Genomic DNA, 288358 nt, shown 5'->3' with positions numbered 1-288358 from the left:
TGTGTAGCGCCCCACGGGGCAGGTTTTTTTAACCTACTCGTTGCCGGGTCGGGGGTGCAGATCCTCTGCGTCGTCACGGGCTGGCCTGGACCGGTTCCATTGCCCTGAGGCATACAGAACAGAGGGTGGAGGGTTGTAGGAAGCATGGAGGTGGTAGTTGGAGGTCAGGAAAGTCTTTTTAAGATCGTGAAGTCACCTTTGGTACGTGGCCAGGGATGGGCCGCCGCTGCGGGTGCTGCTCTCCGGGGCTGTTGGTGAGGGTCGCAGCCAGGATGGTGTCGCTCCCCACAGTGAGAGTGGGATTACCCCGGGGAGGATGATGGAGGGCAGGGTAGCGGTAGTCCCCGTTGGCGCCGCAGCGCTGGGCGCCGGCGCCGGTAAAGCAGAGGCAAAGACAGGGGTTGCGGTTCTAGGTCTTTTACTCACAAGTAATTCAGGTGCTGCTCCAGAGTACTTGTCTCCGCCACAATGGGTTCCAGCCGATCTCGGATCCGTGAAAGGTCAAGTCTGGTGTGTGTGTCAGCCTGTGAGCCCTTTCCTCCGTTGATGCACTAAGTATCAGACCCCCGTGGCATGAAGCACTTGAAGATCCCAGTGTCAGTAAAGTGTTCCGTTCTGTATGCTGATAGCACGGTTCCGTTGTGGGGCCAGTCCTCAAACCTGGATCCTATTTGCTATTTGCTACAGACTTGGTGGGACGGGTCCGGTGACTATTCTAGCCATTCCCCGCGTCCCTTGCAGAGTTGGTAGACAATGTGAAGTGTATCTGCCCTAGGGTTCTGTACCCCAACAGCGCCATTCCTGTGGAAGCAGCCGTCTGCTTCTCCCCAGCGACTGTATTGAACGCCTTGGTCCACAGAGCTGCTCGCAGCACGTCCGCTCTGCTTTGTGTCTGAAGCTGTTCTCTCCTTTTGTTATAGTTGTGTTGTGTGTGCTGAGCTGTTGCTCCCAGCCGCTGCCACCAGCTGGTTGACTACTCTCACTAGGTCAACCTGCTCTTCCCACTGTGTGCTCCTCACTCCCCCTGGTGGTTGCTTCTCCCTGACCCTGAGTCCCCGGTTCCAGTGGATCGGAGAGCCAGTGGTGCGGTGGCGTCCTGTAAATCCACCGCTGTAATGACCCCCTACTGTGATCTGACCCTGGCCTGGTCCCCATTGGGGAGGGCAACCCAGTGTTATTTTATGTTCAGGTGAGTGCAAACCGGTACCGACCTTCCTTGGACCCAGGATGAGTACTACACCCTAATGGAGGTGCAGTACCCTGTGGCGCCACAAATGTGTTTCAGAGTGCAGAATGCTACCATTTCTGTGCGAAAAACACAAAAAAAGTTATAACAAATCTATGCAAAAAAAGCATAAAAAAGGGAAAATGCAGCAAAAGAAAAAAACAGGAAAAATGTAATAATCAGAGTATTGCTCTTACACATTTTTGTGCAGACACCTGCAGAAAAAATACAGTGTTTTCACATGTGGGAACATGGTCTGAAGAGTGTTGAATATCTGATTGTAGGAGTCATTATTTTATACTTCATTCATCCTGTAATTCTAAACCCCATACATTACCTCTCACCCTATGTTGTTCCCTCCAGCACTGACCTCCTGCTGCGCAGGGAGCCCTTCTCCCAATTATTTCTTTTGTAAAGATTTAAAGGTCTACAGAGTTTAAAAAATAACACTAATCCCTGCAAACAGATGGATCAAAGTTCACATGCTTAACAACCGAGCCAGCACCTGAAAGGAAACACAATGGGCTACGCTCCTATTGTCACTAGTTGATCTACTTTTGGTACCTTCCACTTCAAATGAATATTCACACATCATAGACTATTGGGATTAATTTCCTTCATAAAGTGATTCTGTAATAGAGCACAAAAAATAATTTTTCCTATTGCTGAGTATGTCAACAGAATACATGCTCTCATTTTACTGTTCAAAACCATTCCTAAACAGTGAATTGTTGCCGCTTTTTCCATATGATCACTTTTTATTTAACTCCTTTACATTGACAATTTCTGCATGTATTCATCCAAACTGTTTATGCACTGTGATATATTGTATATACAGTGCTCAGCATAAATGAGTACACCCCCTTTGAAAGGACTGATTTTTAAAAAGAGCCCCAAGTCTTCAGGGTATGAAATTAACACATTCATGACTTTGATTTCAGCATCCAAGCTCTAAAAAAAATGCTGTTCTTGAAGAATGGAAAGAGATAATCTCACACAGAGTTTTGCACAAACTTCGCCGACTGTCATGGCGCTGTTGTGCTCTGATCAGATTGCAGATTCTGACACTCGACCTAATGGTTTCTCTGGTGTCTGGGATCAACATAGGCAGACAGGTGTGTCAACCTGTTGTGTGCTGATTCACAGGCATGCTATCAAGAGTTAATCGCTGCTGGTCTGCTTGCTCCTTTGATCACATGTTGTAGGGAGGCCTATCACATCTGCTCCTCTCCTGTTTATGCTGATTGAATCCTTCCACCCATGCAAGCTATAGTTTGTCTCTGTTGGTCTGTGAGGTATGGTTTCCCAGACTTACTGGTGAAAGTTGTTCTTATTACTTGGTGTGGTTGTGGAGTTGTTTTGTACTTCGTTCCTGCTCTTGTTTTCCATCCTGAATCTCCTATTGTCTTTATCTTTGTGTGTGCGTGCTGTGGGAAAGAGTTTTGGTTTTCCCTTGTCTGTCTTTATCGGTGGGTTTCATCATACTTCTGTCTCGTCCCTCACTGGGGAGAGGGGGAAGGGGAATTAGATCAGGACTGGCCAGGAGCAGGGCCAGGAAGGAGACTCAGACCTCTCCACAATCAGGAGTATCCCTGAGATTAGGTATAGCATAGGGCCCCAAAGCTTGAGGGACAACTTAGGAGCACCGGTTCCCCTCTACCCCATAATCATTGTGACAGATAGATGTTACAATATATCGCCAACTTGTGAATTCCATGCCTAGAAGACTTGGTGCTGTCCTTAAAAATCATGGAGGTCATACAAATTACTAGATATAGTTGTTTTTGCTGTAGGTGTATTCATTTTTGCATCAACTAATTTGATTAAAACTGAAGATTTTATAATGAAAGTTATATTATTAACCTTACATTCATGATATGGTTTAAAAAAGTTATATGAAACTCAGTCTTGTCAATTTTTGGGAAATTGTTCTTGTATTCAGGATACAATTGGGATATTGATTAAAATTTTAGTTTTCAAAAGGGGTTGTACTCATTTACGCTGAACAGTGTATATACACTATATGTATACCATTTTAAAAAAGATCTGCAAGTTTATCTGATATGTCTGTTTTAGAAGATACTTATTAAAATATTAAATATTCAGCAAAAATGTACAATTTTGGAATATATTTTCAAAGAACAAAAGAGTGTTATATGGCGGATGTGTCTGTAATGAGGACGTCACTTTGAGCACCATGACGTATATATAGTGAATAAACAAAAAATGCAGAGTTTTTGTTATGTAAAAAATCATACCAAGAATACTCATTTTAGAACTTTTTTCATCTTTAATCTCATCCATAATTTGTGCAAATCCATTGGGAAAAAACCTGAAATCTTTTCAGGTGGAAAAAGATAAACTAACATAGTGTGGTTGTATAAGTATACATACCCTTAAAGTAATACTTTATTCAATAACCCTTTTGAATTTATGACAGCATTTAGTCGTTTGTGGTAGGAGTCTATCAGCATGACACATGCAGAATTGGCAGTCTTTGCTCACTTTTCTCCCTAATCTATCAAATTGTAAGGTCATATTATGTGTACAGCCTTCTTCAAGTCAATCCACAGATTTTCAATTGTATTCAAGTCTGGTTATGGCTGTCCCATTCCAAAACTTTGATCTTCTTTTGGTGAAGCCATTGTTTTGTATGCTTAGAATCGCTGTTCTGTTAAAACGTGAAATTCCTCTTCATCTTCAACATATTAGCAAAGGCCTGAATGTTTGGATGCAAAATTAACTAATCTTTGTAACTTCATAATTCCCTTCACCTTTAGTAAAGCACAAGCTCCAGCTTGTATGGTTTTTGTTGTAAGAAAAGGTTGCCATCTTGCCATCCTACCGCACAGGTCAGACATACTACATGAGATTATTGTCACATGAAGTACACAACCAGTACTTGCCAGATATTCCAACTGTCAGCACTTACCAGCTGACGTCAGCGAGCCGTGCATAGCAGTGACACTTAATGACCTTCACTGCTGACTGCATGACACTGTGCAGTAGAGGCGGCAACGACATAGTGGAAGACTGGCGCCAGGGACTCTGTGAGTGCACCTTATGGGACATTGAGAGAGCAGCGTGGGTTGGGTGTACCATATGGAAAATGAGTGGCACAGTATTTACAAAATGAAAAAACGGTATGAAGAAGTGGGGAGACATTATGGATCAGTAAGAACTTGTGGGGACAGTATGGATAAGTGGGAACATAGGGGAGCAGTATGGATAAGTAGGAGTATTGGGGGCAGTATGGATAAATGGGAGCATTGGAGGGCAGTATGGTTAAGTGGGAGCATGGGGGGCAGTATAGATAAGTGGGAGCATAAGGGGCAGTACAGAGAAGTAGGAGCATAGGGAGCAGTATTGATAAGTGGAAGCATAGGGTGGGCAGTATAGATAAGTGGGAGCATAGAGGGAAGTATGGATAAGTGGGAGTGTAGGAGTGACAATATGGATAAGTGGGAACATATCGGGACAGTATGGATAAGTGGAAGCATAGGAAGGGAGGAACTGTATAGATAAGTGGGAGCATAGGGAATGGAGGAACAGTATAGATAAGTGGGAGCATATGGGGACAGTATGGATAATTGGGAGCCTAATGGGGAACAGTATGGATAGGTGGGAGCATAGAGTGGACAGTATGGATAAGTGGGAATGTAGAGGGGATAGTATGGAGAAGTAGCATAGGGGGGACAGAATAGAGAAGGGGGAGCATGGGAGGACAGTATGGAGAAGTAAAAGCATAGGGAGACAGTATGGAGAGGTGAATTTTGTTTTCTGGTAACAACCTTACCATTGTTAATGAGTGTGAGAGTATACTCACCTACCTCTGCTTAATACGGTATCCAGCGCCATTCTCTTCTCAGTGACATCACCATTCCCCATACTCTCCAGGACACTCTGCTCTGGGTGTCCCAGATGTGTCTTATAGGCCGCAGTGCCACTTGCATATCGTATTCGATGCAAAAGAATCTGATGCGATATGCTAATGACCCTCGGCTCAGGCTCTGCTGCGAGGGTGAGCCAAATGTTATTCACTGTAATCCGATCTTGCGATCAGATCATAGGTGCAGAGAAGAGGGAGAGAGTGATCTCTTCATCTTCTCTGCTGCCTGTCTGTGCGTATATCAGACTTTACTGATAACATCTGAGTGCAGTCTAATGTTTCACAAGCACCCCTAGACTTGTATGGGTGTGTGTGATGAGAGACTCGCTGCCAAACATAGTATGCTACGATTCATTTCTCATGCTGATATGGTATGAGAAAAATATAGCCGATGGACACCGCCTCATAGCTTTACACTGGTACCAGTGCAATCCGATATTTTATGGGATTGCTCTCATCCGTGTCAGACGCAAGTGGAAGCAAGGCCTTACAGTGTAAGTCTATGACGTGACAAAACAAGAGTCCATAGACTTTCACTGTAGAAGAGACTTCAAGTTCATGAAGAGAGCATACAGTGAAAAGGCTAATCACTATTGTAATGATGTCACTGTGAAACAGAGAAGAATGGCGCTGGACACCAGCGAGAGCAGCAGAAGGTGACTAAATTAATAAACTCACACTACATTACATGCACATACTCACACATTTAATAAATCAAAATCATAGTGAGAGGCTTCTTTAAGGACATAATAGGAGTTGCAGGTTTATGTGATGCAAGTGCATGGGTGGCTGAACTGACATTGTAATTGATCCCTGTACTAAACTTGGTGCAGCTTTCATGTATTCATGGTGTTTCTGATTGTGTACACATGTAGCAATCCATAACTCATCCTGCTAAGTCCACCAGTTGCTGAAACAATCACTCTGCTGCCGCTTTCATCCTGCTGCCGAACAGGGAAAGGTAAGCACCTTATGGAACCAAACATTATAGGGACTTTTATTGTATACAAGGGATGTTACTGTGAAGGCACAGTATAATGGAGGCAGTATGCAGAGGAGGGAAAGTGTGATTCCTGTGGTTCTGGGGCTGTATTCATCTACTGATGGTGGTTCTGGTGCTGTATTCATCTACTGATGGTGGTTCTGGTGCTGTATTCATCTACTGACAGTGGTTCTGGGGCTGTATTCATCTAATGTCAGTGGTTCTGATCCTGTACACATGTAGCAATAAAAATGTACTTTGTGGCTATGTTATAACTTAAAAATCCTCAAAACTTAACAGTTTTGAGATTACAAGGAGGAATTGTTGAAGTTCTGCTTGAAAAACTCTATGTATGTTATCGTATGTTCACACTTATTTTTTTGGTGCAAAAACTGAGCATAATATCTCCAAATCCTCCTCAAATATTCACAACTTAGTTTTTGTGATGTATTAATGTACTGATGGTGGTTCTTCTGATGTACAAGTGCATCTCAATAAATTAGAAAATCATCAAAAAGTTAAATTATTTCAGTAATTCAATACAAAAAGGGAAACACATATACAGTGCCTACAAGTAGTATTCAACCCCCTGCAGATTTAGCAGGTTTACACATTCGGAATTAACTTGGCATTGTGACATTTGGACTGTAGATCAGCCTGGAAGTGTGAAATGCACTGCAGCAAAAAAGAATGATATTTCTTTTTTTATTTTTTTTTAAAATTGTGAACAGTTTATTCAGAGGGTCATTTATTATTCAACCCCTCAAACCACCAGAATTCTGTTTGGTTCCCCGAAAGTATTAAGAAGTATTTCAGGCACAAAGAACAATGAGCTTCACATGTTTGGATTAATTATCTCTTTTTCCAGCCTTTTCTGACTAATTAAGACCCTCCCCAAACTTGTGAACAGCACTCATACTTGGTCAACATGGGAAAGACAAAGGAGCATTCCAAGGCCATCAGAGACAAGATCGTGGAGGGTCACAAGGCTGGCAAGGGGTACAAAACCCTTTCCAAGGAGTTGGGCCTACCTGTCTCCACTGTTGGGAGCATCATCCGGAAGTGGAAGGCTTATGGAACTACTGTTAGCCTTCCACGGCCTGGACAGCCTTTGAAAGTTTCCACCCGTGCCGAGGCCAGGCTTGTCCGAAGAGTCAAGGCTAACCCAAGGACAACAAGGAAGGAGCTCCGGGAAGATCTCATGGCAGTGGGGACATTGGTTTCAGTCAATACCATAAGTAACATACTCCACCGCAATGGTCTCCGTTCCAGACGAGCCCGTAAGGTACCTTTACTTTCAAAGCGTCATGTCAAGGCTCGTCTACAGTTTGCTCATGATCACTTGGAGGACTCTGAGATAGACTGGTTCAAGGTTCTCTGGTCTGATGAGACCAAGATCGAGATCTTTGGTGCCAACCACACACGTGACGTTTGGAGACTGGATGGCACTGCATACGACCCCAAGAATACCATTCCTACAATCAAGCATGGTGGTGGCAGCATCATGCTGTGGGGCTGTTTCTCAGCCAAGGGGCCTGTTAAAAACACTAAAGATAATACATCTAGTTATCAAATATTTTATAGTAGGACATGTATGTTCACAGTTCTGTTTATGTTGGAGGGCATAGTTTATTAATAAAGTTCTTATAAGGAATAAATATTAAAATATCCATATTGAATTTACATAAGTGCTGATATGGAAGGATGTATATATATTCTTTTGGAAGCTTCTAGAGATTACACCATGTGACATGCGTCCAGCAGTAATTTCCCTATATGGACTGGACAGTTGTCATATAACACACGATGGAGGGGACTACGGAGGCTCCTGCACGTCGTCAGAATGCTTACAGGCGGCAAGATGAACACATGCTGACTTGCCATTCAGAATCCAAGGAGAGATGGATGAAGATTTTCTATTGATCAGTATGGACTAAATGAACTCTTTTCCGTAAGCTAATGAAGTATATTATTTTTCCTTTCTGTAACTGAACCCTGGCAACCATTTTTAAATAGATAAAATACATTTATTTTTTACATTTTTGAAGTCCTTTCTTTCATGCGCTTTTACGTATTTGAAGAAAAATATATTTAAGAGTATATTTTTAACATTTGGCGAGCTCAGTCATTCGTGTTTTTTTCATTTTTGTGCTTCTTCCTTCACTTTGCATAAGGGGGGTCTGGAGTAATAAGTATCTCAAGTATTTCCTGCAAAGGATCAGGAATCGACAATTTATAAAAATCACACAGAACCTAGGAAATACGTATAAGTCAAGTTGCATGAATGTTTTTTTAAATGAACTTTAAAGACTTTATAAAGCCACAGAAGTTAACTTTTGACGTATTTTTGAGCAAGAAAGATAAAGTCAGTCCATAAGAAGTATTGTACTTGCTGAACAAGGTGAATCAAGTCTTAGAGGATCATCCATCAGATCATCTGATCAGTTCAGGTAAGAAAATGGATTTTATCTCTTCATATGTTAAGCAAAGTAAAATTCAGTTCACTTATTCAGATATTTCTAATGTGGAAGAGATTTGGTTATGCTTTTATGGGGAGTGTGAACTTGAGAATTCACGTATAGAATGTGCAAGGTCTTTTAATAGAGAGAAACAGAAAATCAGAAATGTCTGTCATTTAGTCTATGATTTTCACAAGTTGATCGTAGAAAAATGTAAAAATGGTGGAAATAGACAACCTGAATTGTCAGGAGAGTCAGTGATATAGAAATCCAAAGACTGCTTAGAACTTGGAATGTCAGTCAGTGATATTGTGAATTCTGACTGTAATAATGCAAATGAAAAGTCAGATTTAGACTGTAATTCAAATCAGAATCTTGATAATGGCGGCAGACATATGCTACGTAATCAAGGTGACTTTCAGCATACTGAGAAAGAAGCAGGAAATGACGTAGAGAAGCCAGAAGGGGGAGGAGCCAGAGTGGGACACGTCCAGAGAGAAAATGGCGACGATCAGTTTCTAAAAATAGAACAGACTAAGTTAAAAATTAAACTTAGAAAGAATCTATTGGACATATGCAAATTAATTCCCGCATATAATCCTAAAATACCTGTTTGCAGAAATTCAGAGATATTCGAAAGTTCCATTGAGAAGTTAAATTTAACCAATAGTGAGAAGACCCAGGTATTTGATATGTGGATACCTCAGCATTTCTTTAGACAATTGGCATTAAAAAAGTCTTCTGACAATGAGACATTTATTTGTTCAAATGATAATGATATCATAAGGCTGAAAAATCTCATTTTCTGTGCAAGGAATGAAGCGAATCCAGATTATGAGTTGTTAAAGGAATTACAAATTGAACAGAATGAGAGTACGTTCTCATTTATGTCCGTTTTTAAACGTTTGTATAGGGCGGTCATTCCAAATGTCAGATTGGATGGAATGATACATTTATTCATCAAGAAATTTAATTTCCTTGATAATGCAGCTTGTGCGGTGGCATTAAATAAAAAGTCCCTATTCGAATGTACGACATTTATCGATTTTGTTAGAAATCACCAAAGTCAATCAAAACAGAAATTAATTAATTCTGAAAAACCAACACGAAAAAGGGAGAGATTCTGTGAAAAACCAACAGTGTCTCCCAGATCCAGATATTTCTGTGACAGGATGTATGAAATTCGCAGGAAAATGCATACGTGTTACAAACCATACAATCCATCCCAATTATTATCATCTAAAAATCTTTTTCCACAGGAAAAACCTTTGTTTCCCTTGTCTCCAGTGAAGGGATTGGTCACTGGGATTGATGATCCCAGACAAATGATGAGTAAAAGCTTTGAAAGACAGAAACAGGTGTCTTGTGCAGATTCTTTCCCCGGGTTAGAATTTGACAGCCAGCAACAGCTGGGTGGTCTTTCAGAGAGAGAAATTCTTTCTCATTTAAGGGACAAACTTGAGTTACAAAATTTCAGAGATTCCTACAAGTTGAAAATGAATCTAATAGACCGAATTTTTGAAGAAAAATTTAGGTTTGATCTTCAGCTAAATAAAGTGGATTTCTGGGTAAATTAATTTTATTATTTGATAAATATGATTATTCATATACAGTGAATCTCTGCATATGCATATATATATATATCTATATATATATATTAAAAGTAGTGATAGTAAATCAAGGTCATATTTTCATTTAGTGAAATGATAGTTTAATGTTATAAATTAATAATTTGATCTCTGTATATGAATAATAATATTTAAAATGTAATAATAAGAGAAAGTAACTGATTCTAAGTGTTTCATTTTTATCATAAATATGATAATAATTTTATTCTTTTTATTTCCCTCAGAATTTATCAGTAAAGCAGATTGATGAAGTATTAACTTTTTATTTATACATTTGTTCTTGTCCTCAATCAGGTAACATATATCTTATTGTGTAAGGTTAATCGCGAAAGCATGATTAATAATAATTATTATTTTCTCAGGTAGCAATTGCCAGAGAACTATTACTTTAACCTTTCTTTTATGAATATATATATCTTCTTTAGAGTTATTAGAAATGTAATCTGAGCTTTGGAGTGTAGTAAAACTGCTTGCTGTTTTGGAATGGTGTTCTTTGCACGTAACCAGAGCATGTGACTTTTGAATTACTAAAGCTAATAATAAATGTTTGTTCTATGGTCAAATGTACAGTATGTGACTATCAAAGGTACCTATTTTTTTAGGAGTATATGTAATAAATTTATTCGTATACTTCAAGAAGTTTTGAGATGTGCATAGAGAAATTAAAAAAAAAAATCAAAAACAGGGATTTGTGTCTGTCAGTTTCTATGTGGATATATGTTAAAGAACCATGACAGTCTTGTGTGCATAGATGTGTCTATGAATGATTGATTGTCTGAGCAGCTGCCGATGTCAAGTACTTGGATAAGAGGTTTTTGAAGCTTCCAAAAAAAAAAAAGGGTGAATTTTTGTTTTAACTTTGAGGTTATAATATGTATGCACCGTATTTTTCGGACCATAAGACGCACTTTTTTTCCTCCAAATTTGGGAGGAAAGTGTGGGGTGCGTCTTATGGTCTGAAGCTGCGGGGTAGGGAGCTGTGGGGAGTCAGCACTATGCAGTGGGATCACAGGAGGCAGGGAGGGTCGCTGCTGCAGGATGCCGGCTGCTGGAGAAACCACGTGTACCCGCTGCTTAAAGTCAGTGAGTATTCATTAGCTGCTCCCCGCCCACCTCTCTCTGCAGTCAGCGGGGGTGAGGAGCAGCTAATGAACACTTGTTTAATGTAAACAGCGGACACACATGGGAGCTCCAGATGCCAGCTTCCTGCAGCGGCTGGGGAGACTGTTGGGGAGACTGTGTCCGCTGTTTAGGAGGCAGGAGCAGGGTGCTGCTGCAGTTATGTCTGGCCCGGAGGATGTGCAGATCACTGCAGTGTCCGGGCCAGAGCACGGCATACCTTCACAGCACAGCCGCAGGCTGTGTGCTGAGGGCTCAAATTACTTTCACTTTGCTCCTGCTGCCTCTGCTCAGTCTCCCGTAGCTGACAAGGACCTACAGTGATGTAATGCAGAGGGGTGGGCAGAGCAGCACAGAACAGCACAGTGCCCGCCTCTTCATTACATCACTGCAGGTCCTCTTCAGATATGGCAGACTTTGTTTGCAATGCCAGGACCAAACTGAAGCATGGTGAGCAGCACAACAGTAAAAGTAAGGCAATAAATAATATAGTATAGGCATTACTGTACACCTGGATGGGGTTGGATTTTATATATATATATATATATATATATATATATCTCACACACACACACACACACACACACACACACACACTATATAACTATATACACACACAACCACACACGTACAGTATATAACTCTAGATATATATATATACACACACACACACACACACTATAACTATAAACACACACACACACACACACACTATAACTATACACACACACACACACTATAACTATACACACATACACACACACACATCAGATTGGAGGATCAGACATATAATGATGGGGAACATACATATTCCACAATAGGGGCCATATATACCTGGAAGGTACCCAGAATGGGGGATATGAGGACATAATTTGGGGATATTATTACCTCAGTAACACTGTCAGCAGTAAAATAACAGTGTGTCATGACCACATTCTTTTACTTTAATTTTATTTTTTTTCTATTTTTTCCTCCTCTAAAACAAGGGTGCGTCTTATAGTCCGGTGCGTCTTATAGTCCAAAAAATACGGTATATTATTAGAATAAATAAGTTATAGTACATAAGTATAAATAATGAAGGAATTTATACCGAATATATCTTATTCTTAGACATATTTCTTTAGTATAGAGATGTTAGGATTTTTTATTAAGGGTTTATTCTGAAGAGTTACATTCTAGAATAAGGTTTTAGCGTTTTGATTTTTTATATAGGTTTGTGTTAGTTACTTTTACTGATACACAGATTGGTAATCATTTTTTCTTTTCAAATATGGAAGTGATATTTATAATATGGTCTTGAAGATATACAACATAAATTTTAATTTAATTTAATTTAATCTTGACATATATTAATTTTTATAATATCATATTTCATGATATTGAAAGGTAAGGATTTGGTCTCAATCACACATTTATATTTGATAAATATATCTGTTTACAGGATACTTTAATAATTAATATTTCAAGTACAAAGGAAGAATTGGGAATAAAAAATTGATTTGAAGTATATCATAATGCATTTATATACTAAGAGAAGAGTATTATTTGCAAGGTTACATGACTTAATTATTTTTATAGGTTACTGATATGATAGGTATGGAAATCCTATAAGATACTGGTAACATTAAGGTTATGTATTATTAAAGACATAGGTGTTATATACATAGAAGGCTTTATTTTTATTTCAATTTTTATTTTTATTCCGATTTTCATTTTTCCTTTTATTCCTATTTTTTATATTAATTATTATTTATTATTCACATTTTTCATCAAAATTTTAATTCTACAATTTTTATTTTTTCTTCAAATTTTAAATATCTCAATTGAGAAAACACTTCAATATTTAGTTCAGTAATATCTAATCTAAGAATATTACTTTATTAAATATGAATCATATTAAAAGGGAAAAGTTCCACTTTTTGGAAGAAAAGAATACTTCCTTCATCAATATATACAATTGTTTATTTCCTAGTAATACATTATTTTTATATTAGTATGTTAACACAATAAGGATGAAATATTACTTATAGTTACACATTTTCTTATAGTAGGTTATTTAATAAATAATAGACAAATCAAATAAATTAAATTAGAGTAATAAAGATGGAAGATTGAGGTACATCTAGGTTTACCTTCCTATATTTACAAATAATATTTATATTATATTTTTTATCAATAATAATTTATAATGGGTATTATTGTGTTTTGATGGAATCATCCAGTCTTTCCTAAAAGGTTATTTGCTTTGGTTTATAATTTTACAAATGATCTAACTAAATAAGTTACATTGTTGCCTTTCATATTTATAATATGATACATGTTATAGGTACACATTATATTATTTCATATTTTATATTACATTTTGGTTACATTCAACACATTGCCACCTATGGGTTTGGAAGGGTAATGCACCAATAACAAAAAAGGGTTATTACATGAGAATACTATTGTCTATACCATTATGCAGTATTATTACATCATTCTAAGTATCAATTATACTAATACTTCTACGATAATAATAATGACATGGTATTATAGTATTAGAGTTATGATACGCTGTGACATTTATTAGTGATAGTTATTGCCATATTTGGTATCTAGATTAGGGAATGAAGTCTTCAATCAAGATTACAGAAGAAAAAAAAGACTTTATAATTTTCCTAAAGTTAAAAGGGATTCTGCAAAAAGGTCCAAAAGGTAACGTCTCAAATAAGACTGTGTTACATACAAAATACACTTACCGCGTTTGCACCTCAGAAACACAGTGATCCTATGGTTCCAGGATGGACAATGACACATGGTCTGTGCTTTAAGACCTCACTACAGTTACTAAGAAGAGCAATGACGTGTTAAAGTTAACCCCTGTCGTGCTGACCAAGAACGTCTTAACATCTGTTCCAGGATTTGACAACAGGCAGCGCGGAGGATAAAGGTGACTAATGTAAATTACACTGCACAGACATCAAAGACTTCTGCTATTCTTCTACACTCATGAACTGTGGTTTATCAACATTGGCTATGGACTTTGTAATAAAGAATAAAGTTTATGGACTTGATCTAACGATGATAAACGCAATACGGGACTGTATTAAATTGGTAACCATTCATTTTTTATCAAAGGATTTATTTCTAAGAGACTGTGTTTATGCCGGATTACATCGGAGATAAGAAGACATCAACTCAGAGGACATCATATGGTGACCGGATTTGTTTTTTGCATTTCTTTTTAGGTCTAGCGAAGTATAGTTATATATTTTTATATGATTAATCAGTCACGGCCTATCATAACATGAATCCACATTATTATATTATTGAACTTACAACATGAATAATGCAAATTAATTATTATTCATCATTATTATTGATATTAATCCATTATCGCTAAATAAGGAAAGAAGATGTGTTATTTTAATGATGTATTAATTAATTTTCGGGGTTAAATTCACCCGCTTCAAGGGGGAATTGTTAAAAACACTAAAGATAATACATCTAGTTATCAAATATTTTATAGTAGGACATATATGTTCACAGTTCTGTTTATGTTGGAGGGCATAGTTTATTAATAAAGTTCTTATAAGGAATAAGTATTAAAATATCCATATTGAATTTACATAAGTGCTGATATGGAAGGATGTATATATAGTCTTTTGGAAGCTTCTAGAGATTACACCATGTGACATGCGTGCAGCAGTAATTTCCCTATATGGACTGGACAGTTGTCATATAACACACAATGGAGGGGGCTACGGAGGCTCCTGCACGTCGTCAGAATGCTTACAGGCGGCAAGATGAACACATGCTGACTTGCCATTCAGAATCCAAGGAGAGATGGATGAAGATTTTCTATTGATCAGTATGGACTAAATGAACTCTTTTCCGTAAACTAATGAAGTATATTATTTTTCCTTTCTGTAACTGAACCCTGGCAACCATTTTTAAATAGATAAAATACATTTATTTTTTACATTTTTGAAGTCCTTTCTTTCATGCGCTTTTACGTATTTGAAGAAAAATATATTTAAGAGTATATTTTTAACAGGGCCTGGCCATCTGGTCCGCATCCATGGGAAGATGGATAGCACGGCCTACCTGGAGATTTTGGCCAAGAACCTCCGCTCCTCCATCAAGGATCTTAAGATGGGTCGTCATTTCATCTTCCTACAAGACAACGACCCAAAGCACACAGCCAAGAAAACCAAGGCCTGGTTCAAGAGGGAAAAAATCAAGGTGTTGCAGTGGCCTAGTCAGTCTCCTGACCTTAACCCAATTAAAAACTTGTGAAAGGAGCTCAAGATTAAAGTCCACATGAGACAACCAAAGAACCTAGATAACTTGGAGAAGATCTGCATGGAGGAGTGGGCCATGATAACTCCAGAGACCTGTGCCGGCCTGATCATGTCTTATAAAAGACGATTATTAGCTGTAATTGCAAAATACTAAACCTAGGGGTTGAAAAATAATTGACCCACACTTTTATGTTGAAAATTTATTAAAATTTAACTGAGCAACATAACTTGTTGGTTTGTAAGATTTATGCATCTGTTAATAAATCCTGCTCTTGTTTGAAGTTTGCAGGCTCTAACTTATTTGCATCTTATCAAACCTGCTAAATCTGCAGGGGGTTGAATACTACTTGTAGGCACTGTATTATATAGAGTCATTACACACAGAGTGATCTATTTCAAGTGTTTATTTCTGTTAATGTTGATGATTATGGCTTACAGCCAATGAAAACCCATAAGTCATTATCTCAGAAAATTAGAATAGTTACCGCAAAACACCTGCAAAGGCTTTCTAAGTGGTTAAAATGGTCCCTTAGTCTGGTTCAGTATGCTACACAATCATGGAGAAAACTGCTGACTTGAAAGATATCCAGAAGACAGACATTGACACATTCCATAAGGAGGGTAAGCCACAAAAGGTCATTGCTAAAGAAGCTGGCTGCTTACATAGTGCTGTCTACAAGCATATTAATGGAAAGTTGAGTGGAAGGGAAAAGTGTGGTAGAAAAAGGTGCACAAGCAGCTGGGATAACCGCAGCTTTGAAAGGATTTTTAAGAAAAGACCATTCAAAAATTTGGGGGAGATTCACAAGGACTGGACTACTGCTGGAGTCAGTGCTTCAAGAGCCACCACACACAGACATATCCAGGACATGGGCTACAAGTGTAGCACTCCTTATGTTAAGCCACTCATGACCAATAGAGAACGCGAGAAGCGTCTTTTCTTGGCCAAGGAAAAAAAGAATTGGACTGTTGCTCAGTGGTCCAAGGCTTTGATTGGGTTCTTGACTAACTTTCTCTGGAGCTCCCTCTCCTAGCCATATGCCTTGTCATCTGTCACTCCTCACTTTTACTTCTTTTCCCTAGCTTACTTAATATCTCTTCTAAAGCTCGCTCTACCGCCGGCTAACTAGTCCGCTAGATGGCAGTATTTGGCAACCTGGCAAACAGTCCCAACTCTGCTACATCCAGAGCCTATTGCTCTCTAATACACTTAAATATCAACACATACCTTTATAATATTCAACAGTAAATGGTTTACACATAACACATAGCACAGTTACCTCATGGGGGCACCGCCATAGTGCAGCCATAGTAGTAGTATCTAGCATATTAAATGACATTCTAGTAGCATATCATTCTATCCTACTAATATACGTTTTCACTACTATTAGCATTGCAGACTCAAGTGATTTTACATTATACTCTGAATGTACAGCCTGCAAAGTAACAAACACTGGGACCCGCTTGTCATACGTGACCATGCATAGTTCTATGATACAGTCATAAAGGGAATTTGTCAGCAGGTTTTTGCAACCTCATCTGACAGCACAATAATGTGGGCAATGAGATTCTGAATCTAATGATGCATCACATAAATTACTGGGTGCAGCTGTTCTCACATAATCAAAGAATTGAGTTTTAGTCATGTGGCTGAGCCCAGGGAGCTGCTCCACACACACCCGGCTCTCAATAGAGATTGTGCATTGACAGTGAGCTGGCAGGGTGCATGTTGGACTGCAGTACACATGCTAGCTACACCTAGCAATGATAATCATAGAGTGATAAAGCCTTTAGTTTAAGTAAACAATAGCTCTCACACAGATAAGAGATAATAAGTATGATTCCTTTGGTTTGTCCTGATGAAGGAGATGGATATATCTCTGAAACGTGTTGACCTGTGAAAATAAAAAGGGAATTAATCAAATTTTCTGGATTTCGTGGTTTTAGCGCGGCTTATACCCGTATTTCTCGCCTATGTGTTATACACAGATGAGAGAAGCACAGTTGCTTATTGTTTTTTAACTGTGACAGCATGCTGTCCTCATCTTACATAGGAAAAACCTGCTGACAGATTCCCTTTAACTGGTATAATTTAATATAACTCTGCCCTGTATAGAAGAACAGATAGTAGATCTTACAAACAGTCACAAGAGAGTAATGCTGGCGTTTGTTCAAACCTGATGCTGCATTTTTTCCGTGGACGTAGTGCCTATGAATATCTAAACAATGCAAATATAGTGCTGCATAACATCGCGTTAACCAGCAAATCATTCTTTTCATGGGGAAAAGGTGACAGAAGGGTGAAACCTGTCTGCTCCTGTGACAATGGAGAATGATGGATTTTGCAGAGGGAACCCACCAGCAGCGCACGGCATTGTCTGCTTTGTGCTGAGGTCATTCAGCTGCTCCTGGCCAATGTGATTGTGTCAGACATAATTCTCTGTTGTATGACCACATCAGCAATAACATTGCTCCATATTGTAGTGTCCTGCACAGTTTTTCTAGAAGCCCAGTTAAGGGAACTCAGAGTAGTATGGAAAGTACAACACATTTATATTCTCCAGATGCAGTAATGTGAAATGAAGACATGTCTGGTCTGGGTCAATGCTTTTGATGCATTACATTTAAAAAGGTTTTGTTTCAAAGGCTTTCCTATGTGTCTAATATCCCCTCATTTCATAAAATAATATTTATTGCTCCAATTTTTATAGTGTAATCTTATTTAACAACAGAGTCCAGATACAGAGTCCAGAGTCCAGATACAAATAATGTGTTCAAAAAGGAACAAAAGCACTGGCTAAAAAAAAATAAAAACATGACTAGGTATTTCTCAAGTCATAACAGACCTGTACACATACAGTACCTAGCGAAAGTATTCGGCCCCCTTGAATTTCTCACCCTTTTTCCACATTTCAGGCTTCAAACATAAAGATAAAAATGTAATGTTATGGTGAAGAATCAACAACAAGTGGGACACAATTGTGAAGTTGATCGAAATGTATTGCTTAAAATAACTGAAAAGTGGGTCGTGCAATACTATTAGTCCCCTTTAAGTTAATACTTTGTAGTGCCACCTTTTGCTGCGATTACAGCTGCAAGTCGGGTAATTGTAGTTGGGATATGTCTCTATCAGTTTTGCACATTGAGAGACTGAAATTCTTGCCCATTCTTCCTTTGCAAACAGCTCGACCTGAGTGAGGTTGGATGGAGAGTGTTTGTGAACAGCAGTTTTCAGCTCTTTCCACAGATTCTCGATTGGATTTAGGTCTGGACTGTGACTTGGCCATTCTAACACCTGCATACGTTTATTTATGAACCATTCCATTGTAGATTTTGCTTTATGTTTGGGATCATTGTCTTGTTGGAAATCTCCATCGCAGTCTCAGGTCTTTTGCAGACTCCAACAGGTTTTCTTCAAGAATGGTCCTGTATTTGGCTCCATCCATCTTCCCATCAATTTTAGCCATCTTCCCTGTCCCTGCTGAAGAAAAGCAGGCCCAAACCATGATGATGCCACCACCATGTTTGACAGTGGGGATGGTGTGTTCAGGGTGATGAGCTGTGTTGCTTTTACGTCAAACATATCATTTGGCATTGTGCCCAAATAGTTTGAATTTGGTTTCATCTGACCAGAGCACCTTCTTCCACATGTTTGGTGTGTCTCCAAGGTGGCTTGTGGCAAACTTTAAATGGCACTTTTTATGGATATCTTTGAGAAATGCTTTTCTCCTTTCCACTCTTCCATAAAGGCCAGATTTGTGCAGTGTACGAATGATTGTTGTCCTGTGGACAGACTCTCCCACCTCAGCTGTAGATCTCTGAAGTTCATCCAGAGTGATCATGGGCCTCTTGGCTGCATCTCTGATCAGTCTTCTCCTTGTTTGAGATGAAAGTTTGATGGACGACCGGGTCTTGGTAGATTTGCAGTGTTATGATACTGTAACGCCTGCCTGGATCCACAGACTCAGATGGGCTGTAAAGGGGAGGCTAGAGGGAAGCCACTCACCAAGTAGGACCCCCCAGAACCCTCAAACCCTTTAACCCCTATACAGGGATTTGGAATTACACAGGACCCTGGAGATCACTACCTGTGGAAGGCTGCAGTCCGATGAGAGTAGTAGTCAGGCAGGGTCAAACCAGGAATTGCGGAACAGGGACAGAATCGTCAGGCAGTGACGTAGTCAGCAAACGTAGCAGAGGTCAGATCCGGGTCAGGCAGCAAGGTACAAAAACAGTAGGCAGAAGGGTAGTCAAAAAGACGCAGAAGTCAACACAGGAATCACCAACAGAATAGGACGTAACAGGAGCCAGGAAAATCAGAACTATATCTGGCAGTAATCATGTGACAGGAGGGGAAATAAGAAGGGTGTGGTGTCTTCCCATTGGCTGTAGCTGAACGCTGGCAACTTCAGCTGGAAGACACATGCCACCCACAGTCAGCCAGCGGTACTGCAGATCCCAAGCTAACCCAGCCCAGTGGATGATCGGAGCCTGCGCCCACTGGTGCCGCTGGCATCGACTTCTCTCCCATTACCAGCACCATCCACGGCAGGAACACGGCGTCACCTGGCGATCGTAGCAGAAGTCGCTGGAGCAGACTCCGGCGGTGACGTAACAGATACGTCTTCCATTTCAATATGATCGCTTGCACAGTGCTCCTTGGGATGTTTAAAGTTTTGGAAATCTTTTTGTAACCAAATCCAGCTTTAAACTTTTCCACAACAGTATCACGGACCTGCCTGTTGTGTTCCTTGGTTTATCTGTGCTTTAAACAAAACACTGAGACTATCACAGAGCAGGTGCATTTATACGGAGACTTGATTACACACAGGTGGCTTATATTTATCATCATCAGTCACTTAGGAGAACATTGGATCATTCAGAGATCCTCAATGAACTTCTGGAGTGAGTTTGCTGCACTGAAAGTAGAGGGGACGAATAATATTGCATGCCCCAATTTTCAGTTATTTATTTTTTTAAAAAGTTTAAAATAAGCAATAAATTTCGTTCAACTTCACAATTGTGTCCCACTTGTTGTTGATTCTTCACCATAACATTAAAAGTTTTATCTTTATGTTTGAAGCCTGAAATGTGGGAAAAGGTTGAAAAATTCAAGGGAGCCGAAAACTTTTGCAAGGCACTGTATCTAAATCAGGGAAGAGGGGCTTCTGAGCGATAATATATACAGTAATAGAAACTTGACACTCCTATATGAATAAATTATTTTATTACATAAATTTAAATTGTCCCTCCAGTGAGGAAGGAGACAAACTCTAGCGCCACCTATTGAAAGTAGCATAAATCATCCACTTTAGAAAACTTGACGTTTCTGCCAATAGACCTTCATCAGAGCTACAAAACAAAATGTATGATACAATGTATCACTTCTTCACAACATAACATACTAGGTACGTCATGGATCGTGTCAGATTAATCCCGCCATATATAAAGAGAAGGGATACACATCAGTGACTATGCAAGGGTAATACATGTAAAGCAGAAACTGCTGTGTGAATACTGGCATGAAAAATACAAAAGCGATATGTGAAAATGAAAATATGACAATGGAATCTGCATAACTACCATGAACGTAATAATAAAGAGAAATTCAGCTATTGAATTGATCAATACAACAGAGCCCCAACACCTCGTCACGGTATTCTCTTACGTTGGGGTCCCTAGCTAATGTGTGTCCTCTCATGCAGTTAAAAAACTTACCGTGTATGGAAAGCTGAGACCCAGGCTATATATGTATAATGTGGACTGGCAATAGGTATGGGTGGGGATGGGTTCTGTTGTATTGATCAATTCCATAGCTAAATTTCTCTTTATTCTTTAGTTCGTGGCAATTATGCAGATTCCATTGTCATATTTTCATTTTCATATATACAGTAGCTATTGTATTTGTCATGCCAGTATTCACACAGCAGTTTGTGCTTTACATGTATTCCCCTTGCATAGTCACTGATGTGCATCCCTTCTCTTTATATAGTGAAGTTTTTTTAGGGTCTTTGCACCAAGTTCAGACTTGGAATGGTGTTCCAGACATTATTTCTTAATAGGTTAATCCCGCCGGCTGCTATGCAGCTGTGATCTACAGAAAGGAACAAGCGATCAGACTGCTGATCCTTAGGGGGACTAGTAAAATAAAACAAAAAGTAAAAAAAGTTTTAAAAAAAGTACAAAAAACCTAAATGTTCAAATCACCCCAGATTCGCCCCATTGAAAATTAAAGGGTTAAAAAAATATAGATACACACATTATTTATTGCCGCATTCAAAAATGCCTTATCTATCAAAATATAAAACCAATTAATCTGATCTTAAACGGCGTAGTGGCAAAAAAATCCAAACGCCAAAATTACCTTTCTTAGTTGCAGCATATTTTGCGCAAGATGTGATAACAGGCGATCAAAACATAGCATCTGCGCAAAAATGGCACCATTAAAAATGTCAGCTCAAGATGCAAAAAATAAGTCACCAAAGAACCGTTTATCCTGAAAAGTTAGAACGCTATGGATCGCGGAAAATTGTGGAAAAAGTGCCTCTTTTTTTTTACATACTTGTGAATTTTTTTAACCCCTTAGATAAAAGTGAACCTATACATGTTTGGGCTGTACAATCTCGTACTGACCTGAGTCATCACACCGATACATCAGTTTTACCATATAGTGAACACAGTGAATAAAATATCCCAAAAACAATCGGGCAGTCGTACTTTTTTAAATTTTTCACACTTGGAATTTTTTTCCCGTTCTTCATACACTATATGATAAAATTAATGGTTTATTCAAAAGTACAACTCGTCCCGCAAAAAATAAGCCCATATATCGCAATATTTCCAGAAAAATAAAAAAGTTACAGCTCTCGGAAGAAGGGGATGAAAAAAAATAACCAAAAACGGAAAATCGCCCGGGTGTGAAGGGGTTAAATTCAAGTAAGTATATAATTTATATATCATGTGTACTTAGTTGAATCTAAGAAATATTGCCTCATACATTTTGTTTAGTAGTTTTGATGAAGGCCTATTGGCCGAAACGTCAATTTTTCTAAAGTGGATGCATTTATGCAATCAATTCATTTATTCCTATTGGAGTGACAAATTTTTGGGACTAGATCCCTAGCCCACTTACAGGAGTGCCACGTATCGCCTGTCGGATAATATATACAGTCATGAGAAAAAGTAGGAAAACCTTCTTTGAAATCTTCGCACAGCCATTGAAGAGAAGTCATCCAACAAGCCACAGGCCACAATCAACAACCTGATAAACTCAATGCGAAGGAGATGTGGTGTACTGCATGAGGCAAATGTTGGTCACACCAGAAACAAACTGGTTTTCTGACCCCCCAATACTGTAAAACTGCTCATTATTGAGTGGCTTTTTATTGAGGCCAGCCTAAGGCACACCTGTGCAATAATCATGCTGTCTAATCAGCATCTCGATATGAAGTACATGTGAGATGGATGGATTCACTTGGCTCACTAACACAGATTTAGACAAATTTGTGAACAATATTTGAGAGACAAAGGCCTTTTGTGTACATAGAAAAAGTCTTACATCTTAGAGTTCAGCTCATGAAAGCTGGGAGCAAAAAAAAGTGTTGTGTTTATATTTGTGTGCAATGTATATCTACACATATTTATATATTAGATTTTTATTTTAGATTTATTATTATATATTCATTACATTTATAAGTCTCTGGTTTAACAGGACATAATTAAAAAACATCTGGTCATAGAGAGTTTTAATATTAGGTAAATACAACATCATATTAGCAAAATCACGGTGATGCTAGTTACTACACTGACAAGCCATGAGGCAGCATAGACAAACGTTCCAGGGTCAGGTACCAAGAGAGGACGTCAAGATAAAGGGGATAGACAGAGGTGTAGTCAGGTCACAGTCCAGAGTCAGAATACATGGAGGGTAGAGAACTAGGCCAGCACTAGATCAATCTATAGAGCACAGAAAACTGAGGCCAACAAGCACCACTGAACAGAATGATACAACTGGCAGTGTTCTGGGATAAATTGCTCAGCTAAGTAGCTGGGCAATCACTGGAAACAGAGAACACGCGCAGAAACCCAGCACCTACCAGCATAGGATTAGACGACTGAGCTATCACTCCAAACTCCGACAGCTCAGCACAACACACGTGCAAGTTTGACGAATGAGCTGTCACTCACAAAAATGACAGCTCACTGAGCAGAGGAATCATGACAAAGACATTACAAATTACACCATATCATTTTTTTTTTTTGTTTTAACAAACACTAAATTAAAATGCAGAAACAGTGTGTAAAAACTGAAATACACTCCATGGAAGAAAATCTTGTAGAACCACATTTAGAGTAAGACATTTTCTGTATGACTTTATCTGTCTCTCACTTTCTTCTTTAGGAATTTTGGTAGATATTGGTCCGAACTGTTCTGCATGTTGCTACCAGCTTTAGCGTGCTTTACACGCTACGATATCATTAATGATTTATCGTCGGGGTCACGTTGTTTGTGACGCAATCCGGCGTCATTAATGATATCGTAGTGTGTGACACTTATGTGCGACATAAGACGATCGCAAAAGCGGCCAAAATCGTTTGCCGCGGAGAGGTCGTCCTGAAACAAAAAATCGTTCTCTCCTAATTAGCGATGTTGTTCCTCGTTCCTGCGGCAGCACACATTGCTATGTGTGACACCGCAGGAGCGACGAATATCTCCTTACCTGCCTCCACCGCCAATGCGGAAGGAAGGAGGTGGGCGGGATGTTTACATCCCGCTCATCTCCGCCCCTCTGCTTCTATTGGACGGCTGCCGTGTGACGTCTCTGTGACGCCACACGACCTGCCCCCTAGGAAAGGAGGCGGATCGCCGTGTTGCGGGGGTCATCAGGATGTCATCAGAGTTCATTGGGAACTCCGATGGCCTCCTGGATGTCACTCTGCTTTGTAAATACTCACCTATCTCTGCGGTGCTGTCCTCGGCAGTGCTGTACCCAGCGCTGTACCCGCAATGCTCCGGCTTCCTGAGTGCAGTGAATAATCAATGAAAATAATGAGCGGCAGTCAGGAGCGGGAGGCAGCAGAGATGAAGAAAGCAGGAAAAAAATATGAAAAATCTTTTTATTTCACAGACCCGTGTTTTCTCCAGTACCTGTCACACACATGCAAACACGTATGACACACATATGACATGCGTGTGACCATAACCATGCGTGTGACTGGTACCTGATTAAAAACGGACGTCTGAAACTGGCCTAAGATAAGGTCACTGAGATCAATGAGGTTACGTGAGGCCAGTTTACCTGTGGTCAAAGGTGGGGTACCGTGTGATCTGTCAGCTGTGACCGCACATAAACTGAGTCACATCACTGCTCACAGCTGCCATTCGGTCAGTCTTTGCCTGAAGCCACAATGGTCGATCAAGTTTTCTAATGTGCTTGTGTGACGCCCTAGCAGCAGTCGGACTGCTCGGCAGACACTTCGATGAAAAAAAAGGGTTATTTACAGGGGAGAATATTTGTGACGCCACCTGCGGTGTGCGGTAATAAGGAATACCGCCGCTGCCTTATGGGAGTGCCGGGGCTGATGGTATTGGGGCAGCCTGGTGGTGATTCCCTCCGCAGGTAGGGGCCCCGGAACTCAGGGTAGGGAATAGGTAGGAACAGTCTATATTGATATAGGGCCGGCAGGGCGCTGGGGAGCCAGAGTACTCACTCAGGTGTGATGACGCATTCAGTGGACACAGACTCTGAGGTAAACAAAGTCTCTTGGTACTGCTGCATTCGGTGACAGCACGTCCGGTGGTCCCTTTCAGTGATTCGGTGGTGGACTGGAGCCTTCCTCCATACACTGTGTACTGTGTGTGTCCCTGGCCCTGTTGGCTTGAAACCTTCGGATCCAATCCCTCTTTTTTACTGGGGACCTGCTCTTAGCAGCTGGCACGTGGGATTTTGTGACTGCTCTGTGTGGGAAGTCCTATCCCTCCGTTGTGCTGACACCGCTAATCTCTGAGCCGTTGCAGATAGCACGTGAAGCTACTTCCCGCTGCATGTTAATTGCCGGGTTGTGTGAAGCTACCTCCCAACTTAGGGGCCTGTCCCCCGCTGTGTGCTCGGCCCCCAGACCGGTTAATGTGGAGCCAATGGCTGACGGTCCTCTTGCCCCGTCCAGCCCTGTCCTCCAGTTTCCCGCGACTGGGTTTCCATTTCCTCAGGCACAGGCCACGGTCTGCGACCCAGCCAGACTCTCCTCAGGGAGCTCTTGATCCCCAGGTCCTCTCTCTTTTTCAGTTACTACCAACTGTCTAACTGACTCCTCCCACCAGCCTGTCTGACTCATAGGTGGGTGGTTCCTTTCCCAGCTGGAACCACTCCCCCGGTGTGCCTGACAAGGGTAGTGTTTGGGTGACTAGGATTTGTGCTGTTGGTACAGAATCACTGTTGCGGACCCCGGAACCAAGGAGGGTGGGCCCTGCACCAAGGATAGAGAATAGTGCAGTTCCCTGTGACACCCTGGACTAGTCCAGGGGCGTCACACTTGCGCACTGCGACTTATGTATGTGGTAGAACTGCGATCATCATGGGACCTTGTGTGGATTTCATTGGACCTGGGTGTTTGGGGTTAATAAATTGGAGAAAAAGGGTGGGTTTTTTGTATTTTATTTCAAATAAGGCATTTTTTGGTGCTTGTGTTTATTTCTTTTCACTTACAGTATTAGTAATGGGGAGTCTCATAGACACCTTCCATTACTAATCTAGGACTTAGTGGTAGCTGTGAGCTCTCATTAACCCTTTATATTACCCCAACTGCCATTGCACAATGGGAATCGGGTTCAGCTGGGTAAAGTGCTGGAATTGCCAGATCTAATGGATGTGGTAATTCTGGAATTCTGCAGTGTGCTATTTTTGGCCTTAGGGTGCCAATAACCATGGGCCTCCCCAGCCTGAGAATACCAGCCCCAAGCTGTCCGCTTTATCATGGCTGGGTATAAAAATTGGGGAGGACTGCCCGCCGTTTTTTAAAATTATTTATTTAAATAATTTTTTCAAAAGCCACATAGGGTTCCTCTTATTTTGATACACAGCCAAGATAAGCGCACTGCTGAGAACTCCAGCCTGTTGCCGTATGCTTTATCTTTGCTCTATGGGGGGACCTTACACCAATTTATCTTTACACCACTATAGGGACACAGTACAGAAAGTGTGTGTAATTCCAAACAAAAAAATCACAGACGCTGTCCCACAGGGTGGTGCGCTGTCCGACTGCAACCAATCACAGATGCTGGGACTGACGGTGGATGGCAGAAGCAGTGAATATGTAAGGGGATTAATGAGTGGCCAAGAAGTACAGTAGTGCTATAGCAATGCAGGAGACTTGGTAAGTATAACAATCCTGATCTAATCTCCCTGCCCGATTCTACCACAATTTTACAGCACCATGTTCGGGTCCCCATAGACTTATATGCGGTTTGATATTCGGGCAGATGTTTGGGTTCAAGTCCAGTCCCAAACCGGATTTTTTTTTAAACAAATCCAGCTGGACCCGCCAAACTTGGACATCTGCAGTCTCTAGTTGAGGGCGCCAAAAATGTTGCCTGGCTCATTGTCATGCATTTGTGTGAAATTATGTCCAAATTGCCTTTTTTTCTTTTTTTTTCTGTTGTCCAATACACATAAAAGAACTATATGTGTATAACGAAACATGTGATTGCAATAATTTTCTGAGAGAAATACTTCATTTTTTGTAACAATTTCAAGGGTGCCAACACTATCGGCCATGACTGTACAATACTCATGAATTTTGATAAACTAAATACAAGAACAATCTATACTATGGTTTCATCTTTAGATATTCTCCCAAACACAACAAAACAAACCAATGTTATTGTAAAACACCATTGGGATCTTCACCCAAGCCCCATAACAGGGTTGTTGACACAGTCATTAACTTACAGATCTGGCTGAGAATTTTTAAGCAGAGCTACTTGATTCTGAAGGTAAATTCAATATTGACTGTGCTGACTTGCAATATATAAAGCTTGTGTTTAAGGTCAGCGCTTTTTGCTCCGGTTCTCATGTCAAGCAATGACCTTTCTTCTAATATGATATTCTGAAGACATACACATTTTATATCCTAGAAACCGCTGTACCTGTTCTAGGCTTGCTCATGTATGGTGTTCTACATTTCTTTTTTTACACGATGTCCTCTTCCTTTATGCCTTTCACAATTTAATAGGGAAAATGTCACAAAACTATAACCACCACCAAATGTGCTCAGTGAGTTGGTATACTGAAAATGAGGTTCTGACATATAATATGCACTCACTGTACTTTTAGAAAGAAAAGAGTTGGAAAATTCTGTAAGGTGAGGTGTTATGCGGGCTTTACACATTACGATCTATCGTGCGATTGCAACAGAGATCGTACCCGCCCCCGTCGTTTGTGCGTCACGGGCAAATCGCTGCCCGTGTCGCATAAAGTCGTTAAACCCCCGTCACACGTACTTACCTGCTGTGCGACCTCACTGTGGGCGGCAAACATCCTCTTCCTTAAGGGGGAGGGATGTTTGGTGTCACAGTGACGTCACACAGCCGCCAGCCAATGGAAGCGGAGGGGCGGAGATGAGCGGGACGTAAACATCCCGCCCACCTCCTTCCTTCCGCATTGCCGGCGGGTGCCGCGGGACGCAGGTAAGCTGTGTTCATCGTCCCCGGGGTGTCATACGGAGCAATGTGTGCTACCCCGGGTACGATGAACAACCGGCGCCATGTTAAATAAACAATATTTTGAAACTCAGCGACGAGTACACGGCTCACGATTTGTGAGCGATACTGCGTCACTCGGAGGTGTCACACAAGACGACGTCATGAACAATGCCGGATGTGCGTCACAAAAACCGTGACCCCGACGATGCATCGCACGATAGCTCGTCTCGTGTAAAGCCCGCATTAGTAGTGAGCCTACATGATGGTCTGGGCCAGATGGAGAAAAAAAAGGAAGACTAAAATAAAAAATGTCAACTATATCATTTTGTGTTTACCGGTAATTGCTTACTTGTATAAGAATATGAATTTGAGTCCATATATCACTTGAATAGGTTATTATTTCACTGTATGATGAAACCTCTCCTAACATGGTGGTATAATTTGGCCATCTTTCCTACTTCTTTCATATCTTTGATTCTAGTAGAAGGGGTTAACAGAACCTACTCAAGCTTGGGGAAAAAAATCATGACTGCCATGATATATTAATTTGACACATTTTTCAGCTGTCGTGCTCCACCATAAAGAAGGAACTACAATCAGAGGCTTTAGAACATTTTTTTGTTGTAATTTATTCCATTTTTGTGGAGTAAGTCATTATAAATTTCAAAACATTTCAAAACAGTTTTACAACAGAATTCTAACAAATAACCAAGGAGATTCAATATTGCAGTTTGCATACAAAATTTGATTAAAGAGAACCTGTCAGCACGATTCATAATGCAAAGTAAAGCCATGGATGTAATAGTGCTCTCATACTGAGTACACTAATACTTTTGGTGAAGAAATCCACTTTGTTGTTCTTCTTTAATCATCACTGGAAATTTTAAACACATGAGCCATTACACTTAAAAAGCAGTGACCTTTCATTCAAAGACCAGAGGCAGGTGAAGGGGCTGGGGATTCACAGACAGGGAGAAGACCAAGTGCACAGTCAAGCTCGTATGCACCAAAATGTAGTTAGAAGACTTCAAATGGTGATTAAGAAAGAACCACAGTGATTAAACTCCGCCCACAGCCCAGTCACTCACAGAGACTGGGGCCTGCCTCGGTGATATCAGGTCAACTGGAAGGTGACATGACATCACCAGATCTCAGAGGTCACGGAGCCAAGGGGTCATGTGATGAGGATGAGCAGACAGTGATAACGCTTTGTGGATGACAAAGGACACATCATCCACACTAAGCAAAAAGGAAGATGGGGATCGGAAGGATAGAGGAGGCACTGGACCCGAGAGCAGCGCCGCCCATCGGAACAGAACGTATCTAACCGCCTTGCAGGTGAGTAGATGACTGTTTCTCTTTAAGTCCCTGTTTTCTTGCCTTTTAGGCTTTGTAAGACACACATTTCCTCCAACTTAAAGGTGTTGAACCTTCTAGAATGACACTCAATGTGACCGCAGACTTGTGTATCTTCCCAGTGTTTATCTGCACCAGCAACGGCGGTCAGGTATGCATTATGTATACTCTCAGTCAGAACCCAACTACTGGACACAGCCTCACTCAATACAACTGCATTAGGACTGCGCCCACTAGTCGAGTTCTGGCAAGAAGTATTCATATCACCATTACTTTTTTTGTGGCGGTTTGGGCCGGTACGGCGTACCGGAAAATCCGAAGAGCGCTGAGGGAAAGCACCTCTGGCTCTGTCCACATGGCTAATTTGTAAACTATGAAAATTAGCCATGTGTGGAGTGGAGGCACAAGCAGAGCAGCTATTGGAGCTGCAGGACCTGTAATGATGTCACGTACATATGACCCGGGTGGGCGGAGCCATGGAGTTTTGCCCAGCGGGAAAGAAGATGGAGAAGATGGAGTAGTGCAGAGTATGTGAGAGTGGGGTGCAGAGGGCGGCAGGCTGTGCAGGGGGAATAGAGTGAGATCAGGGGTATGGAGAATTGAGAGACGAGGGGGATGGAGGATGGAGAGATCAGGGGGATCGAGGATGGAAGGAGCAGGGGCAGCGTAGCTAATGGGGGGCAGAGGATGCGGCCTCCCCGGGCCCCGTGCTCAGAGGGGTCCCACCTAGAGCTGCGATACCATTAACTATATCAGCGTGCACAGCGCGCTGATATAGTTAAAGGAAAGAGAACCTCTCACCTCTAATATGCGATCTGATATATTAGCAGATGCATATTTGCCCTAATAGCTGCTCCCTACCCATCCCTGAGCTGTAAAACTGTGTAATATGAAAGTAATAAAAAACGTTTAATTACTTTCATATTTCCTATGTAGATTACAGAGCCGCTGGCCCCATGGGTGGCGCCTTGCCCTATGGGCGTCTGCATACTTTCCGTGGTATCACGCCCCTGTGGGCGTGATACCATGGAGTCACGCCCCTGTGGGCGTGATACCATGGAATCACATGAGCAACGTCCCCGTCGCTCATTCTATCCTGCGCACGTTTATACTTACCATTGCGGCAGGCTTCTCTTACGGGTTCTCCTTGTCAGTTTCAGACACGCACTGCGCATGCGCAGTGCGCGTCTGAAGCCGGTGAGTGAACACCCAGAAAAGAAGCCTGCCACAATGGTAAGTATAAACGTGCGCAGGATAGAATGAGCGACGGGGACGTCGTTCATGTGACTCCATGGTATCACGCCCACAGGGGCGTGATACCACGGAAAGTATGCAGACACCCATAGGGTAAGGCGCCACCCATGGGGCCAGCAGCTCTGTAATCTACATAGGAAATATGAAAGTAATAAAACGTTTTTTATTACTTTCATATTACACAATTTTACAGCACAGGGATGGGTAGGAAGCTGCTATTAGGGCAAATATGCGTCTGCTAATATGTCAGATCGCATATTGGAGGTGACAGGTTCCCTGGCAGTGTGGAGGTGACATGATCTCCCTGCACTGCTGCTGAAGACAGCGCACATGCAGCGCACACGCAGCGTCCCAGCGTGGTGACATCATCGCTCAGCGCCGGGACTCTACTGACTTGTGCGCGCGATGTCCTACCTGCACTGCACCGCTCAAGACCTGAAGGAGCAGGTGAGTATATGATTTTTTTTTTTGTAAAACACAGAACAGGGGTCATACAGTTAGGTCCAGAAATATTTGGACAGTGACACAATTTTCGTGAGTTGGGCTCTGCATGCCACCACATTGGATTTGAAATGAAACCTTTACAACAGAATTCAAGTGCAGATTGTAACGTTTAATTTGAAGGTTTGAACAAAAATATCTGATAGAAATTGTAGGAATTGTACACATTTCTTTACAAACACTCCACATTTTAGGAGGTCAAAAGTAATTGGACAAATAAACCAAACCCAAACAAAATATTTTTAAATTCAATATTTTGTTGCGAATCCTTTGGAGGCAATCACTGCCTTAAGTCTGGAACCCATGGACATCACCAAACGCTGGGTTTCCTCCTTCTTAATGCTTTGCCAGGCCTTTACAGCTGCAGCCTTCAGGTCTTGCTTGTTTGTGGGTCTTTCCGTCTTAAGTATGGATTTGAGCAAGTGAAATGCATGCTCAATTGGGTTAAGATCTGGTGATTGACTTGGCCATTGCAGAATGTTCCACTTTTTTGCACTCATGAACTCCTGGGTAGCTTTGGCTGTATGTTTGGGGTCATTGTCCATCTGTACTATGAAGCGCCGTCCGATCAACTTTGCGGCATTCGGCTGAATCTGGGCTGAAAGTATATCCCGGTACACTTCAGAATTCATCCGGCTACTCTTGTCTGCTGTTATGTCATCAATAAACACAAGTGACCCAGTGCCATTGAAAGCCATGCATGCCCATGCCATCACGTTGCCTCCACCATGTTTTACAGAGGATGTGGTGTGCCTTGGATCATGTGCCATTCCCTTTCTTCTCCAAACTTTTTTCTTCCCATCATTCTGGTACAGGTTGATCTTTGTCTCATCTGTCCATAGAATACTTTTCCAGAACTGAGCTGGCTTCATAAGGTGTTTTTCAGCAAATTTAACTCTGGCCTGTCTATTTTTGGAATTGATGAATGGTTTGCATCTAGATGTGAACTCTTTGTATTTACTTTCATGGAGTCTTCTCTTTACTGTTGACTTAGAGACAGATACACCTACTTCACTGATAGTGTTCTGGACTTCAGTTGATGTTGTGAACGGGTTCTTCTTCACCAAAGAAAGTATGCGGCGATCATCCACCACTGTTGTCATCCGTGGACGCCCAGGCCTTTTTGAGTTCCCAAGTTCACCAGTCAATTCCTTTTTTCTCAGAATGTACCCGTCTGTTGATTTTGCTACTCCAAGCATGTCTGCTATCTCTCTGATGGATTTTTTCTTTTTTTTCAGCCTCAGGATGTTCTGCTTCACCTCAATTGAGAGTTCCTTAGACCGCATGTTGTCTGGTCACAGCAACAGCTTCCAAATGCAAAACCACACACCTGTAATCAACCCCAGACCTTTTAACTACTTCATTGATTACAGGTTAACGAGGGAGACGCCTTCAGAGTTAATTGCAGCCCTTAGAGTCCCTTGTCCAATTACTTTTGGTCTCTTGAAAAAGAGGAGGCTATGCATTACAGAGCTATGATTCCTAAATCCTTTCTACGATTTGGATGTGAAAACTCTCATATTGCAGCTGGGAGTGTGCACTTTCAGCCCATATTATATATATAATTGTATTTCTGAACATGTTTTTGTAAACAGCTAAAATAACAAAACTTGTGTCACTGTCCAAATATTTCTGGACCTAACTGTATATACCATGGCTGGGGGCTCATATACCAGCATGGGGTACAGGCTGGGAGCCCAGTGCCTCAACAGGTAAACCGTGCACAGGATCTCCCAGCCACCCGACAGCACGACATCACCCGCTCCCCGCTCCTCAATCGCTGCCGCCGGCTGACAGTCCACCCCCCCCCGCTCCTCAATCTCGGCCGCCGGCGTCTGACAGCACCCCCCCCCCATGCTCCTTGCCTCAGAGATGCGTACCAACAAATATTTTTTTACAAAAAAAGCACTGCCTATCACATACCTGTTCATTGTTCCTGGTGAAGATACAGAAAAATAAACTAGTGCACAGTGCGTGCGCTGGGAGGGTTCAAAAGTCTGCAGTCACAAACAGTGACTACAGACTTTCATTTAGCCCCTTTAACAATTTGTAGAACTGTTTCTTGACCAATATTCCACGAAAAGGAATTGATGGATGGTAAAAATACAATGTACCATGCATGCAATGTATTACATGCAGAACACAAGATATTGAAAATCCATTGTCGTAAGGCATTAAGGTAAGATTGGAAAATACATTATTAAGTAGTGCTGTGGTGGCAATCGGGGTGATACGTTTGGGGTTGATGTCAGCTGTGAATTGAAAGCTGGCATCAACATGAGGGGTTAGTAATGAAGAAGGGTCTAACAGACACCCCCATTGTGTACAATTATAAAAAAAAATACACAAAGGAAAAAAAAGGTTAATTGAATAAACACTCCCCCACACTCACTCGTTCACCAATTTATTAATTAAAAAATCCTCAATATTCCGAAGTAATCAACTTGTTAATAAAGACTCCCCCACACTCCCTCACTCACCAATTTATTACCTTAAAATAAATCCTGTAAGTTCTGACGTAATCCAAAGTGTAATGTCCTACAACATCCATCGATTCCTAGGGGGTGTTGTTCTGAAAACTTTCTCAGAACAACGCACCATAGTTTACTGCCAGTCAGCGTTAACCCGGAATCACTCAAGAGCGGTGAGTTATTGAGTTACTGACATCACAGCTTATGAGAAATTCTATGTTGCTGCTAACAGTCAGTGCCCTGTGAAGCATCGTCCTGAGAAAGTGCACCAAACAAAGCTCTATAGGAATCAAAGGACATCGTGGAACATTACTCTTTGGATTATGTCAGAACTTCGAGGATTTATTTTCAAGTAATAAATCGGTGAACGAGGGTGTGTGGGAGAGTCTTTAGTCAAATAAACTTTTTTTTCCTGTCTGAGTTTTTTAACTCTGTTTATTGACTTAGTAATGGTGGTGCCTGATAGATGCCTATTCATTACTAATCCCTGGGCTTGATGCCACTGTCAATTCACTGCCGACATCAACCCCACAAAAATTACACTGATTGCCACCGCACCAGGACAATCGAGAAGAGCTGGGTAAAGTGCTTGAATTGGTGCATCTAATGGATGCACCATTTTTGTGGTGGTTGCAGGCTGCTATTTTTAGGCTGGGAAGGGCCAAATAACCATGGGCATTCCAACTCTGATAATACCAGCCCCCAGCTGTCTACTTTATCTTGGCTAGTTATCAAAAATAGGGGGGACCCCATGCCGTTTTTTTAAATAATTTATTTACATAATTTAAAAAAAATGGAGCGGAATCCCCTCTATGTTTGATAATCAGCCAAGGTAAAGCAGACAGCTGAAGATTGCAGCCCGCAATTGTCTGTTTTACCTTTGCTCGTTATCAAAAATAGGTGGGAGCTGACAAAATAATTTAAAAAAAAATTTCAAATCAATACTTAATTCTAGGTGATGTTACATTTGCACATGGACCCCTTGTTTGAAAGAAGCTTCTGAACTCTCTCGTCCATTGAATTTGTCAGTTTTTGGATGGTTTGTGCTTCAATTGTTTTGCATGTGGACAGAATACCCTCCCAGAGCTGTTGCTTAGATGTGAACTGCCTCCCGCCATCATAGACACTCCTTTTGATGATGCTCTAGAGGTTCTCAATGGGGTTGAGGTCAGGGGAAGATGGTGGCCACACCATAAGTTTGTCCTCTTTTATGACCATAACAGCCAGAGATGCAGATGTGTTATTTGCAGCATGAGACGGTGCATTATCATGCATGAAAATGATCTTGCTGCAGAATGCACGGTTCTTCCTCCTGAACCATGGCAGGAAGTGCTGTTTGAGAAACTCCACATAGATTATGGAGTTCATCTTTACCCCTTCAGGGATCCTAAAGGGGCCGACAATCTCTCTCCCCATGATTCCAGCCCAAAACATTACTCCACCTCCTCCTTGTTGGCACCTTAGCCGTGTTTTCATGGGGTGTCCATCAACCAGCCATCCTCCACTTCATCCATCTGGACCATCGAGCGTTGCACGGCACTCATCGGTGAACAAAAGTTTGGAAGTCAGTCTTCATGTGTCGTTTGGCCCACTGGACCGTTTCTGCTTATGTGCAGTGGATAGAGGTGGTCGACAGGATGGCTTACGCACAGCTGCAAACCTCTGAAGGACCCTGCATCTTGTTATTCGGGGGACGTTGGAGGCACCAGCAGCTTCAAAAACTTGTCTGCTACTATGACAAGGCATTTTAGCAGCTGTTCTTTTAACCTGACGCAATTGCCTGTTGGAAGCAGTCCTCAATTTTTCCTTCTCAGCACGCACACGTGTGTGCTGTGAATCAGCTACATACTTCTTGATTGTGCGATGATCACGATGAAGTGTCTTGGCAATGTTGTTGGTAGTCATGCCTTGACCTAAATACTCCGCAATTTGTTGCTTCTCAGCAGCCGACACAGCCTTTTTCTTTCCCATTTTGGTAAAAAATGTAGGCTGCTTAATAATGTGGAACAGCCTTCTTAAGTAGTCTTGCCTTTATTTAGACACACCTTCCAAACTAATTTACACAGGTATCTGCAATTGCTTTCAGTGATATAAAGAGCCCTGACACACATCACCAGCAATGAGTTTAAATGACAAACAAAAAATTTCTGACCTTATCACTCCTAAACTCTTTTTGCATAATAATTTGGAACACAGTGTAATTCTGTATTTAGAAATATGTTCATGGAAAAATATGTAAGAGTGTATAGTTTACTATAGGTCACTGATCGCTTCCCACAAATAAACTAACTGAATTACCCCAGGCACCACACTGCAGAAGATATACTGTATATACAGTATATACACTTACCATGCAAATGCAAAGGAACATTTTACTGCTCAATCCTTTAAAGAAACACAAGGGTGCTTTACACGCTGCGACATCGCTAGCGATTGCTAGCAATGTCGAGCATGATAGCTCCCGCCCCCGTCGTACGTGCGACATTTGGTGATCGCTGCCGTAGTGAACATTATTGCTAAGGCAGCGTCACACGCACATACCTTGTCAGCGACGTCGCTGTGACCGCCGAACAATCCCTCCTTCAAGGGGGAGGTGCGTTCGGCGTCATAGCGACGTCACTAAGCGGCCAGCCAATAGAAGCGGACGGGCGGAGATGAGCGGGACGTAACATCCCGCCCACCTCCTTCCTTCCTCATTGCCGGTGGAGGCAGGTAAGGAGATGTTCGTCGCTCCTGCGGTGTCACACACAGCGATGTGTGATGCCGCAGGACCGAGGAACAACATCGCTACGTACGAGATGATTTTTGGTGTTTGGACGACCTCTCCAAAACCAACGATTTTTGTCTCTTTTGCGATCGTTTAAGGTCGCTCGTACGTGTTACATGCTGCGATGACGCTAACGATGCAGGATGTGCATCACAAACACCATGACCCTGACGATAAATCGTTAGCGATCTCACAGCGTGTAAAGCCCCCTTAAGTATTGTCCCCCATACATATCAGACTAATGTCAGCTTAACGCCCCGATAATGGGTTCGCCGACAGTCTAATGTGTGTGCGAGCCCTGGACATATGAGTTAAAGATCCTGACATATCCGATTTTGATTTGCTGATCCTTTTGTTCATTCTGAGATAAGCTACTGCCAAAGATGTCTGGCTGTATCTCTATCATATAGAACACAGGAGCACTCAGTCAAACAAGCGTTCCTGTATATAGTTGAGTTGAGCAACATAGCTGCTATTAGAGTGTTCGGACAAATCATCATTCAGCAAACAGCCATCTGTGTATGGAACCTTAAAGTGAACCTGTCACGTCCAATATGCACCCAGTTGCACGAGCAGTTCTGGGTGCATATTGCTGATCCCTGCCTAACTGTCCCTACATCTAGTAGCATAGATAAAGAGATCTTTAGAAAAAGTATTTCGAAAGATTCATCCTAATATGCTAATGAGTGCAGGGACTAGTCATACGAGCGTTATATCCCCCAACTAGTCCGCCCTCTTAGCATGCTAGCACACCCACAGGGATGTGCTAACATGCTATTCAATGCAGTGTCACCAGCAGTGATGCGCATACCTGTGTCTGCGGTGAACGCTGAAGCTGAATGTCTTGTACTCACGGTCATGCGCACTAGACCTGTCTGAAATCGGACCGCACCCGGCTTCTTACTGCGCATGACTGGAAGTGCCCAGCATTCAGCTTGAGTGTTCACCATAGACACAGGCACGCGCATCACAGCTGATAATACTGCATTGAATAGCATGTTGGTGTGACGCCATGGCTGGGCCAGGTAGTCACAGATAGGGAACGGTGTAATGCGGGGCCCTAACAGGTGACAGCAGCCAAACACATAAAACCCTAGTCACCCCCCTCAGTGCTTGATGGACACACCAGGGGGCTGAACCAGGCGGTTGGAAGACGCCCAATAAGGAGTCTCAGACAGCCTGGGGCAGGAAAGTTTAGTTGTTCGGTCCTAGAGTCCAAGTCTAGAGGTCAAGTGGAGAGGTGTGTGGGCTGGAGCTCTGTGCAGCTCCAGCAGAGGAAAGACCCAAACTGAACTGGTGCCAGGGTAAGAGCCCTGGTACTGCTGGCTAGGAGGCAGACGGCGGTCCCCGTCTGCAGGAGCCGGGAAGATGGCTCGGTGGAACCGTGGTAGACCGGGACAGGGTAGTGGCCTGCCGGTACCGACCCAGGGAACAGACTCGGAAACCGGAGCACAAAGGGGGGTACTCAGACCCTGAAGGTATGTCCAGAAGCTACTGGGGGCTAGCTAATTAACTGATTGCAGCCAGGACTAGAGGTCCTGTGCCACCCAAAGTCCCGACTGAAGACAACAGCCCAACGAGGGGGATAGAATGCCACCGCCACGGCTCAGAGATCCCACGGGCCAGCGTCTGTGGGCAAAGGGCTCCTCAGGCAACCACAAGCCGGGAGCGGACTCCTGACATTGCAGGCGCAGGTAGTCCACCATCACAAACAGGTGCAGGAGAAAGACAGAGACCACCAACCGGGTGGGGGAGCAGACTGCAGCCAGCTGCGGGCACCGACCACCATCACCTTGGTTTACCAGAGACTCGTGTGTTTACTAATAGTGAGTACATCAGTGCCCTCCGGCCGTCCATCTCCCTGCACCGCCAAACATCCCCAACGGGTCCCGGGGCCACCATCCCTGCCCACGGAGGGGTTAACAACTTGCTGCGCAACATCTCCCCAAGGTGCCCCGTAACTGCAGCGGTGGTGTCCACCTTCACTACATCCCGTGGGTGGCATCACGAACTTAACACTGCTCCGACCGTACACCTACGTCCTCAAACCACCAACCACTTTTTGATTGACGTGACCGCAGGACCCCCGGGTCCGGAGACCCTCGAGCCACCCAGTGAAGGTCCGGATCCGAGCGGCTCGGCTGCCGAGCATGGGGCGGTACATTAGCACATCCCTGTGGGAGTACTAACATGCTAAGAAGGCAGACTAGTTGGGGAAGTAACGCCCCTATGACTAGTCACTGGCCTGATTAGCATATGATAAAAGAGCTTTAGAAATACTTTTTGTAAAGATCTCTTTATCGATGTTACTAGATACAGGGACGGTTAGGCAGGGATTAGAAATATTGCTCTAATACTGCTCATGGTTCTGGGTGCATATTGCACCTGACAGATTCCCTTTAAGACCCTATGCAGATGACTGACATGTATGCATGGCAGCACACTTGCCACCTAAATCCTAAATTCCTGTTAAATTATAGTCCAGAAATATTTGGACAGTGACTGACTCTTCATGATTTGGACTCTGCTTGCCAATATTAATAATTTAAAACGGAAGAATAGAGCCCTAAGCAGAGCCATGGGCGGAGTGACCCATGACTCAGCTTTGGAGGGCAAGCAAAAGGTTAAAAGCAGAGCAAGCTAGGCTGTGCTGGGGTTTGATACTTTAAGGGGAGGTAGTTTAGGGAGGTGTGGTCATGGTAGCACAAGACCCACTCCCATTTAAATAAATTAAATACCCCAATAAATACACAAGACACTCTAAATTTTGGAAGAAATAGGGCGTGATGTTTAATAAGGGATTACTAAAAATTTCCAATAAATATAAATACAATAAATAAATTCCAAATAAAATAATTTTCACCATAGAAACCATAAATTAAGACCAAATCCACCCAACACTAGCTGGGCGATTATCCCACTAAAAAACATCACGACAACGCCTAACATTCCGATCCAAAGGGCGGGTGGGCGGGTGCTTCTTTCTTCGTGATCTTGCGGCGACTAACAGCTGACGCCGCAATCCAGGTATTTAAATACACTCTTGTTTCCCGCACTTTTCCACAGCGACCAATCAATAACTCTTAAAAGCCCACAAAATTCAAATATGCAAAAACGGGTTTAAACTAGCTCAAGGCAGATTGCCTAAGCTAACTTCTATTAACTCTTTACTAACCACCACCTGAATAGTACATTTTTTACCACAGTAAATACTTGAAAATAAACATTCATATTCAAATGAGGGGGTCTGTGTGACCATGTGTCCACCAAGCTATACAGCTAGTGGGGGCTCTGACAGGAGATTTGTAGGAATGTATATAGGGTGAGGTAAAAGGGGTGGCCTGCAATAGTCACATAGGTACCACTGCTGAAGGTACCTGTGCCCATCCTCACCTTCTCTCATCGCCTGGATCTGAGGATATCTGCGCTGGAGGATCTTCAGGGACGGCGAGGGGAGCTGCCAGCAGGTCTGATGGAGCAGAGATCCAGGCACGGCTGCAAGAGATCATGGGAGGACTGCTGGCAGGAGCGGATGCTGCTTCTACCCCTGCCCGACCATCACGCAGGGCCAGGCTGCCAGAGTGCCTTTCCACTGATGTCGCTCCGGGCCCCAGTGGCACCGCAGGAGCCCCTACGGGGACTCTCCTCATCGTGGCCTGTTCCCTCTGCACCTGTTTGGATTCCTCCCACACAGAGGCCTGCGTAGAGGCGGCTGGGACCTGCGAAGTGGGCGGGGCCAGCAGTCGGTCATATGACAGGGCCTCTTCCAGCTTCCAGCACCAGAGAAAAAGGCAACAACAAGATGGCGGCGGTTCCACCCGGCGATGCTCCAGTCGGTAGGGCCGCTTGGCTACGAGAGACCCATCACCTGCGGGACCTTGCGATGCTGGGGAGACAAGGCGGATACACGCTGGCCGTGGTTTCCTGGGATTCGGATTCGGGGACGCTGCCCACCGAGCTGTCAGCTCCCTGGTCAAGCTGGGTCTGAGCGTGTCAGCAGGTCAAGGCTCCCCGGTGGGCGACACAGAGAATGAGATGCTGTGTCGGTTGGAGACAGGTCGCCTGGATTCTGGAATGGCGGCTGGTCGGTGCTTCGTGCCGGCGCAGCCTGGTAAGTAGGGCTTTATGTGTGTCTTGTCCCTTTCTAGTACAATATAGTTTTTTATTGGGGGTGGATGTCAGTCGAGTTGTTGATGTATCGTGTGGGCGGAGTATGGGGGAGGTGGGGGGAGTATGAGATTTATGAGAAAAGTTGAAGCAGACCAATAGGGATTTATAATAATATGTAATATTTATTCGTTTTTAAAGCGCTGTTGGTTCCATGGCACTTTGCATGTAGTGGAAGCGCCGTCCCCATTGGGGCTTGCAGGCTGGGGTCCCTATCTGTATTTTTTGCAGTTTACACGGCTCGCCCATTCCAGTTTGGGAACCCGAGGATGACGGAGAAAAGGGGTTGGTCAGTCTGAATGTGGAGGATCACATGGTAGTGCGATCTTGGTGTGGTTGCAGACAGCGGAGGATAATGAGGGGGATCATATCATTCTGGATGACAGGGCGAAAATGGCGTGGCGTATGTGTGTTTTGAAGGACTGCTGGGGGTACCCTGGCATGGGATTTAAGGGATAGTTTTGGAAGGAATATGTTGAGATTTTCTCCCTCCTTCCATGGGAGAGGTTTGTGTTGGGAATATACTGTATATAAAACTTAATATAAAGGAGTCTTGCAGCCAGCAGGGGGCGCACTGGGGCTGGCTTCAAGGCAGAAGAGTGCTGGCAGTTCTATGCAAGTTCAGGGTAGTTGTTAGTTTCAGCATCAGTGTTCTGGGTAAGTCGATTCGTCGCACAGGGCATCCTGGTGTTTGTTAAGAGGGGGGAGTCAAAGTCAGGTGGGGATGCTTTACAGGGGGTGAGCATGACCAGGGCTCAAGAGATGGTCTCCGACCTGAGAAATGCTCGGACTAGGAACAGGCAGTGTTGTTAGAGAACAGTTTTTTGCTGGGGTTGTTTAGGATTCCTTCTCCGCCAGTTATAGTTCTGTTCTATTTAGAATCTGCAGTCTGGCTATCAACGCCCCCTGGCAGTGGGGCATAGGGTTAGTCAAAAAACGGTTTTCGGGGGTCGCATGGCAGGTCCTTTCTTCCCCCCCCCCCCCCTCCCTCACTTTGTTTCAGCGATTTGGTCATTTGCTGCCGGGGGGGGGGGGGCAAAAAGTGAAAATAAAAAAAAAATAAAAAAACTCAAATAGGAACTTGAATAATTTGGATCAGTATGATTCGTCATTTTCTAAGGGGTTTTGGTCAAGTCAGCATTAACCCTGCTCTTTGCACTGTGGTGCATACATTGGTTGACATGGGTTTATGGTACAGGGTCAATTTGGTAGCCAGGATGGACCGGCCCACCCTGACAGTCTGTGGTCGTTCGGTTGTTTTTGTGTCGGTGTTTATTTTGGATAGGTTTTTTTTGCCCATGGGATATTCAGTCTGGTGCGCTCAGTCTGAAGCATCTAGTCTTTTTTGGAATGGAGTATGTAACCAGCCAGTGGATTTTGTGGGTGATCCACTACCCTGACGACTTGTGTTCATTGGACCTCCTGGGTCACATGTTTCGTTAATTATTTCTGGCATCCATGGAATGGGTAGCTGGGTGATGGGGGAGTTGTTTTGGCACACAAGAAAAATAGAAGGTTGCTCAACTGGCATTAGTTTCTTAGGGATCACGATTGATTGCGCTTGGAGCGCAGGTTTCCAAAAAAAAAAAAAAAATGAGTATGCAGGTGTTGGAAAGTTTTCTGGAGATGTGCAATGGGTGGTCTTTGTTATTGAGGGAGGTGATTGAAAAGTTTTGGCTGCGAGCTTTTACGGATGTGGTGAGCCGTACTGGCTTTGACTCGTATGTTAGGGGCAATTGGTGAGCAGTCGTTTGGCTGGATTGGTGTGGGGAATTGAGAAAGTTAGGTTGCCCAAGTTTTTCCTATAATTGGGGCATGGACAATTCGGGGTGATAGTTTAGTAATCGGGATACATTTCCATGACAACAATATGTGGGCAGTCATCGTCATCAATTAAACTGATGGTGGCGTCATCACTAGAGTTGAGCGGATCGGCTATAATCCGGGTCCGACGGATCCGGATCGGGTTGCCGCCGAAGTCCGGATCCGATATCTGCGGCTATGTTACTGAATGGTGAGTCGGATCCGGGACACGAGAGAGTGACAGAGAGACAGAGAAAAAAAAAAAAAAAGGAGAACGGAGCAGAATGGGATATTCTGCTTCTAGAAACCGATGCGATTGGTGGTAAGAAATACGGATGTGGAACCTGGGGAAGAACATTTTTTGGAAGTGTGTCGAGATCCACCAGAGTGCATTGGGTATTGATGTGTGGATGATGGGCATCAAGGAAGGTGTGGAGCAGGCACTTTTTGGTTGGTTGGGAGACTCGCATTATGAGGAGTCAGGTATTGCTCGCTGTGGCGGGGGTTCTTGGAGTTGGTGGCAAAAATTGTGGTTGGGGGGTGGAACATCTGGTGGATGTAACCTCCCATTTTGGATCTGGTGGATAAATGGTGGTGGGGGGTGGTACATCTGGTGGATGTAACCTCCCATTTTGGATCAGATCTTCATTTATTGCCTGGCGGATTGAGGGTCTCTTCAGGGTGGTGTCCCTGGGAGTCAGTGATGTTGGTAATTTTCCAGCAATAGTGGTGCCCCCGAGCTTGTGGTTTCGGCTGGGGGTAATGCTGGATGAATGCTTCTTTGTTATAATAAAGGCTGATTTGGCAATAATTAATCCAAAATGGTTGTCTGTCATTTGTGGAAGGGCATCCAGGTATGGGGTGGTTGTGAACCCTAAGGGGAGGTAAATTGAGGTACTAGGTGAAGCCTCTACAATACTGCAGTCAAGGAAGAACGGAGCCCTAAGCAGAGCCATGGGCGGAGTGACCCATGACTCAGCTTTGGAGGGCAATCAAAAGGTTAAAAGCAGAGCAATCTGGGCTGTGCTGGGGTTTGATACTTTAAGGGGAGGTAGTTTAGGGAGGAGTGGTCAGGAGATTTGAAGGAATGTATATAGGGTGAGGTAAAAGGGGTGGCCTGCAATAGTCACGTAGGCACCACTGCTGAATGTCCCGCCCTCCCTCCCTGATGAATGGGGTGGACAAAGATAGTTATACATTTTATATATATATATATATATATATATATATATATATATATATATATATATATATACACACACACACACACACACATACATATACATACATATACATACATACATACACATTATATATATATATTATACACACAGTATATAGGTGTGTATGTATATACAGTATGTGTATATATAATGTTTTTTATAAAAAAAAAAATTTAAGGTCATGTTTAACGGGTCATTTCGGCGTTGTGGAGGAGGCAGGGGTTCTTGGAGTTGGTGGCAAAAATCGTGGTTGGGGGGCGATACATCTGGTGGATGTAACCTCCCATTTTGGATATGGTGGATAAATGCTGGGGGGGTGGTACATCTGGTGGATGTAACCTCCCATTTTGAATCAGATCTTGGTTTATTGCCTGGCGGATTGGGGGTCTCTTCAGGGTGGTGTCCCTGGGAGTCGGTGATGTTGGTAATTTTCCAGCAATAGTGGTGCCCCCGAGATTGTGGTCGCGGCTGGGGGTAATGCTGGATGGTTTCAAGTATTTATGGCTTCCGCCAGGCTTTGGAGCTCCAAGAACCTCCACACTTTTCATGTTGATTTATTGTATGTTTGTTATAATAAAGGCCGTTTTGGCCATAATTAATCCAAAATGGTTGTCTGTCGTTTGTGGAAGGGCATCCAGCTACGGGGTGGTTGTGAACCCGAAGGGGAGGTAAATTGAGGTACTAGGTGAAGCCTCTACAATACTGCAGTCATGAAACACCTGAGATACAATTGAAGCAGACTTTCAGGTTTAATTAAAGGAGTTGAACATAAATATCCTGTGAAACGCTTAGGAATTGCAACTATTTTTTTACAAAGCCTCCTTATTTCAGGGGCTCAAAAGTAATTGGACAAATGTACTTCAACATAAAAAAAGTTCATTTTTAATACTTTGTAGAGAATCCTTTACAGACAACGACTGTGCCTGAAGTCTGGAAGCCATGGACGTCACCAAATGCTTGATTTCCTTCTTTGTGATGCTTTGCCAGGCCTTTACTTCAGTTGTATCTTCTTTGTTGGTCTTTCTGCCTTAGGTTTTGTCTTAAGTTTGTGCAATGCAGCTCGATGTGGTTGAGATCCGGTGATTGACTCAGCCATTGCAGAATATTCCACTTCTTTGCCTTAACAACTCCTGGGTTGTTTTCGCAGTATGTTTCGTGGTCATTATCCATCTGTACTGGGAAGCGCCATCCAATCAACCTTGTTACATTTGGTTGAGTATGAGATCAAAGTACAGCCATGTACACTTCAGAATTCATCCACCTGCTTCTGTCTTCAGTCACATCATCATTAAACACTAGTGACCAAGGGCCATTTCATGCCATCCATGCTCAGCCATCACACTGCCTCCACCATGTTCTACAGAGGATGTGGTGTGCCTTGGACCATGAGCCGTTTGAAGCCTTTTCTTCCATACTTTCTTCTTTCCAGAATCTGGAACAGATTGATCTTAGTCTCATTTGTTCTTACAATGCTTTTCAGCATTTGACTTGCTTCTGTAGAAGTTTTTGGCAAAGTCTAATCTTCCCTTTCTATTTTTAAGGTTGATTATTGGTTTCCACCTTGGGGTGAACCCTCTGTATTTGCTCTCATGAAGTCTTTTGTTTATGGTACATTGAGATACTGAAACACCCACTTGCATTCTTTATATGGGTGGATGTTGTGAAGATGTTTTTCTTTACCATAGAAAGGATTCTGCCATCATCCACCACTGTTGTATTCTTTGGACGTCCAGGCCTTTTTGAATTCCCAAGCTCACCAGTGTGCTCTTTTTTTTGTAGAATGTACCAAACTGTGTATATGCCAATCCTAACATTTCTGCTATCTCTGTGATGGATTTCTTTTTTCTGATGGTCAGTTTCTCTTCCTTTGAGAGCTACTTTTACCAGATGTTGTGGGTTCACAGCAACAGCTTCCAAATGCAAATGCCACACCTGGATTTGACTTCAGATCTTTTACCTGCTTAATTGATGATGGATTAATGCGGGAATAGCCCATGAAGCCCATTAAGGAATTTTTTAGATAATTATTAGGGATGATCGAATACCTCAAATATTTGGCATCGCGAATATCCGACGAATAGGTCGCCGCTATGCGAATATTCGATGAGCAATATAAGTCTATTGGAAGCCCGAATAGCTGTTATTTGGGTTTCCCATACACTTACATTGTGCTTCGAATATTCGCATAGCGGAGACCTATTCGGCAAATATTCGCGAAGCCGAATATTTGAGGTATTCGATCATCCCTAATAATTATCCAATTATTTTAGTCTCTTGAAAAAAAGTCAGCTACATAATAAAGAGCTGTAATTTCTAAACTCTTATTCCAACTAGGTTGTGAATACCCTCAAAGTAAAGCTGAGAGTCTGCACTTTAAGCCTATATTTGTATGTAATTGTATCTTGAATATGTTTTGGTAAACAGTGTGAGGTATCAACCGGCTGTATTACAAAGGGCCGGTATGTTTTGCAGAAGCGTGGGTGCTCTGCAATGTGAAGTTGACTGGGACCTGTGGTTCCACAGGATTGCATTACATGTAGAGCCATGGAAGGGTGTGATGCTGATTACACACTCCTTACCACCTGTGGGTGTGGCTCCAGGGGTTAAAGCAATCCTGTCTCTGAACCTGGGTGGAGTGTGTCTAGGGCAGTCTAGATAGAGACTGGCTCTAGACTTCCAGTGTGTGTGCTGGAAACAAGTGAGAGCAGAGCAGGGAGCTCTGGGTGTATCAGCCTGTGTGGAGGCTGAACCCAAGGCTCTGAAATTGAGTCTGAGTTGAGACTGAGGTGAGTGCAGCCAGGCCAGGGCTGTAGTGCCGAATCTCTCCGGGAGGAGAGACAGACTGGGGTCTGCAGAGGGCCCTGGGTGCTGGAAGGAACCTTGGCTAGAGCTGTACGCTGGCAGGAGCCAGAGAGTGGGGAAGTTGCTAAAACTTCCACTGTGGACTTTATGTTATGTGTTGGACTTTGAGGATAAAGCCAAGTACTGATATCTTTCTGTTGTGTGACCTAGTATGGTTTATTTAAGCTATTAATAAACCATATGGTCTGTTAAAGAGACTAATTGTTCCGGTGTGCGTTAATCCCGATACCTGGCGTGTGGCACCCATACACTCGGGGCCCACATCATTACATATGGTGGAGAATGCAGGCATGCGGTCTGGTTGCTAGGGGCAATGCAGCCTGGTTGCTAAGGGCAATGGCCTAGGAAGTATTGCTGTGGATTGGCGGGTCCACGAAAATTTTGTCTGCGCACTCAAGCAGCTGGCGGTGGATCGGCGGGTCCACGAACAGGGACAGCGTGCTCCAGCTGCTGGCGGTGAATCAGCGGGTCTGCGGGGTTCTGTGCTGCAGTGGCGAGAGACCAGTGACTGGAGTTTCCAGGCCAGGCAGAATTGCGAGGCCCTGCTTGGTGAGCAGAGATACACCACAGGCTGGAGATCCTAGTTGTACGAGCGGTACAACCCGGAAAGCATGGAGGGGCTCCTGAACCAGCTGCTGCAGAGCCAGCAGCACCAACAGCATGTGCCAGGAGGTCCAGTGACAGCAGTGGGGACTGAAAGCCAAAAAGAGGGAATGGTCCCTGCCGATGTTGTGGAGGAGCTGTACCAGTTCCTGGTCCGGGGACAGCAGGAGCTGTCAGTGTGTAGCGATGTCGCAGCCATGGACCAGTTTGAGCGTTCCCTTCGGGGGCCAGTATGGACACTGGGTGCCCAGGGAGATAAGGGTGAACGGTGTGAACTGGGGGCTAAGGACATTGCATGGAAACCGAAAAAGGGGGTGGAGTCCCAGAAGGGAATAATTACCCAAAAGGGGGCGGAGTCCCAGAAGGGAATGGTTATCCAAAAGGGGGCGGAGTCCCAGAAGGGGGTGGTTACCCAAAAGGGGGCAGAGTCCCGAAAGGGAATGGTTACCCAAAAGGGGGCGGAGTCCCAGAAGGCGGTGGTTACCCAACAAGGGGCGGCGCCTCAGAAAGCGCTGATAACCCACAAGGGGGTGGAGCATTCACAAGCCGAACAGGTGGACTATAGCCAGGGGCAATGGGGTTCGCCTTACCTATGTCCTACCTGCGGTATAGGCTATCCATCCGATGTGAGGCCACAGAAGTGCTCCGTGGACTTGAATGGGTTAAGTGTGTCTGGTCTGTTAGACCCGGGGAGCTGGCTAACCTTAGTGAGACCCATGCCTAATCTCCATTTTATGGATGGTAGGAGAATAGAAGGAAGCTGTGTGCATGGGACCACTAAAGAATATCCTCTGGCCAGAGTGATGATTCAGACGCCCGACCGTATGGGGCGCCCAGACGTGGGTGTGATTCAGGATTTGATCTATCCCGTTATCATAGGACAGGACTTTGAGTTGTTTAAGGACTTATGGAAGACAGAGGCCGGGACCGATTACACAGGAATGAGTCAGCCCCCGCCTAAGACAGCCTGTTTACCGTATGAGGTTAAAAGGGGTCCTTGTTGTGGTAAGGAGGAGATAGCACCTCCTAAAATTGACTGTCCTAAGTTAGGGGTGACCAAAGAAAATGATGGACGGACCCAAGTTAGTGACGTGACGTCTCCAAAGGGAAGTGACAGTCTGACCACTAAAACCCAAGTAGTTTCAGGGGAGGAGACTGACACCTGGTTAAGCGGGGACATGTTAGTCCATGACACCATGGGGAGTGATGATGACTCCAGTAAAGACACTGACTCTAGAAAGGGGACAAACGAGTACAGTGAGGTACAGATGAGCGAGAAGGGTAAAACATCCTCTCGACGCCGAAGACGTAATAAGCGCCGAGAGGGAGCACAGTGTATGCCGTCTGAGGGTGCAGAGAAAGTGACATGCCTGGGTAATGAAGACATGGTGCCAGTAACAACTGCTACGGTAGAGTCAGACGGTGATATCCTACAAAAGAAAAAGGAATCAGAGACGGAACTGACACATTGTAACGACAGAAATCAGCAAGGTGAAAACGCAGAAATGGAGCCAACCAAGGACGTAATGGGGGTGGTCCCTATGATTTCCCTGGGTGCAGCTGATAGTCTGTCAAGCGAGAGCGGTATAGGAAATGGAATCCTGGAGAGTGAGGGGGTAGGACTAATCCCCAACAGTCAGGGTGAGCAGACTGGTGAACTACCTGGTGCTGGGGTGGATGACAGTGAATTCAGCCCCAAATCTCTAAAAAGGAACAGAGTGCCATGTTGAAGTGTGTGACACACAGGCTGAGGGTGACACGGCAGACACCCCAGAGGAAGCTGAAGGTAATGCAGTGAAAACCCAAGAAACAGCTGGCGCTGAAGTGAAGAGAGCCTCTGAGGAGGTGAAGTCTGGACCAGAGGTCTCATCCAGGACTGAGAGCCTGCATGACCTGCTTGGTAACACCAAGATGGAGGATATAGAGAAGGTCGTGGGTAAGAAGAGTAAGAAACCCAAAGGTTCTGAAGCTGAGGCGGGTACACTGGCAAGCGGTGACGTGCTGCCAGAGAAACTGATAAATCGGGACAACAGTGGTCCGTGCGATGAAGCCATGGAGAAGGAGCCGACCCCAAAGTTGAAAGCTGAATTCTCGTCCGCTTCTGAGCAAGCTGACGAGCCACCTATATGTGAGGCGGCTGAAGGTGAAGCAGCTGAGACCCAAGAGAGGGGTGACTATGACAAAGTTGAACCCCATGAAAAAGCCAGAGGTGTAGAGGTGGAAGAAGTCTCGGAAAGAGGGTGTCGTAGACCAGAGAGGTCTGCAAGTGAAGACTCATTCAAGAGGATGAGCAAAGACCATCTGCAACAAGAGATACTTCTTAGGCAGCCTACTGAGGGTCGAGTAAGGGAGCTGGAGAAAGAAGTGGCAGAGCTCCGAAGTCGCTTGGCAGAGTACCAGTCCAGGTCCCAGGTTGCCTTGGAGCAGATGGAATAGTAAGAGTAGGTTATTCCCATTAACAAATTTTTATTAAAGATATAAAAACACACCATCAGTGTAAAAATAGACCAACAGGTCACAGTGAATTGAATACAGTAAACACATAAAAGATTTTTAGTCTCTGTGGAACCAGAGGGCTCAAGACTTAACTTGAAGACAGAGATACATTCAGGCAGCGCCACAAATAGAAAATTTTGAATGCTTGCTGTCCATGAGTGTCCGCATAGATATAAGTCAGTCCTCTCCAAGCGTCCACTTGTTTCTGCCTTGGAGCAGATGGAGCAGCGAGTGTCGATCCTGACCAAACTTGTTAAAGCAGGGGAGGCACAAAGAGAGCTGACTCTGGAAGCTAAACTGGACAAGCATGTGGAAGTGGCAGGGATGAATGAGACTTCTGTAGTCAAGTGCATGGTGGATATACCTGAGGACTTAAGAGAAGCGTGTGCCACCGAGGGAATGCATGACGAATTTAAGAGAGCTGTGGAAGCGTGTGAGGTCTACTGTACTCCAGAGGCTGAACAGTTAGTAATATTGTCCACCACTGCAATTACTGGGCAGCGGGTGGCTATTCTAAAGGACATGCACTTCAGATGTGTTCGTATGAAGTGGCAGGTCAAACTGCAAAATGAAGAAGCCACTAGACAGCTAGAGTATAAAAGGAAAGCGCAGAGTCTGGCGGAAGATATCGTCCTAGTACCCTGGGCTCTGGTGGGGAGAGTCATTGGAAGAACAGGACGAGTCATGCAAGACATGGTGAATAAGTCGGGATTGGTGAGATTAAGAATCCCTGCTGCTAATTAGAGCAAGATACCCAGGGAAGCTGGTATGGTTCCGTTCGTCTGTGTCGGGACTGTAGAGAGTCTTGGAAATATTCGAAGCCTTTTTGAATATCGGGTACACCATGTACGTGACATGGAGCGGTTGAGGCAAGAAAACCTGAAAATTGAGGAGCAGCTTCGCCAACTGTGAAAAAACGCGTTGACTTGTCCTAAATAAAGAAAATAAAGTAAAGAATCCATCACATCGTCTGGCTTCATGGTTTTAGCGCAGTATTGAACCCGACTTTCTTATCCATTTATAATTCTCCATTGCTTCATCGGGGCTGCTGCTTGACCAATTTTTGCCTTCATAGGAGTTGTGCCTGTCACAACTTCCACAGGTGAGCACCTGTTTTATTTTCTAAGCCTGCAGCCTGCATTGTTTATCAGATAAGACCCTATGTGCGCTTTTCTCTCCACAGCTCTTTGAACTGTGGAAAAAAAAAACCCATTTATTATAGTATCATGGTTTTTTTGTGTAAAGCTAGAAAAATTATAAATAGATAAATGATAGATACTGTAGATAAACAGTTGAATGCTAGATACATAGCTTGTACAGCTATTTAGAATTAATAATTTAAGAAAAAAAATGATATGGAGTTTTCCCTAATTTTGAAAACCAGCACAGGTAAAACATCAGCTGTGAGCTGCAAACCTTATCTGTCAGCTGTACCTTGGCTGATTATCAAAAATCAAGGGGATCCTAGGCTGTTTGTTTTTTATAATTAAATAAATAATTTAAAAAAGTGTGGGGTCCCCCCTCATTTTTCATATCCAGCTAAGGTGCAGCAGACAACTGGTATTATCAGGCTGGGAAGGTGCATGTTTAGTCGGCCCTTCCCAGCCTAAATATAGCAGTCCACAGCTTCCCCAGAAGTGGTGCATCCATTAGATGTACCAATTCTGGCACTGTACCTGGCTCTTCCCAATTGCCCTGCTGTGGTGTCAATCGGGATAATGGTTCTTGTGGTTTATGCCAGCTGTGAACTGACAGGTGCATCAAGCCCTGGTGTTAGTAATGGGTGGGTATCTATCAGACACCTCCATTACTATCCCAGTAGATGTAAATAGAAAAATGAGCAACAAAAAAATATTTTATTTTAAAGAACACCCCAAAAAAAACTTAAAAAAGGTTTGAAGTGCCACCATAATCCACATGGAGGTCCCACGATGTTCCACAAAAGCGAACCTGAAAGGCATAAAAAGAGAAAATAAAGACAGGACAAAGTCCCTCATTTACCAATTCATTAAAAAAAATATATATAAATAAATAAAAAGAAGAGAAATTCATAATCCATATGGAGGTCCCACAACGTTCCCCCGACTCTGTGGCCCAGCCTATGAAGAACAAGCCCCATAGGCTGGATCAGCAGCCACTGCTGGCTCTCACGCTGTGCTTTCTGTGAACCGTCGCTGGCAGTGAACTGTGGTGATCTCATGAGGTTGCTGCAGTTCAGAGCAGCAGTGGCACTGTAGCGCGAGAACCGCCGGAGGCAGTGACAAGCGGTAACGTCATGAGGTCCCGCATGACAGCTGGCCTCAGTGACATGAGCAAATGTCATGAAGTTATGTGACGCCCTGGCCAGCCAGGTAGTCACAGAAAGAGTTAAACCTCCTTGGTACCACCTGATCCCACACTGGTATAGTAAGGCAGTCGCCCCCTCCCCCCAGTGTAACAAAAAGAGCAAGAGGGGAGGAGTTGAGTCAGTCAGTGGAAGGAGAGAGGAAGGAGAGCAGACAAGGGCTGCAGCTCTTGTGCTGCTGGGGAAGTGGAGCAAGGAAATGGCAGAGTCTTGGAGCTGAAGTGGAAAGTAGGCTCAGGGGTACCTGTAGTGGACTGGGGCAGGGTAGTGGCCCACCAGTAGTGTGCCAGGGACCCCGGACTTGTGCAGAGGGAGGACTTCCCCCATCTGAAACGGAGAAGGTGACTCATAGCTGGAGTGCAGGAGAGAGAGAGAGGGCCCTGCTTCTTGTACCGGGTGTGGAATCCAAACACCCCCGTACCAAAGGCCATGAACTGTTTGAAAAATATTGATCTGCGCCATCTTGCCCGCCATTTTTGGCGCCAAAACAACGGCACCATCTTCTTCTTCCCCGAAAATGGCGCAATGTTGAAGCCCCGCCCCCTGGGAACACGGCCGGAAGGAGTGCTCGCAAAAGACCAAGGGGGGGCGGGCAGAGAAGCGGTGGCATGTAACTGGAACTGTAAAGTGCAGGGATGCCAGAACTCTGCAAGATTCCGTTCATGTACACAAGAGCGGCAAGATGTCACAGCAGGCTGCAACCCCGATGACATCCCGTCCGGCCCCGAGCCAGGCTGCAACCCCGATGACATCTCACCCGGCCCCGAGCATGGCCGCAACGGTGATGACGTCGGCTCCGGCAGTCCGCCCGGCTGCAATGGAGATAGCTTCAGCAGTCCGCCCGGCCGCAGCAGAGATGACGTCGGCCCTGGCAGTCCGCCCGGCCGCAACGACGGTAGCACCCGTCCTGAAATCTCCCCCAGCTATAGCACCAGCCGCTCCCAAATACCCCGTCCCGGCTGTGGAGCAGAGGGAGTGCACCTGCCGAGTGGAGGAGCAGGCCACTGAGCGTTGGGGCTCTCGGCAGTTAGCGAGGCCGGTTGTAGCCGGCGCCAAGGGCACCAGAGTGGGCCTGGCTCCTGAGCAGTAGTCGGAGCACGGAACCCGTGCCCTGTACTAGGAGCGGCAGCAGTTGTAAAAATGTTGTTTTATGGACTGGCGGGAAGGACAGTTTAGCAACGCTTAAAGTGATGTGCCTCCCCTTAGGGGGATGAGATGTTTTATGTTTTATATGCATTACATGTTTATTCTTTTTGCAGTGTTCCTGGAAAATAAAAACCCGTCTGTGTCCGGACAGCCCGTGCAGGGTCTGTGTTTTACCAAGGTGGAATGTGACGCCCTGGCCAGCCAGGTAGTCACAGAAATAGTTAAACCTCCTTGGTACCACCTGATCCCACACTGGTACAGTGAAGCAGTCGCCCCCTCCCCCCAGTGTAACAAAAAGCGCAGGAGGGGAGGAGTTGAGTCAGTCAGTGGAAGGAGAGAGGAAGGAGAGCAGACAAGGGCTGCAGCTCTTGTGCTGCTGGGGAAGTGGAGCAAGGAAAAGGCAGAGTCTTGGAGCTGAAGTGGAGAGTAGGCTCAGGGGTACCCATAGTGGACTGGGGCCGGTAGTGTGCCAGGGACCCCGGACTTGTGCAGAAGGAGGACTTCCCCCCGTCCGAAACGGAGAAGGTGACTCATAGCTGGAGTGCAGGAGAGAGAGAGGGCCCTGCTTCTTGTACCAGGTGTGGGATCCGAACACCCCCGTACCAAAGGCCTACGGACACTGGCAATTTCTGGTTAAGTACTGGACTCTGTGTTTCCTGACCCTACACATGAAAGCAGCCTCATCCAACACCAGGACAACCGAACTGTGAGTTTCCTGCTCCCTGCAATCCCTGCCACCACCACAACTCCCAATTGGGCCCCGGGACTAAAACTCCCCTACCCGTGGAGGGGATCCCACCCACCTTGCTGCCCCCACACCATCAGTCCCGGGCACGGTCCCAAAAGGCAGCGGCGGTGCCACCATCTCATCACCGCAACCCACGGGTGGTGTCACAGACAATCTCCCTTTACATATTCCCCTTTTGTTGTGGAGCCTGGGATCACAGACCGGGTCACGCCACTGTGATACCTCTAGAAGCGACCCCATTGGCCCGGTTCTGAGTATCCCCTATCCCTGGGCGACACAGTTACCACAATTCACTGCCGCGGTCTCGCGCTGCTTTCTGTGAGAACCATAGGGGGCTGTGACACATGAGAGCAGGCAGTGGCTGCTGGTCCAGCCTATGGAGCTCGTTTGCTGAACGTTCTTCATAGCCTGGGCCACTGAATTGGGGAACATTGTGGATTATTGCAGACCTTTTTAAATAAATAAATTGGTGACCAAGGGACTGTATCTGGTCTTTCTGTAAAAAAATTCTGGCACTGACACTCAAGCAAAGTTGGTAGTTTATTGTGGACAGTCAAAAAATATATGCACTATGTGACGTTTTGGTCTATTCAGACTTTTTCAGACATGCACTACAAAAATAATTCACTTATATACAAAATAAAAAATATATACAACGACAAACATGTAAACAATGAATCATATCCTGTTTACCAGAGAAAATATGACATTGAGCGAAGTCACTCAACAAAATATAGACAAATAATTCAATTTCTGCAGTCATGTTCATAAAGAAAGATTGAGTCATCTGTGTGGAGCAACAGGTCAGAAAAAGTCAGTTCCAGACAAATCTATAAGAATATCACAGATGCAGCATGTATCCGTGCATATTTAGCGCCCCTGAACCACTCAGGGCACTAATAGGAATTGCATCCTCTACCCCCTGGACCTGGAACACCAGTGCCAGCAACACCCAGACACACCAAAATCCCAATTTCCACTCCACACCTGGGGTAATTGGCTAGTAGGACACAAGGGGATGGCCACCTAGAGGGCGGAGCCAGACTAAAGGTACTAGACAGCCTGTTGGGAGGGAAAACAGACAGAAGTCAGTGTAGTAAAGAAGTAGAGAAGAGAGGTGCCTGAGAGCTGGGTCGTGTACGGTGGGCACAGGATAGTGGTCGCCCGGGCAGGTACACCCAAGTACCGCTGGGACCAGAGAACCGACGGGGCAAAGGGCCCTAGGTCAGACGTCAGTTTCATACGGTCTGGCAAATACCTGCACAGTGAGGGGACCTCCATGGACCTCACTGACTCACAGATTCGGGGACACCAACAGTAAAGCAAGGATCAGGGTTCGGGACACAGACCAGCCCTACAGTGTCCATACTGCCCGCTGTACGGACAAGGAGACTGCCACAAAAAAGGGACAGTCGGGCCCCAAACGCTCCAACTACAAGGACCTGAACCAGCCGTCCGAGGGTCAAGTAGAGACTGTTAACTGCAACCCATGGTGTGGCCTCCCTTATTAACGGCAAAAGACTCTGTCACACATCTCCTCGGTCTCATCCCTGCCTGCGGAGGGCCTACCACTATAGCTGCCATTACCACCAGCCCTAGGATTAACCAATCCAGTAGCGGTGGTTCTTCCATATTAACCGAAACCTGCAGGTGGCAGTTAATCTCCCCTGTAAATACTCCCCATTAAAAAGCACCCAGGGCACGGGACCGGGCAATGGCCACCAAAGTGATATTCCCCAGTTGTACACCGCCAGGGACAGAGTACCTCATTCTCTGGGTGACACAGCTTTTTCCTGGCGTCACGAACAGGATATTAACACTGTTAACACTGATGACGTGCGCCTTATGGACTGTTTTGTGCAAAAACTGCCGCCATCTTTATTTTTGTGAAAAACGGGCTGCGCCATCACTGTGGCAAAAGCGCGCAAACCGAAATCCCACCCACTAGTCCTGCAAGTGCGGGCGGAAGCCGGCAGTAACCTGACCCGGAAGCTCACAGGGTGCCCAGTCCCTGCGAGAGTGTTGAAAATAACCAAGGGGGAATGAAAAGATGCAGGCACCGGATGATGGGAGTGTAGCAGCGCCTCCCCCGGTAATGCAAGGAGACGGGAACGCAGTGGAACCTGCTCTGGTGGCGCGAGCGGCAGCACCCATAGCTGAAGCAGCCGTTCCAATCATGCCGATCACCTTACCGTATGTCCCAGGTGCAGCCTGGCTGCCCCAGTATGATGGCAAACCGAACACCTTGCTTGGATTTAAAAAGAAAATTTGCACTGTGCTGGACATGTACGTGATGACCGGCAGACAAAAAGCGTCTGTGGTACTGGGACAGTTAAGGGGTGCAGCAGAGATGGAAGTGGAGACTTGGTCAGATGACGATCGAGCCTCAGTGACCACTAGAGTTGAGCGCGGTTCGTGGTTCGAGGTTCTCCAGTTCTAAGCTCGAGTGATTTTTGGGGCTGTTCGAGATCGAACTAGAACTCGAGCTTTTTGCAAAAGCTCGATAGTTCTAGATACGTTCGAGAACGGTTCTAGCAGCAAAAAGCAGGGCTTTTTACAGCTACAGTGAGCAGGAGCCATCGCTGGCAGCCTGCCACAAGCTGGTAACCAAGATAAACATCGGGTATCCAAGCAAAGCGCTTTGGTTAGTAACCCGATGTTTATCTTAGTTACGTGCAGGAAGCCCACACTTCCCGCTCAGCTCACTCCGCCCCCTCCTGCCCGCGGCATGTATACATACATATACACACACACACACACACACACACACACACACACTCTCACTCACGCACATCCCCCCCCCTCCCAGCTACAGTGTGCAGGAGCCATCGCTGGCAGCCTGCCACAAGCTGGTAACCAAGATAAACATCGGGTATCCAAGCAAAGCGCTTTGGTTAGTAACCCGATGTTTATCTTAGTTACATGCAGGAAGCCCACACTTCCCACTCAGCTCGCTCCGCCCCCTCCTGCCCGCGGCATGTATACATACACATACACACACACACTCTCACACCCCCCCCCCCCCCCCCGCTCGGCTTACCTGCGGTGATGAAGTCCCGCCATCCCTTCCGACCCGAGACTGACACTGGCGGTGACGTCACGGACCTCTCGCGATACTTGATGTGAAGGCGCCGGTCATTGACCTCAGTGACAGGGGCTGTCAGTGTGCTGGAGATCAGCGCAGGTAATGTACCTCGCTGACAGCAGCACTTGTCATCCCCTGCAGTGACCTGGGCTGACCCATTGATGTTAGCTCAGGTCACTGCACTGCTCTCCCAGCCAATGGGGAACATCCTGCTCTTCATTGACTGGGACAGTGTGGATCGTCATGGCAACCCCTTGGATTACACCAGACCTGGATTTGTTTTTCTTTCTAATAAATTGGTTAAAGAGGGAATGTTTTGGGGAGTGTTTTTTCAAATAAAAATGTGTTTGTCGTCTATTTTTTTTTATTACTGACTGGGTTGGTGATGTCGGGTATCTGATAGACGCCTGACCTCACCAACCCCAGGGCTTGATGCCAGGTGACATTACACATCTGGTATTAACCCCATATATTACCCCGTTTGCCACCGCACCAGGGCGCGGGATGAGCTGGGGCGAAGCACCAGGATTGGCGCATCTAATGGATGCGCCACTTCTGGGGCAGCTGCGGCCTGCTATTTTTAGGCTTGGGAGAGTCCAATAACCATGGACCTCCCTAGTCTGAGAATATCAGGCCCCAGCTGTCTGCTTTACCTTGGCTGGTGATCAAATTTTGGGGGACCCCTACGTGTTTTTTTTTTTTTTAAATTATTTATTTAATTTAAAATAACAGCGTGGGGTGCCCTCAGTTTTGGATTACCAGCCAAGGTGAGGTTGCCAGCTGTGGTCTGCAGGCTGCAGCCGTCTGCTTTACCCTAGCTGGCTAGAAAACTAGGGGGAACCCTACGTCTTTTTTTTTTTTCATTGTTTTGGCTAAATACAAAGCTAAGCACCCCTTAGTGCCACATGAAAGGCACCAAAGGGTGCTCCACTTATTCTCCACTTATTCTCCACTTTTTCTCCGTTCTTTTTCTATGGTCGGTCTACCCATTAGCTCTGCCATGCATACTGTAGCTCTACACCTACTGCACATGTTACTTTATGATTGACATCTCTTTCGTACCAGAGCTGTCTAAGTCTACTCTGACCCCATATTTGTCATTACTATATTGTCCTTGTACTGTATTATGACATTTGTATCATGTGTTTCATTTCTTGCTGTGTTGCAATTTTTTTGCTGCATGCCAATTGTACCTCTACATTGTTCGAGTTTATGTTATTGTTCTCTCACTCTTATGTGATACTGATTATTGTCATTTTTCATGATTACATGCAGATAAGTCCAATCTGACGAAGGCTCAGGCCGAAACGTCAATTGTAACTTGTTTTGGACAAAAACATATATGCTTATGAAAAAAAAAATGTTCTTAATACGGACCAATAAAGAGTGATTTTGCATTACTATCCATTGAGACTTACTGACTTAGTCTGGGAGATTTAGAGTGCCGAGGTTACTCACTAATTTTATCTATTATTACCTCTGAGCACCTATATACCAGTGAGCAGAGCTTCCTCTACAGTAGTTCTGATTAGGCATGCCCTTACCTCATGAGCAGGGCATTGCAGCTTTGGTAGCAACCATTACGACATGGACTCTGCTGCTGTGGACCCGGGGAGAGTGAGTGCAGATTCATTGCACCCACACTCCTCACATGAAGGGTCCGCACTCCTGAAAATGGGGGATACGTTCCCTGAGTGTCTCCCCCCCATATTCTAGACGGTCCAGAGTCGTCGTGGGAACCCTTTATTTTTTTTCTTACAATAAATTGGTGAAAGAGGAAATGTTTTGGGGACTGTTTTTTCAAATAAATTTCTTTTGTCGATTTTTTGTTTTTGTTAGTACTGACAGTTTATGATGTTGGGTATCTAATAGACGCCATGACATCACAAACTGCTGGGCTTGATCTCAGGTGACTTTACAGCTAGTATCAACCCGATTTATTACCCCGTTTGCCACTGCACCAGGGCACGGGATGAGCTGGGGTGAAGCGCCAGGATTGGCGCATCTAGTGGATGCGCCACGTCTGGGGTGCCTGCGGCCTGCTATTTTTAGGCTGTGAAGGCCCAATAACTATGGACCTTCCCACCCTGAGAATACCAGACCACAGCTGTCCGCTTTACCTTGGCTGGTGATCCAATTTGGAGGGGACCCTACTTTTTTTGTGTAATTATTAATATTTATAAAATAATTATAAAAAAGAGCCTGAGGGGACCTCCACATTGGATCCCCAACCACGGTAAAGCTGCCAGCTGTGGTTTTCAGGCTACAGCCGTCTGCTTTACCCTAGCTGGCTATCAAAAATGGGGGGACCCAACGTCATTTTTTTTTTTAACTATTTTTTAAATAGAAAAAATTAATGGGCTTCCCTGTATTTTGATTGCCAACCAAGGTAACGGCAGGCAGATGGGGGTGGCAACCCATAGCTGTCTGCTTTATCTGCGCTGAGAATCAAAAATACCGCGGAGCGCTACGTCATTTTTTTAAAGATTTATTTTTACAGCACTGTGATGTCCAGCAATCAAAATACAGGGAAGCCCATTTTATTTTTAGTTATTTATATAAATAATTAAAAAAAATAAATATGGGCTCCCGCTGCATTTTTTGTATTGCTAGCTAAGGGTAATCCAAGCAGCTACTGACTGCTAACCCCCACTGCTTGGTGTTACCTTCACTGGCAATGGAAAATCCAGGGAAGCATTTTTTATTTTTTTTGCCAAAAAACTACAAAAAAAGGACGTGAGCTTCGCCATATTTTTGTATGCTAGCCAGGTATAGCAGGCAGGTGCTGGAAGAGTTGGATACAGCGCCAGAATATGGCGCTTCTATGAAAATGCCATTTTCTGAGGCGGCTGCAGACTGCAATTCGCAGCAGTGGGGCCCAGAAAGCTCAGGCCAACCTGTGCTGCGGATTCCAATCCCCAGCTGCCTAGTTGTACCTGGCTGGACACAAAAATGGGGCGAAGCCTACGTCATTTGTTTTCTAATTATTTCATTAAATTCATGAAATATTAAAAAAAGGGCTTCCCTTTATTTTTGGTTCCCAGCCGGGTACAAATAGGCAACTGGGGGTTGGGGGCAGCCGTACCTGCCTGCTGTACCTGGCTAGCATACAAAAATATGGCGAAGCCCACATAATTTTTTCAGGGGGCAAAAAACTTCTGCATACAGTCCTGGATGGAGTATGCTGAGCCTTGTAGTTCTGCAGCTGCTGTCTGTCTGTATGGAGAAGAGCAGACAGCAGCTGCAGAACTACAAGGCTCAGCATACTCCATCCAGGACTGTATGCAGAATTTTTTTGCCCACCAAAAAAATGACGTGGGCTTCGCCATATTTTTGTATGCTAGCCAGGTACAGCTGGCAGCCACGGGCTGCCTCCAACCCCCAGTTGCCTATTTGTACCCGGCTGGGAACCAAAAATATAGGGAAGCCCGTTTTTTTTAATTATTTCACTTATTTCATGAAATAATTAAAAAACAAATGACGTGGGCTTCGCCCTATTTTTGTGTCCAGCCGGGTACAACTAGACAGCTGGGGATTGGAATCCGCAGCACAGGTTAGCCCGAGGTTTGTGGGCGCCTCTGCTGCGGATTTCAGTCCGCAGCCGTCCCAGAAAATGGTGCTCTCATAGAAGCGCCATCATCTGGCGCTGTATCCAACTCTTCCAACAGCCCTGGAGCCGGGTGGCTTGTTGGGTAATCATGAGTTAATACTGGCTTTGTTTTACCAGCCAGTATTAAGCCAGAGATTCTTAATGTCAGGCACGTTTGACCCGGCCATTAAGAATCTCCAATAAAGGGTTAAAAAAAAGACACCACACAGAGAAAAAATACTTTAATAAAAATAAATACACAGACACATTAGAGACTCCATCTTTATTACCCCCTGTCAGCCCTCCACGATCCTGCTCTTCTGTCTTCTTTCTTTCTAGTGTAGTAGTAGTGACGATTGTAGTGAGGATGTGATTCACCAGCTCATCACTTGGGGCTGGGGAACCTCCATCCTCACTACAATCATCACTAGTGTAGTAGTAGTGACGATTGTAGTGAGGATGAGGTTCACCAGCTCATCACTTGGGGCTGGGGAACCTCCATCCTCACTATAATCATCACTACAATCGGGAAGCAGCGTGCAGCCTTCACTCCGTGAGTGATTAGTGCTGGCTGCTAGCGGTAACGCTGACAGACGCGTTACCATAGCAACGGTGCTCTCGGAGCCGCGGTTAGCGGTGACGTCACCGCTAACTGCGTTGCTATGGCAACGGTGATCTCCGTTAATGACCGGCTGACAGCCGGTCCCTAACGGAACGGGGAGTCGACCGTGTGCTAGAGCATGTCGCCGGTACACGGCGATACACATATGTGCACCGTGTACCGGAGAGATGCACTCGCAGGTCCTACATGACGTGTCATAGTCATGTGACCAGTCTGTAGCCAATGAGATAATAGCCACGTGACTGGTCACATGGCTATTTTGACGTCACGATAGGTCCTGCATCTCTGCTGGCAGTGCAGGTCACCGGGAGGATTCAACGATCATCGGATGGAATAGCGGCAGGAGACAGTGCAGAAGGGATCGCGAGGACCGGTAAGTGTTATGGCAATGTTTATTAACTCTTTGTGTACATTTATAATGCATTTTTATGTGTTTGTGATTGCTTCCCATTATAGCCTATACGTTCGAGTTCGGTTCGTCGAACGTTCGACGAACCGAACTCGAACGGGACCCCCGTTCGGCGAACCGGCCTCGAGCCGAACCGGGACCAGTTCGCTCATCTCTAGTGACCACTATATTTGAGAATCTCAAGGTTGCCTTTGAAACCTGCACCGAGGCAGAGCTCCGAATGGGATTCTATAACAGTAAGCAGTGGTCCCAGGACAGTATCAGAGATTATGCCTTGAGGATGCAGGCAGCGCTACAGACCTTAAAGCTTGTAGACCCCATTAATGACCAGGAAGGAAACAAAATGATGGTTGACCAGTTTCTGCAGGGTTTACAGTCAGTGGAGGACCTCAAGCAGCTGAGGCTGTGGGCCCTGGAGCACCCGAATGTGAACTTTGTTATCCTTAAAGATCGTGCTATCAAAGCCTTGCAACCCCCTGAGATCACTGACTCTACTCTCCAGTCCTGGCAAGCCAGCACCTCCCCTCTGCGAGTGGAACCTCTTTCCTTAACTGTGGCAGAGAATAGAACTTAGGTAGTGCCCCCTGGCGCTCCCAGTGATCTGTGCTCCCAGGTGCAGCAGCTGAGCAAAGATGTGGCCAGGATCCTAGAAGTGATGCAGCTCCAGCCAGAAATCAAGCCAGCGGAGAAGATCCAGCGAGCTGATTGCCCTGAGGATGTTCCCTGGATGTGAGGAGGAAGGATCACATCACTTAGAGGGAAGAACAGCGACCGCTACAACTCGTCTGGACAACCCATCTGCCGTAGGTGCCAGAAAGCCGGATATCTTGCCAGAAGGTGTCCTTTAAACTGGCAAACCCTAGGGCCAATCCCCAGAAATAAGACAAGGCCCAGCTGATTGGCGTTACCAGTATGTAGGAGAACGACCCAGAATATCCATCACCCTGGATGGTATCCCTACTTCTGCATTGTTGGACACCTGTTCGCAGGTAACAACCATCCCGTATGTACTGTATAAAGGGTTCTCGTCAGATGCTGAACTTACCCAGCCCCATGCAGGTTTTACCATCTATGCCGTCAACGGTTCACCAGTGACTCAGATTGGGTTCAAAGAAGTAACCATAAAGGTGGGGTGGGTAGAGCTAGAGAACCAAGGACTGACTGTGGTAGAGAATGATGCTAGTGATAAGAACCCTAAAATGGTAGTGGTAGAACCCTACAGTCTGAGCACTGGCCCACAGTTTTGACAGCCAGAGGCGTAATTGATGTCCGCAAGGGAAGAGTGCCCATGCAAGTGTTAAACTACGGGGAGGAGGAGACCAGATTGCCCAAGTATGCAACCATTGCCAAACTATTCACTGTCACTGAAGAGTCTATGCAGACAGTGGAATCTCTAACCCTATCAGGGCAGACAGAACACAACAGTCCCCAAGGTCAATTAGAGGAATTGCATGTAGGTATTGAATCCACACCTTCACACCAGAAACATGGGGTTTATCAGGTAGTACTACAAGAATATGAGCAGGTCTTCAGCAAACATCCACTAGACTTTGGGAGGGTGATAGGGGTACAACATCACATACCCACCGGTAATCATCCACCCATTAAGGAGAGATATAGGCCTATACCACCCACACACTATCAATGTGCCAAAGAGAACATGAAAGAGGTAGGGGTCATTCGAAATAGTTGTAGCCCCTGGGCAGTTCCACTGGTTCTGGTTAAGAAGAAAGACGGCACCATGAGGATGTGTGTGGACTATAGGCAGATCAACAAGATCACTCATAAGGACGCCTATCCATTACCCCGTATTGAAGAGTCCCTGGCTGCATTGAAGGCTGCTAACTACTTCTCTACCCTAGATCTTACCAGTGGCTACTGGCAGATCTCAGTTGCCGAAGAGAATTGGGAGAAGACTGCCTTTGCCACCCCCATGGGTCTGTGTGAATTCAACATCATGCCGTTTGGATTGTGCAACGCACCAGGAATGTTCCAGAGGCTAATGGAATGCTGAAATATAAAACTGGTTTCTTCAGCTCACCTGCTGCCCGGGCTGTTCAGCCTTGCGGGTGCCTGGAATCCTTCGGTCTATCCCGACCGGTAACAAGGAACGTGAAAGGAACAGAGAGGGCGATCCGGCACAAATCCTCCATATGTTAAAACATTCAAGTCTTTATTAGAACATCATTAAAAACATCGTGAAGACCGAAAAATCGCTTAGATGGTATAGGTACAAGTCATGAAGGCTTTACGCGTTTCGGACTATTAATAAAAACAAACAAGTCCTTAATCATGCTGCCTGGGCCACTGCAACTTCGAGACCGTACTGCTATACCTGGATGATGTGACCGTATACTCAAAGACCTATGAAGAACATTTAGAACACCTGGCAGAAGTATTCGAAGCCTTGTTGAAGTATGGAATGAAGTTGAAGCTGTCCAAGTGTCATCTGCTGAAACCCAAGGTCCAGTACCTAGGGCATGTGGTCAGTGCTGAGGGAGTGGCCCCTGACCAGGAAAAGATAATAGCTATCAAGAATTGGCCTAGGCCAACTACCATCAAGAAGGTACGTCAGTTCCTGGGCTTGGTGGAATACTACCGGAAGTTCGTGAAGGTCTACACGACGATGGCTGCGCCCTTCCAAGAGCTCCTGGTGGGTCAGGCCAAGAACAGCAAGACTTCTGGTCCTCCATTCACGTGGGGTGAAGGAGAAGAAAATTCCTTCAAACAGATGAAGTTGGCCTTGACAGGAGATGAGATTCTGGCATATCCCGACTATCACCTTCCCTTTGTGCTGTACACAGATGCCACTAATGTGGGATTGAGAGCTGTACTGTCCCAAGTACAGAACGGCAACGAAAGAGTGATTGCCTTCGCAAGCAGGAAGCTCTGCCCCACTGAGAGGAATCCCGAAAACTACAGCTCCTTCAACCTAGAGTTCCTGGCATTGGTCTGGGCAGTGACTGAAAGGTTCAAACATTACCTGGCAGCTGCAAAATTCACTGTGTACACCAATAACAATCCTCTGATTCATCTAGACACGGCAAAGCTTGGTGCGCTGGAGCAACGTTGGATGGCACGACTGGCAAACTATGACTTCATCATCAAATACTGAGCTGGTCGCAAGAACGCCAATGCAGACACATTATCCAGAATGCCTCACCTGTCTGATGAAGGAAAAGATGAAGATGAGCTAGAAGAAATCGAGTTGACAGCTTTCCATCGCCCCGGTGATTTGAGAGACCATCAACCTTACAGTATACGGCAAGAAACCACATTAGATCCCTTACCTCACCACGGGTGGAGAGAAGCACAAGATAATTATCCTGCAGTCAAGCTGATCAAGGAGTTGATCGTCCAACCAGATTCACATCTGGATCCTGAAGCTCCACTGGAGGCTCAGAAGTTGTGGAAGGAAAGAAGCCGATTATAGCTCCATCGTGGGAAGCTGTGCCGAAGCCTCACTAACCCCAAGACACATGAGAGGGTATGTCAAATAGTGATACCAAAAGCCCATGTTCCATTAGTCCTAGAAGCGTTACATGATCGAGCAGGACATTTTGGCTGTAAGAAACTGGAAGCGTTACTGCATGATCGATTCCATTGGATTGAAATGAGGGCTACCATAGAAGAATGGTGCAGAAACTGTGGTCCTTGTGCATTGAGAATAAAGGATGGCAACAGTCAAAAAGCACTGCTGCAACTCATTGTCACCAAGCAGCCTTTGGAGATTGTCGCCCTGGATCATGTCAAGCTAACACCTAGCCGAACTGGTTACACCTATGCTCTTACCATAGTGAATAACTACTCTAGATTTCTGGTGGTTGTACCTGTAAAGGACTTCACAGCAAGTACTGCTGCCAAAGCTTTTCAGGCTCACTTCTGCAGACCTCATGGATACCCAGAGCAGGTATTGACAGACAGAGGCTCCACCTTTAAAGCTGAAATCTTCCGAGAATTCTGCAACTTCTATGGATGTAAAAAGATACGTACTACACCATACCATGCGCAAACAAATGGAATGTGCGAGAAGATGAACCACCTCGTCATCAAATTGCTAAAAACTTTACCACTTGAAGAGAGAAACCTGTGGCCAGAGAAGTTGCCTGATTTGATGAATATGTATAACATTCCAGTTGGTTCCACAAAATGCACCGCCGCCTATCTCATGCAAGCAAGACCTGGAAGACTACCAGTAGATCTTGAAATGGAAGTAGAGATGCCAGAAAACAGCTCACCAGATGAAGACTGGGACTCCAACCATCAAGCCCAATATAGAAGAGTACAAGACTATGTTGAGCAAAACTTGAATCGCAGTCGAGAAAAACAAGAAAAAGACTACAACAGAAAAGCGCCTGCTAATCCTCTTACACCTGTAGAAACAGTTCTTAAAAGATAAAGGAAACTTCACAAACTCAATGACCAATGGGAAAAGGAACCCTATGTGGTACTACCATCTAACTTTGATAATCAGAAAACCTGTCTAATTAGTAGAGACCAAGGAAAAACCATGTCCACTGTTTCACAAGATCACTGAAAAAGATGCCCAGAACCATTGAATCCAACAGCAGAAGTGCCAAACCAACCTCAGGTCATGGAAAAGAGGGAAGAGGTAATCCATACCATCTTGGGAGACTTTCCAGAGAATTGGCCAAGGTACAATGGAGCAGTCATCACATTCCCACAACCTGTGGAAGAACCAGTTCCAGAAGAGCCACCAAACAATAAGAGTACACAGACAATTGCCAAGTCCACCTACCAACAGTAGCGAGACACTTGCAATAAACACCAGAACCCAGAACACAACAGGGGTTAAGTGAAAGACCAGAGTTACATAGATCAACCTGTAGCAAGTTGGGTCATCCCCCACTTAGATATAGAGAATAGAGCTTTAAGAGAAATGTACAGTCATTAATGCTGTAATGTAAATAATGTTGAAAAGTGCTGAAAAGTTACACGATTGCATAAATGTTTGAAAGTTAACATAAAAATGGACCACTGGTCATTAGACTGGTAATGACCCGAACTCTCGTAGTGTACATATGTTGCAGAGCAAACCTTGCCATCAGGACATTGATACTGCGACCAAGGAGAGGAAGATTTTAGGAAAGGCTCGAATAGAGCTGGCCCAGGCCTGGTCACCAAAGGGACCGGTGACCTGCCTCCTTAGAGGGTACGGTGTTCAGGACCTTTGGGTGGTGGGTTGATGGGTGGAATGCTCATGCAACATTAAAGGTAAAGCCTCTCCTGTGTGGGAAGAAAGTTATATGTTTTTCTATGTTTAATAAATCACTTTCTCTTTACAGCCCGAGGACGTGCTGTTTCACCAAGGGGGAATGTAGCGCCCCTTAGCTACTCAGGGCACTATTAGGAACTGCATCCTCACCAGGATGCAGGGCCTACCCCCTGGGACCTGGAACACTAGTGTCAGCAACACCCACACACACACCAAAATCCCAGTTTCCACTCCACACCTGGGGTAATTGGCTAGTGGGACACAAGGGGATTGCCACCTAGAGGGCGGAGCCAGACCAGAGGTACTAGACAGCCTGGTGGGAGGGAAGAGCAGACAGACGTCAGTGCAGTGAAGAAGTAGAGAGGAAAGGTGCCTGAGAGCTGGGTCGTGTAACGGTGACCCAGGGGCACAGGACAGTGGTCGCTAGGGCAGGTACACCCGAGTACCGCTGGAACCAGAACACCGATGGGGCACGGGGCCCCAGGTCAGACGTCAGTTTCATACGGTCTGGCAAATAACTGCACAGTGAGGGGACCTCCACAGACCTTACTGACCCACAAATCCGGGGTCACCAACAGTAAAGCAAGGATCAGGGTTCAAGACACAGACCAGCCCTACAGGGTCCACACTGCCCGCCGTACGGACAAGGAGACTGCCACAAAAAGGGACAGTTGGGCCCCAAACGCTCCACGCAACGGGGACCCAACCACACTGAGGGTGCCAGGTACAGAGCAACCGAGTCATCAACTGGCACTGGATCTACAGGGATCTGAACCAGCCATCCAAGGGTCAAGAGTGAGTAGAGACTGTTAACTGCAACCCATGGTGTGGCCTCCCTTATTAACGGCGAAAGACTCTGTCACACATCTCCTCGGGCTCAGCCCTGCCTGCGGAGGGCCTACCACCTTAGCTGCCATTAGCACCAGCCCTAGGAGTAACCAATCCAGCAGCTGTGATTCCCCCATATTAACTGTAACCCGCAGGTGGCATCACACAAATTACTTTAATCTCCCCTGTAAATACTCCCCATTAAAAAGCACCCAGGGCACGAGACTGGGCAATGGCCACCAAAGTGACATTCCCCAGTTGTACACCGCCCGGGACCGAGTACCCCATTCCCTGGGTGACACATATCAGTCAATCCTTACACAAAGAGGGAAGTATAACAGAAAAACAAAAAATAATGATGATCCTGTGGATGTGAGGAAAAAAAACGCAGGGAAACACTGAGAGCCCAGACATTGTCTCAAGTTTCATATACTGTGCTGTAATAATAATTATGGTAATGAAGTGCTATAATACAGAAAAAGAAGAGGGAGTGAGACTTACCAGTGTCTTGTCTTTAGTTCTTTCATTTTCTGTTTTTACGTCTTTCAGATTAGCTTTTCTGGAACGTTGTGGAACCTCCATGTGGATTGTGGCAGAACTTCAAGGCTTTTTTATTTATTTATTTTTTTAATAAATTGGTGAATGAGAGCTCAACTTGTTTTTTTTAAATACATTTTTTTGGTGTGTTCTGTTTTCTATTTTCATCTACTGGGTTAGTAATGGGGATGTCAAACCAGATCTGGCATCAACCTCATGAAGTAGCAACCCCGATTGCCACCGCACCAGGGCAACGGAAGAGGCGGATATTCCGTCAGGATTGGCGCATCTAATAGATGCGCCACTTCTGGGGCGGCTGCGGGCTGCTATTTCGGAAGGTTGGGAAGGGCCAAATAACCATGGCCCTTTTCCACCATAATAATATCAGACCCAGTTGTCTGCTCTACCTTGGCTGGTTTTGAAAAATTGGGGGGACCCCCACACCTTTTTTTTTAAATTATTTAAATAATTTAAAAAAACACTGTGGGATCCTGTCTATTTTTGACAACCAGCCAAGGTACAGCTGACATTTGAGAGTTGTAGCCCACAGCTGCTGCTTTACCTGTGCTGGTTGTGAAAAATAGGGGGGACCCCCGGTCATTTTTTTCTTAAATTATTTATTAATTCTTCTAAATAGCTGTATATGCTATTTATCTATTATCTCTCTCTCTTTCTATCTAGCATTTATCTATCATTTTTGTTGCTTTGCATATCTTTTACACATTAAAAACCATTCATTTCATTACCATCCATTTTTATCCTGTATGTGTCACATGGATGCCATCCGTGTGATGTCCGTACTTGATCCCTGCTGCTGTGTGAATCCCATGGGCATGCAGGAGTTTAACAGTAAAGATCCATGGCTACTCTGTGCACTGCAATCTGTATTTGGACCACAAAACAGGGAAGTGTGAATCTAGCTTAACCACTTCACGATCTAGGACGTACAGGTACGTCCTAAATCATGTCAGTCTACCCAACAGGGCTGCCACTAGGAATTTCAGGGCCCCTGACAGGCATAATTTTGGGGCTCCCTTGAGACTCCACCCCAGCTTCGCCTCCATCCCTGCTCCGCCTCCACACCTCACACACAAGCCAATAAATTTAGCGTGAAGGGGCCCCCCCTTCTGTTGGGTCCCCGGACTAGGGTCCTGTTTGTTGCCCCCTGGTGGCGGCCCTGCACTCATGCCTGTTAACCACTTAAATGGCCGTGGCGGGGAAATCGCCTTTCCATGCCGCTATCGGAGGCCCCATGATGTGATCACAGGGAGCCGATGGGTCAAAGTGATGACTCCTGTCTCTATCATGACGTAGTTCCTGTTAGAGCCGCCAGAGCAGCAGCTCTAACAGGAACCCTGCATTTCTGCTGATCAGAGCTGTGCAGCTCTGATTAACAGAAATTAATAAGTGATCAGACTGCTGATCCTTATAGTCCCCTAGGGGGATAGTTAAAAACAAAAACAAAAAAAAAAGTTTAAAAAAATTAAAAAAAAACTAAAAAAAGTTTAAATCACCCCCCCCCATTTGCCCCATTGAAAATGGAACAATAAAAAAAAAAATATTCTCACATTTGGTATCGCCGCATTCAAAAATACCTGATGTATGAAAATTTAAATCAATTAGGCTGATTGGTAAACAGCTTAGTGCAAAAAAAAATTCCAAACGCCAAAATTACGTTTTTTGTTGTTGCAAATTTTGCGAAAAATGCAATAACAGGCGATCAAAACATGGCATATGAGCAAAACTGGTACCATTAAAAATGTGAGCTTGAGATGCAAGAAATAAGCCATAACATAGCCCCATAGCCTGGAAAATGAGAACACTATAGGTTGCGAAAAATGACGTGAAAAGTATGTCACCTTTTTTGGACATACGTCAGATTTTGTTTAAGCCCCTTAGATTAAAGTAAACCTATACTACATGTTTGGAATCTACAAATTGGTACCGACCTGAGGCATCATACTGACACATCAGTTTTACCATGGTTTAAACACGGTGAATATAATAACCCCCAAAACAATTGTGCAATCGTACTTTTTTGCAATTTTTCCGCACTTGGAATTTTTTTTGCCAATTTCCAGTAAACTATGTGGTAAAACATGGTTTTATTTCAAGTACAACTCGTCCCGCAAAAAACAAGCCTTCATATGGCAAGATTGGCAGAAAACTAAAAAAAGATACGGCTCTCGGAAGAAGGGGAGCAAAAAACAAAAACGGAAAATCGCTCGGTCATGAAAGGGTTAAGGCTTCCTTCACATTGATTTCATTTTTAATTCAGTTCCATTAGTTGGTGTGGGCTGTGATGTGAGGGAAAACTACGCTCACAGCCCAGTCACTCAATGAAACTGGGGCCGGGCTCTGTGATGGCGGGTCAACTGGAAATTGACATGACATCACCGAATCTCAGAGGTCACAGAGCCTGGGAGTCACGCAATGGGGATGAATGAACCGCAATAGCGCCAACGCAAGGTACTGCTGACTCATTTCCTGGCTGTGTTGTGTAAGCATGAACACCAGCGGTTAACCCCTTCTTACCCGGGATGGGTACTGCACCTTAAAGGAGATGCAATACCCTGTGGCAACTGAAGCCTCAGGGGTGCCACACAATCACAATAGGTGAAGTCACAACTAACTCTACTCTGCCTCCCTTTACAATGACCTTTTCAGACTCTCATTAGATGCTCAAAACAATGTGTATTGGGTGTCAAAACATTATGGCTTATGTACGTGTGTAAGAAAAAAAATGATTGAACATAAAATCCTGATTTAAACAATAGGTAATTTTTTTATGACACATTCCCTTTGATACACAGCAGAGTCTCTATATGGAGATCTGCCACGGTAGCATTTATTGTGCATTCATTCCATGGGGTCATGCCCTATATGTGATTGTATAATTCTAATTATATCAGAAAATAATAGATGCGATACTTAAGAAATATAATACATTTGTTTTTGTGATTTACTAATTCTGATAAGCCCAGGCATTATATAAATGTACATATATTTGACCAGTCCTCCTCCGCATAAAACATAAATTATTTTATTGCCGCAGTTACTGGAATAAAAATAAAATAACATTTTTCAGGCTCCCATGTGTAGTGTTTAAATAGCTAACAGAGAATATTGCACATGCATTAGTAAGACCATTAAATTACCTAATGGAGGCAATAAAAATACAGTGCCTACAAGTAGTATTCAACCCCCTACAGATTTAGCAGGTTTGATAAGATGCAAATAAGTTAGAGCCTGCAAACCTCAAACAAGAGCAGGATTTATTAACAGATTTTTTAAAGCTTACAAACCAACAAGTTATGTTGCTCAGTTAAATTTTAATACATTTTCAGCACAAAAGTGTGGGTCAATTATTATTCAACCCCTAGGTTTAATATTTTGTGGAATAACCCTTGTTTGCAATTACAGCTAATAATCGTCTTTTATAAGACCTGATCAGGCCAGCACAGGTCTCTGGAGTTATCTTGGCCCACTCCTCCATGCAGATCTTCTCCAAGTTATCTAGGTTCTTTGGGTGTCTCATGTGGACGTCAATCTTGAGCTCCTTCCACAAGTTTTCAATTGGGTTAAGGTCAGGAGACTGACTAGGCCACTGCAACACCTTGATTTTTTCCCTCTTGAACCACACCTTGGTTTTCTTGGCTGTGTGCTTGGGGTCGTTGTCTTGTTGGAAGATGAAATGACGACCCATCTTAAGATCCTTGATGGAGGAGCGGAGGTTCTTGGCCAAAATCTCCAGGTAGGCCGTGCTATCCATCTTCCCATGGATGCGGACCAGATGGCCAGGCCCCTTGGCTGAGAAACAGCCCCACAGCATGATGCTGCCACCACCATGCTTGACTGTAGGGATGGTATTCTTGGGGTCGTATGCAGTGCCATCCAGTCTCCAAACGTCACGTGTGTGGTTGGCACCAAAGATCTCGATCTTTGTCCCATCAGACCAGAGAACCTTGAACCAGTCTGTCTCAGAGTCCTCCAAGTGATCATGAGCAAACTGTAGACGAGCCTTGACATGACGCTTTGAAAGTAAAGGTACCTTACGGGCTCATCTGGAACGGAGACCATTGCTCCCAACAGTGGAGACAGGTAGGCCCAATTCCTTGGAAAGGGTTTTGTACCCCTTGCCAGCCTTGTGACCCTCCACGATCTTGTCTCTGATGGCCTTGGAATGCTCCTTTGTCTTTCCCATGTTGACCAAGTATGAGTGCTGTTCACAAGTTTGGGGAGGGTCTTAATTAGTCAGAAAAGGCTGGAAAAAGAGATAATTAATCCAAACATGTGAAGCTCATTGTTCTTTGTGCCTGAAATACTTCTTAATACTTTAGGGGAACCAAACAGAATTCTGGTGGTTTGAGGGGTTGAATAATAAATGACCCTCTGAATAAACTTTTCACAATTTAAAAAAAAAAAAAAAAGAAAGAAATAACATTCTTTTTTGCTGCAGTGCATTTCACACTTCCAGGCTGATCTACAGTCCAAATGTCACAATGCCAAGTTAATTCCGAATGTGTAAACCTGCTAAATCTGCAGGGGGTTAAATACTACTTGTAGGCACTGTAGTTCTTCAGGAAATCCCTTATTGGAAAGCTACTAGACTGCTAGCTTCTTCTAGACATGCAGATTTTATACTGAAAAGTCATTTCACTAATTTCAACCAGAACACCATGAAAATTGTCAAATCTGTCTGTCTAATCATAGGTATACATACGAAGAGTAAGGAGATGTAAGACTGTTCCCATGTGGCTAAACATTAATTACGTTTACTACACTCCATTGTCAGGCTTCTCTGCACATTCCTGTGCTAGATCTTGGCCATATTCCCCCTCTTTACCCAGATTTAGGCCTCATTCACACGTCCATGTTTAAACACATACATGAAAAAATTGTATCAGTGTGTAGGGGTGTTAGGGTTAGGCCCACCCCTGCATTAGTAGCTGGCACACTGGTGATCCATGTCTAATTGATAAAATGTAAATGTATTGGGTAAAACTGCCACCAGGTGGCAGAGGTGTAGCATGGCTGTCCTGGCACGTGGGTGGGCAAAGAGAGAGTAGTAGGAGGAGAGTAGGGGGATATAAAAGGGAGAGATAGAGGAAAGGAGGGCAGGAGAGTCCCTGTGGAGAAACAGTGAGAATACCCCATTTGAAGATTCTGACCCTAAGGGTCACCCCTGCAGCTGTGACATACGGGATCTGTTCCAGATTGGTTAACTGCGTCCCCAAGAAAAAGGATTTAGCCTGACGGTCGGAAGTCTGGCGTGCATATTGACTGGCTTGGAATATTCTAAGATTTCCTCACCTAACTGAAGCTCAGTGCGCCTTCAAGGAGTAGGGTATGGCTGAATCCTAGCCTGGGCACGGATGGGAGTGTACTGTCGGTTGCAGTCCTTTGTATGCATTAGCGTCCCCTGTGGGTGGGGTGAAGTGGACCAACAGACTTAATGACCTGGTCAGTGCCAGTGTGAAGTCGGGTGGAGGATTGAGAGGTCTAGAGGTGTCAGACAGAACCCAGGTGCCTGGAATACGGACAGCTGCTAAATTGTACATGACACATAGAAATAGATGGAACCCTATGGGATGTGTACCGGTACCAGCGGAAGACGGGCCGGTACAAATTCCATAGGGATGTGCTGTGGCCTGTTGACCCCTGCTACTACAACTACTACCACTGGGTGCCCCGTGCCCTCGACCCCTGCTACTACAACTACTACCACTGCCTGCCCCGTGCCCTCCAAAACAAGTGTTTTGGATCCATGTGTAATCAGTGTCCGGTCCTTGTGTCCGTTTTTACCATCAGTGTTTTGGATCCATTTGTCATCAGTGTACGGTCCATATGTCCATTTTTACAATCAGTGTTTTTGATCAGGGTGTCATCAGTGTCCGGTCCGTGTGTCTATTTTTACCTTCATTGGTTTGGATAAGGGTGTCATCAGTGTACAGTCCGTGTATCCGTTTTTACCATCAGTGTTTTAGATCAGGGTGTCATCAGTATCCAGTCTGTGTGTCCATTTTTACCATCAGTGTTTTGGATAAGGGTGTCATCAGTGTCTCGTTCATGTGTCTATTTTTACAATCAGTGGTTTGGATCAGGGTATCATCAGTGTACAGTCCATATGTGAGGACAGAGCAGCGGTGGAAGGAGGAGAGAGGTGAGTACTTGTGTTTTTTTTTTTTTATAAATTAGTGTGAGTACACGGAGGCCTGGGGGAAAGGCTGCATGATACATGGAGGCCTGTGGGGGAAGGCTGCATGATATATGGAGGCCGGCGGGGAAGGCTGCATGATACATGGAGGCCTGGGGGGCTGGCTGCATGCTACATGGAGGCTTGGGGAGGCTGGCTGCATGATACATGGAGGCCTGGGGGGGGGGGCTGGCTGCATGATACATGAAGGCCTGGGGGGGCTGGCTGCATGATACATGGAGGCCTGGGGGGGCTGGTTGCATGATAGATGGAGGCCTGGGGGAGCTGGCTGCATGATAGATGGAGGCCTGGGGGAGCTGGCTGCATGATAGATGGAGGCCTCAGGGAGCTGGCTGCATGATAGATGGAGGCCTCAGGGAGCTGGCTGCATGATAGATGGAGGCCAGGGGGAGCTGGCTGCATGATAGATGGAGGCCTGGGGGAGCTGGCTGCATGATAGATGGAGGCCTGGGGGAGCTGGCTGCATGATAGATGGAGGCCTGGGGGGGCTGGCTGCATGATAGATGGAGGCCTGGGGGGGCTGGCTGCATGATAGATGGAGGCCTGGTAGGGCCTGGTTGCATGATAGATAGAGGCCTGGGGGGCTGCCTCATGAAGGACACCAGGCAATTTGCCCGTGACGCACAACAGACGGGGGCGGGTGCTTTCACCAGCGACATCGCTAGTGATGTCGCTGTGTGTAAAGTGCCCTTTAGGACCCAATAGCTTTCTTCACCTTTCAGCTGCTAATCATCTGCACTAACCTTGTTGTTCTTAAATACTTTCATTCCCTCTTCGTCTTTGCTGATCATAGAGTTCAATACCTATACAGGTCTTTGATGCAAGCAGTCATCTTGTTTTCATCTGAAGAAACATTGTTACTGTACCTCTCCCTGAGTCATCCTGGAGATAAGTTGTTCATGTGCTTTCACGTGTGTGCTCACTGTATCTTCTTTAGAGCTTAGCAGGGTTGACTAAGCGCTCAACTCATTCGCTCTCTACTTAAAGCCCAGTTCTAGGAACAGAGTCAGATATCCTGCTCGGCGCATAGGTACAAAACCTATCTAGGGTGGCCAAGGGCCAGTGGAAGGTTTGGTCAGAGGTCACCATCTGCCCGTTCCTTAGACAAAGGGTTTCCCTTCTCTGTCGTCATACACATGGTACTTCCCCATACCTAGCGTGACAGGCGACGATCACAGGGGCACAGCTCTTGTGCCCGCGCGATTGCCATGACATACCCCATACATCATTGCTTGTGAACCCCTTGGAAATAATGACATTCGGGGAAAGTCATATGTCCAGAAGAGGTTAAAATCACAGTGACATTTACAGGGAATTTGTCGGCATGTAATCTGAGGACAGCATGAGTTATTTAGGCTGCTTTCACACATCATTTTTTTGGAATCAGGCACAATCCGGTTTGTGCCTGATGCAACGGATCCGTCTCAGTGTGTAAAAACTGATGGGACTGATCCGGAAAAAAACGGATCCGGTTTTTTTTTGTTTGTTTTTTTTTTTTTTAAAAGCTGAGAGAGAGGGAGAGACCCCATCATCACCACACATACACCGGCACTCCCACACGCATCATCACCGCACATGCAGGCACTCCTGCACACATCATCACCGCACACACCCCGGCACTCCCGCATGTATCATCACCGCACACACCCCGGCACTCCCACACGCATCATCACCGCACACACCCCGGCACTCATCATCATCACCGCACACACCCCGGCACTCCCACATTCATCATCATCACCGCACACACCCCGGCACTCCCGCATTCATCATCATCACCGCACACACCCCGGCACTTCCGCATTCATCATCATCACCGCACACACCCCGGCATTACCTCAGTGACGTCACCGCTGACAGCGAGACTCCCTTTAGTTGCTGCGTGGAGCTCCGAGGAGCGGCGGGGGTTTTACTGCCACTCCTGTCAGCTTCATGTAGCAGAGCTTAAATCGTCGTGGGACCTCTGTGGATTAGGTTGGACCTGGAGGGGTATTTGGGGATTAAAATAAAATGGTGACAGAGGGTGTTTTTTTGTCTTTTATTCCAAATAAAGTATTTTTTCGGGTGCATGTGTTGATTTACTTTCACTTACAGGTTAATCATTGGGGGTGTCTCATAGACGCCTGCCATGATTAACCCCTTATTACACCGATTTGCCAACGCACCAGGGCAAATCGGGAAGAGCCGGGTACAGTTCCAGAACTGTCGCATATAATGTACGCGGCAATTCTGGGCGGCTACTGACTGATATTGTTAGGCTGGGGGGCTCCCCATAACGTGGGGCTCCCCATCCTGAGAATACCAGCCTTCAGCCGTGTGGCTTTATCTTGGCTGGTATAAAAATTGGGGGGGACCGCACGCCGATTTTTTTATTATTTATTTATTTTACTGGAAGATATACAGTGCCTACAAGTAGTATTCAACCCCCTGCAGATTTAGCAGGTTTACACATTCGGAATTAACTTGGCATTGTGACATTTGGACTGTAGATCAGCCTGGAAGTGTGAAATGCACTGCAGCAAAAAAGAATGTTATTTCTTTCTTTTTTTTTTTTTTTTTTTTTTTTTTTAAATTGTGAAAAGTTTATTCCGAGGGTCATTTATTATTCAACCCCTCAAACCACCAGAATTCTGTTTGGTTCCCCTAAAGTATTAAGAAGTATTTCAGGCACAAAGAACAATGAGCTTCACATGTTTGGATTAATTCTCTTTTTCCAGCCTTTTCTGACTAATTAAGACCCTCCCCAAACTTGTGAACAGCACTCATACTTGGTCTACATGGGAAAGACAAAGGAGCATTCCAAGGCCATCAGAGACAAGATCGTGGAGGGTCACAAGGCTGGCAAGGGGTACAAAACCCTTTCCAAGGAGTTAGACCTACCTGTCTCCACTGTTGGGAGCATCATCCCGAAGTGGAAGGCTTATGGAACTACTGTTAGCCTTCCACGGCCTGGACAGCCTTTGAAAGTTTCCACCCGTGCCGAGGCCAGGCTTGTCCGAAGAGTCAAGGCTAACCCAAGGACAACAAGGAAGGAGCTCCGGGAAGATCTCATGGCAGTGGGGACATTGGTTTCAGTCAATACCATAAGTAACGTACTCCACCGCAATGGTCTCCATTCCAGACGAGCCCGTAAGGTACCTTACTTTCAAAGCGTCATGTCAAGGCTCATCTACAGTTTGCTCATGATCACTTGGAGGACTCTGAGACAGATTGGTTCAAGGTTCTCTGGTCTGATGAGACCAAGATCGAGATCTTTGGTGCCAACCACACACGTGACGTTTGGAGACTGGATGGCACTGCATACGACCCCAAGAATACCATCCCTACAGTCAAGCATGGTGGTGGTAGCATCATGCTGTGGGGCTGTTTCTCAGCCAAGGGGCCTGGCCATCTGGTCCGCATCCATGGGAAGATGGATAGCACGGCCTACCTGGAGATTTTGGCCAAGAACCTCCGCTCCTCCATCAAGGATCTTAAGATGGGTCGTCATTTCATCTTCCAACAAGACAACGACCCAAAGCACACAGCCAAGAAAACCAAGGCCTGGTTCAAGAGGGAAAAAATCAAGGTGTTGCAGTGGCCTAGTCAGTCTCCTGACCTTAACCCAATTGAAAACTTGTGGAAGGAGCTCAAGATTAAAGTCCACATGAGACAACCAAAGAACCTAGATAACTTGGAGAAGATCTGCTTGGAGGAGTTGGCCAAGATAACTCCAGAGACCTGTGCCGGCCTGATCAGGTCTTATAAAAGACGATTATTAGCTGTAATTCCGAACAAGGGTTATTCCACAAAATATTAAACCTAGGGGTTGAATAATAATTGACCCACACTTTTATGTTGAAAATTTATTAAAATTTAACTGAGCAACATAACTTGTTGGTTTGTAAGATTTATGCATCTGTTAATAAATCCTGCTCTTGTTTGAAGTTTGCAGGCTCCAACTTATTTGCATCTTATCAAACCTGCTAAATCTGCAGGGGGTTGAATACTACTTGTAGGCACTGTAGACCCGCCCACCGGCAACTGTGATTGGTTGCAGTGAGACAGCTGTCACTCATCGTGGGGGCGTGTCTGCCTGCAACCAATCATATGCGCTGGTGGGCGGGGAAAGCAGTGAATACGAAATTGAAAAATGGGCGGCCGGCATTTTCAAATCAGGAGAAGCCGCCAGAGGAGTGTGAGCCATCCAGCGCCGCGCCGGTGATCGGTAAGTGGGTGAGAGTGAGTGAGTGTGTGAGAGAGAGAGGCTTGGGCTACACGGAGCACTACTGCGATGCTCGCATGACACTCGGCTTGCGCTGGCAGCACAGCAGGAGCCGAGTGTTATGCTAGTGTCCCTGCATCTGCGGTCCGACCGTGCAAGCGGACCACAGCTGCGGGGGGCGGCCAGGCCGGCACGGAGGAGGGGAAGGTGGGATTTATCTCCCTCTCTTCTCCGTGTACCGCGAGTGCTCCGTACGAGTACTCCGTGTACACCTGTGTACCGCGAGTGCAGTGCGATTTTTCTTTCGCCCCATTCACTTGAATGGGTGCGAGAGAAGAGTCTCGCATTACAGTTGCAGCATGCTGTGATTGTTTTCTCGGTCCGATTAGGACTGAGAAAATAATCGCTCATGTGCGCTGACACACAGGCTAGAATTGGTCTGAGTGGAATGCGATGTTTTATCGCACTCCACACGCACCGATTTTCTTAGGCCAGATAGAGAGTGAGATGTTTTTCTCACTTCTGGGCATGCTCAGAAGTAAAAACCGAATCCGGTACATGCTTCCGGCGTTTGATGCATGCCACTGGATTCGGCGTGCATAGACTTTCATTATGCACCATGCCGCACGGCGCCACACCCGGCGCTATGCGGTTTTTTGCCGCTGGCAAAAAACGTTCCTCTCTGCGTCCTGTGCGACCGCCGGAGTGATGATTTTTGCCGCAACTGGCAAAAACCGGATCAAACGCAAGTACATGCGGCACAATCCGGCGCTAATTAAAATCTATGAGGAAAAAAATCGCACCCGGCGGCAAAGAAAAAGATGCATTTTTTTCTGCAAAGCGCCGGATTGTGCCACACTGCAAAAACGGATGTGTGAAAGCAGCCTTAGGGGATAAGACACCAATTTCAGCAGTGTCACTACTAATACAATGAATGTTTTATAAGTAGGAGATTATCACTGCCAGACCAACCTTATCCCTAGTAGGCTGCTTTCACACATCCGGTTTTTGCTGAGCGGCACAATACGGCGCTTTGCAGAAAAAACGCAACAGTTTTTTTTGCCGCCGGTTGCGTTTTTTTCTGCATAGACTTGCATTAGCGCCGTATTGTGCCGCATGGCCTTGCGTTGCGTCCGTTTTTTGCCGGATGCGGCATATTTAGCCCATGCGGCGGCCGGATGGAACATTGCCTGGCACTTTTTTTGTGTGGCGAAAAAAAAACGCATGGGCGCAATTTACAATGCAAGCATATGGACGCCGGATGCGGCGTCCTGTGGCAAAAAGGTCTTATGAACTGCGCATGGTCAGTATCAAGCCGCATCCGTCAAAAAACGGACGGGCCGCATGGAAAAACTTATGCAACGGATCCGTTTTTTTTCACCGCATCCGTTGCATAGGTTTTTGAGCCGGATTGAGCCGCACTGCAAAAACCGGATGTGTGAAAGCAGCCGTACTGAGCAGTTTACTGACAATATAAAATGTACACAGAGAGTTGCTAATCATGGGTGTGGGCGGAGTTAGCTTTCTGAGCTCTGCTACTGTACATGCTACATCTAAAAACTCTTATTGTGTCAAAACTGCTGTACCCAGTAAAGTAATTGATACATTGTGTGAATCACGATCTCCGTCTTTACATTATGTAGCTGTCAGATGAAATAGCAAAACCCCGATGACAGATTCCTATTAACTAAACAGATGTACAGTATACTATTGCAATAGATCTGCATGCACAAGTTATAAAAGCTTACAAATTTTAACTTAATCACCAACCTGAAATTTCATTGCACAGATTTTCTATTTGTTTTTATTGCTTTAATTGGTACACCTGCTTTTTAAAGAAAAATGTAAGTTGCAATAATGGTGACCAAGCTTTCTTTGACTCCGATCATACAAAATATATTTTATCTGCAGCCATATAATCTTGAGAATTATGGGTTTACAGACACTGATGTTATTTTATCATGATCTTCAGAGTCTAAATCCATCAGATAAAGCCACCGAATCCACCCTTCTGAACAAATTCTTTAAATTGACTGAATTACCCACATTCAGTACAACATAAGTCATTATGTTCTCAATTACATTCCAATAAATACACGCAGCTCCTCAAGCTTCCCTTTATAGAACGATCTTGTACACCCAACGCTTAATTTCAGAAAGATGGCCATTTTTTAATATGATGTCTTCTTACCTCAGAGAGCATCTTGCTATCATCCACCACCAATCACTTCAGGCCTAAATCTGCAAGATTAGATAGAATAATAATGTTGAATTCCTATTCTACATCTTAAAGGGAATCTTCCAGCAGGATCCCCCCCCCAACAAACTAGTTATATGTGCATGTAGCGCAAGTCTAGCAATTCTTTACATGGCCAGTTTGCTCCTCCATTACTGAGAAATATAATTGATCTGCAAATGAGTCTGTAGATCTAAAGCCTCCGTTACCCAGCCCTATTTCCTGCCCTGCGCTGCCTTCTCCTGCTTGACTGACAGGTCCTTTGCCAGAAGTCTCACAGCATATAGACTTTTTTTTTATAATCCAATGAAGGGTAACTCACAAATTTCAGGAACAAGACACAGCAAGACTTCAGGCACAGAACACAGCAAGACTTCAGCTGTGGGACACACAGACAAGACTAAAGTCTGTAAACAAGTCGGTAACTGGATACGTCAGTCCGTGGATATGCAGGTACCTGAATACGCCAAAGCTAAGCCAGACTCAGACAGGATACCAGACTCAGGCAGAATACTGGGCTTCAGCAGCACAATGGACTCCAGGGCACAGACAGGATGGGTCCAGGGAAGCAGACAGGAACACAGCAGAACAGAACTTGTTTCAAGCAGGACTAGTTGGAGGCTTGCAGACCAGAGCAGACAGCCAGGACCAAGACACAGGTACTAGGAAGAAAACTTAATGAGATTTTCTGGCCCCCTCCCATCAAGAGAAGGAGCCCTAAGTAGCTGGTGCCTCCCAGAGATAGGCTGGGGACACTGTAGTAGGGTGTGCACGCCTCCCCTAAGGGTACTGGAAGCACGAGTAGACTAGGCTGTAGACTAGGAAACACACACATGGGAATATGTTGGGGGGGCGAGCTGTGGACTGCACTACACAAGGACTGCAAGAAAGGGAAGCAGAGGACTACGGAACACATAGACGGACCAAAGGGGGGGCAAGCCAGAGACTGCACTATGAGGATGGTCATCCAGGGAGGGAGGAGTGAACAGGGACACGACACTAGGACACAGAGGAGCACCAGTGTACTAGGGGAGCCAGCGCTACACAGTATCACTGGCAAGGATGCATAGTCACCAAATTAGCTGGATGCCATTTGATTCAGGTGGCCTATTTGGACAGACAAGATCACCCATACTTCTGACTGAGCCTAATCTCCACTGGTTTTGTTCATATCTTGTTACAAGTATCTCTTGGTTCAGTCTGAAGTCTGTTTCTAGTACCTTCTGATTCTAGCTGAGGCCTGTTCTCATTTGCTGTCCCTGGTGCCTAGTTGTTTTCCCTCAGACTTGTTCCTGTTCATGGTTCTTGGTATCTCCTAGTACTATCCAGCTCCTGGTCTCTCCTGGATTTGTCCCAAACCTGCCCCTGGACATTGTTCTTAATATCACCTACTAACAACCTTTGTTTGTGTCTGGACATTTAAATTCCAGTTCTTGGCCCGGCCATTGTGACCACGGTCCTATTTCACCTGCCATGTTTGGTCTTTGTTTCTGTCCTATGATAGCTGCTTTGCTTGGCTGCCAATTAGCTTATGAGGCTTCATGCGGCAAAATCATCAAATGTGAAAACCAAGTTGTCCTATAATCTTGCAACCTCAGTTTTTTCTTGTCACGACACTTTTAATAAATATTTTCATAGAAATCTACATTGTGCCATTTCTCTATTATTCCATCTAGAAATGTAGGAATAAATTGGCAACTGGATAGAGATAAGAAAATTGATTCACAGGACCCTGGTCCAGTAGGCAAGTCAGTATTCAGTGGCTCCTGGATGGGAGCCCTGCAAGGCGCCACCTACCTGACAGCATCCACGGCCTCTCTTTTCATGACGTCATAGCTGTGTGATGCCAGAAGATAAGAGGAAATTTACATAACACCTCCCATCTGAAAGTAATGCAATACCAGCCTAGCCATTGGACCAGGTACCTGTGAATTTAATTGCTCATCTCCACAATTGGGTGTTACTACTTGCAGTTGTAGCCACACAGTCTAGTACTGTACTTACTTCTGACAGTGCCACACTGTTCATTGACACCCACTTTGCCCAAGGGCAATGGGACCAACCAGTTGTAAATGAATACATTTCAAGGATGAAAAACAGCGATGGCACAAGGTGGAGTATTAAGTAAAGATGCACTATTGCGATTCTTGCTCTGCACGCGCGGTACACCGGTGTACCGCGAGTGCAATGCGATTTTTCTCTCGCCCCATTCACTTGAATGGGTGCGAGAGAAAAAGAGTCTTGCATTACAATCGCAGCATGCTGCGATTGTTTTCTCGGTCCGATTAGGGCTGAGAAAATAATCGCTCGTGTGCTGACACACAGGCTAATATTGGTCCGAGTGGAATACGATGTTTTATCGCACTCCACTCACACAGATTTTCTCGCCGTGTGGCTTAGGCCTAATTTAAAATTTTGAGCTGGAGAATAGACATGGGGTTGGTGTAAAAAGTGGAATAAACAGCCCTAGACAAAAGTGTTAGGTCTAAAAATGTGCCAAATGTATCAAATATTGTGTAATACTTGGATAAATTTGGCACAAGTAATGACAATGTAGCTACAAGTGAAGATGACTTTAATAACGTCTCATGATTAATTGTGCTCTCTGAAAGCATTTAAGGGAGTTGTTCCATCTTGCATATGTATGCCATATACCTAGGTACACATTTATCTTCAGAACGGAGCCTGATCATGTGCCACTGTCGGTGGCTGTGGTTGCACGTCAGCAACTCTCTTCATTCAATTATATGGGAACTCCAAAAATGGAAATCGCATACACATAAATAAGAAAAATAACATATGTACAGGCCCCTTTAAATGCGGTCAGCTCAGCACATAGAACCCACAGGGTTCGCAATATGTTAGATGGCATAACAAATAAAAGTCAGCAGATGCATCTGCACTCACTAGATCTGTGCTAGAAATCTGCCGTAACACTATCAATGTTGCAAATTTTTTGTGCAACTCCTAATTCCGTAGAAATTTTGGGACTTTAGTGCTTGTACCCCAAGTCCGCCAAATTTTTGAAAAGTGGACAGAACTAACAGGAAAGGCATGGTCGAGCACAGCCTGAGAAATTCATCATGAATTAAGACAGAAACTTACTACACGATAAGGCTGGAAGATGCTCCAAATTTATCAAAGGGAATATGGCAGTGCTATATAATGAGAGCAGTATGATGCAGTGACAGAAACCCTGATTTCAGTGATTTGTCACTTACTTGGCTAAGCAAATGAAGGTTTTCAGATGTTTGGATATAAAATTTTAAAAGTAAAAGATTGTTAAAAAATGCATTGCGTAGACATGTCCGTGTGCTGCACGTTTTTCTCGCACCCCTTGACTTATATTGGCGAGCTACGCAGGCACTTGCAGTATGCTGTGATTTGCCCCACACAGCGAATTTTTGCACAGGAAAAACTCGCAGATATGATCTGCTCTAATGTTTAACATTGATGCGAGTGCAATGCGATTTTTGTCTCGCATTGGACTTGCAGATTTTGTAGGCATGTGTGAGTGAACCCTTATACTCACCCTCCGGCATTTTCATGCTTTTTCAGCACTGCTCCCGTCTTGTGTGCCATCTTGTGACTAAGTCCTGGCTGTCCGGAAGTTAGAAGTTTTGTCACAAGCTCTCAATACAAGTCTATGAAAGCCAGAACGAGGGTCTCATAAAAATGTATTGATTTGTGACCTCTGGGGTGCTTCAAGAAACACTGGAGACAAATCACAGGAGACCATCCGGAATGACAGTGATGGAAGATGTAGCCACCGGAGGGTGAGTATAATACAGGGGGCACAAACACTAACCACCGATTGTTAAACCCGGTCAGCGTAGGGGTAATTATACAAACACTATTTGCCCGAAGGGCAACAAGAGGTACCCTAATTAAAGACCTAATCAAACTTTATTAAATAAATGGACAAAAGTTAAAATTGGCAGGTGGGAAGCCAATTCCGTATAAGATAAGTTCGGCCGCGGACCGACACTACTCTGAATAATTCCTAATGTAATATGGTTGGCTATCACCTACACTGCCTGTTAAAAACTAACAGCTAATAGCCTCCCTGACATGTTTCGCCATGACTGGCTTCATCAGGGGGCTGAGGCTATAGAACGCTGAAAACCAGTTACATCTCCTTTTAAAACCTCTGATGGTGACCTCACCATAGGGCTACCAATAGTGGTGGACTCCAGTGGCCAAATCAAATTCAGGATAACTTCCATGCACACTTTAATTGGATGTGATCGAGCACTGTTATGTGTTCTATGCTATGATTTGCCAATATATCAGTCACTCATAAGTAAGCACCTATCAAGGTGACCGATATAACTCCAGGCATTTCCACAGTGTAATATGGCTTTATGTCTCCCTCTATAATAGGGTTGTTAATCAGTCAATCAATAAAGTCCACCAATGAATAGCTTCCCAGCAGCTAAACCTGCCGCCTATCAGAACAAGCATCTGGGAGCTAAGTTCGATCATGTGACATTCATCTCCTTCACGGTGAACTATGGGTAATCCCACAATGAACTATGGGTAATCTCACGAATGTAAACTGAGCATGCTCATGGACTTAGAAAATATCAGATACAAAAGCCAAACAGCGCACGCTTATGGACTTTAAAAATATCAAATACAGAGAGTGCACAGTACATACTCGTGAAAATATCAAATAAGAAGAGTGAATAGTGCATGCTCACACACTTAGGGCGGCTTTGCACGTTGCAACATCGCACGTGCAATGTCGGTGGGATCAAATCGAAAGTGACGCACATCCGGCGTCACTTTCGACATCGTTGTGTGTACATTCTAGATGATACAATTAACGAGCGCAAAAGCGTCGTTATCGTATCATCGGTGCAGGCTCCGACTTTTCCATAATTATGCTGCCGCGACAGGTACGATGCTGTTCCTCGTTCCTGCGGCAGCACACATCACTGTGTGTTACGCCGCAGGAGCGAGGAACTTCACCTTACCTGCCGCCGGCGGCTCTACGGAAGAAAGGAGGTGGGCGGGATGTTTACATCCTGCTCATCTCCGCCCCTCCGCTGCTATTGGCTGCCTGCCGTGTGATGTCGCTATGACGCCGCACGACCCACCCCCTTAGGAAGGAGGCGGGTCGCTGGCCAGAGCGATGGTCGCAGGGCAGGTGAGTGCATGTGAAGCTGGCATAGCGATAAATTTTCGCTACGCCAGCTATCACAAGATATCGTACCTGCGACGGGGGCGGGGACTATCGCGTGCGACATCGCAGCATCGGCTTGCGATGTCGCAATGTGCCAAGCCCACCTTAGTCTCCAATAAAAAGGGAGGGGGAAGGGGAAATTCCCTCATGCAGCGCGTGCTCATGGTCTTAGACAATTTTCCATTGTGCACGCTCATGGACTTAGGAATGAGCCGACATGCCCATTATATGCTCAGACACTAAATATAAATATAGAATTATTATATATGCTCACAGATTTAAAGTGATCTATCATCAATTTACTTTGGCCACTATAAACACACCAATGATTCATATAATTTAGGCGATCAGTATCACCTTCAGTTCTATACTGGCTCCAAAAGGATAATCAGGGAAGTTGGTTACATAATTATTAGTCCAATACGTTAGACACTATATAAACGGTTCAATGTCACAAAAAGGCTGAAGAAGTAAAGCCCTCATTTAAGCCCACAGGAGATCGCAAATTCAATCTGTAGATCCATTTGGATTCTTCTTGTAACAGCAACCTATCCAGGTTCCTTTCCTTGGGCCCAGGAAAATTTTTCTAATGCCCCAGAAATGTAAATCCAAAGGGGTATCTGCATGTTTAGTTCTCATATGTTCTCATATGTATAGATGTATAGGGGCGTATCAGGCTTGGTAGTAATACAACTGATATGTTTGGAAATTCTTCTACGGAACTCCTGTATTGTCTTCCCCACGTAACGTTTGGGTCAGGGGCAAGATGCAATATATACTACCCCTTTAGTCTTACAATTAATATTGTCCCTTATTGTATATCTCCTATTATCCGCTTTATCAGACCCAAACAGGTCTTATTGTGATTTTACCCCGAGCATGGCAGGTTTTGTCACATAGGACTAATTTGGATAGTCTTCTGTTGGAAGCTTCTCAAGTTTTTTCCAGTGGTAATTTAAGTTTCGCACAAACGACTTGGTTGCCCTCTTTGATAAAAACGTGGTGGGAGGTAGCCAGCTTTGAAACCTACCTACAAAGGAAGATAGTGTATAGAGGGCTGAGAATTAAGATAGTATCCTCTTTATGTGAATTCGGGGTTAACTTTATTAAAGGTTGGGAGTACCTTCTAACAGATAACTCATTACGTATGATTGAATACTTATTGACATATGAGAAAATCTGTTTAGGAAGGATTAACGAACAACTCGATAAAGAGATTGCCGAATTACAGAAACAGTCCTCTCAACCTGACTTTAATAAACGAACTTGCCCTACAAAACAATCTTGGAAATTTCAAAAAAGATCTAAAAGATCGTAAACACCAGAAGTTTATTAGGGATCTAAAAGACTTCGAAACAGGGCAAGTATATCAAATATATAAGGGGAATAGCAGCCCCCACCCCCCAATACACTAGGACTAGCAATACCGACTTGTCAGAAACAGAATTATCGGAATCAGATAGCTCAATTGGTGCTTCAAATAATAGACGGACAGGAACGAAACGCAAAAGTGGGAAAAATAGGAATTGGAAACAGAGAAAGAATCCCGTTTCCAGATCATGGGAAGCAACAGCAATGGGAGAGAACCGAAGAGTCGGCAATTCTGGCAATTTAGTACATGGTGCCTCTGGTTTCTCCTCGTTGGGATTGTCCGATTCACAGGTGGGCCTTACCCAACTGACCGCCTAAATTATATGAATCATTGGTATGTTTATAGTGGCCAAAGTAAATTGATGATAGATCACTTTAAATCTGTGAGCATATATAATAATTCTATATTTATATTTAGTGTCTGAGCATATAATGGCCATGTCAGCTTATTCCATGAGTGTGCACAATGGAAAATTGTCTAAGCTCATGAGCACACGCTGCATGAGGGAATTTCCCCTTCCCCCTCCCTTTTTATTGGAGACTGTGTCAGCATGCACTATTCGCTCTTCTTATTTGATATTTTCACGAGTATGTACTGTGCACTCTCTGTATTTGATATTTTTAAAGTCCATAAGCATGCGCTTTTTGGCTTTTGTATCTGATATTTTCTAAGTCCATGAGCATGCGTTGTTTTTGTCCTTTGTATTGGTTTTCCTAAGTCCATGAGCATGCTCAGTTTACATCTGTGAGATATTCTCTAAGTCCATGAGCATACTCCGTTTCGTTCTCTGCATCTGATCTTTTTAAGTGTATGCATTGTTCGCTCTCTGCATCTAATATTTTCTAAGTCCATGAGCATGCTCAGTTTATAAATGTGAGATTACCGATAGTTCATTGTGAAGGAGATGAATGTCACATGATCGAACTTAAGGCCCAGTCACACTAAACAACTTACCAGCGATCCCAACAACGATCCAACCTGATAGGGATCGCTGGTAAGTTGCTGGTGAGATGTCACACTGCGACGCTCCAGCGATCCCACCAGCAACCTGACCTGGCAGGGATCGCTGGAGCCTGGCTACACGAGTTGCTGGTGAGCTCACCAGCAACCCGTGACCAGCCCCCAGCCAGCAGCGCCGCGTGGAAGCGATGCTGCGCTTGGTAACTAAGGTAAATATCGGGTAACCAACCCGATATTTACCTTGGTTACCAGCGCACACCGCTTAGCGCTGGCTCCCTGCTCTCCTAGCTACAGTACACATGGGGTTAATTACCCGATGTGTACTGCAGCTACATGTGCACAGAGCAGGAGCCGGCACTGACAGCTGAGAGCGGCGGAGGCTGGTAACGAAGGTAAATATCGGGTAACCAAGGTAAGGGCTTCTTGGTTACCCGATGTTTACTGTGGTTACCAGAGTCCGCAGAAGCCGGCTCCTCCTGCCTGCACATTTAGTTGTTGCTCTGTCGCTGTCACACACAGCGATGTGTGCTTCACAGCGGGACAGCAACAACTAAAAAATGGCCCAGGACATTCAGCAACAACCAACGACCTCACAGCAGGGGCCAGGTTGTTGCTGGATGTCACACACAGCAACATCACTAGCAACATCGCTGTTACGTCACAAAAGTTGTTAGTTAGCAGCGATGTTGCTAGCGATGTTGTTGTTTAGTGTGACTGGGCCTTTAGCTCCCAGATGCTTGTTCTGATAGGCGGCAGGTTTACCTGCTGGGAAGCTATTCATTGGTGGACTTTATTGATTGACTGATTAACAACCCTATTATAGAGGGAGACATAAAGCCATATCACACTGTGGAAATGCCTGGAGTTATATCGGTCACCTTGATAGGTGCTTACTTATGAGTGACTGATATATTGGCAAATCATAGCGTAGAACACATAACAGTACTCGATCACATCCAATTGAAGTGTGAATGGAAGTTACCCTGAATTTGATTTGGCCACTGGAGTCCACCACTATTGGTAGCCCTATGGTGAGGTCACCATCAGAGGTTTTAAAAAGAGATGTAACTGGTTTTCAGCGTTCTATAGCCTCAGCCCCCTGATGAAGCCAGTCATGGCGAAACATGTCAGGGAGGCTATTAGCTGTTAGTTTTTAACAGGCAGTGTAGGTGATAGCCAACCATATTACGTTAGGAATTATCCAGAGTAGTGTCGGTCCGCGGCCGCACTTATCTTATACAGAATTGGCTTCCCACCTGCCAATTTTAACTTTTGTCCATTTATTTAATAACGTTTGATTAGGTCTTTAGTTAGGGAACCTCTTGTTGCCCTTCGGGCAAATAGTGTTAATACGGAGGCCAGAAGCTTTGATTTAAAGCACCACTCTAGGGGTGAAATAAAAAAAACAAAGTGTGCTTGAGTGATGCTCTATGAAATAGCTATTGCCATATTAAAAAGGACCTGGAGAACTTTGTTAGGTCTCTTTAATAACTCAATGAACTTTTTAAAAACAAAAACTGGATCCACTTTTTTTTTTCTTCAATGTTTTTCAGTACATTATTTGGTAAAGTGAATAGTGTCCCACAAAAATCAAGCCCTTGTATGGCTGCGTTGATGCAAAAAAATTAACAATAAGTATAGCTCTTGGAAAAGGGGTTAGAAAAACAAAGGCACGAAAATCAAGAAAAGAAACATCTGGTCATGAAGGAGTTAATAGCTCCACTTCTCATCATAAATTAAAAACATTACATACTTACCTCTGTTGATCCGATCGGGCCCGGCGGTCACATTGCATTATTACGTTATGTGACCACTGAAGCCAAAAAGTGGCGACTAAATGGATGCAGTCCTCAGTACTCCGTCAAGAGCTGTCACTACACTATGTGCAGAATTATTAGGCAAGTTGTATTTTAGAGGATTTTTTTTATTATTGATCAACAACTATGTTCTCAATCAACCAAAAGACTCAGAAATATCAAAGCTTAATATTTTTGGAAGTTGGAGTGGTTTTTTTTTAGATTTGGCTATCTTAAGGGAATATCTGTTTGTGCAGGTATCTATTACTGTGCAGAATTATTAGGCAACTTAATAAAAACCAAATATATTCCCATCTCACTTGTTTATTTTCACCAGGTAAACCAATATAACTGCACAAAATTCAGAAATAAACATTTCTGACATGCAAAAACAAAACCCAGAAAAATTAGTGACCAATATAGCCACCTTTCTTTCTGACACTCAACATCCTACCATCCATAGATTCTGTCAGTTGCTTAATCTGTTTATGATCAACATTGCGTGCAGCAGCCACCACAGCCTCCCAGACACTGTTCTGAGAGGTGTACGGTTTTCCCTTCCTGTAGATTTAACATTTTATGAGGGACCACAGGTTCTCTATGGGGTTCAGATCAGGTGAACCCGGGGGCCATGTCATTATTTTTTCATCTTTTAGATCTTTACTGGCCAGCCACGCTTAGAGTAGTTGGATGCATGTGATGGAGCATAGTCCTGCATGAAAATCATGTTTTTCTAGAATGATACTGACTTCTTCTTGTACTACTGATTGAACATGATGTCTTTTAGAAACTGGCAGTAGGTCTGGGAGTTGAGCTTCACTTCATCCTCAATCCAAAAAGGACCCACAAGTTCATCTTTGATGATACCAGCCCATACCAGTACCCCACCTCCACCTTGCTGGCATCTGAGTCGGAGTGGAGCTCTCTGCCCTTTACTGATCCAACCTCTGGCCCATCAAGAGTCACTCTGATTTCATCAGTCCATAAAACCTTTGAAAAATCAGTCTTAAGATATTTCTTGGCCTAGCATTGACGTTTTATCTTATGTTTCTTATTCAAAGGTGGTTGCTTTTCAGCCTTCCTTACCTTGGCCATGTCCCTGAGTATGGCAAACCTTGTGCTTTTTGATACTTCAATAACGTTGCAGCTCTGAAATATGGCCAAACTGGTGGCAAATGGCATCTTGGCAGCTTCACGCTTGATTTTTCTCAATTCATGGGCAGTTATTTTGCGCCTTTTTTGCCCAACACGCTTCTTGCCATGAAACGCTTGATTGTTCGGTGGTCACGCTTCAAAGTTTGGCAATTTCAAGACTGCTGCATCCCTCTGCAAGACATCTCACAATTTTAAAGTTTTCAGAGCCTGTCAAATCTCTCTTGTGACCCATTTTGCCAAAGGAAAGGAAGTTGCCTAATAATTAAGCACACCTTATATAGGGTGTTGATGTCATTACCCCACACCCCTCCTCATTACAGAGATGCACATCACCTGATTTACTTAATTGGTAGTTAGCTCTCAAGCCTATACAGCTTGGAGTAGGACAACGTGTATAAAAAGTATCATGTGATCAAAATACTCATTTGCCTAATATTTCTGCACACAGTGTATACTCCATCACAGAATACAGCATATTTACCAGAAAAAAAAAAAATAGAGCGGCATGTTACACTATTAGGCCATGGTCACACGACTGTAGCTGCTCTCATACCAGAGAATGGGGTCATTATGCTAATCACACTCTGAAAGCCTTTTATCCACAAGTAATATGAAAAAGGTGCAGAAATCCCCAAAAGTAAATGTTAAAAATCAATATTTTATTAAAATCACAATAACATTAAATTAACCCCTTAAGGACGAAGCCAGTTTTGTACTTAATGACCAGGCCATTTTTTGCAATTCTGACCAGTGTCACTTTATGAGGTCATAACTCTGGAACGCTTCAACGGATCCCGGTGATTCTGACATTGTTTTTTCGTGACATATTGTACTTCATGATAGTTATAAATTTAGAACGATATTTTTTGCTTTTATTTGTGAAAAAAATCGGAAATTTGATGAAAATTTTGAAAATTTTGCAATTTTCAAACTTTTAATTTTTATGCCCTTAACCCAGAGAGTTATGTCACACAAAACAGTTAATAAATAACATTTCCCACATGTCTACTTTACATTAGCGCAATTTCTGAAACAAAATGTTTTGGGGTTAGGAAGTTAGAAGGGGTCAAAGTTCATCAGCAATTTCTCATTTTTTCAACAAAATTCACAAAACCATTTTTTTAGGGACCACATCACATTTGAAGTGACTTTGAGAGGCCTAAGTGACAGAAAATACCTAAAAGTGACACCATTCTCAAAACAGCACGCCTCAAAGTACTCAAAACCACATCCAAGAAGTTTATTAACCCTTCAGGTGCTTCACAGGAACTAAAGCAAAGTGGAATGAAAAAAAGCAAAAAATAAAATTTTACCTAAAATGTTGCTCTACCCCAAATTTATTCACTTTTAGAAGAAATAACACAACAAAATGAACCCCAACACTTGTTACCCACTTTCTTATGAACGCGCCAATACCCCACATGTGGTCAGAAACCTTTGTTTGGACAAATGGGAGGGCTCGGAACAGAAGGAGCAATATTTGAATTTTGGAAAGCAAATTTGGCTGAAATAGATTGCGGGCACCATGTTGCATTTACATGTCCGCCAAGGTACCTAAACAGCAGAAACCCCTTACAAGTGACACCATTTTGGAAACTAGACCCCTTAAGGCTTCTATCTAGGGGTATAGTGAGCATTTTGGATCCACAGGTACTTCACAGATTTTGATAACGTTACGTTGTCACATTGAAAATTTTCATTTTTTTCTCAAAAATGTTGCTTTAGCATCAATTTTTTCACTTTTTCAAGAGGTAATTCCAAAAATGTGACCCCAATGTTTGTTACCCACTTTTTTATGAGCGCGGTGATACCTCACTTGTGGTCTGAAACCTTTGTTTGGAGAAATGGGAGGGCTTGGAACGGAAGGAGCAATATTTGAATTTTGGAAAGGAAATTTGGCTGAAAAAGATTGCGGGCACCATGTCGCATTTGGAGGACCCCTAAGGTACGTAAACAGCAAAAAAACACCACAAGTGACCCCATATTGGAAACTAGGCCCCTCAAGGAATTTATCTTGATGTTTGGTGAGTACCCTGAACCCCCAGGTGCTTTACAGAAGTTTATAACGTTGAGCCATGAAAATAAAAAAATAAAATTTTACCACAAAATTGTTACTTTAACCAGGTAGCTTTTTTTTTCACAAGGGTAACAGGAAAAAAATCACCATGAAATTTATTGCGCAATTTCTCCTGAGTTTGTTGATATCTTGTATGTGGTGGAAATCAACTGTTTGGGCACACTACAGGGCTCAGAAGAGAAGGAGTGCAATTTGACTGCAAAATTGGCTGGAATCAATAGCGGACGCCATGTTGCATTAGGAGAACCCCTGAGGTGCCTAAGCAGTGGAGGTCCCCCACAAGTGACCCCATTCTGGAAATAAGACCCCTCAAGGCTTTAATATAGGTGTATATTGAGCATTTTGAATCCACGAATACTTCACAGAATTTGATAAGCTTAGGTTGCCATATTGAAATTTTCATTTTTTTCACAAAAATGTTGATTTAGCGACACATTTTTCACTTTTTCAAGACGCAACAACAAAACGTGTACCCCACAGGTTGTTATCTAATTTCTTGTGAGCGCAGGGATACCACACATGTGGCCAAAAACCTTTGTTTGGATAAATGGGAGGGCTTGGAATGGAAGGAGCACCATTTGAATTTTGGAAAAGTTGAAGTAAATTGCGCGCACCATGTCACATTAGCAGGGCCCCTTGGGCACCTATACATCAGAAACCCCCCACAAGTGACCTCATTTTGGAAACTGGACCCCTCAAGGATTTTATTCAGGAGTATAGTAAACATTTTGAATTCACAGGTACTTCACAAAACTGTTGCTGTAGCAAAAAATTTCTCACTGTTAAGGGGGCTTTACACGCTGCGACATCGCTAATGCGGAGTCGTTAGGGTCACGGAATTGGTGACGCACATCCGGCCGCATTAGCAATGTTGCTGCGTGTGACACCGATGAGCGATTTTGCATCGTTGCAAAAACGTGCAAAATCGCTCATCGGTGACATGGGGGTCCATTCTCGATTATCGTTACTGCAGCAGTAACGATGTAGTTCGTCGCTCCTGCGGCAGCACACATCGCTATGTGTGACGCCGCAGGAACGAGGAACCTCTCCTTACCTGCCTCCCGGCCGCTATGAGGAAGGAAGGAGGTGGGCGGGATGTTCCGGCCACTCATCTCCGCCCCTCCGCTTCTATTGGGCGGCCGCTCAGTGACGTCACTGTGACGCCACACGGACCGCCCCCTTAGAAAGGAGGCGGTTTGCCGGTCACAGCGACGTCGCCGGGCAGGTAAGTATGTGTGACGCATCTGCGCGATGTTGTGCGGCACGGGCAGCGATTGCCCGTGTCGCACAACAGATGGGGGCGGGTACCCACGCTAGCGATATCGGGACCGATATCGCAGCGTGTAAAGTAGCCTTTAGGCTATGTGGCCATGATCCAGCGACACGGCGTCTAGTACCCAGTGTCAGCCTCCTGCAGAAATGTGAGTGTTGTCCACGGGAGAACGCAGCTGCCCATGCCCACGATTTGGGTTCAGGCTGCTGTGGACTTTAGTTCTATTCTACCTGCAAAGAACACTCATCTCCGCAGCATAAATTGACATCCTGAGGCTCGGGAAGCTGCGCCACAGGTCGATTTATGCTGCGGAGAAAAGAAACACAGTGGGCACGGGATTTCTAAAAATCCTGCCACTGTGCTTCTACTGCACAACGCAGCGTTATGGACGCAGGGAAAACACTCTGCGCCCAAAACGTTGCAAACCCTGATTGTGGGCACACAGCGTAAAATGCTACAATGGATGAATGGATAGATGTCAAACATATATAACGTCCCACCCCCCTGCATATTCTAAGCTGGCGCCCTTTAGTGCCTTTCATGTGACACTAAAGGATGCCTAGCCTTGTATTTAGCCCAAAAAAAAAAAAGAATTAAAATAAATGATGTGGGGTCCCCCCTATTTTTGATAGCCAGCTAGGGTAAAGCAGACAGCTGTAGCCTGCAAACCACAGCTGACAGCTTCATCTTGTCTGGTGATCAATTTGGAGGGCTCCCCAAGCTGTTTTTTTTTTTTAATTATTTATAAATAAATAATTAAAAAAAAACAAACAAACGTGGGGTCCCCCCAAATTAGATCACCAGCCAAGGTGAAGCTGACAGCTGGGGTCTGGTATTCTCAGGATGGGAAGAGCCACGGTTATTGGACTCTTCCCAGCCTAAAAATAGCAGGCCGCAGCCGCCCCAGAAGAGGAGCATCCATTAGATGCGCCAATTCTGGCGCTTCGCCCCAGCTCATCCCGCGCCCTGGTGCGTTGGCTAACGGGGTAATGAATGGGGTTGATACCAGGTGTGTAATGTCACCTGGCATCAAGCCCAGCAATTAGTTATGTCACGGCGTCTATCAGATACCCGACATAACTAATTGACAGTAATAAAAAAAAAATTGACAACAAAAAAAAATTTATTTGAAAAAACACTCCCCAAAACATTCCCTGATTGACCAATTTATTGAAAAGAAAAAAAAAAATCCACAATAATCCATTTGGACGTCCCACGTCGACTCTGGACCTTCTAGAATATGGGGGACACGTTCAGGGAACGTATCCCCCATTTTCTAGGAGGGCAGACCCTCCATTTGAGGAGAGTGGGTGCAAAGAATCTGCACCCACCCTCCCTGGGTCACAGCTGCAGAGTGCGAGCAGCCAGCGTCCTGAACACAGGAAGCTGACAGCTGCGCTCTGCTCATGTGACCGGAGTCTGCTGAGAAGGAGCCGGAGGAGGGGGCCGCGGGGGATCAGAGCTGCGACAGGTATGTATGACACCGGGGGACACCGGGAACACCAGGGGGTGGGGTAGGGGGGGACCCGACAGGGCCTAGGGAGCAGGTTTCTGTCGTATGTGTTATGGCACATTCGACAGAAACCATAGGAACAGTGGAAATGCGGCCGGCGCGCTGCTGTGCTCTCCGATGCGCGCGGCCATCTTGGATTTTCGGGAGGGGGTTGGGGGTCGGGGGGGGGCACTTTGGGGACACCGGGGGACCGGAGGGAACCGGGAAAAAGATTTATCTCCCATCTGGCATGTTTGATCATGCCAGATGGGAGATAAATCATTTTTTACCGGCGCGGTCATTTACTATAACTTGATGATCGGTATACGGTGTATACCGGTCATCAGGTGAGCGGGGACCGGAAAAACCGGCCCGAATCATGATCTCCAGGGTCTCAGCTACCCCCGGCAGCTGAGACCCCGGAAATTTTCTGACTCTGGGGGGCGCTAGACCCTTTTTTCCGACCGCCGTTAAAAAGCGGCGGATCGGAAAAAGTACCCTTATTTACCGCCGTTAAAAGGCGTATCGGCGGTCGTAAAGGGGTTAAGGCAAGGTGTCTAAAGCTGGGGGACCCCAATACAATCAGGTGTGGATAATAAAGTGACAAGTTTCCCATAAAAAAAAAATGTATATTAATGATTGGGAATTCCTTTTAACAAAATTACCCATTATAATAGTATATGGTAGATATCAAAATTTATATAAATTGGGTCATAAAGAATCCAATAGATTAAGATACTATGATGAACATGTGACGCCCCTGGACTATCGGGTCATCACAGGGTATTGCACATTCTGCCTTCCTGTGCAGTATCCACCTCCTTCTTGGTTTAGGGTCCCTAACTACATGGTGTTGCCTACATCAGCTAATCAAATCCTAGAAACACCCTGCACCACACCCACCAAAACACACCAGTGGACGGCTTGAGTGGAATAGAGTCTGGGGGGTTGGAGAGGGGAGGTCAGGAGTGTCAAGAGGAGAGAGATGGGTCTGAGAAGTGATAAGTGAGAGGAGCTCAGGGAGGGGCTCCTGGGAAGCAATCTAGGTCGCAGACGGTGGTCTGGGCCTAGAGGAGCTGGTCCCCCGGTCGCAGGGGATTGTGGCAAGGGGCACGGATCTGTCGAGGAGGACAGCCAGCGGCCTTGCACCATCACCGGGCTGGGACCAAGGCACGACGGGGTACGTGGACCCTAGGTCGGGGAGTAGCTTCAGGCAACCCGATAATTTACCCGAGTCTTTAAGATCCATTCCCACCCGCTCAAAAATCGGGGCATTAGCGCAACGAGGGGGATAGGACTTTTCAATTCAAAACGGTCCAGAAAATCCCAAGTGTGATTCCTGAGAGCAAGATCCCACACTTAGCCATAGTGGGGAACGGGACCTGGCAAGTTTCACAATACTGGGACCACCAAAGAAGTAAACTTAATGCCAGGAGGCAGGTCACGGATCACCAGGCAGCACCATTGGGGACGGGACCCGAAGTAAGCTCCCTTCAGCGGCAGCAGTGTCCAGAGACTTGTTTAACCAGTTGTCGGTGTCAGCATAATGGACTGAGTGAGTACCACAGGTCCCCCCTTGCATCTAACGGCACTCCCCTTCAATCACCGAGCCCGGGGGTATCCCCCCCTACCCGTGGAGGGTCACAACACCTGGCTGCCCCATTCCATCATCCCCGGGTACTCCGAACAGCAGCGGTGGTACTCCAAATTACCACATACCACGGGTGGCGTCACGAACTCTATAAAATCCCATGTAAATAACCCCCTTCATTTCAGTGGCCGCACGACCCCTGGGTCTGGAGACCCTCGAGTCACTGAGAACCTGGATCCGAGCAGCTCGGCTGCTAGCACGGGGGCGGCACAAACATGTGTCATGAATAGACATAATACCTGCATGTTAGCTTGTATAAAAGTCAACTTACAAAGCAAAACCCTACAGCAGGGAATAAAGGTAAAACATATGTTTGAAATTCTCTGTCAGGCTAATAACAAGGGCTGTGCAGTCGGAGTCGGAGCTCATTTTGGTGGAGTCGGAGTCGGTATAAAATGCACCGACTCCGACTCCTAAAATAAATAAATAAATATATACATAACATATTGTATTACATATTTACAATTTATTAGTTTTTTGTGTTCTAAAGTTGTATTCCAATAAATATATTTTATGTTCTGTCTAAATATCTTGATTATTGTATCATAAAAATTATTACATGTCTTATGTTCACATACACATGTTCATGTACTACAATAAATTTTTCACCTAACTATAAGCAATATATGTAGGAGTCGGAGTCGGTGCAAGAGAAATTGAGGAGTCGGAGTCGAAGGTTTGGCTTACCGACTACACAGCCCTGCTAATAACGATACAACATACAACAACGTACTATGTAAGAAAACTCTATAGTGAGATAAAAGGAAAGTGCAATCATGTTACAGTATCACTGATGTTGTGTAAGAACACCTGAGGATGGGAAAAAGAACCCTTCTAGAGAAAATAGGAAACACTGACCTGTTGGTAGTACACCTGGTGGATGGGTGTGTCCCCTGACAAGTGTTTCACCCTGCTTCTTTAGGGGATGCCAGGCAGGTTTCAATGCTATCAACCTGCAGATTAACAGCATAACAACAGGTTAATAGCATGTTTCCATGTGACAGGTTCCCTTTAACAATTACTTCTAGATATTTCTGCAAAACACATACACCGATGGGGCCATTGACTATAATGGAGCAGACGGAGTCAGCGTATACGTTTTCTGCAGGCGGACACCCAGACATCGTAGACTACTACTGCAGAAAACGTATATGCCCGAAAATGGTTCAAGATAGAGCATACACTGACTCTGCCTGCTCCATTATAGTCAATGGCCCCATCGGCGTATGCATCCATAACACATTTTGCGGGTGGAGGGGAATTCGGACGGATGCCCCGATGGGACCAGTGAACGTAGGTAAAAACGCAATGTGAAAGCGGCCTTAACCCTCGTGAATAAAAGGCTTCCAATGTTACAAATGTTGCTTCCCATTGGATGGCAGCAATAGTCATCTGAGCAAACTTTGATCCGAGTGTCAGCATAGTGTGACTGCTAAAATCATGGCCTGATCTTAACAGGAATCTGTGGTTTCCATAGCATTAGCTATAGTATAAACTATAGAAAGATTGCATGTGTGTAGAAAGACTGATGTGATCAGTGTGACACGTACTGGAGGAAACACGGGTCTTTGAAATAAAATTATTTTTTATACTCACCTGTCTCCAGTACTGCCCTCCTCGGCGCTGTTGTCACTTGCTTCCGGGTCTGCTCATTATGCTCATGCATATGTAAAGGTCCTCGGTAACTGTGGGGATCCGGATCTGTTTCAATACAGTGGTACCACGGACAAGTAAGGCAAGCCTCCAAGACAGTGGTACAATAATAAGATTTAATAAGACAAACTCGCCCTTGTTTTTATGGGGAGGAAAAAAAAAGTAAATTAACCTGCAGTCTTACTGACACACTGAGCTGTGATCGGTGTTTCACCGCTCGTCACAGCCCATCTGCTCCCTCCTCCCTCACAGCAGAACGCTGCAAGCAGGAGACGCGCTGTGCTTTGACAGCGGTGAAACACCGCCCACAGCTCAGTGAGTCAGGAAGATAGCAGCCGGCCGCAGGGCTGTGACGTGTGCGGAACTTGATGTGACGTCACTAGAGCGGGGAACAGCAGTCTGCAATAGCGCCTCTCACAGGCACTATTGCCAACACAAGGCATTTGAGAGAAACATTGTTTCTCAATATAATATTGAACTAGACAATAAAAAATATGGGTGAACCACCCTTTTAAGTGACAAGGCAATGAAGCATGAAAAGTATTTTACCTATTCCGCAACAAAGTTACATTTTCACTGCCCAATTCTTCTGTGAAATACAGCACGGTTTATATAAAATTATTCAAGCTTTTATTTTCAACACTTACTAAATTCAGACCGATAGCGAGTGTTACTGACATCTAGTGGCCAGACGTTATTGTTACATGTGTGGTCAACATAGCGCCCCTGAGGCTCTGGTCGCTATAGGGTACTGCAACTGAGTTAAGGAGCAGTATCTATCTGGGGTAAGTGACAGGTGGATTGCCGGTGCTCACACCGATACACATTTCACATGCACTTAGGTGCCTTCCCCACAGGGGGGTGGACTGGGGTGGGCAGGGAGAGTCAGCCATCCAGTAGCATGGGACTTCCCGGTCACCAGGACAACCACTGGGGGGCGGGTGCCACATGGGGTATAAGAGGAGGTAGCCATGACACATAGTGAGCTTTGCTGGAGGAGAGTCCACTGAGACCAGACTGGGTGCAGGAGAGCACCAGTGCTGGTGGGACACACAGCTTATCTTGCCATTGTGGAGCCTGGGGCCTGTGAGCTGGAGCTCGGCCCAGGTTCCTTCTACCAGTTGCTTGATAGCAAAGGACAAACAGGACATTTACACGGACGCTGGTAACCGCCTGGAACTTGCACCTGATAGCCAGAGACTTACCAGCAGTGAACCAGGACACTTTCAGGCAATCTCCTAACGAGTGAGTAAACACCTGAACCAGAGCTCTTGCCTTGTTTCCATTATTTAACGGTGACGCCGTCCCGCGCGCCAGCTCCAGCGCCCACTACCAGCCAGCCGGCCACCCTCCCGGGGCAACCACTCCGCCTGTGGGGAGTGACTCCATCTTGGCTGCAATCAACATCGATCCCCGGTGAGAAGAACCCTGCAGCGGTGGCCCTGTACCTGGCTGCACACCACAGGTGGCGTCACGACAAAAACTTTATAAACATTCCCCTGTACATAATCCTTTTAAAGCGACCCCCAGGGTCACGGAACCGGGTAACGGCCATGACACACCCGTGACACAGCATCCCCGTAAACACACTGCCCGGGACAGAGTACCCCATAGCTCTGGGCAACACAGCAACACCCACACTAACAACCTGAAGTGTATAGCTCTATTTCCCCTATTACACATATTTACTGCACAGCGGACCTGGAGGCAGAAGCAGCGCTGGAGACAGCAGCAAGGACAGGTGAGAATAGAGGTTCATGCTGTCCATGTGCCATCTGGATGTCGCATGGATAGCACAGGGACAGCACCTACTGAACACATATGGACACATATACTCACCTATACCACAGACCATGCAAAACGTGTGTGTTTTGCACAGACGTGTGAAAGAGTCCTTAGTATCAGCATAATAACTGGCCTGGAGAATCAAGTTGAATGCGAACTGAACTTTCAGCGTCTCCCATTCTCACACCTCTTCCTCATCTCGCCCCCTATCTGTCGGGGTCCCCCAAGGTTCAGTTCTTGGACCCCTGCTGTTCTCCATTTAGACCTTCGGCCTGGGACAGCTCATAGAGTCCCATGGCTTTCACTATCATCTCTATGCTGATGATACGCAGATCTACCTCTCTGGACCTGACATCACCTCCCTACTAACCAGAATCCCACAATGTCTGTCTGCTATTTCATCTTTTTTCTCTGCTCGATTCCTAAAACTGAACATGGACAAAACAGAATTCATTGTCTTTCCTCCTCCTCACTCAACTCCCCCACCTGACATATCCATCAATGTCAATGGATGCTCACTTTCCCCAGTGCCACGCGCTCGCTGCCTGGGAGTAATCCTAGACTCTGATCTCTCTTTCAAGCCACACATCCAAGCCCTTTTCACCTCCTGCCGCCTCCAACTCAAAAATATTTCCCGGATTCGTACATTCCTTTCCCAAGAAGCTGCAAAAACCCTAGTACATGCCCTTATTATCTCCCGCCTGGATTATTGCAAACTCCTGCTCTGTGGCCTCCCTTCTAACAGTCTTGCACGCCTACAATCTATTCTAAACTATGCTGCCTGGCTAATCCACCTGTCCCCCCGACCTCTCCTCTCTGCCAATCCCTTCACTGGCTTCCCATTGCCCAACGACTCCAGTTCAAAACACTAACCATGACATACAAAGCCATCCACAACCTGTCTCCTCCCTACATCTGTGACCTAGTCTCCCGGTACTTACCTACACGTAACCTCCGATCCTCACAAGATCTCCTTCTCTACTCCCCTCTCATCTCCTCTTCCCACCATCGCATCCAAGATTTCACTCGTGCCTCCCCCATACTCTGGAATGCTCTGCCACAACACATCAGACTGTCGCCTACCTTGCCAAGCTTCAAAAGGAACCTGAAGACCCACCTCTTCCGACAAGCCTACAACCTGCCGTAACCCTCAGTCTGATACAGCGCCGCACAATCAGCTCTACCCTCAACTACTGTATCCTCACCTATCCCTTGTAGACTGTGAGCCCTCGTGGGCAGGGACCTCTCTCCTCCTGTACCTGTCTGTGTCTTGTACTGTTTATGATTATTGTACTTGTCCCTATTATATATACCCCTTTCACATGTAAAGCGCCATGGAATTGATGGCGCTATAATAATAATAATAATAATAATAATAATAATAATAATAATAATAATAAAATGCTGTGAAAACAAAACTCAAAAAAGCATGGCATAACTGCATATTCCATCTCGTCCCACTTAGGCTATGTTCATATTTCCGTTTTTTTGCATCAGTCACCTGCGTTGCTTGACGCTTGTGCCTGATGCGTTGAACAACGGGTGACAAGAATTGTCATGAGAAAGCGGATTCCGTTTGTGAAATGCTTTCAGTATAAAAACGAGAGAGAGAGCGATCAGCTGATCTCCCGGCGGCCGGCTTTTGAGAGCGATCAGCTGATCTCCCATTGGCCGGCTTTTGAGAGCGATCAGCTGATCTCCCATTGGCCGGCTTTTGAGAGAGATCAGTTGATCTCCCATTGGCCGGCTTTTGAGAGCGATCAGCTGATCTCCCGGCAGCCGGCTTTTATGAGAGCGATCATTCACAATAGCCGGCTTCTGTGAGCGATCAGCTGATCGTTTGGCCACCGAGAGAGAGAGACATTGATTTGAATGATTAAACACAAGATCTAAGCTTGCACAGTGAAAACAAAAGGATTCCGCTGCTCAAAAAAAGTTACATGCTGTGTTCCTGCCGCCCGACGGTCAGTCGTTCCACGACTGATTAGTTGGGCGGCGGATGCAACGCAAGGGCATCAGTCGCTCATACAAGTCTATGGGAACAACGGAATCCGCTAAATGGATTGCGTTGTTTATCAGAGCGGCGGATTGTGACTGATCCTAAACGGAAATGTGAACATAGTCAGACTTTTTTTTCTGTTTTCAGTACATAATATCATAAAATAATGATGTCATTGAAAACTATAAATTGTCCTACAAAATACATTTTTCGTCATATGAATAGGTCGTCGGAAAAATAAAATTATGGCTCCTGGAACAAGGGGATGAAAACCAAAAGTGCAAACATGAAATATGACTGCGGAGACCAGGGGTAACAGTAGTGTTGTTCAATTACTTAGATGCCGTGGTCAATCTCCAATAGCAGCATTCAAGTCACGTAATCCAAGTGGCATTTCTGTTCTAGCACCCATCGCCTTCCTCCATGATGCAAAGCAGAGCGCTAATAGGTTACCGCCATCTTGGTACTCTTGTGCAGCCAGGCACTGAAGTATTGCAATATTAAATACTTCACTGTACCCACCCAGCAGGGCGGCAATATGTCGTCGGTTGTGATATCCGTCAACAAGGTCCTGCCCCTGTCGACGTGACGTCACAGGAAGCAGCAAAATCCTGGCAGGAGCGGTCACATGACCCCTCTGAGCTGGGGGAGAGGGACTGAAAGCAGCGCAGGTAGGTAGATAGTCTCTATCTACTTATCTATCCCTATGTAGCCCAATAGTGAAATGACAAAAAAAGTCAAAATGAGTATATTAACCCCTTCACGACCTTGGACGGATCTATCCGTCCAGGATCGTGTCCCGTTAAGCCCCGCCCCCTGCCGCGGGCAGGCGGCGTGGATCGGCACACATATCAGCTGTTTTCAACAGCTGACATGTGTGCCTACATGTTCCGAGTGGAATCGCATTCCACCCGGAACATTAACCCCTTAGATCTCGCTGCCAAAGTCTGGCAGCGAGATCTACATGCGCGCGGCCATCTTTTTTACTTACCGCCGCCCCCTCCGGACGTCACGTGAGTGATCACGTGACGTTCGGTGGTTGCCATCGTAGCACAGGGTCATGTGATGACGCCTGGTGCTACGAAGTTTCACTTTCATTCTTCCTCGGCACGGAGCAGAGGAAGAAAGAAAGTGACTGAATCTGCTGATTACAGCGGTATAGCTGTGATCAGCAGATAGCGATCAGCAATCGGATTGCTGATTGCTATAGCCCCCTAGGGGGACTAGTAAAATAAAATAAAAAAAGTAAAAAAAAAGTTTTAAAAAATTAAAAAAAAAACAAAAAACCTAAAAGTTCAAATCACCCCCCTTTCCCCCCATTGAAAATTAAAGGGTTAAAAAATAAATAAATATACACATATTTGGTATCGCCGCGTTCAGAAATGCCCGATCTATCAAAATATAAAATCAATTATTCTGATTGGTAAACGGCGTAGTGGCAAAAAAATTCCAAACGCCAAAATTACGTTTTTTGGTCGCCGCAAGTTTTGCGCAAAATGCAATAACAGGCGATCAAAACGTAGCATCTGCGCAAAAATGGTACCATTATAAACGTCAGCTCGAGACGCAAAAAATAAGCCATCACTGAGCCATAGATCCCAAAAAATAAGAACTCTACGTGTTTCGGAAAATGGCGCAAAACGTGCGCCACTTTTATTGGACAAACTTGTGAATTTTTTTTAACCCCTTAGATACAAGTAAACCTATACATGTTTGGTGTCTACAAACTCGCACCGACCTGAGGCATCACACCCACACATCAGTTTTACCATATAGTGAACACCGTGAATAAAATATCCCAAAAACTATTGTACGATCCCACTTTTTTTGCAATTTTTCCGCACTTGGAATTTTTTTGCCGTTTTCCAGTACACTATATGGTAAAACTTATGATTTCATTTAAAAGTACAACTCGTCCCGCAAAAAACAAGCCCTCATATGGCAAGATTGACGGAATAATAAAAAAGTTACGGCTCTTGGAAGAAAAGGAGCAAAAAACAAAAACGCAAAAACGGAAAGTGCCCGGGGGCTGAAGGGGTTAAGCATTGCCTTAGCCTGGTCTATAAAAAAAAAAAAAAGCCACCACACGGCTCCATCAATGAAAAAGGTTAAAAGTTACAGGTATCAGAAAATGTCAGAAAGATTTTTTTCCACGTTCTAAGTTCTTTTTCACCACTTACCATAGATAAAGTATACAACTACAGAAGGTTGGTATCGCCATAGTCATACTAAAAGGGCTCGCTCCCCCCACCGGATTAATCGGACGAGTGCTATCTGGTGTTATATCGGAGACCACTCGCTCCAATGTTGTTCTATGGGCAGTGCTGATAAACAGATTTTCTCTCAAACCAATTCGGTATGAGGAAAAAAAATCAAAGCGCACCACGGATTTGACAAACAAAATGGACGGCGTGCTCATACAAGTCTATGGGTGTGGAAAACACCGGACAGCACTCGGATAACAGCTTAGCACAGTCCGATCTCCACAGACTCAGACAATCGAGAAGATGGAGAAATATTGTTCGCCATCTTCTCCTCACAGTTGCTAAGATTCTGTCATCTGACTCTGGAGAATCATACCGCCAGGTCAATTTTATCACACAAAGCCGCAAAAAACTAAATTAAAAAAAAATAATGTTAAAATTGTATTTTTCTTCACCATTTCCTGCACTTGGAATATATTCCACTTTTTCATTAAAACATATGATAAAATGATTGGTGAAATTCAACACAACTCACTCCACAATAACCAAGCCTTCGTACGCTTTCTTCTGCTGAAAATAACGGTACCAGAAACAGCCAGAGCAAGTGCAAACCTGCCCATACATTTAGTGGGGTCCAGTCTCAGCAACAGACGGGTATCAGGCAGAGCAGCCTGGAGCAAGCAGAGGAGTCGTGCAGCAGGCAGAGCAGCCCGGAGCAAGCAGAGGAGTCGTGCAGCAGGCAGAGCAGCCCGGAGCACGCAAAGGAGTCGTGCAGCAGGCAGAGCAGCCCGGAGCACGCAAAGGAGTCGTGCAGCAGACAGAGGAGCCCGGAGCACGCAAAGGAGTCGTGCAGCAGGCAGAGCAGCCCGGAGCACGCAAAGGAGTTGTGCAGCAGACAGAGGAGCCCGGAGCACGCAAAGGAGTCGTGCAGCAGACAGAGGAGCCCGGAGCAAGCAAAGAAGTCGTGCAGCAGACAGAGGAGCCCGGAGAACGCAAAAGGAGTCGTGCAGCAGACAGAGGAGCCCGGAGAACGCAAAAGGAGTCGTGCAGCAGACAGAGGAGCCCGGAGAACGCAAAAGGAGTCGTGCAGCAGACAGAGGAGCCCGGAGAACGCAAAAGGAGTCGTGCAGCAGACAGAGGAGCCCGGAGCAAGCAAAGGAGTCGTGCAGCAGACAGAGGAGCCCGGAGCACGCAAAAGGAGTCGTGCAGCAGACAGAGGAGCCCGGAGAACGCAAAGGAGTCGTGCAGCAGACAGAGGAGCCCGGAGCAAGCAAAGGAGTCGTGCAGCAGACAGAGGAGCCCGGAGCAAGCAAAGGAGTCGTGCAGCAGACAGAGGAGCCCGGAGCAAGCAAAGGAGTCGTGCAGCAGACAGAGGAGCCCGGAGAACGCAAAAGGAGTCGTGCAGCAGACAGAGGAGCCCGGAGAACGCAAAAGGAGTCGTGCAGCAGACAGAGGAGCCCGGAGAACGCAAAAGGAGTCGTGCAGCAGACAGAGGAGCCCGGAGCAAGCAAAGGAGTCGTGCAGCAGACAGAGGAGCCCGGAGCAAGCAAAGGAGTCGTGCAGCAGACAGAGCAGCCCGGAGCACGCAAAGGAGTCGTGCAGCAGACAGAGGAGCCCGGAGCACGCAAAAGGAGTCGTGCAGCAGACAGAGGAGCCCGGAGCAAGCAAAGGAGTCATGCAGCACACAGAGGAGCCCGGAGCAAGCAAAGGAGTCGTGCAGCAGACAGAGGACCTGGAGCAAGCAAAGGAGTCGTGCAGCAGACAGAGGAGCCCGGAGCAAGCAAAGGAGTCGTGCAGCACACAGAGGAGCCCGGAGCAAGCAAAGGAGTCGTGCAGCAGACAGAGGAGCCTGGAGCAGGCAGAGGAGCAGGCAGGGGAGATTGGAACAAGCACAGGAACCGTGCAGCAGGCTGGGGAGCTTGGAGCAGGCAGTGGAGTTTGAAGGAAACAGCAGCAGTGCAGTGGAACCTGGAGCAGGCAGTGAAACAGTGCACAGACAGAGGAGCTGTGCAGCAGACAGAGGAGCTGTGCAGCAGACAGAGGAGCTGTGCAGCAGACAGAGGAGCTGTGCAGCAGGCAGAGGAGCTGTGCAGCAGGCATACACCATAGATGTGTGCGATTTACAATGTTCTGTTAATTACGTTTTCAATAAAGATTATTCGAACGTTTATCGCAAAGCAGGATGGGACATGTAGTCTCCGTTGCTGTTCCCCCATGGTCACTCCCTGGTACTAGAGGCAGAGTTCCAGTTCTCAGGTTAGAATGTTACGTCTCAGTGTGCCGGCATCGCGGTAACTTGCCGTGTGGTGTGAAGCTACGGGGTCCCGTACAAGGTGGTAATCCCTCACTGTAATATAGTAGACTACGCAGGCAGGGGTTACTAATGATGCAACAACGTGGTGGTGACAAGTTACGGAAGCCATAGTACAACACCCCACAGACACAGCGGCTGCAGCCATACTGTGCCAGCCAGCGCCGCTCCTGCTGTGTCCTGCCACACAGACGGGAACACACAGCGGGACCGCAGGGCTACATTCAGGGGCTGCACGCATGCGTCATTAATGTGCGGTAGTGGCGGCAGCACCCCTAGTGGCCAGCCCGTGTATTGTGTGACAATGCTGATCAGTGGCGGCAGCACCCCTAGTGGCCAGCCCGTGTAATGTGTGACAATGGTGATAGGACGGATGTTCCTGTTCTCACGTGTTCTGTATTTTGTGCAGTGGCCGGGGTACACACACTGTTACATTATATTATTGGGGTCTTTTATATTATAGTGTTATATTATTGTGCATTATTATATGTTATATTATATTATTGTGCATTATATGTTATATTATGTTATGTCAGACCAGAGACCTTGCAGTGTCCTCTCCCATCGTTCTGTGTGAATGGGGCGAGTGCTATTTCTCCCAATAGTATAGGCATTTTGTGTCTTCAGCACAGTCCTCAGCAGTCTGTTTGTGTAAATGTCAAGGGAAATCTCGCAGCTGCAAAATGTAGGGACTGAGACCCTGATTCTAGGGATGTATCACTTAGTTTAAGGAAGCACTCCAAGTTTTTTTTAATTACCATAATTAAATCTGTGTAATGTACATTTAATGTAGTGGGTATACTAATATCCTCACCTACCGCCATCTTCTACAGGATCCAGCGGCGTTCTGCTCTTCTTCTTAGGCCTCTTTCACATCTCTGTGCAAAACACACCACGGTTCGTGGTGTATATGCATATATGTGTCCTTGTGTGTGTGTGTTCCTGGTGCTCTTTGTGTGCTATCCCTGTGACATCCAGATAGTACATAGACAGCATGAGCTGGTATACTTACCTGTCTCCTGCGCTGCTGTTACTTCCGGGTCCACGGGCCAGTGAATATGCAATGAGCATAATGAGCGGGCCTTGAAGTAACAGCAGAGGCAGCAGCACTGGAGACAGGTGAGTATAGAAAATTCTTTGATTTTAACCTGTGTTTTCTCCGGCCCGTGTCACACTGATCTCACATGGCTCACATAAGTGTGTGGTCCGTGTGGCAGCGTGCTGCCGGCAGAGAATGGACATGTCTCCATGTGCAGCATACGGACATGCGTATACTCCACACAGACCCATGGTCCATGTCAAAACAAGGACGTGTGCTCAGACTCATGGTTTTCTTGGTGTAAAAGATGTGCAAAGCTAGAAAAAAATTATAGATAAATGATAGATAGATGATAAATAGAGCTAGATAGCTTGTACAGCTAGTTAGCAGAATTAATGTAATTTATAAAAAAAAAAAAGACTTGGGGTTCCCTATTAATTTTCATAACCAGCACAGGTAAAGCAATAGCTGCGGGCTACAACCTTCAGCAGGACCTTGACTATTTTTACAAAATAGAAGGGATCCCATGCTGATTTTTTAATTATTTGAAAAAATAATTAAAAAAAACGGCGTAGGGTCTCCCCATTTTTTTCAAAACCAGTCAAAGAACATAAGACACAGGGGGATGATATTATTAGGGTGGGAAGGGCCACGGTTATTTAGCCCTTCCCAGCCTAAAAATAGCAGCCCGCAACCGCCCCAGAAGTGGTGCATCCATGAGATGCTCCATTTCCGGCGCTCTACTCAGCTCTTCATGATGCTCTGGTGTGGTGGCAAACGGGGTAATATATGGGATTGATGCCAGCTGTGAAGTGACAGCTGGCATCGAGCCCTGGTGTTAGTAATGGGTGGGTGTCTAGCCGACACCCCAATTACTAATCCAGTAGTTGGAAAAAGAAAAAAATTGTTTAAAAAATACCCCCCAACTACAGCCCTCGTTCACCATTATTTTTTAAATTTAGCAAAGAAAAGGTCCACTGTAATCTATATCGAGGTCCTACGACGTTCCCCAAAAGTGAACTTGAAAGACATAAAAAGAAAAAATTTGTAAAGAAATAAAGGCAAGAGACACTAATTTATTTCCCTGCAAAATCCCTTATCCAGGTCTGCCGTAATCCTATGTGAGAACCACGTCAGTGACCTGCGATGACCTGATGAGGTCTCCACAAGTTAGAGAAGCGGGGGCACACAGTAGAATGTGAACCACCACGAGCAGTGAACTACAATAACCTCATGAAGTGACCACAGGTCACAGCATGTGGGTCACACGCTACTATGTCACGGGTAGTGACGAGCAGTGATGTCTTGAGTTCATTGCGGTTCACTGCTCGCCTTGGTTCTCGCATGGAGTATCGCGAGAGGTGGCAACAATGAATTGCGAAGAACTCATGCTGTCACAGCAACCGCCTCTCTCGATACTGATAGACGCCCAGCCATTACTAATACCAGGGCTTGATGCCAGCTGTCAATTCACAGCTGGCATCAACCCCATATATTACCCCGTTTGCCACCGCACCAGGGCAACGGAAGGAGCTGAGTAGAGTGCCAGAAGTGGCGCATCTCACGGATGCGCCACTTCAGGGATGGCTGCGGACTGCTATTTTTAGGCTGGGAAGAGCAGTACAGTGCCAGATTTGGTGAGATTAATAGATGCACCACTTTTGGGGTGGCAGCAGTCAGCTATTTTTAGGCTGGGAAGGACCAAATAACCATGGCTCTAATATTATCAGACCTCAGCTGTCTGCTGTCCCTTGACTGGTTTTGAAAATGAGGGGGACTCTACGCCATTTTTTTAAATTTATTATTCAAATAATTTAAAAAAATCAGCTGTTTTTCAAAACCAGCCAAGGTACAGCTGAGGATTGCAGCCCGTAGCTGCTGCTGTACCTGTGCTTTTTCTGACTTTTCACATCTTTGACACATAAAAAACAATTCATTTCAGCATCATGCCTTTTTGTTCCAGTCACACGGACGTGTCACATACAGACGGCCATACGGATTTCCAAAACGTACCGCGCAACAAGTGTGTTTTTTTTTTTTTATATGGATGTGTGAAGAGGTGCTTAGCCGGAAGTCTCTTTTACAGTGAAGGTCTATGGAGTCTCGTTCTGAGCCTCGTTCTGACTCTCCATAGACTTAAAATGTCAATGCTACTTTCGGGTCTCCCAGAGCACAGTGTGAGGGCTCGCTCACACTGCGTATATTCCCTCATGCAAGAGAAGTGGAAGGATTATGCAAATTACACACTCCTCAAACTCGGATTAGAGTTTCAGCCGAGTGTCAGTTTCCGGTGCTTCCGTTCTCTTGCATGCAACAATCAGAGGATGGGTGAGGAGAAGACAGAACTTAGTTCTCCATCTTCTCCATTATCTGTTTCGGTGTATAATGGACTGCAATCTGCATGAGACAAAAAAGCGCATATTATTTGGCCGGGTGCAATCCGACACAACATCAGATAGCATTCGTCCAGTGTACACACCAGTGTGAGTGATCCCTGGTCCTCTGAGTCTGCAGAGCTGTGATGTCACTGAGAAGGGGAGCACAAGGTGAATATAATAACACACTCACTACATTATATACACATCTAATGAATAAAAAACTCAGTGTGAGTGCTTCTTCAATTGGTGTAGCAGCTGCATCACAATCAAAGTTTTCTGTGCTGAAGATTTACCAATCTTAAAATGTATATCCCGCCCACACCACTGATTTGAAACTCTTGGTGTACAATGTATATTGACAGAGAGCTGCTCATCAGTGGTGAGGTGATCAGCAAGTCAGCGATAATCTCCTGCTGATTAAACATAATTTATTTAAACAAACATACAGCCGAGGAAGTGCACATCCCTGGAATCAGGCTCTCTGCCCCTACACCTTGCTGCTCTCAGATAAGGTAGCAAAAACCAGGGAGGTGACAGATTCCCTTTAAACACAGGATAAAACCTGCTGGTGCAGCATAATTACACATAAAGATCCCATCCGCAGTGCTGCTCAGTTTATACTCCGGGGCATGGGCGTACCTAGCAAGGGGCAGGGGGGGGGGCAGGAGTGTGTAGTGATGGGGTAGTGTATTTTGTGTCTGCAGGGGGTGATGGGGGGGTGCAATGTATTATGTCTGGGGAGGGGGTAATGGAGGGTGCATTGTATTGTGTGTGGGGGGGAGGGGTAATGGAGGGTGCACTGTATTGTGTGTGTGTGTGTGGGGAGGGGTAATGGGGGGTACATTGTAGTGTGTGTGTGTAGGGGGTGATGGGGGGGGTGCATTGTGTGTGTGTGTAGAGGGTGATGGGGGGTGCATTGTGTGTGTGTGTGTGTAGGGGGTGATGGGGGGGTGCATTTTGTGTGTGTGTGTGTGGGGGGGTGTGGGGGGGTGTGATGGGGGGGTGCAGTGTGTGTGTGTGTGTGGAGGGAGATGGGGGGGTTGCATTTTGTGTGTGTCTGTGTGTGTAGGGGGTGATGGGGGGGTGCATTGTATTTTGTGTGTGTGTGTGTATGGGGTGATGTGGGGTGCATTGTATTGTGTGTGTGTATGTGTGTTTGGGGGGGTGGAGGGGGGTGCATTGTATTGTGCGTGGGGAGATGGTAATGAGGGGGTGCATGGTATTTGTGTGTGTGTGTGTGTGTGTGTATGTAGTGGGTGATGGGGGGATGTATTGTATTGTGTGTGTGTGTGTGTGTGTGTGTGTGTGTGTGTGTGGGGGGGAGGGGTAATGGCGCGTGCATTGTATTGTGTGTGTGATGATCACATCACGGGTGTGCCGACAGTCATGTGGAATACGCACTCCCCTTTCAACACATAAAAAAAATTGCCGCTGTCAGAGATTGAGATGTGCAAGCATTTAAGTCAGGGACCCAAAATATGATGTAACTATACATTATATATGTCGGGAAGGGGTTAAAGGAATCTGTCAACAGGTTTTTACTATGTATGGGCATCATGATGTATGGGAAGAGTCCTTGATTTTAGCGATTTCACTTAGTTTACTGGGTGCAGCCAATGTAGCACAGCTCATAATGTTGATCTGTAAGGCTGCTTTCACACATCCGGTTTGAGCCGTGCGGCTCAATCCGGCTGTGAAACCTATGCAACGGATGCGGTGAAAACACTGCATCCTTTGCATAAGTTTTTTTACATGCGGCCCGTCCGTTTTTTGCCGCTTGCGGCATGCTACTGAGCATGCGCAGTGACAAAAACCGCATGCGGCGGCCGGATGCGGTGTTTGCCGCATCCGGCATCCATAGGCATGCATTGGGAAAAGCGCCGCATCGGCAGGATGTGGCGCGATGCGGTTTTTTTGCCGCACAAAAAAACGCGCCAGGCAACGTTCCATCCGGCCGCCGCATCGGCTAAATCTGCCGCATGCGGCAAAAACCGGACTGAACGCAAGGTCATGCGGCACTAATTAAAATCTATGCAGGAAAAACGCAACCGGCAGCAAAAAAAATGGTTGCGTTTTTCCTTCAAAGTGCCGGATTGTGCCGCATAGCAAAAACCAGATGTGTGAAAGCAGCCTAAATAACCCTGCCTACACCACTGATTGGCAGCCTCCTGTGTACACTGTATATTGACAGAAAGCTGGTTGGTCGAAGTTATACAGAGCTGTTGACCAGGAGGCACGACACACCTAGTCCTGTAGTGATAATCTCCTGCTGATAACATTTTGATTTTATTGAAACTGCAACACACAGCCCAGTAGGGCTGCTTTCACACCAGTTTTTTGGCATCAGGCACAATCCGGCGAAAAAACTGATGCGACGGATCCGGCTAAAAAACGGTTTTTCCATCAGTTCCTTCAGTTTTTTGACAGATCCGGTCTGATTCTGAGCATGCTCCGTTCTAAAAAACGGATCCGGCGGCCGGATCCGTTTTTTGCCGCATTACGCCGATCCGGCGTCCATAGGCTTCCATTATAAAACACGCCGTACGGCGCCGGATCCGGCACGATCCATTTTTTTTGACGGACACAAAAACGTTCACTTCAACGTTTCATCCGGCCGCCAGACAAGTAAATTTTGACGGATGACAAAAAACACAAGGCCATCCGGCGCTAATGAAAGTCTATGGGGGAAAAAACGGATCCGGCGGCAAAAGACGCCGGATCCGTTTTTTCATGTTTTTGCCGGATTGTGCATGATGGCCAAAAACTGATGTGTGAAAGCAGCCTTAAGGCCGCTTTACACGCTGCGATATCGCTACCGATATCGCTAGCGTGCGTACCTGCCCCCATCGTTTGTGCGACATGAGCAAATCGCTGCCCGTGGCGCACAAAATCGCGTGGACCCGTCACACGTACTTACCTGCCTAGCGACGTCGCTGTGACTGGCGATCCACCTCCTTTCTAAGGGGGCAATTTGTTCGGCGTCACAGCAACGTCACTAAGCGGCCGCCCAATAGAAGCGGAGGTGCGGAGATGAGCGGGACGTAACACCCCACCCACCTCCTTCCTTCTGCATTGCGGGCGGCCGTAGGTAAGGTGAGGTTCCTCGTTCCTGCGGTGTCACACATAGCGATGTGTGCTGCCGCAGGAACGACGAACTACATCGTCCTAGCAGCAGCAACGATAATTGAGATTTGGGGGGGCATGTCACCGATGAGCGATTTTCAACGTTTTTGCGACGATTCAAAATCACTCATAGGTGTCACACACGACATTGCCAACGCGGCAGGATGTGCGTCACAAAATCCGTGACCCCAATGAGATCGCTTTAGCGATGTCGTAGCGTGTAAAGCGGCCTTTAGAGACACATCACTGGAGTCAGGGTCTCAGCTCCTACATCATGGTGCTCTCAGATTACATAGCAAAAACCTGCTGACTGATTCCCTTTAGTTGTAACAATTATCTAATAGCTTATGGCCACTTTTACCCCACACGTGTGTTTTTTAAATAACTCAGTCTTCCCATGTTCATGAATGGAGAACTTTCCAAGCTATGAGACAAGAAACGGAAATCTCGAGATCTGCCTGTTTTCTGTTACCATTGCATCCTTGTTAGCAGTGTAGAATTAATGTCAACCTCAACAAGCACAGCCCATGTTTTATCTGCTGACAATCGTTTGCTATACAAATGATGATACTTATTTCTACAATGATATAGAATCTGAAAAATAAAATGGTGATAGAAGTAAAGAAAATCCTGCAGGACGTGTGTGACGTGCCCAGGCATTAATTCTTGTGCACAGAATGTGACCCCACGCATACAATCATTTATCCCTGGGCACACATTCTGCCCTGCTCCTTTACTAAACCGTTTCTGAACCTGGATGATTATCATCTACGTGCGGAGACTGCGACTGAACTCGAGAGAAACATGGAAAACCCAAGCCGTCTGCATTATAGCAGTCATAGGTCACTGTTCACATTTGGAGCCTCTGTTACAAAGTCTGTAATATTTCATGTGAAAAATAAAAAAATAACGTGATATTAACCACAATGGCCCTCATTATAAGTCAGTAAGGTCAGTAGCGCCTCCCTAGGACCCGAATACCACGGATCACACGTTTGGCATCATCCTGCACCGGAGAATAATATGAGTATGGTCTAAGCATTGGATGGAGCAGGCTGCCATGCAATAACCTTACTTAGATCACTATTCTGGGTGACAAGTAAAACATTTTTACCACTTAAGGCTTATTGGGGGAAAATTGTCAGGTATGTAGACAAAAGCGTCATTCACCTATTCTCCTGGTGGCTATTTAGCTGTTGACAGGTGGTTACCGGACAGCCATGCTCCAACAGTGCCAAGGTAACGGATGTGTTTCTATACGGTATGGATTCTTCACTTTACTGTTTCATGATAGGTTTACAGTTAGGGGTACTTTACACGCTGCGACATCGCTAGTATCGGCTAGCGATGTCCAGCGCGATAGCACCCGCCCCCGTCGCACATGTGATATGTGGTGATAGCTGCCGTAGCGAACATTATCGCTATGGCAGCGTCACACGCATATACCTGCTCGGCGACGTCGCTGTGCCCGCCGAACAATCCCTCCTTTAAGGGGGAGGTGCGTTCAGCGTCACTACAACGTCACTAATCGGCCAGCCAATAGAAACGGAGGGGCGGAGATGAGCGGGACATAACATCCCACCCACCTTCTCCCTTCCACATTGCCGTCGGGACACAGGTAAGGAGATGTTTGTCGCTCCTGTGGGTTTACACACAGCGATGGGTGGAGCTGCAGGAACGACAAACAACATCGTACTTGCGCTCGACCCGACATTATGGAAATGAACGACGTTACACAGATCAGCGATATTGTACGCTTCGGTGCTCGTTCATTGTTCCATCTAGGATTTACACGTTGCCATGTCACTACCGGCGCCGAATGTGCGTCACTAACGACGTGACCCCGACGATATAGTGGTAGCGATGTCGCAACGTGTAAAGTACCCCTTAGAGTTGGTGGTAATGTAGGTCTCGTCACAAAGATGATGTCACACCCGGCAACTAGTCAAAGAGCAGCTGCGGATGCCACCAGGAAAGAGGTGGCTCATAGGGTTCATTTCCAATGGGCACATACTCCTCACCTGGCTGCTCACCGGGTCCCTCCAAACAATTTCCAAAACTCTCCTTACAGTGCATGCTATGTGCGTGTGTAACCTGTGAATAAACGAGATGTGGACAGTTGTCAGCACCTGTGTTACTAATGCTTTAAACAGGACCTGTCACTCGGTTGAACATGGCCATTTTTTTTCCCTTATTTTATTCCTGCTGCCCCTGGAGTTTTCTGTTATTGGTTTTTTGTTTTTTTTTTTCTTTTCTTTTCTTTTTTTTCTTTTTTTTTTTTTTAAATCCACCATACAGTTTCAGAGAGATGGGCTTTTTATTTAGTAATAATATTTATGGTCTTTAACACGGTGGCAGTGCTCACAGGATTCTCTGGATGTCTTCAGGCTGGTCTGAACATACAGCCATTACGCTGGCCCCAAAAGTGAGTACACACCGAAGTGAAAATAGCCAAATTGTGCTAAACTTACACTGTTACACAAGCTGTACACTGACTACTTTACATTGTATCAAAGTGTCATATCTTCAGTGTTGTCCCATGAAAGATATAATCTAATATATAAAGCTCAGTGTATGTATGTGTGTATATATGTGTGTGTGTATGTCCGCTAAAGGAATCCACACCGTTGCATTTACAATCACGAAATTTTGCACACACGCCCCATGTGACCAAGGGAATGTCATAGACTATGTTTTGACGGGAAAATTTAACCCCACGCTTTACAGTTATTCACCAAAATTCTGCCTCCATTTAACTGAATGGAGGTGGGAGCTATAGGCTATTAATAGCAACTGTCAGTGGTTGCTATAGGAACAAAATAAACTGTTAGTATAAGAAGCCTATGTGTGAGGTAATAAGATGTCGGTGGTGAGACGGATAGAGAGAGACAGAAAGAGCCAGACAGAGAGAGACACAGACAGAGACAGCCGGGCAAAGAGACAGCCGGGCAAAGAGACAGCCCTGGAAAGAGACAGCCCTGGAAAGAGACAGCCCTGGAAAGAGACAGCCCTGGAAAGAGACAGCCCTGGAAAGAGACAGCCCTGGAAAGAGACAGCCCTGGAAAGAGACAGCCCTGGAAAGAGACATCCGGCCAAAGAGACATCCGGCCAAAGAGACATCCGGCCAAAGAGACAGCATGGCCAAAGAGACAGCGTGGCAAAGAGACAGCGTGGCAAAGAGTCATCCCTGGAAAGCGTCATCCCTGGAAAGCGTCATCCCTGGAAAGCGTCATCCCTGGAAAGAGTCATCCCTGGAAAGAGTCATCCCTGGAAAGAGTCATCCCTGGAAAGAGTCATCCCTGGAAAGAGTCATCCCTGGAAAGAGTCATCCCTGGAAAGAGTCATCCCTGGAAAGAGTCATCCCTGGAAAGAGTCATCCCTGGAAAGAGTCATCCCTGGAAAGAGTCATCCCTGGAAAGAGTCATCCCTGGAAAGAGTCATCCCTGGAACGAGTCATCCCTGGAACGAGTCATCCCTGGAACGAGTCATCCCTGGAACGAGTCATCCCTGGAACGAGTCATCCCTGGAACGAGTCAGCCCTGGAACGAGTCAGCCCTGGAACGAGTCAGCCCTGGAACGAGTCAGCCCTGGAACGAGTCAGCCCTGGAACGAGTCAGCCCTGGAACGAGTCAGCCCTGGAACGAGACAGACAAAGACAGACTGGGAAAGAGAGAGACCGACAGACACACACATAAAGACAGACACAGAGATAGAGACAGACTGATACAAATACAGACAGAGAGATAGAAACAGACACACAAGGAAAGAGAGAGACAGACAGACAGTGACACACAAACAGAGACTGGGAGGCAGTTACTATCCCGGGCAACGCCCGGGTACTACAGCTAGTATAATATATTTACAAAAATGTGAGGGGTGTACTCACTTTTGTGATATACTCTAAGGCCACATACACTAGATGAATGGCAACCAAACCTAATCGGCTGATATGTAATGGGGGTGTCTTTATTCAAAGGTAAACTTTGGGGAACAGAAGCGAGCCCTATCAGTTTTCATGGGTGATGACGAATTATTGTTAGAGGTGTTTGGCAACTGCCTTATTCCTGAACACCTGTATGGGAAGTGTGAGGTGAAATTGCTGGCCTTGCAAGAATTTAACTGACAGCTGTTTTAAAGTGGTGCACACTTTTGAAGCCACTTTCGTAATCTTGACCCTTGAAGCCTCTTAGGGTATGTGTCCATGATCAGGACTTGTTACATCCTGGACGCGTCGGGTCCTGATCTGCGGGGCCGCGAGTCTCCCCCGCAGGAGACCACAGCTGCTCATACCCACAATCACGGTTCAGAGCGCTGCGGTCTCTTTCTTCTGTTCTCCCTATGGAGCTCGCATGCGACTCCGCAGCCAAGAATTGACAAGCTGCGGCCTCAGAAAGCTGCACCACAGGTCAGTGTTTGCTGTGGGCCACACACGCACAGTGGGCATGGGATTTCTAGAAATTCCGTCCACTATGCTTGTACTGTACATCGCAGCATTTTGTACGCAGCTGAAGCATGTTGCGTCCAAAACGCTGTGAACACTGGTCGTGGGCACATACTCTTAGAGAGTCAACAACAGATGAGCCCCAGAGCTGCAGTGTGAGATGTCCCCTGCAATCCTGGATTTCCTTGAATGTAACCAATCTATTAAGAATTATGAATTCAAGAAAATCAATAATAGTCAAACACTAAATTTTTGCAGTACAGGTAATTCTATTCCGCTACTATAGCACATGCATTCCTGCAGGGACGCCAACATACTCACCGCGGCCGACCTACATCCTCCACAATTCTCCACAGCTGTCCATGTGCTTCCCTACTGCTGCCTCCTGCTCTCGGGGCCTGTGCATGCCACACAGGTCCCCCAGGAGTGCATTTTAGGGCATGCGCGCCTTCTCTGCTCTTAAAGAGCCAGTGCACTAGTTCACAGACGTGCCTCTCAGCCTATGACTCACAAGCACTAGGTATTTAAGACATCCTCCCACTAGGGGAGGTGCCTGAGCAATGTGTTTCTTTAGTCAGTTACCCACTTGCTAGCTAGTTGTCAGGTCCTGTTTCCTTGTGTCCATTACCTGTACCTGTGCATGCCTTCCCATACCTGACATACCGTCCATACCTGTCTATATCACCCATTCCACCTGAACCTGACTGCACCAGAGATTCTACATGTCTGTACCTGAGCCCGTCTCTGCCCTTGGTTGTCAGCTGCCACAGTCCTGGAAGCGGCCCTAGGAGTGGCACCTTGCATCTACCAGCAGCCAAGCCCATCCTCACCATCTGAGGCTCTGGCGAATACTCAGTAGATGCTTAGTTAAGACCCTCAGGTTAAGCCCGGGTCCCCCCTGTGGTCCAGTGGATACACTCCTGCTCGCCCTCCCAGCAAACATAACAGTCATATTTGTATACCTTGAAGATACGAATTTCCTGGTGCTGTATCTTTTTGGCACGGAGATCTTTTCTTCCAAAACCGCTGTTGTAGGAAGCACTTTAAGGCTGTAGAAAAGGATACAGAGATGTATAGAAACAGACTCCCAACATTTTTTTGCATAGAGGGTTTCTCATCGAGTCTGATAACTCCCATTAGCTCCACTCTTCAGCTGGGGTCACACATTCACCACATTCACTTAGATCATGGTGCGATGTAGCTTCACCATACTATAAACTTTGTTTGTATTATGTGTGTGACAGCCAAAGGTGATGTGTAGCCCCAGACTTAGCAAGGTCTCTAGTGACAGACTCTATGGATCACACGTTTCCAAGTTATTGAAGCTTTTACTTGTTCTCATTGACATTCATGGGGTCTCTTAGGTTTCCATAAGAAGATACTCCTGAAATTCTCTGCTTGATGTAGAATATTTAAGGTTTATCAAGATTTTGGGACCAGTAAGAGACCGGGTACAAAACACTTGTTAATAAAGTCCTCCAATTCTAGGCACTATCACTGATAGTGACAAAAGTATGCCTTTTTGTGAATTCTGCGTGCTTTTCTCTGCACACCTCCTCTGCCGTGTGATGGGGAATGTGGTTGATTTCTTGCAGCTCCTTGTCTGAACCATACACACAGATCATTTAATGGAGTGGGATACGTTTGTGTACGAGATCTATCTGAGCATAGAAGTAAAATCTGTGTTGTTGTAGAGCAGCAGTCTTTTCCTTCCATTTATTTTGAGTAGGCTTAAAAATGCAGGCGCGTGGCAGCCGAGGTTATTCACAAACGGCTGCTTTAGTCCTGACCTTAAAATTTGTACATTTTGGAGGCAGTTGTGAAATTCATTGTACGGCGTTAGAGAAGAATGTTTTCTGTGTCTGAGTGGAAGCTTGTGCTGCATATGAAGTACGTTTTTCAGTAGCGCAAAATGAGAGCTTTGTTCTTCATGTCTAAATCAGTGAAAAAATGCAAGTGTCCAGCTTGTGTTACAGTTCATTTACCCACTACAGGACGGAGAGAACAATCTGCTGGACATAGTTTATGTAGACAAATTCTTGAAGGGGTGCGAGATATAGTCTGTGTTATCCAAATGTGCTGTGCAATCGAATATGCTGTTATCATGTATACGCAACCAATACTAGTTATGGAGAGACTGACTATAGTGTTTATCCATGGGATTACTGACCGGATGTCCCAACTAATATACAGTTTAATAATCTCTACTTTCTCTTACAGGGATTGTCCACTCCTCCAGATAACCTTTTCTCAGTCAGTATGTTTCCCCCTTGTAAAATAATACCTATACTCTGTTGCCAGCACCTCTCAATTGGTATGGGCACTGGCTCTCCTGGGGCTGGCATGACATTATATGTCACACAATCACTGCAGCCAATAAACGGCCACTTCACAGTCCTCTTTTTTGGACAAATGAGACATCCAGAAGAAGTGAAAGAGCTGTTGCAGCTCTCCCTACCTTTGTATGTCCTCTGTCTGAAGGAGGAACATTGAAGAAGCCGCTGATAGGCGTCAGCCATCTTATGACAATATCATGTGACCCCGGGAGAGCCAGTGCCGACACCACTGGAGAGGTACCAGAGGTGAGTTTAGGTGTTTGTTTTTGTTTTTTTTACAAGAGGGAAACATACTGATTGGGAAGGGTTTGTAAGAGTAGTGAATAACCTATATAAGGTATCCATATATATTAGAAATAAACTGGCATAAACTGATGATTTAGGCAAGATCAGTCAATTATCTAATGTTATTGGGTGGTCTTGAGGAGGGGAGGGGCAAGGATCAAACGTTGGATTTCAACAGGCCTGAACCTCCATTTGTGCAGTATGTGAGGAGCCTGGCAGCGGCTTAGTCCCCCTCTTCCTATTGGAAACACATACACACTTGATTTTTGGAGTCTAGAGATTTATCTCACAGCTGAACAAGCCATCTAAAGTGTAGGGGCTCCTTTAAATTACTACTACCATGTTTCTCCAAAACTAAGACACTGTGGGAGGTTTCTGCTCTTTAGGTACCTTAGGGGACCTCCAAATGCAACATGGTGCCCGCAATCTTTTTCAGCCAAATTTCCTTTCCAAAATTCAAATATTGCTCCTTCTGTTCCAAGCCCTCCCATTTGTCCAAACAAAGGTTTCAGACCACATGTGAGGTATCACCGCGCTCATAAAAAAGTGGGTAGCAAACGTTGGGGGTCAAATTTTTAGAATTACCTCTTGAAAATTGATGCTAAAGCAACATTTTTGAGAAAATTATTAAAATTTTCAATATGACAATGTAACGTTATCAAAATCTGTGAAGTACCTGTGGGTCCAAAATGCTCACTATACCCCTAGATGGAAGCCTTGAGGGGTCTAGTTTCCAAAATGGCATCACTTGTGAGGGGTTTCTTCTGTTTAGGTACCTTAGTGGACCTGTAAATGCAACATGGTGCCCGCCATCTATTTCAGCCCAATTTCCTTTCCAAAATTCAAATATTGCTCCTTCTGTTCCGAGCCCTCCCATTTGTCCAAACAGAGGTTTCTGACCACATGTGGGGTATCGGCGCGTTCATAAGAAAGTGGGTAACAAGTTTTGGGGTCCATTTTGTTGTGTTACTTGTTCTAAAAGTGAATAAATTTGGATTAGAGCAACATTTTTAGGTAAAATTTTATTTTTTGCTTTTTTTCATTCCACATTGCTTTTGTTCATGTGAAGCACCTGAAGGGTTAATAAACTTCTTGAATGTGATTTTGAGTACTTTGGGGGGTACAGTTTTTAGAATGGTGTCACTTTTGGGTATTTTCTGTCATCTATGCTTATCAATGTCACTTCAAATATGATGTGGTCCCTAAAAAAATGGTTTTGTAAATTTTGATGTAAAAATGAGAAATCGCTGATAAACTTTAAACTCCTCTTCTAACTTCCTAACAAAAAAAATTTGTTTCCAAAATTGTGCTTATGTAAAGTAGACATGTGGGAAATGTTATTTATTAACTATTTTGTGTCACAGAACTCTCTGGTTTAACGGTATAATAATACAAAAGTTGAAAATTGCAAAATTTTCAAAATTTTTGCCAAAATTCAATTTTTTTCATAAATAAATGCAAAAAATATCATCCTAAATTTGGTACTAACATGAAGTCCAATATGTAACGAAAAAACAGTCTGAGAATCACCAGGATCCGTTGAAGCATGCTAGAGTTATAACCTCATGAAGTGACAATGGTCAGAATTGCAAAATTTGGTCTGGTCATTAAAGGGGTGGTTCACCCATTTTTTTTTATTTTCTCTGAGTGTACCTTACCATTCTAGGCGTTTTCTGCATTGACTTCTATTTGCACTTCTGGCACTGAGCGGCGCTATCCTGCACGCTCAGTGCCGGTCACATGACCCTCTGGTGCTGCGGGCGCTAGTATCCTCTTACGTCCCGTCAAGTTCCGGGCTCTCAAACTTGACGCTTACGTCAGAGGATGCTGGCGCCACTCACAGTGATTGACAGGGCTGTGGGCGGTGACTACCACACGTCACAGCCCAGCATCGAGGGGAGAATCCGGAGGGTGCCAGTGTGGAGCGGTGAAGAGGGCTGAGCGTCCGGCAGATGGTGAGGCACGGGGCGCCAGTGTAGAGTACAGGGGGGTTCTTCAGCTGAAATCCCCCCTGTCACGTAAGTACTGATCTCACTCTCCACCCGCCCGCTCTGCTCCGATGTCAGGAGAATGGGCGGTGTCGGGCGGTGTGATCATGTGCTCCTCCCACCAGCACTACATGACCCAGCAAGGCACTGACAAGCTGGTGACATGCAGCACCGCATGTGTCAGAGCAGAGCATGTCACCGCTCTGCTCTGTCACCTGTCCTGCTGCATGGGACCAACTGTCTCCACTCTGTCACCTGCACCACAAGTAACAGAGTGGAGCAAGTTGTTGACAGAGCACCTCTCCCCCCCCTCTCCTCCCCCCCTTCCCCCCCACTCTCTTCTCTCCCCCCACTCTCTTCTCCCACCCCTCTTTTCTCCCCCTCCATGCTTCCCCCTCTTCTCCCCCCCTCTTATCCCTCTCTCTTGTCCCCCCTCTTTTCCCTCATTCTCTCTTTTCCCTCTCCTTTCTCTCTCTCTCTCTCTCTCTCTCTTTTCTCTTTTCCCTCTCTCTCTTTTCCCTCCCTCTGGATTTTCCTTTTCCCTCTCTCTCTCTCCTTCCATGGTCAGTACAGAAATCTCTCGATCGTGGAGGGGTGAGAGGGAGTAATAAACATGGAGCCGCCCCTACTGTGTCTGTGTATTTATTTCTAATTAAGTATTTTTCTCTGTGTGATGTCTTTATTTTTATTTTTTAACCCTTTATTGGAGATTCTCGGGCTTTATATCAGCCGGTAAAACATAGCTGGTATTAACCCCTTATTACCCAGCGTGCAACCTGCCACCAGGGCCACTGGAAGAGTTGGATGCAGCACCAGAAGATGGCGCTTCTATGAAAGCGCTATTTTCTGAAGCGGCTGTGGACTGCAATTCGCAGCGGGGGGGGGCAGAAAGCTTGGGCAACCCTGCGTTACGGATTCCAATCCCAAGCTGCCTAGTTATACCTGGCTGAACACAAAAAAATGAGCGAAGCCCACGTCATTTTTTTTTTTACATTATTTCATGATATTCATGAAATAATTTAAAAAAAAAAAGGGCTTCCCTATATTTTTGGTTCCCAGCCGGGTACAAATAGGCAGCTGGGGGTTGGGGGCAGCCCGTACCTGCCTGCTGTACCTGGCTAGCGTACAAAAAATATAGCAAAGCCCACGTCATTTTTTTAAAAAGGTTTTTAGGCAAAAACCTTTATATAAAGAAAAAAAAAAAAGGCTTCTCTGGATTTTCCATTGCCAGTGAAGGTAACACCAAGCAGCGGGGGTTAGCAGCCAGTAGCTGCTTGGGTTACCCTTAGCAATAGAAAATGCAGCAGGAGCTCACTTTTTTTTTTTTTTAACCCCTAACCCTAGTTATGTGATTGTTTTTGTTTTTTTTTATTTTTCATGAATTTAAAAAAAAAAAATCGACATGGGCTTCGCCCATCGAGCACTCATGCCTACTCCTGACCACAGCGCCAGCAGAACAAGTAATAAGATGACTCCAGTGTCGGCCGATTACTTGTTCTGTGTCCCCCTACATCCATCGCAGCGTGTGCGGGCTGTGAGGTCACCTGAGTTCAGTCCAGCACTGGAGTCCGCTGATCTGAACTCAGCTGAACTCCAGCCCGCACATGCTGCAATGGATGCAGGGGGACACAGAACAATTAAGGCCTAAGCCACACGGCGAGAAAAACGGTGCGAGTGGAGTGCGATAAAACATTGCATTCCATTCGGAACAATATTAGCCTGTGTATCAGCGCACATGAGCAATTATTTTCTCAGCCCTAATCGGAAACAGAAAACAATCGCAGCATACTGCAATTGTAATGCAAGACTTTCTCTTTTACCCATTCAAGTGTATGGGGTGAGAGAAAAATCGCACTGCACTTGCGGTACATCGGTGTACCGCGAGTGCAGAGTGAGAATCGCAATAGCCAACTACAGAGGAGAGAGGGAGAGAAATCCCTCCCGCCCCTCCTGAGTGCCGGACCGCCCCCCGCAGCTGAGGTCTGCTCGCACAGTTGGACCTCAGTTGCAGGGACACACGCATGACACTCTGCTGTACTGAGCGTGAGTCAAGTGTCATGCGAGGGGATTGCAGTAATCCCCGTGTGGCCCCAGCCTAATCGGCCGACACTGGAGTCAGATGATCTGAACTCAGCTGAACTCCTGTACACACAGCCCACACACGGTCACATATGATCTGCAGCAGGCAGTGACTGCTGTTAAGGCTACATTCACATGACCGTTCCGTTTTTGCGGGCCGCAAAAAATGGTCCTTTTTTTCACGGATGCATCCGTGTGACATCCGTGTGCCTTCCATTTTTTTGCGGACCGCAAAAACGGAAGCAGCAAGAAAGATAAATAGATGAGTAGATATAGAGATGGATAGATAGATATAGAGATAGAGGAATGAATGAATGGAGGGATAGATAGATGTGAAAGACATATATATAATGTCCCACCCTCCTGCATATTCTAAGCTGGCACGCTTTTGTGACTTTCATGTGGCACTAAGGTGTTTAGCCTTGTATTTAGCCAAAAAATAAATAAGCAATAAAAAAAATGATATGCGGCCCCCCCCTATCTTTTGTAGCCAGCTAGGGTAAAGCAAACGGCTGCAGCCTGCAATCCACAGCTGGCAGCTTCACCTTGGCTAGTAATCCAAAACAGAGGGCACCCCACGCTGTTATTTTAAATTAAATAAATAATTTAAAACAAAAAACACGGGGTCCCCCCCCAAATTGGATCACCAGCCAAGGTAAAGTGGACAGCTGTAGTCTGGTATTCTCAGACTAGGGAGGTCCACTGTTATTGGACACTCCCCAGCCTAAAAATAGCAGGCTACAGCCGCCCCAGAAGTGGCGCATCCATTAGATGCGCCAATCCTGGTGCTTCGCCCCAGCTCATCCCGTTGCCCTGGTGTGGTGTCAAACTGGGTAATATATGGGGTTCATACCAGATGTGTAATGTCACCTGGCATCAAGCCCTGGGGTTCGTGATGTCAGGCGTCTATCAGATACCTGACATCACCAACCCAGTCAGTAATAAAAAAAAATAGACAACAAACACATTTTTATTTGAAAAAACACTCCCCAACACATTCCCTCTTTCACCAATTTATTAGAAAGATAAACAAATCCAGGTCTGGTGTAATCCAAGGGGGTCCCATGACGATCCATACCATAGTCAATGTCCCAGTCAATGAAGAACAGAATGTTCCCCATTTGCTGTGAGAGCCGTGCAGTGACCTGAGCTAACATCAATAGGTCAGCCCAGGTCACTGCAGGGCATGACAAGTGCTGCTGTCAGGAGGTTAGCGAGGTACATTATCTGCGGTGATAGCTGAACTCCTGACAGCAGCGCTGTCACTGAGTTCAATGACCTCCGCCTTCACAAACCAAGTATCGCGAGCGGCCCGTGACGTCACCGCTAGTCACAGTCTTGGGTCGAAAGCGAGAGGTGATGTGACAAGCGGCGGGCATAGAAGGCAGTGACGAGCACTGACGTCAGGAGTGCAGGACTTCATCACCGCAGGTAATGAACTTACTAACCTCCTGACGGTAGCGCTTGTCATCTCCGAGGCTGCTGACACTGTTGTGCGGGCAGCCGCGGGGCTGGAGCGGGACACAGACTGCACGGGCACCCGACGGAAGTCACATGGAAGTGCTTCTGTGTGGCTTCCGGGGATTTTGCGGGCCCTTTGACTTGTATTGAGTCATGGTCCGTTATTACAGAATAGGACATGTTCCATTATAATGGAACGGACATACGGCATCCGATGTGTTTTTTTTGTAGGATCTGATGCACATGGAAGTGCTTCTATGTGCCATCCGATCCTACACAAGACATTGAAAAGATGGTCCTGTCCGTGGGTCCGCAAAAAAAACCAGGAACTGACAAGGACTAAGGGATCGGTCATGTGAATGAGCTCACCTGCAGCTATTGCAGCGTGTGCGGGCTGTGAGATTAGGAGTCAGCTGACTCCAGTGCCGGCCGATAAATTCTGTGTCCCGCTGCAGAAGGATTCGGTAAAATAACAGTGCATGCATGCGCTGCACATTTAATCCACAGGATCCAGTCATATGTAGTTTTTTGCCTACAGGCAAAAAAACGCTGATGTGAATGTAGCCTGCAAAATGCATGCCACATGGATGATATGGACGGCACACAGATTAGGCAAGAGGGAAAAAAAGCAATCTCCTGACCCCTTCATTTTTTTTTTTTCCCCCAATTATTTTTTTCACATGTTGCGCTGGCTAATAATCATAATTTCTGTACACACATACATACACACACACACACACACACACACACACACACACACACACACACACACACATATACACACACATACACACATACACACATACACACACACACACACACACTATGAACTATACGAGCACAAGCAGAAGATAGACGCTTTCTTCCCCTGGTTGTGCAGAGCTGGGAGCTTCGGCTGTCTCTGTGTGATTGCTTTCAGTGCATCCACACTGGGAAGAGGCAGGGAGGAGACTTTGGTCTTTAGGTGGAGAGGAGAGCTGAGTGGGAGTGTTAGATACAGTGGGTTTGTTAGATACAGCCCTAGAGTCACCATGTCTGCACTAGATTTCAGCAGCAAATTTCCACCTGCTGGCAGGAATTTTTTTTTTACAGCCTGCCATTCTCTGAACATGAGCGTGCATGTACATAGAAACATATGCATGCTCCTGTCAGAAGAATGCTGCTGTGCCGGTGATGCAGACTCTTGCGGGTCTGCCAAGCATGACATCACCCGGCACAGCCTGCCGTTCTCTGAGCATGAGCGTGCATGTACCTAGAAAAACATGCACGCTCCTGTCACAAGTGTGCGGCTGTGCTGCGATGTCAGACTCACGGAAGTCCTTCGCAAGTGTGACTGCGGCTTAAGAAAAACCGCATGCAGCTTTTTTTTTTATTTAAATAAATAATTAAAAAAAAAATCAGACGTGCGGTCCCCCCCAGTTTTCATACCCAGCTATGATAATGCCGGCTGGGGGATGGTATATTCTCAGCCCGCAGCCGCCCGGTATTGCCGCATCTATTAAATGTGACAATCCCAGTGCAATACCGGCTCTTCCCGGTGGCCTGATGCGGTGCCAATCGGGGTAATAGCAGGGATTAATAGCGGCGCACAGCTACTACTAAACCCTAGGTTTGTGATGGCACAGGCGTCTATCAGATACCTGCATCACACAAACCTGTAAGTGAATGTAAATAAACAAGACACAGTGAAAAATCCTTTATTTGAAATAAAGTACAAAACACCCCCTCCTTCACCACTTTATTAACCCCCAACACACCCCTCCAGGTCCGGCGTAATCCACACGACGTCCCACGACAACACATCCAGCTCTGCTACATCTCAGAGCGAGCAGCCATAGATAAGACTGCAAGCTTTGAGTGTAGCTTATGACTGAGCCGCGATAAGCGATGACCGCAGCAGAGACTGTCACAGCCTGGGGGGCGCGTCAGCCTGCAACCAATCACAGATGAGAGGATGGCCGGTGGGCGGGGAAAGCACGGAAAGCTGTGTGATTGCGTGCACAGTACAGGAAGTGAATGCACGACCCGGAAGCAGTGTGCCGCCATGACAAAGGGTCTCGGTAAGTATGAAACTGACGCTTATTTGTTGTTTTGTTTATTTTTACTTAATTTGATGAATCCGGATTGTGCACCCGGAATCCCGTGCTCGGGTCCGGCACTTAGATATTATTGAAACTGCGCGGATCCGGACTTTTATAGTCCAGATCCGCTCAGCCCTAAGGCTATGTGCCCACGGGACTATGTATCTGCGGATTTTTCTGCATCAAAATCCGCAGCTTTCCCGCAAAATCCGCACCTTTTCATAGGTGCGGATTTGCCGCGGATTTTGGTGCGGATTTTGCGATTTTTTTATTTATTTTTTTTCAATTTTATAGCCAAAATCCGGATGAAAATCCGCAACAATAATTGACATGTTGCAAATTTTTCCGCACGAAAATCAGCACGACTTCCGCTGCGCAAAAATCCGCAGCGTGGACACAGCATTTCCCAAATGCCAAAGAAATGGCTGGGGAGTAGCTGTGCTGTAGATTTTCGGGAAATCCGTGGCTTTTCCGCGAGAAATCAGCGGCAAAATCTGTGCATTTTCCGCAGCGTGGGCACATAGCCTAATAAAGACAAATGGCAAAAGGTAACAAGCAGGAGGAAGACAACATCATTAAATGACTAAAGAGAACTGTTCTTGCAGACAAAGAACTTTATTAGCAAAAGATATGTACAGAGATAGAAAATGAACATCTGAAGGACAAGACCAGGAAGGCAGCAAAATATCAAAGAGATACAATGAAGAGTTCAACTAAGAGTGGGAATGTTGAAAGACCCCAAGGGGAACAAACTAACTGAGCCAGAGCAGTTCATAGAAGGAAGGAAGAATACATGGAGCACCTCTACAAGAACAACTCAGCAATATGGGAAGAAACCGAGACTGTAAATTATAGCGAACTGAACATCTTGAAAGATAAAGTTGTTGCTGCGATAAAGCTTTTGCCAAAAAAACAATTCACCTGGATATGACAATATTCCAATAGAACTAAGGCTATGTGCTCACGTGTGTGTGCTCTGCACAGCAGCGTAACATCACTGTATGTGCGCTTCAGAGCGCAGTTGAAAATCTCCGTTCTGAAGCTATGATAACTGCCGATTTCATGCGCTCTGGATGCAGCCTCTGCCATAGACAGAGTGGGGGCTGCATGCAAAGCACACAAAATAAGTGACATGTCACTTCTTAGAGCGCAACGATTTGGCAGCAGCCGAATCACTGCGTTCTAATTCGCCACGTGGGCATCCTGCAGTACGCATGCAGTTACGCTGCGGTGCAGATCACAGCGTAACTGCATGTAATACGCACACGTGGGCACAGAGCCTAATACCGTAAAGTCTTCTGAAGCAGCAGTTGATGTCATCACACGCCTCTGTCAGGGGATATGGACAACTGTTAAATGGCTCAAGGACTGGACGAGATCTGTGTTTATTCCTATTCTGAAGAAGGGAGATACTACCGACTGTGGAAACTATCTTACCATTGTGCTAATACCTTCTACCAGCAAAATACTACTGAAGATACTACAAAGACCCCTACAGCCTTAGGGGTACTTTGCATGTTGCGACATCGCTACTGCGATATCGTCGGGGTCAAATTGAAAGTGACGCACATCCGGCGCCGGTAACGACGTCGCAACATGTAAAGCCTAGATGCGCCGATAAACGATCGCAAAAGCGTCGTAAATCGGTGATCTGTGTAGCATCGGTCATTTTCATAATGTCGCACCAATAGGAGATATGATGTTGTTCCTCGTTCCTGCGGCAGCACACATCGCTGTGTGTGAAGCCGCAGGAGCGAGGAACATCTTCTTACCTGCCTCCACCGGCTATGCGGAAGGAAGCTCCGCCCCTCCGCTTCTATTGGCCGCCTGCCGTGTGATGTCGCTGTGACGCCGCACGACCCGCCCCCTTAGGAAGGCGGCGGGTCGCCGGCCAGAGCGACGTCGCAGGGCAGGTAAGTGCGTGTGAAGCTGCTGTAGCGATAATGTTCGCTACGGCAGCTATCACAAGATATCGCATATGCGACGGGGCGGGTACTATCGCGCTTGGCATCGCTAGTATCGGCTAGCGATGTCGCAGCATGCAAAGTACCCCCTACTTTGACAAAGCTGCCAGAATGACAAGCGGGATTCATAAAAGGCAGAGGATCAAGAGTTGTAATTTCTAACATTAGACAGATAATGGAAAAGGACAAAGAGTAAACAAGGAGCTCTATTTTTGCTTCATCGACTACTGCAAAGCCTTCGACTATGTTGATCACCAGAAACATTGGTATACCATGAATACCATGAAACATATGGGTGGGCCTAACTATCTGATCCGCATCATTAGGAACTTTTACATTGACCAATAAATAACAGTTCGAACGGAAAATGGTGACACGGCATGGTTCAAAGAAAAGCGAGGTGTCCAATAAGACTGCATCCTGTCAACATTTATCTTCAATTTATATGCAAAAGCTATTTTTAGGAAGGCTGGACTTGCCCAAAAAGATGCAATCAATTGATGAATGAATCAACCATCTTAAATACACAGATGATTAAACAAGTATAGATGGAATGAAGGACTTCTTATGGAGTGTTAAAATTGAAAGCTCGAACATGAGACTCCTACTCAATACAAAGAAGACAAAGGTATTGACTACTGCCAGGTACGACCTGGACACATTTGAGAATGATAACAACTAACTGTAAAGCTGGGTTCACACTAAGCGACAGCGACAACGACGTCGCTGTTACGTCACCATTTTCTGTGACGTAACAGCGACCTTGTAAGTCGCTGTTATGATCGCTGCTTAGCTGTCAAACACAGCGACGCAGCAGCGATCATAACGTCGCTGTGCTACATGTGCAGAGAGCAGGGAGCCGCGCTTAGCGCTGGCTCCTTGCTCTCCTAGGTACAGTACACATCGGGTTAATTAACCCAATGTGTACTGCAGCTACATGTCACAGTGCAGAGAGCAGGGAGCCGCGCACACTGCTTAGCGCTGGCTCCTTGGTCTCCTTGCTACAGTATACATCGGGTTAATTACCCGATGTGTACTGCAGCTAAATGTGCACAGAGCAGGAGCCGGCACTGGCAGCAAGGGCGGAGGCTGGTAACGAAGGTAAATATCGGGTAACCAGGGAAAGCTTACCGCAGCTGCCAGACACCGGCTCCTGCTCCCTGCTCGCTTCATTTCGCCGCTCTCTCGCTGTCACACACAGCGATGTGTGTGTCACAGCGGGAGAGTGACGACCAAAAAATGAAGCTGGACATTCAGCAACGACCGGCGACCTCACAGCAGGGGCCAGGTCGTTGCTGGATGTCACACACAGCGACAGCGACGGGACGTCGCTGCAACGTCACAGAAAATGGTGACGTAGCAGCGACGTCGTTGTCGCTGTGTGTGACACCAGCTTAAATTGTAAAGTAGTATAACCTACTTGGATCAATGATCACTCAAGATGCAGTGATGAAACCAGAAGTCAATAGGAGGAAGTCAACACTAAAGTCAACTGGAAAAGGTCTTCAAACCGAGGAACATTTTCACTGGTGACAAAGACACTGATCGTACATAGTCTGGTCTTTTCTGTGGAAACATGGGTGCTATACCTGGGCAATAAAGGAACCATAAACAAGAAGAATCAATGCCTTTGAAATGTGTTGCTGGAGAAAGATGTTATCAATACCATAGATGACAAGAAGAACGAACAAATCAATTTTGGAAAAAATCAAGCCAGACATGTCATTCAAAACAAGGATCACCAAGCTACGACTTGCCTACTTTGTACTCCTCATACGAAGGGAGCAATTACTGGAGACGAACATCACGGTAGGAAGAATAGAAGGAACAAGGCGAAGAGGAAGATCTGTAACCTGATGGCTGATACTTTCGAAATAACAGCGGAGAAGACCCTAGTAGACCTATCTAGGCTTACACAAGATCAATCTTCCTACAGAGTGTTCATAAAGTCGCCGTGGCTGGAGATCGAGCTGAAGGCTAATAACAAAATGTGCATTTGCTATAAAACTTCACACAAAAAGACAAATGAGAGAATTATATTTCCAGGTGGAAATAGGAAGTTGGCTAGTTATGCATGAACTAAATATGGTCTGCATATGATTCTGTGAGTCCGTTATATATATTGTTCTACATACCATCCCAACTTTGCTATTGAGCTGCAGCGGCATCACACAGTGGGCACATTTGTTCCATTTCTGGTGGGCAGATAAACAAATATCCAGTTCTCTGGTAGCACTTGTTTTGTGAATGAAAGAATGTGACTGTAAGTTTCCGTGCATTGAACGGAACAGAACAAAAAATGTTTTCTTTGACTTGTAGTACAGTATCGCTAAGTGGCACAGACTCCCTTGTCGCTCCCACCAGGGATGCACGTAGAATTTTAATGAAGCAGTGTCAGCAGCTCTTGTCTAGCACAAATAGCAGATGTTCAGTTCTGTAGTGTAACCCCAAAGTCACATCTTCTATCTGTTTATTGCCTCTTCCCTTAGCACTGCATGGCTGAATTGTTAACTAAAATCTGTCTGCTGTGAAAAGTGGGAAATGGGATGGAGAAATGTTCCCCAAATCTCCATTTCACTCAGCCAAAAGTGTTTAGCTTGTAGCCTCCGAGCTACTGCTGAGACATCACCTCCGATGTGGCAAGATTTTAAGAACTCCTTGGGTACCAGTTGATGCCTAACCAGAGGCACTACTAGCTGCAAGAATTTACATCGAATTGGCTGATTCATGATTTTTATTAATGTCTAATGAAACTTCTGGGTAAAAGCTTAAAATTATTATTTTACAGCAGACAGGTGGATTTCCCGCACCACAAATAGTGCTAACCCTTAATGTGGAATATACTAATGTCTGACAATTTGTTGTTCATATCACAATCTGCATTAGAAAATTAGAAATCTTGCAATTTTACACTACGGCTATTTTAGACTCCTGCTTCCTAGTTTTTAGAGAAACATTTTCAGCAGTCTACTTATCATCACAGACAGGATTACAAAGACAAGGTAGCACCTTTTATAACCATCTGATAACATAGGATCTACCATTCATAATAGGTTATGTCACAGCTGACCCTGTTTCCCTCCCTTTGCAGCAGGGGGTCTCAAACATGCCGGCCACATGCGGCCCCTAAGGCTGTTTCATGTGCCCTGCATTCACTGTAGACCCCTTGATGACTGTGGACTGGTCCACGGAGCCCCTGATGTCAGTACTTTTTTTCAGTTGAATGTGCGTCCTTCACATTCAATTGAACAATTGAAATATATTGCCTTGCAGAGACAAGCTCTTTGCACTGCAATGCCTATACCAGCTGTTAGCCTATCCGAAGTCAGCAGCTGATGTCAGCATGCCGGCAGGCCTGCGCATGGCAGTGACATTATACGTCACCTTGCTGTCACACTGACGTCAGCTACTGGCCTCCAATTGGCCAGCGGTTGGCATTGCAGTGCAGAGAACTTCCCTTTGCGCAGCAATACATTTCAATAAATATGCACCACATAACGACCCAAGGTATAAAACTATACCATAACACATATACAATGAATGCCATTTAAAAAATGTTTTAAAAAAACACCAAAAATGTTCAAAAGGTGTATAGAAAAAAAATATGGTATCACTAAATGTCAATTTCTCCTGCAAAGAATTATTTTTTTTTCTATGTGCAGCCCATAAACCCAGCCGAGTTTGAGACCCCTGCTTTGCACACACTCATTAGATGCTACAATACAAAAGAGAGGGTCTGAAGGTGCATATACACTGTAAGAATATTGTAAAAAAGCGATCACCAGACAAGTGTTTAGAAGTAATATTTTGGCTTCAACAAAAGATCATTGTTCTGGGCAGCGCCTCAAGGCCCCTTTAAACACTGAGACTTTCTAGCGATCCCACCAGCGATCCCAACCTGGCCGGGATCACTGGAAAGTCTCTAAACAGTCACTGGTGCGCTGTCAAACAGGCAGATCTGGCCAACGACACAGCAGCGATACGGACCTGCAGAACGACCTCGCTGGTCGTTGGGGACGTGTCAAAGCAGCTATTTGAAAGGGAACGCTGGGTTCTAAGTCGCTAACGATGTCGTTGTAACGGTGTCAAACACACCGATGCATGCTGCGCAGCGGGAAACAAAGGACCAAAAAATGTTCCTGAACGATTTGTAGCGATCAGCGACCTCACAGCGGGGGCCAGGTCGCTGATGCATGTCACACACTGCAATGTCGCTGGGGAGGTCGCTATTACGTCACAAAACCGGTGACTTTACATCGATATCGCTAGCGATGTTGCAGTGTGTAAAGGGGCCTTCACTCTGTGTAAATAGTATTCTTAGCAGCACAGGTCCTAACAGCCTTTGCACTCTCAAGGCTGAACTTCAAAACAGAAGGAATGGTGGCAACTCACTGGTCGATATAAACTGGCAAATTTATTGCACAAACCGCAGCATAATTACAGCAAACACGGGGAGGGGGGGGGAGTGCAGGAGCGCCGGACGACGGCCGTTTCGCACCACACGGGTGCTTCCACAGGTCCGAACTAACAATGCCAGTTAAACCTCCCTCTTATGGAGGAGTCTGACAGGTGCATCTAAAAAGCTAATTAGCTGATACCAGATAGCAACAGCGCAGGAATACTGCCTACATTTTCACACAATTCGTCAGAATTGAATAAAATGAAACAGACATAGAGCAAAGAGATGGGTAACAAGAAAAATACAAAACATTTATCATATGCCCCTGCTCCCTCTTCAAAATAGAGATATAATACTGCCCCTACTAAGAGGGATTTATTGTGAAAGCACAACATTTATTTTGCTTCTAGTTGTTACTTATTTTTTCATTATTTTTTATTTTTAATTTATTAAATACTCTATGATGAGGGGATGCAGATTCTTATAAGTAAACGGGCATGTTCCGCTGTGCAAAAAAGAGGGAAAGAGAGACAAAACTGCCCTCATGCAAAAAACCTTAGATAAATATATATCTTATTAGGAATAGAGCCCTCTTTTTTCAAAAAGGAACTGCACCATCTCCAAAACGGGGGCGCTGTTTTTTCATGCAGCCTCAGGCTAACAGGGACCCAAGAGAGGAGAAAAAAGGAGAAAAAGGAGAAAAAGGAGACTGCCTTTTTAGAAATTGCAGGGTGCGTGGAGCCGCAAAACTTTATGCATCCCAAGCTTAAACCAAAACGATTTTCAAGCAGGTGAAGCACGGAGAAACTGTACTGGAGAATTGCGAGGTAACAGGCTGTAGATATACGATCACAATCGAATCCTCAAACCAGACTTATTCTAAACAATAAGTATATTTATACATCTTCTATGAAATTATTATTAGTGCCTTGTTTTTTCAATTTTTCTCAAATTCTTTTCCAAAACTTTTTTTTTTCCCAAAAAGGCAGTCTCCTTTTTCTCCTTTTTTTTTTCTTTCTCCTCTCTTGGGTCCCTGTTAGCCTGAGGCTGCATGAAAAAACAGCGCCCCCGTTTTGGAGATGGTGCGGTTCCTTTTTGAAAAAAGAGGGCTCTATTCCTAATAAGATATATATTTATCTAAGGTTTTTTGCATGAGGGCAGTTTTGTCTCTCTTCCCTCTTTTTTGCACAGTGGAACATGCCCGTTTACTTATAAGAATCTGCATCCCCTCATCATAGAGTATTTAATAAATTAAAAATAATGAAAAAATAAGTAACAACTAGAAGCAAAATAAATGTTGTGCTTTCACAATAAATCCCTCTTAGTAGGGGCAGTATTATATCTCTATTTTGAAGAGGGAGCAGGGGCATATGATAAATGTTTTGTATTTTTCTTGTTACCCATCTCTTTGCTCTATGTCTGTTTCATTTATTCAATTCTGACGAATTGTGTGAAAATGTAGGCAGTATTCCTGCGCTGTTGCTATCTGGTATCAGCTAATTAGCTTTTTAGATGCACCTGTCAGACTCCTCCATAAGAGGGAGGTTTAACTGGCATTGTTAGTTCGGACCTGTGGAAGCACCCGTGTGGTGCGAAACGGCCGTCATCCGGCGCTCCTGCACTCCCCACCCCCCCCCGTGTTTGCTGTAATTATGCTGCGGTTTGTGCAATAAATTTGCCAGTTTATATCGACCAGTGAGTTGCCGCCATTCCTTCTGTTTTGAAGTTCTTTTTTGGATTCTCACCTGTTGGCAGAGCACCACAGAGATCGGCTGGAGGTCCGTGTTCCACGAGAAAACCACAACCAGTGAGTACACACCTGGGCTTGCAGTGCCTGGCTTTCTTTCCTTTTGACTACTTGTTTGGACTCTCAAGGCCGTATTATAGTTTGTTCACAGCCATCTTATGTAAACCAGCAATGGCCGTTGATCAGATATTTGTCTGCTTGTTTTCTTAAGTGCTGCTGTTCGTCAAGACTAATTGGATCTTTAGGTAGTCTATTGCTGCTTATGTATGTGTGCATTTTGTGATAGAACTGGAAACATGAGGGTAGAATATCCCCAACGGCCAGTGTGAAAAATGTAATATTTTAACTTTTTATATAACATATATACAGATTGTGATCTGAAAAAAAAAATATTGGCAAAAGTTTTAAAAAAATACATTTTAGCATACTGATTTAAACAGTAGGACATTTTCTGGTAACCTATTCTAAATGCTGAAATATCCTGAACAAAGTGGGGACATGAACCTCCTTGCCATCTGTGATATATCATTCTTCTAACTAGCATAATAAACTTTTTAAATTGGTATTTTAATGTAATACAGTTACTATTTATTATTTTACTCTCATATATTTTTAGTTGTATATATTTAACTTATAAGCTGACATTGGCAGTGCTTCTAGGGCAGAATGCCTCTATAATATGGCATCCGATGTATAACACAATTTTTCAGGATTCCTTTGGATGTTTGGGGTCCAGTAGGATCTTATACAACTATAGGTGCAGTATTATGTCCCTATACAGTCCTGCAATATGAAAGTATGAATGTGGCTTATCTAACGACAAATTCATACATCCATATATCATGGTTAGATTTGGGCTGTGACTTTGGAACTGACCCAAGATCTCCTGGCCTAAGCTCCGCAGTCATATGTGTGCCTATTAGGCTATGTGCCCACGTTGCGTCCTGTCCCTGCAGAAATTTCTGCAGCGATTTGAACAGAACATGTGTGCTTCAAATCACTGCGTATGAATGCAGTGAAAAAAACAATTTCATGCGCTCTGGATGTAGCCCCCACCATAGACAGAGCAGGGGCTAAAGCGATGTCGTTGGGGTCACGGAATTTGTGACGCACATGTGGCCCTTTAGCGATGTTGTTGCGTGTGACACCTATGAACGATTTTGAATCATTGCAAAAATGTTCAAAATCGCTAATAGGTGACATGGGGGTCAATTCTCAATTATCGTTGCAGCTGCAGGTACGATGTTGTTCGTTGTTCCTGCGGCAGCACACATCGCTATGTGTGACACCGCAGGAACGAGGAACCTCACCTTACCTGCGACCACCGGCAATGAGGAAGGAAGGAGGTGGTCGGGATGTTACGTCCCGCACATCTCCGCCCCTCTGCTTAGTGACGTCGCGGTGACGCCGAACGCACCTCCCCCTTGAGGGAGGGATTGTTCGTCAGTCACAGCGACGTCGCTGAACAGGTATGTGCGTGTGACGCTGCCGTAGCGATAATGTTCACTACGGCAGCGATCACCACATATCATCCGTACGATGGGGGCGGGTGCTATCGCACTCAACATCGCTAGCAAATGCTAGCGTTGTCGCAGCGTGTAAAGCGGCCCTAAGTCTGTGGAGTCTGCAGTTGGTCTGTAAATGTCCATTTGTACATGGACTGTGATATAGTGCCTCTAATTTTGACCTAAAGCTACAATAATATATGCTTTCTAATTGTAATGGATAATTGATACTGAACACTGACTTTATTTAAAGAGAACCAACCATCAGGATTTTGCAATATGAAGTAAAGGCAGTGTCATACTGGCACTAAGATGCTTAATACAGGCATACCTGTTGTAGAAAGATCGAATGCTTGGTTGCTGAAATATCTTTAATTAGAGTTGCAGAAATGCACTGCACTTTGACAAGTGCAACGGTGGCGGGCCTTTGTAGGTCAGGTCCGCGTTGTAATGTCCTCCTCCAGCTTTGTCTATGACGTGCCCCCTTTTCTTTATTTGAATCTTGAACCGCGCCACCATTGCTGTTGTTGGCTTTGCATGCGCACTGACACAGTGATTCTGTCTTCATTAAAACGACGCTGGAGTCTGCGCATGCGCGAACCGCGATCTCCGGCATCATTTTATTGAAGACTCTGCGGTGAAGACTATGAGAGACATCAGCGCATGCACAGATTTTTATTTTTACATCTGCGCATTTGCTCCTGCCGCTCATTGTCTTCACAGCAGTGTTTTCCATAAAGTGGCACCAGAGATCGTGGTTAGAGCATGCGTGGACTCTGGTGCCATTTTTAATGAAGACAGAATCACTCTATCAATGCGCACGCGCTGCCAACAGCAGCAATGGCAACGTGGCGTGAGATTCAAATAAAGGGGGCATGTCCTAGAAAAGCTGGAGGAGGACTTTACAGCGAGGACCTAACCAACAAAGGCCCGCCCCGTTGCACCTGTCAACCAAAGTGCAGAGCATTTCTGAAAGTTTGATTAAAGATATTTCTGCATCAGATCTATAAAAAAAAAAAAAATGTATGCTTGGATTCAGCATCATAGTGCCAATATGGCACTGCCTTTAGTTCATATTGCAAAATCCTGGTGGTTGGTCCTCTTTAAATATGGCACGGCTGTTTCGGACAATTCTTGTGTTAGTCATGAAATAATAATTCTGGAGCATGTTTTATTGGAATTCTATAATGTCTAGTTCCTCTTCCTAAAACTATATGTTTAAATTAACACCTTGACACTTACCAATCAGTGCTGACTATACCAGACTACTGTATGCAGGGACCCTCTTTTGGCATGGGGAAAGGTTACATTTAGTTGTCAATTTATTCATACATTTCTCGAAGTAACTGAGGAACAAAAAGACCCAGATTTACAATGAAAACTGATCCAGAAAGGTTATTTCATGGGGAATAGAAGACATGTCATAGCTTACAGGTCCTCTTAACCTGTACGGTTTCTATCTCTGCTCTGGAACACCTGTCTCTTCCCGTGCCAGATACAAATTCCGGAGAGAGGCAGGGTGTATAACTCAAGACTCCTTTGCCAATCCTGATCTCTTTGCGTTTTCTAGACGTGTTAATACAAGGGTGTTATTTCTTAGTTTTATGTGTTTATTGCCAAGAAGTTTCAACACCAATGTAAAAAATGAAAGTTGTTTCTCTTTTAGGCGACGTTCGCACTATCAGTATCCGTTGAGTTTTGACGCTGCAGACTTTTTGCACCTTACTTGCAGCCTTATAGCAGCCTTATTACAGCACACATTTCACTTACATTTTCATTTTATATATGTTGGTAATGAACTGGCAGTTTACCACTAAATGTCCATCGCCAACTACAGAAAGCGGGCCTATCTGTAAGCTAAAATAAAAACCAAAAAAACAAAAAAATTAATGAGAGTATGAGTTGGTGTACATGCAGCTTGTAAGCTCATGTTCACACTGGCCATAAGACATAAAAAACCAAAGATGAAAATAATACGAACATTTACCCTGCTATAACTAAAATAAAAGCATAATGCATATAAACATAGGATACTTAGTAAACACTATTTTTGATCGAAAAAGCATAAAGCCATCCCACCGCGACAAGGTGTACCCAATCGGGACAGTACCTACACTTTCTAACATTAAACCTCACCATGTGTCAACAGACCTCAATCTGAATAAGGGCAGAGAATGGCTGGGTCCCAACTGGACACACCGCCATGGGAAACACTAGAAGAAATGCCCGGCTCATTAAGAGGGGGTCCGCACCCTATTTGTACTGAGTACAAGAACTACAAAACAAAAAAGTGAGACGTAATATGAGTTGGTGTACACACTAGCCATAAGACATGTTCATATTATTTTCTTCTGTAAGCTAAAATGTAGAGGAGATAAAGATTTACAGCAGATTCTCACCCTGTAGAGGAAAAGTGATTTTCTTTTCTTTTCTTTCCTTCTTTCCTTTTTCTTTTCTTTCCTTTTTTTCTTTTCTTTGCTTTTTCTTTTCTTTGCTTTTTCTTTTCTTTGCTTTTCTTTTCTTTGCTTTCCTTTTCGTTCTTTCCTTTTCGTTCTTTCCTTTTCGTTCTTTCTTTCCTTTCTCATGAGACTTGTTGGTCTGCTTGGTTAAATCACCGTTTTATCTGCTGCAGAAGTAGACGTTCTCTAAATGCTATGCTCTTTATAACAATGCGCACATCACTGATACACCATTTCCTGTATACAATGTGCATAGGCGGAAAGCTGCCAATAAGGGATAGTAGTGGGGTTATACAGAGCTATTGAATATGGAGTATATGGCAGTATATTTTCTAGTCCTTTTGTGATAATCTGCTGATAGAACATCACTGCTGCAGTCAGGGACTGGAGCAGCAGCGCAGAGCCATCACTGGAACTGGGGTGGGTATTACTCACTTTGTTTTTTTAACATTATAGCAGAATATGCCATATTGTTTTCTAAAAGAGGGCAACTATTTATTTTAATTTCATCTGGAAAGCAAGAAACATAAACTAAGTGCATTGATGTACTGTAATATATTACTTCCCTGATTCACTAAAGCCATTTCACCAGAATTTTGGTGTGAATTGCTTTGAAAAGGCACCAAATTTTTGCTTACCTTGAAGATGCACAAACTTTTTGTTCTTTTTCATGTTAGTTTCTCCGCAAAAATGAGCCGTGCTGGAGCTGGACAGGGGCTCGTTGGGGCATAACAGGACAGCTTTCCTAATCTATGAGGAGCTTCGATTAGATTAGGTAGCATTCCCTAAACCAGAAAAATTACTCCAATCAGTGAGGAACTGCAGGAAGCTTTTTGGCGTGGGGCACGAAGGCACATGCCACTAGTCAGACATGCCTGATTTCAATAAGGTGTGAGATTCCTAATGAATAAAGTGCATCTAACTCCAATATGTCCCACCATCAAGACCAATCAGTAAATCGCCGGTTTTGATGAAATGAGCGTTTAGTGTAAGGCCACCAATATGGACAAGTTACTAGATTGCCTTTCTAAAGCTAAATGCCATATATAGAGTCACAAAATGCCAAAATCTTAAGATATATATTTTATGGGTTACTTAATATATAAACGTTGAAAATTATTCACACAAAGATAAAAATATTGGCACCATTAATGGAAGATAGGAAAATCTTGTGAAGGTAAAATACATCTAGTTGGGTACATAATCAATATAGAAAACGACATGTCCATGATTTCCAATCTGCCACATGCATAATAGACATACCAAAGACAAAATAACATGAATGTAAAGCAACAACCTATATACTCAATTATTATTATTTATTTTCATTTTATAGGGCACCCTCGATTCCATGGTGTTTTAAATGATAATGGATACATACAAAAAACACACAAATTACAGTGAACAAACTAATACTGACAAACGGGTACAGAGTGGAGAGGACCCTGCACTTGTGTGCTTATGTTCTACAGGATAATGAAGGAGACAGTAGGTTGGGGGGTTTCAACAGCTCTGGTGGTGGTGAGGCAGAATCTCTGATAGTGAAGAAGTGGCAATGGAGTCATTGCAGGCTTTAAGTTGTTCTGAAGAGATGGGTTTTCAAGTTCCGCCTGAAAGTTTAAAATATAAGGGATAATCGGACTTGGGGCACAGATTCCAGAGGATAGGGATTACTCAGGAGAAGTCTTGCTTGCAATTTGGTGGGGAAAGTACTAGTGTGGTGTAGAGAAGGAGGTTTTGGGAGGATTAAAGATTATGTGGTGTGAGCTATCAGGAGGTTAGTTCAGAGGTATATGGGGAGACTGATTATGTAGGTCAGTGTTAGTAACTTGAATTGTTTATGATGGGGAATTGGGAACCACTGAAGGGATATGCCGAGGGGAGACGCAGAGGATTAGTAAGGAGAGAGGTGGATTAATAGGAGAGCAGAGTTAAAGAAGAACTGAAAAGCTGCGAGAGTGTTAACAGTAAGGCCATAGAGGAGGATATTGCAGTGATCGATGCGGGAGATGATGAGGGCATGAACTAGTGTTTTAGTTAATTGAGGGTTGAGGAAAGGACGGATTCTGGAAATACATTTGAGATGGAGGCGGCAAGAGGTTGGATGTGTGGTTTAAAGGACACAGCAGAGTTGACGGTTACTCTGAGGCAGCGAATTCAGATTCAGGGGAAAGCATGACGCAATTTATTGTGATGGATAGATCAGGTAGGGTAGATATGTGAGATGGAGGAAAGATGATGAGTTAATTTTTGTCTACATTGAGCTTTAGGAAGCAAGAGGAGCAGAAGGAGCATATGGCCGATAGACACTCCAGGATTCTGGACAGCAGAGACAAAGACCTTTTCGTGTTGAAACGTTGCACTATTTGCGCTATGATGGAATAAAAGGAAAAAAAAAATTTCACCCAAGAGGACACTGTCATCTACTTTATTGTATAGCAGAGAGGTAACGTCAGAGCCAGAGAGATAGATCTGAGTGTTATCAGCGTATCTATGTTCTACTTTGAGTTTTCCTAGGCTAAAGGTATAGATGGAGAAGAGTAGGCATCCCAAGACAGAGCCATGAGGGACTCTTGACAGAGCGGAAGGGATGAGGAGGTAGTGTGGGAGTAGGAGATGCTCAATTTGCTGTTAGAGAAATATGAGGAGATCCAGGAGAGGTCAAGGTCTGTGATATAGAGGGAAGGACGTGGTTGACTTTCTTGAAAGCAGAGGGTTTGTCTAGAAGGAGGAGTATAGAGAAAAGTCTGTTAGCTTTGGCGGTAAGTGAGTCAATAGTAGTTTTGGTTAGGGCAGTTTCATTGGAATGGTTTGAGCTGAAGCCGGATTGAAGGTTGTCAAAGAGTAGGTGAGATGAGAGGAAAGTAAAGTGTGGACGTGCTTTTCAAGAAGTTTGGAGGCGAACGGGAGAAGTGATATGGTCCGATAGCTGGATGTAGAGGTCGGGTCAAGGGAATGGTTTCTTTAGGATAGGTGTGGCATGTTTGAAAGCAGAAGAGAAGCTACCAGATGCTAATGATAAGTAGAAGAAATGGGTTAGAGTTGGGATAGGTTTGGTGGTGCTCCATACATGTCTCCGTACATAACGCAGAAATGTTGACAAAGGCTATGCTTATATGTACAGTGGGTGGTCAATCGCAGGTTGTCAGACAATATGAGTGTGCTATGATCATGTAAACCACTGTTATCTTGCTCTGTTTTAAATAGGCATTGGGCCCTTTTCACATACTAAAGTATTATATGATTATATAGAACTGACAGTTGACTTGACTAACTAATAAAACCTCTAACATTTTAGGTTTTGGTGTTTTGTGACTCTTTTGCTTTCTATATGAGTAATTGTCATCATAATTTATATCTAGTCACTAATATATGGGCCATCTATGATTTTTACTGCTTAACCCCTTCACGACCGGCCGATTTTTCGCTTTCCGTTTTTTTTTTTCGCCATTCTTTTTCTGAGAGACGTAACTTTTTTATTTTTCAGTTAATATGGTCATGTGAGGGCTCATTTTTTGCGGAACGAGCTGTACTTTTAAATGAAACCATCAGTTTTCCCATATAGTGTACTAGAAAATGGCAAAAAAATTCCAAATGCTGAAAAATTGCAAAAAAAGTGCGATAGCACTATGGTTTTTGAGATATTTTATTCACTGTGTTCACTATATGGTAAAACTGATGTGTGGGTGTGATGCCTCAGGTCAGTGCGAGTTCGTAGACACCAAACATGTATAGGTTTACTTTTATATAAGGGGTTAAAAAAAAATCGGAAGTTTGTCCGAAAAAAGTGGCGCACGTTTTACGCCATATTCCGTGACCCGTAACGTTCTCATTTTTCGGGATCTTAGGCTCAATGACGGCTTATTTTTTGCGTCTCGAGCTGACGTTTTTAACGGTACCATTTTTGCGCAGATGCTACGTTTTGATCGCCTCTTATTGCATTTTGCGCAAAAGTTGTGGCGACAAAAAAACGTCGTTTTGGCGTTTGGAATTTTTTTGCCGCTACGCCGTTTACTGATCAGATTAATTGATTTTATATTTTGATAGATTGGGCGTTTCTGAACGCGGCGATACCAAATGTGTGTATATTTTTTATTTTTTTAACCCTTTAATTTTCAATGGGGCGAATGGGGGGTGATTTGAACTTTTAGGTTTTTTTGTTTTTTTTTAATTTTTTAAAACTTATTTTTTAACTTCTTTTTTTTATTTTACTAGTCCCCCTAGGGGGCTATTGCGATCAGCATTCCGATCGCTCTGCAGTATCTGCTGATCACAGCTGCAAGGCTGTAAACAGCAGATACGCTCTCTTTCTCTTTTGCTGTGCCCCGGGCACAGCGAAAGTGAAACTAAGTCAGGTGTAGTACAGGAGTCATCACATGACCCTGTGCTACCATGACAACTATCGGGAGTCACGTGATCGCGTCACGTGACTTCCGGTTTCGGCGGTAAGTAAAAACTTTACCGCGATCGCGCTTATAATGGCGCTGTCATGTATTGACAGCGCCATATAAGGGGTTAATCGGCACGAGCAGATAACGATTCTGCTCGTGCCTAGCAGGCACACATCTCAGCTGTGAAAATCAGCTGAGATGTGTGCTGATCGCGGCATGCTGCCGCCGGAGGACCGCGGGCAGTAAGATTATGTCATTTAGGACGTAATTTTACGGCCCGCGGTCGTTAAGGGGTTAAAGAGTACCTATCTTTAAAGGGAACGAATCACCAGGATTTTCGTGTATAACCTAGTGCCAGTATAGCACTGGCTTTATCAGGCTGATTTTATACATACCTTAAGTTGTCAGCTCGGATGGTTAGGTTTTGAAATCCAAGAAAGTAAAGTTTATAAAATCAGCAGCTTCTTGAGTGACAGCCACGCAGAGGGAGCAGGTCCTATTGCCCTACCACACAGGTTCAGTCCGGCACCCGTTAGGGGATATCCATTAACCACTTAGGAACCTGATCAGGTATACCATCTATGTTTTGATCCCTATATTCTAATGATTAAAGATAAGTATCCTCACTATGACTCTCTTTGTATACTAGAAACTCTTTACCCGTATGTATACACAGCAGCATGTATCCCTGTAGACTGCAGTAAATATTACTTAAAGGATATACTATCGCAACTTCATTATAGTATACAAGCTCGTGCTTAACCTGGATTATGACACTACTCTGCTATGCTGTATAGGATACAGGAGCAAACTACTGCTTCTCTCCCACTGCATAATCAGACCTAGTAACAGGACGAGTATATATAAAACTGTGGCTATACCTGAGTATAGAATATGACTGGGCTATAGCAATATAGCGGTCTTACACATACTTGCGATCAATAGATCTAAGACTCTATATTGATTCATACTCTTGAGCATCTTCTCCTTGGTACTCGCCGCACCGCATCGCCTAGTAACAGCTCACCTTGCCTGATAATCACAGATGGTCCTTTTGATGAAGACCATATTATGGTTGAAACGTTAATTTTTGGACATCATATATGCATGAATTCCTTTTTTCAGAAATAAAAAAAATATATAAAAAGAAACCTTTTTCTTGTCTGACTACATTGAGGTAGTGTGCCGGAGTTCTCTTTTTATTATTATTCTTGAGTGACAGCAGCTGAGGATCAGATAATATCTGGGGGTGTAGTCATAATTATCCCCTCCCGCTATTAGAATTAGCATAAGTATTATACAATCGATTTAACTTTTCACTAGCAGGACCTGTGTAGGTCATACCCATGTGACCAGAAGGGGCGGGGCATCAGCCAACAAAGCTGATACCAGGAAGCTACATATTTCAGTTTGCTTATGTCCGTGATTCTGGAACACATAAAAACTGTCACATATATACCAGAACCACTGATGTGTGAAAGAGGCCTTATAGAGACTACAGAAGTACTTGGCCGAGCACACTCTCCTGTATATGGGAGAGTCACCTGAGATGGCTGTTGGCTGAACAATTGACCAAAGCATTGTTGAACCAACAGCCATCTAATGTGTATGGCCAGCCTGGATGTGTCACCAGTTCTGGTGACCCATTGGTGCATACTTCCAGAAGGAGAACCATGTTTAACAATGCCACTGATAATAATGATAGGACAATTCCCACAACAACAAAATTGACTCCATCTTTCAGAGGTTATTTTTCCATTTTCTGGCCTTTTTGTCGTTTAGCTGCTGTCTTTTCTTCCTACATTGTGTAAATGATATTGTCACCTTTTGTGTTCCAGATGCAGATCATCATGTCCTGGTGATGTTCATTATTCACTGTTTAAACTGGATGAAGATTCACTATGCAGAGAAGACAAAGAGGAGTGAACACTGGACTTCTATTATTATTTGCCCAAATTTATCAATTTGGCCTCAATAACATCCCCCCTGTGACATTGGCGACACTTGGACTGAATGTGTATCTTTTTTTAAATCCCTTGAAGCATCTGCATTATGTTTGTATTAGTGTCCATGAAGGTTATCACAGAGGAGACTGGCAGCGCTTGCTCCTGTCACCATTTCACCATGCTGATGACTGGCACCTGTACTTTAACATGGTGTCTCTGTTATGGAAGGGCACCAAACTAGAACAGAGGCTGGGAAGTGTTCTGTTTGCGCTAATAATTGCAGTATTCTCTCAGCTGATCGGACTGGTTTATATTCTCCTGGAATCAATCCTAGCGGAGTCCATGGACGACCCATCTTACAAGATGCAATGTGCTGTAGGATTCTCTGGTATAAAATCAATACAATTATATACATGTAAACAATATTCTTATTTATATTCTTTTTTTTAGACATCTTCCCATGCCAGATAGTGAACCACTGCTTGTCATATTTAGCAATCCAGCTATGGACATTAGATAGGTGCATTGCTTTCTATAAGTTGTGTCCAGCTCTGAGCATTTCACTGAAAGATGTCATATCCTGGCCAATTTCACATTTCCGACAATCATAGTATAACAACAGACTGTTATGCCCGGCTTTGCCTCGGTTCTCCTGACCGTTCTACTGTCTGCTAGGTCTGGACTGGCCGCATGTCTCTTGACCAGAACTCAAGAGCCTTATATTTGCCTCTGATGATGTGTTCAACATCATCAGAGGCAAATATAAGGCTCTTGAGTTCTGGTCAAGAGACATGCGGCCACTCCAGACCTAGCGGACAGTACTCCGACTCCCACCATATAATTGATGTGTGATATGTTACCAATAGAAGAGCAGGGTATGTACCAATTCACAGTTGGATCCAGATGAGCTACAGTATTATAAGTGGGAGGCTGCATGGGTGCATAATACTGTTGATGACTGCAAACACATGACCTCAGCGGCTGCATTCACATGGAAACCATGTAAGGTGCCAGTCACATGATTTCCTGAACTTTAGGTGTGTGAGTGGCCAATCATAAGTATTTATCTTGCCCATATATTAGTGAGATTGTCAAGCTTGTAAATTTGAAATTTATTTTCAGTCATTTTATGTATGTTATTAAAGGGAATCTGTCACCAAGTTTTTACTACATCATCTGAAAGCAGCATAATATAGGAAATGAGACCCTAATTCCATTGATGTATCACTAAGGGTGCTTTCACATGAGTGGTATTTCGCCACTCTGCCAGATCCGTCACAGCTCCAGTACAGTGCAATACAGTTCAATGGCATCGCGGCAAGCTCCGTTCACATGCTGTCATGTGACCGGAGCTTGCCGCGATGCCATTGAACTGTACTGGAGTTGTGCCGGATGTGGCAGATCGGCGAAATACCGCTGATGTGAAAGCACAGTTAGTTCACTGGTTGCAGCAATTGTGGCGCAATCAGAGTTTTTAGATGTAATATAGCAGAGCTCAGACAGCTAACACACCAGATTAACAGCTTTCCATGTACATTATACTGTATACTGAGAGTAAGCTGATGCTGGGGGTAGTGTTGGACCTGGATTCACGTGGGCACGTATTCCGGCAGTGATAATCTGCTGCTGATATAAAAAAAAACGTCAATTTATTGATCAACAGCACACAGCCTAATAAGTGACACATAGTTGAAATCAGTGTGATAGCCCCTATTTTATGCTATCCTCTGATTTTCATAGCAATAACCAGCTGACAGATTCTTTCCAGCTGGGTTCTCATGAGCATATTTATGGTTCAAATACTGACTTCTATGCCAGAACTTACTGTGTCTGAGGCCATAAGTTTGGGTCGCGAGACGCGCAGTCAGTCCGAGCATTCCGGTCTGTATATAAACCATGAAATATGCGTGTGTTAACCCAGCTGAATTGTAAACTTTTAAATTTTAAATGGTATAATACAAAATAACAAATACCTTTTGTATCCGCTTTTTTCTAGGAGTTCTGTTTGCATTAAAAGTTCTTAACAATCATTATTACCCTGGAGGTTATAGCAACGTATTTGGCATTCACATTCCTAACAAGTATGCTTGCTGGGCTGAGCTGGTGGCTATCCACATCCTGTCACCAGGGTAAGTTTCTGCACAACATTTCTTTCCTTTTTTTGCAATATATTCCTGCACCAGAAATGAAGCTGCCGTGGTACACTGCTCAGAATGGGTGCTGAAAGTTGGTTGGGCAGGAAACAGCATTGGGAATTACTTTTATTATATTACTAGCTGTAGTACCCGGCATTGCCCGGGATAGTAAGTAAGTCTCCCGCTCTCCCGCTCTCCCTCTCTCCCACTCTCCCTCTCTCCCTCTCTCCCACTCTCCCACTCTCCCACTCTCCCACTCTCCCTCTCTCCCTCTCTCCCACTCTCCCTCTCTCCCACTCTCCCTCTCTCCCTCTCTCCCACTCTCCCTCTCTCCCACTCTCCCTCTCTCCCACTCTCCCTCTCTCCCACTCTTCCTCTCTCCCACTCTTCCTCTCTCCCACTCTTCCTCTCTCCCACTCTTCCTCTCTCTACCACTCTTCCTCTCTCTACCACTCTTCCTCTCTCTACCACTCTTCCTCTCTCTACCACTCTTCCTCTCTCTACCACTCTTCCTCTCTCTACCACTTTTCCACTCTTCCTCTCTCCCATTCTTTCTCTCTCACTCTCTCCTACTGCCACACTCTCCCACTGTCACTCTCTCCCACTCTCCCTCTCACCACCGAAATCATAATAACTGACGCATAAGCTGTCTTATACTAAGAATCTCCTTTATTTCCTGTAGCAAACAATCACATCTCCTATTAACCCCTTCATGCTCTTTGTATATATACGTCCTAGATCGTGTCCCCCCCGGCTATCTAAGTCTGCGGCAGTGAGCCCGCGGTAACCCGTGCACATGTCTGCTGATCAAATTAGCAGACATATGTCGCTAACAGGCGTGGGTGGATTAGAGTTGTCATGGTAGCGCGGGGTCAACTGATGACCCCTGAAGCTACCATGACTCATATCCTGTGAGAGCCGACAGAGCGACGGCAGCCACTGTAGTATCGCTCTGATCAGCACAAGCAAGTGAAAAACATACATTTAGAAACATGCATTTACAAAAATAAATTGAGAAAAATACATGGTGCCTACAGTGAAACATGCTGGTGGTAATGTCCCTATGTGGGGCTGTATGATGCTGTTAATGTCACAGAGCTACATTTTATTGATGCTATTATGAATTCACAGATGTAATGCTCTATACTGAAAGACAAGATTCCACCATCACTTTGTGCCTTTGGTAGTCATGTACAGTGCCTTGTGAAAGTATTCGGTTCCCTTGAATTTTTTAACCTTTTCACACATTTTAGGCTTCAAATATAAAGATACAATTTTTAATGTTCTGGTGAAGAATCAACAACAAGTAGGACACAACTGTGAAGTTGAACGAAATGTATTGTTTATTTTAAACTTTTTTTAAAAAATAAATAACTGAAAAGTGGGGCGTGCAATATTATTCGCCCCTTTACTTTCAGTGCAGCAAACTCACTCCAGAAGTTCATTGAGGATCTCTGAATGATCCAATGTTGTCCTAAATGACTGATGATGATAAATATAAGCCACCTGTGTGTGATGAAGTCTCCGTATAAATGCACCTGCTCTATGATAGTCTCAGTGTTCTGTTTAAAGCGCAGATAGCATCATGAAGACCAAGGAACACAGCAGGCAGGTCCGTGATACTGTTGTGTTGACATTTTAAAGCCGGATTTAGATACAAAAAATTTCCAAAACTTTAAACATCCCAAGGAGCACTGTGCAAGCGATTATATTTAAATGAAGGAGTATCATACCACTGCAAATCTGCCAAGACCCAGCCGTCCATCCAAACTTTCATCTGAAACAAGGAGAAGACTGATCAGAGATGCAGTCAAGAGGCCCATGATCACTCTGGATGAACTGCAGAGATTTCCAGTGGGAGAGTCTGTCCATAGGACAACAATCAGTCGTACACTGCACAAATCTGGCCTTTTTGGAAGAGTGGCAAGGAGAAAGCCATTTCTCAAAGATATCTATAAAAAGTGTTGTTTATAGTTTGCCACAAGCCACCTGGGAGACACACCAAACATGTGGAAGAAGGTGCTCTGGTCAGATGAAACCAAAATCGAACTATTTGGGCACAATGTCAAACGATATGTTTGGCGTAAAAGCAACACAGCTCATCACCCTGAACACAGCATCCCCACTGTCAAACATGGTGGTAGCAGCATCATGGTTTTGGCCTGCTTTTCTTCAGCAGGGACAGGGAAGATGGTTAAAATTGATGGGAAGATGGATAGAGCCAAATACAGGACCATTCTTGAAGAAAACCTGTTGGAGTCTGCAAAAAACCTGAGACTGGGACGGAGATTTGTCTTCCAACAAGACAATGATCCCAAACATAAAGCAAAATCTACAATGGAATGGTTCACAAATAAACGTATTCAGGTGTTAGAATGGCCAAGTCAATGTCCAGACCTGAATCCAATCGAGAATCTGTGGAAAGAGCTGAAAACTGCTGTTCACAAACCCTCTCTATCCAGCCTCACTTAGCTTGAGCTATTTGCAAAGGAAGAATGGGCAAGAATTTCAGTCTCTGGATGTGCAAAACTGATAGACACATACCCCAAGCGACTGCAGCTGTAATCGCAGCAAAAGGTGGCGGAACAAAGTATTAACTTAAAGGGGACGAATAATATTGCACGCCCCAATTTTCAGTTATTTATTTTTCTAAAAAAGTTTAAAATAAGCAATAAATTTCGTTCAACTTCACAATTGTGTCCCACTTGTTGTTGATTCTCACCATAACAATAACATTTTTGTCTTTATGTTTGAAGCTTGAAATGTGGGAAAAGGTTGAAAAATTCAAGGGGGTGAATACTTTCGCAAGGTGCTGTACTTTTCCAACATGGCAATGACCCAAAACACACATCTATTGCATTTCTGAAAAACAGGATGAAAGTGATTCATGCGAGGTCATGCAAAATACTAGGCATAGTAGTTTTTGACAATGAATACAGATGCGGTACCGCACCACCGGGTTACCTGATTCAATACTGCGAGGGACAGGAGGAGCGACAATAACCACCAACGCTCTGTACAGCGGTGCTCATCAGAAAGGTACCAGTCCAGCGAAGATCATCAGAAGAGAAGGTAGAATCGTGACACAGGCTATTGTGTAAAAGTCCTTGCTTTATTATAATTCCATAAAAGGTCCGAGACCAGATGCTGGCACTCCAGAGGACGACGTCCGTTTTGCGCTGCTGTGCTTCTACGGGTCCAGGGGCAACAAAGGTAACGTGAATCTGCCTCCTCTCTGGTCTACGTCACCACTAATTAAAACAGATGAATGCAAAATTCAAAACATGCATAATACCATAAAAAAGTGACAAATAGAAATAGCACAGTAATACATGAAAACAATTACAAAAACACAGAGAGATCATTACGATCATTTAAACCTAAATTACTCTGTGCATGATATTTTATTATTAATCTGGCTTCAGTCTTAAAGGGAACCTGTCACCACTTTTTTGGCTATAAGCTGCGGCCACCACCACAGGGCTCTTATATACAGCATTCTAACATGCTGTATATAAGAGCCCAGGCCGCTGTGACTACATAAAAAACACTTTATAATACTTACCTAACGGTCGCGCTGCGGTGGAATTGGGTCACGGAGGCATCTCCGTTGTCCGGCGTCGCCTCTTTCGGCCATCTTTGTCCTCCTTCTGAAGCCTGGGTGCATGACGCATCCGACGTCATGCACACTTGCTGGCATTCAGGTCCTGAGCAGGCGCACTTTGATCTGCCCTGAGCAGGGCAGATCAAAGTATTGTAGTGCGCCTGCGCAGGACCGGCAAGTGTGTATGACGTAGACGCGTCATGCACGCAGGCTTCAGAAGAAGGAGGATGAAGATGGCCGAAAGAGGCGGCAGCGGACAACGGAGACGCCTCCGTGACCCAATTCCACCGCAGCGCGAACGTTAGGTAAGTATTATGAAGTGTTTTTTATGTAGTCACAGCGGCCTGGGCTCTTATATACAGCAAGTTAGAATGCTGTATATAAGAGCCCTGTGGTGGTGGCCACAGCTTATAGCCAAAAAAAAGTGATGACAGGCTCCCTTTAAGGAGAGTCCCATGAAGGTCTCCTCCCTTGGCAGGGAGTTTAACCCTAACCAGCCCAGCAAAAGAGAGGGTATTAGGATCACCATCTCAATATGTTCAACACAATGAATATGTCGTTCACATCTCTGAATGCTTATAGTCTTGCGGGACTTTAGAAACTTGCTGCATCCTGTTAAACTAGAGTAGTATACAGTAAGGTCTTGAGCTCCCTCTAATGGTGATTATATGCAACTATTTATTTATTTATCGAAAGGTTTTCCAAAACTAAAAAAAAAATCATGTTCTGTAGTTTCAAGAATTTCATATAAAGAAACTTATGCGGTATACACTAACTTTCAAGACTTCACAGAATACCCAATCTCACTCACTGTTGCTTTGTCTTAAAGGTTCAGGGCTTCTCCATTGGGTTTGAGGACAAATCGTTAGGTGGAAGAGAGCTTCCTTCTCCTTTCAATATATCAGTGATATGATGGGCCTGGCTTTCTGGCTCATTAGCTAAACCAGCTCATTTCAATATTGCAGCTGGGACAGAGACAGAGAAGGGGGCTGGCTTAGCTAATGATGCAATATAAAACATGAGAGAACATCCATCAATTTAAGAATGAAGTCCACCATACATCAGCTGCATTATGCATTATGACAGGGCTTCCTAAACAAATTATGAAGGAAGTGAAATTTAACGTCGGCTTGGTTAAGCTAAACAAGCACGGCCATTTTTCCCCCTCCTGTGACAGCCTGAGTCATGTATGTCTCACTGAAAAGCAAACTTGTGATTCATATTACATGTGTGAATACAGTAGAACCATAAATCTCACTCGGTGTTAAGGGTTGTAGAACAAACATTGCCACAGGCGGCAACATTGAAGATGTACATTTTTTCCACAGGAATGTCATACTTTGCACCAAAGATGAGAGGAAAATATTTGTCTGCTTGCCATAACTTAGATTGTTATATAAGCTATAAATGAACATCTCTAATCTATAAGAATGTAAATGTGGGCATTCCTGCAGCTTATACATCCAAAGTGCCAAATGTGCCATCACTTCTGGCCAAAATGATAAGGGTTAGAAGCAAGGGACAAATTTATGGCGATCATGTTCTCCAATAGGACCAGTGTCCTAATTAGACAACCGCTAACTAGAAATTGTAACACATGTAATACAAACTCTTGCTTTCATCTTACTCAGAGGTGTAGCTAGGGGTTCAGCTCAGCCAGTTGGAGTGGAGGGGGAAAACATCTGAGTGGGCCCCTAACCAGGTAACCCTCATTACAACTACGGTGGCAGTCCCTAATTGTGGGTATAGGGGAACCTCAGCAGATGACAACCCTGTTACTGAAAATTAAATCTCTACACAAAGAGCAACATCAACATTACCACCATATTGTGACCGCATAAGGGTGAATACCATCCCTGCAGAACATATAAGAGATTACAACACAGTTACATAAAGTGACTTACAGCTGGTGTTCTTTCTGATGGAGTCATTCATTTTTCCCATCTTTTTCATCTGGATCAAACTGACACAACAACCTTTCCTACAGCATTTACTCATTTGCAGAGATTACAACAAAGACGCATCCGAGCTGTCATTAACCTCTAATTACACCAATTGCCATTCCATTAGGGCAATTGAGGTGAACCAGGTAAAGTGCCGGAATTGTCACATCTAATGGTTGTGACAATCCTGGGCGTTTGCAGGCTGCTATTTTTAGGCTGGAGGGTCTCAATAAACATAGATCTCCCCAACCTGAGAATACCAGCCCCAGCTGTCGGCTTCATCATGGCTGGATCTCAAAATTTGTCGGGAACCGCACGCCGATTTTTAAAATTATTTATTTAAATAATTTTAAAAAGCCGTATGCGGTCCCTCTTATTTTGATACACAGCCAAGATAAGTGCATGGCTGGGGGGCTACCGCCTGTAGCCATATGCTTTATCTGTGCTGGGTATCATATGTGGGGAGCGTATGCCAATTTTTTTATTTATTTTTACACCACGATAGGAATACACACATACATACAGCGTCTCTGATTGAAAGCAGTCAGACACACTGTAATACAGGGTGGGGGCACGTCTGACTGCAATCAATCAGAGATGCGAGGACTGCCAGTAAGCGGTGGAATCAGTGCATATCCATGAAGGATAATGAGCAGCCCCGGAAGTAGTGTTACAGCCGTGTGGAGACTGGTAAGTATAAAGCGCTTGCTCCAATCCCCTATACCTTCTCTCACCATTTTTAAGCGCCTGATTCAGGTCCCCATAGACTTATATGGGGACCGGCATCCAGCCAGATATCATGGATCAATTCTGGGCCCAAACCGGGTTTTTTTTTTTGTTTGTTTTTTTTTTAAAACCGGTTGGACCCACCGATCCTTGGTATCTGCGAGTCCGACCATCACTATGTATAAGGTGTTTAAGTGGCATAAATGAAAGACATTACACATCTAAATCCTGGGCACATAGTTGATTACACGATAAATGTACTTGTGGTCTGTATGAGCTTTGGTAGAAGAAAACCAAAATAAACTGTATTGGGACCTTATGTCACTATTGAGGACCGTATGTAATATGTAATGCTCTTCTTTTTTTTATTTTTTTTTTTTTGGTACAACCCTCCTATAATTCTATAGAATATACAAAATAAGGAGCACAACCGAAGCTAACTAATATTGCCCCCACATTACCCCCTCCACATGTTTTCCTATTTTCTGTTGTCCAAACCTGAGTGCATCTTATAGTCTGACAAATATGGTACTCACCTTCTGGCGGCGTCATCGTTTTTCAGCATCACTCCTGCTGCACGCCACCATTTTGTGCCCCTAACTTCTGACTGTCTACAAGTGAGAATTTACGTCACAAGTAATGATGAGTGAGTTTCGAAATACTTATTCGCGATACTCGTAATGAGTACTGTCTAATACTCGCGTATGCATTTCGAATAGTGTGTGCAATGCAAGTCAATGGGGAATATTCACAATGTAACTAGTAACCCGAACGCCGCACTGTTCGTGCGAGTAGCAAATAGTACAGCATTCGGGTTACTTTGTGAGTTTTTCATCATTGATTTGCATTGCACACACTATTCGGAATGCATATGCGAGTATTAGACAGTACTCTTTACGAGTATCGTGAATCCGAGTATTTCGAAACATGCTCCTCATTAGTCACGAGGTCTCAATGCATCTCTATGAGAGCCAGAAGGAGGCCAGAATGAGGCTCTCACAGTTGTATTAGGTTATGACCTCTGGTGTACTCCATGAAACACTGGAGCTGCCAGTGGATAAGAAATCGACAGATACCAACTGGAGCGACGTTGGCAAAAGATGGTGCTGACTGCAGGTGAGTATAAGACAGGGGCAGGGGACTTACATTAAAAGCACCAATCCAAGAATGCTGAAGTGGTGCTGTAAAGGCAACCTATCAGGTCTAATAATGCTATTAACCTGCAGATATGGGGTTAATCTACAGGTTAATGTCAACATAACCATGACACAAATGGACAGCTGGCGCAATATCACAACGTGTTACTCACATAACAGTTGGTGGTATTGGCTTTCATATTGCATGGCACACAAACTACTTCATCTTTTTTTATTTCTTAATATTCACATAGTACAAAAGAATTTTGTATTCTGTATTAAAGAAGCCCTCACTGCTCTTTTCTTGTTTTCATGCTTTTGTTTTGGAAAATATATGGTGCACTTTGCGCTAGTTTTGTTCTTTTTAGTAAATGTTACATACAGTGTGTCCACCCATATCCTGTCCATCGCCATTAACTTGAGAACGGCGGCAGCTATAGGCATAGAAGTGGTGTCTAGGTATAGTAAAGTAGCCATGCACTACGCAATGAAACCACCTATAGCGCCACCTGGTGGAAAACAATGGAGTTAGCATTTTTATCTCGAAAACGGAACGAGATAGAGAAAAAAAGTGAATTAAAAAAATTGTAGAGCATCATCAATTCAATACGAATCGACACCTTGTATACAGAAATGCTATGATATGAAACCCATGATCCCTCCCAAAACTTTGAATGCTGGTCACGCATATGGCGCTCATTTAACTTTGATGCTCAAAGTGGCCACCATCAGCTGCAATGCACATCTGGACTCTGGACAGCATACTGTATCTTGCTGCACGTTGTGCAATATGGTAGGTGACATGTTTGCACAAGCATCTGTGATACATCGTTGTAGGTCCTGCAATGTTGGTGGAGGGGTGGCATACACCTGCTGTTTGATGTGACCTTACAGAAAGAAGTCCAATGGGTCAGGTCAGGTGAGCGTGGAGGCCACTCCACGCAGCCACCATACCCAATGACTTGTAGGAAGGTCTCCATGAGGTATCACTTCACGTCCGCAGCCTTGTGAGTTTTACACGTTCTAATAATAGCATTTCTGTATGCAAGGTATCGATTTGTATTGAATTGATGACGCCCTACAACTTTGTATTTCACTTTTTTTCTCTGTCTCGTTCCGTTTTCAAGATAAAAATGCTAACTGTTGTTTTCCACCAGGTGGCACTATAGGTAGTTTCATTGCGAAGCGCATGGCTACTTTACTATACCTAGACACCACTTCTATGCCTATAGCTGCCGCTGTTCTCAAGTTAATGGCGGTAGACACACTGTATAGTGTAATATAGGAAATACATGCAGAATTCAGGTTTATTAGTCCACTTTAACGAGTACCTATTCATTTTCTGTGGTTTTGCTTTTTAATTTTAAGAAAACAGTGGACAGACACAGACATAACAAAAATTAGAAAAATGCCCATGAGTGGCCCTAAAGCCACACCAAAGGACCAGACTTTCTAGGAAAAGCCATATCTGAACTTCCTGGATGAGTTTTCGCCCTGCATAGCAGGGTCCTACAACCCTATGTGACCCTCCATCACACTGCGAAGCGCAAGATTTCTCTTGATATCGCAAGTCGTGATGAGCGACCTGCTCGAAAAGAGTAACAAACATTTTGATGCTCGGGTGCTCAGTACTTGTTTACTCAGTATAATTGAAGTTAAGTATTACAGTTGGTATCTTAGTGGCATGTATTAATGTCATCATGTGTGCCTTTGTCTCATCTCTTTTCTTTTACTTTTTTTTGTTATAGTCCCAAGTCATCTTCTCCAAATAGTGCAGCTTATAACTAGACATTTTGTGCCTTCTTTGTTCCCGGCTATTCAATTCTACTGTTACTTTAAGTGCTCGATTACTTTGGAGGTGAAAGCCTGGAGCACATTTATTTTAATTAATGACAGAACAAATGAAATTGTATATATTGTATTTCCCATGTGAAGTAGCACATTAATAAGCAGTACAGAGACTGAATAATGATTGAACCCAAATGGCCGGTGCTGGTGGAGGTACAGAGGGTGTATGTGTAATTATCACTGGACGATAGGCTTGCTGCGTATAAGTACACAGTGCTTAGCTCATTATTTGAGGAATTAACATCTGGATCTGGAAGAGATGATGTTTGGGAGCAGTTTTACTAATAGAGAACATCTTGTTTGGCCATCAAAATAACAGTAGTAAAATTTTAAGTAATTGTCAAAAAAGAAACGATTTACAATTTTGCGTACAATTTAATTCCAGGCAAATACTTACCAAGTTATGGAGCACTACTTTCCCCTAAGCTTCACTTTCTAAATATTGTAAGGCTCATCTGGTGTCCATGATGAATTTTATGTGAGTTTTTGATGCTGCATAGTTTGGTGCGTTAAAAACGCTGCATGTTACGGTTAAAGGGAAGGGATATTTAGAAATTTCGTACCTAATGTGCTTTTTTCATGCAGCCTATACTGACCTGCGCTCACTTTACGGCACTGTTGCAGTGATGTCAGTCATTGCACAGATGTAGCAGAGCTGAAGATGCTCGTCCGCTTTTGGACTATGTTGGAGGGGGGTTTTTTTTGGTTAATAAAGATGGAGTCCTAAATATCTTCTGTTTATATTTCAAATAAAATATTTTTGTCTCCGTGTTGTAGTTTTATTTTACTGTTAAAATAACAGACAATCACAGACACTGTCACAGAGTGGGCGTCTGTAATTAGATGCTGGAGTAACTTGAAACCAGCCCATACATTCTAGCATCTAGAGTATATGGGCAGATTGCAGGTTACTCCAACAGCTAATCAGACGCCCATTCTGCGTGACAGCATTTGTGATTGGCTGTTGGGTCCCTCACACATATAGTAGTGTAAAAATAAATAATTAAAAAAAATGACGAAGCTCTCCACGGTACTTGATTCTCAGCGCAGACAAAGCAGATGGCTATGGGCTGCCACCCTCATCTGCCTGGCTTTACCTTGGTTGGCAATCAATACAGGGAAGCTCATTAATTTTTTTTTAATTATTGTAAAAAATAATTTAAAAAAATTGTGGGCTCCAGCCGTATTTTGATCGCCAGTCAGGTAAAACCAGGCACCTGGGGGCTGAGATTCTAAGAGTTCTAGTAAACAGTTAAAAAAAAAAAAAAACACAACACATAGAACAAACTTTATTAGAAATAAAACAAAAAAAATTTATAAAAAAATTCTTAGTCCGACGTAGTCCCTAGGCAGAGCAATGTCAGCTCTGCTTCATTACTCTGTACAGACAAGCATCTCTACAGAGCGAAAAACAGGCTGACACTGACAGTGATAGTTGAAGTTCAATCGAGTCCATGGCTCAGCCATGGACTCGGGTGAATCCTGACGTCACCGTGAACACGGCGGAAGACTGCAGAGTGATGAGCAGTGCAGTGAATACCCCCTGGAAGTTAATGATTGGACCCAGAAGCAGCAGGGCGACAGAGTCTGCAGGACACATCGCAGGACCTGTAAGCATAATGACAATGTTTATTATTAACTATATTCTTTATTTTACAGCCCCGCCCCCACACTCCATCCCATAACTGTAAAGTCCAAGCTCAAGGTTCGGACACAAGTTTGCGTTATCTCCGACCCTGGACAGACTTCACAAAAAGTTTGGGCTAGACTCCCGGTCCCAAACATCCAGGGGGTTCGCCCATCACTACTCTCAGGTCCTCCTGCAATCTTTAGTGGTCGGTCACAGCAGAAATGCTGCACACCTTCCTCCCTTGCATTTGGCCTACAAACACACATCAGATCACACACACACATCAGATCGCGCACACACACTCATGCACACTCATATACACACACACACACACATCAGATTGCGCGCGCACACACACACACACACACACACCCTCACCACATCCAGCGATATCGATAGCTTCGGCTGGCAGAGAATCGTGGGACTCAATCATGTGCAGTGGCGCATGAGCACTTGCTGGTGTAATGCATAGAGGACCTGTGGCTGGAACACATTTTTTTTATGGATACCCATTATATATACAGTTAAAACCAGAAGTTTACATTCACTTTATAAAAAGACACATCTGCATGTTTTTCTCACTATCTAACATGAAATTAGAATAAACCTTTTCCGTTTTAGGTCAATTCGGAACCAAAATTATTTATATTTGCCAAATGCCAGAATAATGAGAGAGAGAATATTTTAAGGCATTTTTATTACTTATTATTTTATTATTACTTTACTACTTTTATGCCATGTATTTTGTGAAATGCACCAGTCCTTCCTGCAGCAAAACAACCCCACAACATGATGCTGCCACCCCCTGTGTTTCACAGTTGTAATAATTTTCTTAGGCTTTAAAGCTTTTCCCTTTTTCCTCCAAACATATCGATGGTAATTATGGCCAAACAGTTCAATTTTAGTTTTGCCAGACCACAGGACATGTCTCCAAAAATTAAGTTCTTTGTTCCTGCACACATTGATCTGGCTTTTTATGTTTCTTTTGGAGTAATGGCTTCCTCCTCAGAGTGGCTTTTCAGTCCATGTTGATACAGTACTCGTTTTAATGTGGATAATGACACAATCTTACCAGCTTCCGCCAGTATCTTCACGAGTTTTTTTGGTTTTGTTCTTGGGTTGATATGTACATGTCTGACCAAAGCACATTCATCTCTGGTATACAGAACCCATCTCCTTCCTGAGTGGTATGATGGCTGGACATTCCCATCATGTTTGTATTTTGCATATCATTGTTTTTAAAAATTAACGATGCACCTTCAGGTATCTCGAAATTTCACCCAAGGATGAACCAGACTTATGCAGGTTCATAGTTCTTTTCCTGAGATCTTTAAAACCAATGCTTTATTAATACAATTAAATATGTTAAATAAAATAACAACCTAAATCGGCACCCAAGACATAAACACACAAGACTAAATCAAACAGTGGTGTGCAAGTGAACAACTGACCGTAGCAGTGGAGTGCAGGGATTTCTCAATGGTCAGGTTTCAGTTTGTCAGATAAAGGGACTTAAGGGTAGAGCCTATCTAAGTGCACTCTGTCTCACCCTTCCTGACAATGGAGGGTAACTTAATTTTTTGGATACCCCCTGCTCAACGATGGCTAATCCTGACTGACCCTTAGCTCCACTAATAGGGGTGACAACCACCAAGCCTAACCAAAGTGCCTAAAATGGTGATTATACAAAAGGACAGACATGCAACATGAAGGTCAATAAACCGCTTAAATTCTAGACACGGTCTTTGTCAATACAAAATAACCAGCAATTGAGATAGTGCATATATTTCCCATTCAATACAGTTGTCAGGAACAGATCTGGCTTTAAATTCAATACTGTATCAGTTTGTTAGTTCCAAGCAGAGTGGTGAACCAAACTTAAGAACACTCTCTGCTATCCCAACACGTGTCACCCCCTCCTAACATAATAAATGGGGGATCATCAGGGGAATTCTTATATGATATCAGACTAGTCGCTGGCACAATGCTGGGAAATAATGTTGTACTGTGCTTTCTACCGTAATAATGACAGCAAGTCACGCTTAAGGGAAAGACCAGCATGCAGAAATTGGAAGGCTGAGAGAGCCTTACACTAAAGCCATCCAAGATTAGGTCATTCAAATAGTTGAAATGGGCTCCCAAAGGTACTATTAAGGAAAGATACCTCCATATCCTTAAAAACTCTGCACAATGTATCAAGCTGTGATTCAGGGAATGATATCCCTATACCCTTAAAGTGCTGTAAATAGTATCCGGCCGCTTGTCACACTCAACCCAGAAGGCTCCAGCCAAAATAATGTATTTACCAGATAAGTGAAAGCTCTGAAAACCAGGAGCAAAAAGGGGGGAAGCTAGTGAGGAGTCCTTAAGTTGTCTCCTATGTTGCGCAGCCACACTGTACCGCTGTGTGTGTGTATATATATAATATATATATATATATATATTATTTTTTTTTTTTTTTTAATGTAACTGTTTATTTTCAATGGGGCGAAAGGGGGATGATGTGAATTTTTAGGTTTTTTTTCTTTTTTCTTTTTCATACTTTTAAAAAAATTTTTTTTACATTATTTATTTACTAGTCCCCCTAGGGGACTTTATCACTACACAGTCCGATCGCCTGTGCATTTCTGCTGATCAGAGCAGATCTCCTGTGAATGCCTGCACTCTGTCGGCTATCACAGGAAGTATCAGGGGTCATCAGGGGTCATCAGCTGACCTCGCACTACAATGACAACACATTGGCGCCCCTTGATCGCGATGATGGCGGCGGAGAACTAACGGTTTGGGTAGATTTCCGATCCACTTGCGCCTATAAGCCACACATGTCTGCTGATCTCTCTCTCTCTTTTATTACTTATTATTTATTCTGCTCTCATGCCAGATATTGAGAAAAATATGCATATGTGTCTTTTTAAAGAGTGAATGTAAATTTCTGGTTTCAAATGTATAAATAAATATATATGTTGATCGCAACGTGCCACATTGACATCAGTTGAGGACGAATTGTTATGTTACTTGTGGGACTAAAGACACTGGTGATTAACAACTCCCCATAGTAAGTGTCTTTTCTGAAGTACTTCACTTCCTCACTTCCAGGAGCCCCATGAACATGATTGGTTATAGTATTAAATATTTCTGCAGTCATAGCTCTGTGGTTGCGTAAATATATAAATATGAGGCTTTTTTTACATTGATGCATATGTGATTTAACTATACGCACACATTGGCAAAGACCTGTACGTTACTCTCAGCTGGTGGGTTGAATCTGCTCGGAACCTGCCTGTGCCAGGCGACTCGATCCCCAGCTGGCAATTAAAGTAAACATACCTGGCTGGGATAATACAGCCAGTGGCTGATAGGTGTTGTCCACGGATTGGGCAGCATGTACCAGATGTCAAGTTCCCTTTAATGTACATGTTACACATTGCATTTTCTTTATGTTTTTTCTATTTTTTTGGCAGGACATCTTTTATTGGCCATCTCTCTGGGATCCTGGTGGGCTTGCTGTACACACATGGACCTTTGAGTACAATTCTGGGAAATGCAGGTAATGACACTTTGTTCTGAGCACTGAGAAGGCAATAGTCTATTTCTCTATACACTTCACCTGTGAGTTTAATGATGCAGATGTCATTCGTCATCAAGTAATTAAAATGAATCTGTTACTTCTCTGGTTATGAATACAGAGCCTACCTTGTGGGCACACACAGTGATTGGCATGATGAATCAATAATAAAAAGGACAATAAAGCTAAACACGGCTTTTAGAACATAATGGTTGTAAGTGGAAATAAATTACAGCTCCTGCATTGAATACAGACTAAGAATCTCTTTTATTCAGTCACTGATGAGAGACATATGGCTGGCAATTCTTTCTTGTTCTGTTTTGAAATATTAAACAAATTATAAGTGCAAGAAGTCAGGGAGAATAGGACACGTGTACTGGAACACCATTTTACTCATGCAGAGGAAAACATTTGGCTACGTTTGCTATAAAGTCTGGAATAGACGCAAATCAAGCAAGGGGTAACTTTTAGGTCGGAAAGCCACGTTGTTCCACTGCCAAGTAATGGATTGTCAAAAATGACCTATTAATTAAATCAGGTTTTTATATTTTCTATTGCAGTATATTTCACAATCGAACAAGTCCCATAGGAAGACTTAAAAGTGAAGTAAAAATTAATTTAAAAATATAAAAACATAAACGTTTAAATTATCCCTTTTTTTCAGTTAAAAAATGAAACAATAAACACATTTAGCTTTACTTGGTCTAGTCTTTGAAAATGTATAATTAATGCATATGATAAACACTTTAAACAGAAGAAAAATTGAAACATCAGTTTTTTTCAATTTTTTCGGTCAACACATTTCCCCAAAAAATTAAATAAAAAATTATCAGCATTTTGTATATACAGTACCTTAAAATGTTACCAAAAATGAAGCTCCTCACACAAATAAACAAGCCCTCAGAAAGGTCCATCAATGTAAAAATAAAAAAGTTGAACAATGTAACAACTCCGAACGATAGGATACAAAGTTGTCTTTTGATAATGGGTAATAGTGAGTTGTCAAAAATGTCTCTTAATCATGAAAAGGTTGGAGTGTTGTGCATACTGAGTGGTTCTCACAATTTCTCCTTCTTGGCATCTCTGTTCCTCTGTCACATTTCTGCTCATAGCTTCCCGATCATTAAAAAGGCACTTCGGCAATCTCACTGTAGAGCAGAGCTGAGACAAGGGAACAGAGATGCCAAGAGAAGTGCCTGGGCAATAAGGAGGATAAAATGTGGCTCTGAGAAGACGTGAGCTGTGCGGCCACTATCAATCATGCACAGGAGGATGTGACTGCAGTTTGAGACCGGACTAGTCTCGGTTAGAAAACGTCTTGCCGGACTAGTCCTGCTTCATTATAACTTAATTTTGCCATAATACGTATAAAAGAATAAACACATTGCTGGCATGCTAGAAAAAAGATCTAAAACTTAGAGATTCTGTAGGACCTAAATTCCTTTTAGTCTAATACGGGCGTCACACGGTACGATATATCTGGCGATATGTCGTCGGGGTCACGTCGTTAGTGACGCACATGCGGCATCATCAGAGATATCGTACCGTGTGACACCTAGGAACGAGCAGAAATACTCACCTTCTCGTTCATCGTTGACACGTCGTTCATTTTCATAATATCGTCCCTCCTTCTGTGCTCCGGTTGTTCGTCGCTCCCGTGGCAGCACACATCGCTCCGTGTGACACCCCGGGAGCGACGAACACAGCTTACCTGTGTCCCGCCGGCAATGCGGAAGGAAGGAGGTGGGCGGGATGTATACGTCCCGCTCATCTCCGCCCCTCCGCTTCTATTGGCTGGCTGCCGTGTGACGTTGCAGTGATGCCGAACGTCCCTCCCCCTTCAGGAAGTGGATGTTCGCTGCCCACAGCGACGTCGCCCGGGAGGTAAGTACGTGTGACGGAGGGTTAATGACTTTGTGCGCCACGGGCAACTAATTGCCCATGACGCATAAACGACGGGGGCGGGTGCGATCGCTTATGCGATCGCACGATTTATCGTCCCGTGTGACGTTCGCATAACTCTTCAGTGATACAGGGGACTTTGCAAGTATAGAAATCATACTAGTACTGTACTATTTACTAGTACAGTGGTCATCAAAATAACTTTTAATCCTTATACAAACGAGGGGACCTAAACGTGCACCTATGATATGGCCATGATGCGCCCAGCCAGGGCAGCGTTTGTTGTAGGAGTGAGTGCTATCCATCACAAGCTAGGACAGTCCCCAAGACGAAAAATTGAGAGAGCGTAATGATGCGTCCATCTCATAGCTACGCCATGGGTGAACCAAAGCATCCTCACTTGCATATAGATTAAGAGGTATATTCACAATCACTGTATTAGTAACAGGTAGTGGGGACCTGACTGGTAGAAAATCCAATGTAGATATGTTAGACACTATAAATGATCTTGGGGTCAAAGTGGTTTAGATGAAGAGGAACGTTACTGGTTGAAAGATGGAGAAGGACGTCATTATGTTATATTTACCCATTAATGCCCCTACTAGTCAGCAGTTTACAGATTTTACAATGGCCAAATGTATACTGTACAGAGCTAGAATAACATAGCTCTGAAGACTATAGTGGCCATTTTCTGAAGTGGTTGGGAGTGGAGGTGCAATAGCCAAGGATGTCCAGTACACAATTCGCGGAGCTGTGCTGTTCCAGCAGTGTACACTCTGTACCTCTGGCCGTGCAGTAGTTACAAGCAGCAAGATGTGGTAGTTGGGTGTCAGACCCTACTAGTCTGATATTAATTATGTAATTTAAAAAGCGACCATTAACATCTAATACCGGAAAACCTTTTTAATAGTTATATTTCTTTCTCTTTAGTATCATTTTTAAGCAATGACCATCCAGCAAGACAACAAAACTACAATTATTCTGGTATGAAGTTTTTTTATGCTATAATGTAAGCTTGCATAGTAATTAGGAGCAGTGTATACACTTGATGGGACACTTATGCTGAGCACGTAATTAAAGGGATTCTGTCATCCCCATCTGAGAGCAGCATGGAGGCATCGGGTGTCTGCCCCTACATCGTAGTGCTCTAAGGTGGGATATTAGTCACCTGGTGACAGATTCCCTATAGTCATGATATATCTATATATTGTGTACAGTTTGAGCTCTATTTCGGTCCTGTATTTATTGTATCATAAATATAGAAATTACCTGACTTGTTCTTATTAAATACTTATAACAGGAAATTGTGTATATTGCTGTTGTCTGCTTGTTTTCATTAAGGATATAAGTGCTGTGTTATGGTGGCCAATTTACTAACCTTATGTCATGCCTTAAAAGTAACATAAAAGTATTAACACTAAACTGTGAGCATTGTTCTAATAGGGTATGCTAGGCATTCAGAGTACCAGTTCCAGGGAAACAGTACTCCTGGGACCTATGATATGTACACTGGAGGGCTTAATGAAGAAGAACAGCTGCAACAAGCCATAAGGGAGAGTCTTAATCGCCCAGGTATGGATTTTATGATTTGGCTGGTTTAAATTAGTTGGAAAAATAAATGTCAAATAGTAAATGTGTTTCAAAATTAGTCGGCATGAACTTGTAATTGAAAGTACTTGGCAAGTATCAGATGTAAAAGGATAACTATGCATCTGACCGCGTTCAACCTTACACTAATGATGTCTTTACTTTATGAAGTGTGAAGGCTGTAGGTGACTTTGTTATCTAAAGCACTCATTTCTGTAGTAGGCTTCTTACATTTGGGAGTATAATTAGACTGGTCATATATACAGTATAATACACTGTATATATATATATGCACATTCTATATTGAAACGCAGCTCTTAATTAGTAAATTCAGTTTTTTGTATTCAGTCTCATTACCGCAAAATCAAGCTGCTCACCATGCAGTCTTCCTTTACTAACATTTTTGAAGCAATAGGTCATTGTAAGGACCTCAGTAAATTGGATCATGATAATAGGACATAAACGTCCTAACAAGGCAGTTCTTGAAATTTCTTCTTTTCTAAATATTCCATGATAAACCTAAGAAATAGAAGTGTTTAGGAACCACAGCAATAATGCCCCAAAGTGGAGACCACATCACGTTACAGAGCGTGGTCACCAAGTGCTGAGGCTCACAGTGGATAAGTCACTAATGCTCTGCTGAACCATTAACTGCAAGGTCCAAACCTCCTATGGTATTGACATGAGGGAACTTCATGACATGGGTGGTCATGTCTGAGTAGCTGCAAGTAAGCCTTATATCTCCAAGCACAATGCCATGTGTTAGATGGAGTGGTGTAAAGTCGCCAATGGGCTCTGGAGCAGTGGAGTCATGTTCTGTAGAGCGACGAATCACATTTATCTCTCTGGCATTTGATGGATGAGTCTGGGTTTGGTGAATTCCAGAAGAACGTTACCTGCCTGACTGCACATTTTGGTGAAGGAGGGATAATACTATGGAATTGTTTTTCAGGTCTTGGTCTAGACCACTTAGTTCCAGTGAATGGAAATCTTGAAGCTTTAGCTTACAAGATATTTAGAGCATATACACATGTATGTGACCTTATCTGGTGCTGTAGTTCAAACAAGTGCTGTGATTATGGCCAGGGACGGGACAAAGAAGCACTGCCTCTGTGTATCGCTTATAATTGTAGACTTATGGATCATCCTTACTGTATATTTGATAATTTATTATTAACAGATATTCTGTTTCAGAATGCCAAAAATGTAGCCTAAAGTGGGCTTTACACGCTGCGACATCGCTAATGCGGAGTCGTTGGGGTCACGGAATTTGTGACGCACATCCGGCCGCATTAGCGATGTTGCTGTGTGTGACCCCGATGAGCGATTTTGCATCGTTGCAAAAACGTGCAAAATCGCTCATCGGTGACATGGGGGTCCATTCTCGATTATCGTTACTGCAGCAGTAACGATGTAGTTCATCGCTCCTGCGGCAGCACACATCGCTATGTGTGACGCCGCAGGAACGAGGAACCTCTCCTTACCTGCCTCCCTGTCGCTATGAGGAAGGAAGGAGGTGGGCGGGATTTTCCGGCCACTCATCTCCGCCCCTCCGCTTCTATTGGGCGGCCGCTCAGTGACGTCGCTGTGACGCCGCATGGACCGCCCCCTTAGAAAGGAGGCGGTTCGCCGGTCACAGCGACGTCGCCGGGCAGGTAAGTATGTGTGACGGGTCTGCGCGATGTTGTGCGGCACGGGCAGCGATTTGCCCGTGTCGCGCAACAGATGGGGGCGGGTACCCACACTAGCGATATCGGGACCGATATCGCAGTGTGTAAAGTAGCCTTTAGAAGAGACAGATTTAATTTCATAAAAATGTCGGCCTAAGACACACAACTACTAGCAGTCACCATGTTTTTCATAGGTCCAGATGTGATATAATTCAGTGTCAGAATCCAAAATATCCATCCTCTTGTCATTTATTGTAGGTGACATATTATTTATTCTTGTCTTTCCTGTAGTAACTTATCTTCTGCACGAGCTTTTGCCGGTTAGTGTACATCTGTGTCAAGTCTTGGGCTATGTGCGCACGTAGCGTTCTGTCCCTGCAGAAATTTCTGCAGCGATTTGAACAGCACACGTGTGCTTCAAAGCGCTACAGAAAGAGAAAAAAAAAAAAAAGGTGATTTCTTGCGCTCTGAGTGCAGCCCCTCCCATAGACAGAGCGGGCGCTGCATGCAGAGCGCACGGAAGAAGTGACATGTCACTTCTTAGAACGCGCGCTTCGGGCAGCAGCCGAAGCGCTGCGCTCTAATACGCCACGTGCGCACATCTTCTGCATAATCTTCATAGCTTATGCTGGGGACGCAGGACGCATGCAGTTACGCTTCGGTGCAGATCGCAGCGTAACTGCATGCAAATACGCAACGTGCGCACATAGCCTTATACTGTTGGTCGAGTGTGAATCTTTTGGATCATAGTTTTAAATAGATTCTTTTTACTAAGCACTTGTCTTCCCTATAATAATTTTCATTTTTTTTAACCTTTGTGTCAGGCCAGCTTTTTGCCAGTCCTCCTGGAAATCTATGAATAAGTTAACAGCTGCTATTACCTTGACCATCATCAGTAGAATATGCTTGTACACTCGGAAAATATCCACTAACCATCTATATAGTGCTAGAGTCAGTGGGATCAGGCCCCAGTAGTAACACCCAGAGTATTCTCATACCTATCCAGAAGGAATAAAAGAGTAACAAAAGATGCAGGAAAAAAATGAATTCATGCACAAGGAATATTACTGTCATACGTAATCGTACAGTGTCCATACATCCCATGATCACAAAGATAAACAGGAAAAAGCTCTATAATGAACATAGAAATTTATTTGAACATAGAGTACATGGGATATAAAAGTACAGAGAAATATATCATGACCAGGAAAATGACACAAAAAGGTGAAAAGCACCCCCTGAGGAAGTCACACGAAACACGTGTTGGGACTTGTCCCCATGTGTGTCCACATGCAAGGTGTTTTATCCTGGTAAGCTCCCTCACTTTATGTGTAGTGCTGTGGTGATACTCATGCTTTTCTGTCTTGCAGCATGCAGCCCTCTGACTTTGTTCAGTGTATGTAGTAAGGTGCTTTGCTGCAAACGGCTTTCTTACCTGTATATGTGATTTTCTCACTCAGCACTTTATCAGGGAGCAAGTATATACATTGTCTTGACATGTGGCCCCACATGGGGTGTTTCTCACCTATTTGTGTCATTTTCCTGGTCATAATATATTTCTCTGTACTTTTATATCCCATGTACTCTATGTTCAAATAAATTTCTATGTTCATTATAGAGCTTTTTCCTGTTTATCTTTGTGATCATGAGATGTATGGATATATTTAGGCAAATTTAAAGACTTCTGTCTTTTCTTATATATTTACACTAATTGAAGTTGTTGCCTGTGTACTTTCAATGAAATCCACTTTTGCTGCTCAAACTTTTTTCTAATCCCTTTTTTGTAATCGTATAGTGGTAGTTATCAGTCCTGCAGAATATATAAATGGTTACAGTACAGTTATGGCTTACAGTTGCAACCAGAAGTTTACAGTCACTATCTAAGAAAACACATATTCACATTTTTCTTACTATTTGACATGAAATCAGAATAAACCTTTCCCAATTTAGGTCAATTAGGAACCAAAATTATTTATATTTGTCAAATGCCAGAATAATGAGAGAGAAAATGTTTTGAAGGCCTTTTTATTACTTTATAGAAAGTTAAAAGTTTACATACACTAAGGCGGGCTTTGCACGTTGCGTTATCGGTAACAATGTGTTACCGACGCTGCAGCGATAGTCCCCGCCCCCGTCGCAGGTGCGATATCTTGTGATTGCTGCCGTAGGGAACATTATCGCTACGCCAGCTTCACATGCACTCACCTGCCCTGCGACGTCGCTCTGGCCGGCGAACTGCCTCCTTACTAAGGGGGCAGGTCGTGCGGCGTCATAGCGACGTCACACGGCAGGCAGCCAATAGAAGTGGAGGGGCAGAGATAAGCGGGACATAAACATCCCGCCCATCTCCTTCCTTCTGCATAGCCGGCTGGGACGCAGGTAGGAGATGTTCCTCGCTCCAGCGGCTTCACACACAGCGATGTGTGCTGCCTGCTGGAACGAGGAACAACATCGTACTATCGCAGCAGCGGCATTATGAAAATGTCGGACCCTACACCGATCATACGATAACGACGCTTTTGCGCTCGTTAATCGTATGTAAAAGGCTTTACACACTACAATGTCGACAGCGATGCCGAATGTGCGTCACTTTCGATTTGACCCCACCAACATCGCACCTGCGATATCGTAGTGTGCAAAACCCGCCTAAGAGTACTATGCTTTTAAACAATATAGAACAGCCCATGTGATGATGTCATATCTTTTGAAGCTTCTGATAGGTTTATTGGCAACATTTGAGTTAATTAGAAACACACCTGTGGATTTTAATGGACACCTGAAACACACTGCTTCTTTGGGTAGCATCATGGGAAAGTCAAAAGAAATCAGCCAAGATCTCAGGAATAGAATTGTGGACTTGCACAAGTCTGGCTCATCCTTGGGTGCAATTTTCAGATACCTGAAGGTGCCTCATTCATCCGTACAAACCATTATACCCAAGTACAAACAAGATGGGAATGTGCAGCTATCATGCCGCTCAGGAAAGAGATGGGTTCTGTGTAGCAGAAATGAACATGCTTTGGTCAGACATGTGCATATCAACACAAAAACAAAAGCAAAAGACCTTGTGAGATGTTGTTGGAAGCTGGTAAGATTGTGTCATTATCCTCAGTGAAAAGAGTACTGTATCAACATGGGTTGAAAGGCCACTCTGTCAGGAGGAAGCCATTGCTCCGAAAGAAACAGAAAAGAACCAGATTAATGTTTGCGCACAGGAACAAAGACCTTAATTTTTGGAGACATGTTATGTGGTATGATGAAACTAAAATTTAACTGTTTGGCCATAATAACCTTCGTTTGGAGGAAAAATGGAGAAGCTTTGAAGCCTAAGAGCAACATCCCAACTGAAACACGGGAATGGCAGCATCATGTCTGCGGTTGTTTTGCTGCAGAAGGAACTGGTGCAGTTCACAAAATAAATGTCATCATGAGGAAAGAAGATTATGTGCCAATACTAAAGCAACATCTCAAGACATCAGCCAGGATCTGACAGTTTGGTAAGCCATCTTGCCTTTGTTACGCCATGCATGGAAATTTTTCTTGCCTCTTTGCTGGCAATCTTTGCACTTGCATCTGGGCAACTAGTTGTTTATCTGGGCACTTTGTCAGATCACTTTGAGATCTGGTATCTTTTCCTGGGTCACGTGGGGTTTCTTCCCCTCCATCACTTCCTATATCCTGGTTCTTTATTGTGATTAATATCTATGTTATACCCTATGGAATATATTTAAAATAAAATGTTTATACATTTCAATCACGTCTGGTTCTTGGGTATCTTTTTTACTTGGTAAACTTAAAGACTCTTCAATCTAAGATTTTCACTTCATTCTGAGTTGTTACCTTTTATATGTAACCTACGGTTCCTATATGTTTTATACAACTACAACTATTGTGAGAAACTTGTGGAAGGATATCCAAAACGTTTGTCCCAAGTCATACAGTTTAAGGGAATTAGTACCAAATGCTAACGAAGTGTATGTAAACTTTTAACTTTGTAGAAAGTAATAAAAATGCCTTAAAACATTCTCTCTCTCTCATTATTCTGGCATTTGGCAAATATAAATAACTAGAAGGTGGCCCGATTCTACGCATCGGGTATTCTAGAATTTACGTATTGTGTAGTTAATGTATGATTTTTGTTATATATATATAGATAGATGTTGTTGTGTGTAGTTACCAAGTATTTGTGTAGGGCGCTGTACATGTTCTGGGTGTTGCGGGGGGTGAGAGGGGTGTTGTTTGTGTGTTGCGTTGTTTGTAGAGCGCTGTGTGTCTGTAGCGTTGTGTGTGTGTGTGTGTTGCGCAGTTTGTGTGGGTGTGGGGTGCATGTGTGTGTTTTGGGGGGAGGTATGTTTTGTGCAATGTGTGTGTGTTGCGCGGTATGTGCGTATATTTGTGTATGCTGCGGTGTTTGTGTGTTGGGTGTTGTGTGTGTGCGGTGTTGTCTGTGTTTGTGGGTGTCTGTGTAGGGCGGTGTTTGTGGTTCCTAGTGTGTGTGTGTGGTGTGTTGTGCGGTGCGCGTGTGGCGGTGTGTGTGTGTTTTGGGGGGAGGTGTGCACCCCCATCGTGCTCCATCCCCCATGCTGCGCACTCCCCATCGTGCTCCATCCCCCATGCTGCGCACTCCCCATCGTGCTCCATCCCCCATGCTGCGTACCCCCATCGTGCTCCATCCCCCATGGTGCGCACCCCCATCGTGCTCCATCCCCATGCTGCGCACTCCCCATCGTGCTCCATCCCCCATGCTGCGCACCCCCCATCGTGCTCCATCCCCTATGCTGCTCACCCCCCCATCGTGCTCCATCCCCCATGCTGCGCACCCCCCATCGTGCTCCATCTTCCATGCTGCGCACCCCCCATCGTGCTCCATACCCCATGCTGCACACCCCCCATCGTGCTCCATCCCCCATGCTGCACACCCCCCATCGTGCTCCATGCCCCATGCTGCGCACCCCCCATCGTGCTCCATCCCCCATGCTATAATAGTTCTCCTATTCTACTCAGAGAGGAGTATAATAGGAGGACTATAATAGGAGGAGTAGTCCTGGGGGGAGAGGAGGATAATGCCGGCTCCCTGCACATATGTACCGGGAGCCGGTGTACGCTGGTAACTATGATACACATCGGGTAACTAAGGGACCTTAGTTACCCGATGTGTATAATGCTTACCAGCGTTCACCGGCTCCGTCACGATTCCAGCATCGCAAGGGTATGTCTGGAGCTGCTGGGATCGTGACGGAGCCGGTGTACACTGGTAACTATGATACACATCGGATAACTAAGGGACCTTAGTTACCCGATGTGTATAATGGTTACCAGCGTTCACCGGCTCCCTCACGATCCCAGCATCGCAAGGTTATGTCTGGCGATGCGTGCGGAGGGCCGGGGCGAGCGGTCAATCCATGCGGAGGGCGGGGCCAGGCCGAGGCGAGCGACCAATCCGTGGGGGGGCGGGGCCAGGCCGAGCCCAGCGGCGACCAATCCGTGGGGGGGCGGGGCCAGGCCGAGCCCAGCGGCCAATCAGACGGTTGTCACTGTAATGACACTCACCGTGACACAATTTTGGAGCAAGACAGACCAGACAGACCAGACAGACAGAATAAGGCAATTATATATATAGATTTTGATTCCTAATTGACCTAACACGGGAAAGGTTTATTCTGATTTCATGTGAGATAGTGAGAAAAATATACAGATGTGTCTTTTTTAGATAGTGTATATAAACTTCTGGTTTCAGCTGTACACCTGAGGTTCTTTCTGATGGAGTTGTTCACTTTTCTCATCTTTTCAATCTGACCCAGACCGACATAACATTTTCTTTCAGTCACAACTTGTCTGCAGAGATTACAACAGACACATTTGACTTCATTTTTCCAGCACCGTTCTCATTTATTCCCAACCTGCAAAAACTCTCCATCCTGCTGATACCCCAGTGCTGAGCTGTATGTGTCCCTATTACTGATCTTCTCACTCAGTACCCCACCTAATGTCCACCACTGTACCTCTTTTAAAGTAAAATGCCTCCTTTGAGCCCTCTAGATGGTAAAATTGCCTCCTAAAAAATATTACTACCCTGTTCAAATGCCCTAGAAAACAGTTCCCACATTTTGCCCTCTAGAAAGTAATAATGTCCTCAGTGTGCCCATTTCTCAATCACAATACACTGAGTCCCCTATAACAATAATGCTTCTTAAGTGCCCACTTAATATTTAATAATGTTTCCTGAGTCCCCCCCTATATATAGTTCCCTTATACACTGCATGATGCCCCCCGCAGCTATAACATATACACCATGAGAGATACAGTGCCCACATACACTCCATGACAGATACACAGCTCCCTTCATACAGTATGATGGGCCCAACTGTAGCCCTTTCCCACATTGTGATGACCCCAGTAGCCCCCCACTGTATAACAGGCCCCAGTAGCCCCCCACTGTATGATGCCCCTTAGTAGCCCTACTCACACTCTATAAAGGGCCTCAGTATTTCCCCCCGCTATGTATGTATGGCCTCCAGTATTTCCTCCACACTGTGATATAGGCCCCAGTATTTCTTCCATACTGATCATAGCCCCAAGTATTTCCCACACACTGTAATATGGCCCACAGTATTTCCTCCACACCGGCAGTCCCAGCATTATGACATCTTCACGTCGCTCTGCGTGTGCTCCTCATCAGTGACTCTCCCTGTTCTTCTGTATACCAAAGGGCGATAGTGCAGGGAGATCATGTCTCCATGGTCAACTACAGAGTTTAATTGTTGCTATTTGTCACGCTCCCCGGGTCCTTGGCTTCCCTCCCCGGGTCCTCTGCTCCGCTCCCCGGGTCCTCAGCCCCGCTCCCCGGCTCACCTGCCACGCTCCCCGCTCTCCAGCCTCCGGTCCCCGTTCTTCCCAGGCCCCCTGGTCCCCGATCGCGGCGCCCGACTGCTTCCCAGGCCCTGGCCGGCTCCCCTGCGTCCTCTTCTCAGCCTCCTTCCCTGGCTTCTGGCACCCGGGCTGCGCGCATGCGCATTAGGGCGCGCGCGCGGTCACTGACCCTTTCTTAAAGGGCCAGCGTCCATTAACAGGTAATGAGGCTAATCAGGTACAGGGTATAAAGGGGTGTATTGTCCAAGGGGGCGGGGCCTGATCTTCGTGTTCCCTAAGCTAGGAGTCAGGTCTCCTGGTGTTTCAGTGCATGTACTCACCTATCTCTCTTTGTAGAGTCGTGCTTGCCTCGCCATCCAGTCTGCCGCATCCTGAACCCCGAACGCTGTCCTTCTGCCATCCCGACAGTCCGCACCATCTCGGATCCCTGCGGTGACCCGTCATCTTGCTCCCAAGGTTCCGGACCCCGCCTGACATCATCTCGGCTTCCGAACCTGAGCTGCGTCACCCGGACCACCACCCATAACTCCGTGGTTCCAGGGACTTCTCCGCTATTCCCGTGTGCAAGGACTGTTCTGCTGTTCCTAGTGTTCCAGCTGCCGGACTCTTTCCTACCATCTAGGAGTTCGGTCCAGTGGATCCACCTCCTGGGCCTGCCCGTACACCTGGCCGTGACAGTAAGATCAGGCCATGGATCCCGCTGCAGCACTATTGGCCCTGCAAGAGGAACTCCAACGCCAGCGTGAAGTCCAGACCCGCATGCTGCAATTTATGACCTCCGTGGACACCCGCCTGTACACGTTACAAGCATCAATGACGCCTGCGGCAACCAGGTCCCCCACTAGGCAATCCACGGCTCCCGCACCAGTGGCAGCCGCGTCGGATGCCTCCCGACTCCGTTTGGCGTCACCACCTCGTTATGCTGGAGATCCCAAGACCTGCAGGGGCTTCATAAACCAATGTTCCCTTCATTTCACACAGCTGCCACATCTGTTCGCCTCCGACCAAGCCAAGGTCGCCTTCATCATGTCTCACCTGGAGGGCGAGGCACTGGCGTGGATGAACCCCTTGTGGGAGAAGGAGGACCCCATGACCAAGGATCTTCAAGAGTTCCTGCAGGCCTTTCGCAGTACCTTTGACGAGCCGGGACGCGCCTCTGCGTCTGCTTCATCACTTCTCCGCCTACGTCAAGGAACACTGACGGTGGGCCAATACGCCATCCGTTTCCGCACTTTGGCTTCTGAACTCGGGTGGAATAATGAGGCCCTGACAGCCGCCTTCTGGGAAGGACTTTCGAGTCGCATCAAAGATGAGTTGGCGGGTCGTGACGTGCCCTCCACCCTAGATGCCCTGATTGCCCTAGCAACTCGTGTGGACATTCGTTTTCAGGAGCGCTCCAAAGAGCTGTCTCGGGAGAGACGTCCGGTACGACATTCCCCTCCTCCACAGAAGCCCTCCGTATCGCAGTCATCAACAGCTGGGATTCCCGTCCACGAGCCCATGCAGATCGACCGAGTACGGCAATCTGAACAACGTCGAGCAGAGCGGCTCGCCAAGGGCCTCTGCTTTTACTGCGGAGAGGACACTCACCTCCTACGCTCCTGTCCGGAAAGGCCGGGAAACTCCAAAGCCTAGGGTTGGTAGGAGAGGCCACCCTAGGTGCTGGGACTCTCTCAGACCCGGTTATGTGGACTGTGCAAGTGTCAACGGGAGAGACGCGCTTCACGGCTGAGGCATACCTCGACTCTGGAGCAGCAGGCAATTTCATCCAGCAGGCCACGGTGGACAAGTACCAGCTGCCTGTTACTCTACTCGTGAAGCCCCTAGTGATTGCCTCTGTGGATGGGAGACCCCTCTCTGATACCATCTCCTGGGTCACCAGACCGGTCGAACTGCGTATCGGTGCCCTGCACACCGAGAACATCACTCTCTACGTCCTTCCACACATGTCCCACCAGATCCTGCTGGGACTTCCCTGGTTGCGGACACACGAACCATCAGTCAGCTGGGGTACTGGCGAAATCACCCGATGGGGTTCTGCTTGTCATGAGAAGTGTCTGAAGTCCATACAACCTATCCGACGACCTCCGGTTCCAGAGAACCTCCCGGAACTGCCCTCGGCCTATTGGTCCTTCGCAGACGTTTTTGACAAGAAGGAGTCTGAGGTACTTCCGCCACACCGTCCCTACGATTGTGCCATCGACCTGCTCCCAGGAACAACACCACCTCGAGGACGGATATATCCGTTGTCTCCGGCCGAAACCAGGGCCATGTCCACCTACATCACGGAAAGCCTGGCAAAGGGATTCATCCGGAGATCCTCCTCTCCTGCGGGAGCGGGCTTCTTCTTCGTGAAGAAGAAAGAGGGTGACCTACGCCCATGCATCGACTACCGGGGTCTAAATCAGATCACCGTCAAAAACAAGTACCCTCTGCCGCTCATCCCCGAATTGTTCGACCGGCTCAGAGGATCCCGTGTGTTCACCAAGCTGGATCTTCGTGGTGCCTACAACCTAGTTCGTATCCGCTCTGGGGACGAATGGAAGACCGCGTTTAATACTCGCGATGGGCACTATGAATACTGCGTGATGCCCTTCGGCCTGTGTAACGCACCAGCAGTCTTCCAAGAATTGGTGAACGACATATTCCGGGACCTCCTCTACGTCTGTGTCGTAGTTTATCTGGATGACATCCTTATCTTCTCTCCGGACCTCCAGACCCATAGAGAGAACGTACAGCTGGTTCTGCAAAGACTGAGGGAGAATCGTCTTTACGCCAAATATGAGAAGTGCGTCTTTGAGCAGTCTTCTCTCCCTTTCCTGGGATACATCATCTCGGGCACTGGACTGCAGATGGATCCAAAGAAGGTCTCCTCCATACTCAACTGGCCTCCTCCTTCTGGACTGAAGGCAATCCAACGGTTCCTGGGATTCGCCAACTACTACCGCCAGTTTATCCCTCACTTCTCTGCCCTGACTGCTCCTCTCTCCGCTTTGACCAAAAAGGAGGCTAATCCAAAGGACTGGTCACCTGCGGCCGACGCCGCGTTTTGCTCCCTGAAGCGAGCATTTGCCTCCGCTCCTGTACTCCACCGTCCGGAGTTAAACCGCCAGTTCACCTTGGAAGTGGATGCCTCCTCCTCGGGGGCTGGAGCAGTGCTCATGCAGAAATCCTCCTCCGGCAAGATGGTGACTTGCGGTTTCTTCTCCAAGAGCTTCTCCGCGCCGGAACGTAATTACACCATCGGTGACCGAGAACTATTGGCGGTCAAACTGGCTCTGGAGGAGTGGCGTTACCTCCTGGAAGGAGCAGTGTACCCCGTGATTATCTACACGGACCACAAGAACCTGGAATACCTGCGGTCCGCTCAGCGACTGAACCCACGGCAAGCCAGGTGGTCCTTATTCTTTGCCAGGTTTGACTTCCAGCTCCATTTCAGACCCGCGGACAAGAATGTACGCGCTGATGCCTTGTCTAGGTCTTTCGTGCCCATGGAGCAGGAGGGAGAGACTACCCAACCTATCATCCCTCCTAGCAAGATTATTCCGGTGGCCCCTGTCACTCTGGCCCAGATACCGCCCGGGAAGACCTATGTCTCTGAGACTGACAGGCAAAAAGTGTTACACTGGGGTCATGCCTCCAAAACAGCCGGTCATGCAGGCCAGAAGAGAACATGGGGTGCGATTGTACGCCATTACTGGTGGCCATCCCTTCGCACGGACGTCGCTGCTTATGTCTCTGCCTGCTCCTCTTGTGCCAGGAACAAGACGCCCAAACACCTGCCCTATGGCCGTCTTCTGCCTCTGCCTATACCCTCAGTTCCGTGGCAACACATAGCGATGGATTTTATTACGGACTTGCCATTATCCTCCGGACACACAGTCATATGGGTCGTGGTGGACCGGTTCTCCAAAATGGCTCACTTCGTCCCTATGGCCGGACTGCCCTCTGCTCAGGAACTCGCGGAAGCCTATATACATCACATCTTCCGCTTGCATGGCTTTCCATCCCACATCGTGTCCGACAGAGGAACTCAGTTCACCTCCCGCTTCTGGAGGGCGCTCTGCAAGCATCTGGGAGTGACTCTGGACTTTTCTTCTGCTTACCATCCTCAGTCTAATGGCCAAGTGGAGAGGGTCAATCAAATCTTGACATCCTTCTTACGTCACTATGTCAACGCCCATCACGACGACTGGTCCACGCTTCTGCCTTGGGCTGAATTCTCACATAACCACCATATCAGTGAGTCGTCCTCCAAATCTCCCTTCCATGTCGTTTACGGACATCAGCCCTCCGTTCCATTGCCTATATCCCCTTCTTCGGATGTCCCTGCGGCTGATACTGTAGCCCGTGACTTCGCTACCATTTGGGACTCTGTCAAGGCGTCCCTTGGACGCGCTTCCCAGCGGATGAAGAAACACGCTGACAAGAGGCGTCTGGACCCTCCGTGTTTCTCTCCTGGTGACCTGGTCTGGCTTGCTTCCCAGTACATCCGATTGAAGATACCTTCCTACAAGCTGGGTCCTCGCTACATCGGGCCGTTTAAGGTCCTCAGCAAGATCAATGAGGTCTCCTACAAGCTACAGCTCCCGGCCACGATGAGGATTCCCAACTCTTTCCACGTCTCCCTGCTCAAGCCGGTCGTCCTTGGTCCCTTCTCCGCTGCTGCCAGTCCGGCTCCTCCACCTATTGCCGATGACGACATCTATGCGGTAAGGGATATCGTGGCCATGAAGATCGTTCGAGGTCGTCAGTTCTTCCTGGTGGACTGGGAGGGGTATGGTCCTGAGGATAGGTCCTGGGAGCCCAGGGAGAACGTGGGCACTCCTCTGATCCGTGCCTTCATGTCCCGGTTGCGGGGAGGGGGGCGTGGGGGGGGTTACTGTCACGCTCCCCGGGTCCTTGGCTTCCCTCCCCGGGTCCTCTGCTCCGCTCCCCGGGTCCTCAGCCCCGCTCCCCGGCTCACCTGCCACGCTCCCCGCTCTCCAGCCTCCGGTCCCCGTTCTTCCCAGGCCCCCTGGTCCCCGATCGCGGCGCCCGACTGCTTCCCAGGCCCTGGCCGGCTCCCCTGCGTCCTCTTCTCAGCCTCCTTCCCTGGCTTCTGGCACCCGGGCTGCGCGCATGCGCATTAGGGCGCGCGCGCGGTCACTGACCCTTTCTTAAAGGGCCAGCGTCCATTAACAGGTAATGAGGCTAATCAGGTACAGGGTATAAAGGGGTGTATTGTCCAAGGGGGCGGGGCCTGATCTTCGTGTTCCCTAAGCTAGGAGTCAGGTCTCCTGGTGTTTCAGTGCATGTACTCACCTATCTCTCTTTGTAGAGTCGTGCTTGCCTCGCCATCCAGTCTGCCGCATCCTGAACCCCGAACGCTGTCCTTCTGCCATCCCGACAGTCCACACCATCTCGGATCCCTGCGGTGACCCGTCATCTTGCTCCCAAGGTTCCGGACCCCGCCTGACATCATCTCGGCTTCCGAACCTGAGCTGCGTCACCCGGACCACCACCCATAACTCCGTGGTTCCAGGGACTTCTCCGCTATTCCCGTGTGCAAGGACTGTTCTGCTGTTCCTAGTGTTCCAGCTGCCGGACTCTTTCCTACCATCTAGGAGTTCGGTCCAGTGGATCCACCTCCTGGGCCTGCCCGTACACCTGGCCGTGACACTATTGCGGGGCCCGGGGTGACAGCACTCTCTGCCTTCCTCGGTAGCTACGCTGCTGTTGAGCAGTCTTTGTAATAATAATGCCTTAGACCTAGGGAGTAATTGTAACCGACAGTATAAGAGTTATAAGTTGTGTTCTCTACCAATACATTTCGCTTAAGGGCCCGTTACACGCGTCGATTTATCGTGCGTTCGCATGTGCTATCGCACCCGCCCCCATTGTTTGTGCGTTACGGGAAATTTGTTGCCCGTGTCGCACAAAGTCGGTAACCCCCGTCACACGTACTTACCTCCCGAAAGGACCTCGCTGTGGGTGGCGAACATCCTCCTCCTGAAGGGGGAGGGACGTGTCGTGTCACAGCGACGTCACACAACGGCCGCCCAATAGAAGCGGAGGAGCGGAGATGAGTGGGATGTAAGATCCCGCCCACTTCCTTACTTCCGCATTGCCGGCGGGATGCAGATGAGCTGCAGTTCATCATTCCCGTGGTGTCACACGGAGCGATGTGTGCTGCCTTGGGAACAATGAACAACCGGCGCGCAGAAGGACGTTCGATTTTTTGAAAATGAGTGACGTGTCATCGAGCAACGATATGGTGAGTATTTTTGCACATTCAGTCGCTCGTAGCTGTCACACGCTATGATATGTCAAACGATGCTGGATGTGCGTCACTAACGACGTGACCCCGACGACATATCGTTAGATATATCGTAGCGTGTAACGGGCCCTTTACACAGATCCAGAGCACTTTACCATTTATCCGAATGTGGTCCACAGAAGACTAAGTGATTCTATTGTTGAATTTTGAGTTGTACCGTTGCCAACAGTTTATTATCCCTTTGCCCATTTGTAAGCTCGACCTTACTTGACCTAAAATCAACAATGGTGAACAGTGGTATACACAAGTCATTTATATAGCACGTCCGTAATTATCTCACAACACAACACGTCAGAAATGTTCTCAGAACAATTAAATAATATGAAGTCTTAGTAAATTACATTAGACCAAAATCCGAATCGCACTATGCTGAGACATTGTTGTTATTGGCCGGGGCTCCATCATGATTTAATGCTCTCCCAATGATCGCTTGCTTTCTCACCGCCGCTGACCATGCCACACTGACTAATATGGGATTTTTTTTTTACTTCTCACTGGATTTTGGCAACTCTCATAACTTAAGAAAATAAAGGCCTTTTCTATGAATGCATGTTTTGTCTTAATTCCAATAACAACATTTTTCCACATCCAAAATGTGAAATGTTTGGGGGCTGCATTAAATGAATCTCTTTTTACCTTCATTAACACCCAGGAGAAATATTTTAATTCCTGGAAATATCAAACATGCCATTTATTAGTGCGGTGTTTTCATAACTGTGTTCCTGTCCTTCTCTTGTTTTCATTAAAGTGCAGTCTCCCACTTAAAGGATTTTATAGTGTTAGGCAGCATGAATCTGCTTTTATTGGTAGAAGAACTCCGCATTAGAGTGGCTTTTGTAATAAGTGCAGAGTGATTTCAGGGAAAAGAAGAGTGATTATCCACTCAAAAACATAGATTATAAAAAGCACCAATATTCAGATGGGAGAGGGAAAGATTCATTCCAGGCCCATTTCATCACTGCACATGTTCTGGTAGCAGGGGTGTACGTACAGTAGGTTGGATGGTCCGGATACAATGGGATATTAAGAATTATTGTACTCCCCATTTTTATTTCCTACCTAAAGTTCATAAAAGCATCATATACCCGCCAAGCCATCCCATCATATCTGGAATTAAATCCATTACTTCTAATTTGTCACATTATATTGACCTGTTTTTGCAAAAATACATATTACTCGTTGACTCCCGTTTACATGACTACTCACACTAGATTGAGATCCTCAACGGGATCCCATTCAAGAGTGAGAATATATTTTTTTATCTGGGACTGCAAGCAGTTAAGCTTTTTATATTAGATAGCATGCTTTTTATTTTAAATCATAACACGTTTACATTTCAGGGTGCGTCCTATCGACGGGTGAAGGGCTGTGTGATGGGGATGCGATTCGCACTCAGTTATGCGAATCCCTTCATGAGTCATTTTGAGTCCGTCTTCATCGCACAGGCCTCCCTGTCGATGGGCTACATTGTACTTTACTGGAGATTCATTGATGACCTCTCCGACAATCCGTCTCAAATTTACTTAGACCATTTCCGAAACAGATTCAATTTTTGGATCTCACCATTTTGAGTGATCAAAAAGGGCGAATTATCACATCCACTTTTATCAAAAAGGTGGATGTGAATAGTTTATTTATTTATTTATTTATTGGCCATCTGCCCAAATGAATGCATAATGTTCTGTACGGACAATATTGGAGAATCCGTAAAATCTGCAGTAAGGACGAGGACTTCCTGAGAGAATCCAGGGTACTACAAAAGAGATTCCAAGCCAAAGGATATCCCAATAAATTATTAAATGATACTTTTAATAAAAGAAAACCTTTGAGCCAGGATGATTGTTTATTAAAGATACTGTCAAATTGTGGGCAGTCTGTCAGCAATGGGGAAAATATGGACCACTATAATAGTTGTTTAGTTACCACTTTTAGTAACTCCCATCGCATGATAAAAAAAATCTTATGTCCAAATACTAGTTTCTCCTGAAGAATGACCCTATTCTGGGGAAAAAACTACCCCAGAATCCCTCTATCATATTCAGAAGGAACCGAAACCTCAAAACCCTAATTTACCTCCAGTCTTGAATGCAGCGGGGTTCTACTCAGCGATCCTAGTACGGTAATTTCTGATCCACCTAAAGGGGTTTTCTGATGTGAGAATTCAAAATGCCATTGCTGTAATTCCTTTAATAATGGGGTAAATACATTTTACATTTATAACAAATTAGGAACACTTTAATATTAAACAGAGACTGAATTGCAATTCCTAATATGTAATACACATGTGGTCAAAATTGTTGGTACTCCTTGTTTAATGAAAGAAAAATCCACAATGGTCACAGAAATAACTTGAATCTGACAAAAGTATTAATGAATAAAAAAAAATCTATGAAAATGAACAAATGAAAGTCAGACATTGCTTTTCAACCATGCTTCCACAGAGTTTAAAAAAAAATAAATAATTAAATAAAACTCATGAAACAGGCCTGGACAGAAATGATGGACAGAAATGATGATACTGGTGTGTCCACTAATTAGCATCACAGGTGTCTACAATCTTGTAATCAGTCAGTGGGCCTGTATTTATGGTTACTGATACTCAATGTGCTGTTTGGTGACATAGTGTGTACCACACTCAACATGGACTAGAGTAGTGTTTCTCAACTCCAATCCTCAAGACCCACCAACAGATCTTGTTTTCAGGTTTTCCTCAATAGTAGACAGGAAATAATTCTATCACCTGTGCAACATTAAGGAAATCCTGAAAACCTGACTGAGGAAAACATGAAAACATGCTCTGTTGGTGGGTCTTGAGGACTGGAGTTGAGAAACACTGGACTAGAGGAAGCGAAGGAAAGAGTTCTCTCAGGAGATTAGAAAATTTATAGACAAGCATGTTAAAGGTAAAGGTTATAAGACCATCTCCAAGCAGCTTGATGTTCCTGTGACTACAGTTGCACAAATTATTCAGAAATTTAAGATCAATGGAACTGTAGCCAACCTCACTGGATGTGGCTGCAGGAGGAAAATTGATGACAAATCAAAAAGTTGGATAATACAAATGGTAATAAAAAAGCCCAGAAAAACTTCTAAGGAGATTAAAGGTGAACTTCAAGCTCAAGGAGATCAGTGTCAAAGCACAACATCTGTCGTTGTTTGAGCCAAAGTGGAGTTCATGGGAGACGACCACGGAGGACACCATTGTTGAAAAAAAATCCAGACTGGAATTTGCAAAACTACATGTTAACAAGCCACAAAGCTTCTGAGAGAATGTCCTATGGACAGATAAGACAAAAATGGAACTTTTTGGCAAAGCACATCAGCTCTATGTTCACAGACGGAAAAATGAAGCATATCAAGAAAAGAACATTGTCCCCACTGTGAAACATGGAGAAGGCTCTGTTATGTTCTGGGGATGCTTCTGCATCTGGCACAGGGTGTCTTGAATCTGTGCAGGGTGCAATGAAATCTCAAGACTATCAAGGGATTCTAGAGAGAAATGTGCTGTTCATCGTCAGAAAGTTTGGTCTCAGTCGCAGGTCATGGGTCTTGCAACAGAATAATGACCCAAAACACACAGCTAAAAACACCCAAGAATGGCTAAGAGGAAAATATTGGACTATTCTGAAGTGGCCTTCTATGAGCCCTGACCTTAAGGGTACTTTACACGCTGCGATATCAGTACCGATATCGCTAGTGAGCGTACTCTCCCCCGTCGGTTGTGCGGCACGGGCAAATCGCTGCCTGTGGCGCACAGCACCCGTCACACGGACTTACCTTCCCTGCGACGTCGCTCTGGCCGGCGATCCGCCTCCTTTCTAAGGGGGCAGTTCATGCGGCGTCACCGACGTCACACGGCAGTCGTCCAATAGCAGAGGAGGGGCAGAGATGAGTGGCCGGAACATGCCGCCCACCTTCTTCCTTCCTCATTGCCGGTGGACGCAGGTAAGGAGATGTTAGTCGCTCCTACGGTGTCACACATAGCGATGTGTGCTGCCGCAGGAACGACGAACAACATTGTGTCAACGAGCAACGGATTTTTCACGTTTTTGCGCTCCTTGATCGTCGCTCCTTGGTGTCACACGCTGCGATGTCGCTAACGGTGCCGGATGTGCGTCACTAACGACGTGACCCCGACGATATATCGTTAGCGATGTCGCAGCGTGTAAAGCACCCTTTATTCCTATGGAGCATCTTTGGAAAGAGCTGATACATGCAGTCTGGGAAAGGCAACCTTCAAGCACGAGATAACTGGAGCAGTTTGTTCTCGATGAGTGTGCCAAAATACCTGTCAAGAGGTGCAGAAGTCTCATTGACAGTTACAGTAATCATTTGATTGCAGTGATTGCCTCAACAGGTTGTGCAACAAAATATTAAGTTAAGGGTACCATCATTTCTGTCCAGGCCTATTTCATGAGTTATATTTTTTTTAAAATTCTATGGAAGCATGGTTGAAAAGCAATGTCTGACTTTCATATGTTCATTTTCATAGTTTTTTTTATTTAAAATCATTTTTGTTAGAATCAAGCTATTTCTGTGACCATTGTGGGTTTTCCTTTCATTAAACGAGGGGTTCCAACAATTTTGACTGTGTGTGTGTGTGTGTGTGTGTGTGTGTGTGTGTATACATACATATATATACACAATACAGACCAAAAGTTTTGACACACTTTCTCATTCAAAGAGTTTTCTTTATTTTCATAACTCTAAAAATTTTAGATTCACATTGAAGACATCAAACTATGAATGAAAACATGTGGAATGAAATACTTAAAAAAGTGTGAAACAACTGAAAATATGTCTTATATTCTAGGTTCTTCAGAGTAGCCACCTTTTGCTTTGATTACTGCTTTGCACACTCTTGGCATTGTCTTGATGAGATTCAAGAGGTAGTTACCGGAAATGGTTTTTCCAACAGTCTTGAAGGAGTTCCCAGAGATGCTTAGCACTTGTTCGCCCTTTTGCCTTCACTCTGCGGTCCAGTTCACCCCAAACCATCTCAATTGGGTTCAGGTCTGGTGACTGGAGGCCAGGTCATCCGGCGTAGCACCCCATCACTCTCCTTCTTCATCAAATAGCCCTTACACAGCCTGGAGGTGTGTTTGGGGTCATTGTCCTGTTGAAAAATAAATGATGGTCCAACTAAACGCAAACCGGATGGAATAGCACGCCGCTGCAAGATGCTGTGGTAGCCATGCTGTTTTAGTATACCTTCAATTTTGAATAAATCCCCAACAGTGTCACCAGCAAAGCACCCCCACACTGTCACACTTCCTCCTCCATGGTTCACGGTGGGAACCAGGCATGTAGAGTCCATCTGTTCACCTTTTCTACAAAGACACGGTGGTTGGATCCAAAGATCTCAAATTTGGACTCATTAGACCAAAGCACAGATTTCCACTGGTCTAATGTCCATTCCTTGTGTTCTTTAGCCCAAACAAGTCTCTTCTGCTTGTTGCCTGTCCTTAGCAGTGGTTTCCTACCAGCTATTTTACCATGAAGGCCTGCTGCACAGTCTCCTTTTAATAGTTGCTCTAGAGATGAGAAGGTGTGTCCAAACTTTTGAACTTTTGGTCTGTACTGTGTGTGGGTATATATATATATATATATATATATATATATATATATATATATATATATATATATATATATATATATATATATACATATATAACTTCTGTCAGAAACTGTATATATCGCTTATCCATGTTCTGCAAATAAAAGCTTATAACCTGACTTTAAATTCATCCATTGGTTTCATGAATTACTCTTTTGAAAGCTGAAACCCTCCCAAATTTGGTTTAGGTTATGAAAATAAAGTTACTGCTGCAAAGCTGAAATATTGATCATTTAATGACCACAGAAAGGCCAGATTTTGGCAAGACAAACGTTTTGTAGCCTGAGGAAGAGGACAGCACAGTGCAATAAAATAAATTTGTATTCCTTCACTTCTAAAGCGCCCTTTTATACACAGTTTTTTCTGTTAGTTCTTAATTAGGGATGGTCGAATATCACAAATATTCAGCAATATTCGGCTTCGCGAATATCCGACTAATAGTTCGCCGCTAAGCAAATATTCAATGTGCAATGCAAGTCTATGGGAAGCCCGGATAGTTGCTATTCGGCAACTATTCGGGTTTCCCATAGACTTACATTGTACATTGAATATTCGCAAATAGTCGAATACCGGCGACCTATTGGGCGAATATGGGCGTTGCCGAATATTTGAGATATTTGATCATCCCTCTTCCTAATGTCTATTTCATTGCATTTTTGCAATTGAGAGGTGTATGGTGCAGCAGCAGACCAGGAAGGATCTATCCACCTCCATCACAGGTGGGAATTAATTGCAAATACACCATCTTCCCTGACCGGACAGTCTCCTGATTGCAGCTATTGGTACACACCCGATCACAGCAGCCTGAGGAGGAACTGACAAACACCTTCCCTGTCACACGTGGAGACACTGTGCTCCACGAACAGCTGCAGATCTCTCTGTGTGTCGGTGTCTGAGTCCAGGCAATGACTGTCGTTGTGCAGGGGTGCACAACCAACAATGTGAGTAGTACCTCACATTTAATTTATGCTCACCACATTTAGCAGGTTCACACAGGAGTGCACCCTGTTTTTTGTTTAATATTTTTACAGACTACAGACTCTTGACACTCCACACTATGCTTTTCTGGTGCATCTGAGTTGCACAGGCAGGCTCAGGCATCAAACAGCTCTGTGTTCATTAGTAATTTGACTAGCAACAGTCAACTTCTGCAAGACTGATAGCTACCTTTTGGATCACATGTTCTGGGAGACCTATCACAGGTACTCTCCACCTTTTTAAGATGAAGGAATCTGTCTTCCCATGCCGACAATAGCTTTTTGCTAACCTGATCCATGTGCCATCGTGTACCTGTTGCTGGTGATTTACTGTGTGCTACTTGGTGTGCTGTAGATATCCTCTCATCGTCTAGTTAATTTCTCTGTGCTCTTTATGTCCTCCTGATCATGTATTGCCTTATATCTCCATGTGCTAGCTGTGTGATTACGTTTTGGTTTCCCCGTTTGTAAAAAATATGTGGGTTCACTACTTCTGTCCCGGTCCTCCCCTGGGGTGGGGGAGAGGGGGTATTAGATCAGGGTTGGCCAGGAGCACGGTAAAGGACGCGGTCCAGACATCATCACCATTAATATTAATATAAAACAATATAAAACCATTATAATTAATATGTTATTATTAATATAAATCAGAATTAATTTCAGACTATTGGTTTTTCTCTTCACCATAGTAATGGTCTCCCATGTGGCTGCTTGAGGAAAATGAATTGTTCATCCCTGCTATACAACCCCTGGCAAAAATTATGGAATCACCTGCCTCTGAGGATGTTCATTCAGTTGTTTACTTTTGTTTAAAAAAAGCAGATCCCAGACATGGCACCAAACTAAAGTAATTTCAAATGGCAACTTTCTGGCTTTAAGAAACACTAAAAAAAAATCATGAAAACATAATGTGCTAGCCAGTAATGGTTAATTTTCAAGACTAAACAGGGGGAAAAATGGAATCACACAATTATGAGGAAAAAATGATGGAATCATCCTGTAAATTTTCATTCCCAAAATTAACACCTGCATCAAATAAGATGTGTTTGTTAACCACATCTATTAAGGAGTGATCAAACCTTGGAGAGCTGTTGCACCAAGTGGACTGACATGAATCATGGCTCCAACACAAGAGATGTCAGTTAAAACAAAGGAGAGGATTATAAAACTCTTAAAAGAGGGTAAATCATCACGCAATGTTGCAAAAGATGTTGGTTGTTCACAGTCAGCTGCGTCAAAAATCTGGACCAAATATAAACAACAAGGGAAGGTTGTTAAAGTCAAACATACTGGTAGACCAAGGAAGACATCAAAGCATCAAGACAGGAAACGTAAAACAATATGTCTCCAAAACAGGAAATTCAGAACAAAACAAATGAGGAACAAACGGGAGGAAACTGGAGTCAATGTCTTTGACTGAACTGTAAGAAACCGCCTAAAGTAAATGGGATTTACATACAGAAAAGCTAAACAATAAAAAGATGACTGCCTGAAGAGAACATGTAAATTTCCACTGTCATTGATGATATGGGGTTTCATGTCAGGCAAAGGCACTGGGAAGATAGCTGTCATTACATCTTCAATAAATGCCCAAGTTTACATTGAAATTTTGGATACTTTTCTTAATTCATCAATTGAAAGGATGTTTGGGAATAATGAAATCCTTTATCAAGATGATAATTCATCCTGCCATAGTGCAAAAACTGTGAAAACATTCCTTGAAAGAAGATACATAAGGTCAATGACATGGCCTGCAAATAGTCCGAATCTCAATCCAATTGAATCTTTGATGGAAGTTGAAGAAAATGGTTCATGACAAGGCTCCAACCTGCAAAGCTCATCTGGCAACAGCAATCAGAGAAAGTTGGAGCCAGATTGATGAAGAGTACTGTTTGTCACTCATTAAAGGGAACCTGTCACCAGATTTTTCCCTATTAAACCAAAAATATCACCTTCTGCAACTCCTGGGCTGCATTCTATGAAGGTGCACCTTGTTGCTGGCCCCCTTTTCAGACCTCCAAAACAACTTTATAAAATATTACCTTTTTCATATGCAAGTTAGTTTGTTTGGCGAGATGGGCGGGCTCTATTTCGCCTTCTGTCCCTCATCCTGCCGCCGTTCGCCGTCCCCCAGTCTTGATTTGCATGGATGATGATGGCCCTGTCATCCTCCACGCTGATGCCGAAGTCTCGCTCAGGCGCAAGTAGCAGAGACCCCTATCGTGGGCCTGAGCAGAAACTATCCCTCTCGTGCGCTGGTGATGTATTTGCGCAGGCTCGAGATTATGGGCGGTGCTGTGCATGACCTCACCAGTGGGATCCTAGTACCCGCCCATAATCTCGAGCCTCCGCAAATACATCACCAGCGTGCGAGAGGGATAGTTTCTGCTTAGGCCTGCGATAGTGGCCTCTGCTAACTGCGCCTGCACGAGACTTTGGCATCAGCGTGGATGATGACGGGGCCGTCTTCATCCATGCAAATCAAGACTGGGGCAGGAGGAAGGACAGAAGGCGAAATAGAGCCCGCCCATCTCGCCAACCAAACTAATTTGCATACGAAAAGGTAATATTTTCTAACGTTGTTTTGGAGGTCTGAAAAGGGGGCAGCAACAAGGTGCACCTTCATAGAATGCAGCCCAGGAGCTGCAGATGGTGATATTTTTGGTTTAATAGGGAAAAATCTAGTGAGCTGAAGGCCACTTCACACATAACGAGATCGCTAACGACATTGTTGCTACGTCACAGTTTCTGTGACGAAACAACGACTTCACCAGCGATCTCGTTATGTTTGACACGTACCAACAATCTGCCCCCTGCTGTGAGAGCATTGGTCGTTGCTGAATGTCCTGGGCCATTTTTGGCTTGTTTGAGTCCTGCTGGGCAGGATTGATCTGCATATTTGACACCTACCAACGATCTCGTTAACGACCTAGATGAGAACTTAAAGTGTGACACGTAGGCGTGTAGTTGCGTCACCTTTTCCACGCCTCCTCTGCACTGATTGGTTGGCGCTGAGAACAGTACTGCGTTCTGATTGGGTATCACTTCTTGCTTTGTTCCTTTTTGAGCCTTGCTTTGAGGATAGAACCTGCGACTACACCCGGATTCATTCGTACTTTGTTCCTGATTGCTTGCTTGCTTTTCGGACCTAAGCTGAAGTCACAGGTTCTATCCTCAAAGCAAGGCTCAAAAAGAGACAAAGGATGAAGCGATGCAAAGTTGCCTTCTAGGCTCGCTGCCTAATCAGAATGCAGTATTGGCCACCAATCGGAGCGGAGGGGTGTGGAAAAGGCGACGCATATGCACGCCTACGTGGCTTACAGCGTCAAACACTACGCCCCTATTCGAGGTCGGAATCATTACATAGCTGCTGTGTGACAGGGTCCCAACAATCAACGAGATCGTTATACAGGTCGCTGCATCATTACTAAAGTCATTAGGAAAATGACTGTGTGACATCTCACCAACGATATCACTAACGATTTAACAATGATCCGGAAACTGTGACGTAGTAACGATCTCGTTATGTGTGACTGGACCTTTACAAAGCTCAATAGAAAACCACTTGTAAGCACTGTGCATGTTTGGCCATCGCTGCAAGATTGAAGTGGTGGTCTTTCACTTAGGCATTGAACTGTATACAAAAGAGTAGTATTACTATCTCAAGAACAGCTACAATTTTAACAAACAGTAAATTACAATTGTGCTTGTTTTTACAAGCACTGTCCAACATTATTCATCTATACCAATGGTAATAACACTTAAAAAGGATTGACTGACTCATGTGGCATCAATATAATTCTGGCAATTCAGCATATAGGAGAAATCCCACCCAAATTATGTTATTAAATACAGAGAAACCATATCTAAGTAATGTAAAGCTTTTATGCTTTTTTTGGTCAAAATAGCCTTAATTAAATACCCTATGTTATTTACATGTACTATTATTGTTTATTTACTGACAATAAGGTATATGCTCAATTTGTATTTTTTTCTTGCCTTTTGTAATATTAGTAATGTAGGCTCATGTCCAGTGAAGTATATAAGTGCTGGCCCAGTGTTCCTGTGTCTAGTATGTTGATTATCAGTTACTTGATTTTAAAGTAAATTTGTCTGGGTAATTTGCCAACATCCCAGATGGATAGGTTTATCAGTGTGTCAAGAGGCACAGCTTGTAATGTATGAGTATGGTTTATGTATTGTGTGCCAAGACACAAACAAGACATTCCCCTAAGAATAAAATAAACATATTCTATAGCAATGCTTCAAGACACATGGTGAATGCAGCTAAGACAGCCGTACCCGTCGGCAGAATATTGACCCCGAAGTTCCAATTGTAGCAGATCTGCATAATTCTGTCAGTCCAACTTGTTTTAGCACCTTGTTATAGGTAGTGCCAGTTTTTTATTTTTCGTCATGAAAGAATCAAACAAATATTCCCATAGTTATGCATGTATTGACTGTTTATTTTTTGGTTACAGAACATGAACAACTAGCAAACATGTGATGAGTGATAGTGATAGTGATGAGCAGACCCGTGGAAGTTTGGTTCAGCCAAACCTTATATAAAGTTCGGTTTGGGTCCCAGATTTGACCTAAACGCCAATGGAAGTGTTTGGCTCCACACTCGCGGGATGCCACAACAGCGCCAGACTCTTCACATTGTAGATTCTGACAGGCAGCCTGATGTCTCCTAGTTGCTCAGCCAGAGCTGGGCGTCGGCTGATTCATTTCCATTTCTCCCCAGTCCTGCAGGAGTTAATTCCTGTGGATTAGTGTGCAGCTTCTGGGAGCTCAGGTTGCTGATTATCACCCACAGCCATCTGCTTTCTATTTAAGGGATGGGAGTCTGTTTCTCTGAGCTGATAATAGCTTAAGCATAGCTCCAGTGATTCCGGTCTCTGTGGTGATCCAGTTCTCGGTGACCTGCAGTTTGCTATTTTGAGTGGTGTGTAAGTTCCCCTGTTGTGTGTTTTACTTCTTTTTCCTTTATTCCCTCTGTACACGTATAGTCTCTCCCTTGTGTTTGAATGCGAGTGTACGAATTTCGGTTCTCTCTTATCCGAGTCATTTTTGTGGGGTTTTGTTACTGTTGAAGAGAGGGGGAGTAAGATGAGGGCTCAGACGTCAGGATTCAGGGTGATACTGGGGGCTCAGACCTCGCTACCATCAAGCATACCTCTGAGATAACGCACAGCGCAGGGTCTCTAGGCTGAGGACCAGTCTAGGAGCCCCTATGCAGTTATTTCATACCCGTGACAGGACGTCACTAATTGGGCAGTTTGGGTCTCCGCTCACATGCAGCCAGCCATAAACACAGATCACTTCCGAGGAAGGGTGGGCAGGAATTTTCTGTTTTGCTTGGTACATACTACATCCGATCATTCTGTCATTACCCCCAGTGTTAGCCATTGAAACACTGCAAGCATCTCGCACTGGGCTGAGCATCGAGCGTACCCATGCACCGCAATGCTCCAGCGAGTGGTTTGCATACATAAAGCACCCGAACTCTGTTTTTTTTTTTGGAGAGTCTGTGTTTGATCCTAACACCAAACATCGGGTTCGCTCATCTTTAGTTATGGACACTCAAACTTTTGACAAACCAACACAAATATGTTAAAGGTTTTTGTCTAGGCAGAAAATATTTATAATGTTAGGTTATCAATATGAAATTGGTGGGGGTCTAATACCCCCCCACCAATTAGCTGAAAATAACTCTGGGGCTGTCCTGAATAGAAGCTGTTTTTCCTGTACTCTTCAGAGGTCGCTGCAAATTGAATAGAGCTGCATTGAGCAACTGCTGGTGCTTGGTGATTGTGCCGGGGTTTGGACCAATTCTCATCAATAATTTCTGCCTGAACAGCACAAATACTCTACAAGATTATCATGACCAAGCATTCCTAGAACTGCTCATTTCACATTAATCATGTAGTGTAAACATAAACAATCCAAATTCTTGATCATCGAGTAAAATGGTCCTTTGATTGGCTCAAGATCGTCAATCTCGGCAGCACATCGTCCTATGTAAGCTGGATTTGCGCTGCTGAGAACAATGACAGCCTATGCGCTCTGAGTGATCAATCTATTACAGATAGTTCAGTTTGCATCTAAATTGCTGTCTGCCTGTGTAAACAAGCTGTCAAATGACCGCCAATCGGCAGATATTATCGGTCGTCATTTAACAACACAAATCATCAAATGTAAATGCACCCGAAGTGTTAGGCAGGCTTTGCATGTTGCGACGTCGCAAGCCGATGCTGCGATGTCGCACGTGATAGTCCCCGCCCCCGTCGCAGGTACGATATCTTGTGATAGCTGGCATAGCGAAAATTATCGCTACGCCAGCTTCACATGCACTCACCTGCCCTGCGACTGTCGCTCTGGCCGGCGACCCGCCTCCTTCCTAAGGGGGCGGGTCGTGCGGCGTCATAGCGACGTCACACGGCAGGCGGCCAATAGCGGCGGAGGGGCGGATATGAGCAGGATGTAAACATCCCACCCACCTCCTTCCTTCCGTAGAGCTGCCGGCGGCAGGTAAGGAGATGTTCCTCGCTCCTGCGGCTTCATACACAGCGATGTGTGCAGCCGAAGGAACAAGGAACAACATCGTACCTGTCGCGGCAGCATAATTATGGAAAAGTCGGAGCCTACACCGATGATACGATAACGATGCTTTTGCGCTCGTTAATCGTATCATCTAGGATTTACACACAACGATGTCGAAAGTGACGCCGGATGTGCGTCACTTTCGATTTGACCCCACCGACATCGCACGTGCGATGTTGCAACGTGCAAAGCCGCCCTTAGAGTTTTTGGTTAATACACATATAGCTCCATATACATATACAACCAGCTCTGTCCTTACCTATTGTACCATCACCCATTCCCTATAGACTGTGAGCTCTCGTGGGCAGGATCCTCTCTCCTCCTATACCAGTCTGTTATGTACTGTTAGTGATTGTTGTGTGTATACCCTCTTTCACTGTAAAGCGCCATGGAATAAATGGCGCTATAATAATAAATAATAATAATAATATAGGGTTGAAGGAAATATATAATTCACTGCCATTATTCTGTGATAATGTTAGCTGTCAACTAGAACGTGTACAGCAACAGACTAAAATCTACTATAAACATCAGTGAGTAGTCAACCCACAGGTGTACAGGTCAGTGGCTGGAGCACGATTAATGGTTAGCAGCTTTGTAGGTACCATACTCCTGGGATCTTTCTGTTTAAATAGACAACTCTATTGCCCTTAGAGAGTCCCTCTGGGGGTATCTGCCTAGAGTGATCTTGGGGCATATTAAAGTAGCGCTCCAGATTTTTTTTTTTTAATTCATCCCCTTACCAGTTACCCAGTATACATATAATTAAGCTAGTATTACCTTGTATAATTATTCCTTTCTGTCTGAAAATTCATGATACTTCTCTTTAGTCACATAAGGTGATCACATGGTGACCCCCTGGGACTTGTATGTCGTTTTGTCCTCTTCTGGGGGACACTATCTCAGGCAATAAAGTTCCTGTAAAATGCACAGTCTGTACCACATAAAGTCTCCACAGGTGGGAGACAGATGCTCATATCTTGGATAATGATGGTAACTACACAGTGCCTGTCACACAGAGTATTAGTATTAGTATACAGTCAGGTGGCTGAACTGTGATTTCCTACATTATAAGTTTCATGTTATTAAAGTTGAAGCTAAACTTAAAGGGTGTGTCAAAGGACTTTAAAAGAAAATAAAATGTGCTTAAGCACTAAGGCTATGTTCACACTAGAAAAATTATTCTTCTTAAGAAATTTCTTGAGAGTAAAGGACTAGCGCATCAGCGTTAAAAAACGCACCAATAACGCACCGAACAACACATGCGTTTTTACCGCGTTTTGGTGCGTTTTTGATGCGTTTTTTGCAGGTTGGTCCCTGCGTTTTTTAATGCTTTAACAGCAATAAATAATATAGATAATAGATAGATAATAATTTATAGATAAATAGATAGATGGACAGACAGATAATGGATAGATAGAAAGATGGATTGATGAATTAAAAAAATGTAAAAAAAAAAACGACAGGTGGTTCCCCATATCTTTTGTAGCCAGCCAGCTAGGGTAAAGCAGACGGCTGCAGCCTTTAGACCACAGTTGGTAGCTTTACCTTGGCTGGTAATCCAAAACAGAGGCCACCCCAGTCTATTTTACATTAAATAAATAATTTAAAACAAAAAACGTGGGGTCCCCCCCAAATTGGATCACCAGCCAAGGTAAAGCGGACAGCTGTGGTCTAGTATTCTCAGACTAGGGAGGTCCACCGTTATTGGACACTCCTCAGCCTAAAAATAGCAGGCCACAGCCGCCCCAGAAGTGGCGCATCCATTAGACGTTCCAATCCTGGCGCTTTGCCCGAACTCATCCCGTTGCCTTGGTGCAGTGGTAAACGGGGTAATAAATGGGGTTGATACCAGATGTGTAATGTCACCTGGCAACAAGCCCTGGGGTTAGTGATGTCACGCGTCAATCAGATACCTGACACCACCAACCCAGTCAGTAAGAAATAAAAAATAGACAACAAAAAAAGTTTTATTTGAAAAAACACTCCCCAAAACATTCCCTCTTTCACCAATTTATTGAAAAGAACAATCAAATCCAGGTCCGGCGTAATCCAATAAGGGGGTCCCACGACGATCCATATCATAGTCACTGTCCCAGTCAATGAAGAACAGAATGTTCCCCATTGGCTGGGAGAGTAGTGCAGTGACCTGAGCTAACATCAATAGGTCAGCCCAGGTCACTGCAGGGGATGACGAGTGCTGCTGTCAGGAGGTTAGATGAGATCATTACCTGCTGTGACGATCTCCTGCTCTCCTGACGTCAGCGCTGTCACTGACTTCCATTGCCCTCCACATTCTCAGCGATACGCGGGAGCCCGTGACGTCACCGCTAGTGACAATCTCGGGCCGCCCACAAGGCGTGACGTGAGAAAGAGGCGGGCAATGGAAGGCAGTGACAGCGCTGACGTCAGGAGAGCAGGAGATCATCTCAGCAGGTAATGATCTCATCTAACCTCCTGACAGCAGCGCTCGTCATCCCCGCGGCTGCCCGCACTGCAGTGTGAGAAGCTGCTGATGCTGCAGTGCAAGCAGCCGCGGGGCTTGGAAGGAGTGGGACACAGACTGCATGGGCACCCGACGGAGGTCACACGGAAGTGCTTCCGTGCGGCGTCCAGGGATTGAGTGTGATCTGTGTGTTTACTCTTTGCTTAGCTTCCTCTTCCTGTCATAATGACATCACTTCCCTGCAAAACGCAGGGCAGTGATGAACATTATATCCCGAAAAATGTGAAATAACGTGGGAATAATGCAGGAAAACGCAATGAAATGCACAGAATTTGCTACCTGCGTTATACTTAGCGTGATTTCATGATTACATTACAGTCAATGGAGTGAATAACGCAGTTAGCTGCAGAAAAGAAGTGACATGCACATTCTTTTTATTAAGAAACTCTACTAAAAGAATTTTCTTAAGAAAAAAACGCAGTGTGCGCACAGCTAATTTTTTTTGCCATAGGTTTTGCTGGGGAATGTCTGCAGAAAGGTTTCAAGAATTTCTCAAGAAATTTCTGCAGCAAAAACGCACCAAAAATGCAGGTCAAAAATGCAGTGTGTGAACATAGCCTAACAGTCAGAAAGTGCCGGCATATAGTGGTCACAGACCTCTCCTGCCGGCGATACAGTGGCTTTGTCAAAAGAGTGGAGGCTTTTTTCCGCTTTGCTTTTTGAGCAGGCAGATCTACTGACGTCATACTGATTGACAGCCGGCCTCCCGCTGCCTAAATGGTGCGGCTGGCTATTAATCAGCGTGAGATCAGCTGTCCTGCCTTGCATATAGAGTTGAGCGGAAGAGAAGCCAACGCTTTGTTGACGTGATGTCAGTGGAAGCAGTTGTATCAACAGCAGGAGAGGTCTGTGACCACTCTGTGTGGCAAAGAAAGCAACTGGGCACAATAGGCAGGCAAATTGCAACCACCTACCTGTTAGTTCTTCGTCACGTTTTTTTTTGGGGGGGGGTATGCCCTTTAAGTCCAGTAGCAGATAAACAAAAGATAAGACTGTGACAAAAGAGTTATGCCTGAACTTTCTGTGTTAACTCTTGCAGCATGCTGTCTTCAGCTTATATAGCAAAAGCCTACTGAAAGATTCCCTTTAAGCTTGCTGGTATCACGGAAAAAAAATGTGTAAATGTTCATGGGGTATGGATACTTTTGCAAAGCACTGTACACGATTTTATATTTTATTTTCTCTGCCATACGTTACGTCTACATTACACTTCAATTGCCATTGCTCAGTCCAGCCCTCTAGCTTATATAAATCATTCTGTAATACTAAATTATACTCCTCTGTATTGATTACCCTGCAGAATTTAGTATCATCTGCAGATATTTAAATTCTACTTTGTATGCCCCCTTCAAGGTCATTAATAAACATGTTGATAAGAAGAGGACCCAATACTGACCCTTAAGACGACCCACTGTTAACTGTTACCCAATCCAAGTGTGTTCAATTAATAACCATCTTTTGTTTCTTATCACTGAGGCAGTTAATAAAACCATTTACACATGTTTTTCCCCATTATTCTCATTTTATGTACCAACCTTTTGTGACCCCATATCAAATTCCTTTAAAAAATAGTCCATATACTGTACACCACATCCGATGCATTTCCCTGATCCAATCTGGAACTTACCTCCTCATAGAATCTGATCAAATTAGTTTGACCGAACCGATCCCTCATAAACCCATGTTGATATGGGTCATGAGGTTATTCTTGAGATATTCCAGGACAGCATCTCTTAGCAAACCCTCAAGGAGGATTTTACTCACAATTGAGGTTAAAGCATAACTGTCGTTTTAATGTTTACTTCATAAATCAATAGTGCACACAGGGCCGTATTTGCCATTTGGCACTTGAGGGCACATGCCTGGGGCGGCGCCTTCCAGGGGGGCGGCGCCCAAACCAAAACTTTAATTTTTTTTTTTTTTATCTTCCTCCCTCCTCCAAACTCCTTATTAAATCCGGCGCCTTTTTGGAGGAGGGAGGGGGAGCCGCAGTCATTTATAGTCGCGTCTATAATACGCGAATATAAATGAAACTGTGAGCCCGCACTTCCGGGGTCAGAGGAGCTGTAATCAGCTCCCCGCCCCGACGTGCTGCCGTGTGCTCACTGTGCAGAGGTCACAGCAGCGTGAGGTAGCGCCACGCAGAGGAGGAGGGGACATGGAGCCGCCGCCGAGGAAGATGTGAGATGATGATCCTGCCACCGCCACAACCACCGCGGAGAACGGGATATAGAGCCGCCGGAGATGCCGCCTGGAGCAGGTAAGCGCTTTACAGCCGAAGACAGCGCCGAACAAGCAACCGGGGGGGGGGGCGCAACATGGAGGAAGAGGGAGATGCTGCATGATATGGGGGCGCAACATAGAGGATGGGGGGATGGAACATGATATGGGGGCGCAACATGGATGATGGGGGGATGCAGCATGATGTGGGGGCACAACATGGAGGATGGGGGGATGGAACATGATATGGGGGCGCAACATGGAGGATGGGGGGATGGAACATGATATGGGGGCGCAACATGGAGGATGGGGGGGATGCAGCATGATGTGGGGGTGCAACATGGAGGATGGGGGATGGAACATGATATGGGGGCGCAACATGGAGGATGGGGGGGATGCAGCATCATGTGGGGGCGCAACATGGAGGATGGGGGGATGGAACATGATATGGGGGCGCAACATGGAGGATGGGGGGGATGCAGCATGATGTGGGGGCGCAACATAGAGGATGAGGGGATGGAACATAATATGGAGGCGCAACATGGAGGATGGGGGGATGCAACATGATGTAGGGGCGCAACATGGAGGATGGGGGGATGAAACATGATATGGGGGCGCAACATGGAGGATGGGGGGATGCAGCATGATGTGGGGGCGCAACATGGAGGATGGGGGGATGCAGCATGATGTGGGGGCGCAACATAGAGGATGGGGGATGGAACATGATATGGGGGCGCAACATGGAGGATGGGGGACGAAGCATGATGTGGGGGCACAACATGGAGGATGGGGGGATGGAACATGATATGGGGGCGCAACATGGAGGATGGGGGGGATGCAGCATGATGTGGGGGCGCAACATAGAGGATGGGGGGATGGAACATGATATGGGGGCGCAACATGGAGGATGGGGGATGCAGAATGATGTGGGGTCGCAACATGGAGGATGGGGGATGGAACATGATATGGGGGCGCAACATGGAGGATGGGGGGGATGGAACATGATGTGGGGGCGCAACATGGAGGATGGGGGATGGAACATGATATGGGGGTGCAACATGGAGGATGGGGGGGATGGAGCATGATATGGGGGCGCAACATGGAGGATGGTGGGGATGAAGCATGATGTGGGGGTGCAACATGGAGGATGGGGGATGGAACATGATATGGGGGCGCAACATGGAGGATGGGGGACGAAGCATGATGTGGGGGTGCAACATGGAGGATGGGGGGATGGAACATGTGGGGGCGCAACATGGAGGATGGGGGGATGAAGCATGATGTGGGGGCGCAACATGGAGGATGGGGGGATGGAACATGATATGGGGGTGCAACATGGAGGATGGGGGATGCAGCATGATGTGGGGTCGCAACATGGAGGATGGGGGATGGAACATGATATGGGGGCGCAACATGGAGGATGGGGGGGATGGAACATGATGTGGGGGCGCAACAGGGAGGATGGGGGGGATGAAGCATGATGTGGGGGTGCAACATGGAGGATGGGGGTGATGGAGCATGATATGGGGGCGCAACATGGAGGATGGTGGGGATGAAGCATGATGTGGGGGTGCAACATGGAGGATGGGGGATGGAACATGATATGGGGGCGCAACATGGAGGATGGGGGACGAAGCATGATGTGGGGGTGCAACATGGAGGATGGGGGGGATGGAACATGTGGGGGCGCAACATGGAGGATGGGGGGGATGGAGCATGCTGTGGGGGTGCAACATGGGGATGGAGCATGATGTGGGGGTGCAACATGGGGATGGAGCATGATGTGGGGGTGCAACATGGAGGATGGGGGGATGGAGCATGATGTGGGGGTGCAACATGGAGGATGGGGGGATGAAGCATGATGTGGGGGTGCAACATGGAGGATGGGGGGATGGAGCATGATGTGGCGGCGCAACATGGGGGATGGAGCATGATGTGGGGGTGCAACATGGAGGATGGGGCGGATGAATCATGATGTGGGGTGCAACATGGAGGATAGAGCATGATGGGGGTGCGCAGCATGGGGGATGGAGCAGAATGGAAAAATGGGGGGGGAGGAGGGAAAATGAGGGAGGGTGGTGGACAGTATAGCGAATGGGAGTTGCAGTATGGAGAATGGGAGGCATGGTATGGAAAATGGGGTAGCATGGGGGGAGGCATGGTATGGAGAATGGGAAAGCATTGGGGGTACTCTGTATGGAAGGGGAACCATGGTGGGCTTGGTATGGAGGTGGCTTGATATGGAGAAGGGGCAGCATGGGGAGCGCTCAGTTAGGAGCCTGGAAGGGCTAGGTATACAGAATGCGAAGCAGAAGGCTCATTATAGAGTGGAGGATGGGGGGATGAAACATGATGTGGGGGCGCAACATGGAGGATGGGGGGATGCAGCATGATGTGGGGGCGCAACATAGTGGATGGGGGATGGAACATGATATGGGGGCGCAACATGGAGGATGGGGGGATGAAGCATGATATGGGGGCGCAACATGGAGGATGGGGGGATGGAACATGATATGGGGGCGCAACATGGAGGATGGGGGGATGCAGCATGATGTGGGGGCGCAACATAGTGGATGGGGATGGAACATGATATGGGGGCGCAACATGGAGGATGGGGGGTTGAAGCATGATGTGGGGGCACAACATGGAGGATGGGGGGATGCAGCATGATGTGGGGGCGCAACATAGAGGATGGGGGATGGAACATGATATGGGGGCGCAACATGGAGGATAGGGGATGGAGCATGATATGGGGGCGCAACATGGAGGATGGGGGAGGGAACATGATATGGGGGCGCAACATGGAGGATGGGGGGGATGAAGCATGATGTGGGGGCGCAACATGGAGGATGGGGGGATGGAACATGATATGGGGTCGCAACATGGAGGATGGGGGATGGAACATGATATGGGGGCGCAACATGGAGGATGGGGGGGATGAAGCATGATGTGGGGGCGCAACATGGAGGATGGGGGGGATGAAGCATGATGTGGGGGCGCAACATGGAGGATGGGGGGATGGAACATGATATGGGGGCGCAACATGGAGGATGGGGGATGCAGCATGATCTGGGGTCGCAACATGGAGGATGGGGGATGGAACATGATATAGGGGCGCAACATGGAGGATGGGGGGGATGAAACATGATGTGGGGGCGCAACATGGAGGATGGGGGGATGAAGCATGATGTGGGGGCGCAATATGGAGGATGGGGGGATGGAACATGTGGGGGCGCAACATGGAGGATGGGGGATGGAGCATGCTGTGGGGTTGCAACATGGGGATGGAGCATGATGTGGGGGTGCAACATGGGGATGGAGCATGATGTGGGGGTGCAACATGGAGGATGGGGGGATGAAGCATGATGTGGGGGCGCAACATGGAGGATGGGGGGATGGAGCATGATGTGGCGGCGCAACATGGGGGATGGAGCATGATGTGGGGGTGCAGCATGGAGGATGGGGGGGATGAATCATGATGTGGGGGTGCAACATGGAGGATAGAGCATGATGGGGGTGCGCAGCATGGGGGATGGCGCAGAATGGAAAAATGTAGCTGAGATCTGCAGATAGTGCAGAGCGATCGGATTGCTGATCGCTATAGCCCCCTAGGGGGACTAGTAAAATAAACAAAAAAAAGTAAAAAAAAAAGTTTTAAAAAATTAAAAAAACCTAAAAGTTCAAATCACCCCCCTTTCACCCCATTGAAAATTAAAGGGTTAAAAAAATAAAAAATACACATATTTGGTATCGCCGCGTTCAGAAATGCCTGATCTATCAAAATATAAAATCAATGAATCTGATCAGTAAACGGCGTAGCGGCAAAAAAAATCCAAACGCCAAAATTATGTTTTTTGGTCACCGCAAATTTTACGCAAAATGCAATAAAACACGATCAAAATGTAGCATCTGCGCAAAAATGGTACCGTTAAAAACGTCAGGTCGAGACGCAAAAACTAAGCTATCACTGAGCCTCAGATCCCGAAAAATAAGAACGCTACGGGTTTTGGAATATGGCGCAAAACGTGCGCCACTTTTTTTGGACAAGCTTGTGAATTTTTTTTAACCCCTTAGATACAAGTAAACCTATACATGTTTGGTGTCTACAAACTCGCACTGACCTGAGGCATCACATAGATACCTCAGTTTTACCATATAGTGAACACGGTGAATAAAATATCCCAAAAACTATTGTACGATCACACTTTTTTTGCAATTTTTCCGCACTTGAAATTTTTTTGCCCTTTTTCAGTACACTATATGGTAAAACTTATGGTTTCATTTAAAAGTACAACTCGTCCCGCAAAAAACAAGCCCTCATATGGCAAGATTGATGGAAAAATAAAAAAGTTACGCTTCTCGGAAGAAGGGGAGCAAAAAACAAAAACGCAAAAACGGAAATTGCCCGGGGGCTGAAGGGGTTAAATTTGCCTAAGTATCTGTATGTCCCATGGTCAATAATTAGCGATAATAAACGCTATAGTGCACATAAAAAGTTTTATTAGACACAAGGTACATGGGGTATAGAATATAATAAAACATACAGGACAGGATGTGACAATGACAGGCCACATGCAGGGTAATTCATATGCTGTCTCCCTGATATACAAAGTGCTGAGTGATAGAACCAAGCTTATACATGAAACACCTACCAGCCTTTACTTACAGCAGTGTACTGAACAGTCAGATAATCACAGGCTAGAAAAACTGAGCCATAGAGAACAACACCAGCACTGGCTAGCAGTACAGGGGGCTTACCAATAGGGGGAGATCGCATGTGCCTCAGTACAGGGGGCTTACCAATAGGGCGAGATCGCATGTGCCTCAGTACAGGGGGCTTACCAATAGGGCGAGATCGCATGTGCCTCAGTACAGGGGGCTTACCAATAGGGCGAGATCGCATGTGGCCCCACATGGGGATTATTCGCCTGTCATTGTCAAATCCTGTCCTTTGTTTTATTATATTCTATACCCCATGTACCTTGTGTCTAATAAAACTTTTTATGTGCACTATAGCGTTTATTATCGCTAATTATTGACCATGGGATATGCAGATACTTAGGCAAATTTAAAGACTTCTGTTTCTTCTTATTTGTGCATACCTATTGAAGTTGTTGCCTTTCACTCCTAATGAAGCCCATATACACTGCTCTGTTTTCCTTAATCTTGGCGTGCTGCAGGTAGTCCAGCATATTCATGAGCTCTGTATAACTGCGAGATCTGCAGCAGAGAAAATGACAGCAAACAGCTCAGTAAGTGACACATTGCTAGAATCAGGGGCTCTGTCTGTACATTATGCTGCTCTCAGCGGGGGAAAAAAGCCTGGTGGCACATTCCCTTTACAGGCACCATTGCAGTATGTGCTGCAGCAGACCAAACAAGAGGGGAGTCTTGGGAGACGCAGGACAATGTGTTGCTAAGAGCGATGGCATTTTACTTTTACTCCCAAAATGGCAATTAATCTGCAGACACATTTATATAGGGGACGTCGCTCTGGCATGTACAGTTTTAACTTAATATTTTATTATATATATGCAGACTGTTCTGTCCCCCCTGGTGCGGCCGGTGTCTTTGTGCAGATGTGCACCCTCCTATTTGCATATTAAAGACAGTCCCTCATCCTTCAGTGAGAGTCAGTGCTGTCTAAAATCACTTATCATTTCTGCACATGTCCTGACACTGGAGGAGCAGAGTACCACTCCAAGTGTCAGTGTGGGTGCGAACGCAATGTGACTGCAGTGTCCGCGTGGGTGTGCCTGCAATGTGACTGCAGTGTCCGCGTGGGTGCGCCTGCAATGTGACTGCAGTGTCCGCGTGGGTGCGCCTGCAATCTGACTGCAGTGTCCGCGTGGGTGCGCCTGCAATGTGACTGCAGTGTCCGCGTGGGTGTGCATGCAATGTGATGCAGGTACGTTCTGACACCTGGTTGTTGCCTGTATTTGACTGCAGATTCAATGAGGAAGGTTGTTGAAGTGAGCAGACAGCACATCACAGTGCCGTGTCCCCCTCCTCACTGTGCTCCTCCTGTGTTGGATGCACACATGCACTGACGCTTGGCGTGTGCCGCTGTGCTCCTCCTGTGTTGTGTGCACACTCGCACTGACGCTTGGAGTGTGCCGCTGTGCTGCTCCTGTGTTGTGTGCACACCCGCACTGACGCTTGGAGTGCGCCGCTGTGCTCCTCCTGTGTTGTGTGCACACATGCACTGACGCTTGGCGTGTGCCGCAGTGTTGGGTGCGGTGCAGACAGGAGATTTGGTGTTATGGTGCTCACTCCCACCAATGGATCACTATTAATCAAGACAAAGGCCTGGCTAGTATTTTCCTATATTCGGTGGTAATGGTGCACCCAGGCTTAGGCCACGCAGAAATGTCCTCATTTTCATATCAAATAAATGTGGCTTTTTCAGTGAATATTAAAGGGAACTTGTTACACCCTTTTTCGATATTAAACTGGCCCCAATGTCTTGTTAGTGACGCAACGTTAAGTGATGCACATTTTCTGACTAACAAGACGAAGGAGCAGTTTAATATTAAAGGTCGTGACTAGTTCCTTTTAAGCTGAACTATATGGGTGGGATTATTTCTCCACAGATCATATAAATATTTCTGCAGTCTAGGTGTCATTTTGGGGTGACCGATTCCCTTTCAGTCAGCTTAAAAATCATCTCACCTGACGAATGAAAGTTTTGCTCGTACATCGGGTGATGGACACTGTGTAGATAAATCAGTTTCCCATCTTTGGCTGGAGTGTTAATGCTGCTTTAAAGGGGTTTTCTCACATTGGGAACTTACCCCCTATCCTTGGGATGGGGAATAACTTTCCAATCGCTGGGGGTCCGACTACCATGGCCCCGAGTGTTTCCGAGAACCAGAACATGCAGACAGAATGGATTCCGAGAGTAAAATTTCATAGTCCTGTCTCCTGAGCTGTGCACTTAAGAGGTCTTTTGAGCAATTGGTGGGGGTCTCAAGTCCCACCCCATGATGACCCTTCTCCCTACTGGGCCCACCTCTGCCCTACTAATCTCAGAATTAATGGACCTAAACATATAAGATCTCCTCCAAAAGTTAAGTCTACTGCCTGGGACTAATTAGTATTGTGGTTCTTATATGGTCCACAGTCTAATGATGGCTGGTAACAACTGCCAGCATCTCCTTACCATTGTTAAGGACATACTGGGAGTTGTACGTTAATGCAATACATATATGTATATGGGTCTAACCTGACACTGCACTTGATTGCTGTATGGCAATGTATTCATGTACTGATGGTGGTTTTGGTGATGTATTATTGTCTTTAGGGTGGGTTTGGCAATGTATTATTGTCTTCAGGGTGGGTTTGGTGATGTATTATTGTATTTAGGGTGGTTTTGGTGAAATTACTGTATTGACAGTAGTTCTGTTGATGTATTACTGTACTAACTGTGGTTTTGGTTATGTATTCTTGTATTTAGTGTGGTTTTAGTTATGTATTACTGTACTGATGGTGGTTCTGGTGATAGTCATGTGGCTGTTGTAATCTTTACCTTATCAGTCTTGATCCTAAAACATAGGGTCAGCGTGCTGGACTAAAAATACAGCTATCTGCATGTCTGTCAGCCAAATAAGTAATAGACTAAAGCCCCCATACAGTTTAGTCTGATTCTTACAGCTATCTTGCTCAGCTCTCCCATATACAGGAGCACTCATTCTGCCAAGTGTTTCTGTGTTCTTTATTAGAGCCGCTGCTGGACATCTCCAGCAGCAGCTTATCATTTAGAGGATAATAGGATCTACACTCAGTAATCGGACATGCTGGATCCTTATTCCCCTGACAATCAGAATTGAGAGCCCCCATTCACATTGGACTGTCAGCAGAACCTGTCGATATTGGCGGGTTTAGACAACTTTAGGTTAATGTGTATGGAGGTCTTAACTACTATCTGAAGGCTCTGGGCTCTATCAGGGAATGTGCACACGACTTGTAGATGTCTCTGAACCCCCGGAATTATTCAGACAGAATATGCTTCAGGACAGTCATCATTTTATCTGGAAGCAAATATTTTTTTTTTTAAAATTTTTTTGCTGTTGCTTCTTGGTTGTTTTTTCCAACATCTTTTAGCTACTGTATTTTACTTATTTTTTAAATGAACTAGTAAGCGGCATCCAAGCAGCAGCCACCATATAATGGACCGGTCACTGTCAGCCGCTTCATTTCTGAGGAAACCTGACGCGCTTAAAAAAACTCCAAAGACTGAACATATGGACAGCAAGTCGGTTTTACACTGCAGTGTATGAGGTCATTTCTTTAATATTTAGAGTTTGGTTTTTTTGGGCGGGTTACAGCGCGGATCTGTCTGGGAAAAAAAAAAAGCTGTGTGCACATACCCGTAATCTGACTGATCAGAAGAGGGCGCCACCACTGACAGTGCCTAGGGCAGCATAAACCCCAAATACGGCCCTGAGTGCACATGAAAATAAGCAACTTTGTGATATATTTTATCAGGGTAATTTGCTTCTTTCTTTTCCTGAACGGATCTTTCATTCTCAAAATGATCAATTTTGGGGTAAAATCTGTGTTTAGAGAAAACTTTCCCATTACTGAGATAGGAGATGGTGGTTGGTGCTGACAAGATTCTACTGTAGAAGGGAGGAGCTAGAGGCAGACACCTCCATCCCTTTCCCCTCCTTTCTACACATAATCTTTTAAAAACCAGCTGCCATCTTGTATTCTTCACTGAATACAGATTTTACCTGGGAATTGAGAATTTTGAGAATGAAAGATTAGTTCCGGAAAAAGACAGAAGGAAATGTGTCTGATAAAATATATTACAAAGTTGCTTTTGTTCATATGTGCAACAGGTTTCTGAAATAAAAATTAAAATTACTTTTATGATTTAAATTTACCAGCCTATAATTTCCAAGCTCAGATTTTGTTCCCCTTTTGAATATTGGTACCACATTTGCTATGCGCCGCCAGTCCTGTGTTACAGACCCAGTTATTATGGAATCTGAGAATATTAAAAATAATTGTCTGTCTACCACCGTACTTAATTCCAGTACTCGGGGCTTTATGCCATCCGCGCATGGGGATTTGCCTACTTTACTGATTTAGGGACGGTGTCGTACTTCTTGCTGGGTTAGTAAAGGGACGTTTGATTTGGAATTTATGGTAGAATATAGAATGAATAAAAGTCAATGTCATTCCAACAGATAGAGGACATGGTCATGACTTTAGCTAGTCATGTGATTCTAGTCTGATGCATTTTTGGATTTATAACAGATATTACATAGAGGAATAACATATGGGCTGAAAGCTAGGAGTCAAGTTGGAAGCTGAATGTAAGAAAATGGAAGTGTGAACTATACACTGTAATTATGGAAATAAGTACACCATATAAAAGAAGTGCAAAGTGTGACAATAAGGTGTGTGTAGGGATTGCCACTCTAGAAAAAAATAGGGAGTATGTCTTTAAGAAGAGTAATTAAAGTTTTGTGGGGGTTTTTTTTTAAAGTACAAATTTAATTTGATTACATATTCTAATATGGTTGATTACGTACTTCTACCACCATAATGGAGAAAATAGGAGCTGAAGTGTATTTTGATAAATAGTTCCATACTAAATAGCAGTCACAATGAGCGCAGGAACTGGGTCTGCACAGCGCGGTGAGTACAATTGCAGCAGGGTCTTCTCTGTATACTCTAGTATAGGAGAAAACGTTACAATCACATTTGTCACCAGGACCACAGATTGCCTATAGTGATGGTGAGAGTGAGAGTCAGGATCCCAGAGCACTAATTGGAAAAACAGACAGGCAGTCTGTACCCTGGACACTGTAGTCATAGTCATGGTGAGAGCGAGTATCCTGGAGTACTCATAGGGACAGCAGACAGGCAGTCTGTACCCCGAAGATTGTAGTCCTGGTGAGAGAGAGGATCGCGGAACACTCATGGGGACAGCAGACAGGCAGTCTGTACACCGGACACTATAGTGATACCGTCATGGTGAGAGTGAGGATCTCAGAGGACTTATAGGGAAAGCAGACAGGCAGTCTATACCCGGGAGACTGTAGTAATAGTTATGGGTAGAGCGAGGATCCTGCAGGACTTATAGGGAAAGCAGACAGGCAGTCTGTACCCCGTAGATAGCACTGATAGTCATGATGAGAATGAATATCCCAGAAGACTTATAGGGAAAGCAGAAAGGCAGTTTGTACACCGAAGATTGAGGTGTGCCGCCCCCGTGGAAGCAGCCGAGCTGCTCAGATCCGGGTTCACTGTGGCTCGAGGGTCTCTGGACCCGGGGGTCGTGTGGCCCCTCAAATATAAGGGGAATATTTACAGGAGACTTGGTATGTAGTTTGTGATGTACGGTAATTTGGGGAGTACCGCCGCTGCCGTTGGGAGTACCCAGGATGATGAAGTGGGGAAGCAAGGTGTTGTAACCCACCACAGGTAAAGGGGTGCCCCGGGACTCGTTGTGGGGTGCCGTGGGGCGCAGGGGTCACTCTCGTACTCACTCAGTTCATAAGCAAACACGGACAACCGGGTAAACCAAGTCTCTGGGTACTGCTGCCGCTGAGGGAACTCGTCCGGGTCCTGTCCCCAATGGTGCTGCCTGGTGATCCGTGACCTGCCTCCTGGCACTTGGTTTGACTTCAACTTGATGACCCAGTAGCATGGAACTAGCCGGGTCCCGCTCCCTACTATGGCTAAGTATGGGAGCTTGCTCTCAGGGCTCACGCTTGGGATTTTCTGGACCGTTTTGGATTTGGAAAGTCTTATCCCCCTCGTTGCGCTAGTACCCTGATTCTGGAGCGGGTGGGAACAGATCATAAAGGCTCCGTTCTCCTCAGGTGAATTGTCGGATTGCCTGAAGCTACTCCCCGATCTAGGGTCCGTGTACCCCGTCGTGTCTTCGGATCCAGACCGGTGATAGTGCTAGGCTGCCGTCTGGCTCCCTTGCCACAATCCCCTGCGACCGGGGGTCCGACTCCTCTAGGCCCAGACCACTGTCTGCAACCTAGACAGTTCCTTCAGAAGTCACCACTCCCAACTTTCTCTCCTTCCACTCTCAGACTCAACTCCTCACCAACTGACTACATTCCTCACCTCCCCTCCCTGACCCCCCAGGTGGGTGACTCTATTCCACTCAAGCCATCCACTGATGTGTCTGGTGGGTGTGGTGCAGGGTGTATCTAGGATTTGATATTCTGTTGGAGGCAACACCATTTAGTTAGGGACCCAGAACCAAGAGGGAGGCGGAATACTGCACTGAAGGGCAGCTTGTGCAGTACCCTATGACGACCTTATAGTCCAGGGGCGTCACACTAGTCATAGTCACGGTGAGAGCAAGGATCCCGGAACACTCATGGGAACAGCAGACAGGCAGTCTGTTCCCTGGAGACTAATGATAGTCTTGGTGAGAACGAGGATCCCGGAGCACTGATAGAAATCACAAACAGGCAGTCTGAACCTCAGAGACTTTAGTGATAGTCATGGTGAGAGCGAGGACCTCAGATGGCTTATAGGGAAGGCAGACAGAGAATCTGTACCCAGGAGACTGTAGTAATAGTCATGTAAGAGCGAGGATCCTGGAGGACTTATAGGGAAAGCAGACAGGCAGTCTGTACCCCGGAGACTGCAGTGTTGTGAATGTCAGTTATGCTTTGGTTGCTGGGAGGCTCCCTCTTGTGGCCAGGAATGGTTTGGACATAAACCAGGTGTGTTGAGCAATGGGCGTTTCCATTGCTAACTCTCTGCTTATTTAAATCCTGGTCTGATAGCAGGCTATGCCGGATGTCAGTTGTTCTTTGTTCACCAGCCTGCTTCTTTCTGCTCCACACCACATCTACCCCAGATAAGTCCTTTGCTCTTTATTTGTTGTTTGGTTCTTTTACTCTTATCTGAGTTTGTCATTTGCTGTGGTTGTTTTCAGTTTATTTGCATGCAGGGATTTTCCCTCTCAGTTGCTTAGCTGGGAAACTCCCTGCAGTTTTGTTTGGAGTATAGCTCCTATAAGTCCATGTGTTAGTGGCCTTTTGAATTTGTAATGATTCTTGTTTTCTGTTCATTGGTATGACAAGAGCGCTTGGTATAGGACGGAGTGCAGATCGTGCGATCTCAGGGCCTTTTTGTACTATCAGGAATTTGGAATTTTGCAGGGTTTTTCTCTGGCCACCATCAGCCCCTTTCCTGTCCTTTCCTATTTTAGTCAGTGGGGGCCTCACCTTTTGCTAATCCTATCATCTGTCTGTGTATTGTGTTTTCCTAGATCACTGCAGCCATTGAATGTGGGGGGGCTTGCTATTCTTTATCTATTTTCTGAGGCAGAGAGTTATTCATCTTTCCTTCCTTTAGGATACCTAGTTCTCTGGCTGGGTTCGCGGTGCACAGGATGTTAGTTCACCCCTCGGCTACTTCTAGTGTTGATGGTTAGTAAGGGGATGCCGGCCAGATTAGTTGCCAATGCTCTTGTCACCTTTTACCAATGAGTTATGGTGGTCTTCCATGGTTCCGGATCATAACACTGCAGTGATAGTCATGGTGAGAGTGAGGATCCCAGAGGACTTATAGGGAAAGCAGACAGGAAGTCTGTACCCTGGAGACTGCAGTGATAGTCATGGTGAGAGTGAGGATCCAGGAGGATTTATACGGAAAGAGGACAGGCAGTCTGTACCCTGGAGACTGCAGTGATAGTCATGGTGAGAGTGAGGATCCCAGAGGACTTATAGGGAAAGCAGACAGGCAGTCTGTACCCTGGAGACTCCAGCAATAGTCATGGTGAGAGTGAGGATCCAGGAGGACTTATAGGGAAAGCAGACAGGCAGTCTGTACCCTGGAGACTGTAGTCATACTGTCACAGTGAGAGCACAGTGGGACTGGGTGATATCTGCTGTTTGTGGAGGCCTCATTATGATGATTGGGCATTTTAAATTTACTCACCAAATTTTGTTTAAGGGCTGCTTCTCACTTGCGAGTTTCTCGCAGTAGAGCAATGCGAGAAAAACTCGCATTGGAATCGGACACATGTTAGTGAATGATTCAGCTCTCATCTGCGATTTTTTTCTCAGTCCAAATCGGACCGAGAAAAAAATCGCAGCATGCTGCTTTTTTGCGAGTTTCTACTGCGAGTTTCTCCAATGCAAGTCTATGGGAGCGTGTAAAAAATCGGATGTCACGGGACGGCATTCACACCATCTTAGTGACATCCGATTTTCTAAATACATTTCTCGCATGTTTCCTAAAACACTGGAAACGAGCGATGTCTCCCAATGTCTGTCAATCACTATTCCCTGTCAGTCGGTCTCTCCCTCTCGGTCTCTATTCTCTCTCTGTCGGTCCGTCACTATCTCTGTCCCTCTCTCACAGTCTGTCGGTCAGTTTCCCCCCCTCTCTCATACTCACCGTTTCCCGATCTCCGGCGCGGCGCTGCACGACATTCACACTGCTCCGGCGGCTTTTACTATTTTGAAAAAGCCGGCCGCTTATTAAACAATCTCGTATTCCCTGCTTTCCCCGCCCACAGGCGCCTATGATTGGTTGCAGTGAGAGACGCCCCCACGCTGATTGACAGGTGTCTCACTGCACCCAATCACAGCAGCCGGTGGGCGGGTCTATACTGTGCAGTGAAATAAATAAATAAATAATTAAAAAAAATGGCGTGCGGTCCCCCCCAATTTTAATACCAGCCAGATAAAGCCATACGGCTGAAGGCTGGTATTCTCAGGATGGGGAGCTCCACGTTATGGGGAGCCCCCCAGCCTAACAATATCAGCCAACAGCCGCCCAGAATTGCCGCATACATTATATGCGACAGTTCTGGGACTGTACCTAGCTCTTCCCGATTTACCCTGGTGCGTTGGCAAATCGGGGTAATAAGGAGTTATTGGCAGCCCATAGCTGCCAATAAGTCCTAGATTAATCATGTCAGGCGTCTATGAGACACCCTCCATGATTAATCTGTAAGTTACAGTAAATAAACACACACACATGAAAAAATCCTTTATTAGAAATAAAAAACACAAACACATTCCCTCATTACCAATTTAATAAGCCCCAAAAAGCCCTCCATATCCGGCGTACTCCACGGACCTGGATCCAGCGGTGACAGCGGGTAACCTCAGTGACACCTCAGCTGATCGCGCTACTCACCTCAGTTGCTGCTTGGAGGTGACCGGAGCGGCGGTGTCTTCTGCAGCTCCTGTCACCTTCATGCTGGAAGCGACGCTGGAGGTCCGTGGAGTACGTGTCTCATAGACGCCTGGAGGGTGTCTCATAGACGCCTGACATGATTAATCTAGGACTTATTGGCAGCTATGGGCTGCCAATAACTCCTTATTACCCCGATTTGCCAACGCACCAGGGTAAATCGGGAAGAGCCGGGTACAGTCCCAGAACTGTCGCATATAATGTATGCGGCAATTCTGGGCGGCTGTTGGCTGATATTGTTAGGCTGGGGGGCTCCCCATAACGTGGAGCTCCCCATCCTGAGAATACCAGCCTTCAGCCGTATGGCTTTATCTGGCTGGTATTAAAATTGGGGGGACCGCACGCCATTTTTTTTAATTATTTATTTATTTATTTCACTGCACAGTATAGACCCGCCCACCGGCTGCTGTGATTGGGTGCAGTGAGACACCTGTCAATCAGCGTGGGGGCGTGTCTCACTGCAACCAATCATAGGCGCCTGTGGGCGGGGAAAGCAGGGAATACGAGATTGTTTAATAAGCGGCCGGCTTTTTCAAAATAGTAAAAGCCGCCGGAGCAGTGTGAATGTCGTGCAGCGCCGGGGATCGGTGAGTATGAGAGAGGGCTGCTAACTTCAGTCACTCAGGGGATTAGCGGTCACCGGTGAGTCCTTCACTGGTGACCGCTAATCAGGACGCGGCACAGACAGAGCCGCAGCATGACAATGAAATCGGGTTAAGTTCACCCGAGTTCATTATGACAGTGCGGCTCTGTCTGTGTCTGCTGTCATCTGCCATTCAGCTCTGCTACATGGCTGTCTGTGTCTGCTGTCAGCGGCCATGTAGCAGCGCTGAATGGCAGATGACATAGTAAAAAATACGCATTACACACGCATAACACACGCATTACACACGCATTACACACGCTAGTAAAATCTCAGAAATAGCATCGCACTTGCGTTGCACTCGCACCTAACGTGAACTAAAATCAGCCGAGTTTTTTTCAGCCCAGTCGGACCGATTTTACTCGCATAGATGTGTTTCCACCCTTAAGGGAATACCTGTCCGACAGCAGCTCTCTCCCTTTTTAAAACATATGAACAATCCGTTGAACTGAGTGTTAATGTGTATGGGGAAATCAAGTGAGGTAGCTGTCAGCAAAATGAGTGGTCTCATGTAATAGCACATTTAGGCTGGGCTCATACGCCATATAAAAATCAGCAGTTATATCCAAAAAACACAGACAACTTTTTTCTCACTTGCCAGTTAATCGTTTACAAGACCATTTACAGTTTCCTATGTTAAAGAATTGCAATCCATATGTAAAAAAAATGGGTAAATTTAGAACAAGTGAAGTTCAGACAGCCCGAACAATTGCTCAGTATAATGCAGCTGTGGTACTCGGAACTACAGGCCGGTTCCCAGATCCATGGATAAGGCAAAAAAGATTTGTATCCGGAATCCGCAAATAAAAATCACACCATTTATTAAATCAGTTAAAAACATGCTAAAATCAAGCATAGACTGTATCGATAGACCAATCTTGTCTGTCTATACTGTCTATGCTTGATTTTAGTATGTTTTAAACCGATTCAATAAAGGTGTAATTTTTATTTGCGGATTCCGGATACAAATCTTTTTTTTAAAAAACTGGGTGCTATATGGTGGCTCTCTATGGGATTTGGGGTTTTTTTTCTGCACTTCCCTAGAGTTGGATGGGACGAGTCTGACTTGATATACAGAATAAACCAGTGCATTCTGTGATTTTTTTTTAAAAAAAATTTCCACATGCAGAATCAGTCAGTGGTAAAAATAATCGCTCATTTATATGATATAGTCCTAGTGCGGTCCATGCGATGTCCGTTTTTTACGAGCAGCAGTCAGACCATAAATACACTTGTTTCAATCTACCCATAAAGTGTACGTGTGTGTGTGTTATGTGCTGTGTATATATATTTTTTCTTTTTCTCTTTGAACCTGATATATAACTACATTGAAACTACAAAGAGTTAATTACAGAACCGTGTGGGTATCCCTAGAGCTTTCACTGACGGTGCGTGAACCCTGATGTGACACAGAAACTGCTCGATGTTGCAGAGTAATCCCTGATTTTGAAACCAGTCAGACAATAAACAACTCCACAACATTCATTGCAGCCACTTCTGTAGAGCCCATCTGCTGCAAAATAAGCCTAATTCTGCTTACTACGTGGAAAGCTTTGCTGACTGGCATTTGTCCTAGTTCTGGTGCCCGTGTTCACTGCAAACAACTCTGCTGCCACCTACTGGACTCTGTGCCTCATTACACACTAATTACAGTTAGACTAAAGTAGCATAACAGCTTTCAGTTAAGTGGCTCATTAATAAAGTGCTTCCTATGGCTGACCTGCATTAAGCCAAATCCAAGTACTTAACAGGAGTTTCTAGATAAAACTGCTGACTCGGTGGCATTAGCCTACAGATGTCTGTCCACCCGTTCGTCATTTAGGAAATAGTAGATCTAGCGCAGAGGGTGTGTGATCTCTTGAATGTGTAGGAAACAGATGGGCCAAGCATCATAAGTGCAGAGGTTGACAACTTTTAACCTAGCGGATACTAAATACTGGCTTCAGTAAGGAAGATATATTCAAGCCAGGTTTACACTCTTTATTTTAAAATATAACACTTGCCTTCTTCTTAGCATCCACTCATGAGTATGGGCAAAAATGTACAAAAACTCAACTAGACTGTACTGTGTGTATGAGGCCTAAAAAGAAAAAAAATAACCAAGTCTTCTCATTAACATGATCTTTAACATGATCTTTAATTTCTCTTTGTAACCACACTCCAATCCAGCTAAGACATGGGGGTCCTGAAGAGGGGGCTCTATTATAGCGAACTCTTTTATTGGGTATATGAAAATGGGTTTTCTAAACCAGACAACTCATTTAATTCTCATTTGTTAAAATATGGAGATAAGACACAAATGCATAAGAGAGATCAATATTGTGTCTTATTTTATTTCACTCTCACATTACATTTCTGTCTGATGTGGACACTAAGAAAAAAAGCTGCTCTTAGTGAATTCAATGGTAACCGGTCACTGATAAAAATGCTATTTACCTGCAGATATACTGCTAATTTTCAAGTATACAGCGTTTAATCATGTTAGACTGTTTTATTGGAAATGTAGCTACAGGGAAAAAATGAAAGAATTTTCTCCCTATAGCTGCTCACTTCCAACCTTGGGGCGGTGCAGGGGGACTGTATGGCTATGTTCACAAATTGCGTTTTTGCTGCATTTATTACTGCAGCAAAACTTGATCTGTTGGCAGTAAAAAAGCTGCATTTTTTTCTCCATCATTTCTTTGTAGTAAGTGTTTAAATATCGTTCGTTTAATTCACCCAAAAAGCCACAAAAACGCAGCTGCATTTTTTCTCTCTCGTTTCTTTCAGAGGTGAAAAAAGCAGCAAAAACACTGAAAAAGCTATGTGCGCACGTTGCGTAGTGTCCATGCTGAAAATTCTGCAGCAATTTGGCAGTGCATGTGCGCTTCAAATCGCTACAGAAACACTGCGTAATGGATGCAGGGTGTTTGCAACATAGATGCCGATTTCATCATAGACAGAGTGGGAGCTGCATCCAAAGCGCACGAAAGAAGTGACATCTTGCTTTTTGAGCGCAGCGATTTGGATCAAAATTTCAGCATGCAAATCACTGCGTTCTCAAATGCATCATGCGGATGGATTATGCACAATCTTCATAGATTGTGCTGGTGACGCAGGACGCATGTGTTTTACGTTGCAGTGCAATATGCAGCATAAACGCATGAAATTACGCAACGTGCGCACATAGCCAAAGAATTGACGTGAAACTTCTTTCAAAAACGCAGCAGTTTTCCATTTTAGTCAGGGGAAAAAAAGGAAAGTCTGTGTGATGGAATCTCACAGGTTTTGCTGGTACTGTAAAAAGCAGCATTTTATTTGCATAAAACCAATTAAAAGCCCTTGCAAAATAACTAAGCAAAAACGCAACGTGTGAACATAGCCTAAAGTTAAGTTCCCACAATGCTTTTTTGGTGAATTTTTGACAATGCACATTTTTGCTTTGCAGAATATGCAGCATCTTACAGTTGCAGCAAAGTGGATGAGATTTATAGAAATATTCACTGTGCTTTTTTTTTATTTTGTGTAAAAACCTGTGGTGTATTTTTAAATCTGCAATATGTCAATTTCTTTTTAATTTTAGGCTGTCAGTCAAGGTGCAAGGGGTGTGGTTACAAAAGCTCTCACTGAGTGGTGAGCCATGAGTGTTGCAATCCCCTGCAGCACCTTGATGACTGGAAGCCAGCAGCTGCAGGGAAAATGCAACTTTCCTTTCTCCCTGCAGCTGCTGCTCCAATTACATAGTCCAACATGATTTAAATGCTGTTTACCTGCAGATTACCACTACTGTGTATGTGAAGGTATAGAATATTTTTGTAGATGACCCGTATATCCATATATCCTTTTAATAGAGGGGGTTTTTTACTAAATACTGTGCCTAGTATAGAAGCTTCTTTGTGACACGTAAATATGTAATGCCACTTGTAAAAATTACAACATTTTGTGTGTTATTGTGGTTATTAAAAATAACATTTTTTCATATATATTACAGGCCATGGTGTGCCAAGGGAGCCATCCTTGGAAGAAATCCGGAGACGGAGATTGAACAGGTTTTAAAGCTGATTCCTAGAGAAGTACTAAACCTACAAGATGAAGTGTGCCTCTATCTCAACTGCAGATGAAAAAGCAATTGTATTCCACACACAAGACTTTATGTTTAAAAACGCCATAACTCAAAGTAATAAAACCAATTCATGTCCACAATGGTGCCTTTATGAACATTGTATTGCCCTTTTAATGCTGAATTTTAAAGCCACTAGTTGCTACCTTATCCAGGGTAATAATGGCAAAAATTAACAGTTAATAGTGATACACAGGCTAATACTGTGCTAAGGAGCAGATGCGCTGTTAAGTTACCTTTTCTTTGAGAAGTGACAGCAAAATGTCTGTCGGGCACCACAAGGAGTTTCCATTAATCTGTGATGGACTTTAAAGCCAGAGAAAACACTTGGTTAGAAAAAGCCGAGTCTTTATTTGTGGTGAGACATTAGAGGTTAGAGATTCTACCACTGGTTGTTTGAAAAATATGGGCACATGCATTAGCGAACTTCTACACCAACATATGAAAATATGGTGGAACAAAAGGTCTTTGGTAAAATATATTCTTAAGAGCCTGATACCAAGAGGCCTAAGAATTCAGGCATATTCATATTTTTGAAGGGAAGAAATAGACTTTTTGGGAAAATAGGAGTAAATTTGCAATTTATGTTCTGGCTAAGCTATCACAATAAACAAAGTCTCTAACTCCTGGAGAAAGAATTAGAGTGTGTGAAATATCAAATGAACTAGCACATGGATAACAGTAGAAATTGAAGTCTTAAATAAGGATATTGATGAGAAATAAAAAAATCTGAGAAAGGAAAATCAGTGATGTCAAAAATAAAAACTTCAGAGAAAGCAAAAAGTTTATCAGACTAATAGGGTCTACAAATGGAAATATGAAATCCCCAAGACAGAGTTACGGAGTTCCTCCATGTTTTTACCAGCCTCTACAAGCAGCGAATCCATGACAGTGGACACACAATATTGAAGACCAAAGTTTTAAAAACTCCCTCTAAGAAACGACACATGGAGACAGGGGGTCACGTAAGCAGAAACTAGACATGGAGATCAAACAGGAAAGAACAACAAAATTCAAGTGATTACAGATTAATGTCACGTAAGAAGATACTGGACATGGAGGTCGAACAGGAGAGAACAACAGAACTCAAGTGATCATAGATTTGAACCTGTTTGCTAGAAAACTCTTTAAGAGAGTCCTTCATGATGACCAGTTCAGATCTTCTTTTCCCACTATAGAAGAACGTGAAGCAGTACAGATCCCAGAGGATTAACTTAAAGTGCAAGAAAGACTACAGGGAGGATGGCCCATCATCTTGGGAATCGCCAACATGTGTGAACCAGCATGCAGATTCATTGACCATCATCTTCAAACACTTGTGAAAAACCTTTCCTCATACATCAAGGATACGAAGGACATTTTTAGAAAAATGGAGGTTCTCCATTTAGAGAAGAATGTGCTCTGGTTACAGCAGACATCGAGTCTTTGTATACTTCAATTCTTCATAAAGATGACATACAAATGGCGAAGATTTGAAGAAAAGATTCAGAGAACGAGCATGTCATGAGGACAGTATTACCAAAGGATATATACGAGCCAAGATGGGTGGGATTCAAATGCTTAACACCAGGTTCCGTGTTTTGTGTGTAGGGAAATCATGGCCATTGTAATGACACACCCATTTTAAAGCCACACCTATTTTAAAACCACTCCCATTTTAAAAGCTACGCTCATTCTGATATGCCTTTCCCTTATACATATACAAGAAAGGGTGCAGGTAGACAGCCACAAAAAATTCGGCGTAAGATGGGAACAGTGCATGTTCTGGCCAACGGCTGTCTCGCTTGTGTTGGAAGAACAGCTGGCCGGGGTGTGTACTGCGTGCTGATGTATACACCATCTGACTGTGCCCTAATAGTTACCAAAAGTAAGATCACTACACCATTTCTCCAATCTCATGTTACTTAAGTCTGTTTAACCCCTTAGATGCCGCTGTAAATAGGGACTATGGCGCATCTAGATGGTTAGAGTATGAAGTCTCCCATTTTAAGTAAATCGGCATCTTGAGATCATGATTGGGTGGTCCTTATGGTTGCCTTGGCAAGTCATGACCAAATAACGACTTTAGAGTCTGCTAGTTATAGTGACCTGTTCAGAAGTTAGCAGCCTTCAGGTGGTAAAAATACTTTTCTTTCCTGTCATGCCACTTTGCATTAATTCCTGAAAAGCAGCTGAAGGGTTAATAATCTGCCTGACAGCAGTTTTCAATATGTTGAGGAGGTGTTGTTTTTATAATGGTATCACTTTTGGGGGGTTTCAAAAACATAAGACCCATAAAGTCACTTAAAAACTGACTTTGTTCTTAAAAACATAAATGTTCTAAATTTCCTTGAAAAAATACTGCTTCAATTTTAAAGCTTCTAACATCCTAACAAGCTGATATAAAGCAGAAATAAGGCAAATGTTATTTATGAACTATTGTGTGTGGTGTGACCAAAGTTTGACACTTGCTAATTTTTAGAAATTGTTGACAAATTTCTCATATTTTTACAAATGCAAAATATATTGACAAGAATCTCATAATTACTGGGATATGTTGAAGCATTGCATAGTTTAATGGCACATAAAGTGACATACAGTGGGGAAAATAAGTATGTGATACACTGTTGATTTTTCAAGGTCTCCCACCTACAAAGAAAGAAGAGGTCTTTAATTTTTATCGTAGGTACACTTCAACTGTGGCAGACAGAATCCAAAAATTAACCAGAAAATTACATTTTATCATTTTTTTTAAATAATTTATTTGCATTTTATTTCATGAAATAAGTATTTGATAACCTCACACCACTTCCTCATCTCGCCCGCTATCTGTTGGTGTCCCCCAAGGTTCAGTTCTTGGACCCCTGCTGTGGGACAGCTCATAGAGTCCCATGGCTTTCAGTATCACGTCTACGCTGATGATACGCAGATCTACCTCTCTGGACCTGACATCACCTCCCTACTAACCAAAGTCCCACAATGTCTGTCTGCTCTTTCATCCTTTTTCTCTGCTCGATTTCTGAAACTTAACAAAACAGAATTCATTGTCTTTCCTCCTCCTCACTCTATCACCCCACATGAGATATCCATCAAAGTCAATGGCTGCTCACTCTCCCCAGTCCAACGCGCTCGCTGCCTAGGAGTAACTCTATACTCTGATCTCCTTCAAGCAACACATCCAAGCCCTCTTCACCTCCTGCCACCTCCATCTCAAAAACAATTCCCGTATTCGTATATTTCTTTCCCAAGAAGTTGCAAAAACCCTAGTGCATGCCCTTGTTATCTCCCGCCTGGACTATTGCAACCTCCGGCTCTCTAGCCTCCCTTCTAAAGGGCCCTTTGCACACTACGACATCGCAGGTGCGATGTCGGTGGGGTCAAATCGAAAGTGACGCACATCCGGCGTCGCTGTCGACATAGTAGTGTGTAAATCCTTTATGATACGATTAACGAGCGCAAAAGCGTTGTAATCGTATCATTGGTGTAGCGTCGGTCATTTCCATTAATTGGGAAAGACCGATGTTACGATGTTGTTCCTCGATCCTGCGGCAGCACACATCGCTGTGTGTGAAGCCGCAGGAGCGAGGAACAGCTCCTACCTGCGTCCCGGCCGGCTATGCAGAAGGAAGGAGGTGGGTGGGATGTTTACATCCCGCCCATCTCCGCCCCTCCGCTTCTATTGGCCGCCTGCCGTGTGACATCGCTATGACGCCGCACGACCCGCCCCCTTAATAAGGAGGCGATTTGCCGGCCAGAGCGACGTCGCAGGGCAGGTGAGTGCATGTGAAGCTGCCGTAGCGATAATGTTCGCTACGGCAGCTATCACCATGATATCGCAGCTGTGACGCGGGCGGGGACTATCGCGCACGGCATCGCAGCATCGGCTTGCGATGTCGTAGTGTGCAAAGTGCCCCTAACAGTCTCGCACCCCAACAATCTATTCTACACTGTGCTGCCCGACTAATCCACCTGTCCCCCCCGCTACTTCCCGACTTCTCTCTGCCAATCCCTTCTCTGGCTTCCCATTGCCCAACGACTCCAGTTCAAAACCCTAACTATGACCTACAAAGCCATCCACAACCTGTCTCCTCCATACATCTGTGACCTAGTCTCCCGATACTTACCTGCATGTAACCTCCGATCCTCACAAGTTCTCCTTCTCTGCTCCCTTCTCATCTCCTCTTCCCACCAACGCATGCAAGACTTCTCCCATGCCTCCCCCATACTCTGGAATGCTCTGCCACAACATATCAGACTCTTGCCCACCTTGACAAGCTTCAAAAGGAACCTGAAGACCCACCTCTTCCGACAACTCTACAACCTGCCATAACCCTCAGTCCACTATGGCACCGCACGACCATCTCTACCCTCACCTACTGTATCCTCACCCATCCCTTGAAGACTGTGAGCCCTCACAGGCAGAGTCTTCTTTCTTCCTGTACCAGTCTGTGCCTTGTTTTGTTTATAATTATTGTATTTGTCCATGCTATGTATACCCCTTTTCACATGTAAAGCGCCATGGAATAAATGGCGCTATAATAATAAATAATAATAATCACCTACCAACCAGCAATAATTCTGGCTCTCACAGACCTGTTATTTTTTCTTTAAGAAGCCCTCATACTCTGCACTCATTACCTGTATAAAAGGCACCTGTCCACACAATCTATAAATATGCAACAAGGCTTAGGAACATTCAGTACGAGAGCTGTTCAGGTTATTGCCTGTTGACATCTGACATATTATGTAGCCATACCATATGTACATGACTGCTCAAGTTGTCAGTTGTCAACACGCAATGACAGGGATGAGTGCTGAGGTCCTGCAGAGCTACTCTCAGGCCCCAGTTCCAATACTCCACATGATTGCCTGATGACATCTGGCAATTTAGAGCTGATGGAAAGTAGACAAGTGGTAAATGTTATTTATTAACTATTTTGTATAATGTAACTCTCTGGTTTCAGGGCATAAAGATTAAAAGTTTTTAAAAATTGCAACATTTTCAAAATTTTCTTCAAATTTCCAATATTTTTACAAATATGCACCAAAATATCATCCTAAATATACCACTCCTATGAAGTACAATATATCACGGAAAAAGCAATCTCAGAAGCACTGGAGCACTTCAGAGTTATTACCTTATAAAGTGACACAGGTCAGAATTGAAAAAAATGCGTGGTCATGAATGTAAAAACTGGCTCTGGGGTCATGGGCGTACCCAGCGAGGGGCAGCTGCCCCCCCCCCTAGAAGCAGGGGCACGCACCTATTATGACCTGTCTCTGTCAGGTAGCGGGTGCGTTGGGCAGCGCGGGTGGCGAGGAGAGGACAGGGCGGCATGGTGCATCGGCACATGCCACCCACTAGTACCGCAGGGCAGGCTGAACGCTGCTCCCGCAGCCGCTCCTAGTAGGAGCTGTAAAATCCCGTCCTCAGTGCCTGACGGCCGCTCTGCACTGCAAATCAGCACAGCGGGGACTGGACTGGAGTGATGACATTGACATCATCACTCTGCGCCCCTTTGTGTCGAGTCCTGCAGTACAGAGCGGCCGGCACAGTCACAAGCTGGGGAGACTGCTGGAAGGCTGAGCTGCTGCCACAAGTAAAAAAAAAAAATGTAAATATTAAATTACACAGTCTGGGGGTCTGGGGAGCTGTTGTATATGATGGGGGGGCTGAATATGGGAGCCCTATTTGGAACCCATTGTGAACGTTCTACAAGGTAAAAATATGGATTTGATGTTGAGGAAACATATTGCCCAGGCTCAGAAGTACAATGGGAGAGGACAGACTGACTGGGTTGTGCTTGATGAGCGTCCGGAAATTCTTCAAGGAAAATCGGGACTGGATTGAAACAAAAGTTTTGAACAAGTTTTCTTCAAACCCAAGAAAAATTATATTAGTATAAGACGTAATCAGAATAAAAATCTAAATTTATTTGCAAGCAAATAATTGTAATAACTAATAAAGCACTGCTATAATTATATTTAATTCTCTTAAAATTTTCGTTTCATTCACCTTTTCCGTTCTAATATTTTACAACCTGTGCGACCATGGCTTACCCCCCTAGTTTTCATCCTGGGTACGCCCATGTCTCGGGTGAAGGGGCTAATTTCCTTTAAAAAAAAAAGCTAAATATTGCTGCAAAATTTTCAAACCTAACAAAATCAAAGAACGTTTGACAAATGTTGTTGAAGCAAATCAGACATATTGGAAAAGTTATTACCTTAGTGTGGTATGACTATCCTGATTTTCGGTATAAACATTAAGTTAGAAAAATTGCAAAATTTAGACCTATATGCAAATAGAGCCATTGAATCACAAAGCAAAATTAAAATATATTACAAATTTTATTAACATATACACAGAAAAGACAAACAATACATAAAAAAAATCAAAGTGCATGGTGCTGGAATACGAACCAGTTATAGTACCATGAGTCAAAATACTAAGGGGGAGAAAAATATCTCCAATGGGATGTGCATAGACACAGTGCTACTTGCATATAATTAAAGGTAAAACACTAGTATAGACCATCAATTGAGCACAGATCCATCAAAGCACTGACCCAATGTATACCCTGTTGAGAGGTGGTACTATAGTAACCCCTACGCGTGTTTCGCAGGGGCCTCCTCGGGGGTTCCCCAGCACAATGTGTTTAATGCTGCCGCCAGGACCCTAGTCACTGCAGCTCCATGATCACTGCCGCTGCCAGGTCAAAAATGCTCACTGCCATTGTCACCTCCACAGTTTCACAGCTGGATGAAGGGAAGTTAAGGATGAGTCTGAGAAATAAAGTAAAAAAAAACTCACACTAACCCCCACTCCAACAGGCATTTAAATGGCCTGCTTAACAGTGTGCTCATCTACAGGCCTCCATTACCCACCCCTGCTCCTTCTCGCGACACTCCCTCCCAAGCCGATGAGTTATCACGGTAGCCAGTATACCCACATGGCTGACTGCATAGATTAAACAATTGCAGATTGGAGCTAACGGAACTAAAAGTTAAAGCAACAATTTATATATATATTTATTAAATAAGTATAAATTTAGCTCATCCCCCTTTTCTTGGTTCTAAAGTAAAGTACTTTAAAAAAAAATACAAAACTTAACATAATTGGTATTGATATGGCTCCAGAAGGACTCCATACCAGACCCTGCACTCATCTATCAGCATAAGTGCGTCTGGGGGACCAGATAACATTCAGGATCCGATTCTGTGGCCCTGTGTTGCCCACTCCACACTTCTAGCCCTAGGCCTACTTAAAGGCCTGAAGCATAGCCTACCCTTTAAGCTGTCACCTCTCCTGAAATTAGCACCACCCCGGCTGTCCACTTGGGACAGAGTCACTGAATGTGCACAGGGCAGTAGTCATGGTCAAGGGCCTCGTCCTGGTATGCTACATAGACAACATTGGGGGGTGGTAGCATTACCTCCTTGGACTGATACCTCTGGGCTGGAGGCCTACTTCTTATCCTCTCCTACACATAGTGCTGTTCCGCTGTGTTTAGGGTTGTTCATAGGCAGTCCATAACAGAGTTTAAAAACAGATTTCACTTTACTTGCACATAATTTCAAACACAGGTTTTCACAAAGCATTATCCTTCCACTTTTCTAACATTAACCGGCTCTTCAGCATGAGTATTAAAGATTTTCTTATTCTCAATCACTGAAGCCACCACAGTATCAGGAGAGAGTTGTTGGTACTGCATCCTACTGGTAATTAGTCATACGGGTCCAGGTGTAACACAATGACTGTTCCCCACTAGCAATGCGTTGCTACTTTTCAGAGCTGCTTGTAGAGCCGACTCTCTCGTGCCAGTGTCCCTCAGCCGGGCTGCCTTATCTCTTTGAAGGTTCCCATTCTACGCTGGCCAACATTGTCTGTGCACTGTTCACATGCTTGCTGGTAGGGGTCCCCTTATCTGCTGCCTCTTGAGAATTATCTCAGCATTCTTATCCTGGTGTCATGTCTTCCTTCCACTTCTGCCTTTCTGTGCTTTCACCTCTCTCTCACACACAACACTACATTACCCTTTACCTATACAGGAACTCATTCCTTCCTATCTCAGTTCCCTTATCCCACCCCACTGTCACTGTGGGCCGGCTATGTAATTAACCCCTGCCAAAACCCTTCATGTCTCTATATAAAGCCCATACAAAAGGGAACCATGGAGCAGTGGCATCTGGTGGCTGTTAACAGTACTGCATATTATAAATAGCATTACAGCATATAACGCATCTTATATTAGCAATAAAACCAGCAATGTCTTTGGGGGGTATGCGACCATAGGTCCACATCCTTACATCTTGATTGGTATGGTGAGGAGGTCTGGTGAAGTGAAGATCACGGCCTTGCTGGCTGGGGGATTCCCCTGTCACAACCTGAGGCCTTGGACCACAATGCAAACCACCGCCATCTTTAGCAGCGGAGGCGTTTCCTCTCCTCGTCTGAGTTGAAGACCCTGCTGATGGTAAAATACCCTGGAGGTGGGAGTCCCCTGATCTAACCAACATACCTGTAGTGCAGCTTCTCGTATCCTCTGGGATACCATTGCAGGCGATTCTGCCGTCTGACACGGCAGCTATTGATACACCATCAAGGCACTGGAAGACCTCGCTGTGGACCTGTGATGCTCTATATCCCCGATGTTGCTGCTGTCTCATTTCCACCATAATCTGAGGAGATCATTGGGAGGTAGTGGAGGAGGTGATTGTGAAGGGTTCCATTAATGTCATCAAGCACGATAAGTGGAAACAAATTTACTAAGCTGATATAGGGGCTAATTTCTCCCTATGTTTCGATTACAACTCAAAAATATCTCCCGGATCCGTGCTTTCCTTAACCAAGAATCTGCAAAAACATTAGTGCATGCCATCATCATCTCCCGCCTCGACTACTGCAACCTCCTGCTCTCTGGCATCCCTTCCAACACTCTTGCACCCCTCCAATCTATCCTAAACTCTGTGGCCCGCTTAATCCACCTCTCCCCTCGCTACTCCCCAGCCTCTCCACTCTGCCAATCCCTTCACTGGCTTCCCATCGCCCAACAACTCCAGTTCAAAACATTAACCATGACATACAAAGCCATGCACAACCTGTCTCCTCCCTACATCTGTGACCTAGTCTCCCAGTACCTACCTGCACGCAACCTCAGATCCTCACAAGATCTCCTTCTCTGCTCCTTTCTTATCTCCTCTTCCCACAATCGCGTACAAGATTTCTCCCGTGCATCCCCCATACTCTGGAATGCTCTACCTCAGCACATCAGACTCTCCACTACCGTGGAAAGCTCAAAGAGGAACCTCAAGACCCACCTCTTCCAACAAGCCTACAACCTACAATAGCCCTCAGTCCAGTAGACTACTGCGCAACCAGCTCTGTCCTCACCTATTGTACCATCACCCATTCCCTGTAGACTGTGAGCCCTCGCGGGCAGGGTCCTCTCTCCTCCTATACCCGTCTGTCTTGTACTGTTAATGATTGTTGTACGTATACCCTCTTTCACTTGTAAAGCGCCATGGAATAAATGGCGCTATAATAATAAATAATAATCTATAAAGATTTCAAGGAGTAAATGCATAATCAAATATTTAAATATACTGTTTTATCACAATTTCAGTTTGTGGTTCTACTGCCATCTAGTGTCCAAAATGGATATTACAATTATTTCTGAAATCTGAAGTCTGGATAGATCTCCAAGGATCTCTAGACACATACTATATTCCATATTATACCATATATTTGCAAAAAAAAAAGCAGAGATACAGAGGTCAATCTACAGCCCATCTTAACTTGATGAAACTCCAATATAAAGGATTACTGGCCATCTCAGATATTGAAACTCCTAACATTCACCACCTTGCTGCAATTTTTCATATTGCTTTGGGCCCCCATTGTGCTCTGCTGATATCTCATAGCTGCTTAAAGTAATCACTTCTCCAGATACAGCATTTCTCAAATACAACTATAACTAGTAATACTATTAGTATTAGTAACAACGGTTACTCTCACCAGCCTTTCTGGTTACCAACAAGGCTAGCCAACACTACCAATCTTTAATTAGACCTTTTTACATCTATCCTGAAGATCAGCTGGCTTTAACATGCTGGCGTGAGAATCCACATCTCCTTGGGATTGACCGTAAAGTACTCAGACTAGGGCATAAGGTCTTTGACACTAAGGGTGGCTTTACACGCTACGAGGTCGCTACAGCAATGTCGTTGGGGTCACGGATTTTGTGACGCACATCCGGCCGCTGTAGCGATCTCGTTGTGTGTGACTCCTAGGAGCGATTTTGGATTGTTGCAAAAACGTCCAAAATCGCTCCTGGTTGACATGGGGGTCCTCTCCCAGTTATCGCTGCTGTCGCTTGGGCGAAGTTGATCGTCGTCCCTGGGCCAGCACACATCGCTACGTGTGACGCCACAGGAACGAGGAACCTCTCCTTACCTGCCACACGCCAGCAATGAGGAAGGAAGAAGGTGGGCGGGATGTTTGTCCCGCTCAGCTCCGCCCCTCCACTTTGATTGGGCGGCCGCTTAGTGACGTCGCTGTGACGCCGACCGAACTGCCCCCTTAGAAAGGAGGCAGTTCGCCGGTCACAGCGATGTCGCTGAGCAGGTAAGTACATGTGACGCTGCCGTAGCGATAATGTTCACTACGGCAGCGATCTTCACATATTGGCATAACGATAGGGGTGGGTGCTATCATGCTCGCCATCGCTAGTGTGACGCCCTGGACTAGCCAGGTAGCCCCTACCCTAGACAGTTGCACCAGTCAACCAAAAACCCTTGTTGCCTCCCTCCAGGGACTGATGTCCACACCAGGTGGTGCGGAGCCAGGCGGTTGGCCCCACCCGCCGAGGAGTTCACAGGTCTGGGGCGGGAAAAGCAGTCAGTCTAGTTGGAGAGTTGAAAGTGAAAGGACGGAAACTGCAAGTGTCTGGGTCGGAGCCCAGGCACTGACAGCAAGGTTGGCAGATGGTGGTGGCCGTCTACAGGAGTTAGCGGAACTCTGCAGAGCCGTAGGACCGGGGTCGGGCGTTGGCCCGCCGGTACCGAACCGGGGAGCGTAGGGAAGCTAAGCACACAGGCAGGGCCATCGGACCCTGACCAGGCTTGGAGCCGCCGACAATAGTCAAATCCGAGTGTGACAGGAACCCCAGGGGTTTCCCAACAACCAAGACCCGACACAAGGCAACAGTCCACACCGTGAGGATATACAGCCACCGCCATAGGCTAGAGATCCAAGGGCCAGCGCCTGCGGGCAAAACGGGCTCCTATGGCACCTATACGCCGGGGAGCGGACTACTGGTGGACAACCACAGGAGTCAGAACATTCTAACAGGTGCAGGGAAAGATAGCCACCATCAGCCATCCGGGGAGAGCACAACAACACTGCAGCCGGCTGCGGGACCCGTCCATCCGGCCGTTTGGTTTACCAGAGACTCTGTTATTGACTGTCTGAGTAAGTACACCAGTGCCATCTGGCACCGCGCCGCGCTGTCCCTGCAACCCTGCACCCCCTAGCCATCCAGCCTCCCCGTTACACCATCGGGCCCTGGGATCACCAACCCCTACCCACGGAGGGGACAACATCCTAGCTGCTCCCTACCATCTCTCCCGGGATCCCCGTCACCAGCAGCGGTGGTGCCCTCATCACCACGTCCCGTGGGTGGCGTCACGAACTCTGTCCCCAAACAAACCATCCCTTTTCACTCACGGGTGAGGAGCGCTGCTCGAGTCCCCGGGTCCGGCCCACCGCTCGAGCCACCGAGCAGCAGCAGCAGAAGCCCCGGACTCGAGCGTGGCGAGCGCGTCCCCTCCGCCCGCGAAAACTTTCCGTCACGAACAAGATAGAACCGATCTACCTACCGGTAGAAGTGCGCCTTCCAGTCCCCGCCGGCGGCGTCCGGCTGAAAAATTGGAAGTTCTGCCATCTTTTGTCGCGAAGATTTCCCGCTCGAGCGTCTTCCCCGAGCAGGGAAGGTGCGAAAGTGAGGCCCCGCCCCCTCAGAGGAAGTGCTAGAAAGATCCAAGGGGGGACGGGAAAAAGATGTCTGCGCCACGGAGCCGTTGGAGGAGTGGCGGTCGCAGCCGCAGCGGTGCCTGCAGATGGAAATGGGGTAGCCCGTGCTCCGGCCGCAAGAGCGGGGGAGGCCGCGGGCCCAGCGGTCGCCCAAGTAATGCCGTTCTCCCTGCCCTATGTGCCTGGTGCTACTTGGCTGCCGCAGTACGATGGGAAACCTGATGCTTCGCAGGTGTTCCAGAAAAAGATTAGCACGGTCCTCGATTTATATCCCTTGATTGACAGGCAACGGGCAGCGGTAGTGCTAGGGCAGCTAACCGGCGCGGCTGAGCAGGAGACGGAGACCTGGATGCGGACCGGGCCTCAGTGACTACCATTTTTGAGAAACTCCAAATTGCTTTTGAGACCCGCACGGAAGCAGAATTGCGGATGCAGTTTTATCAGTGTCGACAGCAGTCTGCGGATAATATAAGAGACTATGCCCTGCGCCTGCAAACAGCCCTCCGTACGCTGAAGCGGGTGGACACTATTAACGATGCGGACAGCAATAAGATGCTAGTGGAACAATTGTTGCAAGGGCTGGGGTCTGCGGAAGACCGCAAGCAGCTACGACTGTGGGCCCTGGAACACCCCAATCTGGACTTTGCAATATTGAAGGAGCGGGCCATCAAGGCCCTGCAGGCCCCAACGCCAGATGCTCCTGAAGTGGCCCCATGGCCGGCAGAAACTGCTCCCATCTCGATGGCACCTCCTCTCCCGGCTCTCCCGGCCCCTGCAGCGCCTGTCGGGATGATGGAGGAGCTAACTGCCCAGGTCCGCCGCATGGATGGAGACCTAGCCAAGATCCTCGCCGCACTCCAGCTTCCGAAGAGAGTCAAGCCCCCAGGGAGGATCCAGCTCGCCGACAACCCGGGGAACATCCCCCTGGATGCAGCGGAGAAGGACCAATGACTCACGGTATGGGCCTCCTATTTGTTACAGGTGCAGCAAAGCCTGGCCACTACTCTAGGCGATGCCCGTTAAACGAGCAACCCCTGGGGCCAAGGGCCGATCCTCAGGATTAGACACCAATGCCCCCCCCCCCCGACTGGCGAGAGCGGTACGTCGGAGCTCGCCCCATCATCCCTCTGGCAGTGGACAGCATCCCACTCATGGCCCTATTGGACACAGGATCACAGGTAACCACTATACCATATACACTGTACCAGCAGTATTGGGGTACTGACGAACTTGTCCCCTCTAATGATAGCCTGACCCTTGTCGCGGCCAATGGACTCCCTCTAACCCAAGTGGGATACAAACAAGTGACCCTGACCATGGGACGTGCGGAGTTAAAGCACCAAGGAATGATTGTGGTGATGAATGAACCCAGTGACCATAACCCAAAAGTAATTCTAGGGACCAATGTGATGGAGCATTGTGTGAGTGAGGTGCTGAGTTTGCTGCAACAGTTGGCCGCCACAGCATGAGGAGGCCGACAAAGGGCTGTGCAGCGTGAGATCCAGGCCCTCCTATATCGGCAACAAGTGAATTCAACGGGTGGAGAGATTGGTGGAGTGAGGGTGATGGATGTGGCCCCCTTGGTAGTGCCACCCAGAAGCGAGATGATGATTTGGTGCAGGGCAGCAGTAGTGGAGAGGAGGAAGTTAGGCAGTCCCGTTACGCTACCCTTGCCAAGTTGCTTACCCTAGACCCTCACACCATATACGAAGCCGCTCCTCCTACCTCAGCACCCCCTGCCAGTAACCATATACCCCCCGAACAGTTAGAGGAGTGGTGCCAGGAATTACATGTAGGCACTGAAGCCACACCCACGCATCATAAAGTGGGGGTATACAGGGTAGTACAGGAGTATGAACAGGTTTTCAGAAAGCACCCATTATATTTCGGGAGGATTAAAGGGGTTCAACACCATATCCCTACAGGCACACATCCACCCATCAAAGAAAGGTATAGGCCCATCCCGCCAGCACATTATCAATGTGCCAAAGACATGTTGAGGAACATGAAGGAGGCAGGGGTCATTAGGGATAGTTGTAGTCCCTGGGCAGCCCCATTAGTGCTGGTGAAGAAGAAGGACGGCACCATGAGAATGTGTGTGGACTACTGGAAGATCAACCAGATGACGCATAAAGATGCCTACCCTCTCCCCCATATCGAAGAGTCACTGGCTGCGTTGAGAACTGCTAACTTCTTCTCTACCCTTGACCTTACCAGCGGATACTGGCAGGTGGCGGTCGCACCAGAGGACCATGAGAAGACTGCATTCGTCACTCCCATGGGACTCTGCAAGTTCAACAGCATGCCGTTTTGGCTGTGCAATGCCCCTGGAACCTTCCAACGGCTCATGGAGTGTTGCCTGGTACATCTCAATTTCGAAACTGTCCTGCTGTATCTAGATGAAGTGATCGTGTACTCCCAGACGTACGAGGCCCACCTGGAGCACCTAGCTGAAGTGTTTGCGTCCCTAGCCAAGTATGGGATGAAGCTGAAGCCCTCCAACTGCCACCTACTGAAGCCTAGGTGTAATACTATTGTATGTACTGAGGTTTTCGATTGCGTTAGGGCAATGACAACCAGAGACGGGTTCTTGGTGCAAAGACGTTTTATAATATGTAACCACAATATGTACACAGAACAGAATATACACAATAGAACATAAACACAGTAAATACCTGCCGGGTTCAGAGCAAAGGGAAATTCCCGGGACCGCGCACCGGACTCCCCCAGGGAGACCACCACGAGCGAACCCCTATACAGGGGCTGTCTGGCAATCACCCCAGAAGGCCTAAATGCGCAGCCGGGACACGAAAGGGCAACAGGTATAGTCCAAAAAATGTCCGTACGTGATGTGAGTCCTAGAGTGGATATGAAACGGAAGGGACCGGGCAGAAGTGCCGACCAGGGACGGCAGACAGAGTCCGAGCACAGCTTGATGAGACAGGTGAAGTCCAGAGCTGGTGTCGGGTGTTTCAACCGGATCCAAACAGCAATCAGGAGATGAGAGCAGCAGGGCAGGAGTACACAGGAAGCAGTATACTCAGGCAACTAGACTAAGCTTAGGGGCTGGGTTTTAAACAGATGAACAGGAAGTAGGGCAACAGAACAGAAAACTCCATGTTAACAAAGGGCAAGATCCTTCAGAAGAAAACTGGAAATCCCGGAACTCTGACACTAGGGTACAGTACCTTGGACATGTGGTGAGCGCGGAAGGTGTCGCCCCAGATCCGGAGAAGATCACTGCTATCCAGGACTGGCCGAGACCGACCACAGTGAGAGAGGTGAGATAGTTCCTGGGCCTGGTGGGCTATTATCGCCGCTTCATCAAGGGGTATACGAAGATGGCTGCACCTATGCAGGACCTCCTCGTGGGACAGACCAAGGGTGGCAGGGCCCCTGGGCCCCCGTTTGTGTGGGAGGAGAAGCATCAAGAGTCCTTTCACCAGCTAAAGACGGCCTTGACAGGAGAAGTCCTGGCGTACCCCGACTACAGCCTCTCGTTCGTCCTCTACACCGACGCCAGCAATGTGGGCTTGGGAGCAGTTCTGTCCCAGGTCCAGGACGGGAGGGAAAAGGTGATCGCCTATGCCAGCAGAAAACTCCGGCCCACGGAAAGGAACCCCGAATATTACAGCTCCTTCAAGCTTGAGTTTCTGGCCCTGGTATGGGCAATCACCAAGAGGTTTTGACATTACCTCGTGGAGGCAAAGATCACTGCCTATACGGACAACAATCCGTTGACCCATCTGGACACGGCCAAGCTGGGCGCTCTGGAACAACGGTGGGTAGCCAGGCTGTCTAACTACGACTTCACTATCAAATACAGAGCTGGCCGTAAGAACACCAACGCGGACGCATTATCCCGGATACCCCACCTGCCGGATGAGGGGCCGGAAGACGATAACCTCGAAGAAATCGAGTTGCCCGCGTTCCATCGGCCACCGGTCGAAAAACTATATGTCAAACCGCAACAGGTGAACCTGGATCCGTTACCCAATCAGGGATGGCAGGAAGCCCAAGACCAAGCGCCTGCCGTCCAGCTAGTCAAGACCATGATTGAGCAGGGCTCTTCCGGAATGGATCCTGCAGCTCCCTCTGAGGCCCAGCGGCTGTGGAAAGAACGAGCCCGGCTATACCTGCACGAAGGGAAGCTGTATCGAGGGCTGATCAACCCGAAGACTTACGAGAAGGTTCGTCAGCTGGTAGTCCCTCAGGCCACCGTGCCCAAAGTCCTACGGGCATATCACGATGGCGCCGGGCATTTCGGCTGGAAGAAGCTGGAGATGTTTTTTGAGAGAGCGGTTCTATTGGAGTGGGATGAGAGAATCTGTGGAGGCCTGGTGCCGGGAGTGCGGCCCCTGTGCACTGAGACGGAAGGATGAAGTCAGCCAAAGAGCTCCTCTACAGCCGATCATCACCCATCAACCGCTGGAGTTGGTTGCCTTGGACCAAGTCAAGCTCGCACCCAGCCGGAATGGATATACCTATGCCTTGACCATCGTGGACCACTACTCCAGATTCATGGTGGTTGTTCCAGTCAAAGATTTGACCGGCCGTACCGCAGCTAGGGCATTCCAGGCCTACTTCTGTTGACCGCACGGATACCCGGAGAGGGTGCTTACGGACCAGGGTTCCGCCTTTGAAGCAGAGGTGTTTCAAGAGTTCTGCCAATTGTACGGTTGTAAGAAGATCAGGACCATGCCATACCATGCCCAGACTAATGGGATGTGTGAGAAGATGAACCACCTGGTCCTGGATCTCCTCAAGGTGATACCGTTGGAAGAGCGGAACCTGTGGCCAGAAAAGCTGCCTGACCTGGTAGACATGTACAATAACATCCTCTGTAGTTCTACCAAATGCACCCCGGCGTATCTGATGAGAGGCCGACCGGGCCAGCTGCCGGTGGACCTAGAAATGGACTTGGAGGATCCAGAGGCCCTTCCTTTGACTGCCGGCTGGGATACCCGGCGGCAAATCCAATACCGACGGGTCCAGGAGTATGTGGAGAAGAATCTCGGTCAGAGCCGAGAGAAACAAGCACAACGCTTCAACAAACAAGCGTCAGCCATCCCCTTTGAGCCGGGAGATGTAGTGTTGAAGCAGAAGAGCTTGATGACCAGTGGGAAAGGACCCCGTATGTCATACAGCCCACTGAATGGGAGAATGAGAAGGCTTATCTGAACAGTCGCGACCAGGGGAGGACTGCCACTACAGTTTCCAGGGACCACCTGAAGAAATGCCCTCACCCCTTGAGAGTGACAAATGAGGTTCCCGTTCCCACGTCGAGCGGGGAAAAGGAGAAGGAGATGATCCAGACAGTGATGGGTGATTTCCCAGCAGACTGGCCTATGCAAAACGGTGCGGTGATTGTTCCGGTGATAATGTTCCCACAACACGTGGAAGAAATGGAGACGGAAAGGCCCGCCAGTGAGCCACTCGAACAAGCGCCCAGGGATGCACCTATACCCCCTCCCCTTGGGTCTCCTCTTGCCATATCTGACAGACGGGAAGAGGAAACGGTTGTCTCCTCTATCCCCTTGCCCGCTACTAGCGACATTGTCCTCCGAAGGTCCACACGCCCCAACCTAGATAGGCCCCCGCTTAGGTATAGCGAAACTACCATCTAGGGGTGTAGTATGGTGATTGTGTAAATATTGAATGAATGAACACTAATCAATTCGAAGTCTCACCTGATCATCAACCAGTTGATTGCCGTTCGTTGTAAGACGAGTTGTCCCCATTGGGACCATCAGGGTGTGTATCCTAAACAGCCCACATGAGAAACTGCTCATGAACATGGCCGAAAACTTGCAGGCCATCCCACGAACTTGTGGGATTGTAAATAGTTAGTGGGCCATTTTCCGTTCCGTGCCGCCTCCGGAGAGCCAGATTGGAGGAGGGACCTGCAGCGGAGCAGGCTAGGGTCCGGCCACCACCGGGACCGGTGGCCATCCTCCGGGGGTCAGGGGTCCCCCTGGACGTGGGGTTCCCTGAAGTGACACCCGGGTGCGAGATACCGTACCCGTTCCCGCTCGGGTAACCTGGACCAGGACTGGGGAAGAGGGGTGCTGCCCGTTTCTTAGGGGCAGCATCAAGGGTTAGGTTGCTTGGGTGGGGGAGCGGATGACCATGAACCCGTCCGTCAGTAATAAAAATGTTTTATATGTTTGAAACGTTAAATTACCGAGCCTCCCGTAAGGGAAGAACTACAAATATGCTTATGTTGAATGTTTACATGTTAATTTATCTTTTACAGAAAAATAAAACCGGTGATGGACGGGCAGCTCGCGGACGGTCTGCATTTAACCAAGGGGGAATGTGACGCACTGGACTAGCCAGGTAGTCACAGACATAACAACATACACACCCCCTACCCTAGACAGTTACACCAGTCAACCAAAAACCCTTGTTGCCTCCCTCCAGGGTCTGATGTCCACACCAGGTGGGGCGGAGCCAGGCGGTTGGCCCCAACCACCGAGGAATTCACAGGTCTGGAGGCGGGAAAAGCAGTCAGTCTAGTTGGAGAGTTGAAAGTGAAAGGACGGAAACTGCAAGTGTCTGGGTCGGAGCCCAGGCACTGACAGCAAGGTTGGCAGATGGTGGTGGCCTTCTGCAGGAGTTAGCGGAACTCTGCAGAGCCGTAGGACCGGGGGTCGGGTGTTGGCCCCCTGGTACCAAACCGGGGAGCGTAGTGAAGCTAAGCACACAGGCAGGGCCATCGGACCCTGACCAGGCTTGGAGCCGCCGACAATAGTCAAATCCGAGTGTGACAGGAACCCCAGGGGTTTCCCAACAACCAAGACCCGACAGAAGGCAACAGTCCACACCGTGAGGATATACAGCCACCGCCATATGCTAAAGATCCAAGGGCCAGCGCCTGCGGGCAAAACGGGCTCCTACGGCACCTATACGCCGGGGAGCGGACTACCGGTGGGCAACCACAGGAGTCAGAACATTCTAACAGGTGCAGGGAAAGACAGCCACCATCAGCCGTCCGGGGAGAGCACAACAACACTGAAGCCGGCTGCGGGATCCGTCCATCCGGCCGTTTGGTTTACCAGAGACTCTGTCATTGACTGTCTGAGTAAGTACACCAGTGCCATCCGGCACCGCGCCGCGCTGTCCCTGCAACCCTGCCCCCCCCAGCCATCCAGCCTCCCCGTTACACCATCGGGCCCCGGGATCACCAACCCCTACCCATGGAGGGGACAACATCCTAGCTGCTCCCTACCATCTCTCCCGGGATCCCCGTCACCAACAGCGGTGGTGCCCTCATCACCACGTCCCGTGGGTGGCGTCACGAATTCTCTCCCCAAACAAACCATCCCTTTTCACTCACGGGTGAGGAGTGCTACTCGAGTCCCCGGGTCCGGCCCACCGCTCGAGCCACCGAGCAGCAGCAGCAGAAGGCCCGGACCCGAGTGTGGCGAGCGCGTCCCCTCCGCCCGCGACACTAGCATCAGCTGTCGCAGCGTGTAAAGCCCGCTTAAGAGGTACTTTGCACACTACAACATCGCAAGCCAATGCTTGCGATGCCAAGCGCGATAGTCCCCGCCCCCGTCGCAGCAGCGATATCTTGTGATTGCTGCCGTAGCGAACATTATCACTACGGCAGCTTCACATGAACTCACCTGCCCTGCGACGTCGCTCTGGCCGGCGAACCACCTCCTTACTAAGGGGGCGGGTCGTGCAGCGTCACAGCGACATCACACAGCAGGCGGCCAATAGAAGCGGAGGGGCGGAGATGAGCGGGACGTAAACATCCCGCCCACCTCCGTCCTTCCGCATAGCCGGCGTGAGCCGCGGTGACACAGGTAGGAGATGTTCCTCGCTCCTGCGGCTTCTCACACAGCGATGTGTGCTGCTGCAGGGGAACGAGGAACAACATCGTACCGTCGCTGCAGCTACATTATAGAAATGTCGGACACTACACCGATGATACGATTACGACACTTTTGCGCTCGTTAATCGTATCATAAAGGATTTACACACTACGATATCGACAGCAACGCCGGATTTGTGTCACTTTCGATTTGACCCCACCGACATCGCACCTGCGATATCGTAGTGTGCAAAGTACCCCTAAGTGCACTTTCTGAAGGCTTGAAGAAAAATACCATTGAGTGATTCTTCACATTGCAACTTCAGATGCAGCCAGCTATTCTTCGATCAAAATCGCCATGATGCTTAACCCACCTGTTGGCCAGCTGGGACAATGTGGGACTCACATAGTCCACTTTTTTATTGTACCATTAATAGAGGAGACGCAGATTTTTTGCAATCTTCCCTGACAAGTCTGCTATACCTAGAGACCCCTCACACAGATACACCACTCTACCCGATACAATCGGACTTCCAGGTATTGCTGAATTTAATACAGGCCTCACAAACATAGCAGCACATTGATTTACTGGACCAGGGAATTGAAACCTCACACCAACAAGCTATTGCTTATATTTTGGGCAAGATCAACCTCCTATCCTCCAGGACAAAGCAAAGGAGAAAATCCCCAAGGACCTATCTGACCAGATCCAAACTCTGGAGACAAAACATGAGACTTGTAATTCTCAAGTACAAAACCAAACCTTTCTCTTTGATAACCAGGAAAATTGAAGTCGAAGAAACAATATCCACAATAAAGGGATTACGGGAGAATGCAGGTCAGGAAGATCTCAGGCTACTGGTTACTTCTTTGTTTAATACGGTCACACCGAAGCCCTTAGATACCTCTTATGTCATCGACTGAGTACATAGGGTTCTATCAACCCCCACAACCTAAGAGATGTTCATGCAGACTTCATTATTATATAGACAAAAAAGGCATCCTCCATTGTGCTTAGTTCAACAATCCTATCTCCACAGACAGCACAGTGCTCAAACTCTTTCCTGATGTCTCCTGCACCCGCTTTTGGAGAAGATTTGAGGAACAGATAAGTCATTCCTTTAATCTCATCGTGAAAAAAGAGGGCTCTACATTCTATCTGAAATGACAGATGGACCTGCTTGCTCTATTCAAATTTATCAGCCTGGACGCTGTCCCCTTACCCATCTGGCTTTTTGGGAAGGCTACCCTCCCTTGCCACATACGCGATCGAGACAATGTGACTACTCATCACAAGACTTTACTTGACAGGATTCTACTTCAATAATTTCTAACTTTTCTTTATTGTCCGATCCCACTGATGTATCCTCTAAACCTCCAGACTAACACTCCTGTACCATATCCTCCAGTCCATAAGAGATGACTGGGGGAGAAAAATAGCGCAATATGGGCTTAACCGATTAATGGATGTGACAAAAAAGAGGGAAGCTCCTTACTTGAAGTGGTTGTATGAGACACAACTACTGATGAACAGAGAAAGTCTGTGCCAGACCTATGGATGAAACCACAGGAAAAAAATCCTGATTGAGTATTATGTGGTTCTTCTGGGCTGCTGTGAATAAACGAAACTAGATGAGTCCAATGAATCTTCTACTGTATGGTTTATTTTTCTATGCCTTTCAAGGCCCACTTGTCTTTAAATTGGGATAAACCATTTTGGTTTTGGGTATCAATGTTTTATTCTATATTGTTTGTTTTGCAATTTCCGACATTTCCATAATGCCGGTGCCGCGACAGGTACGATGTTGTTCCTCGTTCCTGCGGCACCTGCAAAGCCCGCCTTAAGCTGATTTGCCTCCACCCCATCTTTCAAGGGGTAATTCCTGAGATGGGATGAGGGATGTGGTTGTAGTTTTTGTTATTATTAATCTCATAGGTGTCTGGTGCCCCACAGCATTTTTCTTGTGTTTGCTTGTGTTTCCCCCCAAAATCTCCAAGAGATTGGAGACTAGCGTCCAGGATCTTTTCCCTGGACAATTAGCATTAGCGTTGCTCTGTCTTCTTTGTCTGTGTTCTATCTGTATTCTATAGGTCTTCTTATTTTTTTTTTTCCAGATTTCTTATTTCCCTTCTACTCACTTCTTGCCTGTCATGATTCGCCTCCCTAACCACATGGCTAGTGGCCTTCTCTCGGGCCTCACTTCCGGCCCCTGGATGCCTTAAAAGCTGACACTTCCAGTGAACCAGCGCTGGCTATAAGCTTAGCTCTGCTTTGCCTGTGATTGCTGGTCCTGTGAGTGATATTCTGATCTGTCTGTTCCTGTGCCCCCGTGCCCTTGTCTGTGTTCTGTCCCCTGGTCGTCCCTCCTGTCCTGTGTCCCCCCTCCTATTCCCCACTTGGTTGCTTCCTCCGGTACTGACCTTAGCCTGACTTTGACTTCGCTTCTGCTTGCTCCTCTGGTCCTGCTTCTGCCCGTACGGTGTTTGACCCAGCCTGTCTGACTATTCCTCACAAACCCTGCAGTTCTGCCTCTCAGCTGTGCTGATTGGGCAGTGCATGAGAACGCTGTGCATTTCCTTCCTGGTTCTCATTGCTCTGTGTAGTGTCGTCTGCTGCAGAGCTCTGGCTCCCCCTGGTGGCAGCATTACAGTATAGCCGGCCCCAATAGGCTTTATCTCCCATAGGGGAAAAAAAAGCCATTTAATTCTTGGTAGTGGGATCCAACTTTGCAGGATAACAAACTGTAATGGATCCACTCAGTACTTTGTGCAAGCAAGTAGCCAACCTTACGCAGCTGGTGCAGGATTTGGCTGCAGAGCATCGCAACCTGGTAGCTTCACACAACATTCTGCAGAGTGAGGTTTCTGCTTCTGCGAGGGCCACCTCAGTGGCAGTTACCTCACAAACCGTAGGACAGCATAGTCTCACTGATGTCCAACTGACCTCCCCCGAACCCACGGTGATGCTCCCCGATAAATTCTCAGGGGAGAGAAACCTATTTCGGACATTTAGGGAGAGTTGCAGGCTTCTTTTCACTCTCCGGCCTCAGTCCTCGGGGAATGAGACCCAGCGGGTGGGGATCATCATGTCGTTACTTAGAGGGGGTCCCCAGACCTGGGCGTTTTCCCTACCCCCTTCGGCCCCGGAATGGCATTCGGTTGACCTCTTCTTTGACTCCCTCGGGGTGATATATGACGAACCAGACTGTGTACGGGTGGCTGAGGACAGGATCATGTGTCTCACTCAGGGAAACCACACTGCTGAGCTATATTGTTCTGAGTTTCGGCAGTGGTCCACTGAGGTACGATGGAATGATTCTGCACTCAGGTGCCAATTCCGGAGAGGTCTTTCGGACTCCCTGAAAGACGCTTTGGCTCTGCACCCTCCTCCCAGCACCTTGGATGATGCGATGACGGAATCAGTTCGTATGGACCGCAGATTACGGGAAAGAAGGGGAACCATGCGTGAGATTCTGCCCCCTCTACCTAGGGCACGTTCTTTGCCGGCTATGGAACAGATGGAAGTTGGAGCCATCAGTCCAGATGAGAAGGAGAGGAGAAGACGCCGGGATCTCAAGCTGTGCTTCTATTGTGGACACCATGGACACTGGAGGAAAGACTGCCCGGCTTGCCCCTCCGCTAAACAGTCGTCAGGAAACTTCTAAGTCTGGGTAGCGGTCGAGGAGGTTACCCAGACTATCAGGTACCTTTCCTCTCCTCCAATAAGATACTTCTGAATGTCGACCTCCGGGTCAAGGAGTCGGTCTGGTCTGCTACTGCCTTTGTTGACTGTGGGTCCGCTATGAACTTCATTGACTCTGAGTAGGTCCAAAGACAGGGACAGTGAGGTTAGAAGGACCCATTCAACTCCTGGCAATTGATAAAACACCGCTGCCTCAAAACCTCATTCGGTTTGGTACAGAAAAATTTACTCTGGTGATCGGGTCTCAGCATTCTGAAACTATTTCTTGTTTTGTAATGGCCAATCTCCCTGCTGGATTACTGTTGGGGTATCCATGGTTAAGGTTACATAATCCCGTTATTGATTGGGAGTGTCGTACCATAGTCAAATGGAGTCCTGCTTGTCATAAAAGGTGTTTACAATCTGTACCTGTGTTCTCCGTAAGTCCTGAGGGTCTTCCGGAATACCTGAGGGACTACGGAGACGTCTTCTCGGAAACAGAGGCCGAGGTTTTGCCGCCTCATCGCCAATATTACTGTGCCATCGATTTACTTCCCAATACCAAATTGCCCAAGGCCCGTTTATATCACCTCTCGGGTCCAGAAAGGGCTGCTATACAATCATACATATCTGATAGTATACGTAAAGGGCATATCCATCCTTCTTTTTCCCCTGTGGCTGCTGGGTTCTTTTTTGTAAAGAAGAAGGACGGAGGATTAAGGCCATGTCTCGATTTCCGAGAATTAAACAAAATTACTGTGAAAAACACGTATCCGCTTCCAATCATCCCTGATCTCTACAACCAACTCTCTGAAGCCCGGTGGTTTACCAAACTAGATTTCAGGGGGGCCTATAATCTTATCCGTATTAGAGAAGGGGATGAGTGGAAAACGGCCTTTCTGACGTCAGAGGGGTTATTCGAGAATTTGGTGATGCCGTTTGGTCTAACAAATGCCCCTGCGGTGTTTAAAAATTTCATCAACGATATCTTCTCTGATTTGCTTGGTCGTTTTGTGGTCATCTATCTCGATGACATTTTGATTTATTCTGCCGATAGAGATACGCATATTATGCATGTTCGCTCAGTATTACAGAGATTACGTGATAACCATGTTTCCCAAGCTTGAAAAATGTGTTTTCTCTGTTCAGGAAATAGCCTTTCTTGGGTTACTCCTTTCTCGTGATGGGTTTAAAATGGACCCAGGAAAGGTGCAGGCTATCATGGATTGGGTGCAACCCAGGGATATCAAGGCGCTACAACGCTTTTTGGGTTTCTCTAATTATTATCGTAGGTTCATTAAGGGGTTTTCTCAAATTGCCAAGCCATTGACTGACCTTACACGGAAAGGGGCGGATCTGCAGAACTGGTCGCAAACGGCTGTCCAGGCCTTTCTTGAGTTAAAGGACCGGTTCATGTCCGCCCCAGTCCTGGTACAGCCTGACCTCGAGGCGCCGTTTGTTGTTGAGGTGGACGCCTCAGAGGTGGGGGTGGGAGCTGTTCTCTCTCAGGGCCCTGCTACTCTGACTAATCTGCAACCATGTGCGTTCTTCTCCAAGAAATTCACTCCAGCTGAGAGGAACTATGATGTGGGTAACCATGAATTATTGGCGGTAAAGTTGGCATTCGAAGAATGGAGGCATTTTTTGGAGGGTGCTGTTCACCGTATTACTGTCAAGACTGATCATAAAAACCTCGCGTATATCGAGTCCGCCAAGAGATTGACGCCTCGACAAGCGAGGTGGGCTCTTTTCTTTTCTAGATTTCATTTTTGTATTACTTTTCGGCCGGGGTCTAAAAACGTGAGGGCAGATACACTGTCTCGTAGTTTGGACCCGGTGTCACCTCCAGAGCCTCCTTCCTCCATTCTTCCACGAGGGGTGGTGGTCGCTGCCTTGTTGTCCGAGTTAGAGGCTGAGGTCAGGGAGGCCCAGTCCTCAGCGCCATCTTCCGCTCCAGACACTAAGCTGTTTGTCCCTTTGCACCTCCGGTTACGAGTACTTCAAGAGTTTCATGAGTCCGTACTTAGTGGCCATCCTAGAGTTACAGCCACTCGCAGGGCTGTTGCTCGACTGTTTTGGTGGCCGTCTCTTCACTCAGATGTTGCTCGGTTTGTGTCTGACTGTGCTACATGTGCCCGTGCTAAGGTATGTCGTAACCGGCCGGCCGGGGAACTGGTTCCATTACCTGTTCCTGAAAGACCATGGACCCACTTGTCCATGGATTTCATTACGGACCTCCCTATCACAAATGGTATGACTGTGATCTGGGTGGTGGTGGATCGTTTTAGTAAACAGGCACATTTTGTTCCCCTCTCCGGTCTACCTTCTGCTGCGACCATTGCCAACCATTTCATTGACCAGGTGGTTTGGTTACATGGGTTGCCCCTGAATATTGTGTCTGACAGGGGGGTACAATTCATTTCTCGGTTTTGGGGGGCCTTGTGCAGGCGGTTGGGAATTGAGTTGTCCTTCTCGTCCGCCTATCATCCCGAGTCTAATGGGCAGACGGAAAGGACGAATCAGACCCTTGAGAAAATTCTGCGGTGCTTGGTTTCTGCTCAGCAGGAGGATTGGTGTACGTTTTTGCCCCTTGCGGAGTTTGCATTCAATAGCAGAGTCCATCAGTCTACGGGAACTTGTCCCTTCTTCTGTAATTACGGGTTTCACCCTCACTTCGGGACCTTCTCTAGAGTGGATTCGGGGTGTCCAGGGGCTGACTCCATCGTTCAGCATCTGGGGGAGGTGTGGAAGGAGGTACGGCGGTGCATTCTGACGGCTCAACAGTCCCAGAAAAGCCAAGCGGACAAACGCCGGTCTCTGGGACCCCCCTTTCAGGTGGGGGAAAAAGTGTGGCTGTCCACTCGGAATATCAGGCTCAGGGTTCCGTCTGCTAAGTTGGGTCCTAAGTTTATAAGGCCCTATGAGATCATCGAAGTGATCAACCCGGTGGCTTTTCGGTTGCAACTGCCCCAGACCTTGCGTATTCCCAATGTATTTCATACCTCCTTGCTTAAGCTATTTGTCCCTTCGGTGGTGGATTCTCAGACCCCTCCGGCTCCGATACTGGTGGACGGTGAGAAGAAGTACGAAATTCAGCGTATTATCGACTCTCGTTGGGTTCGTAGTTCCCTCCAGTATCTTATTCATTGCAAGGGTTACGGTCCGGAGGACCGGTCCTGGGTGCCGGCTTGCTCCGTGCGGGCCTATCGGTTAATTGTGGCTTTCCACCGTAAGTATCCTGGGAAGCCTGGGAGTACGGTGGCCCCCTCTTGAGGAGGGGGTACTGTCATGACTCGCCTCCCTATCCACATGGCTAGGGGGTGGAGCCTTCTCTCGGGCCTCACTTCCGGCTCCTGGATGCCTTAAAAGCTGACACTTACAGTGAACCAGCGCCGGCTATAAGCTTAGCTCTGCTTTGCCTGTCATTGCTGGTCCTGTGAGCGATATCCTGATCTGTCTGTTCCTGTACCCCCGTGCCCTTGTCTGTGTTCTGTCCCCTGGTCGTCCCTCCTGTCCTGTGTCCCCCCTCCTATTCCCCACTTGATTGCTTCTTCCGGTACTGACCTTAGCCTGACTTTGACTTCGCTTCTGCTTGCTCCTCCGCTCCTGCTTCTGCCCATACGGTGTTTGACCCAGCCTGTCTGACTATTCCTCACAAACCCTGCAGTTCTGACTCTCAGCTGTGCTGATTAGGCAGTGCATGAGAACGCTGTGCATTTCCTTCCTGGTTCTCATTGCTCTGTGTAGTGTCGTCTGCTGCAGAGCTCTGACTCCCTCTGGTGGCAGCATTACATTGCCCATATGGTTCCCTCACTGCTTCGCAGTCCTTAGCAAAAATGTCACAAGACCATCATTTCGAAATACCAGTGGGTTCCCTAAATGTCATGGGTTTACATAGTCCAGAGAAAAAGTCTATCTTACTGAATTTAAAATTGCAAAAAAAAGCCAGCTTACCTTTCCTTTAGCATGTTTGGACACATAATCCAGGGAGTTCCGCAAGGAGAAGGTGGAAGCAACACCAGATGAATTGTGTAAAAAGGTAATCGGATCCAGCGTAATTGGATAAAATATAACTTTTATTTTAATTCATATTAAAACTTGGAGTCAGTTCATCGCAATGCAATAAAAAATATTATGAGTGACAGAGGTGGAGGCATAGTATACACGTACGGACTACTCATTTCTGCGACTCAGGGTCGCCTTCATCATTGTCCATATCTTACTGAATCTCCTTTACCAAAGGAAGATGGATGTTGCCTTTCTGCAGGAAACACATTTCTGACAAAATAAGTGACGCGCCCGCGGTGCCTTTGGGGGTTACTCGTCACCGAGCTGGTGTAGAGGGGGTTGGGATGTCATAGCGGCCTAGCCCGGCTCAGTGACCCCGGCGGTGTCAGTAAAATAAGGGGATGATGGTGGGGATAGTAGTTATTCGTGACGCCACCTGTGGTGTGCGGCTAGGATAGGAAATGCCGCAGCGGGAGGTTTTCTCTCTGGGGCGGATTACAACGCAGCTCAGATGGTACAGCTTTCCGCAGGCAGGGCTCAGTCTCCAGGGAGGATGTTGAGTGTAGTAGTCCACTCTAATATGGGAGTGCGGGAAGGATTAGATGACACAGCGGCTGCGGTTTAAGTTCTTTACTCACTGAGTTGCTCCTGCCTTTGGGTTGCCGGACTTCGCTGTGATGGGTTCCAGCCGATTCCGGATAGTTTGGAGGACAGAACTGATGGGATTTCTCTGTGAGTCTTTCTTCCCTGCGCTGTGTTTTGTGAGTCCCTGCGGCTTGAAGCTACGCGGAATGGTTCTTTTGTCCGTCCCATATGGAAAGCAGCGCGAGTCCCTTGTTGGTGCCGCCCGTAGGTCATGACTCCTGGCTCTATATGCTGCTTTGTCCTGGGATCTGTGTGTGGGCCAGAAGACTTGGTGTATGGCGATCCTGAGGGAGCTATCAGCTCTCCCCTCAGCGACCATATTCTCCTACATCTCACTTGTTACCCGGGTTCTAACTTCCTGCTTGAGTGTGTATGTGTCGCCTTGCTCCCCCGAACAGTCGCTCCACCCCCCGGATTCCTGAGCTAGTGGGTCAGAGGCCCCAGACGATATGGTGTCCATCCTAAATGACCCTACCCTAACCCTGTCCTGGTGAGAGGGCAACTAGCTTATGTATGTTGGTGGATTGTGGTTTACCGGCACTAACTTCCTCCTTACCCGAGATGAATACTGAACCTCTGGTGAGGTGCAGTACCCTGTGGCGACTGAAGCCACAGGGGCGCCACATAAGCATTATAGGATTTCTAAATAAAGGTTTCCCATGGTTTAGCATAGCCCTTCACCTGACTCAAAATCCAGAAGGTCATCCATACTTATTTCATGCTCGGTACCCTGGGAGTTTTTGGAGTGTCGCACTGATGGAGAGGGACATTTGCTGATGATCAAGGGTCTCATTGCTGCCAATAAGGTTATGTTCGCCTCTCTCTGTAGTTCCCTAATTCAGGACAAAGCACTCTACACCTATCTTGATCGCCTGGCTGTATTTGCTGAAGGTATATTCTCACATTCACACCCCATAAAAAAAACATAAGAAAATGACTTCAGGATCATCAGTTGATTGACAAATGATGCTTTTTTGCATCCGAAGGAGGACTGGGATTTCTCCTTTTACTCACATTCTCATGATGTTTATACAAGCATTGATTATTTTTTATTAAAACATCAAGATATGACTCTACTCCAATGGGCCAACATCGACATTCACATTCTTCTTGGACCATGCGCTTGTTAATGTTTCCATTGCTCTACCTGTCTTCAGGCTCAATTACTGCCACTGGCGCTTGAATGTGTCTGTTCTTGATGACACTACCATGAAGTCAAATCTACAGAAGTCTCTCAACACATACTTTGCTGTTATCACTTTTGAGTAAAAAACAGACCCTTGTTTTGTGGAAGGCACACAAGTGCATGGTCAGGGGGATTCTTATTAAGCATGAGGCCCGTATAAAACGTGAACACGCTCAGGTGATTGCTTGTCTGTTGGGGGAGTTTGGTAACCTGGAAAGATTGCATGGACAATCCCTTACAGATGAGGAGAGAAAGTCACTTCTGGTGACTTTGCAGAAAGTAATAAAAATGCCTTAAAATATTCTCTCTCATTATTCTAGCATTTGGCAACTATAAATAATTTTGGTTCCTAATTGACCTAAAACGGGAAAGGTTTATTCTGATTTCATGTCAGATGAGAAAAAGATGCAGAAGTGTCTTTTTAGATAGTGAATGGAAACTTCTCATTTCAACTGTACTTTATTAGGCGATATGATGAAAAAGCATAGTTTTTTTATTTTTTTGCATTGTTCCTCGAAGGAGTTAAGTAGCGTGACAGTTCTATAGATATTTTATCTGTGATATCTGACAGGCGTTGATTTCACGGGCACCACTGGTGAGCTGGCATGATCATAGCGCCGTACATGTACAGCGGTTTATGGGAACGCACCAAATAGAGCTCCGTACATGTACATCGAATGTCGTGGAGGGATTAAAGCTGATTTGCAACCAGATTTCTCTATTCAAATTATTTTTATTAGGTTTTGTATTTAACAAATCTTGAAATCATGTGTTACAAAATTTAAGGACATATAGATAGTAATAACAAGGTTAAGAAAATGCACATATTTTGCCCCCCCAGTTTGTTATTGTTGATACATCAAGCAGTATATTTTGTTGGTCAAATCAATTGCTTATGAATTAACTTTTTGCAAAACATAACTAAACAACAAATAAAATTAACAACTTCCTGACATGGATTCCGTAGACAGTCCAGCAAATTTGCGAGATCAAAAACATATAATTCTAGTGAGTTTTAGATCAGGGAGGTATCAAAGACTAGAGCTTCAAGCCTGGAATTATTATTGAGCTTGTTTTTCTCGAATATAGTTAGTGTTTCCTTAACGTCAGTTGGCATATATAGTCTGTCGGTGATTGGGCTCTGGCCATGGGTCCCATTTGGTGAGGTACTTTGTTTGAGTATTATTTTTTATGGCATAGTAGTACTCTAAAGTTTTATGTAGAGTTATTTTCTTCTTAGCTTCTTGAATATTAGGAGCTTTCTCACTTTTCCATTTGGATGCAATGAGATTAGTGGACCCTAGTAGAATATGTATTACTATGGGCCTAAAATGTTTAGGTATCGCTTCAACGTTTAAGAGAAGAAGAACTAATTCTGGAGTTAGAGCTACATCTAGCTGTGTAATGGACCTTATAAGTGATTGAATGTCTCTCCAGAATTTCTTAATTTTTGGACACGACCAAAATGTGTGAGTTATGTTGCCTGAATTTCCACAGTTTCTCCAGCATTTGTTTGAGGTATCTGGGTTAATTAAATGCAATTTATGGGGTGTGTAATACCAGCGGGTTATTATCTTATAATTGGTTTCTATAAAAGCAACGCAAGGTATATTTTTGTAGACTGTGGCCAATGACTTTTGAACCAACCAGATTTCTCAATACAATGATAAAAGAGATCTCTTACAAAAATACATACAGCTGCATTCTAAATGAATGTGAGCCCTGTATGCAATTTTGTAGTTATATTGTGTTTTCATTCACACCTGTATTTGTAGTGCATTTCCTTCTGACTGTGCACTTCGGCCTATAACCAGTCTGTGTCCATCCTTTCTGTCCAGACATGTAGGTTTTTAACCCAGATAGATGAAGTTCAAGTTAGGGTCCCAGTATACAAGAGATTACCATGTCGTTGGTTACTTGTTTTACATGCATTGACCAATACATAAGCTAAGTATCTCTTTTTTTCAACTATTCCCATAGCAGTAATGAAATACCAGAGTTCTCTTATTCAATGTTCGCATTTTAGAGTGCAGCTGTATGTATTTTTGTAGATATATTGTGTTTTCAGCTGGCATTTGTTCACACCTGTTGTATGTGCGGGTCAGTAATTTTTATATAAATAGATCTCTTAGAGATGATGAGGTTGGTGTACATACTGTAAAAATCTGCGTTAGACCTCATCCACAAATCAATAATTTTGATCCGTATTTGCCAAAACCAGGAGTGTCTCAAAAACATAGAACAGGTGTAAATTTTTTAATTATAGCTTTTCTCTGTAAGATAAAAATAGCAACAAAAAGAGGAAAATATCCTCCAAAATGAAGTATTACTTACAGCAAGATGGGCTGCAGTGTGTACATCGCCCTGGCCAAAAACTAATACTCTACCAGGATACAGCTAAACCCCCACTAAAGTGGAAGCATCACAGGTGCAGGAGGAGCAAATCACACACACACCTCCATGTAATGGAGGGGGCGATTGCTAGATGATAAAACTGCACACTAGTGGCTCGCATAGAGCGCTGTTCACACATGCAGATAACACAGTCATAAACCCGCAGAGTATTAGGTGACGCCCTTCTATTAGATCAGGCGGGCTGCCAAGCCGTACCCCACCTGTGTATCATGCACGGACAGACACTCTGCAATGCAAGGCCCCACAGAAAGGGGCCTGGCTGTATCCTGTACAAAAAAATATGAGGTTTTTGTTGGTATTTATGGCCATAGAACGGAAGCCTACAAGCCTTGTCACGGGACCTCATGCTTGTAGGTCCCTACACTAACTATAAAAATAGCAACAAAAAGAGGAAAATATCCTCCAAAAATTAAGTATTACTTACAGCAAGATGTTGACATAAACCTCTGATTGGGGTCTGGTCCAGAGCTGTGATGCCCCCAGATGCTCTGAGGAGCAGATTTCTTAATTGATGTAAATTTACATCAATTAAGAAATCTGCTCCTCAGAGCATCTGGGGGCATCACAGCTCTAGACCAGACCCTAATCAGAGGACAATAAAACTTTCACACTGCTTATCTATGAACTGCTGCAATATTTATGGCCACAGTTTGCCCCCCTTGCCATACTGATCGTTCTGCTTCACATAACTTGTCTTATTTACTGCACTATTCTATGTCCTGTTGTGTATAAATATGTGCTCTTCAGATTTTGTGTTATACTGAGCCTGATGAAGAGACCTGCATAGTCTTGAAAGCTTGCTATTATTATCATCTTTTCAGTTAGCCATTAAAAGGCATCAACTACTGAGGACTCTCCGTTTTTTTAAACATTTTTTTTATCTCTACTGGCTAACACGGTACAAAGATATATTTTACCTGTATCAGTTATAGAATGAAACTCATCACTCCAAAGTGTATTCAGTCTCCACCTACCAAGCCTAACTGACAGCTGCATGGGCATGGCAAATAAGAGCTCAGCAACAAGGGACAATGAGGAACTGTTAATTGGGATAAATAGGTAGAGAATGCGTTTTTTACTTTCATCTAGGATTATAAAAGCCATTTTGACAAGTATTTTTACAGTAAGTATACCAGTCTTATCAGGTCTAATCTAAATAATAAGTTATCCAGTTTGCATTGTGAAATCTAATGACATATTCACTTTAAAGGGACCCTGACAACTGATACATTCTGCCTCATAGACGTGCACCATGTATCAAACACTGGCTGTATGATTCCAGCCATGTAATAACTCTGAAATTCTGCAGCGTTTAGAGGAAAAAAATTGTTTAACAGCCTCTGTGGACCTAGCCACATTGGACACTAGTGGGACAGACAGGTCCCCCACAATTTCTCCCTGTCCTGTCCCCTTAAGGCCTCTTTCACACGTCCTTGTCTCCGGTACGTGTTTGGTCCTTTTTCTCACGTACCGGAGACACGGGCACACGTAGACCCATTAAAATCAATGGGTCTGCGTTCACGTGCGTGTTCTGCCATGGACCGTGTGTACGCGTGGAGCATACGTGTGTCCGTGTGCTCCACATGTCAACATATCCGTTTTTCTCCAGCATCATGGGTGTCACACAACGCAAACAGACCACACAGAGGGGATCTGTGTGACACGCGCCAGAGAAAACACACGTGTTTGAGAAAATTAAAAAAAAAATGTACTCACCTTCTCCAGCCCTGCTGTCTCTGCCGCTGCTGTCACTTGCTTCCGACCGCCGCTCATTATGCTAATTGAATATTCACTTCACTGCGGCTAGAAGCTGCAGCAGCGGGGAGTCAGCAGGACTGGAGACCGAAGATCAGCACCACGGACAGCGACGCCAGGGACAGGTGAGCAGAAAGTTCCCGTTCTCCATGTGTTATCACGGATAACACACGGAGAACACACGTAGGCCATAAACACAGCTCACGGAGGGCAAAACGCACCTCTGACACGTCCGTGAAAAACGTGCGTGGTTTTTCACGGACGTGTGAAAGAGGCCTAAGTGATAGGACCTGCGTGCATGTATAGGAAGAGACTTATAACTCAAGGAGAGCGAACAGAAAGAAGTCGCTGGAGATTCACCTGTCCGACTAGTCTCCCAGTCCCTGGAAGCTAGTAGAACTAGCTTTTCCCTGAAATCCTGCAATGTTCCCGAGTTAAACATACATGACTAAAATCATACAGCCAGCATCTAATACATGCTGCTCATAGATCGAGCATCAAGTATCAGCTGTCAAGTTACTTTTAAAGGGAATCGGTTTTGGTATGTAATCTGAAGACAGCGTAAAGTAGAGGTTAAAATACTGAATTTAGGAATGTCATTTATCAAGCTGTGTGCTTCTGTTTACTTACAATGAAGGTGTTATCACCAGGACTTACCACTGCTACAGCAGCTTCTGAGATCTGGCCTGACCATGGCCCCTCTTCTGATAGGTAGCTCACTGTCAAATGACAATGTACACAGAAAGCTGTGGTGTGGGTGGAGTTACCTCTCTGAGCTCTGCTACATGCTACATCTAAAAACTGTGTCACAACTGCTGCATCTGATAAACTAAGTGATACAGCATTAGAATCAGGATCTCTGTCCCTACATTATGCTGCTCTCAGATGACGTAGCAAAAATCTGATGACAGATTTCCTTTAAAATGCACAAAGTCTAGAACATATGTTTAGAGATGAGCGAGTACCGAAATATTCGTAATTGCTATACTCGTAACGAGTAGTTTGTAATACTCGCATATTTGTTCCGAATAGTGAGTACAATGCAAGTCAATGGGAAATGCATTTGAGGGATGGGAAAGTGATGAAACTGAATGGGGAGTGCCTGGAGAATATGCCTGCATGCATTTCTGACTCACATATGGGTCTCTCTCGCTCACTCTCACTCTGCTCCGGTGATAGATAAGCCAGCCAATCACAGTAATGCTACAACCAAGATGGCTGCAGCACTACTGTGATTGGTTAAAAAGCCCAGCATGTTTAGTGGCTGCAAATTAGGCGCCATACCTGCTGGGCGGGACATGTGAATATAGCGCGGTGAGTACACAAAAACTCGCTATATAACAAGTAATCTGAATACTGTGCAAGTGGCGAATAGTAATGATTGCACTCGCTCATCACTACATATGCGCCTTCTGGATGATAAATGTACTGTATAAGACAAGTTTTTAACCCCTGAAAATCTTCTCAAAAGTCGGGGGTCGTCTTATATGCCAGGTGTCATCTTATAGGGTGTATATTTAGGCAATTTATAAGCCCTCCCTGTCTCCAAGACTCTGCCTCTCAGATCTCATAGAGAGGTTCCCACAAAAAAATATTCTCATCTGTCCTCCATTACCGCGGTGTCCTCAGCTGCTTCTTGCAGACCGCAAGCACTTAGACCTCTCAGTGATCTTGTCAGGTGCACAAAGCCGCCGCTGCAGGCTTCCATCATGGCTTTACTGCAGTTGAATGCTTTACGACGGCGGGGCAAAGCATTCAACTGCAGTAAAGCGCTGACAGCAGCAGCACCCCTGCGTATTGGGTGCGGTCATGGAGGGGTCTATGTGCCTGCGGTCCACAAGAAGCACCCCTTGATGATCACATCTGGTGCATGGAGCCGCTGCTGTCAGCGCTTTACAGTAGTTGAATGTTTTGTGGCACCGCCGCCGTAAAGCATTCAACTGCAGTAAAGCCATGATGGAAGCCTGCAGCTGCAGTTCTGTGCAGTTCTAGTCTAAGTGACTAGTCTGCAAGAAGAAGTTGAGGACACTGCGGGAACGGAGGACATTTTTGACTGACGGTGACTTTGTTCTCCCTGAGCAAAGCCGCCAGTCAATGTGTCAGTCAGTGGCTTTCTCGTAGAGAACACAGGAGCATTTGGCCAAATGAGTGCCCCTGTGTATGGGATTGTTGGCTGAGATGGCTGTCGGCTGAAGCACTGTTCTGCCAACAGCTATGCAATGTTCATTAACCAGGCTTAGGGTATGTGCGCACGTTGCTTTTTACCTGCTTTTTTGCTGCTTTTTCTTCTGCGCTGTTTAACCCCTTCAGCCCCCAGCCTGTTTTCACCTTAAAGACCCGGCCATTTTTTGCAATTTTGACCAGTGTCACTTTGACAGGTTATAACTCTGGAACACTTCAACGAATCCTGGCGATTCTGAGATTGTTTTTTCGTGACATATTGTACTTCATGTCAGTGGTAAATTTAGGCCGATATGTTTTGCGTTTATTTGTGAAAATTTCGGAAATTTAGCGAAAATTTTGAAAATTTTGCAATTTTCAAAATTTGAAATTTTATGCCCATAAATCTGAGAGATATGTCACACAAAAAAGTTACTAAATAACATTTCCCACATGTCTACTTTACACCAGCGCAATTTTTGAAAAAAAAAAAATTTCCGTTAGGAAGTTAGAAGGGTTCAAAGTTCATCACCAATTTCTCATTTTTCCAACAAAATTTACAAAAAAAAATTGTTTAGGTACCACATCACATTTGGAGTGATTTGAGAAACCTAGGCGACAGAAAATACCCAAAAGTGACCCAATTCTAAAATCTGCACCCCTCACTCTGCTCAAAACCACATCCAAGAAGTTTATTAACCCTTTAGGAGCTTCACAGCAACCAAAGCAATGTAGACGAAAAAATGAAAATTTTACTTTTTTAACACAAAAATGTTACTTTAGCCATAAAAATTAGTATTTTCACAAGGGTATCAGGAAAAATGCATCATAAAATGTATCGTGCATTTTCTCCTGAGTACGCAGATACCCCATATGTGGTGGTAATCAAATGTTTGGGCACACAGCAGGACTCGGAAGGCAAGGAGCGCCATTTGAATTTTTGAGTGCAAAATTAGCTGCACTCATTAGCGGACGCCATGTCGGGTTTGAAGACCCCCTGAGGTGCCTAAACAATGGAGCTCCCCCACAAATGACCCCATTTTGGAAACTAGAGCCCTCAAATATTTTTTCTAGATGTTTGATGTGCACTTTGAACCCCTGGGGGCTTCACAGAAGTTTATAACGTTGAGCCGTGAAAAGAAAAAAAATTTTTTTTACCACAAAACTGTTGCTTCAACCAGGTAGCTTTTTTTATCACAAGGGTATCAGGAAAAAATGCACCATAAAATTTATGGTGCATTTTCTCCTGAGTACGCAGATACCCCATATGTGGTGGAAATCAAATGTTTGGGCACACGGCAGGACTCGGAAGGCAAGGAGCGCCATTTCACAGCAAAATTGGTTGGAATTATTAGCGGACGCCATGTTTCATTTGGAGACCCCCCTGAAGTGCCTAAACAATGGAGCTCCCCCACAATTGACCCCATTTTGGAAACTAGACCCCTCATGGAATTTATCTAGCTGTTTAGTGAGCACTTTGAACCCCTGGAGGCTTCACAAACGTTTGTAATGTTCAGCCGTGAAAATATTTTATTCTTTTTTTTACCACAAAATTGTTTTTTCAAACAGGTAGCTTTTTTTTCCACAAGGGTATCAGAAAAAAATGCACCATAAAATGTATTGTGCAATTTCTCCTGAGTACGACGATACCTCATATGTGGTGGAAATCAATTGTTTGGGCGTACGGCGGGGCTCAGAAGAGAAGGAGCGCCATTTCACAGTAAAATTGATTGGAATTATTAGCAGACGCCATGTTTCATTTGGAGACCCCCTGAAGTGCCCAAACAATGGAGCTCCCCCACATGTGATCCCATTTTGGAAACTAGACCCCCCCCCCATACAAAAAAAATTAGTTTGGCGAAATAAAAAATACAGACATCAGTAAAAAAAAAAAAAAAAAAAAAAAAAGAGCGCCTGCCACTAAGACCAGTGCCAAACGTGAGAGCAATGCACGAGTCTCGCATCGCATCATCCACTGCAGTCTGGAAGCGAGCAACTGTGCTGGATAATGCGATGCGAGAGGGCGGGGCGGCAGATGAGAAAGGGCGCAGCGGATGGAAGATGGGAAAGGGCGCAGCGGATGGAGGAGCGGCAGAGGATGGGAAAGGGCGCAGCGGATGGATGATGGGAAATGGCGCAGCGGATGGATGGGAAATGGCGCAGCGGATGGAGGAGCGGCAGAGGATGGGGGGGGGTGAGATGGGGATACCTACCTTACAGGATGGATCTAGGCAGCAGGATCACAGCAGACAGAAGAGGCAGCAGATGAAGGAGGCAACAGATCGAGGAGGGTGAGAGGGGGCAGTAGATGGAAAATGGGAGAGAGCAGGCAGCAGATCGGGGAGGGGGGCAGAGTCTGATGCGAGAGAGAGATGGCACATGTAGGGGAAGGGAGGGGGGCTTGCAGCACATGTAGGGGGAGGGAGGGGGGCTTGCAGCACATGTAGGGGGAGGGAGGGGGGCTTGCAGCACATGTAGGGGGAGGGTGGCTGGCTTGCAGCACATGTAGGGGGAGGGTGGCTTGCAGCACATGTGCTGCAAGCCAGCCACCCTCCCCCCACATGTGCTGCAAGCCAGCCACCCTCCCCCCACATGTGCTGCAAGCCAGCCACCCTCCCCCCACATGTGCTGCAAGCCAGCCACCCTCCCCCCCACGTGGGGGGAGGGTGGCTTGCAGCACATGGAGGGATAGGTGGTGTGGCGATGGAGAAGGGGCAGCCGATGAAGGAGGCGGCGGCCGCCGCCGATCGGGTGCAGCAGCGGCTGAAAAAGGTGGGTGCGACGGCGGCGGGGACAGTGGCGAGCATGGCGGCGGGGACGGCGGTGGATCGGGAGCGGCGGCGGGGACAGCGGTGGAGCGGGAGCATGGCGGCGGGGATGGCGGTGGGGACAGCGGTGGAGCGGGAGCATGGCGGCGGAGACAGCGGTGCAGCGGGAGCATGGCGGCGGGGACGGCGGTGGATCGGGAGCGGCGGCGGGGACAGCGGTGCAGCGGGAGCATGGCGGCGGAGACAGCGGTGCAGCGGGAGCATGGCGGCGGGGACGGCGGTGGATCGGGAGCGGCGGCGGGGACAGCGGTGCAGCGGGAGCATGGCGGCGGAGACAGCGGTGCAGCGGGAGCATGGCGGCGGGGACGGCGGTGGATCGGGAGCGGCGGCGGGGACAGCGGTGCAGCGGGAGCATGGCGGCGGAGACAGCGGTGCAGCGGGAGCATGGCGGCGGGGACGGCGGTGGATCGGGAGCGGCGGCGGGGACAGCGGTGGAGCGGGAGCATGGCGGCGGAGACAGCGGTGCAGCGGGAGCATGGCGGCGGGGACGGCGGTGGATCGGGAGCGGCGGCGGGGACAGCGGTGCAGCGGGAGCATGGCGGCGGAGACAGCGGTGCAGCGGGAGCATGGCGGCGGGGACGGCGGTGGATCGGGAGCGGCGGCGGGGACAGCGGTGGAGCGGGAGCATGGCGGCGGAGACAGCGGTGCAGCGGGAGCATGGCGGCGGGGACGGCGGTGGATCGGGAGCGGCGGCGGCAACAGCGGTGCAGCGGGAGCATGGCGGCGGAGACAGCGGTGCAGCGGGAGCATGGCGGCGGGGACGGCGGTGGATCGGGAGCGGCGGCGGGGACAGCGGTGCAGCGGGAGCATGGCGGCGGAGACAGCGGGAGCATGGCGGCGGGGACGGCGGTGGATCGGGAGCGGCGGCGGGGACAGCGGTGGAGCGGGAGCATGGCGGCGGAGACAGCGGTGCAGCGGGAGCATGGCGGCGGGGACGGCGGTGGATCGGGAGCGGCGGCGGCAACAGCGGTGCAGCGGGAGCATGGCGGCGGAGACAGCGGTGCAGCGGGAGCATGGCGGCGGGGACGGCGGTGGATCGGGAGCGGCGGGGACAGCGGTGCAGCGGGAGCATGGCGGCGGAGACAGCGGGAGCATGGCGGCGGGGACAGCGGTGGAGCGGGAGCATGGCGGCGGAGACAGCGGTGCAGCGGGAGCATGGCGGCGGGGACGGCGGTGGATCGGGAGCGGCGGCGGGGACAGCGGTGCAGCGGGAGCATGGCGGCGGGGACAGCGGTGCATCGGGAGCATGGCGGCGGGGACAGCGGTGAAGCGGCAGCAGCGGCGGGGCGATCGGAGACAGCGGCGGTGAAGCGGGAGCAGCGGCGGGGCGATCGGAGACAGCGGTGGTGAAGCGGGAGCAGCGGCGGGGACAGCGGTGAAGCGGGAGCAGCGGCGGGGCGATCGGGGACAGGGGCGAGCGGCGGGGCGATCGGGGACAGGGGCGGGCGGCGGGGACAACAACTTACCGCTCTCCTCGGCTTCTAGGGACGATCACAGGCCGCAGATCCACATTGATTGGAGAGAGCGGTCACAAGACCGGTCTCTCCAATCAGAGCTGGGGGCGGGTGAAGCATCGATCACCCAGCTCCAGCCAATGGCCAGTGCTACAGCAGCACTGATCAGGGCTGGATTTCAATGTTCCAGCCATTTTCAATGGCTGGAACATTACAGTGGCTGTAATTGGCTGAGCGGCGTTCGTCAGCCAATCACAGCCTCTGTAGGTTCGGGGAGGAGGCACCACCCCTCCTGAGGTCAGGCAGAGGTCCCCTCCTTCCCGAATCTACCGTTTAAGTAAATAAATTTCACTCCCCGGGGCTCCGGGACCGCGATTTCGCCAGGACGTACTGAGTACGTCATGGGTCGTTTAGCACCATGTCACCATGACGTACTCAGTACGTCCAAGGTCGTTAAGGGGTTAATGCCAAAATGGATGTGTTCTTCTATTCAAGCAAAGTCTATGGGAATTTGGGTTTCTTGTTCACACTATGTTGTTCAAAATGCTGCCTTTTTGTGGCAGAACTTTGGTCAAAAACTCAGCTTTGCAGTGCAAAACCCAAATGGCAAAAACAATTGACATGTTGCTTCTTTGAAAAGCTGAGTTTTTGACCAAAGTTCTGCCACAAAAAGGCAGCATTTTGAACAACATAGTGTGAACAAGAAACCCAAATTCCCATAGACTTTGCTTGAATAGAAGAACACATCCATTTTGGCATTAAACAGCGCAGAAGAAAAAGCAGCAAAAAAGCAGGTAAAAAGCAGGTAAAAAGCAACGTGCGCACATACCCTTAGACTATGTGAAGCAAGGTCACAGGAAAACAGTGCATTTATATAGTATTATATGATGTTTGTGCAAACAGATGATCAGCCATGGCTGCATAGGCATAACATCCTTGTCTCATATGCACTGTCATTATGACATTGGTGGTTGGAACATACAATTGCTGCATTATTGAGGTGGAATAACTGCACACTAGCCACTGACCAAGTAGCACTTCTGCAAGTAATGGTAAGAGCCTACCTGGGCTACACACAGGTGCCAGGAGAAATCCAAAACCGGAATATGAAGTTCTTCAATAACATTATATTGGTTGTCCATACAGTGTGGTATAAAAATAGTATTTGAACCTTGTTTAGTGAAGCTATTAAATGTGTTGATTACAAATTTAGATTGTATATACATTTTTATACAATGACATACTGTACATTATCATATACATTTTTCCATGATACAAGACAAAATGAAAACTCTCACGTATGGGCTATGTAGGTTGCTGGACGCAGATGGCAGCTTTGTCTAGTAGTGAATACATTCGAGATGAGATAATGCAGGGGACCTGTAGACCCCACACTGTATGTTCTTACAGTTTGAAGGAAAAAGGCATGCATATAATTACGTTCTTCACACCACAGACTATAGAAAGTGGATACTGAAAGGATTGCCCTCACTTTGTTAATTGGTTCATACTATCCAGTATTTATACTCAGTGCGAGTCATTTAAGAACACCTTTTTCTCTATCTGTCAAAATGTGACCTTAAATCATTGGCTGCGCCACCCCAGCACCTTTGGCAGCACTTAAAAAAGAAAACTGTTCACATGGTGCGGCAGAGTATTGTCAAGTCCCATTGAGCTTTTCAGCACCTCCTCTGCATGCACTGAGGATTAGATCTTTTGTTCACAGCTGGACTGCTTAAAAAATAATGTATGGGTTTGAAAGGTCCCATGTAGTCTTTCAATAGATGCCACCAAATTCCTGCTTTTGAATGGCGTGCTTTTACTTACTGAGACGAGAAAATCTAAACTAGCAGAGTCGCCACAGTGCCCAGATCTACTGTGTAGAACAATGGCTCGACATTGCGGATTTATTCTCAGTGCATCAAAGAGGCGCTGGCCTTAACATTCATTCCTTGCTTGCAGCAGTGTTAAAAGTGTAGCCATCCAGATGTTCGTTATGAGCAGAGAGGAAAATCTTATTTTCTATTTCTTACATTATATAGATGATTTTAAGTTTAGTGATTTTAAACTTTTTTCCTCAGGGACTTATTTATGAAGAATGCTAATTTAAAAAATGCAAAAAAAAAAATTCTAAACAGAAATATAAATGTTACTAGTTATTTTAATTATGAAAATACTCCCCACAATCACAGCAATGGCACCAATCTTATCCTCAATGGCCAATGCATGAACTAAGCCTAAACTTAAAGTGTTATTCCCATCTCCAAGATCCTATCCCAATATGTAGTAAATGCAATAATAATAATGAGTATTATTATTATTATTATTATTACACCTACTACATATTGGGATAGGATCTTGGTGATGGGAATAACCCTTTAAATTTCCCACATTTAGGCTAAAGGCCGCTTTACACGCTGCGATATCGGTACCGATATCACTAGCATGGGTACCCGCCCCCATCTGTTGTGCGACACGGGCAAATCGCTGCCCGTGCCGCACAACATCGCCCAGACCCTTCACACCACTTACTTGTCCGGAGACGTTGCTGTGACCGGCGAACCGCCTCCTTTCTAAGGGGGCGGTTCGTTCAGCGTGACAGCTGCGTCACTGAGCTGCCGCCCAATAGAAGTGGAGGGGCGGAGATGAGCGGGACGTAACATCCCACCCACCTCATTCCTTTCGCATAGCGGCCGGGAAGCAGGTAAGGAGATTTTCCTCGTTCCTGCTGTGTCACACGGAGCGATGAGTGAGGAACAACCTCGTTACTGCTGCAGTAACGATTTTTGAGAATGGACCCCCATGTCACCGATGAGCGATTTTGCACGTTTTTGCAATGATGCAAAATCGCTCATAGGTGTCAAACGCAACGGCATCGCTAATGCGGCCGGATGTGCGTCATCAATTCCATGACCCCCAACGAGCTCGCATTAGCAATGTTGTAGCGTGTAAAGCCCCCTTTAGTTCATTCTTTGGCCATTTGGGATATGTGTGATTACGACCACATATTTAGTGACAGTTAGTTAGTTGCTAGTGGTCATAACCATGGATACGTAAGTTCCTGCAATGCCCTGTGCATGAGGTAAGCAACATAGTGAATCAGAAGGAGTACACTACATTTCTAATTGGAGGTATTTGCTAACATTATTATTATTATTATTATTATGTTAGCAAATACCTCCAATTAGAAATGTAGTGTACTCCTTCTGATTCACTATGTTGCTTACCTCATGTGCAAGGCATTGCAGGACCTTAAGTATCCATGGTTATGACCACTAGCAACTAACTAACTGTCACTATATGTGTGGTCATAATTAGAGATGAGCGAACCGGTCGCGGTTCGGCTCGAGCTCGGTTCACCAAACCGAGGTCTGGTTCTAGTTCGGTTCGGCGAACCACTCGAACCCATAGGAATCAATGGGAGGCAATCACAAACACATAAAAACACATTATAAATGTACACATACAGTTAATAAACATTGCCACAACACTTACCGGTGCCCGCGATGCGTCCTGCACTCTGTCTCCTGTCACTATTCCTTCCGATGATCACTGCATCCTCCCGATAACCAACACTGACAGGACCTTCTGTGACGTCGTCAAAATAGCCATGTGACCAGTCACGTGTCTGTTATCTCATTGGCTACAGACTGGTCACATGGCTAGACGTCATGTCCTGTCCTAGGTCCTGTCACTGCATCTCTCCAGTACGCGGTGATCGTTTGTGTATCGCCGTGTACCAGCGACATGCTCTAGTACACGGTCGACTCCCCGTTCTGCTTCCCCATTCCGTTAGGGACCGGCTGACACAGCCGGTCCATAACGGAGATTACCGTTGCCATAGCTAACCGCGGCTCCGGGAATCACATGATCGGAGCACCGTTGCTATGGTAACGCGTCTGTCAGCGGTAATGTTACCGCTAACAGCCAGCAGCACTGATCACTCATGGAGTGAAGGCTGCACAGGAAGCAGCGTCTTCCCCCATGCAGTGCTACTGATGTAGTAGCACTGCATGTGTTGAACGAGAAAGACAGAAGACCATGGATCGTGGAGGGCTGACAGTGAGTAATAAACATGGAGTCTCTAATGTGTCTGTGTATTTATTTCTATTAAAGTATTTTTTCTTTGTGTGGTTTTTTTTTTTAACCCTTTATTGGAGATTCTTAATGGCCAGGTCAAACTTGCCTGACATTAAGAATCTCTGACTTAATACTAGCTAGTAAAACAAAGCCAGTATTAACTCATTATTACCCAGCAAAGCCACCATCACCAGGGCTGTTGGAAGAGTTGGATACAGCGCCAGATGATGGCGCTTCTATGAATGCGCCATTTTCTGGGGTGGCTGCGGATTGCAATTCGCAGCAGAGGCGCCCAGAAACCTCGGGCTAACCTGTGCTGCAAATTCCAATCCCCAGCTGCCTAGTTGTACCCGGCTGGACACAAAAATGGGGCGAAGCCCACGCCATTTGTTTTTTAATTATTTCATGCAATAAGTGAAATAATTAAAAAAAGGGCTTCCCTATATTTTTGGTTCCCAGCCGGGTTCTGCAGCTGCTGTCTGCTCTCCTCCATACAGACAGAAAGCAGCTGCAGAACTACAAGGCTCAGCATACTCCATCCAGGACTGTATGCAGGAGTTTTTTGGCCACCAAAAAAATGACATGGGCTTCGCCATATTTTTGTATGCTAGCCAGGTACAGCAGGCAGCTACGGGCTGCCCTCAACCCCCAGCTGCCTATTTGTATCCGTCTGGGAACCAAAAATAAAGGGAAGCCCTTTTTTTATTATTTCATGAATTTCATGAAATAATTAGAAAACAAATGACGTAGGCTTCGTCATATTTTTGTGTCCAACCAGGTACAACTAGGCAGCTGGGGATTAGAATCCGCAGCACAGGTTGGCCTGAGCTTTCTGGGCCCCTCTGCTGCGAATTGCAGTCTGCAGCTGCCTCAGAAAATGGCACTTTCATAGAAGCGCCATCTTCTAGTGCTGTATCCAACTCTTCCAGCTGACCTGGTGAAGGGTGGTTCGCTGGGTAATAATGGGGTTAGGGATAGCTGTATATTATCAACTGAAATCATTATTACCCAGCGAGCCACCGGCATCAGGGCAGCTGGAAGAGTTGGATACAGCGCCAGATGATGGCGCTTCTATGAGAGCGCCATTTTCTGGGGCGGCTGTGGACTGCAATTCGCAGCAGAGGGGCCCAGAAAGCTCAGGCTAACCTGTGCTGTGGATCCAATCCCCAGCTGCCTAGTTGTACCCGGCTAGACACAAAAATGGGGCGAAGCCTACATCGTTTTTTTTTTTAATTATTTCATGAAATTCATGAAATAATTAAAAAAAGGGCTTCCTTATATTTGTAGTTCCCAGCCGGGTACAAATAGGCAGCTGGGGTTTGGGGGCAGCTCGTAGGTGCCTGCTGTACCTGGCTAGCATACAAAAATATGGCAAAGCTCACGTCATTTTTTTTATATAGTTTTTTGGCAAAAAAAATAAAAAATGCTTCCCTGAATTTCCCATTGCCAGTGAAGGTAACACCAAGTAGTGGGGGTTAGCAGCCAGTAGCTGCTTGGATTACCCTTAGTTAGCAATACAAAAAATGCAGCGGGAGCCCATATACAGTTAGGTCCAGAAATATTTGGACAGTGACACAATTTTCGCGAGTTGGGCTCTGCATGCCACCACATTGGATTTGAAATGAAATCTCGACAACAGAATTCAAGTGCAGATTGTAACGTTTAATTTGAAGGTTTGAACAAAAATATCTGATAGAAATTGTAGGAATTGTACACATTTCTTTACAAACACTCCACATTTTAGGAGGTCAAAAGTAATTGGACAAATAAACCAAACCCAAACAAAATATTTTTATTTTCAATATTTTGTTGCGAATCCTTTGGAGGCAATCACTGCCTTAAGTCTGGAACCCATGGACATCACCAAACGCTGGGTTTCCTCCTTCTTAATGCTTTGCCAGGCCTTTACAGCCGCAGCCTTCAGGTCTTGCTTGTTTGTAAGTCTTTCCGTCTTAAGTCTGGATTTGAGCCAGTGAAATGCATGCTCAATTGGGTTAAGATCTGGTGATTGACTTGGCCATTGCAGAAGGTTCCACTTTTTTGCACTCATGAACTCTTGGGTAGCTTTGGCTGTATGCTTGGGGTCATTGTCCATCTGTACTATGAAGCGCCGTCCGATCAACTTTGCGGCATTTGGCTGAATCTGGGCTGAAAGTATATCCCGGTACACTTCAGAATTCATCCGGCTACTCTTGTCTGCTGTTATGTCATCAATAAACACAAGTGACCCAGTGCCATTGAAAGCCATGCATGCCCATGCCATCACGTTGCCTCCACCATGTTTTACAGAGGATGTGGTGTGCCTTGGATCATGTGCCGTTCCCTTTCTTCTCCAAACTTTTTTCCTCCCATCATTTTGGTACAGGTTGATCTTTGTCTCATCTGTCCATAGAATACTTTTCCAGAACTGAGCTGGCTTCATGAGGTGTTTTTCAGCAAATTTAACTCTGGCCTGTCTATTTTTGGAATTGATGAATGGTTTGCATCTAGATGTGAACCCTTTGTATTTACTTTCATGGGGTCTTCTCTTTACTGTTGACTTAGAGACAGATACACCTACTTCACTGAGAGTGTTCTGGACTTCAGTTGATGTTGTGAACGGGTTCTTCTTCACCAAAGAAAGTATGCAGCGATCATCCACCACTGTTGTCATCCGTGGACGCCCAGGCCTTTTTGAGTTCCCAAGCTCACCAGTCAATTCCTTTTTTCTCAGAATGTACCCGACTGTTGATTTTGCTACTCCAAGCATGTCTGCTATCTCTCTGATGGGTTTTTTCTTTTTTTTCAGCCTCAGGATGTTCTGCTTCACCTCAATTGAGAGTTCCTTAGACCGCATGTTGTCTGGTCACAGCAACAGCTTCCAAATGCAAAACCACACACCTGTAATCAACCCCAGACCTTTTAACTACTTCATTGATTACAGGTTAACGAGGGAGACACCTTCAGAGTTAATTGCAGCCCTTAGAGTCCCTTGTCCAATTACTTTTGGTCCCTTGAAAAAGAGGAGGCTATGCATTACAGAGCTATGATTCCTAAACCCTTTCTCCGATTTGGATGTGAAAACTCTCATATTGCAGCTGGGAGTGTGCACTTTCAGCCCATATTATATATATAATTGTATTTCTGAACATGTTTTTGTAAACAGCTAAAATAACAAAACTTGTGTCACTGTCCAAATATTTCTGGACCTAACTGTATATATTTTTTTAATTATTTATTTAAATAACTAAAAACAAAAAGGGCTTCCCTGTATTTTGATTGCTGGACATCACAGTGCTGTAAAAATTATTCTTTAAAAAAAATTATGTAGTGCTCCGCAGTATTTTTGATTCTCAGCGCAGATAAAACAGACAGCTGCGGGATGCCACCCCCATCTGCCTGGCGTTACCTTAGCTAGCAATCAAAATACAGGGAAGCCCATTCATTTTTTTTATTTAAAAAAATAGTTAAAAAAAAATGACGTTGGGTCCCCCCATTTTTGATAGCCAGCTAGGGTAAAGCAGACAGCTGTAGCCTGAAAACCACAGCTGGCAGCTTTACCGTGGTTGGGGATCCAATGTGGAGGTCACCCTAGCCACTTTTTTTATAATTATTTTATAAATATTAATAATTACAAAAAAAAAGTAGGGTCCCCCCCAAATTGGATCACCAGCCAAGGTAAATTGGACAGCTGTGGTCTGGTATTCTCAGGGTGGAAAGGTCCATAGTTAATGGTCCTTCACAGCCTTAAAATAGCAGGCTGCAGGCACCCCAGAAGTGGCGCATCCACTAGATGCGCCAATCCTGGCGCTTCACCCCAGTTCATCCCGTGCCCTGGTGCGGTGGCAAACAGGGTAATAAATGGGGTTGATACTAGCTGTAAAGTCACCTGACATCAAGCCCAGCAGTTTGTGATGTCATGGCGTCTATCAGATACCCAACATCATAAACTGTCAGCACTAACAAAACAAATAGACGAAAAAAAATGTATTTGAAAAAACACTCCCCAAAACATTCCCTCTTTCACCAATTTATTGTACGGAAAAAAAATAAGGGGGTCCCACGATGACTCTGGACCGTCTAGCATATGGGGGGACACGCTCAGGGAACGTATCCCCCATTTTCTAGGAGTGCAGACCCTCCATGTGAGGAGTGTGGGTGCAATGAATCTGCACCCACTCTCCCCGGGTCCACAGCAGCAGAGTCCATGTCGTAACTGTTGCTACCAAAGCTGCAATGTCCTGCTCATGAGGTAAGGGCATGCCTAATCAGGAGAACTATTCTACATTACCAAATATTGGTATTTGCTGATATTATTGCTATTCCACCTACTATATATTGGGGATAGGATCATGGAGATGGAATACCCCTTTAAGTCCAGTTATCCAGCTGAATGAATACTAAACAGAGCTCGCTATTTAGACATGTTTTCTTGTGGCATATAACGGACTCTCATGTTTGATAGTCGTTCAGCAGGGCAACAGAAATAGCAAATCCCTCCATTTGTAAATGTAGTATAGCTCTCCTGATCAACTATGTTCCTTACCTCATGAGCAGGGCATTGCAGTAGCTTACAGATGCATGCTTACCGCCACTCACTGTGTCTGAACACAGGAAGCTGAGCTCACAGCTGCTCTGTGCATGCGGCAGCGTCTATTGTGAAGGAGGGGGCCGCGGGGGATCAACGCTGCACAGGTACCGTAGGACACTGGGGAACACCGGTGGGGCTATAGGGGGTGACCTGGCAGGGCCTGGGGAGGAGTTTTCTGTCACATGTGTCATGGCACATGCGACAGAAATGAGAAGTAGGGTGAATGCGGCCGGCGCGCTGCTGTGCGCGTGCCCATCTTGGATTTTCGGGAGGGGGTTGGGGGGGCACTTTGGCGACACCGGGGGACCGGAGGGGACCGGGGAGGAGATTTAACTTCCAACTGACATGTTTGTTCATGCAAGATGGGAGATAAATAACTTTTTACCGGCGCTGTCATTTACTGTAACATGATCACTGGTATACGGTGTATACTGGTGATCACGTGAGCGGGGATCGGAAAAACCGACCTGAATCATGATCTCCAGGGTCTCAGCTACCCCTAAAACCCCGGAGATTTTCTCACGCTGGGGGGCGCTATTCACTTATTTCTGCCTGCTGTTTATAAATGGCAGATTAAAATAAGGCTACATTCACACGACCGATCCATTTTTGCGGTACGCCAAAAAAGGTCTGTTTTTTTCACGGGTGCATCCGTTTCTGTTCCGTATTGTTAGGTCCGGGTGGTGAATCCACTGGGCCGTGCACCCCACCGGAGGCCTGGGGACAGGTAGAACAGTCACTGGGGCTTCAGAGTTCCTGGAGACAGTACAGGAATCTGGCACAGGTGCCAGGTAGGAATGTCAGACAGTAGTATTGATCACAGGACACGGCACAAGGGGGACCTGAGCACCTAGCTTTCAAGACAAGGCTTACAAGACACGTTGATCAGGCCCCGCCCACATGGCAAAGCCAGTCTTATATACCCAGCACAGCCTCATGTCATATCCTGCTGCAGCAGTGCTGGGCCCATAAGACCAGGTAAGTGGGTGCGGCCCGACCCTATACAGAAGCATGAGTCAGACACATGAGACTGGGGACAGGACACAGGAAAGCACGAGCGGGAGCAGCAGCCGTGACCGGTGGACACGTGGACCGGATCAGTGGGTAAGGAGCGTGACACGTATATGGTCCGTATGTCATCCGTTTGTCATCCGTGCGCCTTCCGTTTTTTTGGCGTACTGCCAAAAAACTGAAGGAGGGAAAATACATAAATTATCAAACATTATCGTTACGGCAGCATCACACATACTTACCTGGTCGGCGTCGTCGCTGTGACTGCCGAACAATCCCTCCTTCAAGGGGGAGGGACGTTCGGCATCACAGCGACGTCACCGCAACGTCACTAAGCCGCCGGCCAATCAAAGCGGAGGGGCGGAGATGAGCAGGACGTAACATCCCGCCCACCTCCTTCCTTCCGCATTGTGGCCGGTGGCAGGTAAGGAGACGTTCCTCGCTCCTGCTGTGTCACACATAGCGATGTGTGCTGCCGCATGAGCGATGAACCACCTGGATAAACAACCCTTACCGATTTTTGAGTTTGGGACGACCTCTCCATGGTGAACGATTTTCACCATTTTTGAGGTCGCTTAAGGTCGCTGGTCTGTGTCACACGCTGCGATATACTTAATGACGCCGGATGTGCGTCACTAACAACTTGACCCCGACGATAAAACATTAACGATATCATAGCGTGTAAAGCCCCCTTTACTGTCACACATGAGTTAAGCGACATAGTGAATCAGAAGAACTATACTACATTTGTAAGTGGATGTATTTGCTAATAATATTATTATTTCATCTATTACATATTAGGATAGGATCTTGGAGATGGAAATACCCCTTTAAGTTTCTATAGATGTCACAACACTATTTTTTTTATAATTCAGATGTTTATCAGGTATCCCCATATTGTCACTGAATTTAGATCACATACAGGGACCTAGAAATGTGATATTTAGGATATTATTATGTGGGCTGCCTCTGAGGAACGATATGATTCTATACTGAACCTGTGCTTATGTACAAATATATTTTATACTCCTTGATCTTGCAGAGCCACTTATAATAGTCCGGTGAAGGTGACTATTAGGCCAGTTTAGGACGTCATTTTTTTTTTTTTTTCCAAATGTGAAACGCATTGTTTTTGCTTTTTTTTCTCAGGGTGCTGGACCCATTTTTGGCCCATGTGAGAGTTTTTACAACACTTGTTGAATCTGTTTTTCTTGTATTAAAAAAAAAAATCTTAGTTTCTCAGAACTATTAAACAGTAAAATATGACCAGCACACGTAAAACATGCACATGCTATCTATTGTTTTTTTTCCACAGGACCATTGACTTGGATTGGCGAATCAAAGTAAGACTGTTTGAGGGGGAAAAAAGGACATGTAAAAATGGCACATTCATCGGAATTTGTCCATGTTCTACCACTAAGGGGGGCTTTGCACACTACGACATCGCAGGTGCGATGTCGGTGGGGTCAAATCGAAAGTGTCGCACATCCGGCGTCGCAGTCGATATCGTAGTGTGCAAATCCTTTTTGATACGATTAACGAGCGCAAAAGCGTCGTTATCGTATCATCGGTGTAGGGTCCGACATTTCCATAATGCCGGTGCAGCGACAGGTACGATGTAGTTCCTCGTTCCTGCGGCAGCACACATCGCTGTGTGTGAAGCCGCAGGAGCGAGGAACATCTTCTACCTGCGTCCCGGCTGCAATGCAGAAGGAAGGAAGTAGGCGGGATGTTTACATCCTGCTCATCTCCGTCCCTTCGCTGGGGGGATTGGCTATTGGCCGCCTGCCGTGTGACATTGCTATGACGCCGCACGACCCGCCCCCTTAGGAAGGAGGCGGGTCGCCGGCCAGAGCGACGTCGCAGGACAGGTGAGTGCATGTGAAGCTGGCGATAATGTTCCCTACGCCAGCAATCATGATATCGCTGCTGCGACGGGGGCGGGGACTATCGTGCTCGACATCGCAGCATCGGCTTGCGATGTCGCAGCGTGCAAAGTACCCCTAAGAATAATGAATAGTACATATACCAAAAAACTGATGAGTGAAAAGCCCTAAGGATAAACTCACAGAAGCAAATTTTTGGTATAAGTGCTCTCTGTGTGTAAAATGGACCATACATAAAACCAATGTTATAGATGGATTTCAATCAATGCACAAACATTTAAGGATGTAATACTTTTACTATCTGCATTGCACCTGTTTTTTATGGACTCAGTGCAAAGATTAAATTGGACACTCTATTAGGCTTGTTATTATTTTTTTAATTGTAGACATAAAAAACGGATATCATACGGAAATCAAGAATGGACGTATGGCTGACATATAGGTGACACAAGGATGAATATGACATTTTTTTTATTTTTGGCTTAACTACCAATTTCTTATATATCGTACATTGGAGGTTCATCAGGTCACAAGGCATTTCTTGGGGGCAAAGCAGGTTCTTCACATTTTCTTAATCATCTCCTTTTTCCTTATTGTATTTACGGTTTACAATCATCTGCGCAATGGATCTAGCAATAATTATTATTATTATAGTGCCACTATTTTCCATGGCGCTGTACAAGTGAAAAGGGTATACATAAAATCAAGTACAATAATCATGAACAATACAAGTCACAGACTGGTACAGGAGGAGAGAGGACCTTGCCCGCGAGGCCTCACAGTCTACAGGGGATGGGCGAGGATACAGTAGGTGAGGACAGAGCTTGTTGCGTCGTGGTGTACTGGTCTGAGTAACCCTTGTAGATTGTAGGCTTGTCGGAAGAGGTGGGTCTTCAATAGAGTTGAGCGCGGTTCGTGGTTCGTGGTTCTCCAGTTCGCGGCTCGAGTGATTTTGGGGCATGTTCTAGATCGAACTAGAACTCGAGCTTTTTGCAAAAGCTCGGTAGTTCTAGAAACGTTCGAGAACGGTTCTAGCAGCCAAAAAACAGCTAAATCATAGCTTGGTTTCTGCTGTAATAGTGTAAGTCACTCTGTGAATCAAACTATTATCACATTTCAGTGTATAGTGTGCGTGAACAGCGCCTTCAGATCACTGCTGTTTCTATAATGGCGATCGCCATTTTTTTTTTTTTTTTTTCTTGTCTTCCTTCCCTAAGCGCGCGCGTCTTGTGGGGCGGGCCAGCATGTCAGCCAATCCCAGACACACACACAGCTAAGTGGACTTTGAGCCAGAGAAGCAACGGCATGTGTGATAGGATCTGCATGTCACATGTCCCTGCATTATAAAACCGGACATTTTCTTCACGGACGCCATTATCTGCCTTCTGCGTCTTTGGTGTCAGACATCACTGTCGCAGCTCCGTCTTCCTGAGTCCTATAGCCGATACAGCTGTATGCGCTGCATACACAGCGTTAGACAGCTTAGGGAGAGCACTTTATAGCAGTCCTTTTAAGGGCTCCAACCGGCAGGGTCAGAGAGCCATAGGTGACAGGTCCTGCAAACAGCAACAGCGTCTGTGTAGCCCAGGTCAGGGATTTCCTACCTGCATTTCACCATTAGGAGGGAATAGAAAGGCAGTCTTCCATTCCTCTACCCAGAGCACCACAATCCTGCCACTGTACCCTCTTGTCCTCTGCACACTCCAACTGATAACTAAGCCATTATACTAGCAAACACTCAGTGTACCTAGTGGCATCCTATACGTGGCTATTGGACTTTGCTATAGTCCCACTAGTGCAAAGACATTTGCAGAGCGCGTCTGCCTGCATTGCACACTACAACTCATTCTAACCAAGCCATTATACTAGCAAACACTCAGTGTACCTAGTGGCATCCTATACGTGGCTATTGGACTTTGCTATAGTCCCACTAGTGCAAAGACATTTGCAGAGCGCGTCTGCCTGCGTTGCACACTACAACTCATTCTAACCAAGCCATTATACTAGCAAACACTCAGTGTACCTAGTGGCATCCTATACGTGGCTATTGGACTTTGCTATAGTCCCACTAGTGCAAAGACATTTGCAGAGCGCGTCTGCCTGCGTTGCACACTACAACTCATTCTAACCAAGCCATTATACTAGCAAACACTCAGTGTACCTAGTGGCATCCTATACGTGGCTATTGGACTTTGCTATAGTCCCACTAGTGCAAAGACATTTGCAGAGCGCGTCTGCCTGCGTTGCACACTACAACTCATTCTAACCAAGCCATTATACTAGCAAACACTCAGTGTACCTAGTGGCATCCTATACGTGGCTATTGGACTTTGCTATAGTCCCACTAGTGCAAAGACATTTGCAGAGCGCGTCTGCCTGCGTTGCACACTACAACTCATTCTAACCAAGCCATTATACTAGCAAACACTCAGTGTACCTAGTGGCATCCTATACGTGGCTATTGGACTTTGCTATAGTCCCACTAGTGCAAAGACATTTGCAGAGCGCGTCTGCCTGCGTTGCACACTACAACTCATTCTAACCAAGCCATTATACTAGCAAACACTCAGTGTACCTAGTGGCATCCTATACGTGGCTATTGGACTTTGCTATAGTCCCACTAGTGCAAAGACATTTGCAGAGCGCGTCTGCCTGCGTTGCACACTACAACTCATTCTAACCAAGCCATTATACTAGCAAACACTCAGTGTACCTAGTGGCATCCTATACGTGGCTATTGGACTTTGCTATAGTCCCACTAGTGCAAAGACATTTGCAGAGCGCGTCTGCCTGCGTTGCACACTACAACTCATTCTAACCAAGCCATTATACTAGCAAACACTCAGTGTACCTAGTGGCATCCTATACGTGGCTATTGGACTTTGCTATAGTCCCACTAGTGCAAAGACATTTGCAGAGCGCGTCTGCCTGCGTTGCACACTACAACTCATTCTAACCAAGCCATTATACTAGCAAACACTCAGTGTACCTAGTGGCATCCTATACGTGGCTATTGGACTTTGCTATAGTCCCACTAGTGCAAAGACATTTGCAGAGCGCGTCTGCCTGCGTTGCACACTACAACTCATTCTAACCAAGCCATTATACTAGCAAACACTCAGTGTACCTAGTGGCATCCTATACGTGGCTATTGGACTTTGCTATAGTCCCACTAGTGCAAAGACATTTGCAGAGCGCGTCTGCCTGCGTTGCACACTACAACTCATTCTAACCAAGCCATTATACTAGCAAACACTCAGTGTACCTAGTGGCATCCTATACGTGGCTATTGGACTTTGCTATAGTCCCACTAGTGCAAAGACATTTGCAGAGCGCGTCTGCCTGCGTTGCACACTACAACTCATTCTAACCAAGCCATTATACTAGCAAACACTCAGTGTACCTAGTGGCATCCTATACGTGGCTATTGGACTTTGCTATAGTCCCACTAGTGCAAAGACATTTGCAGAGCGCGTCTGCCTGCGTTGCACACTACAACTCATTCTAACCAAGCCATTATACTAGCAAACACTCAGTGTACCTAGTGGCATCCTATACGTGGCTATTGGACTTTGCTATAGTCCCACTAGTGCAAAGACATTTGCAGAGCGCGTCTGCCTGCATTGCACACTACAACTCATTCTAACCAAGCCATTATACTAGCAAACACTCAGTGTACCTAGTGGCATCCTATACGTGGCTATTGGACTTTGCTATAGTCCCACTAGTGCAAAGACATTTGCAGAGCGCGTCTGCCTGCGTTGCACACTACAACTCATTCTAACCAAGCCATTATACTAGCAAACACTCAGTGTACCTAGTGGCATCCTATACGTGGCTATTGGACTTTGCTATAGTCCCACTAGTGCAAAGACATTTGCAGAGCGCGTCTGCCTGCGTTGCACACTACAACTCATTCTAACCAAGCCATTATACTAGCAAACACTCAGTGTACCTAGTGGCATCCTATACGTGGCTATTGGACTTTGCTATAGTCCCACTAGTGCAAAGACATTTGCAGAGCGCGTCTGCCTGCGTTGCACACTACAACTCATTCTAACCAAGCCATTATACTAGCAAACACTCAGTGTACCTAGTGGCATCCTATACGTGGCTATTGGACTTTGCTATAGTCCCACTAGTGCAAAGACATTTGCAGAGCGCGTCTGCCTGCGTTGCACACTACAACTCATTCTAACCAAGCCATTATACTAGCAAACACTCAGTGTACCTAGTGGCATCCTATACGTGGCTATTGGACTTTGCTATAGTCCCACTAGTGCAAAGACATTTGCAGAGCGCGTCTGCCTGCGTTGCACACTACAACTCATTCTAACCAAGCCATTATACTAGCAAACACTCAGTGTACCTAGTGGCATCCTATACGTGGCTATTGGACTTTGCTATAGTCCCACTAGTGCAAAGACATTTGCAGAGCGCGTCTGCCTGCGTTGCACACTACAACTCATTCTAACCAAGCCATTATACTAGCAAACACTCAGTGTACCTAGTGGCATCCTATACGTGGCTATTGGACTTTGCTATAGTCCCACTAGTGCAAAGACATTTGCAGAGCGCGTCTGCCTGCGTTGCACACTACAACTCATTCTAACCAAGCCATTATACTAGCAAACACTCAGTGTACCTAGTGGCATCCTATACGTGGCTATTGGACTTTGCTATAGTCCCACTAGTGCAAAGACATTTGCAGAGCGCGTCTGCCTGCGTTGCACACTACAACTCATTCTAACCAAGCCATTATACTAGCAAACACTCAGTGTACCTAGTGGCATCCTATACGTGGCTATTGGACTTTGCTATAGTCCCACTAGTGCAAAGACATTTGCAGAGCGCGTCTGCCTGCGTTGCACACTACAACTCATTCTAACCAAGCCATTATACTAGCAAACACTCAGTGTACCTAGTGGCATCCTATACGTGGCTATTGGACTTTGCTATAGTCCCACTAGTGCAAAGACATTTGCAGAGCGCGTCTGCCTGCGTTGCACACTACAACTCATTCTAACCAAGCCATTATACTAGCAAACACTCAGTGTACCTAGTGGCATCCTATACGTGGCTATTGGACTTTGCTATAGTCCCACTAGTGCAAAGACATTTGCAGAGCGCGTCTGCCTGCGTTGCACACTACAACTCATTCTAACCAAGCCATTATACTAGCAAACACTCAGTGTACCTAGTGGCATCCTATACGTGGCTATTGGACTTTGCTATAGTCCCACTAGTGCAAAGACATTTGCAGAGCGCGTCTGCCTGCGTTGCACACTACAACTCATTCTAACCAAGCCATTATACTAGCAAACACTCAGTGTACCTAGTGGCATCCTATACGTGGCTATTGGACTTTGCTATAGTCCCACTAGTGCAAAGACATTTGCAGAGCGCGTCTGCCTGCATTGCACACTACAACTCATTCTAACCAAGCCATTATACTAGCAAACACTCAGTGTACCTAGTGGCATCCTATACGTGGCTATTGGACTTTGCTATAGTCCCACTAGTGCAAAGACATTTGCAGAGCGCGTCTGCCTGCGTTGCACACTACAACTCATTCTAACCAAGCCATTATAGTAGCAAACACTCAGTGTACCTAGTGGCATCCTATACGTGGCTATTGGACTTTGCTATAGTCCCACTAGTGCAAAGACATTTGCAGAGCGCGTCTGCCTGCGTTGCACACTACAACTCATTCTAACCAAGCCATTATACTAGCAAACACTCAGTGTACCTAGTGGCATCCTATACGTGGCTATTGGACTTTGCTATAGTCCCACTAGTGCAAAGACATTTGCAGAGCGCGTCTGCCTGCGTTGCACACTACAACTCATTCTAACCAAGCCATTATACTAGCAAACACTCAGTGTACCTAGTGGCATCCTATACGTGGCTATTGGACTTTGCTATAGTCCCACTAGTGCAAAGACATTTGCAGAGCGCGTCTGCCTGCGTTGCACACTACAACTCATTCTAACCAAGCCATTATACTAGCAAACACTCAGTGTACCTAGTGGCATCCTATACGTGGCTATTGGACTTTGCTATAGTCCCACTAGTGCAAAGACATTTGCAGCACGTCTGCCTGCGTTGCACACTCCAACTAATTATAACTAAGTTGCATTGTCAGGGATATTTATTCTTTATTATTCTGCTGTTAATAAAGCTAGACCACCACTGCAATCTTCACCACCTCTCAATTTTTACTACCACATTTTCAGTCCACAATCTTGTCGCAATCAACATGAGTGGCAAAATGACAGATGCTGGTGGAAAGGGGAAGAGGCGTGGTGGAAAAGGCAAAAAAGGTTTTGTCCGTGGGGAAGGTGGCAAAGCTCCATTATCATCTGCTGAAGATAGACCATCTACCAGCAAAAGTAAGATGTCTACTACTTACCGTGGACAATCCGATGTGCTCCCTTTTTTACGGACACGAACAACAGGAAGAAAGGTAGATGATGGGCAAAAAAGGAAAATGCTTGAATGGATCTCAAGTGGTCCAACAAGTGCCCTCTCAGCCACTTCAAGTACCGCATCCAAAAAACACCAGTCCTCTGAGTTGTCATCCCAATCACACTTGATTTCTCCCAGCTCTGAAGTCTCCATCAGCCCTGCACAGTATGGTGGAACTGAGATGGCTGAGTCTGCAGAGCTGTTCAGTCACACTATAGCCTGGGAATCAGAGGTCTGCTCCCAAGCTACAGTGAGTACAGAACAGGAAATGGTCTGCAGTGATGCCCAGAACCTTTGTGACTCAGATTCAGGCCGTGAGGACCAAGTTTCTGAGCATAATGTTGACCCTTTGTCACAAACTGTAACACCTGTGGTTATAGACAATGAGGAACATACTGATGAAGATGAGACGCAGATACCCGATTGGGATGACAACTTAAATATTCCGTCAGGGCAAGAAGAGGCTCGGTCTGAGGGGGAGGGGAGTGCAAACACAACAATTGATGATGACGTTCTAGATCCCACCTACTGTCAACCCCCAGTCAGGCACTCGAGGAGGTCAACAGAGGCGGTGGAGGAGGATGCAACCGACGACGAAGTTACCTTGCGCCTTCCTGGACAGAGTCGGAGCACTGGTAGCACGTCTACAACTGCATCCTCAGCCACCACTCTGCCTATGAGCATTATTCGGGGTGGATCAACAGGTCGCATGGCCTCTAAGCCTTGCCTAGCCTGGTCCTTTTTTCACATCGAAAAAGATCGCCCAACTCATGTGATATGTAACATTTGTCATGATTCTCTTAGTAGAGGTCAAAAGCTCAGCAGTTTGACAACTTCTTCCATGAATCGTCACATGAATAAATATCATAAGTCCCGGTGGGAAGCTCACCGTGCTGCAATGCGGCCTAGCGGAGCGAACCATCCACCGCCCGCCCCTTCCACTGCATCCGCGCGCTCTTCATCTTCTAGGACTGTGGGGACAGCTGCCACACCTGTTTTTCCACGCAAAACTTCCACCACTGTAACCGCAACAGGCAGTTTGCTTGTAAGGTCGTCAGTTGGTTTGGAAGGGGAAACAAGTGAGTGTGTACAGCTCTCTCAGACATCGATAGCACCAACGTTGGATGAAGGCAACATCATGTCTCCGCCTGCACTTTCCTCACAAACCTGCATTTTTCCAGGGACACCCTACTCAACACCGTCTACACACAGCAGCCAGATCTCTGTCCCTCAGATGTGGTCAAATAAAAGGCCACTTCCTCCGACCCATGACAAAGCTAAGAGGTTGACTCTATCCCTCTGTAAGCTGTTGGCTACCGAAATGCTGCCTTTCCGCCTAGTGGACACACAGGATTTTAGAGACCTTATGTCTGTCGCTGTGCCCCAGTACCAGATGCCTAGTCGCCACTACTTCTCTAAGAAAGGTGTGCCCGCGCTACACCAGCATGTCGCACACAACATCACCGCTTCCTTGAGAAACTCTGTGTGTGAACGGGTGCATTTCACCACCGATACTTGGACCAGTAAGCATGGACAGGGACGTTACATGTCGCTGACTGGGCACTGGGTAACTATGGTGATAGATGGTGAAGGGTCTGCTGCACAAGTCTTGCCGTCCCCACGACTTGTGTGTCAATCCTCTGTCTGTCCAAGTTCCGCCACTGCTTCTGCATCCTCCACCTCATCTGGGTCCTCCACCTCCGCCCCAAGCCTGCCTGGTCAGGCCACCAGCGTTCTCACTGCGCAGAAGGAATCACGCACCCCTCATTACTATGCTGGCAGCAGAGCGCAACGGCATCAGGCGGTCTTTAGCTTGACATGTCTTGGTAATAAGAGTCACACAGCTGAGGAGTTGTGGTCAGCTTTGCGGTCCGAGTTTAATAAATGGTTGTCTCCACTCAAACTGCAGCCTGGTAAGGCCGTGTGCGACAATGCTGCAAACCTGGGTGCGGCACTTCGCCTGGGCAAGGTGACACACGTACCTTGTATGGCTCACGTGTTGAACCTTGTCGTGCAGCAATTTTTAACACACTATCCCGGCCTAGATGGCCTTCTGAACAGGGCACGAAAACTGTCAGCTCACTTCCGCCGTTCAAGCGCCGCAGCAGAGCGACTTGCATCGCTCCAGAAGTCTTTCGGCCTGCCGGTTCATCGCCTGAAATGCGATGTGGCGACACGCTGGAATTCAACTCTCCACATGTTACAGCGACTGTGGCAGCACCGCAGAGCCCTGGTGCAATACGTCATGACGTATAGCCTGGGCCAACGAGATGCAGAGGTGGGGCAGATCACCCTGATGGAGTGGTCTCAGATCAAGGACCTATGCACCCTTCTGCACAGTTTCGACATGGCGACGAATATGTTTAGCTCTGACAATGCCATTATCAGCATGACGATTCCAGTCATTTACATGCTGGAGCACACGCTAAACACTATTCGGAGTCAGGGGGTGGGACAACATGAAGGGGAGGAACTACAGGAGGATTCATATGCGCAAGGGACAACAACATCACGAAGGTCCAGACGTTCATCATCACCAACGCAGCAGGCATGGGACCATGGGGGACAGGGATCGACAAGGGCGCATAGTAGCAGGCGAAATGTTGAGCAAGGTGCAGGAGAACATGAAGAAATGGAGGACGAACTGTCCATGGACATGGAAGACTCAGCGGATGAGGGAGACCTTGGTCAAATTTCAGTTGAAAGAGGTTGGGGTCAGATGTCAGAGGAAGAAAGAACGGGTAGCACCTCTATGCCACAAACACAGCATGGACTTGGTCCGCATGGCTGCGCAAGACACATGAGTGCCTTTTTGTTGCACTACCTCCAACATGACAGTCGTATTGTCAAAATTAGAAGTGATGATGACTACTGGATTGCCACACTATTAGATCCCCGGTACAAGTCCAAATTTTGTGACATAATTCCAGCCATAGAAAGGGACGCACGTATGCAGGAGTATCAGCAGAAGCTGTTACTAGATCTTAGCTCGGCTTTTCCACCAAACAACCGTGCAGGTGCAGGGAGTGAATCTCCCAGTTGTAACTTGACAAACATGGGACGGTCTCGTCATCTTCAACAGTCTACCCGTACCAGTAGGACCTTTTCTGGTGCCGGTAACAGCAATTTTATGGAATCTTTTCATAATTTTTTTAGACCCTCTTTTGCAAGGCCACCAGAGACAACAAGTCTGACACATAGTCAACGGCTGGAGAGGATGATACAGGAGTATCTCCAAATGAACATCGATGCCATGACTGTGCAACTGGAGCCTTGCTCCTTTTGGGCTTCAAACCTACAAAAATGGCCAGAGCTCGCAACTTACGCCTTGGAGATTTTGTCGTGTCCAGCTGCCAGCGTTGTCTCTGAACGTGTATTCAGTGCTGCTGGGTGTGTGCTGACAGATAAGCGCACGCGTCTGTCCAGTGACAATGTGGACAGACTGACGTTCATCAAAATGAACAAGTCATGGATCCAGAAGGAATTTACTACCCCTGTGTCATCCTGGGGAGAGTAAATGCTTGTGGATTTGGAATGTGCTTGATGCAAATCAAAACATCCTGTTTGCAACTAGGGCCCAAGTGCTGCCACTGATGGGGTGGGTGTCTGTGTGGCCCAATTTTTGGAAAAAAGGGAGACTCCGCTTGGAGTAACCCTTGCTTGCTGTGTTTTTAAAAGAAGCCAAGATGAACAGAGCTGGGATCAGGAAAGACTTTGCTACCTACCCCGGTGTCATCCTGTGGACGGCTAAGAATAGCGTATTTTTGAATGTGCTTGATGCAAATCAAAACATCCTGTTTGCAACTAGGGCCCAAGTGCTGCCACTGATGGGGTGGGTGTCTGTGTGGCCCAATTTTTGGAAAAAAGGGAGACTCCGCTTGGAGTAACCCTTGCTTGCTGTGTTTTTAAAAGAAGCCAAGATGAACAGAGCTGGGATCAGGAAAGACTTTGCTACCTACCCCGGTGTCATCCTGGGGACGGTTAAGAATAGCGTATTTTTGAATGTGCTTGATGCAAATCTAGCTGTGAAGTGTACAACTGGGGCCCAAGTGCTGCCACTGAAGGGGTGGGTGTGTGTGGGGCCCAATTTTTGGAAAAAAGGGAGACTCCGCTTGGAGTAACCCTTGCTTGCTGTGTTTTTAAAAGAAGCCAAGATGAACAGAGCTGGGATCAGGAAAGACTTTGCTACCTACCCCGGTGTCATCCTGGGGACGGATAAGAATGGCGTATTTTTGAATGTGCTTGATGCAAATCTAGCTGTGAAGTGTACAACTGGGGCACAACTGCTGCCACTGAAGGGGTGGGTGTGTGGGGCCCAATTTTTGGAAAAAAGGGAGACTCCGCTTGGAGTCACCTTGCGGTGTTTTACATGACTTTAGAAGGGCGTGCCATGCCTATATCTGTGTGTCCTCCTCTTTTTCCTTGTCCAGCTGTTTTGTTTTCGCATGAGTACATGTCCTTGTCACTTTCCCATGTGTTTGTGTTGTGTTGTGAGTTGTTTGTCACCTTTTGGACACCTTTGAGGGTGTTTTCTAGGTGTTTTACTGTGTTTGTGATTGCCTGCCATTGTTTCCTATGGGCTCGAGTTCGGTTCGTCGAACGTTCGACGAGCCGAACTCGAGCCAGACCCCCCGTTCGGCGAACCGCCTCGAGCCGAACCGGGACCGGTTCGCTCATCTCTAGTCTTCAAGTTCCTTTTGAAGCTTCCCACTGCAATAAGAAGTGATTAGTGATGGTCGAACCCCTCCGATGTTCGTGAGCGGGAACCTCGCCCGCACTTTTTGTAAAGTCCGTATTCGGGATCGGAGATAACACGAACTTGTGTACGAGCCCCTAGCTTGGACGTCAGCCCGGGGGCACAGCTGACCGGCCCCAGCTTTGCACTCGGTGAAGTCTCTGATAGCTCTCAGCTGAGTCTGTGTGAGCAGACCTGTGTTTGTCTCCTCGCACAGATGTAGCAAAGCTGAAGATGCTCGCCCACCTTTGGACTATGTCAGAGGTTTTTTTTTTGGGTAATAAAGATGGAGTCCTAAATGTCTTCTGTTTTACTTCTAATAAAACATAACTTGAAACCAGCCCATACATTCTAGTATCAAGAATGTATGGGCAGATTCCAGGTTACTCTAACAGCCAATCACAAACGCCCATTCTGCGTGACAGCATTTGTGATTGGCTGTTGGGTTCCTCACACCTATAGTAGTGTAAAAATAAACAATTTAAAAAAATAACGTAGCACTCCGCGGTATTTTTGATTCTCAGCGCAGATAAAGCGGATGGGTATGAGCTGCCACCACTAATTGCCTGGCTTAACCTTGGTTGGCAATCAAAATACAGGGAAGCCCATTAATTTTTTGTTTAATTATTTAAAAAAATCATTGAAAAAAAAATGCGTGGGCTCCCGCCATATTTTGATCACTAGTCAGGTAAAAACAGGCAGGGATTCTCAGCGTGGTAAGGCCCAAGCGTTCTGGACCCCGCATGTTAAAAACCGCAGCCACCCCTTGAAATAGTGCATTGTTTCTTAGCACCATTTCCAGGCGCTTTACCTGGCTCGTCCTGTGGCCCTGATGGCAGTGGCATGCTGGGTAATAAAGGGGTTAATACCAGCTTTGTATTCTCAGCAAGTACTAAGCCCAAAATTCATGGTGTCATGCCAAATTAGACATGGCCACCATGAATTTCTAGTAAACAGTAAGAAAAAAAAACACAACACATAGAAAAAAATGTTTTTAATTAGAAATAAAACATTTAGAGACTCCATCTATATTATTAAAAAAATCCTTAGTCCGACATAGTCCACAGGGACAACAATGTCAGCTCTGCTTCATCGCTCTGTACAGACAAGCGTCTCTACAGAGCGAGAAGCAGGCTGACACTGATGGTATGATTCCACTTGCGTATGACTCCTGCGAGTCTCGCATTGGTATCATCTGGCACGGCGCACACTCTCCTGACAAGAGCGCCTCAGCTGCATGGAAATACATGCAGTCGACTCGCTCCTGTCAGGAGAGTGTGCACCGTGCCGGGTGATACCGATGCGAGACTCGCACAGTGACAGTCAAAGTTCAATCGAGTCCATTGCTCATGGACTCGGGTGAACTCTGACATCACCGTAAACATTGCCGAAAAAGGTCTAAAACTGCTGAGTGATGAGCAGTGCAGTGAATAGCACCGGAAGTTAATGATCGGACCCGGAAGCAGAAGCGGCTGGGAGACAGCGGCTGAGCGGGTCTGCAGGATGCATCGTGGGACCTGTAAGTACAATGATAATGTTTTTCACTAATGCGCTTTTTTTTACAGCCCCTGGACCCAAACTGGAACCAAACTCTAAAGAGTGCTTTAAACGCTGCGACATCGCTATCGATTGCTAGCGATGTCGTGAGCGATAGCACCCGCCCCTGTCGTTGGTGCAATATGTGGTGATTGCTGCCATAGCGAACATTATCACTACGGCAGCGTCACATGCACATACCTTGTCAGCGACGTCGCTGTGACCGCCAAACAATCCCTCCTTGAAGCGGGAAGTGCGTTCGGCATCATAGCAATGTCACTACGGCGCCACTAAGTGGCCAGCCAATAGAAGTGGAGGGCGGAGATGAGCGGGACGTAACATCCCGCCCACCTCCTTCCTTCCGCATTGCCGGTGGATGCAGGTAAGGAGATGTTCACGGTTCCTGCGGTGTCACACATAGCGATGTGTGATGCCGCAGAAACGACGAACAACATCGTACCTGTGGCAGCAGCGATATTAAGGAAAGGAGCGACGTGTCAACAATCACCGTTTTTGAACGATTTTACGATCGTTGATCGTCGCTCCTTGGTGTCACATGCTGCTATGTCACTACCGGCGCCGGATGTGCGTCACTAACGACGTGACCCCGACGATATATTGGTAGCGATGTCGCAGCGTGTAAAGCACCCTTAACACGAGTTTACAAGGAAAACTCGTGTTCGGGACAGTGTGCACGAACACTATGTGTTCGGTACAGACCTCGAACTTTACAGTTCGGGTTCACCCATCACTAGCAGTGATGTGACGAAAACCTTCCACGATGGACAGATTATGATAAATAAATTTACTGTATATTCTATATAGCCATTTATTTTCAAGGACTTTCTTAATATTCTTTTAATTGATTCTTTTTATTTACATATTAATTTCTATAGGTTGAAGCTCTTGTTAGGTCAGGCACTTTGGTCCATGACATCTGCAGACCTTCCCACAGACAGAAGAATTGTTCAGAAATATTGATATTGTTCTAGGAAATATTCCTATATTGATATGAGAACTACTTGACCCGATTGAGTCGCACATTAGTCTATGTTTGGATCACTGTGTAACTGCCCTGGTGACTCTGTCCCAGCAGAAATCCTCTCCACAATGCAGATTTCTCTACTCCCACAGCTATTCAGGACTGACCTTACTGGGATTTATTGACCCTTTTGTTTGGATGATAATAGAGGCGCTTATATCATTCATCTCTTTGAAGCCAGCCATGTACAGTGCTCTAACATAGATGAATTGCCTGACCCGGTTATGAACCATTGTTGTTATTGCTGATAATTAACGAGAATGAAGTCTTTTTGTCTAACATTCAAAGGAGCTGGAGCAGAATGTGTTGATTGGGATCCATCTAACACTAATCTGTAAACCAAACAGTTGTTCATGCATGAGATCCTCTTTATTGATGACAGATAATTGCACTTATACTCAGTCCTTCCTAATGACCAACAATTTAACTCTTTGAGTCTGTTTCCATTGTCTTCCTGAGCAGATAAACGCCAAATTTTCTCAAGTTCAGGAGTAATCAGGTAATTAATCTGTTCGGCTTCTAATGCTTCCTGGGTGGTCCTTGTGATACTTCCTGTGAGGCGCACTGTGTGCGAGATATATCCTGCCCATGACATTATGATGACTGACCTATTATAGGGTTATTTGTCTACTGCCACCGATGTAAACTCATGTTCAGATCATCCTGCGTATCATTATAGGGTAATGAATCATATTGGATGCAACTAAAATGCTATCATGGTGGATCCAACTCTAGTGTCCGAATAATGAATTTATCAGCAAACAAGAGCATATCTGGATTTATTTTGTTTTCCTATGTGTAGGATTTCTTTTTTTTACACACAAAAGGGTTTTTCAATTTACTATTGAGGCAGTGATGTTAAACAATTGTAGCAGGGCCAAATGTCACATTGGAGGTATATATCCATCATAGTTAGTGATGTGTAATGGTGAGGACTGAGGAGTCAACTTCCAAGACCCCTATTGTTTGCATGAACAAAGCAGCTGAAGTCTCTTAGCTCTTTGCCCTGGACATTGGTGGTCTTTGTCCATCCACTGTGTAAGGAACCACAAGGCAGCAACATGTTCAAGGGAAGGGGTTATGAAGCCATTTGCTCATTTGCTGCACAGAGGGTTAAAGAAAGGTGCCATTTTGCAGGGGAAAAAAAAATCTGTCGAGGAGCTTCAGTGTTAACTCCTTTTGCATGCTTAATACTGAAAAATTGTTCTGCCACAGATTAAAAGACTATTCACCATTATTTCGTTATGTGCGCACTAGAAAGTGACTTTTTCTTAAGGAAAATCCGGACCTTCTTAAAGAATCCTGCACCCGCGGTAAAACAACCGCACCAAAACCGCAACGAAATCCGCATGCGGTTTTACCGTGGTTTGCCACGGACTTTGTGCGGATTTGCCGCAGATTTACTGCGGATTTTCCGCAAGTTGGCTCCCGCGGATTTTTACCATTATCTATGGCAAAAAACGCAGGTACCTGCAGAAAAGAAGTGACGTGCTCATTAATTCCGTAGCAGAAAATCCGCAGGAAAATCCGCGGGTATAAAAAAACGCAGTGTGCGCACAGCATTTTTTAAAACCCATAGGATTTTCTGGGAAATGACTGCAGCAATGTTAGACACATTTTATGCAGCAAATCCGCAGCATATCCGCTGTAAAATCCGCAGCGCGCACACATAGCCTAAATATGCCCAAATCTTTTGATAGATGTTCATCGACATCCCTATCTACATGCATGTTGGGCTTTGCATACACATTTTTAATGGTGAGATGGGACTAAGCTATTGTTATACAACTGCAGCAGATTCTCTTCCAACAGAAGAAAAGATTGGGCATGCTGAAATCCAACATGCTTGATCTATATTTCCTCTGACAACTGCAACTGGAGAGGAGTTAGGACTATATAAATATATAAATAGGCGGCTGGCTGAAAAATCTGCATTTTCAGATGATTTAAATGTATTTTTGTTTTGTTTTTTTATCCACTTCATTGCAGAGATATGGGCTTTTTAATTTTACCTTGCCCAAAATATACTTTTTTTTTTTCAGGAAGTGGACGGTAACAAAAATTCTCCTCTGGGGGCATTGCTTCCTGTCAATATAGTTCTGAGGAGCAGACCTACAGCAAAGAGCACCAAAATAGTGTAAATCATCATGGGACCATTTGTCACATCCCACCAGAAAACAGTCTGGATCTACTACAGGTGTTGGGGAAGAAGGAGATTAACAGTATCCCCTGATACATGTACTAGCTGGAGAGTGTTATATGTGACTGCTCCGGCACTCCACACTGTAGCTCTCCTGGCACTGGAATCACATGGAGCATCAGGAATGAGAAGCTCTCACAGTGATCAAGTGAGACGCATTACGTCTAACCACATGAGGTTGAAAATGCTGGATTTTACTTTCTTTGTCTCTTGCTTTTTTCCACCTCTTTGATGCTGTATCCCTATTATTGGGCAGCATCATAGAGGAGAAAAATTAAACTCCCTTATTGAAGAATTTATTTTCCCGCCTCCTTGGTTGAAGAGGACACTTTCTTATTGGGTGCAGTATAATTCTGAAACCCAGATTTTCACAACCAAGTGAAGAAAAAGGAAAAAATATGTTTTAATTACAAGTAAAAAAGTATTGAAATGTCCTCTTGCAAGTGACCATACACTCTAGTACTGAAAAGTTTGTCATGTATAGCCACTCCTCATGGTGCCTTATGTTTACCTCCCACTGCCTTTCCAGCTGAGACCACTGCTCCAGTCCTCCAGGAACCAAGATGGCCACTGCAATAATACATTTGAACTACGCTTCTTCTGTATTTACTGTGCTGTGTAGGCATGATACAGACTCTAGACTGAGCTTCCAATACTAGACTGGTCCTATAGAATGCTGGAGGAATAAAACATTAATCTTAGTGGAACGCATACAAAGGGCATCAATTAGATTGATAGATATGACAAATGTATAGCTATTTTGCAGTGCTAAGGTGGAAGACCATATTTTTAGCAGTTTGCAGTTAAATTCTGCTTGTTTTGAAGACTGAAGTAATAACCTTTGTTGCATAAATCTTTTTATGTAAATATCTTCCAATGCACTTTATTATTATGCTTTGCTTATTTAGTTTCATTATTTCCACAGAGCTCTACAGCTATTGTCATCATTGTCCCCATTGGAGCTCATAATCTAGGTTCCTTTTCAGTATGTCTTTGAAGTGTGAGAGGAAATCGGAGAACCCAGAGGAAAACCACGGGGAGAACATACAAAAATTCCTTGTTGTTCTTTGTGGGATTTGAACCACTGCAAAGCAACACTGCTAACCACTGAGCCACGGTGTTGCCTGTCACCATGCAGCCATTAAAATATCTCACTTTACATATCAACTTCCCATTTTTGTTTTTCGAATTTAGAAATTATATCTCGTAGTATATGTGCACAGTTCTTATGAAGACTCATGCATCTCCTTTGTGACACACACTCTATATAGTTTCCTCTATCTGCCACATTATTATGTAAGGTTAGCAAGTATGAAGTATGAAAAGATGGAAATGATCAGACAACACGTTGGGTTTGTTCAGGACTGTAACCATAGAGATACATAGGTCTTCGATAAAACGGTGTGAATAAATTTGCACTGTCCAGTCCATCGCCACATCAGTAATTGTTTTTGGATAACCAACCTAGCAAAATGTCATCATTATGGTTTGACACAAATATAACATTGTGCCAGGCCAGCTAATCAGAAGATCCTTGGA

At 45.6% G+C, this 288358-nt stretch overlaps 1 protein-coding gene across 2 annotated transcripts; it reads left to right on the top strand.

Annotated features, from left to right (window-relative positions):
- The first annotated feature begins 107774 nt into the window (after nucleotides 1–107774).
- On the top strand, nucleotides 107775–224339 carry RHBDD1 (rhomboid domain containing 1). 2 transcript variants are annotated; one of them, XM_075340766.1, is made up of 8 exons: nucleotides 107775–107853; nucleotides 147423–147918; nucleotides 149527–149659; nucleotides 152798–152878; nucleotides 164014–164099; nucleotides 166950–167003; nucleotides 167463–167591; nucleotides 219198–224339. In XM_075340766.1, the coding sequence occupies exons 2-8, from the start codon at nucleotides 147486–147488 to the stop codon at nucleotides 219260–219262; spliced, it is 981 nt and encodes a 326-aa protein (XP_075196881.1). In that variant the 5' UTR covers nucleotides 107775–107853; nucleotides 147423–147485; the 3' UTR covers nucleotides 219263–224339. The 2 variants fall into 2 exon arrangements, with proteins under 2 accessions (XP_075196881.1, XP_075196882.1); XM_075340767.1 differs by lacking the exon at nucleotides 152798–152878 and having other exon boundaries at nucleotides 219198–224336.
- The last annotated feature ends 64019 nt before the right edge of the window (nucleotides 224340–288358 follow it).

This window comes from Anomaloglossus baeobatrachus, chromosome 3, assembly GCF_048569485.1.
Source record: "Anomaloglossus baeobatrachus isolate aAnoBae1 chromosome 3, aAnoBae1.hap1, whole genome shotgun sequence".
Classification (NCBI taxonomy): domain Eukaryota; kingdom Metazoa; phylum Chordata; class Amphibia; order Anura; family Aromobatidae; genus Anomaloglossus; species Anomaloglossus baeobatrachus.
This window is presented reverse-complemented; position numbering and strand designations above follow the sequence as displayed.

Coding starts and splice junctions, on each gene's coding strand:
- RHBDD1 (XM_075340766.1), top strand. CDS start 147,486: ATGCAGAGAAGACAAAGAGGAGTGAACACTGGACTTCTATTATTATTT. Junction 152,879..164,013: donor CGGGTCCAGGGGCAACAAAG/GTAACGTGAATC, acceptor TTTTTTTGGCAG/GACATCTTTTATTGGCCATC. Junction 167,004..167,462: donor ACAAAACTACAATTATTCTG/GTATGAAGTTTT, acceptor TTGTTCTAATAG/GGTATGCTAGGCATTCAGAG.